This window comes from Homarus americanus, unplaced genomic scaffold, assembly GCF_018991925.1.
Source record: "Homarus americanus isolate GMGI-L3 unplaced genomic scaffold, GMGI_Hamer_2.0 scaffold36970, whole genome shotgun sequence".
NCBI classification, from domain to species: domain Eukaryota; kingdom Metazoa; phylum Arthropoda; class Malacostraca; order Decapoda; family Nephropidae; genus Homarus; species Homarus americanus.
This window is the reverse complement of record NW_024740094.1, coordinates 828,805-1,117,162: the sequence shown is the minus strand read 5'-3', so window position 1 is coordinate 1,117,162 and position 288,358 is coordinate 828,805. Positions and strand designations below refer to the sequence as shown.

At 39.3% G+C, this 288,358-nt stretch overlaps 7 protein-coding genes across 13 annotated transcripts; all 7 read right to left on the bottom strand.

Annotated features, from left to right (window-relative positions):
• Window positions 1-1,348: 1,348 nt before the first annotated feature.
• On the bottom strand, window positions 1,349-16,736 carry LOC121875113 (sphingosine-1-phosphate phosphatase 2-like). 2 transcript variants are annotated; one of them, XM_042379478.1, is made up of 9 exons: window positions 16,468-16,733; window positions 10,285-10,649; window positions 9,492-9,612; window positions 8,667-8,809; window positions 7,773-7,936; window positions 6,414-6,503; window positions 5,790-5,962; window positions 4,551-4,788; window positions 1,350-2,140 (listed from the first exon to the last, which is right to left on the bottom strand). In XM_042379478.1, exons 2-9 carry the CDS (start codon window positions 10,595-10,597, stop codon window positions 1,961-1,963), a joined length of 1,422 nt encoding a protein of 473 aa, XP_042235412.1. In that variant the 5' UTR covers window positions 10,598-10,649; window positions 16,468-16,733; the 3' UTR covers window positions 1,350-1,960. The 2 variants fall into 2 exon arrangements, with proteins under 2 accessions (XP_042235413.1, XP_042235412.1); XM_042379479.1 differs by lacking the exon at window positions 6,414-6,503 and having other exon boundaries at window positions 1,349-2,140; window positions 16,468-16,736.
• Window positions 16,737-17,492: 756 nt separating this feature from the next.
• Window positions 17,493-23,453, bottom strand: LOC121875114 (mitochondrial amidoxime reducing component 2-like). Its single transcript, XM_042379480.1, has 9 exons — window positions 23,404-23,453; window positions 22,915-22,995; window positions 21,040-21,137; window positions 20,254-20,376; window positions 19,905-20,087; window positions 19,554-19,734; window positions 19,247-19,449; window positions 18,955-19,029; window positions 17,493-18,588 (listed from the first exon to the last, which is right to left on the bottom strand). Exons 1-9 carry the CDS (start codon window positions 23,410-23,412, stop codon window positions 18,429-18,431), a joined length of 1,113 nt encoding a protein of 370 aa, XP_042235414.1. The 5' UTR covers window positions 23,413-23,453; the 3' UTR covers window positions 17,493-18,428.
• An 8,010-nt stretch (window positions 23,454-31,463) lies between these two features.
• LOC121875112 (cleft lip and palate transmembrane protein 1-like protein) lies at window positions 31,464-47,594 on the bottom strand. 3 transcript variants are annotated; one of them, XM_042379474.1, is made up of 13 exons: window positions 47,537-47,568; window positions 45,269-45,326; window positions 44,229-44,407; window positions 43,473-43,664; window positions 43,018-43,131; window positions 42,168-42,298; window positions 41,466-41,609; window positions 40,526-40,667; window positions 40,097-40,285; window positions 39,702-39,892; window positions 37,273-37,408; window positions 36,536-36,651; window positions 31,464-35,311 (listed from the first exon to the last, which is right to left on the bottom strand). In XM_042379474.1, exons 3-13 carry the CDS (start codon window positions 44,394-44,396, stop codon window positions 35,209-35,211), a joined length of 1,626 nt encoding a protein of 541 aa, XP_042235408.1. In that variant the 5' UTR covers window positions 44,397-44,407; window positions 45,269-45,326; window positions 47,537-47,568; the 3' UTR covers window positions 31,464-35,208. The 3 variants fall into 3 exon arrangements, with proteins under 3 accessions (XP_042235408.1, XP_042235411.1, XP_042235409.1); XM_042379477.1 differs by lacking the exon at window positions 45,269-45,326 and having other exon boundaries at window positions 47,557-47,594; XM_042379475.1 differs by lacking the exon at window positions 45,269-45,326 and having other exon boundaries at window positions 47,537-47,587.
• Window positions 47,595-82,377: 34,783 nt separating this feature from the next.
• On the bottom strand, window positions 82,378-85,005 carry LOC121875070 (E3 ubiquitin-protein ligase TRIM71-like). The gene has a single exon (XM_042379417.1). It carries the CDS (start codon window positions 85,003-85,005, stop codon window positions 82,432-82,434), a length of 2,574 nt encoding a protein of 857 aa, XP_042235351.1. The 3' UTR covers window positions 82,378-82,431.
• Window positions 85,006-171,437: 86,432 nt separating this feature from the next.
• LOC121875110 (tripartite motif-containing protein 2-like) lies at window positions 171,438-197,948 on the bottom strand. Its single transcript, XM_042379473.1, has 9 exons — window positions 197,861-197,948; window positions 194,148-194,213; window positions 189,749-189,785; window positions 182,778-182,884; window positions 180,330-180,589; window positions 179,658-179,825; window positions 178,513-178,692; window positions 176,586-177,693; window positions 171,438-175,598 (listed from the first exon to the last, which is right to left on the bottom strand). The coding sequence occupies exons 3-9, from the start codon at window positions 189,778-189,780 to the stop codon at window positions 175,351-175,353; spliced, it is 2,103 nt and encodes a 700-aa protein (XP_042235407.1). The 5' UTR covers window positions 189,781-189,785; window positions 194,148-194,213; window positions 197,861-197,948; the 3' UTR covers window positions 171,438-175,350.
• Window positions 197,949-199,664: 1,716 nt separating this feature from the next.
• On the bottom strand, window positions 199,665-206,584 carry LOC121875109 (mitochondrial amidoxime-reducing component 1-like). Its single transcript, XM_042379472.1, has 8 exons — window positions 206,513-206,584; window positions 205,828-205,935; window positions 205,253-205,375; window positions 204,800-204,976; window positions 204,435-204,615; window positions 203,746-203,948; window positions 201,639-201,713; window positions 199,665-201,261 (listed from the first exon to the last, which is right to left on the bottom strand). Exons 2-8 carry the CDS (start codon window positions 205,932-205,934, stop codon window positions 201,102-201,104), a joined length of 1,026 nt encoding a protein of 341 aa, XP_042235406.1. The 5' UTR covers window position 205,935; window positions 206,513-206,584; the 3' UTR covers window positions 199,665-201,101.
• A 7,712-nt stretch (window positions 206,585-214,296) lies between these two features.
• LOC121875108 lies at window positions 214,297-277,457 on the bottom strand. Of its 4 annotated transcripts, XM_042379469.1 has the most exons (12): window positions 277,186-277,456; window positions 258,044-258,081; window positions 236,029-236,349; window positions 235,019-235,172; window positions 233,072-233,198; window positions 232,593-232,769; window positions 232,153-232,261; window positions 231,463-231,541; window positions 226,608-226,774; window positions 225,995-226,133; window positions 223,698-223,787; window positions 214,297-222,779 (listed from the first exon to the last, which is right to left on the bottom strand). In XM_042379469.1, exons 3-12 carry the CDS (start codon window positions 236,222-236,224, stop codon window positions 222,611-222,613), a joined length of 1,407 nt encoding a protein of 468 aa, XP_042235403.1. In that variant the 5' UTR covers window positions 236,225-236,349; window positions 258,044-258,081; window positions 277,186-277,456; the 3' UTR covers window positions 214,297-222,610. The 4 variants fall into 4 exon arrangements, with proteins under 4 accessions (XP_042235403.1, XP_042235405.1, XP_042235402.1 ...); XM_042379471.1 differs by lacking the exon at window positions 258,044-258,081 and having other exon boundaries at window positions 236,113-236,349; window positions 277,186-277,457; XM_042379468.1 differs by lacking the exon at window positions 258,044-258,081.
• Window positions 277,458-288,358: the final 10,901 nt, after the last annotated feature.

The window sequence follows — 288,358 nt, the reverse complement described above, 5'->3', positions numbered from 1 at the left end:
ACTCAGGATATACTATACATTTTATGGAAAAAATATTGTTAATTTTCATAACTTTGATAATGATGAGTAAATTTCATTCATTATACAAAATATTCAAAGTGGTTTGAGTGTGAGCAGCCAACAACTATCTAAGAACAGCTTGTGGAATTCCAGCTGCTGTGAGGAAAACAGTGCTTTGTGACGAGTAATGAATAATAACTTGAGGTGTGCTGGAGTGAGGGCTACAGGGCCAAGATGTAGTTTGGACTGAGGACCAAAGGACCAAACATGAGGGGTCAGAGGCTGAGATATACTGTAGTTTGGACTGAGGGCCACTTGCAGGTCACAGCCAACAGGGGGCCTCACAGTCCCAAAACTAGTACAGATTAATGCACATTATAAACTCGAGGCCGCCTTGAGACACAAAGCATTCCACATTGCTTGGTGAACTACAGTATCATGAGCAGGAGTGTCCAATGCTTAACATACATCATTGACAATAAAATATAGAGGACTAATTTCCCCTAAGTACAAGATCATCTTCCAATAGTTAAATATCTATGACTATAATATTACAGAATTAGACTAGGGGTTTCACTAAGTTGGACTAAAGGATCTACAGGTGAGACTCTACAATGGCCTACTACAAAGGAGGAGCTCATGTGAATAGAAAAAGGATCATTATTTGAGAACCACAAGTGAATAAATGCTAAAACGCATGTCATACATCTTAGGTGCAAAATTCTGTAATAAATCTGAATATAATTTTAATATATAGTATATACATTACAAATGCAGTACAGGGGGCCCCCAAATTCGCAGATTTTTATTTTGCGGTTCTCTAGTATTCGTGGATGACACCCTGGATGTACCTAAGAATGTCTGTGGGTAGTTTTAAAGTTGCCATCATTTTTGTGGGCGGGACAGGGCGCCATTCATTCTAGAGACAGTAATTTCCTTTACCTGTATTGTAAATACTGTATAATAATAATAATTAACGGTTTATTGAAAAAGCATGGCAGCCGGAAGGCTGAAAATATACAGTTACATAATTGGGGAATGGGTCTCTTGATTTACAAATAATATACAAGTAACATAACTGATACAAATATGATATATAATAACTAGTTGGGGAGAAGCTCAAACTACAGGGCATTTCAATATAGTGACAGTGCAAAAAGTAAGATTGACTGGGAGTGAATACACTGGTGGATTACAAGTTATTGATAACTTTTACAATGTGTGTGTGTAGACACACACACAAAACACATACGAATAAACAATAAAGCACGGACTTGAGGATAGACTGTCACATTTTTAATAAATTTGTCTCTGATTATTTGTGAGAGTATTTTCCCATTATTATTTATTTGTATGTGTTATGTGTGCTGAACACATACACATATATACAATACAGGTAAAAGAAATAATTGTCCTAAGGGCAAACACATAATGGGAATATACATTTCTTTGTACACAAGAAAAAATGTACCCCTCCCCGGTCAGCAAACTTTATTTGCGGATTTGGTGATTTGTGGCCATTCTGAAAACCTAACCCCCACGAATTGAGGGCCTACTGTACCTGTAACAGTTATGATCAAAATCAACCTACAACTTACCTGTGCAATTTTCAATAATCTTGTGAAATCAGATAACGATAAAAAATTATATGCTCTTGATATACAAAATATAGAACAGCTGATTTCTTTCTCACAATATTTCATGCTTGATGAGAAATATATTAATATTCAGCATCCCATTAAAAGCATGAAATATTATCACAAAGAATATAATATTTGTTTACAAAACATCAAATCTTCTACATATATATATACAATGTCTCCGCTTTTTATCAACATTACGTCAACACTGATCAACAAATACCTAACAAACTTGATATGGAAATAATGAATCACAATATATAGAATTATTGTTTCTTTGTAACATTTTTATTGGTTCACCAATAAAAGCAGCTTACTAATTATATTTCAGTGTAAAAGGTCGGCCTCTCTATGCCAATGAGACGGAAGGCCATTGGTCCTGTGTAAACAACTGTGAACCCGATTGCAATATATGTGATGAATTTGTAGAACAGTTCAACAACGAGGCGTCGGCGAACAGTGATGCTCCCGGTCTTGTTCACGTAATCCTCAGCTTTTACCTGAAAGTTGTTTATCTGTTATTCATCATTCTTCCACTCCTACTTATGATGGGTGGCAGGTCACAGGAACAAAATCAGTGGCTGGACTCAAGGGGGCCAAATTAAAAGAGATCTGCCTCCCCCTAGTAGAACAAAACAGGTTTGCTTTTTTATGAAGATGCCTTTTTTAGAAGCTAAGAAAGGTTGGTGCTGTTAATTTTTTTTAGTGGCAGAGTTATCCTTCAGCCTTTTGTATTGTGGTAACCATTTTTACACAAATTTTGATACATTTTTGTTCAAAGTCTCAATATTCATACTGTACTGTACTCCTTTACACACTGATTAAGGTTCTGTGGCCACAGTTGTAATTCTGTTAATTACCTGTCATAATTAAATTAATTTTGCACCCCCCAATTATTAATCACATGTTGATAATATAGGCTATTTTATTTTTTTTTCTTCCATTCTGGATGTGCTTCAATGAAATTAGGAAGACTAATTCCAAGTCCCAAATGAAAGTGTTATAAAAATGGGCTACAAATAATTAAACATTAAAATGCACTTAATAGCATTAAAAAAATTAAAATAAATAAATAAATAGGTACATGTTTTTTGGTTTGTTTTTTATTTACTTTTTTGACAAGGGCTTTTGCCGACCCTGTTTTTTCAAGGTCACTTTTTGGAGCTTATATGACATTCTGGATGTACGTAAGTAGTTGGACATTAAATTTTAATTCTGAGATAAAAAGTGTTTTTGGCCATAATCTTGATCTCACAAATTTTGTTCAAAATCTCAATATGTACTCCTGAACATGCTGATTAAGGATCTGTTGCATGCAATATGATATCTGTATAATTATTTGTCTAAATAACATTTCAAAAATTTTAATTACAGTCGCAGAGCTGTTTTGAATTCAGAGAGCAGAGGCGTGGTGCGAATTCTTGCCATGAGAGAACTCGGCATGCTGCCTCTGACTCATTTCCACCATCTTTGCTCTTGTTTACACTTACCATGTGTCACTGACTTCGTGTTTTTTCGTTATTTCCAACTTCATGTGTTATGCAATTATGCCTAAACGCCCCAGTGACAGCTCCTCTTGTGCTGCCCCTCTTATGGGCAGCTTGAGGTGATATGATTAGGTGTACAGTGGTCCCTCGGTTAACGAGCACAATTCGTTCCAGCAGGTTGCTCGTTAACCGAAAAACTAGTTAACCGAAACCATTGTTTCAATGGGTTTTTGGGTAATTGGTTCCAGCTCACCGAAAATTGCCTAAATTCAACAAAAAAGGTAGAAAAGTACACTTACTATGAGGTGTGTATGTAGAAGGCTCCTGGATGATGATGATGGAAATTAGAATGGGGGTGGAGGAGAAGGGAGAAGAGAAGGCTTTGGGGTGGAAGAGAAGTCACCCCATGGCACCATTTCACCCATAAAATTTTAGTTCTCTTGGTGTAATTCAAGATTATTTTCTTTAAATCAACACTGCACTGCATTATATATTGTCAATATGTAAAATAAATTTCAAAATGACCAAAAATTTGCTTGGAAACACAGAAAAAAGCATTTAGTTGAAGAGAGTCTCAAGCAAGATGTTACCTCCACTGAAAACAGAGAGACTAACGCCTGTCTGGTGTGTTAACAGGCTGGATGGCGCGCCAGAAACTAGTTTCTTTACCTTCAATTATGTTCAATAATTGTTAAAATGACTAAAAAAGTTAATATTAAACTTTTAAAATTATTGAATAGTATAAACTTCTTGATATTTACTAAAATAGTAAGGAATTTAAGCCCTAAAACCGATTACTGTATTGGCGGACTAATACTACAGCTGGTGGACCGCCAAATGCAAGCGAAAACATGTTGGTCAGCTCGTAAAAAACTCGTTAATCGAGGGATTGCCCGTTAACCGAAGTTAAGAATCTTATGGAAGGTAAATCGTTAACCGAAATCTCGTTAACCGAGGGATCACTGTAATAAGAGTTGTGATGGACTAACAAAGTTTGGTAGAGACTTGATTTTGCCACCCAGACCATCTTTACCATCCTCAACACAGGTAATTAAGTCTCAATTTATTATGCTTGCTTTACATGTCTGCTTTATTTTCTGGCTTGATAGTGTGCACGACAAAGATATATCAAGGGTAGATGGGAGTTTTTGTAGGGTGGCCGGTCTCTAACCCCCTGAATTTGTTATGTTCTTATGGGACTAATTGCTTCAATAACCATTGATTCTCTAACCAAAGACTTTTCCCGGTCCCTGTATACTGTATGTCGGTTATCAGGGTACACCTGTACTATACTTATGGTTGAGATGCTTAACATCACTAATTAATCTTGTTCATTCTGAGTCTTAGTGGAATGTGTCTTACAGAATCAGGTGTTATCAGGGAGTCACTGTATAGTACTGTATATACACTGATGTCCACTTACCTGAAGTAATGCACAAATGGTGGCAAAAGATAATGACTTAAAAATTGCCCTGACAGCCACTATGATGACTAGTCCAAGTACTGTGCGAAGCAGTGAGAGTCCGATCATGTTGAGCGATGGCCAGATGACAGAGTAAGGTGGAGGTAGTGATGGCTCACGGATAATTCCCATCTGGTAGTTGACCCAGGACCCCAGCAGGGATCCACAGCCTACGCCAACAATAACAGTTGTGTCACCCCTGCAACACATGACAAATACAAAGCAGCAAATGAGAACACTTCAAAATATACTTCTTAAACTTAAATCTTCATAAGTTCTTGAAAAATTAACCCTATGCACAGTATATTACCGCACCTTACAGCATATAAGAAGCACCTTTTTCTGAATAACGGCTAAAAAAATCACCCCACAATATACTGTATGTGAAGTTGTGATCTCCCATAGGCTAATGGATCCCCAGTTGCTGTCTCTGGAAGGACAATCTCAACTCCAGAATTACAAATTTTATTGTTTACTTAAAATACATTATTAATATTTTTAATTAATTAAAAATGAATTATTCTAAATATAAAAGCTGGATTTATAGCTACTGATTATGATATCCACACCAACGCTGGCTACCTCTTGTTGCCAGGATTACCTATGTGTAACTGAGTTCTTGGAACCACTGGGAAATTTATGTCTCATTCACTGGCTTTGGTATATTAATCAAGGTATTGGAGAACTAAATTCCATAATATTACTGAAGGGAGAGGAGAAGCTGACAATGGTGCATAGCAAGGAAGAAGAGTTTACTGTGCCCAAGAAGCTGGAAACAGCTGAAAAAATTAACTTCTACATTATTTCAGTTAATGTATTCCTTACTATTCAGTAATTAAGATCAGAGTCAGGGTAAAATAAAAGTTGCAAATCAAGTCATCACAAATCTTTCTACCATCAGCTGGGATTTAAGGTTGTAACTAACAGATTGTAATTCCAGTGATGTAATAAAAGGGATAAGAATGAGAGGAAAGATATTTCTACAGTCTTAAAGTACACTGAAGGTCAATGCTAACAAAGGCTACTATACTGTAGTACCTGGTGTTTTAATCAATTTTATGAAAAATTTTGGCTACATACAGACACCCATAGCCAACTAATCACAGTCCTATTCATATTTTCACAATTTAAGTTAACATTTAAACATGAAACAAATTCCCATTGTGGCAGATCACAAAATTATTGACTACACTACAGTACCTAGCAGGAGTCCAACGGTCAGTGGCAGGGTAGCAGACGACCATGGCGATTGTTAGCGTAATGGAGATGACAGGAGAGGCCGGGTGGGTCAGGGCCAAGTGATCAAGAGTATCCACCCACGGCAAGATCATGATAAGCAGTACAGTCACCAACACCAAGCCACACAACACATCCTGCATACAAGAGACATTATTTACCACCTTACTGAATACAAGGGTCAATTTTTATCATCCTCCTCAATGCTAGAAAAAGTAATTATCATCCTATTGAGTGTAAGTGCCATTTTCTATCATCATCCCTCACTGTTTTTAATTGTCTCAAGTAAGGATGATTACTACTCAACCTTCTTGGGAGTGAATTTTGGCCTCCAATGTAACCCCTTCCTCCTTCCATGATTACTGCCATACATTAAACACATTCAGAAAAAACTAAAACATTTTATACACTAAATTTATCTAGCTGCAAGAACTAAGACGCAAATTTGAAAATAAGCCAAATAAAAATGATTATTATTTCACTAAAGGAAGCTATAATATTTGTGGTCATTAAGATTCATCATTTATCCTCACAAGAATCAAGTATATGAACAGTATGAAGAAAAAAAAGTGTGAAAATATGACTTACCAAAACACTGTGCATGCCCAGGTACAGTCTTGACAAACAAACACAGGTACACCACGTGATTGCAATGGCCAGTCCCCAACCCCAGTCAAGCTTTTAAGGGGTAAAGCCAAAAAAAAACCTATTTTAATAAAAGTTATCTTAGATACTTCATAAAGGCAACTCTCTAAAAAAAAAAGGTTGAAAAATAAGTAGATTAGGGATCATTGAAAAAACAGACAAACCTGCATTAACAATTACCAGTCTTTTGTCTCTTACCCAACCAAGATCCAAGTTGAACGATTTACTATTGGTTGTCCTGCATCCAATAGAATTTTAGTTACTGTGAGGAAGCCACTTGTTTACAGACAGACAGATAGACAATCAGACTCAGTGCTACAGCTATATCCCTCATACTTTCTCAGGAGGTTTTAAAAATAAATAAATACAGCAGAATCCCAGTTATCTGACATGTATGTGGATTGAGAGGTGCCGGCTAGAGTTTTTCCGGTTAGTTGAAACTCACTCTTAGGATTCTCCAATAAACCCTTACATTGCACAGTTCTACAGGATGACCTCACATATTCGTGTTAAAAAAAAATGGCCATCTTTAACACTTATTCCACTCTATATAAATGAAGAGCTCAGGTGTGTATGTGTGTGGAGGCAGTTTTAGGCAGGGCCCCAGCCATAACAACATCACCAATTTGCCAGCCCCGCCGCCTCATATATTGTTACTTGTAATGAAACTATAAAAGTTGTGTGAAGTGAATGTGTATTGAGGCAGTGGGTTACTGGGTTATAACTGCGTGGTCGTACTCCCTCCTGGTGTGATGTCACAGCATACACTAAGCCACCACGGCAGCCACACGTCTGTGAGTCAGCTGGGTGACTGAACTGTGTCTTGTTGCCCAGAGGATGGTTTGAGTAAGAAAGAAGCTATTTTTTGTATATAAATTATGTGCTATTGTATTTTGTGATATTCTATGTACAGTATCAATTTTATTGTTTATCATAGCAATAAATATGGCAGCTCATCCCCATTGCATATGGTATTCAAGCTTATAATTCTAGCTGATTTTGGAGGAATTTTTTATTACTGTATTATTACCGGTATTTCATTTTGGTGCTGGTTAGTTGAATCTACTGATTGCCTGAATACCAGATGACTGGGATTTTACTTTAATAATAATAATAATAATAATAATAATAATAACAATAATAATAATTAAAATCAAATAAAATATGAGATAGAATCTTTATAACCGACTAAAAAAAGGTGAAACAAACACAATATCTCAACATCTGATAATAACACAATACTGTATTAGAAAAAAAAACAATAAAAAATGATACACAACTGACAACAAGACAAACACGTACTTGATAACGATTAAGCGTGAGGATGAGGATGGAGAACGGCATGGCAGCACCAACCATCGCGTGTGTGGAGGGCAGACCGTACTCCAGCTGCCACTTGGGGTCTAACCGAATCGCCGGGGGGCAGGCTGGACGAGGAACTTTCAGAATGTCTTTTAAGGCTTGTCCTGTGATGAGAAAATGTATGAGTGTACGTCTGCCTGTCAAGTTATGCATCCCAATCATTCATTCTTATACAGTAAACCCTTATACTCATTGTTGTCCAAATTTATGTACAGTCAGACACAATGACATTTTCACCTTGTCCACATCCTATATATATATATATTTCCTGTTGGTCAGCCTTTATTCAGTGTTGTTCAGTAAATTCACATTACAGAACTAAGAAATTTTACACATGAACTCTGAAAAAACAGTCTTCGTTCACAACTAAATATTCAACAGGTTGCATCTGAAGCATAAACATACAATACCCCAAAGAGGAAACAGCTCAAGAGTCACCCACTTACAGTACAGTACTCCTAAAGCAAGGTAATATTCAAGAGCTTTTGTATTAAAATGTGTAATAAAATCCAGAGATGATCTCATCCTCTGACTCATAGAACAAGAAGCAGGATCTGATAAATAAAATACACAAAGAACAATCTCAGTTATTCCGCTCTGTTCAACTCATCTTGAGGCTTTACTATCTGCCATTTCAATTAATGTACTGTACCTGTCTTCACCTTTTTCTTATTGTATATATTCTGGATATTTGTTGAACTCCTTAACCAAGAGACGTTCTCTGATACAACAATGTTAACATGCGTGTTATTAACTATGCCGATCAATGTTTATCCTTTCCTTAATAATAATAATAACTCAAACATCACAATAGAAAAATACAGTTCCACTCACCAATATACATAGTAATCATCCAAATAACAATAACTCTTCGTAATACAGCACCGTCCACATTCCATGACCAGAAGCAAAAGAACACGGAATAGAACAACTCTCCTCCCAAGCTTGTTGCAAAGAAGAAGAGATGGTACCAAAACCTGTAGGAAACACCACACATGTCATGGATTTGGAGTTCCTGCACTCAGGCACAAATTAAAAAACAAAACATAAACATTATCAGACAAAAAAGCCATCCGTAAGAAAACAAGTGATCAAAAGCTATGTTACTGAGGGCTTTGTCATATACTCAGTAGCAGTTACAAAGATTTGAGCCTGAAAACCCATTTTGTAATCAAGCAATCAAGGAATGACATGTCTAATATGCCACAAAAACATTCAGGTTTGGCCATGGACAACTTCAAAAAAATTCCAGGGATGCAGGTGGGACTGAAGGTGTACCTTAATCGCTTGGTTAAATAATTGATATTCACGATCAAATCTTTACTTTGACCTTGATGCAATCTCCAAATGACTCTTGTATGAGAAGTAAGCTATGATAAGTGCTACATCAGTTGTCCCTGTAAAAAGTTTACTCCACATATACAAGTAGTACACTGTATTAAAGTCAGAGGAACTAACCTTACAAACAAACTTCCCTGTATTTTACAAACCCCTCACTGCTGTTCTAAACATTGAGAGAGCTATTACAGTACGGTACTTAGCTGATGACTAAAGTGTTAACCTCTTAAGTCAGGGACACCACATGTCCCTTGATCATGGGTATATAAACTATAGACTGACAGGAAATAAAAACAAAGAATTTCACACCCTGAGCCTCACCTATCCTTGATCTCATACGAAGTTTCCTCTAACTCTGACTCAGACACAGTGTTGTCCTCCTCCATGCTTCCTTCTGTTCCTCCAGTGTTTTCACCAAGCAGCATACCCATCCATGTCCTGCCTGTGGGTATATATAGATACAAGATTAATTCCTGCACTCTATATCCCTTAACTAATTAATGATCTGTGGTGGTTCAGTAGAAAAATGAGTCCGCACGTGTTGTTCATGATGGGAAACCAACTCAAAAGCCTTGTCAATTTTATCTGGAAGTAGAAGTGTTACACAAGAGAAAACAGTATTTCATTCTGGACACTTTAATAACACAGATATTAAAGCAAATAAATCAAAGTACTGTACATGTAACTAGGTACACACAATCAAAAAACTATATTTACAGTTTTGTGTTAGGCAATACGACACAGCGGATAAAAGATTTTGACAACCCAACCGAGACAACACGATTACAGGAGTCACAGTGATCATTTTGAAATTCATCTGACCTATCCATAAAGATGACAAGTCAGTCACACAATGCATGATACTGAGAGACAGGTGGGTCACACAATGCAGGAGCTAAAGTTCAAGTGCTGCCTTTACACATTCTAAAACCTAAGATAATGACAAGTGGTCTGGAGTCAGGAATTCCAGACTGCAGTGCTTCAGGTGTTAAGAGTACAGTGATAACTAATGACCTACACATGTGATAAAATACCCATGAAGAGATAGACACAAAGATTCAGAAATACTGTACTCATTCAAGTGTTCAAACACAGTCACAGCACATATTCTTACCACTGCCATTACTGCCATCGCTCGCTGTGCTGCTGACACTGGCTGCAGAGTCCTGACGTATGTGAGTTTTGTGCATCTCCTTCTGATACTTTCTTCTAACTTGTAGTCCTTGTTTACCAGATTGTTCGTCCAGGTACCGATCCATTAGATTCATATTTGTGTGTCTGTTTTGTAAACTGGTCTGCGAAGAGAGTATATGATCCCCATCAACGTAGTTCTTTTGGCCAACTTTAGCATTCTTACGATGCACCCCAAAGAAGTGTTGGACATCTGCCACCAACTGTGGATCTTGAAGCTTCTGAAGAATATCCATTTCTTGCTCTTCTATTGATGTATTAGTGATCTAGGCAGCTAATTCATATCTTCTGAAAATTATAAATTCACATAAATGTACAGTACTGCAATAAGATTATAATCAACTGTAAAGAATAACAATACAGTACTAGCTATTTTTTCATACAGTATATACCCGGGCTACTCAATTAGCGGACCATGAGCAGCTTTGTTGAGGACCACAGCATCATCATCATCATCATCATTTCTCTCTCTCTCTGAAAAAATAAAGCTTAAGGTTTTCTTTAAAGTGCATCTTTAATTTCAGTACAGTACAATGATATCCCCGTTAGCCGGAACAATTGGTGCAGAGCACTTCGGGGAATGAGAGATTTCCGGGCAACGAGACGACTCTCTCAAAGCCGGAAAAAATAAACAATCCCCGGAATTTTCCAGGTAACGGAAAAATGTTCTCGGAAGTTCCAGAACTTGCCCATTACAGTACAGTACATCATCTCTCGAACCCCGAAAAATATCCCTCATCCCCAGAATTTTCTGGGTAACGGAAAACTTTTTCTCAGAATTTCCAGAAAATGCGCCTGCTTTTCATCTCTCAAACCCGGAAAAAACTCCCACATCCCCGGAATTTTCCGGGTATCGGGAAATTTTTCCGGAAAATGTACCCCTCGGAAAATCGTTCCCAAAGCCGGAATTTTCCAGAAAATTCCAGCTTTGAGAATGATTTTCCGAGAAAATTTCAATTCCGGCTATTGGAGAGTTCGGGGTTTGAAGGATTCCGGCTAACGGAGATATTACTGTAGTAGTATTTTCAGTTATCTCTTGTTTTCAATTATTTTATTGTACTAAAAATATTATACACACATATAGCAGGAAATAAACTGTAAAGTGTACTCTTGTTTGTTATTACAGTACGTTATTTTAAATGAAGCCTTTCATCCAGACCTTTGCCAACTAGGAAATTCGAGTGACTGGACCTTCACAAATAGAAACTGAGTTACCCTGGTATACAGTACAGTATACAGTATAGTGTACTGTATAATGTACAGTACTGTATTTAGATGGTTTATAATTTTGTTTAATTAATTCATTATTCTACCATATCTTAACGTTTAAGAATAAATTCAAACCATCACAGGAGTTACAGTAAGAAAATTTTTCCTAGCATCAACACTGCAAACTTTCATACACAAAATTTTTTCAAGTGAAATATCCATTTTATTACAGGTACTGTACTGTACTATATTCTACACATCAACATATACTGGTGTTTAACTTTACACTTGTTCAAAGCACAACCAACTTTGGCTAGATGAATGAATACTGTATGACTAATTAAGAAGAAATGCCCAAGAAACTTCCATACAGCACTTGTTCTCTGCTGCTATATTACCGAATTTTCCAAGATTTAAAACATTACATAATGAGATTTTGTAAGCTTTATACAAAGAACATTTTGATAGGAAACACCGAGTCTTCTACTGCTAACCATATTAAAATATACCTTATAATGAGTAGCTACTGCCTGAACACCACTACAGTATACACCACTGTCTCTGTGTTCTGTCACTTACTTGCCAAGTAATTTTACAAACCATTTCATCACTTATCAGACATTCAGGTCTGTTCTTTGTTACTTTATGACCTTTATCTCCTTAAAAAGCATTCTCTAGCTTGAAGAACATAAAGTTTATAACTCCAAAGATAAGGTGGAGGATAATATAAGGCCTGCTGCACATCATAGAGTGATGGCCGCCTTCCTGTGAAATTGCTCTATTTTCCCTACAGAATCTTTATTATTCTTTTGAAGTTAACAACAAAGTTGCACTCAGGAAAGGGTTGAATAGATGGAGGCGGCACCCACTGCCCCAAGTAAAGTCACTGACCGTGACTGATGCCATGACCAATATGGCAGTACTTCTCGCTCAGTGACTCCAACCTCCTTGGTAAACCCACTACAATATAATGTGCGTAATAAATACAGAATTATCTGTAACCATCGTTTGTTTGTGAGTAGCTGCAGCAACTGTGGTTGTGTTGCCTTGACCAAGATGGTAGCAGATGGGCTGCCTGACTTCATGCGATTCTTGTATACACAGCGGAGCTGCCTCCATCCATTCAACTTCCTTGGTTGCACTTTTATTTACTGGATTTTTTACAGAATACAGGAGCCCTGGTATATTTTTAATAAAAAAATTTTTTTTATCTTGTGAGAAGCAAAAAAAATAAAACACGAAAAAAAATGTGAGTGACCCTGAAATCCCATTTTAAAACAAAGCCTCAATGATTGACTCATGAATATACCAGCTTAGTTTTCAGGCTTTGGAACCCAGGAAAGTTGCTAACTCGGAGATGGGACTAGAAAAGATCAAACCTTCCTGAAATGGTCCTAACCCTGAGAAATCAGTCTCAGAAATATAAATTCGTAATTATGACTGACAGCTAATGAATCAGGAGATCATACAGCTCATGCAGCACACAGTCTACAAGTAAGGGATCCCTGCAGAAAATGACAAAATACCAGTTGACAAAACCCAATAAAGTACTGTACTGTACAGAGAATGAAATCCAGGAATATCCACATTTAGTTCAGCAATTCGAAGCTCCTATAGTCCACCAGGTGGGTAAGCACTTTTTGAAGCTTCCAGGGAAACAGGTAAAGTCTCTCTCCACTTCATTAACTGAAGCTAAAAGAAAATTTAAAACTTATATCACACAAAATGTATTGCTCATGCATCTTTGCATGAACCAAAACACAAAAATAAATCTTCTGCATAATAAAAAGTTATCAACAACGCATAGAACGAAAAAAATCTAAAAAAAAAAAAAATTTCATTGCTGGGTCGAGAAGACGGTGTTTTCTACATACCGTATGTACTGTATTAGCCTTATTTTGTCAACAGCTCATATGGAAAACTCACTGGGAAGGTTGCTTAGCATCACTCGCTGGCAAGCATGTCAACACTTTGACCATAAACATGATAGCGATATTCGTAAGGTAAGAAATATGATTTTTTTTACAGAATTTCCAGCTATTACTGTATTCCAGAAAAACTAGCTTACGAGCCTAAATTATAGGCTGTTCTTTACGGAATACCTGTACTTACTCAGTAGTTGACTACCTGTACTGCATAATGATATGGTTAGGTTACGGTCTTTTAAGTTATGTTATTTAAGTCATTTGGAGTGAACTCATTTCCCCAGTCGATGTCACCATAGTTAAAGTCCCACATGATAAGGAGGTGGCTAGGGTTGAGCATTGCCGCGTTGTCTATTAAGGCTCTTAAGTTCCTTTGGTTTGGTAAGCTACAGTTTGATGATCTGTAGATACACCCGGCAATAAGTATGTCTCCTCCCTTTAATTTAATTTTACACCACTTGGATTCTTTAAAAACATCCTCTTCCTGTACCCTTACCTGGCTGGCTCTAAAGTCTTGCCGAGCATAGATAACCAAACCCCTCTTTCAAGTTTCTTGAGAAAGGTTTGTAAATAAGTCATATCCGTCAATACTAAACTCATATTCCTCTGGGTCGATTCTCCTGTTCTTGTACAACAGGTCTACAACTCCTATGTCGGGTTGGTGTACCTTCAGTAATGTTTCAAACTCCTCTCTCTTACCAAGGAACGTGTCAGTATTAGTATACATGACATTCAAACTGGAATTTGTTCTCAGTAACGTCTCTGCTCCAGGTAATAACTCCGGGCCCCCTCCATTCTCAGCAACTGCAGCATTTGTGTGGCCGCTTTTGTATAGCGAGTTTGCAACAGTAGAGTCAGTCATTGTAATACAGAGGTTCCGTGTGTGGCTTGTGTTCTTACTCACGATCATTATTACTACAAGGAGGAAAGTAAAAGAACTCGATACCTATTGTCAAACATAACTAAATAAAACTGCCAATATGATTTTCCAATGTCTCATTTCAGTACAATGGTGATAGATAGCAACAGTAAAATTGAGCATTTTGGGCCTAAAACCCAAAATTTAGAATGGAAATTGATGTAGGTAGGACACCTCCAATCTCAAAATCAAGATTATTCCTGAAATCTACACATAAAGATGCATCATTTGATGACCGCCATCAAAAAAATTCCTAAAGTTTCACTTCGATCCCTGAAATTGACAACCCTGTACCGCTGCCCTCTGGCTCTGTGTTGGTGCTCTTGCTTACACTACCCTCTCCCTGGATAAAACCCATGTATATTTTGTTCAGATCTGACCTTCGTTTCCCTGGGAAATGCGTCGTTTCAAAAAAAAAAAATGATGCAAGTGATCCTTGATCAAAAACAGCTATTTTCCATCAAAAACGAAGGTGAGATCGGAACAAAATACATCTACATACATCAGAAACCAAACATCTAGACCCCTAACTTTTACTAAATTAACCTACTTTAACCTAACCTACCTTAACCTCACCTCACCTAACCACTGCAGGGGGCCCTAACCCCAGCGGGGTAGAAAACGCGGTAATTATTCATTTTAGCACACCCTCAAATTTTTTCATGAGATGCTTGGTTTCTGATATAGCGATAAGAAAATGTAGAAAAAATTTACGAAATCGAACAACTCCTCCCGGCAGTAGTGCTGTTCTCAGACATTACCCCACAAAATTGAAAACCTGAATAAACCTTTCTTAACCTAAGAATGTCCTAATCCTATAATCTCACTTCCAACAGATACATCCTGCCAATGTCATTTACATTTTTTAACACGAGTAAAACTACAGATTACGGCAACCAAAGAATCTGATAAAAAAATGTGTTTTTATGGTAGTTTTTGATGCGTGGGAATTCGGGATTCTGGGTGGAGGAGAGCCAAAACGAGTGATTTGTGGTATAAGCAAATTCCAAAATTGTCCGAATCGCAACAAAAAAACATCAGACGAACACATTACGCAACAGAAATTCTGTTATTTATGAAAAAATAGTTCTATCGATTGCGTGTTCTGAATTTCCGGTACTCTGTGCTTGTTAACTTATACCATATAACCAAACTAAACATTACCTAACAACTTAGCCGTGGGCTCCACCCCCAGACCCAAGGTGATCCCTAGACCCCCAAGCGCTAAGTAATAACCCTAGAGTCGTGTGGTCAGCCTCCACGAGAATATAAATTGAGCAATGGCGAGAAGGAATTTGTGGAGGCGTTCACCATCATTTATAGGAAACGTCTCTTGAAGAGAGATTCAGTGAGGCAAAACAACAAAAATGGCGCCGAGAGGAGAATTGTGAAGTGGGATAGAGAAAAAAATACTTAAAATTATACTAGAAATTTGTCGTTCCGTTTAATATACTTAAAATCATCAAAACAAAAAGTATAGCCAAAAAAAATATCAACAAACAACTTCTGGTGGTAGCCGTTAAGTACACCTTTACCTTAAAGTCAACCTTGTCCACGTTACCATTGTAGAAATCGTTGACTTTTTTCCTACACACTAACAGCATGCAAATAAACACAGAAATGGAAACAATACATAGAACCTGGGTGCTGGACAACTCGTACCCAAGCAAACCGTACCTATCAGAACTGTCTCGTAAATTGGGTAACGAGTTGACATGTTCTGATAGGTACGGTTTGCTTGGGTACGAGTTGTCCAGCACCCAGGTTCTATGTATTGTTTCCATTTCTGTGTTTATTTGCATGCTGTTAGTGTGTAGGAAAAAAGTCAACGATTTCTACAAACTCCTTCTAGTGTTAGCTCTAAACTACACCTTTACCAAATAGTTCTATCGATTGAGTGTAGTGAATTCTGTGGTTGCTGTAAAGTCCGTCACATAAATTCACATATGTTCACCATATAATGAAGGCATATCTGCTAAGTTAAGTATATCGACTTCAAGAATAGCCCAGGAAAGGTGTTAAAAGCTAATGATACAAGCAGACCAGAATTTACCTGAGTTATGGAGGTGTGAGGGAAGAGGCCTGTCTCACTGCTGTACTGTCCTGCCCGGTTATCACATACTGTACAATCCACACTGAAGTCTTATCACGTGGATCTTACCTCTGTTTGTTTACCCAGTCAGCTGTGAATCACACACCCACCGTCACAACACCAGTTGTTTGAAATAACTTATAATTTGGGAAGGGAAAATATGTACACAGGTAACACGAGAGGGTGAGGTTGAGACGCTACATCTGCTGTATAACGTAGAGCAATATTATAAACAAAATAATAACTCAACTTAAAATACCTATTCATATTACAAATAATATAATTTCAATTGGATATTTACGGCAAATTATAATTCATAACGAGTAAGATATTTTATATATTTGAAATCCTGTTTTTATAGCAGTTGTACTTCTAAATAAGATAAGATATTAAACTTTTATTTTCAGTATTTTATAGTTTTTTTTTTATCTATTAAGTAATATTTATGTACAAGGCTATAAGCACAATGCGTTGACGGGAAACTTAATAATTTCCTTATCAATGAATGAGTCAGGGTCAACTGTTTGTGAAGGTTTGTTTTGTTTCCCTATTTACCCAAGATACGCGCTTAAAGAAGACCAATAGAGGGATGCTAAACAGGTGAATGATCTACCCTTCGCATGACCACCTCTAGTTTTGGTGACCATTCCGTAAATAAGGTAAAGTAGGTAAAATCAAGGATAATATAGTGTTTATATTCCTTGGGTAAAATGACGTCACAATCCCACCCGGAACAAGATATGACGTCATAATGCCATCTCATGCAGGATATGACGTCATAATGCCATCTCATGCAGGATATGACGTCACAATGTCACCTGAAAGAAAATACAAGGAATGACGTCATCTACAAGAATTCTATGAAGAAGCCAGATGGCGTCTAAATTAGAGATGACATCACAGGGAACTATTGTGGGGTACGGGATGTTTGGTTCACACTCAGGATGGGATGGAGAAAGGAAACTCACAATGTGCTCTCTATATACATGTTGTATTGGATGTACAGTGCAGCTTGGTGCTGGGAAGTGGCAGCATGGTTACAAGCTTGATGTAGAGAGAGCTGGTTGGTGAGGATGCTCAGAGGATGAATAGAGAATTAACATGATACAACAACTGAAAGTGAACAGCATGTACAGTATATCGTATTATAGAGAGCGATCATGTTTGACTGTGAACTTCTAATGCCAGTAATTTAAAAGTTATGAAGAGTATTCCCAGTAAGTGATAAAGTTTTACATATATTGAATACATTCTTCAACACTACACAGATGTTGTCAGTTAGTAGTCATCCACACCTTCGCTAGCTGATGTCACTAACCCTTAAGGCGTTATCACACGAGCGTTATTTCAGGCAACTCTCATCTGACAAATCGTTATCAGCAAAATAGGAAGACTCGCTATCACATGAACCTTAATTTGTTGCCGATATTACGTTGCCAGAAATAACGCTCATGTGATACCGTCAATATATCAACACACATTGATGTTTTGCAGCCACTTGCAACATTCTATAACAATGATAACTTAAAAGTCTCTGAAACATTGCTAAAGACTAAAATATAGTAATATGCAGTTTTAAATTGGATTATAAAGCTACACGTTAAAAAATTCCATCTCAATATGTGAACATCGAATTTAAAAACCACATAAATTGTTTGGGTTCGGTTAGGAATACATGAAAAGCAGAAAATATAAACAAAATCTCTTGACTGTCAACTGTAGGGGTTCAGGTTCTAGGTGGGATGAGCTGAGTACTCTAGGTGGACTGGTTGAGTATTCTTAGTGGGACGAGTTGAGTACTCTATATAGGTGGGATGAGTTGATTACTCTAGGTGGGCTGGTTGAGTACTCTTAGTGGGACAAGTTGAGTACTCTATATAGGTGGAATGAGGTAATTACTCTAGGTGGGCTGGTTGAATACTCTAGAAAATTTTCAGTTGTGGGTTAGTTGACAATCTGGCCACCAGGACTTTATCCCCTACGGCTATGGGACCAGTTGCGTCAATGACCATATTCAGGCCGAAGAGTGGTTTGACCGACCAGGCTTTAGCCAGCTGAGGCGGGTTACTCAACAAGCGGTACCTGAAACACAACACAATTCATGAAAAGCAGCACAGTAATGAAACACAAGATAATACCGAAACACAAAACAACACTGAAACAACACAATTATGAAAAACAGAATAAATAAATTGTTTGTTTTCTTCTTCTAAATCCTTCTGAGAGTAAAGTTGATTTTAGCATTATTTTAGCTGTTTGGGTAACGTATGGAACCCACTTTCTTTTAGCTTAATTACTTGTTACATCTTGTGTTGGTATATGTACAGTATGTAGGTGTGTAATCCATTTACCCATATACCAGGCATTACCAATTATATCACTCCAACACTGGGTTCCTCAATGGTATATAGGCAGCAGGAGTCATTTGCTCGCCGATAAGACACTCACGAGCGGAGGGTGTGTTGTGGTTCCTTGTTGGGGTGTCGCTTCCCAGTCTGCGGGTCAACTGTCGTCAGGATGCATCTGAGAGAGGAAAATAGAAAAAGTTCAGAACTAAATTGCACTTGAGCAAGGTGTCAGTTTATGTACTCCCTCGACCTTCAGACCCCCACCAAAAAAAAAAACAGCTCTATACGAGGTTATCATAATGCATATATGTGTGTTTAGTATGAAGAGTGTAGTCTCCCGTACTCGAGTTAGGCGACCAATATGTAACTATTTAACAACATATTGACCTTACCTCTCACAGGGCTTAAGTGTCCTGAACACCGCTGAGCCGATCTTGACAAAAGCCCAGTCATCCTCATCGTAAGCTGGGGATCCCTTCACGACGATGTTGGGGCGGAAGGAGTCCATGGTGATGGGAGATGAGAGGCGAGTGTTGAGGTCCTCCAGCGATGAGTCTGTCGCCAACATGTACCCACAGGTGTCGGCGTAGTATGCCTGCAGGGAAAAATAATAGTTACAGTAGCCAACAAAAGAGATGGTGCAGATAATGTAACAATTAAAGGAGTTATACTGTCACAAGACTCAGATGTGGCGCTCACTCTGTCTGTGGGTCGGTACTGAGGGAAGTTATAGTAGTTCAATGGTCGAGCTGTTCTCTTCTGCATCACATCCCCTTTGAATAGGAGTCGAACCTTCGTCTCCCCGTTAAACAGCACCTTAGTGAGCCACTCCGCCACCTCGTCTCCACAGTCCACTCCCTTCAGTGTTTGCTTCCACAACCTAGAGATATTTTTTGTTTACCTATGTTAAATTTCACCTGTAAGTATGTTATTGAAGTGTTTAGTTCACACACACAAACACACACACACACAAACACAAACACACACACACACAAACACACACAAACACACACACTGGCGCTCTTGATAGATTCGAATCATTTAACTCACCTGAAGTCGACGACCTGGTTATTGTTTTGAACGTCTTGAAGGTTGAACTCGACTCCCTCCTCCATCCCTGGGGCTTCGAGGGTGACAGAGTAATCCTTCACCACCAACGACACCAACAGGAGCTGACCAGTTTGTCTTCCTGTTATGAAGTTGTTGTCGTCTGTTGTCACCACCACGAACGACCTGCAGGAAGTGAGAGAGAGAGAGAGAGAGAGAGAGAGAGAGAGAGAGAGAAAGAGAGAGAGAGAGAGAGAGAGAGAGACACACAGCATCTTTTATTCATAATTGACAATACAAATTTTAGTGACCGCAATAAGTAGCTGATAGAGTGACCTATATAAGAACTGACCTGTCCTGGAGAGTGTGGTGAGCCAAGCCGTGGGTGGTGGCTTGGGCTTCCTCCGGAGACACAGGACGAGCTGACTTAAGAGGGTAGATGTTGACGTGAGATACCTCCCCCACCTCCTCCCACCTGCACACAGAAAATAGGGAAATTAATCACGAGATAAATGACGAAACCTGAAGATTAGCTCCTCCAAGTTTGTGTCAATTCAATATTAACCACCCTACCCTAACTTATCCTAACCTAACTTAACGTATATTAAACTAATATTAACAACCAAACCTAACCCACAGGTAGCATCAGGGTGTTTAATCATCAAGTTATCTTTAGGTGATCTAAAAACTGTTACAACAACAACATAATCAATGACGGAAATCAGTTACTGAAAAGTATGATTATTTAGAAAAAAAATCAGTGTAATCATAATAAACAGTGCCTAATGACGTCACAGATATGGTGACTTAACAAAGGACATGGTGACGTCACAGTAGGTATTAGCGCTAAAAGAGTGACCGAAATTAAGGTCTTAACATATTAGAAAATCGTCTCCAGTCTTTTTATCAACTACTGAGATAAAGTTATTTTATTAAAGTGACAGACACAGGTTTCATTATCCCACATTAATGGCATATTTTCTTATTACATATACGGTATATATACTGTAAAGCATTATAAATTTACCAAAACTAAATTAAAGGAAGGAAGAACAGCAAGAGAAGTGAAGGACTCATAGACCAGTCATGCACTGAGGCGATGACAGTAAGAAACGTTGCAGTATTGTACTGTACTCACTTTTCTGGTAGTTGCAGTGAGGAGCGTCGCAACACCCACCACGTACCCAGGCCCGCGCCAACACCCAGGCCCATACCAACTAGCGTCTTGTTCAGCATCTATGAGAACAAAAGTATCCTAAGCCACTCCCACCACAAGGTTTCTAAGGTAATTGTGCCACGTCACTCATGAACTCTATTCTCTCATTTAACCTTAAATTTTAACTAAGTCATGAAGGCGAAAGCCAATTGAGTTACTGTATTAACACCGACGTTCAAATTGTTTAAATCAGCTCACAACCGGGAAGATGATGTAACTGGCCCAACGACCAGTAGTTGTTTACACACTTTTCTTTCACTCATGCCCATGTTGGAGGGGCTTCTTCTATACATTAGTATATATCAGAGTTATAAAGTCAGACATGCTAGTGCATCACTCCCCCAATTCCCCGCGACCTTCTGTTCGCTAACCATTATGTTGACTTGGCTACTGCTAGATCGTCTGGTGCTCCTCCTTCAAGGTATCGTTGCAGTAAAACATGGTCTTTATTCAAATTAAAAGAGACTTCCTGAAGCCCAATCAAAGTTTTGAATATTTTGATAGAGTCGTTAGTTCAACAACTCGGAAATCTGCTCTCTCTAATAAAATAACGGTCGTACGTTGTATGTCAGGAAGACTCACTAGTATAACGTGTGAAACCCATCCATGCATGTTTCAGATGCTACTGATAAAATTCATGAGATACAGCACATGTGTTATATCACGTCAGTTTGCTTACCATTAGACGGTGAGAGACAAGCCGGTTAAACTCGTCACGGTAATCTGCCTTAACATGGAATCTAAAATCCAAGCTACATAATATTCAAAACAACATGGTTCATTCTTGACATGAAAGCAAGAGGCCACATAGGTCACGAAGTCCACTGTCCACATGATAAGTGTAGCGGATAGTGAAGCAACTGAGGCTGAATCACGCTTGCAGGATTTTTGACGGACTAAGCCCAGAATATCTAACAACAAACGTTGTAAGGATCAGGGGATATGTGAACCGGCAGGGCACTAGAGGAAATTAACACAATTTTATGGTTCACTTTTTTGCACTTATAAAGGAATGGAACAAGTTACCTGGCCACATTAAAACCAATAATATTATCAAACAATTCAAAGCTAAAACTAAGAAATACATTTTCTTCACACAAATAGATATCTGGAACAATCTACCCGCCGAAGCTGTAGAATCGAGGACAGTAGGCTACTGGGCTTCATAATTGCCCTAGAGTCTAGACAAACTATCAAGAGCAACGGAGTGCTCTTACACAGGCCACCAGCCTCTTCCCCTCGGCATGGCCACCTCTGGTTTGGATGACCATTAGGTAAATAAATCAGCGTACCGTCCTCATATCGGAGGGTTAGTGACCAGTCTCCACTCTAAACGTACTGGGAACCCAGTTTTTAATTTCATTCTCTGCCTTTCCCTGGTCCCCCTACAGCCTGCTAGACTAAAATGAAAGATTCGCCTTCATGAAAATTGTCTCTGATTGTCTAAATTTTGTCAATAGAAACGCTTAGTTTATTACGTCCATAACCTCGCGAGACCTTGAAAGTCACGCTCTGTGAATGTGAGTATCAGGAAAGAGAAATAGTGTTCTGGATTTTTATACACGGTGTGCAAATACAGCGTATGTTTGTGTGTGTGTGTGCTTGTAAAGGGTCGGCACATTTAAAAAAAAACTAACAATATTTATATTCATTTACTTGTAACCAAAATTGTCTATATTATTAATGCACATTATGGCATTACAAACATTGACGATGTCATTTTGATAAAACTGCTACATCACACGTTTGGACAGCTCGTATTGGGCAGCAAACAGACTCATAACAGTAGGAACTTACCTTATTTGAAAAAGGGGAAGCAGGCGTCAGCAATCTTCTTCTATCAAGACAGGCGTGAAACTGGCTCTGAATCAGGAGGATCTGGGCGAAGGTACGGAGTCCACATGGATGTTGTTACATAACGTATGAACATGTTTAATAAATAAAGATACTCATACCTATCAGTTGATAAAGTTACATCAAGCTTGTAATGTAACTATTATATAGTAACTAATACGATATAATAAAAAAATAAGCTGCATAAGGTTATCAGATAACGAATACAGAAGACGCACTCAGGTACGCTGGAGATATGTATATACTATAAGTGACCGCTCGTAGATTATAATATAAAAGCACTGTACCCAACTCCTCCGAATTCGACACAGTGTATGTTTTGTCTTTTCTTATTTTAATTAATATTATTTCTTACATTAAATTTCATTCCTTGGCTTGATATCAGAATAATATTTGCATAAATTTCTACCACTATTTGACAGGAAGACTTACCAAGGTCATGCTGGTTTTCCACTCTTGCTATCATGTTGTCTGGAGGGGGGCACTTGGATACCTGCAATCTTCCATAGACCCCCCCCCCTCCCTTAGGTACAATTCCATTCAGAAGTTCGTGGTACACTAGCGGTGAAGGGTGCATAGTCAGATAGTCTGTTGTACCCTCCCTGGACAACATGTCACTGCGCCGACCCTCCCACCAACACACACAGTGGAACTGACAACGGAGCAGTGATTCGAACGAATTCTCATAAACAGAGAGAGATTGGAAGGATATTAATGAGAATATCGGCCAACGTTACTGCTGATGGATGATGAAGATGTGTTAATATCTTGTTTACAAGCAAAAGTCTATTGTGATAGGAGTATCCATTAGAATATCAGAATACTTTTACTTACTTTTATCCTCTTCACCAATGATCAGCTCGTTAGCCGCTTGGGGGATCGGTCACATCTCTGATTACTTTTCCTTTTCTTTTATCCTCTTCACCAAAAGATCGGCTCGTTAGCCGCTTGGGCGATCGGTCACATCTCTATTACGCACTGTTGGCAAATACTGGGCATGCACCGGCTCCTGAATGTACCTGAACCTGCTCCAGTGTTGGTCAAGTCTTGTCTTGAAAGAGGTCACATTCAGTGCTGTCACAACACTTTTTGGTAGATTGTTCCAAGAGTTCACAACTCTCACTCAGAAAAAGTTTGAGGTTTGCCCTCATAGTTTTCTGGACTTGAGGCTTCTACAATCTTGAGCTGTGACCCCAGGACAAGTGTCCGTCAGCTCCAAGTGAAGACACTCGACTGAGTAGTGCCCCAACTTGAGATGCTTATACACCTCTATTAGGTCACCTCTTGCCCGTCTGTAGTATAAGCTAGGCAAGTTTAGGTGCTCCAATCTCTAAGGGTAGCTGAGGTGCAGAAGGGCAGGCACCAGTCTGGTGGCCCTCCTTCGAACATTTTCAACCAAATGACAGTCCCTAGCATATCTCGGGGACCAGACGGGTTGACAGTACTCCAGATGGGGAAGCACTTCACTCTTGAAGATCGTTATGAGGGACGGACCGTCTAGATATCTGAACGACCTTCTTATAAGACCCAATAATTTATTTGCCTGTTTTACCTTCTTCTCGCAATGGCCAGAGAACTTCAGCTCATTGTCAACATACACACCTAGGTCCTTCTCACATTCAATCTCAAATAGTGCAGTTTCTTCATCCTGTTGGGACATATGATACGCCTCCTTACCGTTGGTACGCCCCAGGTGCATCCTCTTACACTTTGTGACATTGAATCTCAGCAGCCATTTCTTCGACCATTCTTGGAGCCTACAGAGGTCCTTCTGCAGCTCTTCACACTCCGCTTGGTTCTTGATTTCCCGAAATAACTTGGTGTCATCGGCAAACAATAGGGAAATTAGTTTCGAATGAACAATCGCCATATGTATTATTAACAGCAGCAGTACGACAAAAACGATTAATGGCAACAATCGCCTTACATATGATTAATGGCAACAGAACAAAGAAAACAATTAATAGCAACAATCGCCTTACGTATGATTAATGGCAGCAGTGCGGCGAAAACGACTAAGGGCAGTAATTATCTTACATGTGATTAACGGCAGCAGTAAGGCGTAAGTGACTAAGGGCAGCAATCACCTTTAGTGTGATTAACGGCAGCAGTACGGCGAAAACGACTAAGGGCAGCAATCACCTTACGTGTGATTAACGGCAGCAGTAAGTCGAAGTGGGCGAGATTTATTTCTGCCATTTTATTTTGGTAGTATAATTTTGTTTTGTGATTTAATTCGGTATCTTACAAGTTGACTATTGTACATAATATACTATCCTGTAAGATACTTCAGTTTAGGACTCCAATAATTAGCGAACCTCAGGGTCCAGTTTCTCCAGTTTAGTGTTTACACATATTTTTGTAACATGGTTAAGTATATGTATAGGGTTTTATCTGTGGGATTAGTTAATTCCTCGCGGAGTTCGGAAGATGTGACCGAGCGATGTGTTAGCGATAATTAGCCTGTTTCATTGTTGACAGTAATATTATATAAATGTGGGTTAATTACATTAATTTTATATAAGTTTATATATCACCCACAGTAACTTTCCATGGGCAGTGAGATGTCATGCAGTGATCATGTGGTCCATTCACTGAACAAGTGATTGGTAACTTTCCACTGGAGGGCGCGTCTCTATTTAGACCCGAGGTCAACTATAAGAAGCCGGCTATTTGCCCCCAGTGATCACTCGGTTGATACTCAACCCTTACAAGAAACAGACGTATTGATAAACAAGCTTCACAGACAAGCTTAATGTAAATGTTTCTAACATCCATAGCTCAATTAAGGTAGTTACAGTGATATCCTTTTTGAAAGTGTACATACTCTTTTTATAATAAACCAAGAAAAGGAACATATACTGTATTGGATTTCACAACAGAAAACCCAATAAACTTTTACATGTCCTTTAACTAATCAAGAATCAATGGTTAAAGAGACAGATCAGAAGCTCCACCAAGCCAACATGAATCGGAGAGACGAGAAGTTGGTGCTCAGAGGTCGCTTTATCACTCTCCGTGATAATGGTTTCTATACAGGGTATCGCACATGAAGCTGGCCTGTTCCCCACAACTGTGATGAAGTGGATAAGAAGATGGGAGGAGAGCGGTAACCTTAACGACTTAGGTAAGTTATAACTGTCTCAGCAAAGGAGCGGACTATAGCAGCAATGATAGAGAATGAGAGACCTGCATCATATTCAAAGCTTAGGTAATGATTTGGAAAAGCTCGACCACGGAACTTTATATTAATATTTATAGAGGTAGAAAAAGGAATCCTAACCTAAGTTTATTAACAGCCAAATTCAGCATCACTATTTGTGGGTAGTTATGTATGGGTAAGGCTAAATTTTGATATTATTAAAATTTGAAATAATAATCACTGCTGTAAGCGTCTTTTCATATTGAAACTATTCTGTAGATTATGTAGTATAGTTATAGAAGTTGGCATATAATTTCGAACCATGTTTATATTTGAAATGTAAATTTACAGTTTAGGTAACCTATTGTGTCAAAATCATTCTGAATATGGGTGTGTTCTATTCTGTTAGTAGGGAGAGCAGGAGTCCCTCAGAGGACCACCCCGGCAGATGACGCTGCAATTATCACAGCAGCCGAGGCAACCCCCCTCACCAACGTGGCTATACGAGTCAGCCTGCATACATAAGAGAGATTCCCTGGGGTCAAAACATGGGTCTAGACACCAAAATGAATTCTCTTGGTGACTTACTGCACTAAGAAAGATTTTCTGATTTAGTGATTTGGCCTAATTAATATGCTAATTAGGTCAATTATGCAAAATGCTCAAAATATAGCAAATTAGCATCTGACAGTTTCTAAGTCCTCATGACCAGTACATTACATTTCCAGCATTAAACCTTATAGTACTCAACATTTCTAGGTTCACTGAAGAACATACAGGACCGGCTAGTAGACTAGTACCACTATATTGTTTACAACATGCACTGTCTGCATATTTTTTTTTAATATATATTTGCTGACAGTGAAAGTAGAATGATAGTGAAAATGGAGAAACACTGAAAGAAATGCATATGCAGAAACATCAGCAGGATTCAGTGTGTAGAGTTTTATTTTTATACAGTAAAAGTCTGCTAGGACAAAATACTAAATATTTTGACATAGTAATACAATAAAATAACATTTCTTTATATAATCCAATATCAAATACCCAAGTAATATCTACTACTGTACTGAAATATTATTTTTTGTGCTGTTTTCTCAATAATGTGACATTACAAAAGTAAAAATTATGACTCGCCTATTAACTAAGTTATGCCAACTTTAGGTGACCTTAGCAACCACTACAGTACAAGTATTAGAAGTTAATTGGCTACTAAATGTGCCATTCTGCCATATCTGTAAATTACAATACCAAAGTTGTTGGGGTTTTTTCAGGTGAAATTAGACAGACTCGACTTGAGGCCACCACAGTAGTAAGGGCACAAGTGACATTTTTTTTTTAAATTTAGAAAAAGGTGATTAAAGTTTGGTAAACATTAAAACGTGAATATCTTGGGATTTATGGTTGGATTAATCGTATGGTTGGTTCCAAAGACATTCATGTTTTAATGTTTACCAAACTTTAATCACCTTTTTATACATTTAAAAAAAATGTCACTTGTGTCCTTATTTCTGTGGTGGCCTCAGTTAATTGGCGAGCTAGCAGAACAGAACAACATCACCGCCTGTCTATTTATTCTTTACACTGGATTTTTTTTTATTTGGATAACTACACTGTTGAGCAATATAGTAAAATACAGGGACTGATATAAACAGTTGCCCGACTGTCTGATGCAAGTAAAATCCTGCTGAATGGGTTTAGTAATTTGTTTATGGTTTAATATACATGGTGGGAGATGATAGTATTTGTATATTAACTGCAGAAAATTAAACAACTTTTATACATGTAATTAAAATAAAATAAAAGTTTATCTTCCTTTCACTGAATATTAATACTTTCCTATCTTATACGAAATAATAACAGTACTATGCAGGGAGGTCCCGCTCAACGACCAACTGATGAACAAAAATTCAGTTTAACGAGTGTAGTGTTTAAGGGTATGAAAATTAAAAAGAAATTTGCTGACTTGTTCTTTTTATGGTCAACCCAAACAATGAGCAGTGTCACTCCAGGGGTGAACACCATCACCTTGGGGAAGAAACTGGATGTAATGTGACAACTGGAATTTGGGTAAAAAAGTACACGTATCCTGTACCTGCAATCACTTTCACCCCTGGTAAGTACAGTACAATATACTGAAACCATGTTTAATATTGTTAGGTTAGGTTTTATGTAAAAATTCTTTGGGCTGGAGTGCATCTATGTTTATCCCATAGGGTTTGGGTCAAACATTTTTGGGCTGGAACACATCTCAGCTTTTAACATTTGAATCCTATGGGAAAATGGGTCTTGTGAATGATAACTCACCTAAGAAGCACTTTTTCAGGAATATATATAGTTTGTTAAACAGGACCTTACTGTAACTGTACTCTACAGTTCTTTACAACAGTAAGTAGATAACAATTTAACATGCATAAACAAAATTAATCTACTCACCAAATTTAAGCATAATGTTAACAAGATAAAAATTAACTTGATAAAGCATTATGTAATAATCATGTATAACCAGTAAAAGTTTACATAACACAGCCTGAACATTATCAAAATAAATTTTATATGTACACTGGAACTTGCTTAATTCAGTACAGTACATGTATCACCTTGCTTACTATCACAAATATCTGAATACCACCTGTGATTCTGACTATACAATTGAGGCCACATAGCAGTGATAGGCAGTAAGATCCTAGCCTCCGAGGTAGTGCATGGTCAAGCAGTGGGGGCAGACCTCTCAATTCAGTTGTTTGGGGTCATGTAGTGTGTCATGTTGTGGTCCTGATACTCTAGCAAAATATGAGGTTCTTCTGAACGTTCAAGCCAACTTATCAATGATGTCTGACTGTCACAAATGTAACTATGGTGCACTGTTTTGAGAAGGCAAGTTTTTTTTTTAATGTAAATCAAAAAGCAAACATGGTCAAGCTTCAATAAGATTTATTTTGAACTGACTGTAATCATTGGGAACACTGAGTGCAGTCTAAACAAACTGGGTTAGACGAAGAAGCCCATAGCCAGGACAGGCCCTTGCTTCTCTTCTCACTCCAAAACTTTGTTTTCAGACATATTTAGAGCAACAGGAGAACTTCCATAAGCTGAACAAGACAGTGATTAAACATAAGAGTGTAAAATTTATAAGCACTGGACATCAGCCAACTTCTTAACTCAGCGTTTACAGTGTGTAGAATATGTACCGTACCATTCTTCATTCTTTGTTATGTAAATAGTGATGCTTAATGCAGGAGTTGTGAAGTAGTTTCTGATGGGTATACTGTACAGTATACAGTAATACCCTGCACGTCACCAGCAAATGGTTCATTTTTAAGATGTAGAGAGACAAGAGTTATTAAGCAAGTTCCACTGTCACTGAAAAATCTTTAAGTAGTTCATAAAAAAATGAAGCACACCGAAATTTAACTTAAGGCTAGATGAAATATAAAAGTATTTCAGTCATTTCTAATTATGCAAGTCAGCTGAAGAGCCAAACAATATATTTATAAACATCTCACTTAGTAGCTGGATCACACTTAACCACGTCGAGGTAGTCAACCTACCTAAGTGATATATGTTCAGCTATAATTTATGGTATCTGATTGATTTTGTGGAAGACCAGCTGGTCAAAATAATCCAACAGGGTCAGTTATAGCAGGCCCCATGGACAGTGACCTTTGTAAGCAGAACCTTTGTATGATCAGGTATTTTCAGGTAAAGCAGTTACACTACTCTTTCCCAAGCTCACTTTTCAAAATACATTACCTTAAGAATATCAATAAGTGGGAAATTATGACAGTAAATGAAGAGAAGGTGTACTGTATCCACTTTTAGTTCTGCCCACAAATATAACCACAGAGAAAGAAAAAAACGTTGTCACCCTAAATTCAAACTGGGATGGTGAAATGACCACGAGAACAATGTAATTTTGTCCTTACTCCAAGCAATGGTCAGGGGGACAAATTGGCTCTTTCTCATAAATTTTGGATACCTGAAACTTCAGATCTTCCTGATGGTATTCAAGAGCTATGATGAAACAGCTGCTACACAATTTATGGGATTTAGGAACTATAGGAAATATAGTCCTCAAACGCGAAAAAACTAAATTCCTCGGAGTTCTTGTTGATGAGAAACTTAACTGGAGAAACCACATACAAGCCATTCACAGTAAAATCAATAAACAGTGCGGCATCATGTATCACACTTGACAGTCACTCACTCTCACAGCAATGAAAGAAATCTATCATGATCTTGTTTACCAACACCTGATACACTGTCACACACTATGGGGGGCCTCTGGCTCTTCAAAAACACAATCTCTGGTTACTTCACAAAAGAGAGTTGTACGGACAATGACCTACTTGAAAAAAACAGATCACAGAAACGAAAAATTTGCTATATTGAAATTTTTAAAATTCGAGGATATTAACACTTACTGCTGTGCCCTCTTTGTTTACAAATCTATCAATCACTTGCCTGATAATAATTATTTCCAGTTCCTGAATAATCAGAGATACAACTTAAGGCACCCAGAGCTACTAAGACCACCCCCCCTCCCCCATGTGCTTCTCTCAGTCCCTACCTCCATAAAATATCACGGTGTGAGGGTGTGGAACAACTTACCCCCACACATCCAAGCAAAGACTACACTCCCTTCCTTTAAATCATCTCTAAAAAAATATCTATTGTCGAAGTATTAATATTTCTTGTAACACTTACTATATTTACAGTACCTGCTTTTATTGTACCATCAAAACCATTTTATCGGAAATTATCATGTAAATAAATAAGTAATTACCATTGCAATAAACATAATTGCCAACTAGACATAATCCTGACAGCTCTGTCCTCTTGTTCAACCTTATTACTGTACAACTCAGGTTGTACTGCTCCCCCATTATACTATACTTTTGTTTTTCAATTCCACTGTAATATATATATATATATATATATATATATATATATATATATATATATATATATATATATATATATATATATATATATATATATATATATATATATATATATATATATATATATGTGTGTGTGTATATATATATATGTATATGTAAGTGTATATGTATGTATGTATAAATAAATAAATAAATAAATAAAAAATAAAATAAATAAATATTGAAGTGATAACCGAGGTAACAGTATGAGATGTACTTATTACCACCATGCTATTGTACTATTCCAGATGATACTAAATGTTACATAATACTTCCTTGAGATAAATGTATAGTATATATCAGGTGCCTCAAAGAGAGCTCAGGTTCTCAACTGGCTCAGCCATGTTAATATTGTTATTATTATCCACTCTGTATCTGTATTTTTCTGGCTAAATAAAATGTTTCAATTCAATTCAGTGAGAAATTATAATGGTTTTTGTTTCAGTAAGCATAACATGAGGAAGTAGAGTGATCTGGAAACTGGATTAGGCTGAGATAATGATACAGTATTAGTTCTCTTATGCAGTGTACAGGAATGCAGTCTTATGTATGGAGATCACAGAAAAAAGGTACATGCTTAAAAGAAAATGTTTCATCCACCAAGAACAAAATGTGAGATGATGGTAAGAGATAGTCAAAATAAAATTAAACCAATTCCAGATAAATAGCACCACTAGTCTATTCAATTGTTTGTGGGACTCACTTTCACAACTAAAATCATGTATGTCAAAGAATAAACTTCAACTATGAGCTTCATTACTATAGTTTGTCTTACTGTGATGCAGTACAGTACATACAACCTCCTATTCCCTATATTCTGACTTGGGAAGGTTAACATCCCTCCTGGATCCTTTTTCCTTAACTCCCATACCTATAATCAAAACATACCTAAATACATTATAAAATAAATTGGATAGAAAGCAACTAACAAAACACATGACTGTATCAAGTGGACATTGTGTGTACTTAAGTAGTCTTGATACAGTACCATACAATTGCACCTAACATCCATAATGATTCATTTCTTGAGATTGACTCAAGTGACCAAATCTATGTTAACACATCTGAGTGGCTCACTAATGACAACAAAATATTCTATACTACAACCATAATAACCAAATTTTTCACTTGGCTATTATGAACAAATTCAATGCTTTCTTATTTCTTGTGTACTACCTATACAGTCTATCCCTTTCATAGTGCAGACACTCATGCTGAAAATATACTTAAAGAGTTACAACAACACTAGTGTACAGTATTTAGAATGGTATCAAAATGTGTTACAAATATCAATAAAACTTCTTTACCACTTTCACTTTTTCATCATAAAGTACTGCTGAATAAATTTTTTTAATAATTTAACTTTGAACAAATCGGAATGGAAATTCTTTATATGAAAAACAAAAAAACAAAAAACAAAACTAAATAAAATCAACAATGCAATTACTGTACCTATAAACTATATGCTATACAATACAGTATACTCAGGGTGCCCCATAAACAGCTGAAAGTCAGATGGAACAGTTGCAATAATATTCAGTCATCAATGTCCATGTTTCTCTTTCAATTAATACACTGTATTTGGAGACGATGTATGATTTTGTCCGTAACCTCTGTTAGATTTTCAAATAATGAACAGCAAACTCAACATTTGGTTAGGCACAAAGTTTGAGTGTTTAATTCAACCTCAGATAACCCCGGCAGAAACTCTCCCCTTAATTAAACTTCCTCTCCCCTTAACACACACATCCTTGGATGAGCTACAATATCATATCACTAATGCTATTTGCATCACATCCCATACCATTAGTGCAAATGTTTGGACAATTTTACTCAACATCTCCAAACATGTATACTGAAGCAAAAGGGGGGCATGTTGAATAATAAACACATATTCAAACATTAATGTAACTATTCCATTAATATGTAATTAAATAAATAAAAATGGGTAAAAAATTTGTTGATTTTTTCTAAACTACAGTACATAAAGCAAATGCTTCTCTTTACAGTCCACATGTATTGTATTGTTATAACATGTGTCTAAACTCCAGTGCATATATATTCATATATGCATTCAAGTTTGTGCATACACATATATGCTAGATAATTTTCCAATATGAGTGAACAAAATGATCATCAGAACTCTAACCCTGCTTTATAAAAAAAATTTCTGAAGGTATCGACAATTTCAAATACTGTACCTGTACAGTATGTCATATAAACTTATGTCCATCATATCAATCAATATACTGTATGTATGTACAACTGCATGTGCACATTTGCACAATACCAATGTGCACAAACAATGAAGGAATGTACTGATAAGTCATGATCAAACATTAACCCCTTCACTATGAAACACAACTTTTAATATTTTATTTGGCTGACACCAGACAATTTTATTTAGCAGAGAAAGGTGGTTCATACACTACACTACCCATACCTTAAAATACCCCAAAATAAGACCACAAAAACAACATGAACTGAATAACTTCCTTGGTCAATCAAGGTCCTCAAAATTCAGGGTACAGTAAACTACCGGTATTAGACAAAAAATACCTTTCTCAGCGGATTAAACTTTGGAATGTTTGTTCAACCCCATAATAAGAGACTTGGATATGTACTCATAACAAAAAGTGGTTTTCTTTTAGAATGCTGACTTCCTGAACATTAAATCTATGTGTATGTTCATTCCAAACCAAATTTAAAGGTGAACCCATGGTCACAGAACTAATTCTGTTGCTTGGAATTTGTATCAGAGGCTCCTAAATTTGTGCAAACAGCATCAATGGAGAGACTAGGTCAATTCATATTTATTTAACTGGAAACATAATGATAATTAATTTACAGAAAGAGCAACCTCATTTCCAGAAAACATTGTCATTTTTGTAAGTCTCCTTTAGTCCTCAATAAATTTCTTCAAATGTGCTTGATATTTCTGGATGTCACATAGCTGTCTCTGGTTACACTTCTCTTGACAAAACTAAGTAAACTCAGACATTCGGCAGAAAGTATGTTTGAAACATTGTGAATAAATATGTCCTCTGACCATAACAACAGGTCACTTCAATCCATTTTTCCACACATCCTTTTGCACTGAAATATAATCCCTGAATTCTATAAAACCATGAGCAAATATAAAATTCATCAGGTTATACCAGACGAATTTAAATTCCAATGCAGGAAAAATAATGGACATGTAATGACCACTTTCCACAAATGATGTGTTACGTGTGGCAAGATATATTTACTTTTACTGCCACTAGTTCAGGTAAACTATGCCAAAACGAAGATTCAAACCCACTCTGGATATAAAAAAAAGTTAAACAAAATACACCAGAATAAATAATTTCTGAGAAATATTGTTTACAGAAAATAAAGACTTACACAGTAGTATGGGTTATGATACTACCCCTACTGAAAATTGCTGGGTTTAGTAATATGTAAACCTACAAATCAACTTTAAGTACTGATAAGTTTTACCTTGGGGTCTTTGGAGAGGAATGTGACACAATTACTGAGTTGGCTTTAAGTCCACAGCATCATTCAAGTGTAGTGACAACTGTATGATATGCGTGTAAATATAGTTGTGGTTATGACAGATGTATACTGTACCTCAGATATGACATTGATGTATACAAGACCATTCAGTGATTCAGAAAAAACAAGATTCTTTTATAAATCTTAAGTCATCATATTATCAGCTAAATGATGTGACTGGTATGTGCAAACAACTGATAAATAATGAAAAACGTCACAAGGGTCACCATCAGTCATAAGTGACTTGTCTAGCCACTTAAAGTTCTAACTTGTATATGATACTGTACAGTACACTGATGTGAGCACCAACAACCCCAGGTTAAGATACTACTACAGTACTGTACTTAGTGGTTCTAACACAATCTACTGTGAACACAGTTAACAATAAATAATCAAAGAAACAGGTGCTAACTACCCTACACTACATAAACTTGTGCTGCAGTCTGTATGCACAAAAGCTGTGTGTGCATGTGCACACATGTGTGCGTATGCGCGTGATATTAATTACTTGCTTTACTTGCTCTACTTTAATGTTCTTTGATTGTCTTGTATCCTTCAATGTATTTTTCTTATTGTCATCTCTACATACAACATGCCTAATGAACCTGATGCTTATTCCTTTTTACACTTCTTCTGGTTTGGCTGTGGCTGTGACTGTTTCTCTTCCCCAGACTCACCAAACTCATTTAGGCGGCTCTTGTCAACTGGATACAGCCTAAGACAAAAGAAAAGGTAAAACTTTTCTGAGAACATTTCTTTACACCAACCTTTCAGTAATTCTTCATGTATATACCACTACCCGGTAATTCTGTTATAAGTGGCAATTTGAAATAAAAAAATGTCTAGACCATTAACATCATGTTTTAACTACAGTACTGCAACCACTTGAAAGTATGAAACTTCAGAATTCTTTTTAACTCTTCCTATCTATTTTGAAGGATGGCATTTTCTTATGGTAACTTCAGTGCAGAAGGAAGTTTTACTTGGCCCTAATCTTGTTTGACTCAATATTTTCTAACTACGGTAAATACATGGTATATAAATCCTAGATATCAAAGTAAAGAAACTTAAACAATTATATACATTAGACTATCATCGCTCGTCAACTGTATAAATGGAAGGATGGTTTTGAAATTGCATCTTATGACCGAAACTGCTCCAGGCAGCTCATGTACTATAATACTGGATCAAGACAAATTCACAAATTGAAAACCCAGGCAAACCTTAGACAATCCTTGCTAGTGGTGCCACAATAACAAAGAGGAGTCTGTCTATCACTTCATGCCATACTGTATACCAAGAGTGTCAAACACAGCTCTTATTTCTTGATGACTTCAAAAATGTTCCAGGAGAGAAGGGTGGGATTCAAGTTAAGTGGTCTAATCTTCATCATAAAACTGAATTTCAGGATCGATCCTCCACTTATAACCGAGCACCTGGACTTATTGAGTGAAACTTATGAGACCTAACTTTTGGGGTTCTACCTGGTGTACCTGAAGCTTTATTGGCTCTTCATTCAACCACTGGGCCAGGAATTCAAATCATAATTCATATTTGGTTTACTGTACTGGGGAAGGAGCTGGTCCACAGTAAGAACCATTGTCTATTTTCTGAGTAATTCCTACCACTAAACTTATCAGACATCTATCAAAGGCAGGTACTGTAATAAGGTGGTGGTTTAGATCACAAGACACACAATGAAGACCCATAAACTACAGAAGAGCTATTATTTGTGGTTAATGTTGAATGGGGTTTACAGGAGAAACAAATATGAAATGTGTACTAGATATGGTCTAGTAGAATAAAAGATCCTAATTTACATCGCATGTTAAATGTGGTTTACAAAGACAAATTTCTCTCACTTCATGTTGCAGTATAAATGTGAAGTTATTACACTGCCATCAGATATATAGAGTGAGACAAGAGAATATCAACATACCATCTCTGAACAAGGTAGATGACAAAGACTATGTCGTCCCTGAAACATGCGACTCTATGGGCTGTTGGCATCGTGATGATGAAGGCAAACAGATCATCTATAAATGTGTTGAAGGCCTGAAACAAAAAAACACCAATTAGCTTCAAACATATTTTTGATATAACTAAACAGATATATGTCCATTTTTTTACAAACAACAAAATTATATGAGAAATTTAGAGCAGAAAATATAATATTCTAATCTTGGTTCATAATATAACACTAAATGGGCAACAGTAGTTCAATCTAGCTATAGCACTCTCTCATTTAAGATACCAAGCTTAGGTCAGGTTCAGTTAGGTAAGGCTTAGGTTATGGGAGGTCAAGTTAGGATCCTATTCTTAAAAACTTGTAACACAATTACAGTACTGTACTGTATTTGTATTTAGAACTGGTGACCTTTTGACCTTAACAATACCTCCAAAAGTGAATCGTGTCAACACCTTTGCATGTGGTGTTGTGTAGTTTTGGCCAATATTCATTCATCCTATAGTGAGATGAGTTCTATTCTTAAGATATAATGTGTATAAGACTGGAATGATGAACAGATATCCACATATCAATATGTCTACACTTTATAGTTTATACTGTGGCCATAAAAATTAAATAGCAAGTGTTTTGGATACTGAGAATACAGTCCACTGGCTGTATGATCCAGTCACTGGGTACTGTAAAGTAAGACAAGTTACTATCCTTACTTTATACATGAAGGCTTTCCATGGTAGATGTGCAACACTCTTCAGCTTGTAGTTAATAAACAATTGTGGAAGCATAAAGAGGAACCCGAAAGCATAAACACCATTCACCAGGCAGTTAATCACCCAGGAGTACCAACTGCAAATAAGAAATGCAATTATCCTCCAGGAAATAAATTACCTCCATCAATGGAGTGTGATTTTGCTACAAGAAACATTCATTGAAATGTTTAGATGAAAATGGATACAGAAAGCTGCTATGGAAATTTATTGCACTAAACATATCATTAGTTCAGTCCTAACTAACCCAGTCATACAAGAAACTACAGTTCTAGCCTACTTAACATTTATGCAAAGCTCCTATTTGTGTGGTCTTTCACTATTTGTCATATAAAGAAATCTACAAAACACATTATCACCTTAAAAACATAGCTGCACTTCATATTGTACTGCAATATCTTTAGCTTACTGTACCCTATGAGGCTCGCTCACTAGCTGCTGAACAAGCTTGGTTAATGAGTCCTCTGCAAGTCACTTTAGATGTGCTTTAGGGGCAAAAGTGTCAGCCTTACTATGCAAGGACCATGAGAATGCACTCTGTATACACATGTTATGACTTACATGCTGTGTAATAGCTCTTTGCATATCATAATGATTTCAAAGCACCATATGCAGTCATCTGGTGATGCTATAACTAGCAAGAAAATGAGACATTTCAACTTAAATCTGTCCACCTGCCATGCACCACAGCTGGTTGCCATGTTGACCACCACACGCCACCATCACCATCCATCTCTAAAGTGTGGTACTTATGAGCTTGAATTTTGTTGTTTCTTTCGTTTCTAAAACATGATCAGTATTATTAACTGGTAATGCAAAATTTCATGTAAAACCTATTCTTTTATGCACAGCACTGTACAGTTTTAATTTTACACATACAGCAGTTAAATGTACACTAGTGATTATCCATATTAGACAAACTATAATTGTATAGTATTACTGGTCCCTCAGTAAATGAACAGTTCGATTAACCAAATTTCGGTTAACGAATTACCTCCCATAAGGATCTTCAATTCGGTTAACGAACAAAACTTCGATTAACGAAATCCTTACAAACAACACATTTTGTTGTGAGCATCAGCTGATGGGCTAGTCTGCCAATTCAGTAATCTGTTCTATGTTTATATTCGTTTCCAGTGGAGTAAATATCAAGAAAGTTGTGTTCTTTAATATTATTGCAGTTTTTATATTAAAATTATTAGTCATTTTAAAATTTAGTTAACATATTGATAATATATGCAGTACAGGGAACTAGATTTTGTGCGCCCATCAGCCACTTGACTCAGTCACCTGGCGTCAGTTTGGCTTTGTTGACAGTGTAGTGAACATCGATTTTGTTGGTGTCTTGAATATTTTTGCATTTTTACATTGAAATTATTGGTCATTCTGAAATTTAGTTAACATATTGATAATATATAGCGCAGTGCAGTGTTGATTTAAATGAAATATTCTTGAATTAAACCTAGTGAACTTAAAATTTTATTGGTGAAATGACTGCATCAAGCATGGGGGTCCCCTGAAAGGCGATTTCTCCTCCATCCCCACTTCCTTCTCTTCTCCCTTCTCCTCCACCCCCACTTCTAATTCCCATCATCATCATCAATCAGGAACCTTCTACAAACACACCTCAAAGTAGTGTACTTTACTGCATTTTTTTTACTTTGTATGTACTTTTCTGTGAGCTGGAACCAATTACCCAATATCCCATTGAAACAATGGATTCGGTTAACGAACGGCTCTGTGGAACGAATTGTGTTCGTTAATCGAGGGACCATTGTACTGTAATTATATTGTATAAAAGCCTCAAGAATTAAGGTTACATTTCTTGATCAATGAGTTTTGTAGTGACATATCTGGTAAACCAGCACCTCCATTCTATGACATACCAGGTAATACAGCTTTTACTGCATCATAATATTTCTAAAATTAATTTATCACAGGTAACACATACAGTACTAAATTATCTATAACTTCATATTTGGAAGGAGGACAATGGTTCATGTCTTCAGGTTTAATAATTACAGGTACTGTACTTACATATACAGTAACCCATTTTTCATATTATGAGATTTCCTACAACACAGCCTTGTACACGAACATAACTCTCACATTAAACAGACTTCTACTACAATATGTAAACACCTTCCTTGAAATGAAAGACTTCAGTGCAAACTCTATACAGGTCACCTCATATGCAATCTTCTGTTTCCCTCTTGTCTACAATTACACTATCATAGTATATCACCTTCATGAGACTAGCATTCATCACACCTCTATAACATCATGACCATCATACAACTGTGTCTTTCTATAGATGTTCACCTCAAAATTCACTGCCTAGTATGTACACAATTTGAAACAAAACAAATTACCTTTTGTGAGGAGTGTACATGAGAGAGTACACAGCACCACCAATTATTAATGGGTAGAGCAAATAGCTGAGATATTTGATTCCTTGTGAGTCTAGCTCTTGGGTGGCACTCTCAGCAGAGGTCCTTGAAGTATGGAATCTTGGACGCCAGCCATGAAACTTTATATGGAAAGCCTTTGTTACTTTCCATAGCTGTTGGGGAACAAAGATTTAACTGCTTCAACTTTTGTACTGGTATAATATTGTAATAGTGTAAAGTTCATCTCAAGAGGAAGTTTATTTATATTTAAGAACTTCAATATCATTTACTATTTGAATCTCCTTAAAGAATAAACTTGTATAAAGTCTTAAAAAGGAGTGTTTATGTTTATTGTCTCCAGCCTAGTCTTCACGCACCTCAATGATTCCTCCCACCCCAGCTGGCACTAAGACCAACATGCTTGTGTTCTCATCCATAAGGTATAAAAAGATAATTATCTGGGAGATGGCTCGCCATGCAACAGAAGAAGTAGAGATCCCAGCCATGGTCTTACGTGTCCGCCAGAATGATATATCATTTTTGAAGGCTAGGAAATCAAACAGCATCTGGAAAGTGAAGTGAGTTACTGTAGATGAACATGTGTGGGTAGTTATAAAATTATATACAAAATACATTTTTCTATACTGTAGAGTACAGGTATTTTCATTTTGTTAGTCGGCCAACTTTGTATTATGGCTGAGTAAACTAAAGTCATAGGAGAAAAAGATAAGTACTGGTCAAAAAGACCCAAGAATTTTTTTTTTTTTCATTGAATGAAGGATGTCTTACAACCATGGTTTACTTACATGCAGGGCTGCAACAAGGAATGTTATAAAAAGAAAGTAGAGGTTTGTGTCCGAGAAAATGCCCTTCACTTCATCCAGATCTTTGGGTGTGAAACCAAGGTGTGCCATTGGTGTCAGGGCCCCTTCAAACTGCATCCATAATCTGAAAAGTTCATGGTCAAATACTGTACAGTGAACCATAATTATACTGTATGTACAAGTATATTTGTATGTCTCATACATGTGTCCTGAATCCCAACCCAAATGGTTCAGAAGACACACACCACAGAAAACTTAATATTAGTTATTAAAATCATTTATACAGTTGATATATCACTAACTTCAATGACACAAAAGAGTACACCAGTTTCAAATAGTTCAAACAAAAGGTCTATTTCCTAATTCATATGATATACTGTACTACAGTTCAATTGTCCATGTTAGTGACAAAATCAGAGGAAATCGTGAGTCAGCATTAATGATCATTTTTAACATGTTTTTGTCTTGTACTGTGGTATAGTATGCAGTTTGGTACCTTAGTTTTTAAAAAATCTATTTCTAACCCTAGAAGGGAAACACCTTTATTAACCGTGACTCTAAATTACTGTAGTTAAATATATGGGTAGTAATATCTTGTAAAACAGCATATAAAAGCAGGTTCTCATAGTTTAAGACTATAAGCAAAACAGCAGAAGGAAGTGCCTCTTTGATCCAACAAATGTTGCACCATAGTGTGTATGAGGGGGGTGGGCATGGCAGGGAGAGGGGGTGTGAGTGGAGGAAGGGTGTGTATGGGCAGTGATTGACAGAACGAAATCTTCATTATACTGATAACATTAGGAAGGTGATGGTGATGGTTCACAATGTTAAAGATAGTAACAAAGCCTTCGAATATTCAAACCGCACAATATAAAACATAAGACAAACAAAAAACAGCGAAAACTCATATATCGTACAATACCTTAATTTCCCGTAAGATATAGGAGAATATTTAAGAGTAAGGTTCGCTTCCACCGAGGATGACTTCACTTCTACCAGATCACGAAGTCGAGCACTCAGACGATCAACGTAGAGTATTGGTAAGTAGCGACCACTGGAATGTATCCTGCAACAACAATTTTTTTTTTAATATATACACAATTGATTTTCCCTTAACACAAAATACAGGCCAGAAATATGGGTTGTGGATTTAACCCTTAAGCCCCGGGTTAGGGTGCTGCTGACAGTACCCCCCCCTCCCCCCATGCAGGGATAAGTCGAGAAAGAAAATCAACTTTTCCAAAAATAATTATAAAAAAAAAATAACATGGTGGGAAAATAGGCGGACGTTCTGGAACGTCACCCGGGGCCTAAGGGTTAATGAATAAGTAAAGTTAAATAAGTGAAGACTTTTGACATGTGGAGATGATGACAACTGACAAGGACAGAACAATGAGGCAAAATGGGCTATAACGAAGTGGAAAGATAACCATCTTGAAGGCCTTTTTGTTATGACTATCACAATCACAGAGAACATATTTAATTACTAATACTGTACAGGTATACTGCAGAATTGTTACAGAAAATATCTTTGTATCTCTAAACCAATATCATAAATTCTATTTCCTGTGCTTAGAAGTGTGGAAGATCAGTCACTTTTTCCAACTTTACAATAAATACAAACCTCAAGGAATGGCCAATGTCATAGGGCATCTCTTTGCGTGGAAGACTGACAGTATGGGTGAGAACGTTGAAAACCACTACTGACTGGAAGTGTGTTACGGGTTTCTGTTCGTGGTCAGATGGCTTCTCCTCCTGTAATAAGATACACGAAGAGAATAAATACACTTTAGAATCCATGACCTTCATATATTACAAAATATCTCCACGAAGTTGTTTACTCCAGTAAACCTTAGTAAGATACATTGTAGCAAACTGAACAAGACTTAGGAATTAAAAGAGAAATTGTGTAAATAATAAGAGTTGATTAAAAAAAATAATGATAATGCACATAACAGTTACATACACTTAATGGTTAACAGAAAATCAATTGGTAAATAAAAAAAGTCAATTAGCCAGGAAATGAGTTCAAAAGCGACATCTAAAAGCAGCTAAAAAGTAAGCCAGCTGTGGATTGAGTGACCGATATAAATTTGCCCACTTTTAACATTCTTACCAACCATTATAATTCTTCACAAGAGCTGACTGGTTGCTGGCTGCTAAGGAAGTCTATAATATCATGTTAGCAAATTCATGGGCATTTTCCTTTCTGATGATAAGTTAAATGGAGTTTTCATGTTAAAAAAATTCAATTACCCTGTACTGGAGGTACTGTATACTAAAATTTGGAGAAAAAAAACATTTACTTTACTGATGAAATGTTGCTTCTGACTCAGCAACCAGTACCCAATCATGAATTACAACTATTGGTAAGAAAGCTAAAACAGGGGGGATAACTTAGTTGGTTTGGCAATCATCAAACAAGCCAACAGTAAAGCCACCCTTACTGTAACCTAATAAGCAATTCAACTCACCTTTTCATTCTCCTTGCCAAGTAAGTTGAAAGTTGTGGCATCAGGAATATGGAATTGTGTTAAGTGAGCCATGCCGTACACAGAGAGCTCGTCATTCACCACACTTCCCCAGTCCTAGAGTAGACACAGTGATTGAGTATACAGCCCATTACTGTAAAAACCATCCAGCCAAATTGATACCTGATGAATTACATGGGAAACAAATTTGATTTTTACTAAAATGAATCCTTGACAAAGAATAAGGTTAGGTTTCCATGGGGTCTCTCATTACATATTTACTTATCCTCTTCACCACTAGTCAGCTAACTAGCCAGTCAGGTGATTGGTCTGTTCTCTGTTATGCAAGTATGGCTCTTGAATGTATCTAAGCATAAGCCTGTTTTAGTCTGTCTGATCCTAATGATCTACATTACTACATCAAACACTTCACTTATAAACAAAACCATGATTCTCACATCCGGGTCAACTCCACTCGAGGTCAGGAAAATGTGAAGGTACATTGTGCCATTGTTGCGAACTTTCTTGGGTATGGGCACCAACACGACTGTCTCCTTCTCCGTGGAGTAGTCAAACTCCTGTACTTGGTGAACCAGACGAAGATCACTTGCATACTCGGGCATTATTTTCTGTGACGTAAATGCCAGCAACTGTTGGAAAGGGCAGTAAAGCTCAGTGATAGAAGAGTAAACTGTAATAGAATGTCAATTTAACTTTATCCATAGCTTATACTGACATGACAAACAAGTGACCTTAATATCTAAAAATTATGTCACATGTAGACAAGCTCTCACCATTATAGATACCAGTGAGAAAATTGGAATTATGAGGAATAATGATAAAACTTGCATCAACATATGAGCATGCATGGAAGCATGTGAGAGGCCGAAGGATGGCTTGCCACCCTACGCAGCAGGATGTGTCATAGCGTTTAAGAGACTCATAAAGGCTTCTCAGTAAAACTCTCTACAGTATACTGTAAATTTCACAGAAAATTGTTCACATATAAAAATTAGTGAATGAAGATACAACTGCTGAAATAATCAATATAGAACAATCAAAACTTGATTCAACCTAGATTACCTCAATATTGTACCTCTGTAAAAAAGAATGAAGTTTACTTCAATTATATCTCCAACTACTTTTGTGGATGAAGGGATAATGAAGTAACAGAGCTAAACTTAATATTTAGCATAATACCTGTAGTTACAAACCTGTAGTTTAGGGTCTTGGGCAATAAGTGGATGTATGCACTGGGTTGGATCTGGACAGTTGGGAGGAATGAAGAGCTGGCCTAGAGTCCATGTTGACTGGATAACATAGGCCACAAATACACCGCATATAATGGTCGTTAAGGAGGGAAACTGGTAGCCTAATGCCATCTTCAGCAAGCCTGGAAAAAATGTTTTGTACTTATGAAATAATACACTAACCACACAAAAGACAATACAGTACAATAAAAGATGGTTAATATTGACGAGATACCCACCACCGTCGTGTTATTTGTTTTGATGTTTCTTTTCTTACTATATTTTAATCAGTGAATTTGGATATGATACTCATGTCTTGGGCAAATACTTTGTTTGGTGTATAATTAGGCCCCAGGCTTGCATCAGCAGCACTACTTTGTCTTGCACGGAGATAAATCGATAAAGCACTCGATATTGTCCTATGCTCAAAGTATGTTTATGAGCCGCTTGGTCAGGGCAGTTTCTTTCACGTCCTCAAAAAACATAAAATTACACCATATCAGTCAGTTCTTTCTGTTTAATATGCCAGAGGGATTAGAGGGCAGAGCCCCACAGCTAGGAAGTTATGTAAGATTAGGTGGGTTTCTTTGGTTAGGTTGGTGAGGTCGTCTAACAATGCTTGTACCACTTGTTTTTCTTATCAACTAAGGTTAAGTTTGGTTTAATTTAGAAAAAACACTTTTTAACACATTTCCACAAACCACAACAGTGTCCATTACAAAGCACAGCAAAATAGCGGCATTTTTAAAATAATTTTCTATGTGAAAACAGCGACGGGTATCTCTTCAATGATTGTCTAAAAGACTAAGGAGAGTACAATACATATTTTAGAGCTGTTTATTTTTTGAAAAGATCTATAATTTACAATACTGTACTACTGTAACATGTTTGCTTTAATTTATACAGTTAAATGAAAATATGGAAAAAAAAAATAAATAAATAAAACATACAGTACAGGTACTACTGTGAGGGAACATAAATTGAGGATTGATATAAAATCCTACTTTCTAGAACAGCCCATAGACGAGCTGGTTACCAGGGATTTTTTGTGTGAAGGATAGGCTGAAAAGAAAGAAAAATACTGCAATACATATTGTCATTTCAATTCTATTACTCAGTATCATCCAAAGAACACCTGGAAAATACAAACGAAATACAAAAATGTGTTCGGGTGCGGTAATCATTTACGACTTCAGTCGCTGACTTTTCATAGAAAACGAATTTAAAAACACCGCAATTTCACTATTTTACAGTGAACACTGTCGTAGTTATATGGCAAATGTGTTAAAAAGTGTTTATTTAAAAGTTCAAGTCAAGTTAACCTAACCTTAAACTAACCTAATCTTAAACTAACCTAATCTTAACCTAACCTAATCTAGCATAACTTAACACCTGCCGTGGGCGAACTTACTTATTAGCCAATCAGAAATATTGACAGTTATACTGCAGTATTATTTGGCCCGAATGGACAGTTTTTCAGTTGGTGGTAACATAATTTGAAGGCCAATAAATGACATTTTACAATCTGAATTGACAGTTGTAAAACATAAACTGGTTAATATTTAGTAGTTGCTACCACCTGTCCTAACTGAACACTGTATGGAGTCATATATGGGGATATAGAGAAAAATTAAAAATAATTTATTCTATAATGTTTCCATTGGAAATTTATAGTTTTTGATTTATTTTAACTTTTATTTCAAAATATTTGGTCAATCAGTGTGTTGATGTGACGTCATTAGTGCCAATGTGATGTAATACTCGTGCGCTAATCAGCACGTCTCCATTCACGGGCAGGTGGAAGATGGCGTCTGTGTGAGAATGATGTACATTGGCTGGTTGGCACATTACTCAGCACATTTTGGACAATGAAGCAGCAGCCATTGACAAATTTAGGGCTCACGGTGTTCTTGTTCCATCTGTAAAGTGTCCAAGGTGTAACTCACGGTGTCAGTACCGTGTAGATCATCATGCATGGTACTGTGGTTCGAGACGGACACTGACGAAGACACCACTTCCTCATTCAAGTTGCACTAGTGATTAGGTTAGGTTAGGTTATATTAGGTTAGGTGGTAAATTTATAGTTCACACAACTTTGTTAGAAAGTCAAAAATATGTTTATTTATTGTGTATTTTTTTTCTGTGTGTTTAGAATGCTCCTGAGCTTCAATTCCACCAGAAATTGCCTGTTTTTTTAGTTATTGCCCCCTTCTACCCCCAACAAGATAGGGGATCCTGTTGGGAACTGGGGTTTTGGGTGGGGGAGAGAAACAAGCATTTTCTGACAAAAAACATGGCCAAATGAATACAAAACACAAAAAACACGAGAAAAACATATAAACCTAACCTTTTTTGGGGATGACTTAACCCAACCTAACCTAACCTATCCTATCCTGTTCGGGTTTTTTCCAAAAACACGTAAATAAATCCATACGTATAATTGAGGTGACACCCATCGCAAACTGAATCTGAGTGGGTAAAAAATACCACAAATTCTAAAAGCAGAAACCACAATTAATTTTAATTGGTGAAAAAAAAAGAACACTTTTGATTGACCGCGTGACGTGTACGGGAACGCATGCACATGACAATTTATGAAGGGAAGATTAATGGAATTAAACAGAGAAAGATTTGGCATGCGCTATCTCTGTTATTATACGTTTCTGACAGTAATGTAATAGAAGAAATTTATCTTAAAATTAGACGTCTTTGTTTAATATAATAGATTTGGGGTAGGAATGTTGAGTGAACTACTATAAAAATACCGGTTTGGTTAGGTTGTTTTTTCTTCAGTTTTTACGTTGTTTAACCTTCTACTTTTCTTTAATATCTCGACTACTGCTCATTTCCGATGGCAAAGAAGGTCACATTTGTATTTAACATGGTTTACACTATAAAAATATATTATCAAAAGTCAATTAGGTGGTGGCAAATGACGTAGGAGACATACTTTGAGTTGGAGCATCCGCAGTTTTATTTTTTGTTATATTTGTCAGTTCATGTTTTACAACTGTCAATTCTGATTGCAAAATGTCACTTATTGGCCTTCGTACGTCACCACCAACTGAAAAACTGTCCATTCGGCAAAAATGCTATACACTATTAACTACCTTAACATTACTTGACCCACTGCAACTTGAGACAAATGTTTATTCACCCATTATTATACCCTTAAGAACAATATTCCTTAACTCAGCTCTAGTCTGTTCTTCTACACCTACATTGCTATTTTGATTTTTTAAACAGATATATACGTAAGGAAAATATAATACCAATATGTCTCAGTGATTACCTCCCAAGTGACTGTGCCGGGAGTTACGCTATCCTAAGGTCATATAATCGATCTGAGACACTAATTCATGCTTATGATTAATTTTTAGTTCCAATATATACGTTATTTTAATAAATAGAATATAAATTAGATAGTTTCTGAAGTTTTGTAGACATTATATACAAAATATTACCTGTTAAATAGTTGTCATTTGGTTTAGAAGCTTTTCATAATACGGAATTAAGATTTTAAAATCAAGAGGGTTGTTAGCTTTTAATTTAATGAACTATATAAGAACAAGTTAAGTCTAAAGTTACTTAATTTTTAACTTGGTAAAGAGTGTATTCGATTCGATTTATTAACTAATACATATTATATAGTACCCTTTACACGCATTTTTTAAAAAATTATTTACTACCTAAATAATAATAATTAATGGTAGTCGGGCGCCTATTGGGAGCCCTCATTAGGTCATAACTTTGGCGTTTATTGGCTTTGATTAGATTTGTCTACGGCAAGATTTCAGAAGGCCCAGAATGGACTATGAAAAGTTGGGAATTCTTTATGAAAATCTGAGAAATCTGATATACAGTGCAGTATATAGTTTTGTTATATACTGAAGACTATTTTTGCCTGGTATTGGGAAGTGATAAATATATAAAATTTTAAGATTCCTTTGATATTTTTAGATTATTCAAAAGTTTATTATAGTGACAGCACATTTTTATTAAATATGTTAAAATAATTTCGGTATTTACATATTACGGTATGTACTACTTTACTTTTTTTCTCTTTTTTGTATCATATTCGCCACTTATCAGCTTACTAGCCGTTTGGGCGGTTTGTCCAGTATTAGTACAGGAGGAAACCGGGAACTGGGAAACCTGTGGTGGTTGGTAGGGTCACACTGAGTAACACCCTTCTCACGTGTGTCCGGGCCGAGAATTACCTTATAATCTTGTTTGTGTGACGGGCGTTGAGTTGAACTAACATATACTGTACAGTCAGAGATAAAAGTTCGCTCTCCCTGGTAAAAAGCCTTACCTTGACCTGACCGACTCAGCTCCTCGCCTGTCTGGCATATCATTAGGACAGTACACTCACGTGCTATAAGCACGTGACTGAGTGTACTGTCCCTGTGCAGAGTAGTATTTATCAAGAGTGAGAGTTGTGACCAAGGAAAATATATGGTTGTGACGGCACCGAGTGTGAGCTGTTTCAAGACCATACTTGACCAGCACCGGAGCAGGTTCAGATTCATCCAGGAGCTAATGCATGCCCAGTACTTGCCAAGAGTGCGTAAAGACCCCATAGACGGTCAGTCATGATTGCGCAATTACCATAATTATGCAATCATGACTGACCGTCTATGGTGGGCTTAACAGAGACGTGACCGACCGCCCAAGCGGCTAGCGAACCAATCAGTGGCGAAGAGGATAAAAGTAAAAAATAAATGCAAGACGATAAAGGGAATTTAAAACTCACACGAACACCCAGTTGGCTTTTCTTTTATTTGCCATTACCACCAATTATCTGCTTACAAGCCTTTTTTTTAGAGGGGGGGGGGGGCGTTCTGTTCTTTGTTCATTTGTTTTTTACTTTCATTTCCCACGTGAGACGTGTTGGACAAATTCACACTGAGCGCTGCTGCATGACGGATTGCTGAGAGTGATCAATAGCACATCACCAGCAGACTGTCATGAGGTAATTGGTGTTAGGTTGAGCTCTGAGCTTAACAGGAGAAGGAGACGATTTTTTACAAGAGATTATTTTTGTGGTGTAAGGATATGGGACTAGGAAAGACAGAGGGATTGTGTTGTCATAGGGATAGGGAAATAACGAGTAAGTCGGGTGGTGCTATTATGAGGGATGGGAAGTGGCGTGGTTATGATGTTATTAGGGAAGGTTGAGATGCCATGGGATTAGGGACGTCATAAAGGTAGGATAGTAATGAGGGTAGCTATATGATGGAGGTTGGAAAGTGATGGGGGTAGCTATATGATGGAGGTTGGAAAGTGATGGGGGCTGTAATGTCATGGAGGTTGGAAAGTGATGGGGGCTGTAATGTCATGGAGGTTGGAAAGTGATGGGGGCTGTAATGTCATGGAGGTTGGAAAGTGATGGGGGCTGTAATGTCATGGAGGTTGGAAAGTGATGGGGGCTGTAATGTCATGGAGGTTGGAAAGTGATGGGGGCTGTAATGTCATGGAGGTAGGAAAGTGATGGGGGGCTGTAATGCATGGAGGTAGGAAAGTGATGGGGGCTGTAATGTGGAGGTAGGAAGGTGATGGGGCTGTAATGTCATGGAGGTAGGAAAGTGATGGGGAACAATGTCATGGAGGTAGGAAAGTGATGGGGGCTGTAATGTGTCATGTGGAGGTAAGGAGAGTGATGGGGGCTGTGTCATGGAGGTAGGAAAGTGATGGGGGCTGTAATGTCATGGAGGCAGGAAAGTGATGGGGGCTGTAATGTCATGGAGGTAGGAAAGTGGAAATGGGGCTGTAATGTGTCATGGAGGTAGGAAAGTGATGGGGGCTATGTCATGGAGGTAAGAAATTATAGGGGCTGTAATGTGTCATGGAGGTAGGAAGTGATGGGGCTGTAATGTCATGGAGGTTGGAAAGTGATAAGGGCTGTAATGTCATGTGGAGGTAAGAAAGTTATGGGGCTGTAATGTCATGGAGGTAGGAAAGTGGGGGCTGTAATGTCATGGAGGTTGGAAAGTGATGGGGGCTGTAATGTCATGGAGGTAGGAAAGTGATGGGGGCTGTAATGTCATGGAGGTTGGAAAGTGATGGGGGCTGGCAATGTCATGGAGTAGGAAAGTGATGGGGGCTGTAATGTCATGGAGGTGGGAAAGTGATGGGGGCTGTAATGTCATGGGTAGGGAGAAAGTGATAGGGGCTGTAATGTCATGGAGGTAGAGAGAAGTGATGGGGGCTGTAATGTCATGGAGGTTGGAAAGTGATAGGGGCTGTAATGTCATGGAGGTAGGGAAAGTGATGGGGCTGTAATGTCATGGAGGTAGGAAAGTGATGGGGCTGTAATGTCATGGAGGTAGGAAAGTGATGGGGCTGTAATGTGTGGAGGTAGGAAGTGATGGGGGCTGTAATGTCATGGAAATTTAGGAAAGTGATGGGGCTGTAATGTCATGGAGGTTGGAAAGTGATGGGGGAGACTGTAATGTCATGGAGGTTGGAAAGTTATGGGGCTGTAAATGTCATGGAGGTTGGAAAGTGATGGGGGCTGTAATGTCATGGAGGTTGGAAAGTGATGGGGGCTGTAATGTCATGGAGGTTGGAAAGTTATAGGGGCTGTAATGTGTCTTGTGGAGGTTGGAAAGTGATAGGGGCTGTAATGTGTCATGGAGGTTTGGAAAATGATGGGGCTGTAATGTCATGGGTAGGAAGAAGTAATGGGGGCTGTAATGTCATGGAGGTAGGAAAGAGTGATGGGGCTGTAATGTCATGGAGGTAGGAGAGAGTGATGGGGCTGTAATGTCATGGGAGGTAGGAAGAAGTGATGGGGGCTGTAATGTCATGGAGGTAGGAAAGTGATGGGGGCTGTAATGTCATGGAGGTTGGAAAGTGATAAGGGGCTGTAATGGCCATGGAGGGTTGGAAAGTTATGGGGGCTGTAATGTCATGGAGGTTGGAAAGTGATGGGGGCTGTAATGTCATGGAGGTAGGAAAGTGATGGGGGGCTGTAATGTCATGGAGGTTTGGAAAGATGGAATGTAATGTCATGGAGGTGGTAGGAAAGTGATGGGGGCTGTAATGTCATGGAGGTGGGAAAGTGATGGGGCTGTAGCAATGTCATGGAGGTGGGAGAGTGATGGGAAGGTAATGTGGAGGTAGGAAGTGATGGGGGCTGTAATGTCGCTTGGAGGTAGGAGAGAAAGTGATGGGGCTGTAATGTCATGGAGGTTGGAAAGTGATAGGGCTGTAATGTGTGGAGGTTGGAAGTTATGGGGCTGTAATGTGGAGGTTGGAAAGTGATAAGGGCTGTAATGTCATGGAGGTTGGAAGTGATGGGGGCTGTAATGTCATGGAGGTTGGAAAGTTATGGGGGCTGTAATGTCATGGAGGGTTGGGAAGAGTGATGGGGGCTGTAATGTCATGGAGGTTGGAAAGTGATGGGGCTGTAATGTCATGGAAGTGGGAAAGTAATGGGGGCTGTAATGTCATGGAGGTAGGAAGAGAGTGATGGGGCTGTAATGTCATGGAGTAGGAAAGTGATGGGGGCTGTAATGTCATGGGTAGGAGAAAGTGATGGGGGCTGTAATGTCATGGAGGTAGGAAAGTGATAGGGGCTGTAATGTCATGGAGGTTGGGAAAGTGATGGGGCTGTAATGTCATGGAGGTTGGAAAGGTGTGGGAGACTGTAATGTCATGGAGGTTGGAGAGAAGTGATGGGGGCTGTAATGTCATGGAGGTTGGAAGTGATAGGGGCTGTAATGTCATGGAGGTTGGAAAGTTATAGGGCTGTAAATGTCATGGAGGTTTGGAAAGTGATGGGGCTGTAATGTCATGGAGGTTGGAAGTGATGGGGCTGTAATGTCATGGAGGTAGGAAAGTAATGGGGGCTGTGTCATGGAGGTAGGAAAGTGATGAGGGGCTGTAATGTCATGGAGGTGGAAAGTGATGGGGAGACTGTAATGTCATGGAGGTAGGAAAGTGATGGGGAGACCAGCAATGTCATGGAGGTAGGAAAGTGATGGGGGCTGGCAATGTCATGTAGGTAAGAAAGTTATGGGGGCTGTAATGTGTCATGGGTAGGAGGAAAGTGATGGGGCTGTAATGTCATGGAGGTTGGAAAGTGATGGGGCTGTAATTAATAAAAGTATTAGGAGTAAGAAAGTTATGGGGGCTGTAATGTCATGGAGGTAGAGAGAGAGTGATGGGGGCTGTAATGTCATGGAGGATTTGGAAAGTGATGGGGGCTGTAATGTCATGGAGGTAGGAGAAAGTGATGGGGGCTGTAATGTCATGGAGGTTGGAAAGTGATGGGGGCTGTAATGTCATGGAGGTAGGAAAGTGATGGGGCTGTAATGTCATGGAGGTAGGAGAGTGATAGGGGCTGTAATGTCATGGAGGTAGGAAAGTGATGGGGGCTGTAATGTCATGGAGGTTGGAAAGTTATGGGGGCTGTAATGTCATGGAGGTTGGAAAGTGACTGGGGCTGTAATGTCATGGGAGGTTGGAAAGTGATAGAGGCTGTAATGTCATGGAGGTAGGAAAGTGATGAGGCTGTAATGTCATGGAGGGTTGGGAAAGTGATGAGGCTGTAATGTCATGGAGGTAGGAGAGAGTGATGGGGCTGTAATGTCATGGAGGTAGGAAAGTGATGGGGGCTGTAATGTCATGTGGAGGTAGGAAAGTGATGGGGGCTGTAATGTCATGGAGGTAGGAAAGTTATGGGGGCTGTAATGTCATGGAGGTTGGAAAGTGATGGGGGGCTGCAATGTCATGGAGGTTGGAAAATGATGTGAGTAGTGAAGTTATGGAGATTGGATATTTCTGCCAAATTCCACCAAAATATTTCGTCACTTGCCTCACTCGGCATGGTGCAAACAAGATCTCTTTACCACTGTTTTCTTCCCTATTCTCATTAAGCAAGCCCCTGAAATGTCTTTAATTCGTAATATTAAACTTCATTAGCCATCAGCTGTAAATTTGCTGCAACAGGTATGACTGAAAGTGTGCTCACTATAATATATTGACATTCTACTCTCCACATCGATTTCTGACCCTGGGAGGCTATCCGTGCCTCTCTCCTACGGCTTTCTGATACAAATTTAAACTCGCTCTGAAACTGAACTTTAAATGGTACAATGTATAGATGTATTTTAACTCATTTCCTTTATTCTGTTGAAGAGTGATGTATGTGTGTAAAATTGATAGGACCAGACTCAGTAAGAAGCAACACAAAGGTTTATATACAACAAATTAAATGTTCCTTCTCTCTACAGATTCACCGACAAGATTCTGATAGGTGGGGGCGTGAGAGCTCTGGCAGGATGGTGGGCGTGGAGGCACTACTCATACCTCAAATACCAGACAGGTAAAGGCTCTTGTGATCAACGCATCTCTTAACTGAATACTTGTACTGTATATACTGTTATATGTTGGATCACGTGAAGATTAGGCACCCCAGCTCATTTCAACCTTAAGATTAATCATCCTGACGCAAACCTCATCTAGTCTAGCTTATCTGTAGCATAACCCAAATAACGTCAATTCAATCGAATTTAAACTAAAACTAATGTAACTAGCTAACTTAAACTACCCGTGGTAGAGCAAGGATGTTTAATTATCAAGTGAAATAAACTGGGGTGCTTAATGTGATTCTTCGTATTGCAACAATGTTTACCCGATTAATGGCTTCTAAAGTAAGGTGTCAAGTGCTGGCAGTCACTCCTACTGTACTGCGCACATCATTGTCATCCCTAAAAATCCCATCTAATTCATATTACGCTACATAACATTCAAATGCACAGCGCTTGTAGAACCCCAGAAAACGGGAAACATTGAGAAAGGACAACTCACCTACTCAAGGTTCCTAGACCATGTGTGGTATTGTACCCAGGTATAGTTATATCATATCAAGTGTATGTATTCATAGCATTAAGGATCACTCAGGGTAGGCATAAGATGAATGTTAAGTCCAGTTGAGCCGGACTAGGGTACTGTAAGACTAAGTGTGGAGCAGGGTTTGAAGGTCCTACTATTTACGTCTGTGAGCGTGTAGCGAACCTAACCCCAACAGATATCATATGAAAATACATGAGAACAATGATCGGGAAAAAGGGATAAATGTATCAGAACTATGTGAGGTGTTGACAGTGATCTAGAAACTATACTGGAAAGGAAATATCGTGTATGCGTCGGTATGAATTTAATACACCTCGTAGCCTCACGTGACATATACCCACGACAGGTACAGTGATCAGAGAATCTGAGGTCTGTGTTCAAATCGTGCGCTGTGTGAGAGGAGGACCCCTCATTACAGTTTTTAAGTGAAGTTGATACACCCCCGCCATGATCATTCGGCTTTTGTTTCAAGGCGCGTCATGTACCCGCCTCAGATGCCCGTTGATATTAAAATCCCAGGCATTTAACCAAGCACTAGCAAACCAAGACCTGACCTTAGTGTATAAGTTAGGATTAATATATGTGTTTATAAGAAATGAGGACAATATACCGTAAAGTGTTCAGGGGAGAACCATAAGAAACAAAAATGTAAATTGAGGATTGGAAACTGTAGGCCTATGTGACGAGAAGCGGCGGGAAGCCGGCCTTAGTCTTTCCCGTTCTGCCGTCAACACAGGTCAGTGTCCTAGCGGGCTATATCCCGCCCTACAATTAAGGTTGATAAATAACAGTGACTACAGTTTAAAGCTTTGCCGGATATATAAGTGTGATAGGGATGTGTTAAGGGATGGGATAACCGCCCGTCAGGCATTATTGCTTAGTCTTTCCCGTTCTGCCGTCAACACAGGTGCCACGTGGTTGGGGTATCTTGCCGCCCAGCCGCCATTGTCTCCTGGAGCGCCACACCAGGTGGGGAATTACTCCCCACTATACCAGTCCACTATGAACCGGTGGATTCCCAGCGCACCACCCCACATGATTAGTCACAACTAAGGAGACCGTGAGAAACTGCGGTCGTCACTTGGAGCGACCTATAATACCAGGCGTAGAAATAGTGCTGGTATGTCTCTAGGTCAAGCCCTCGTCCTTACCCACCGAGGGCGGTGTGCGAACGAGGGGCCCGTGGTGTAGACCTAAAAGTCACAAGGAGTCACATACTTGCAGGTATGGAGTGTAACAGGTGTGTTGCGATGGTGCTACTATGTATGATAACCGACGGTGCTACAAGCCACACCAGTGGAACAGTCTGATGTGTTAAGGGATATTGTAAGAAGGAACGACCGAGATACGGCGTTCACCGATTGTTGTGCAATAAGTGGGTGGATGACCCGCCAGTAATGTAGGAGTCTGGGGCCCAGTTGGGTAACCAAAATTCCGTTGTTCTTCTGAGGAAGGCCAGTTCATGTATGTTTTTTTTACCAGTGTGTTTTATAAGAAATAAATCAATGAAGACATGTTATGGTTTCACCCTTCTTTACCCTTATCGATCTGATCAATGGAAAACCTAACCCAATGCCTAGTTCACTCTGCCCGCTACCTAACGAGCTACATGCTGTCCAGAGGGGGTCTGGTGGCAGCGACCCTTAGAAATTAAGATTAGAGTTAAGTTATCCCCTTAGATTTAGTGACCCCAGATCTGGCAGTATAAATTGGTGGCAGCGGTGGGATGGTTTTTAATCATTGATCAAATCCGAGGGAATTGAAGTTGTGATTTAAAGTTGCAAGTATAGACAAGTATTTTAATGATGGATAATCTGATTTTTGAGTGATACTTGCAGGTGAATAACATTGATTTGAGTACAGAAATGTAAGAAGAATTTTTGAAAATTTATACAGTACTGAAGTCATGTGTGTCATTGTGTGTTTTGTGTTTGTGTTTTATCCAGTGTTAATATGTATTAATACTTGCAGAAGTTGTGGATTAACTTTGGTGACGTTGAGGTAAGGGAGTCCACACTGTGTCTGAGAAGTGTCTCAAGTGGTTCACCTATGGAATACCATAGGACTTTCGGTCTCCAGTTGATGTGAGTTATAATTTTTGGTGCCATGTTAAGAGGTTGCATAGTGTTGTATTATACCATTGATCAATTAAGGTTGTAGTAGTACAGGAGAGTAGTTGTGTTAAGCGGTTCGTATTTGTCTTGGGCCGAGAGGTAGCACTTTAGGTCAAAATGGCTGAGTCAGTAGAACAGGGAAGTACCATAGTTGGGGACACATTGGTAGAGAGATTGGAAGAGGCTTTGCTGATCAACGCAAGACAATACTCGGCGTTAGAAGAATCACAGACACAGGTTAAGGAACTAAAACAAGAACTCCAGGAACTAAAACAAGAACTCCAGCATGCAAAGAACCAAGACACTGATCTAGGGTATGGTGTAGGTAGGGACACAAACCCAACTGACCCACCGGCAGAAAGTGCCCACTCTGTACCACAATCAGGGAACGATACCACACACCCAGGTAGCCTTAGAGTTGATCCAGGGGTTCTGCCCAAACTAACGGACATGGCCAAGAGGGATGATAGGGAAACAGCCGTGTTCAACCTTAGTTATGTTAGAACGTTATCATTGGAAACACTAACAGGGCCGGATTCTGAGAGCCATATTAGAACTTTTTGTAGACAGGTAGAGTGGTTACTGAAGCAGGATGGCCATAGGGTAGAAGCGGCTCTAAGCCGAATGGAGTATTCCGTAGAACAGAGGGTTCTACAGGAATTGGATAGCAAGAAGATGTGGGATTGGAACACCCTTAAGCAAGCTTTGACAAAGTTCGACACAGGCCAGAATACTCTGAGTAAGGCATGGGAAAGTTTTATGAGAGAAGAATATCATGTAGAGGACGAGCCGGGAATATGTGTGGAACGAATGAAGTATAAGCTGGCAGCCATAGAGAGCAAGTTTGAAGTGATACAAGGGAAGGATCAGCTGATGAAAGATGTATTGTATACGGGATTGCCAGGGCAAATGCAGAGAGAGTTAAGAAGATACAACCAGTTAGGCATATCCTTAGAGCCTTTTTTGAATGAGTTGACAAAGTGTAGGGACTGGTATTTGAGATCACAGGGCAGGGGACAACAACATGTTAGACAGACCCGCCAGGGACCAGTACCAGAGGCTTATAGAGCCCAGGGGGACTATCGTAGGAACGAGACGGACGGAAGACCGGGTCGGAGCACGAGGGGGAAGGAAAATAACACTCAAGGTTGGACAGGAAATGAATGGTGCGGATATTGTAGGAAGGATACCCATAGTCCGCATAATTGCCCCTCCAGACCCAGGCCAGGTTCATGTTACGCGTGCCTGAGGATGAACTGTAAGAGTTATTTCGCCACTTGTCCAGGACGCCAAGCTAGGAATCCCCATTCGGGCCAATGACCACGACAGCCGTTCCCACGCAGTTCTCCATGTATTAAGTTACCTATATGTGGACATACTTGTCTAGCATTGGTTGATACGGGTAGTGAAGCTACTATCATTAAAGATAGCTTGGTTAGTGCCTTGAAGGTGGGGCCCATTAGGCCTTGTACCCAAAGATATGTAGCTATTAACGGGGAAGAGTTTAAGACCCTAGGCACTGTTGTCATCAGTGTACAGTTGTCCCGTAGGAAAAGAATCCGTCACCAAACCGTAATAGTGGAAGATAACATGTTGGATACTGATGTATTATTGGGAGCAGACATTTTAGGCAGATTTGGAGTTTGGTGGCATCACGAAAAAAATCAGTTCAGTTGGGGGGGTCATAAACAAATTTATTGGACACCGAGTCATGGAGGAAAGTTGCGAACGGTTGTCAAAGTCAAACAGTTCACGAAGGCTTCGATCGTATCTTCCCCCAAGGAGCTAACTAGCTTACACATTGATAGGAAGACTAGAATAAGTGGGCACAGTTCTCAGATTAGGCCAGTTAAAGTGAAGGTAGGGGTAGGTCAGACCATAAGTATTAGATTTACGCATAAGGGGCTGAAACAACACCCGGATATGTGTGTGATAGTCCAAGATGATTCCTGCGTTTATGTTCCTATGAGTAATGTTTCAGAGCAGCCAGTTTGTTTGAGTCCGGGTGCGGTTTTAGGTGAATATGAAGTAGTTAATGATGAGGAATTCTGTTACTTTGATGATGAAGGGAATAATCTCGGAACTATCTCACACATTTATGAAGAGTTAGGTGAGGTAGGCCGGTCTGTAGACATACCCCTGTGCTCACCACATCACCTGGCCCTACAGAGAGAAGATGATAAGAGGTCTAACAAAATCCCCTTAAGACTGACGCATGATGTGAAATTCCCAACTCAATGCTTACTTTGTAGGGGTATGGAAAATTCCCCAGTCCACAAAATTAGACGAGCTCAGGAAGTACTAAATTCTATGGTACCAGACTGTGATGAAGTGACACGTGGGGAAACTAGACAGGACAAATTAAAAGAGTTAATTAGGACCCAGAAATGGCCGCACTTAGATAGGGACATGCGGACACAGTTGCAACAGGTGGTAATGAATCATGATGCGTTGTTTGTATTAGGTCCAAATGAAATAGGCACCATTAAGGGTTTGCCAGCTAACATCCCATTGGTTAATGAACAACCTGTAAGAGGACCTCAGTATAGGTATCCCGAGAAAGCCAAGGGTACTATTAAAGAAATGATGAGAGACATGAGAGATAGGGACATCATTGAACCATCAACCGCTGTCTGGCTATCACCTATCGTGTTAGTAACTAAACCTAATGGGTCGAAACGTATGTGCCTTGATTTCCGAGCAGTCAACAAACACCTGAAAATAGATATACAACCTTTGCCAAGATTGGATGAATTAGTTGAGAAGGCTGCCGGAAATAAATATTATGCCACCTTAGATTTGAAGGATGCTTACTATCAGGTAATTCTTGACCCCCACAGTAGAGATATAACCACCTTCAGTGATGGGTATAATTTATGGCGGTTCAAACGCCTCCCTTTTGGTTTGTCAGCCAGCCCAGCCGTTTTTACGAGGGAAGTCAACAGGGTCTTAGCTCCTTTAGCAGAAGAAGATTGGGTCAGGAACTATCTAGATGATGTCATAGTGTGGGCTCCTGATTTCAATACCCTCATGGGCCGATTGGCTAAAGTATTTGACAGGTTTGTAAATATGGGAATCAAATTAAACCTATCTAAATGTCAGTTTGGTCAGAGACAAGTAAAATTCTTAGGACATATCGTTTCAGAGAAAGGCATTGAGCCGGATCCAGAGAATGTAAAAGCAGTAACAGACTGTAAACCACCCACTAATGTCAAACAAGTCCGACAATTTTTAGGGATGTGCGGGTTTTATCGTAAGCATGTTTCAAATTTTGCTAAGATTGCATATCCTATCACAGAACTCACTAAGAACCAAGCTGCCTTTGCCTGGACAGCTGAATGCCAGACAGCTTTTGACACGTTAAAGCGGACATTAGCTTCCTTTCCAGTACTAGTAAAAGTGGACATGGATAAACCATTTGAGCTACACAGTGACGCTAGTAATTTCTGTGTAGGAGCCTCACTAAATCAATTACAGGATGACGGTTCTTTGCGTCCTGTTGGGTATTTCTCTCGGAAGCTAAAGCCCGCGGAAACACGGTATTCCACCACTGACCAAGAAGCATTGGGGATAGTGTTAGCCTGTAGATTTTTCCATCATTTTCTGTGGGGTTCCCAATTCACCATCAAGACTGACCACCAGCCGTTAACGTCTGTTTTTAACAAGAAAACTAAAAGTCAAAGAATGAATAGATGGATGTTGGAAATGAGGGATTACATATATAAGATAGAGTACAAACCTGGAAAGGCAAATCTAGTCGCGGACGCATTGAGTAGGCCGGTAGGGGCCCTAAGGAAAGTAGCCAGGGGTAGGATGGTAGGTCAGCTCCCTCAGCTAGATGGTTTAACGCCTCGGCAGTTAGGAATAGAACAAAGAAAAGACGAGAGGTGGGAAACACTGGCTAGTTATTTAGAAGGAGGACAGGTACCCAAACATAAATATCCAAAGACGACTATTGACAAATTTGAAGTCGCGGAGGGGGTATTGTATTTAGTAAAGGAACAAATTGACAAAGCATTGCTGTACTGCCTTGTAATACCTGATCATTTGCGTAAAGCAGCACTAGAGTGGGCACATAACAGAGAGGCCTCAGGTCACTTAGGACAGTGGAAGACTATAGCCAGAGTAGAAGGCCTTTTCTATTGGCCAAATTATCGCAGAGACTGTGTGAAATTTGTAGAATCATGTGAAGTGTGTCAAAGGTTCAAAGGGACGAAGGGGTTAGAACAGCAATGGCAGGGGATGTCAGAAGTAACTAAACCTTTGGAGAGGGTATCTGTGGACTTGACAGACTTACATAATAGTGCGAAGGGGTATCGCTATGTGTTGACCGTCATAGATCACTATTCTAGGTTTGTCAATTTCTACCCATTGAGAACCAAATCCACTCAGGAAGTGACCAGGGAATTTAGTAAATTCATTCATGTCTTCGGTAGCCCTGGAGTAGTCATTGCAGATAATGGAGGGGAATTTACCGCAACACAATTTAGAGAACTATGTAACGTAACTGGCATTAAGAACTATTTTACATTGCCTTACCACCCTAGAGGTAATAGTGTCACAGAGAGAATGCACAGGACCTTTAAAACAACACTTGCCATCATGTGTGAAGATAATCCACTGCAGTGGCCAAAATTTCTCAGTCCCGTGCAGTCGGCTCTGAACACGTCTGTCCATGCCACAACTGGAGTACAGCCTCATTTTGCTTTCTTTTCAAGGCATGTACAAAGACAAGTAGGAATTGACTTACCTATAATAGAGAGTGAGAGCAGTCACGAGTTGAAGGAAGCCCATAGGTTGATAAAAGAGGTGTCTGCCAGGATGTCGCGAGAGACCAGAGAGAGAGCAAATAGATCAAGAACGAACCAAACTATGCAGTTAGGAGAAACAGTATGGGTGAGGAATGAATGGCCCAACCCTGGGACCAGTAGGAAGTTGAATACCAAGTGGAAGGGTCCGTACACTATAACAGAAATTATACGAGATGGTGCCGCATATGAGTTGACTAACCCCTTGGATGAAAGTGAGGTAATAAAGAGAGCGGCTGAGAAAGTAAAGAGGTATGTAAGTAGAGACATGTTTGTTCAGCTGAATGAGTCCTTCCTTCCACCCTGTGATTCTTCCTCGGGGTCAGACGAAACAGATGAGGACAGTGATGACGGAAATGTGGAAGGTCAACCTGCAAGTAGATTCCCTGTGAGGCAGAGGAGACCAGTAGTTAGAATGGATTTGTAGGAAATCTAGTTCCAGAATATTGCTTCAATTGAATATTATTGGCTTTCCCGTTGTTAGGTTGATTTGTTGAATTATACAGTTTTGGGCGGGGGAGGCAGTTGCTCAGCTGGTTTGTCGGGATGCTTTTTGAAGATCAACTATTAGTAGTGGTCTCTATATTGTCAGAATGTTTTTTTTGGGTTGTTGACTTCGTCAGTCGTACTGAAGTCACCCCAACATTATAAATCCCAGTTCGTATGAACTGAAGTCCGGAAATCCAGTTGCTGCCTATGTTGTTGAAAGAAAAAATCTCAGTTTATGTGTGTCAAAAGTTTGTGGGTTGTTGACTTCGTCAGTCGTACTGAAGTCACCCCAACATTATAAATCCCAGTTCTTATGAACTGAAGTCCGGAAATCCAGTTGCTGCCTATGTTGTTGAAAGAAAAAATCTCAGTTTATGTGTGTCAAAAGTTTGTGGGTTGTTGACTTCGTCAGTCGTACTGAAGTCACCCCAACATTATAAATCCCAGTTCTGAGGAACTGAAGTCCGGAGGTCCAGTTGCTGCCTATGTTGTCGAAAAGAAAAAAGCTCAGTTTATGTGTGTCGGAAGTTGTTTGGGTTGTTGACTCGCTCCGGGTGAGGGAGTCACCCCGACTTTCAAATGCCAGTTCTGTTGAACTGTGAGATAGAAAATACGGGTTTTGTGTTATGAGCCCCAAAGTGTATGTCTAGAAACATGGTTTTGGTGTTGAAAAGGTGAATTATTATTGAAAGGAAGTAGTAATCTGAGGAAGTGTCTGATGTAACTAATTCCCCATTCATAGACAAGAATTTAAATTCCTTAGGATATGTAATTTCATGCAGAGAACTTTTGTTGTAGATGTAATGTCAAAGAGTCACTGTTTATGTGCTGGTGCCAAAAGTAGGTTGAGGTATTACGCTGATGAACTGTTAAGGGAATGTTCCCTATACTATATTGTACTGAGCTAAGAATTGATAAGTTGGGGTATGTATAGGTGACGGAGATTCGAGTATGAAAAGTTTGTCTCCTTATAATTTTCTCTTTTCTGATATATTGTATACCGAACTAGCAGGATTGTAAACGGGTGTCGGATGTATATGGTAGCGGAGACGCTCGTAGGAAACGTTTAAGTCTCCTTATGTTTTGTGTGTTGGATTAAGGTACTCTAATCATGAACTATTAGGATGTTGTAAAATGTATGTACACTACAGCGTTAGTGCTTTGCATATTATTTCGCATAATATGAACCTTTGGGAGGGGAAGGCTATGTACTGCGCACATCATTGTCATCCCTAAAAATCCCATCTAATTCATATTACGCTACATAACATTCAAATGCACAGCGCTTGTAGAACCCCAGAAAACGGGAAACATTGAGAAAGGACAACTCACCTACTCAAGGTTCCTAGACCATGTGTGGTATTGTACCCAGGTATAGTTATATCATATCAAGTGTATGTATTCATAGCATTAAGGATCACTCAGGGTAGGCATAAGATGAATGTTAAGTCCAGTTGAGCCGGACTAGGGTACTGTAAGACTAAGTGTGGAGCAGGGTTTGAAGGTCCTACTATTTACGTCTGTGAGCGTGTAGCGAACCTAACTCCAACAGATATCATATGAAAATACATGAGAACAATGATCGGGAAAAAGGGATAAATGTATCAGAACTATGTGAGGTGTTGACAGTGATCTAGAAACTATACTGGAAAGGAAATATCGTGTATGCGTCGGTATGAATTTAATACACCTCGTAGCCTCACGTGACATATACCCACGACAGGTACAGTGATCAGAGAATCTGAGGTCTGTGTTCAAATCGTGCGCTGCGTGAGAGGAGGATCCCTCATTACAGTTTTTAAGTGAAGTTGATACACCCCCGCCATGATCATTCGGCTTTTGTTTCAAGGCGCGTCATGTACCCGCCTCAGATGCCCGTTGATATTAAAATCCCAGGCATTTAACCAAGCACTAGCAAACCAAGACCTGACCTTAGTGTATAAGTTAGGATTAATATATGTGTTTATAAGAAATGAGGGACAATATACCGTAAAGTGTTCAGGGGAGAACCATAAGAAACAAAAATGTAAATTGAGGATTGGAAACTGTAGGCCTATGTGACGAGAAGCGGCGGGAAGCCGGCCTTAGTCTTTCCCGTTCTGCCGTCAACACAGGTCAGTGTCCTAGCGGGCTATATCCCGCCCTACAATTAAGGTTGATAAATAACAGTGACTACAGTTTAAAGCTTTGCCGGATATATAAGTGTGATAGGGATGTGTTAAGGGATGGGATAACCGCCCGTCAGGCATTATTGCTTAGTCTTTCCCGTTCTGCCGTCAACACAGGTGCCACGTGGTTGGGGTATCTTGCCGCCCAGCCGCCATTGTCTCCTGGAGCGCCACACCAGGTGGGGAATTACTCCCCACTATACCAGTCCACTATGAACCGGTGGATTCCCAGCGCACCACCCCACATGATTAGTCACAACTAAGGAGACCGTGAGAAACTGCGGTCGTCACTTGGAGCGACCTATAATACCAGGCGTAGAAATAGTGCTGGTATGTCTCTAGGTCAAGCCCTCGTCCTTACCCACCGAGGGCGGTGTGCGAACGAGGGGCCCGTGGTGTAGACCTAAAAGTCACAAGGAGTCACATACTTGCAGGTATGGAGTGTAACAGGTGTGTTGCGATGGTGCTACTATGTATGATAACCGACGGTGCTACAAGCCACACCAGTGGAACAGTCTGATGTGTTAAGGGATATTGTAAGAAGGAACGACCGAGATACGGCGTTCACCGATTGTTGTGCAATAAGTGGGTGGATGACCCGCCAGTAATGTAGGAGTCTGGGGCCCAGTTGGGTAACCAAAATTCCGTTGTTCTTCTGAGGAAGGCCAGTTCATGTATGTTTTTTTTACCAGTGTGTTTTATAAGAAATAAATCAATGAAGACATGTTATGGTTTCACCCTTCTTTACCCTTATCGATCTGATCAATGGAAAACCTAACCCAATGCCTAGTTCACTCTGCCCGCTACCTAACGAGCTACATGCTGTCCAGAGGGGGTCTGGTGGCAGCGACCCTTAGAAATTAAGATTAGAGTTAAGTTATCCCCTTAGATTTAGTGACCCCAGATCTGGCAGCATACTACAGTGTTGCAGGGCTAACTTAGGTGCCGGAGCTGTCAAAATGGTCTCTTTTATATATATATATATATATATATATATATATATATATATATATATATATATATATATATATATATATATATATATATATATATATATATATATATATATATATATATATATATATATGCGTGTGTGTGTGAATAGAGTTTATAATTTCATGCACTAAACCAAGATGAAAGAAATATATGAATTCCAGAGCTCCACAGAAATATAGTGATAATTAAGACATTAACAAGATTATAGCCTCACTACATTTCAATAAATATCGGGTACAATAAAACATATAATACTTAATTTAATAATATGGCAAAGTATTGCACGGTTGCACTCACTAATTATCATGAAATATGATTATAAAGTTAGTAAAGAAAAAGACAGTAATCATGTAATTTACCAATTTACAAGTAATTACCTCATTTTGCCACCAATGAGAAGTTTTACAATAATTTCCACAAAGGGTCAGGCGTAATATGTGTTCGTGGGTCTGAAGCAACTCTTGTCTTCTGGTGTCTTCTGCTGATCTTTGGTACCACAGCCATGATGTTGTGGGGTATGAGTTGTTTGGTGTTCACTCAGGATGGGATGGAGAAAGGAAACTCACAATGTGCTCTCTGTATACATGTTGTATTGGATGTACAATGCAGCTTGGTGCTGGGAAGGCAGCATGGTTACAAGCAGGGCTGTGGAGTCGGAGTCGAGGAGTCGGAGGAAATTTCGGCTTGTGGAGTCGGAGTCGGAGTCGGTAAAATTGTCCAGACTCCGACTCCGACTCCGACTGAAGCTATTCTGTTCCTAAGAACAAATATATGAACTCAGGCATATTCATTGCAGTGATTCCACTGATCCCACTAATTTTCTTAAATTATTAAAAGAATTTATTTCATTTTATAAGCATTATTATGAATTTATTGTAGCAGGCACAGTATAGCACTATAATTTTGGACGATAGTCTCTTCTTTACCATTTGAAATTTTGAATTATATCAAATTTTGTTTCGTTGAAAACTGCACAGAGGCTCTCAGCTACAAAAACAATTAGCTACAACCTGTTTTGGGGAGATTAAGGCAAATTTAATTTAATAACTTAATCATGTAAGGTTTATCCATTTTCCTTAATAAAAACTTATTTTAAATGTAGGATCATCATTTAGATCCACATCAGATTATGAGCTTAAACAAAATTCATATGCTGAGATCGAACTTAGATATACATGTAAATGGTGTTTTCTAGTTAATATCTTGAATTCTTAATAAATTTATTTTCTTTTGATTGAAACTTTGAAAGTCAAGCCTATCATCTTTAAAATATCGTCCAGATCATTAATAAAGCTGTAGCAGTATAGCCACGGTGTTTTACTTTTTACCTATGCAGGTTACAACATACAAATTACAATTAGGATGGTAGAAATAGTTGTTACAAATAGGCCAAGGAGTCAGGTCGGAAGCATAAAATTTGAGGAGTCAGGTCGAAGTTTTGTCTTCGACTCCACAGCCCTGGTTACAAGCGTGATGTGAGAGCTGGTTGGTGAGGGTGCTCAGAGGAGGACCAGCTTGTGGGTTGCCATGCTCTCCGGCGGGAGCGAGGACCGCCAGGCAGGCGGAGGAGGTGTTGCTGGCTGGTTGGTGTAGGTAGTAAGAGAGCGATCACCGCGAGGTCAGGTCTTAAATAGCGGGGGGGTAGGCGTGGCTTAGTTGTTGACCCCGCTCCGTGGGCGGCGCTGGTTGACCTAGACCACGAGGCATACACAGGGGAATTCGTGGGGTCGGCTATGCAGCGACAAACAGCGTTTGTAGGGGAGAAATCCACTACAAAGTGACATACGGTTCAGGATTCCACTGAACCAAAGGAGGTCCGTGTGGTTTAACAAACATAAGTGCTGATACATGAATTATGAGAATTCTTGAGTGTGTTGGTGTTATTATCAAGTTCATGTGACTGAATCCCCTCTCACACTCAGCAGCAGGGCCGGATTCAGGAGTGGGCAAAGTGGGCAGCTGCCCAGGGGCCTCCACAAAATACAATATTTTATTTATTTGTTTATTCATTTGGATTACTTTTATTTTCATTCTTTAAAATTCACATGAATGACTCAGGTCATGTCTCACTTTTGAGTGTGTGTGTGTGTGTGTTGGGAATTTGTACACTATCAATAAATACATAGTTAATTAAAAATTCTCAATGTTCTCATTTCCTCAATATAACTGCATATGGCTTCAAAATTCTCCAAAGTGTTCCAATTTCAAAATTTTTCCCGGGGGGCACTGTAAGCCCCCCGGAACTCCCAGATGTTTAGGCTCGCTTCACTCGCCACCCCACCCTCTTGGGTAGTTATAATGAGGGGGGCCTCCACAGGTCTAAATCCGGCACTGCATGTAGTAGACTAAATTCCTTCTGCAATGCCAATAACATCTTTACAGACTCCCAGTTTGGATTTAGAGCTAGAAGGTCGACTGAGAGTGCTCTGCTATTCTTTACCAATGACATCTTAAATTCCTTTGATGAGTCGGTTTACAGTCGGTATATTCTTGGACCTCTCTAAAGACTTCAATACTGCCGACCATACCATCCTCCTTTCAAAGCTTGAACATTACGGCGTTAGGGGCCTGTCCCACAATTGGTTTACCTCATATCTGTCCAACAGGATGCAGTATGTCTGCTATAATAATCACCAATCTGACTCCTCGCCAATCTTGTATGGCGTCCCCCAAGGTTCCATTCTCGGTCCAGTATTGTTTTTGTTGTACATAAATGACATAGTCCACGCCAGCACACTCATAAAATACAACTTATTTGCAGACAATAGTAATCGCTATGCCAGCAACTCAGACCTCCATTCCTTGATGAGAACTATGAACACTGAATTGACTAAAGTCAGGACCTGGGTAATACATAATAAACTGACCTTAAACCTTGAGAAAACCCACTACGCGATCTTTCACAGAAGGAAAAACTTACCCCCAGACTTGGACCCCCTGTACTTTGGTAATATAGTCCTCAAACACGAACAAAATACTAAATTCCTCGGAGTTATTGTTGATGAGAAATTTAACTGGAGAAACCACATACAAGCCATTCACAGTAAAGTCAATAAACAGTGCGGTATCATGTATCACACTCGACAGTCACTCACTCTCACAGCAATGAAAGAAATCTATCATGATCTTGTTTACCAACACCTGATACACTGTCACACACACTATGGGGGGCCTCTGGCTCTTCAAAAACACAATCTCTGGTTACTGCACAAAAGAGAGTTGTACGGACAATGACCTACTTGAAAAAAACAGATCACACAAACGAAAAATTTGCTAAATTGAAAATGTTAAAATTCGAAGATATTAACACCTACTGCTGTGCCCTCTTTGTTTACAAATCTATCAATCACTTGCTTGACAATAATTATTTCCAGTTCCGGAATAATCAGAGATACAACTTAAGGCACCCAGAGCTACTAACACCAACCCCCCCTCCCCCCCATGCGCTTCTCTTAGTCCCAGAACTCCATAAAATATCACGGTGTGAAAGTGTGGAGCAACTTACCCCCACCCATCCGTGCAATGACTACGCTCCCTTCCTTTAAATCATCTCTTAAAAAATATCTATTGACTATGTATTAATATTTCTTGTAATACCTACTATATTTACAGTACCTGCTTTCATTGTACCATCAAAACCGTTTTATCAGAAATTATCATGTAAATAGATAAGAAATTACCATTGCAATAAACATATTTGCCAACTACTGTAGACATAATCCTGACAGCTCTGTCCTCTTGTTCAACCTTAATACTGTACAACCCATGTTGTACTGCTCCCCCATTATACTTATGTTTTTCAAATCCACTGTAATTTATGTATACAGTATTAAGATTAGCAAAGTATTCTTGGAGGGAATAGTGTATGCAAGGGCGGATACTGTACTTGGGCATGCTTGCTTAGTAATAAGTAATTAATATTGACCTCAGAATATCTCCTAACAGAGTGCACATGGTCTCAAAATGCCAATGATATTGGTCAAGAATACAATGATCATGCTAATGTCAGATTATATTAGCTGTATGTGGTTAAGTAGGAAGGAAAATTATAATGTTAAGGAGACTATAGCCTTTATTAAAAGCAGGATATATTACCCTCTTTCATCGACAGGGGTTGTCATGTTTACAACCAGAAATTTAAAAAAATTGAGCCACGAAGGACAAGCAGTATAGCAGTCTCCATTAGTTTTTTATTTTTAACCGTTGTCAACACACTGATGCCCATCAATGGAAATGGGTGATTAAAAATTCTGGCAAGAATGCTTTTTATTTCCAAATTTTACCATTGTTATATTTTGTAAATCGGCCTTTTGGGTAAGAACGAAAATTAAAGGTTTTTTGTTTAATTTATTTCATCTTTTTTGTAATTGCACAATTGCCAAAATTCAATGCTGTCTGTAAAACTCAAGGCATTTGTAAAATATTTATCAAAACTGTCTTGGTCAAAATAGTACTGAACAAGACCTAAAAGAACTCCTTTAGCACAATCACATTAATGTATATAACATAAGGGTGATCTCATACAATAAAATATTGTCAAGACAAACAACCTGAGATAAGAGTTCAAATAGGTAGATTCTCTCTGTACATACCACTTCAAGCCTCATTAAGACTTGCATACTCATGTCACTAACAGCACAACACAACATAAATTGCATGAGAATTCCTCCTATTCTGGGGAATAATATAAAGGATTGACCCTGAAATCCTAGTTAATGGCCAAACCGTAACTGAGCAACTCGTGTATTATAACTTTAAATAAATGGGCAGAAAATGGGTACATCTTTAGATATTAATATCTGGGTCAAATTTGTTAGTTTCATGTTGCCACAACAAATAACCAAAGGAATATTAAAGGGAGTGTCATCATTTAGGTTAGAAATTAACTACTGTGATGTCTCCGTCATCCAAATTGTGGCCCAGGCTTACATAAGAGCATGAGAATGGAGGAAACTGCAGAAGGCCTATTGGCCCATACTGGGCAGTCCCAGTTCAGGCCAACTTTTGTACGACCCACCTGGGAGAAGGGAAGAAGATTCTGAAATGGGTTTGGCATACCTGAAGCCTAACACAAGATGGGAAGGTGGTAGTACTACATGTATGCTACAGATGCATAAAGGGACATACTATCCTCACACACACAGCTCTTCAACTTTAGGACAGTCACATTAGTGCTCGGTGTCTGATTAATGACCCAGTCTTTCCTGAAGAAAGTATGAAGCCAAGTCCTCATAGCTTGGATGCCCATGAATTTTATTCATCCAGGTCAGCCCAGTCATCATCATAGTTTTACGGTAATTTTCCATGATTGCGTGGGTTACACGCAGTTACATGAGGGTCAGATCTCCATGCTGCACAGCCAACATTATTGACAACTCTTCCTGTGAAGGTTCTCAAACTAAAAGACTTGTGAAAATTTAAAGGAATGTGCCAGTAAGCACCCATAAAATTAAAACTATAATTGACTAAAGTAAAGAATAAAACACTTGACCTGATGCATTAAGGTTTGAAATTAGTTTTGATAAAGTGTTTACATCCCAATCTCTAATTTAATTTGTTTTCCAGAACTACCTTGTGATACTTAGAAACAATGTTTAAGTTTGTTTACCCAAAATCAGAAACCCAAATCAAAAGTTCCTGTACTTTTCTTTTGAAGCAAAAACCTGTTACTGTACATATTCCTTTAAATAAATCCAGAAGACCCAAATGAAAAAAACATGACAGGCTAAATTACTTACTGTGTACATTGATTAACAGCCCTGAAACAGTACAGTATAGGTGTGTGGGCCCCATGCACATTGTTGAACTCAAACAGGGTCATTGGGAAAACTATACAACACTTGCAAATTAATTTAAATAAAAGTCAAACCCTTAAAATGAAGAAAAATTTCAATGTGTGTGTGTGTAGCACCACCCGAACAATCCACTACTGATGAAGCTAGACCAACCATTTATCTCAGAATTCCATTATGGTAGGAGATGCCATTGCCAGTATGTGGTTGTGACTGGAACCAAAAGAATGAGTTATGAAATTCAAAATGGACAACCCAGTTAGCAGGTGTGGCATTAAGACTTGTGATTGGAAAGCTTAACTAAATAATTACTCCCATCCATTGTAATGTCTAAAGGGGTACCTGGGAATGCACCTCATGAACTTCCTTCTATAATACACGAGTTGCTTTGTGGACGGCATTAAACCATAAAATGTGGATTTATCCCCAAGCATGCAGGTTTAACTATCACAAAGAATGTTATCACTAATACTGTACATGTACAAGTACCTGTACTCTCATACATTACATTTATTAATCCAGACCTATGTATCATGAGTATTTTCAAATGACAGCCAATGGATTTTTAACAAGTTCATTAGGTTGTTTTTCTTATTCTTTAATGGTTACACATGAAAACTGTTTTCATAGATTGTGGCCAAAGGACATCTTACTTAAACAAGACTAAAAATTCAAAACAAGCCAATTTACTACAGTACACTCAGCTAAATATCATTTTCATGAAGGCAGGAGTTTTGAGCAAGTTCACATTGTATCTATAACATGTATCTTATATATCTGAGGGTGTGTATAAGTATAGGAAAAAAATATGAGGTAGGAGTTTCCATGCATGGACAGAGTAGAACCACATCCACCATAATAAGCACCTGGTAATGTTTATTTCAAAATAAAGCATACTGCTTACAAGGATCATGTTTCAGAGTTCATTTGCTTTTGAGAAAGGTTTCTTGTATACCTCATTTTTTACCAGTAAAACCAATGCCTCTTGTTAATCCTTTGGTAAAACAAAATAAAATAACAGCATATAAAAATACAGTAACTTTGTACTTGCAACCTGTTCCTAATATCCAAGATTCTTCCATATTATAAACTAATGCAACCAATATTCAAATCTGAATATCTTAACTTGATTTAAGACTGGAAGATCACACATAATTAATCTGTCTTGATTTCCACTAACAAATTTAATAAAGGCAGTCATAAAAAATAATTCATTAAAAATTAAATACAATACGTACTACTTCAAGTTCACTTAACCCTATTTTTTGTTCTGTAGCTTAGTGAAATATACTTTATATAAAATACAAAAATCTTGCATTTCAATGGACACTCTCCTAACACCTCAAACATGTAGATGGTTCTTACAGTTTGCTGAGCTTCAAGGCTTTATACAGTAGCTTGACAATTTACTGGAGTTGAAATTAACTCCAAGATCAATAGCTGTCCAGGAAACTTACACAACTTGCCACTTTTACAGCCTCGTAAATCAAGCCAATAAATAATATCAATGATTGGGATGTTTGCAGACAGCACCGGCAAACCATTTGCATTGCAGCAACAAGTGTGTCGACTCTATGCTCAAGTAGTAATTGGAAAGCTCGTGAATAATTGACTTTTTTTAAATTACAGAAAACAATTTGAATACTGTACTGATTAAGAGGCATAAATTCAACTTTATTTTATAAAGTCAGTATCATTAACAATATAATACAATAAAAGTCAAGGGTATTGAAATATTGTCACTGGCATCTTATCTTGGGTTATTTAATTTGAAACATTAGTGACAAATCAACACCACTTATTTCATCTTGAAAATCAGTCACATATTTAAGAGGCTGAGCATTTTGTTATGTTTGTATACATGTAATTATAAAGTGTGTGTGTGTGAATGAGACAGTATGAGTGTTCATTTTACACTGTGCATGCACATCTGAAAATATGCATTTGTTTTATGCTACTGTGGTAGTTTACTTTGACCAGCTCTACAGAACCTTCGACAGATGGTAATTATGATCTTACAAACATCACAGCTCCCAAAGGGGCAATGCAAACCAGCAACAGCACCCCTTGAATTCTTCCTTGCTATGCACTTGCAAGCTTCGTACACCATCAGTCATGTAAATAGGAATATCTTCTCATATTAAAAATTAATAAAAGCTGTGGGACAGGTCTGTCAATTGCATCTTGATTATTCAATAAGTTTGATCTCCTTAAGAAACCTCTCTCATTATTCCAATCCAGTACAAAACTGTAGTAAATAAATTATCACTTAAAATTATGCTATTCATTAATAATTTTACAAGGAACAGAAATAATATCACAAAATAGTAGTGAAACCTATTACAGATTGCATCTCACTTCATAACTACAGTATAATCTGTTAAACTACATTGACTATGTTAAGAATACAACTACAACACGCTACATTCCTTCTTACTCAATTATTTTCTTAAAACACACACACAGCTCAGTGTAATATATAGCTGGAGGTAGGTAAAATAATTATAAAATTCCAAATATGAAATGTTTATAAGCAATCATTTCGTATCTGTATGGACTTTACACCTATTTTGTATAATATGGTCAAGTACAAAAAATAATTAATATCTGTTGAAGTACGAGCACAGAGTGGCAATCACAATTCTCAATTATGGGCTTACTCACAATAACATAGTACACAAGTCAAGGGGTCCTAGTAGAGGATTATGTTTGGGCATATTTAGGGGACAAATCAGTAATGAGAAATAGAAGTAGCTTGGAGTTCTTATTCTAATACAGTATACTGTAGTCATTTCCAATTATCCACTGAGATTGATTGATGGATTGCCTAACCAGTGTCTATAGCTTCTCCCTGAATTTAGCAGAACACTACACTTTCATCCATGCATTTGCTTTTTCTCTCCTATTACCAAATTATGTCCTCTTTACACTTTTTATATGCAAATACCTTACGTAACATGAAAAAAGTCATACTCGCATCCAATTCTCTACACAATATCGAGGGCCTGCTTATGTGGCAATAGACGAGACAAGTAATAATCTATTTTACTAATTTCTGCCTTCTGAACACTGGTACCGAAAAACACATCCTCACATACAGGTAGTGTACATTCAATGTTCCTACAATTACAGACTGCACTGAAACAAACAAATCACTGCTTTCAGCACTGGCTAGTGCACATCAACAACGGTATCAGGATACAACACCAGATAATGTAGGCACAGTAACCAAAAACTACATGCAAAATGAACTTTAAAATTTTTAATACAGTATCTCAACATGCTTTTATTTTGTTCATTTCTTCATACACACATGGATCTGTGCCTAAATTTTGTAGCCTAACCCCCACCATTTACACAGGCACCTTACTGTTTATTTCCTTGATATTTTTTAAATAAAAAAAATATATATACTTGTAATGATAATTTATATGGAAATGAATATCAGCATCTCATTTAATATTGTAAACAGTTCTTGTGGGAAGATTTGTTAATGACTGATGTTATACTAAAAACTCGAGTGTACAGTAATCCTCTTTTGATAGAATCTAGATACAAATTTAGATTTCTTAAAATCTTATATAGAAATCTAGACTAAAAAGAATTGCATAGCAATATAAATTAATACTATTTTTCCTGGGATTTCATCCCTTTGGGAAAGTTAAAAATAAATGTAAGAGTCAAGCCTTATGCAGTGACATAAAAGGGCCTTACAAGATAATTTGAATATTTATCAGAGATCTTTATTAAGCTATTCATTTTACTTACCATTAACAGATTGTTATAATACATGTTTTATATTTGGTTGAAACTTGTTACAAATACACTGTTTTCTTTCCTTATCAAATTACAACTGGTAAAATATGACAAATACAACAAGTATCCAGTTGGCAGTAGTACATACTCAAGTCCTGTGCACAGTGAGTAAGAAGCTATCAGTAATAGACAAGATATTTGTACATACAATACTCTACACTTATGAATGTCATTTGCAGGATGTTTAACTGTACTAAGGAAATTTCACAAAGAGCTACTGTAGAAAAGCAAGGAGCAGACAGAATTTGAAAGGAGTGATAAAAGTGATCCCAGCAATAGTTATACTGCACTATACTACTGTATACCTCCCATAAACTATTTTCTTTATTTAAGTTAGAGGTAGATCCCAATTTACAATGTTTCAGTTATAAGAAAATTTGAAGTCACTAATTAAAAAAATAAACAAAATAAAAAATTAAAAAAAATTCCATATCAACTTACAATGAAAATGAATCTGACAGTGATGGGTGATAAGAGTAATTTAATACACCCCATTTATAGGATCTAATGAAAGTAGTTAAAAATGTGACTGGGTGAAGGGACCAACTTGAGACATTAAATTGCAAAAACCTAATGTTGTCAACCAGAACATATTGAAAGTATTTGGAGCAGTGATATCTGTGAGAATCTTTAAGATACTAAGTCAATAATTTACTTCAGTACTGTACTGTGTGTAACTAAGGGAGACCTACCCAGATAGTGCCTCAAGAGGAGCCTCAGCAAGACTAAACATAAATGGATGTACGAACATATGAAGAAACACAACAGAGACATACAGATAAGTCAAGTTTAACCTGCTGTAAATTGTAGTTGTGACATTTCTTCAAGTGTCTGTCTGACCCATTTTCTTTACTTGTGCATATACAATTATTACTGTACTGCACATATGTATTTCACTTATTCTGTTTATTTGTGACTAATAATCATTGTGTACAAAAAAATTTTTGATTAAAAATAATATTACACCCTTTTGTATATCAGGGTCGACCTGTATTGTGGCTCATAATCATACACAATGTATCTGACCCATAGATATCTATATACAGTACCAACACTTTGATTCAAGAAGCCAATTAAACACAAAGAGCAATAAGGCCCAATTCAAAACGGTGGTTTGAGCCTTGGATTTGAGCTTGGCTCAGGCGTGCAAATAGGGATTCCTCGATCTAAAATTTCCTGCAGTGGATTACCCATATTCAGAACATTGGCTTGAACCTCGGATCGGGTATCTGTTTAATTTTCTTCAATTACGATCAAGGATTCGAACACTGAAATCCAGCCAATCACATTTCATTTACACCATTACGACAGCCAATCACAGTCAAGAGTAATGTTTACAAGATTGTGGAGGTAACTATGACTCTCCAAGTTTTAACGGAGTTGAAATCTCTTCTTGCAAGGTTAGTCGGTGAAAATAGCATTTCGGAAAACAAAAAGACAGATGTGGCATCAATTATATACAAATCAAAGAAATGGAAGCAAATAACTGAGCAATACAACTCAAGTGCCAATGTTCAAAAAAGAACACCACTGCAACTACGAACTTGCTGGAAGAATATGAAGGTCAACGCAAGGAAGTATATTGACAGATGTGCTTTGTAAATGTTAATATCTTACCTTTATTTATCTAGTCATATGGATAATGATGCAGGTGATAGTAGCCTGTATAAATTTTACATAAACAGCACGGAGCCAAAGAAAAAAAAAAACTCAGAATTGCAGAATTTCCCTAACAAGCATTTTAATTGAACTGTCAACCATATTTTAAAAAGCACTGGAGACTGACAAAATTATAAAATATATATATATATATATATATATATATATATATATATATATATATATATATATATATATATATATATATATATATATATATATATATATATATATATATATATATATATATATACACACATACACACACACACAGAGTATATGGTTAAATTCTGTTTGGCTATGCCATGGTTTTATTCAAAGTACTTCAGATTGTCTACTCATATCACATATAGTTTACAAGTACAGGTGCTCCTCTACTTATGAATGAGTTACGTTCCTGAGACTTGTTTGTAAGCCCAGCTTTACTCTTGTAGATACCAAACATATTGAAAAAAATGAAAAGATTATGGATATTTAGTACAGCTATACCCTTTAATACAGACCTTAAAACCTGGCACACACTTCTCCTCTTTGGTAATGTTTGTCTATCTGGAATTTTCTTCAAATTAATCCAGTCTCATTAAACACCTGTTCTGGCAAAATAACCCCCAGTGATGATGTTTGTATCTCTGAAAGTTTGGAAGTTGAACATTCTTAAGTAGAGGAGCACCTGTACGGTACAGTATCATTAAATAAATCACCCGTCTATTATGAATTTTTGTGTGTGGCAATGGTTAGTGTTTTATCCCCAAGACTAGCTACCTGCACACAACCGGGATGTTAAGAGCCCACTTTGTGGATCAATACATTACATACAAAAAGAGTAATTGCCAATATCAAAAAAAAAAAAATTTAGTTTACTTTTTGACATAACCCAAAACAGCACTCCAGTTCCTGCCATTGCTTATAATTTGTCTTTTGTATTTTGAATAATTTTAAAAAAGAGCAGTCAACTTTATGAACAATCTTGTCTCCAGTTACTTATATTGATAATGCCCGACTACTTATATTGACAATGCCTTGGCTTTTAAATTGAAATTTTATTGATTATGAAACAATACCAAGGCACTAATTCTGACCACAGTAGGAAGTGTTACTTCTTGATAATACTTGGCCAACTTCAACAGCCCCAAGAAAAATGACAAATATTTAAAACAAAATATTTAAATCCTTTGAGTACTGAAATAGGGATGGTTGTAACACTCACAACAATGAAGTTTAGGTCCAACAAGTCTGAATAAAATTTGTGTTTTAAGCATAAAGTCATCTAAGCTGGTTTAGAGAATCAATTGAAACTTGAGCAAACTTATAGAAAGAAAAGGCACTTGGAACTTCATACAACTGGTACAACATATATTCCTCCAGAGAAATTAAGAAAACTGACATATTGTTTGAAGCAACTATAAAACTCTAAATTCTTTGTATTGGTTTTTACTGGGCAACTAGAATCAAATTTCTACTCGCTATCCAGTCATTCTAATTTTACCAGAATATCTCCATTTTAAGTTAATTTCTGTAATAAGACCAGACTATAAATGCCCCGTCGATACCACAAAAAGTATGCACGGAAACAGTCAAAGTTCATCTCTCGGTAATTGGCTTCTCGAAATACTGTATGTGGAACTATCCAGTGATCATTAGTTCTGATAGGGTTCAGTAAGACTACCATGCATAAATGTCAGGTGAAGCTCAGGTAATGTTCATAACTACAATTATACATCTGCTTGTGTTTGATTAGTACATCCAAAAATGTTCCAGACACTAGAAGGACAAATATTCAATGACCTGTACTCTACTAAACAAATTTTAATCTGGAAGGTCACATGCCCTACCAAATCCAAAAATAATGGACCTATTAAAAAAAAGTTAGTTATAAAACACGAATATAAAAAGAGTATAACTTAATGTTATACTTCTGGCCACAGACCAGGGCCAGATTCAGGAGTGGGCAAAGTGGGCAGCTGCCCAGGGGCCTCCACATATTACAATATTTTATTTATTTGTTTATTCATTTGGATTATCTTTATTTTCATTCTTTAAAATTCATGTTTATCTATTCTATCACGTAAAACTATGTTCAGCAAGAAGCGTGATAGAAATTAGGCAAGCTACTCCTTGAAAATCATGAATACCTGGTTTTCCTATGAGCCATATATTTTTAATATAACTGCGTATAGCTTCAAAATTCTCCAAAGAAGTGTTCAAATTTCAACATTTTCTCGGGGGGCTTACAGCACCCCCTGGAACTCCCAGATGTTTAGGCTCGCTTCACTCGCCACCCCACCCTCTTGGGTGTCAAGTGCCTTTGGAAAAATAACGCAAAAATAGCGTGGGGTACATTAAGTTGAAGAACTAAGTAAAAAGGATAAGTAATTTTTTTACTGTACACATGAAATCAAAACTAAATAATTGAGAGTAAAGTGAAATGATAGATTAGCTAAACTTAATGACAGGAAATCTACTGACTGGTGTTTAAATACTAATTAGTGTACTATGACTATAATACTTGAGAAACACTAAATGTACAAACTACTGTACCCAAAATACAGAACTCAATCTACACACAGTACAGTATACTGATCTATGTTATGTTTGGACATGATTCCATCAACTGGTGTATCGATTACTGAACGATATTTTGATAATCAAGTTCAACAAAAGTAAGTAACAAATGTTCACTTTGAAACTGTGTTAATTATTCTAGCATGTACGAGTTTTTTTTTCCACTTGTGTAGAAAGCATTCTGAGGCAATTTATGCAAGTAATATGAAATAACTATCTATTTGTTGGTGAACATTATTATGCTCTAAATTAAAACTACCATAGTTAATTTTTATCAAGTTCAAACTTCAATCTTTCAAAACCACATCAGTACCTCTGAAGATTATACTGAACCAGAAGAAACTACCTTCAGACTAGTTATTACAAAACTACAACTTGCTCACAGTGGTAATGACAGCATTAAACACTGAGTAATGTACCCATTACTGTGCTGTAATAAAGGACTGAATGCATAATACGGGGTTTCAGCAAAATTAACAACCCAACATTCTACAGATCTATATTCCACAATACATTAAACAATTATGAATTTTAGCTTCCTTAGTACAGTAATATTTACACTCAAAACCTTTGTGTGGCAGAGAAAGGAAACTTAGTATGAAACTTAGGCATTCATAATGTTAGATATAAAATTGGTTTTAGGATTAAATTCAAGTTAATCTGAGCAACACTACATCCTAAAATGTTCTAACAGGAAATATTCATCTGGTGCCAAATGATGATATGGGATTGGTTGGTTTTATTTGAAGGAGGGCAAGTTGAAGAAATATTAAAATACTGTAGTTTTTTCCCAGCTCAAATACTACTCTGGTACAATATGACACAACCAACCGACACAAAATTAACACTGACAGACAGGCAGCCATAGTAATGTTTTTAAGCTGCAGGATCACGAAGACATAAATTTCATGTACCATTGTCTTAGGAATTCTATTTTGTAATACAACCATTTTAATCTAAAATGGATGGTGCCCTGCTGAAAATTAACACAAAATACCTTAATTATACTGTAATAAATTGATATGTCGTGCTTTTGGTGGGTGGGGGGTAGGAATGGCCCGATCCAATTCAAATAAAATAATTACAGTACCTTATACAGTTCGAGTTCAATCATGAAGCATTAATTATTCTTGTCCTTCAAACAAATATAATACTGTAGATACTCTTCTCTAACCCCATGTGCACGATGTCCTCTCTGTGCTGAATAAAATCGACTGGCATTACCCAAATAAAATATTTTCAAGTGGGGTCCTGGTAGTGAATGAGTTAAAAAAAAAAAAGAGGTACCAGTGTTGGAGCACCATGATGCAGACTGAAGAGAAAAATGTGCCTGGTCAACTATACTTATGTAGAGAGAAAATGCTTATGCACAAAAGGGTGCCTGAACTTTATATGAGTGATCAAGGTGAGAGAGGAGGAACAACACATTAGTGAAAGCTTCAACATGTTGACTGACTGAATTGCAAACACTCCAAGAACAATCTAAAGAATGTAAATTGAATTCTTAATTAAATTTAGGTTCATCTTTTTGTTTACCTTTTCCTGTTCATCCTCTGCCATCAAAGCATGAAAAATAACTCCACATTTCTCAACAAACTTAAGAGTTGTCAGATACAATTTATGGATTTTCTTAAAATGTCCTGACAGTTTTGCATTACAAAGGCCAAATCAATGCTAACACTACTATCTACACACAATTTCTAAAACTGTTCCATATTGGGTAATAAAAACTGAAATGAACATTAAAAAAATCCTGTAAAATATTTCTTTTTCATTATATTTTTTTATAAAATAGTGCTAATTGGTGGGATCATGAAGACAGTAAGACCACACAAAGAGACTTATAAATATTTAAGTGAATAATTTAAACTTGCAATTAAACTGATTTTGTGACCATCTCGTAGATCTGGCTAGTTTAATCACAATGTCTTGGGAGTATATCATGTACTACTTGCAAACAAAATACAAATGAAATTTTTGTTTTTCTTCAACTTGTTTAAAGTATTTTATAAAACAAAATGAAAATGGGAAATGTATACATACAGTATACTGTGTAAGATTTACAAGAAGGAAAATTTAATGTCAGTAATTAGTGAAGGAAGACAAACCAAAGTTTTACGTACACCCATTACGGTTCAAAACCTACAACAAAGTCTGAGTTTACCAAACATGCTGCCTCTAACTTTGACCTCATTAAATTGAAGTTGATTAAAAAAGATTTAACGTACCTATCAATATACGAGTGCTTTCTAAGCAAGACTCCTGAAAGCAAACTATATTTCTGCATGGACTGATCTGCTTGAAGCTGATGATCTAAACCATCAGAAGAATACCCGAGTTAGTCGATTACTGTACTTGAGGTAGTGTTACATCACCAGAAACTATGGAGAGAGTTTAGCCTATGAGCTGCATATACCACCAATGACAATGTTGGAAACTAGGCTCTTGTTGAGGGTAAGCAGCCTCAAAGAGAATCTGCCATTCTGTGCTGTTGCTTAAGTATCCTTTGACTGTCTTACCTATGGTCAATGTAAATGTCACAGTTTTGGACCCACTGGCTGTGGTAGAACTCGGATCCTCACCTCCACACACCTTTCAAATAGTTCAACTTCTGCCACCATGAAGTTCATTCTGCTTAAGACTTCACACATTTGCTTGCCAAAATGGGTGCACACTAAAATTGAATTAAAGTCACATAGTGACACAATCTATAATGAAAACATAAAACTTGCTTATTTTTGTATGATAATTCACCCGTTTTTATTTTAAAGTTAAAATCTACCACCAACGCTAGGCGTACTCCAACCAGCCTATTAGATTTTCATCTCCATACGTGCTTGAACAGCACCAAACTGCATGCTAAAATATGGTATATATGTTATCAACATAACAAGATTACAATACTTGTTTCTTAACTCTAAGAGTGAGGTAGTCCTGATAAGTTATCAGGTTGTGGAAAATTCCTGAGAGGGTCATTGGCATGGTCAAGGTTGCTTGCTGGCACACACTAGAGGTGTCCCTAACATACTGCTGGTTGAATCTTTCTTAAAATTATATTACACATTTTTCAAGTACACAATATTTCTGGCAATTCCAAATTTCCATTAAACTGTTATTTACTTTGGCATTTTATGTACATGAAATTCTAAAACCTATAAAAATGAAATGAATCATTGGTCTGTAACATTAAAAAACTTCTTTTTTACAATGGAAATGATATTTCAACAATTTTGGATTATGCAACCTCCACACACTTACCAGCAACACCTTGACCTAATGCTCATGTGGCCCTAAATGAGCTGCAAATCTGTATGCCTACAAGCATACACATATGTACACACATACAGATGTATAGTCCCTTGATGAGTGGTCTTTGTTGCACATGTGTGGAATGACATATCAAAGCCAAACATAGAATTGGATCCCTGAGTTAACCACTTTGAGATATATATTAGTCTAAGACCACAAGAAATATTGTGGTAAGGAACAAAGAGGTAATCTATTGAGAGCACCACATTAAGTCCAACTACAGTATCAAGCCATCTGTCCTTTAAAATGGCTAGAGAATTCATCCTTTCATCCACCCATCTAATCTCTCTAACTAGAGGGCATCATCTTCCTGAGCTCACCAAATAAAACTGTGAATGCATATATACAAAAGTTTGAAGCCTCTGACAATAAAAGTATACCCTGTATCATTCTCCAACAACAAGTGAACTATCATGGCGAGTGGAAACGCACCAACATACCTGTAAAATTTGTACGATGTTTCATCACTTTGTACTTTGTACTTGGTATGCAAGACACTTATGGCGAGAGAAGAGCATTCCTCGCTAAAGCTCACGTAGACTGGAGCATATCAAATATAAAACATTCACAAGTATACCAGCCTGGGTCCTTCAGAACACCTGTACCCGGTTGTTACCAAAGTCCACCACAATGATGTAGCCATCTGGCGATATACAAATTCCACTGGGACGGTCGAGCTGGCCTGGCGCAGATCCAGGCATTCCAAACTTGCACATGAAACTGCCATTGGGGTGAAATATTTGGATGCGGTGATTTCGAGAATCTGCTACTACTATGTGTCCCTCCTGGTCAACAGCTACACCTTGTGGTCTCAAAAACTGTCCTGTTCCTGTGCCTTCATTTCCAAGAAACCTCGCTGACTGAAAATCTGGATGGATTACAAGTAGCCGATGGTTATTAAAATCTGTGACAACAATATGACCCTCATGGTTGAAGCAAACACCACGTGGTGAATCAAAGTGTTTCCACAGTGCACCTTCAAACCCATATTTGTTCAAGAAGGTGCCATCATGTCGGAAGAGTTGGATTCTATGATTTCGAGTGTCGGAAACCACAATATGACCTTCTGGATTGGTTGCAACATCCCAGGGATAGTTGAACTGCCCATTTTTGCTTCCCTTCTCTCCAAACTTGAATAGGAAGTTTCCATCAAATGTAAACACTTGGATGCGGTGATTGTCCTTATCAGCCACAATAATTCTCCCCATGTAATCTGTTGCCACACCTGCAGGTCTGTCAAACTGTCCTGGCCTTGATCCAGGCTGTCCAAAACAGTGGTGAAAGGTGCCATCTGGACTGAATACTTGTATACGGTTGTTGCTACGGTCAGCAATGATGATAAAGCCATCTTTATCGGCACAGACTCCCCATGGGCGGCATAACTGACCATCGCCTTCTCCTTCGCCACCTATGGTTAGCAGTACAGGACCCACACTGGAATAAGTTCGTCCAGTTTTGACCTGCACAGTAAATGGAGATCCCTGTATGTGCATTCCATGCATAAGCACAGAAATCACATGCTGCCCCTCCCCCTGTGGTCGGTAGCTCACCAAGTATGAACCATTACCACGGTCTTGGACATCAGCCGTTGTATTCATACCATCCGCGCCATGAACAGTTACAGTCACCTGGTCACCACCCACATGCCTCTGGTCTGCAAGATGATTTTTTCCATGAACTAAGAAAGTGGCTAATTTACCTCGTAGTGCTTGTTTAAGTCCACTTCCAACAGCTAATGAATTTGAAGCATACCCCGATGAGGAAATGAAACCCATTGTGTTAATAGCCTGGTAGAGAGAATTATCAGGAGGAGTGAACACAATATTATCATCTTCATGGGGACTAAGATGGGCTTTAATTTGCCTCAATTCATTCATCTCGGCTATAACTTTGTCTCGTGTTTGGAGAAGTTCAAGGTGGTTGGCAGAGTCTACAGAGGAGCCAAGAGTATCTACTGTGTGTGTAAGCCTTGCAAGTGCAGTGCTCAGGTCATCAATTTGGTCCTGTAGAGTTTTACCTTTAACTTGACGGATTCTCTCAACTTTGTGTAACAACTTCCGTTCACGATCTTCTAAAGCTGATATATGGCGTCGTGTTGTTGTACGAACATCACTTGCAACAGCCTGAGCACGAAGGTCCACACGGTCAACCATACGTTTTGTCACACCAATGCTGTCCTCAATTGCACGGATACCAGTCCTAGCATCAGTCAATAGTTTCATTGTAACAGCGCGTGAACTTTCGGCAGCATTCTGCAGATATGTGAAGGCGTGTCCTCGGTGATCACGTAGGGTACACTCTCGGCAAATGGCAGCATTGCACAATTCACAGTAGAGTCGAACCACCTCTCCATCATGCAAGCTGCAATAAACAACAGAAGGAAGTGGAGAGGAGTGTGAAGGGATGGCCGGCGGAGGGGATGAGAGACTTAGTGGCGTAAGACAGTTATCTTCTGAAAAATGTGACCGAACTGATCCGGACCCATTGCCATTACCGCTACTGACATCTTCATTTGCCATTCGAACAATAAAGTGGTCCTTAGTGAGACGAACCCGCTGATGTGCACGGACACATGAATCACAGAGGGCTTCATTACAGTCCCGGCAGCGGGATGTGGCGGCCTGCCCATCATCGCAGCTTGCACACAGATAGAGGGGATTTCGATTGTTGCCACTCAGTTCCTTGTGCAGGATTGGTAGTGGAGGTAGTTGCTCACGATTGTTGACGTGTGGTGCAGAGGGACTGACCATGCTGGTTGGAGGTGGTGGGTTGGTGATATCATCATCTGTTGTCACCATTTCGAGAAGAGAAGGCAAGAAGAGTTGAGGATTAAGTGCATCAAGTGGCTGATCAAGGTTAAGCTCAGTGTGACAGGTCGGGCAGGCGAGTGTGGCGCCTACCAGGAGGGAGTCGAGACAAGGGCCACAGATGGCATGAAGACAAGGCAACACACGGGCCTCTTCCAAGCCTCCCAAACATAGTGGACACATTACTCCACTGTTGTTATTGCCTAAATGTAGCCTATCTCCAATGGACAAGCCACTGTTATTCATCGACACCGCCACACCCAGCCCACCCAACCCGCCCAGCCCGGCCGGCCCCAACCCATCCAGTCGCTCCCGCTCCTTAGCACTGCCCAGCCCACCTGGGTATGCACTCGCCATCCTGTGAAGAGAAAATCATCATTAAAATCCGTCCCATTTAATATTTCAACATACAGTGGAATTATACTTCCTTAAGTATTCATAATCAATGACAATACACATATAAATATAATATCAAAACAAGTAATTCATATACAGTATCTTGGAGATATCAGTTACTAAATATTCTTTGCACTGCAACAAATCTATGTAAACACAGTACAAAAACTAAATTTTAAGAACATTTATGTAATTCCTAATGCACTTATGATGAGGGAGAGGTTTGTTAGTCAGTTCAATAACCTTTCAAAATTCTGGAAACACAGATAGCTCGTGCCCTGCAGGAGAAATATGTGTTTAAGGCGTAATGCCGCACCAATTTATGGCAAAGCTGAAGCAAATTAGCAGAAATTTTTAAATTATTTTAGATATGAAAAGAAACAAAAAGCAAAGATAGAAAATATACACAAGGTAGATGCAATACATACACATTGTTTCTGCAATATGTACTGTACAAGTCGTATGAAAACCAAGGTCAAAGGACAAAATGTATTCAATAAAGTTATGACCTGACCTTTAATGTTGTCATGGAAGACCTGAACTACAGGGAATTACCTCACATAAATGACTAAAAACAAAAAGTCAGTCAAAAGACATCTATATCCCATGACCTTTTTATCTTCAATGAAACCTATAAATGAAATTAAATGCCAGATCAAAGGTCAATCCCACACCTTGTAAAACCACCAACCCAAAATCTTTAACACAAGCATCAACATTGACCAAGCCAGTGTGTGGATAGTGCCAATTTTCAGCTGATGACCTGACCTAGCTTGGAGAAAGACGTGCCCCTAAGTGCTCGTGTTAGTGACCATAGGAAATGGCCACCGTGGAACGTTGTGCTGTGAGGGAAGAGGGACGGTGTGTGAGGAAAGACGAGCCCTGGCCACTCTGTTAAGTCAGCTGCAGCAGTTGAGGAGAGAGATAGACGTTTTAAAGGGGGAGAACGAAGCCCTCAGGACTGAACTCCTTCAGGTAGGTGTCCTGCGTGTGGAGAGTGGTTGTTTCCAAGGGGACTAGGGTCAGACTCAGGAAAGCTGACCAGGGTGTGGAGTACAGTAACCCCTACCAAGTGTTGGAGGAAGCTGGCGAGGAAGACAAGAGGCAGGACGGTGTGGTGCCTGGAGAGTAAGGGGCAGTTGTTCAAACCCTGCCCAGTGGTAAGGTCTTGGTAGTTGGTGACAGCCAGGTGAGGTTCTTAGATAGGGCATTTTGTGTAAGAGATAGGAAATGTAGGACTAGGGTGTGTTTTCCTGGGCCTGGGATAGGGCATGTAGTTGAGAGGATAGATAGGGTTTTGTCAGGGGAGGGTACCAAGCCAATAGTGTGTCTTAGTGTAGGAGGTAACGACATAGTAAAGGTTGGGAGTGAGGAACTTTTCAAGAGGTATAGGGAGGCGCTAGGGAAGGTTAGAGATAGGGGAGGGATCCCGATAGTATGTGGTGTCTTGCCTAGAAGAAGAGTTGGTGGTGAATGGCTGTCCAGGGCAATTGCTATAAATTGCCGATTGGAAAAACATTGTGCAAGCAATGGTAGGGCATTCATTGAGAACTGGCAACCGTTCTATGGCAACGACTACCTGTACAGTCGTGACGGAGTACACTTGTCTCGCGCGGGGGTAAAGACGTTGTCTGCATCCCAGGAGCATGAAATTGTCACTTCAAAGGGGGGGGCGTTCACCAGTAGAGAGGTCATGGTAAGTGGGAGTAAAAATACAAGCAGGTCCTGTGGAGTAAAATTGGTTACTCAGGACAAGGGGTAAAACAGGACCAGGGAAGGGTAGGTTTAAATATATATCATACAAACAGTAGGAGCATTAGAAATAAAATAGACTTGCTGAGAGCGGTTGTATGTACCGAGAATGTAGACGTCATAGCAATCACCGAAACTTGGATGAATCTGGCGAGCAAGAACTTTATCAGAGTACCACATAGAAGGGTACAACCTTTTTCACAAGGACAGGGAAGGTAGGAAGGGGGGAGGGGTCACACTCTTCGTCAGGGATACATTAAAATGTTGTATTAATAATTCAATAAAAGGTGAAATAGGAACAGGAACAGAGTCTGTATGGATAGAAATTGCGGAAGGAAGCGAAAAACTAATTATGGGAGTGATTTACAGCCCAAGTCTTGGGAAAGCAGCAGCTCAGCCCATATGGCAGGAAATGAGTAGGGCAGCAAAATATAACAACCTGTGCATTATGGGGGATTTTAACTTCAGAAATATTGACTGGGACAAGATTGTAGGTGACTATGAATCGGAAGACTTCCTAGACACAGTACAGGACATTTTTTAAAACAAGTAATTACAGAACCTACTAGAGGTGACAATATATTAGACCTAGTATTAACAAATAAAAGAAAATATTATCAGAGATATCACAATAGGGGAAGAACTAGGGAACAGTGATCACAGCGAAATCAGGTTCACCCTAAATTGGGAAACGAAAAACAATGACAATAAGAGTACAGAGGTCTTATTGCAACTATATCTTGCGCTAGTCAGGCTGCACCTCGATTATGCGGTTCAGTTCTGGTGCCCTTATTATAGAATGGATACCATTTACTGGAGTCGGTGCAACGAAGAATGACAAAAATGATTCCGGGACTTAGAAACCTTCCACATCAAGATAGATTAAAGAAGCTAAACTTGCATTCCCTAGAACGATGAAGTGTGGGGAGATATGGTATTAGTATTTAAGTGGGTGAAAGGAATCAATAAAGAAGATATAGATAAAGTTCTTATAATATCCGAGCAGGAAAGGACTCGTAGCAACGGATTTGAGTTGGATAAGTTTAGGTTTAGGAGGGAGATAGGAAGGAACTGGTTCACAAATAGGGTGGTGGACGAGTGGAACAAGCTTAGCAACTTTGTAGTAGGTGCTGGAACGCTGGAAAGTTTTAAAGGAGGCTAGATAGATTCATGGATGATAGAGAGGTAGTAACTCTCGACAGGAGCTGCCATGCACAGGCCAACCGGCCTATTGCAGACTCCTTATTTTCTTATGTTCTTATTTACTGTGTTACCTAGAGGTATGTGGAACCAACGTCAGTGGGGTAACCGGGGCCCCAGCCAATCAAACTCCTTCCCGCCCAGGATGATGACCCCCCACTCACATCCGGCAAACAACGCATACCTGAACCATAGAAAAAATTAATCACCTTTATTGTTATGTAAAGTTAACATTGCACAATACCCATGAACTTTAAAAACATATGAATTACTGAATGATTAAAATACAGTACTCGAGAACTTACTGTACGAGTCATAACCACATGCACCAACTAACCTATGGGGGTAAACTCCACCTATATTATCCACTCCAGAGGTTAAATGACTGACAGCTAGATGTAAACTGAGTCACTCCATCTCCTTGGCAAATTCACCCTACAGATTTTGGATCACCTGAAGAATATCCATCTCCGCTTTTAACACTATTTGGGGAGGTGGTGGTGGTTAGGTCAGCATAAGGGTAATTAATCTTTTGGTGAAATAAAGCTGGGGGTGGAGATTCCAGCTGATCCCAGGTTTGTTTTTCATTCCAACTCGTTGTAATCAGAAGTAAAACTTATTGTACAAAAAATGACAAAAAGAATAGTTGTCAAGTTAATTTAATGATGTGGTGACAAAACTAACTTAATTTACAAGCAATCAACTTCTACTCATTTAAGGTAATAAAGTTCTTCATTTAAGCAACTTATTAAAGTTACATTCATGGTCACTTGCAAAAGGCACATATTTAATGGTGCCACTTACAAATGATAGGTATTTAATGGGGCCACTTGCAAATGATAGGTATTTAATGGGGTCACTTGCAAATGGCAGATATTTAATGGTGCCACTTACAAATGATAGGTATTTAATGGGGCCACTTGCAAATGGCAGATATTTAATGGTGCCACTTACAAATGATAGGCATTTAATGGGGCCACTTACAAATGATAGGCATTTAATGGTGCCACTTACAAATGATAGGTATTTAATGGGGCCACTTACAAATAATAGGTATTTAATGGGGCCACTTACAAATGATAGGCATTTAATGGTGCCACTTACAAATGATAGGTATTTAATGGGGCCACTTACAAATGATAGGTATTTAATGGGGCCATTTACAAATGATAGGCATTTAATGGTGCCACTTACAAATGATAGGTAATTAATGGTGTCACTTACACATGATAGGAATTTAATGGTGCCACTTACAAATGATAGGAATTTAATGGTGCCACTTACAAATGATAGGAATTTAATGGTGCCACTTACAACCAGCTAACCTGAACACTGCCCCCTTACCGATACTTAAGAGCCTGTACTTGTAAGACACCCCCCCCCCCACCTCATCAACACTAAGGTCCCAGCACACCGACTTAAAAGTAAATGGAGGTTACGTAGACATGACGGACCGCTCAAGGGTAATGTGGATACAGTACACAGACGACTGTGCTTGTTTTGGTATAATGTACACGGAGGTAGCAGGACCGGCCTGGCACTCGACCATCTTCACTTTCCCAAGTAGGTGGGTGAAATGAGGGGTGCCCTGGGCGCGAACCAGCTACCCAAAGAACTGGAGGCGGGTCCGACTAATTACCCAAATGTAGCCGGAATGAAGTCAAATAACGGTCCTAGATGAATAAATCGGACTGCCAATCACTTCTCGACTAGTATTTGGTGTCACAAAGTCACAAAAAAATTGTAAACTTAATTTAATCTGAGTTAATAGATCGAGTGCATGTACCTAACCTAACCTCGACTAGTATTTGGTGTCACGAAGTCACAAAAAATTGGTAAACTTAATTTAATCTGAGTTAATAGATCAAGTGCATGTACCTAACCTAACAACACAAATCAGATTAAATTAAGTTAACCATTTTTTTTTTACTTTATGACACCAAATACTAGTCGAGAAGTGATTAGCAGTCCGATTTATTCATGTAGGACCATTATTTGACTTCATTGCGACTACATTTGGGTAATTAGTCGGACCGCTGGAGGCCCTCTATTGTACAGTACCCATATCCATTATGATCGTAAATATCAATCAAATAAATAAATACGGAGGCCATTGTATTACCTTGTTCGAGTCTTCAAGTCGCCCCACGTGCGAGTCCTAGAGATGGAATATGTTGATAATTTAACAGATACTCTATATCTACCTACAAAGTTTGCCTATACTTGTCACTGCCGGGCAGGGTGATGTTGCTGCTGACAATCCTGTGTTTATACGGAAAGCCCAAAATGTACAAGTCCGATTTCCTTTTCATAATACCTCATATGAACTTCTAAAAATATCTGTAATTTCCATCAGCGGCGTTCCTGATCAAGTGGGTTACAGTATATACACAAACGATCAGGTAAAGTGCTGGTAGGAGAATTAGTACGTGCAGGGCCCCAAGAGTCAATTCAAGGTAAACCAATGACTATTACTATGAAGACATATCACATTACTCACGTTGCGCGGGTATGACTGGGGTTGGAGCCCACACTGAAGCTGGGCTGAGGCAGGTGGTGTACGTGACTATCTGGAGACTGATTGACCTGCCTTTGTGTGTCTGTGGGAGTGTGTCGCCTCACTGTGCCCGGCTCTCACCTCACCCCACTAGTACCTGTGGCTTAGTGAACCACACTGTACAGCCGACACCTCACCTGATTACTGGAACTAACACTACCAAGGACCTACCACCACCACTCACCACACCACACTACCATCGCTTCATGACGATCACCACCATTAGTCATCTTATCACCTAAAATCAACCATCCCTCAACGTAATCTTGAACTACCAACTTTTTTCAAATGGTCTGAAAAATGGCAGATGAAATTCAACGTCGACAAATGTAAATTACTCAGTATAGGAGATGTAAACAGGGAAACCAGATACCAGATGAACAACGATGCCATAGAGAAATCCGACTGCGAGAGAGATTTAGGAGTAATGATAAGTAGGAACCTTAAGCCAAGTAAACAACGTGTTTTTGCTCGTAACAAGGCTAATAAAGTACTTGGGTTCATACAAAGGAGTGTTAGTTACAAGACTAGCGAGGTCATCCTAAAACTGTATCTTGCTCTTGTGAAACCACACCTGGATTACGCAGTTCAGTTCTGGTCACCGTATTACAGAATGGATATAGAATCCTTGGAAAGAATTCAGGAGAATGACAAGACTAATCCCGGGCATTAGGAACCTTGAGTATAGAGACAGGTTAAAGCATCTTAATTTGCACTCCCTTGAGAGACGTAGAGCGAGGGGCGACCTGATAGAGGTGGTGGAAGCAGGGCTAAACAAAGGGGACATTACTACTCAAACTATCCAACCAGGAGCGAACTCGTAACAATGGTTTTAAATTAGAAATTTAGATTTAGGCGTGAAATAGGTAAACACTGGTTTGGAAACAGAGTAGTGGATGAATGGAACAAGTTACCAAATATCATCATTAACTCGAATACGCTGAATTGCTTCAAACATAGGTTGGATGCTCATATGAGCAATAGGGGTTGGGTGTAAACGGGACTGCCCAGTATGTGCCAATAGGCCCGCTGCAGTTTCCTCCATTCTTATGTTGTCAAGTCGTTTCGTGAATGCTTGCAAGTTAAGGAGACATGACAGTATGTCACATAAGCTTGGTGCAAGCCATTCCCAAACAGATGAATGACGATTTAACGTAACCTTACCGTCTAAGTGGGATGGCAAAAATCACATAAAAAAAGACAATTGTCAAGATTGAAATATTTCCATGTGGGATAAACGCCTCTTGAACAGCCTCTGATAGTCTGTGTAGTCGTGTCGGGAACGTTTCTTGGTACAGTATATTCCTCGCATCATAAACGTCTCGTTCATATCTCCACGTGGTCTGCGGTCTGCTGTTGATGCTATCTTTATTTTCTTGGGTGGTCTTCTTAACTAACTTCTTTAGCCGCGTACCACCTTTGTCACTCGTCTTTCCCCTGTGTTTGTGTACTCTTAAATGGGGTCGGACCAGAGCCTTGTAAAACCATTTGAAATTTTTTAACCCCTGACTGAAGGACAGCCGGTTCAGGCCCATCACCCGGTTAGCTTGTTAGGTGGGACTTTATCCAGTAATTAACGTAATCATAAACACGAGGATAACGAATGAATGAACCTTATCACCATCAATATAATTTAAAGAGTTTCTCGTGAACCAGACACGCGTATATTAAATACATTTGTATTATATTACTGATTACCCGAAGTTTTTTAACTTTTGCAGCCAAGAGAGATAAGAGAAAATAAAAGAGAAGATGAGAATAGATAATAAAGATACAGATAGAAATGAAACAAGAGAAACGAGATAGAAAAAAAAGTCGAGAAGAAAGTACTGTAATAAGAGAAGAGATTAGTTGAGAGAGGGGAGAGGAGTTCCAGTCAGAGGGACTCCTAGCGGCAGTGAGACCAACTAATACTCACCACGGGAGGGAGATCGCCATTGGCTAGCACCAACTTGACCGCCAGCCAATCCCCGCTCCCCTACAAAGTCATGCAGACACATGAGCCAGCTCGGTTAACATAGATTCCCAAAATATAATACGGCAAGTTCTCACCGACCTGAAGCTCAGAGGACGTACCTTTAATAAGACAGTCTTATGGAGGTAAACAACATACAATATTATCTAAGAGTCCAAAATGGCGTCGAAATTTCATTGAGACTAATGTAATTAGTGGTAGAGGAAACAGACCTTGTTAGGTGGGACTTTATCCAGTAACTAACAAGCTTGGCAAATTTGTTGTAAGTGCTGGAACGCTGGAAAGTTTTAAAAGGAGGTTAGATAGATTCATGGATGATAGAGTGGTTGTAACTGTAGACAGGAGCTGCCATGCACAGGCCAACCGACCTATTGCAGACTCCTTATTTTGTTATGTTCGTATTTGTTCTTATGTGACTCAGTTCAATGACAGGAAAAATGGTGAACATAGTTTTCCCGCCAAAAATAAGGTGCGCAGCCGTGTAAACAAATATCGATCGTCGCCCCGGCAACTAAATGGGAATTAAACGTCTCAACAACTGCTTTTACTTATCTGAAAAAATGATACACGGGAAAGGGTTCCGTAATCACGTGCAGGATATATGGTTGACATTCCAAATCACAATACCATTGGAATAAACTGATATGTAGTTTCTGAAAGGTCTGTAAAGTACAAGATTGTATTTTCCTTAAGTCTGCACAGGACGTTATATTTTCACTCACTCCCACAACACAGAATAACATTGAAATTGCTTTGAAACCAGGGCATAAATAAATAAATAAATAAATAAAGTCTGGTCCCCCCCTCCCCCAGTAAGGAGCGATTAGAGGCCATGACCTGGTAGCTGTGTGACCATGACAGTGAACTTGAGAATAGAGATAAGAGGACCTTCAAGATAACCTACTGACTGGCTGACTCACCTCGTGTATGGCTCTGACGTCACCTACACTCTCTCCCTCACCTCACCCTCTACTCCAGCACCGCCCCCCCTCTCTTTCATCCGCCTCTCTTCGTCTGGTGATAATAATTACCACCATAAGTTATATCGAATCAACTGAAGATTTGCCCCATGCTTATTTCATCTACAGTTTAAACACCCTAACATTTCCCTAACCTTGCCCTATTAGGTGTAGCATTAGGGTGTTTATCATCAGGTGAAATAAGCTAGGGCGTCTAACCTTCAGGTGATTCCCTCCTGCTATTTCTCAGACATAGGGTTAGTCAGTGACCCCACGAGCCTGAACACGTGATAGAGTTCCTTGGATATTTCACGAATGGTGGAGCAGGCATCATGAACCTGACCTCTGATCTGACTTCGACCTTACCTCGCCTTAACCCTCTGACCTGTCTTAGATCTATCTCGTGTCATCTTCCTCTACCAACAGGAGACCTCGTGTGAACATAAGTCGTCTACCCCAACAACTTCGCCCAAACTTAAGGCACCATTAAATATAAAACCAATGAGCTTTACTAATTTCATATTGGCCACAGTAATGACAATAAATTTCAGGGGGATAATATGTATGTATGTATGTATGTATGTATGTATGTATGTATGTATGTATGTATGTATGTGTTACCCAACATGTAAGGATCCAAATAATAATAAATATCGCATCCAAAGAAAAAATAGTTATGTCATCTCAATCTGTGTGTGATATGTGACGCCAGATCCACGTGGCTGAACTAACTATAATAGACCTTTGTGACATTCCCCTGTCAGGTCAGTTTCGAGTCAAATCAACTCAGGTCAGGTCGAGTGAGGTCAAATATGGATGCTCTGGGTATCGGGTGAAGGGGTGAGGGTCTGTATTATGGAGATTAGCACAAACACTCTATTTCACCTGATGATTAAGCACCCAAACACAACCAGGGATGGGGGCTGGTTAGGTTCGGTTGGTTAATCTTCAGGTGAAATAAGCTGGGAGGACGTATCTTCGGGTAAATTAACATGGAGGGCGTATCTGCAGGTGAAATAAGGATGAAGGACGTATCTGCAGGTGAAATAAGGATGGAGGACATATTTTCGAGTGAAATAAGCAAATATTTAGGTGACTGTTCAATAAACTGGACAACCCCCCCCAAAAAAAATAAAAAATAAAACACGTCTACTTTTTATAAAATTTCAATGAGTTGTATTGATTTCAGCTTAAAATCTGTCTTTGCTGAATGAGAAAGGTTAGACAGAACAGTCCAGAACAGAAACTTAACCAAACATAACAGAATCTCAGCTAACATAACCAAACCATCCCTAAAGCCAACTCAATCTAACCTAACCTGAGCCAACCAAACCACCTGATAGTTAAGGGTATTTAATATTCAGGTGAAATAGGTTGAGGGTGCCTAATCTTCAGGAGATCTCATTTCCCATTTAATTTTAGTGTAAACAAAAAATCAGCTGTTTCCTTACCTTTTAGGTCCCACACAGCCCACTCTCGGCCCCCGTACCTGCAGAGCAAACTAACAGATTAATATACGAGCACAAACAAACAACACTCTGGTTCATCTATGGGGTACAAGCGGGAAAACAAAATCATTGTAATTCATCTATAGGTACAAATAACAAGCAAAACACTAATGCAATAAAACAAACATAAGAATGGAGGAAACTGTTGAGGGTCTGTTGGTCCATATTAGGCAGTCCCGTTTACACCCAACCCATATCGCTCGTATAATCCGTCCAACCTATAACTGAAGCTATCCAACGTATTCGAGTTAATGATGATATTTGATCAAATTTGTCCCATTCATCCACTACTCTTATATCCAAACCAGCGTTTACCTTTCGCACCAAAATCTAAATGTGTCTAATTTGAAACCGTTGCTACGTGTTCGCCCCTGGTTAGATAGTTTTAAGTATATACCTTGGTTATGTCACCTTTGTTATGCCCCCTCACTCTACGTCTCTCGAGGAAGTACAAATTCAAACCCTTTAATCCATCCCCTTACTCAAGATTCCAAATGCCCGACCAATAAGATAAACAAAACGAGCGAAAACACACACACACACACACACACACACACACACACACACACACACACACACACTTCAGTAATTTGCTGGTGCACATGCGTCACCAAGTCGAGCGGCGCAGCGTGGGTGATAACGTGGAGGGTGGTCTTCAGCTGAGGATGAAATATAAACAAGGAGTGATAAGATTAAGCGTAAACTCCGGACGATGAATCACCCGATGACAGCTCTCAGTCACACAGGGGAGGGAGTACGATGACGATGATAAATATAACCACAAAAATAATAATAATAATAATTAGTTGAGTCAGATATGCCCATGTGGATATGATAGGGCCGGGTATGAGTACGAGGACCGGGTATATGAGTATGAGGGCCACCTATACGAGAATGAGGGCCAGATATATGATAATGAGGGCCAGATATACGAGAACGAGGGCCAGACATGTGATAATGAGGGCCAGATATACGAGAACGAGGGCCAGGTATGAGTATGAGGGCCAGATATAGGAGTATGAGGGCCGGGTATGAGTGAGGGTCAGATATATGAATGAGGGCCAGACTGAGGTAAACACAAGGCCTGACGAACAAGATTTAAGGGAAAGGGGAGGTATGGTCGGTAGTTTATTGTCTCCGGCCAATACCAACTGTCCCATCCTGTCCGTTCCAGATTATCCCCAAAAATGTCCCAAATTTGTACAGGATATTTAGGTGTCATAGGTCGTCCAAAATTACCCCCCAAACTATCTGAACTTTATTTACAGAAAAAAAAAAAAAATATCTATAAAGAATCCGATATGAGAATTTAAACCCTTGAACGAGAATGTAAACAAACACTTAACCAGATAAGGTGGAGTCACAGTTCAATTTCGCCGCCATATTTTTTCCCCTCCCGTAGGTTAGAGTCGGTTGCCATATGTTTTAAAGAGATTAATAAGGAAAATAAATGATTGTAACCACGTGGATGGATAATGGATTATACAAGGTGGGTGTAACGATGACTTACTGTATCTATATCCTTCTCCTCACCCTCCGTCATCCCCCCCCCCTCATCCCTCCACCTCCTCCTCAGCCCCCGTCATTTCCCTCCACCCCTCCTCCTCAGCCCCCCCGTCATCCCCCTCCTCCTCCTCCTCAGCCCCGTCAAATTTCCTCCTCCTCCTCAGCCCCCGTCATTCCTCCCCTACTCCCCAGCCTGTCATCCCTCCTCCTCCTCCTCCCCAGCCTGTCATCCCTCCTCCTCAGCCCCAAAATGTCCCCTCCCTCCTCCTCCTCAGCCCCGTCATTCCTCACCTCCTCCTCAGCCCCCCGTCATTCCTCCTCCTCCCAGCCTGTCATCCCTCCTCCTCAGCCCCCCGCCACTCTTCCTATTCCACCCCCCCCCGTTATCCCTCCCACCTTCACCCCTGCCACCCTCTCTTCCTCCTCAGCCATCCCTTGCCAACGACTGATGAACATTTTTATCTTACATCAGGTTTCAGATTTCCCCAATACAGGAGTCGGTACACTGGCCACCTGCTTATACCCCATACAAGGCGAAGCACCAGAGTGTTTACAGAGGTCCAACAGAGAAGCTAAGTGGAGTTCATGCTGACCTTCTTTGATTCATGCAATAGAGATACAAGAAACACCTGCAGTAGGTTAGGTTAGGTTGGCCATGGTTGAAGATCAGTCAAGGTGCTTCAGATATTATGCAACAGAGACGGACGGCGGTGTGTGTGTGTGTGTGTGTGTGTCTAACCCCTCGACGTCCCTGACTGACACACACTAACATACAGCCAGTCGATCAATATATCAAGAGAGGTGGTAACATTATGATATTGTGGAAATTGCCTTGACGTACGTACGTCTCTCTCTCTCTCTCTCTCTCTCTCTCTCTCTCTCTCTCTCTCCTCTCTCTCTCTCTCTCTCTCTCTCTCTCTCTCTCTCTCTCTCTCTCTCTCTCTCTCTCTCTCTCTCTCTCTCTCTCTCTCTCTCTCTCTCTCTCTCTCTCTCCTCTCTCTCTCTCTCTCTCTCTCTCTCTCTCTCTCTCTCTCTCTCTCTCGTTCTCCGGATTATTCTTTTTATTTGCTTTCCTTCCCTCCCCACTTTGTTCTCTTTTCTCACACTTTCCTCCTCCTCTTCCTTTCCTCCCGTCCCCCCCTCTTTCCCCGTTCCGTCCTCCCTCCCCCCTCTATCTTCCTTCGGTTCCGTCCTCCCTCTTCCTTCCCGTCCCTCCCCTCTATCTTTCTCCCGTTCCCTCCTCCCTCTTCCTTCGTCCCCTCCCCCTATCTTCCTTCCGTTCCCCTCCTCTTCCTCCCTATCCCCTCCCCTCTCCCCCCAATTTACAATCCTACAATGCCTATTTCTTCCAATCTTCACAGTTTCTAATTTCCCCAATCTTTGCTGTACTTTTTTTTTCAATCTCCGCCTTTCTCAATCATTCCAAATTCTGTCGAACGTGTTACTGAATCTTACGCCACCGAACGAATGGTAGGTTAGGTTAGGTTAGGTTAGTATTAGGTTAGGTCAGGTGGGTAATATTTTTATGGTTATCCTTACCTGATATAATACCATCAAGAGGGACGTTATATCAGTAAAACGAACAGGTAATAACCAAACCCTAACCTAACCCAAACCTCATCTAACCCAGCACTAACCTAACTTAAACTAACATAGCACTAATCCAACACTAACCTAATCTAGCACAACACTAACCTAATCTAGCACAACACTAACCTAATCTAGCACAACACTAACCTAATCTAGCACAACACTAACCTAATCTAGCACAACACTAAACTAAACTAACCTAACCTAACGCTAACCAAACCCAACACTAACCTAACCTTAACGCCTCGCATCGCCACTATACCAAGTCCCCGTTTCATCCTGGCTACAGTTTTATTACGGTCAAATTACCTGGGTTAGTTTTATTGAGTTTAGCAGCTGCTGTCCTGTGTCGCCCCGGGTCTTACTTTCCATTACCCACAACAACAACAACAACACACACATACACACACAGGTAGAAGGACATCAAAACCAAACTTTCTCCAACAGGACAGACAACACCCCCCAGCGGCTCTGCTTACCGACGCCCAGATAGGTAATATACACTGGATACCTAATAAACTGTTTCAATTCAATTAAATAAATATATCCCCAAGCAAGAAAGTAGACAGAGAAGATAATCAAATTGTAGTCTAAACAACTTGAAATAATATGAACCTTAGTACATGAATTAAGCGAGAATATGTTTCAGTCTTCTCAAGTAACAGACCGACACACACCCCCTCCCCCCCCCCTCGTAGTGGTACATCCTGTGTTGAATTAGTAATGCCAAGGCTCCCTGGCTCGACCACGTGCACCACCAGGTCTAACTTAAGAGAGCACGCCAGTCACAGCTGTGGGAGGGTGACGGATTGAGAGCCGGATCACGTGAAGATTAGGCACCCCAGCTTATTTCCCCCGATATTTAAACACCCGAACGCTAACTCAACCCTCCAGGTAGCGTTAGTGTATTTTATCATCAGGTAACAAAAAAAACTGTGGGGTGCCTAATCTTATAGTGATCAAGAGTGTCGCCTCATGGGTTCAAAGCTGACACGATACAGTTTTTGTAAAGGGAATTCTCTCTATGTACCGTCCCCTTCACTAGTGCGTTTACAGGGGCACGTCATATCAACATTCCACAAATTACATTGAGATACTGGTGTTAATGTTTTAATTTGATTCCATCGTATGTTTACTATTGCGAGTTTCCTTCTGTAGAATGTAAACCAACCCTAGGTCTGCCACACTACACAAAACCTGACAAGCCCCTGTAAACGCACTAGTGAAGGGGACTATATATATATTTACCTTTCCTTCACTATATACATGTAACTTTCTAACACGACCAATGGCCCCACAGGCACTAGCATCCTTTAATTATACAAACCTAAACAACAAACACGAATTCCGCTTGTTTGTCTGTTGGATTTTTTTTTAACAATGCACAAGATGTAAGAGGGTGTCCAATAAACTAGCCCCCCCCCCTGAAAATCTGATCTAATGCCTGTATGTGTGTGTGTGTGTACTGATAAATTTTCCCCCAACTAAGGACACAAACACCAGAACTGTGGGAGGTCACTGGTTGACGGCTTACAGTAAATCTGGGGATGTCAAATTCTACAGAGTAACTGGGGAATGCAAATTGATATTCCCTGTGGCAAGTCAAGTCAGCCCGCTACAGCTACCTCTACTAAGGCGTACTGTACAATCTAACCTAACCTAACCTAACCTAACCCAACCTCAGCCAACTAAAACCAAATCTAACCATCATCGTATGGTTGTGGGGGACGTGGCTATCCGGGAGAGGAAGGAACGACTCCACGGGCGACTTTCAATGTTGATTTCCGACACCTGGGAAGAATGAGCAAATAAGACATATAGCAAATTAACTAACCGGGTATTCACGGTACATTAGCTAGCCCGAAAAGCCTATATGGTAAATGAGTTAAAAGTAGACGGTAAAAATACCTATACATGTGTTTTCATTCAGTTAGCTAAGCGTTTAAATTAGTTCTCAAAATAGATTGAATTAGCTAAGTGTTCGGAGGTAAATTAGCTAAGTATTGGGAGTATATTAGCATACGGTTCAGGAGCCAGGTGCTTAAATTAGCCCGAGTGTTTACAGCGTATCAGCGATGCGTTTACGGTAAATTAGCTTCGTGTTTAGTGTACACCTCCGCTCACCCGGCTAAATATAAACACTAGCCTTGATGACGTCGGGGGGAGGCGGAGGTCTGGGAGAAGGTGGGATGGGGAAGAGGGGGAGGTGGTGGGAGAGGTGGTGGGAAGAGGGGGAGAGGTGGGGAGAGGGGAAGAGTGGGAGAGGTGGGGGAAGAGGGGGGAGAGGTGGGGAGGGAAGAGGGAGGTGGAGGAAAGAGAGGTGGGGAAGAGGTGGGGGAAGAGGGGTGAAGTGTAGCACCGACAATAATTTTTCTAGAGGTGGACCCTGTGACAGTCCCCACCCACCCCTATCACACACACACACTTCCAGCTATAACAACACTAGCAAAGGGCGGCGTTATCTTAATGTTAAGGGGTGTGTGTATGTGTGTGTGTGTGTGTGTGTGTGTGTGTGTGTGTTCAAGCCAGTAGTGACAGTGAGAGCTCTTGGTCAGTCAGTATACCCTAGCAAGCTCGTTACATTACAACAGTTACCACCACCTATCACCACAGGCATATCCTCAACACCCTCTTCTCACCATGACACCGTGATCTAAGCCCTTGTGGTCACACCTCCCCCCGCCCCTCTCTCTCTGTCTCTCTGGTGATAAAAAAAAATTCCGATTTATCCAGTTCCAAGAATTTCTGATGTGGTCGACATTCTACTTACTTGTGACGTACATTTACAGAAGACCCAATTCTGACTTGTGCAACTTACATTCTAACCAGTTATGACGACTTACGGTAAGTACATGAACATTTACATTCCCCTCAGTTTTAAGGTAACACAATATACATTCCACCCAGTTCTAACTCGCCTCATTTTTTTTACGTATACGTGTAAAAAACAAAACAAAAATAGAGTCGGCAATTATTTAAGGTCAGTCGAATCTCGATGTGGGTTGGTAACATGTGCCTGGGTGGGCTAATCCCCGTAAAAAAACTAATTAGTATGCATGGTCGTGCCTAATCAGACAGACGGACGGACGGACGTTACCACTAGCACACGCTGACCAAAGAAAATGTCACCAAACTGACCTTGACCTATAAGCAAAAGGTCATGGTGCCCTTATCGTTGTATGTACGTGACCTCCCCCCCCCCGATAATTTGCACATAAATAAAATAATAGTCGCAGAGATAGAAGCAATAATGCTTGTCCTATTTCATTCACAGGTAATCGACACGCCCACACAACCTTCCTACGCCCACACAACCTTCCTACACCCCGCTACACACCCACACAACCCGCTACACAACCGTCCTACACCCCACACAACCTACACCCTTTATACACACCCACACAACCATCCCACACCGCCAAGACACCCACCCCTACACCTCGCTACACCCGGAAGGAAAGAATCTTGGAACAGTGGCCATGGCGGTGTTGTGAGAGCAGCCTGCCAACCTCACGTCGCTGACTTGCGTTCCCTGTGACCTCTTCCTCGCTCTCCCTACCTACTCTCCCCCCCATCCTCCTCTCTCTCTCTCTCTCTCTCTGCACCTACTCTCACACTGCTCTCCTCTCTTCCCCGCTCCCCGCCTACTCTCATTCCCCTCTTCTCTCTCCGCCTACTCTCCCCCTTCTGACTATATTCACCTAGCTCACCTCTCACACTAGCTCTCTCTCCCTACTACTTACAATGTGTTGGTTGGCCTTAGTGTATCTTTTTCCCTCCCTCCTCTACCTTCCACATTTCTTGGCTCCTGGCAAGGCGAGCAACATACACTGCTGCACATTGTTGCTCTCTCTCTCTCGTTGTAGTAACTTTAGTACGTAATGAATGACACTTTGTACTGAAATTTATACAGTTTTCCAAGTGGTTAATGCAGTAAGATGCGACGATTTATCACAACATTAACCATGATATTTGAGGACCATTTTCATGTTCTCTTCCTGGCAGTGGTGAAGCATTGACCATCTGACCTTAACCATGATTAACTTACCCTAGCGGCACCCCTCACCCCCCATTCCTACTCCTCTACCATTCCTTCCCCCTACTCCTCTTCCATTTCCTTCCCCTACTCCTCTACCATTCCTTCCCCCCTACTCTCTACCATTCCTTCCCCTCTCCTCTACATTCCTTCCCCCCCTCTCCTCTACCACATTCCTTCCCCCTCTCCTCTACCATTCCTTCCCCTATCCTCTACCATTCCTTCCCCTACTTTCCTCTCTGCATTCCTTCCCCTACTCCTCTACCATTCCTTCCCCTCTCCTCTACCATTCCTTCCCCTACTCCTCTACATTCCTTCCCCTACTCCTCTACAAATTTCCTTCCCCTCTCCTCTACCATTCCTTCCCCTACTCCTCTACCATTCCTTCCCCCCTACTCCTCTACCATTCCTTCCCCTACTCCTCTACCATTCCTTCCCCTACTACTTACCATTCCTTCCCCTCTCCTCTACCATTCCTTCCCCTACTCCTCTACCATTTCCTTCCCCTACTCCTCTACCATTCCTTCCCCTCTCCTCCTACCATTCCTTCCCCCTACTCCCTCTTTATTCTCTTTTCCTCTCTCTCTTTCACTCTTCTTTGTGTTTCTGTTTCTCTCCCCCTCTCCCTCTCTTTACTCTTATATATTACTCTCTTTCTTGGTTTACTCCTTTAATCTCTTCATACTTAATTCTCTTTTTTCACCCTCTTCTCTTCTTCCTCCTGTTCCTTCTTACACTCAATCTCTTTCCTCTTCTCTTCTTCCCTTCTTCTTACACCCCATCTCTTCCCTCCTTCCTCCTCTCACATTATCACTATGCACTGCACCACAAGGAACGCCCCCCACCCCCATGTCCAGTTAGCCAGAATTTGCATGTGCTTAGGATCTCTCTCTCTCTCTCTCTCTCTCTCTCTCTCTCTCTCTCTCTCTCTCTCTTCATATACCTCACAGATAGAGACATTTCCACATATGCTCATACATACTTCCACACACACGCACACATACCTACATAAACATACTAACATACATGCCTACACATTCGCACACACACACACAAACACCTACACATATTTGTAATTACAGATTGTCACACACACACACACACACACACATTCAGGTTGAGACTACAGACGGTGAAGGTAAAACACACACACACACAACACACACTTCCAAAAACATACACAAAGACACAAAATTGAAATCAAACAAACACTTAAAACATGAAATACAAAACAAACAAACAAACACACGGGGGGGGGGGAGGGTGACCTTGACAGTGACAAAAGCGTAGGCCTAAACTGCCGGTGCTCATGGTTAAAGTCACCTTTACACACACACACACACACACACAGAAACAAGCATTGAAGAAATAGTCATTATTATTATTATTATTATTATTATTATTATTATTATTATTATTATTATTATTATCATTATCATCCTTATTATTACATTACTGTCATCATCATCCTTATTATTACATTACTATCATCACTATTATAAGCATTACTAATTCTAACCAGCATTATAAACTCCCACAGAATCATTAAACAGATCCCCAGAACTTTATAGTACAATCCCAATGGAAATCCCCAGAGCATTACCAAATTTCATGTCGCAATCACGTATTATGTAAGGAACGAGAGAGAGAGAGAGAGAGAGAGAGAGAGGGATGCCCAGTGTAAGTGCCCCAAGCTCTTACTCTTCCACTTGTGTTGGCCCATCCCATGACTGGCCTGCCTGCCTTCCCTACCTGACTCATTAATTCACGCCTCTCTGTAGTTACACATGAAAGCACTGTTGGACGCGGTTCTTGACCCCCCCCCCCTCCACCCGCTTTGATGGAAATTAGTCGAAACTTGAAGAAACCTATAGTATTTGAGAGCGTTAGTCACTCATAGTCTTGAAAGAGTTGGTTAATCAGTGGTATGAAAACGTTGTCCAAAAAAACGTTGTCCACGGAGCCTTAAAAGCGTTGTCCACGGAGCCTTAAAAGCGTTGTCCACGGAGCCTTAAAAGCGTTGTCCACGGAGCCTTAAAAGCGTTGTCCACGGAGCCTTAAAAACGTTGTCCACGGAGCCTTAAAAACGTTGTCCACGGAGCCTTAAAAACGTTGTCCACAGAGCCTTAAAAACATCAACTACTTAAAACCTTGAAAACGGTGAGAACCCAGTCACGAAAACGTTGTCTAGGGCCTTGAAAACATTGACCATTCAGAGCCATGAGAACGTCGACCACTCCGTCAAGAGAAAACCACCCAGAAAACATTGACCCGGAAGCCTTTTAAACGTCACCAGAACTTCCCCAATACTGTAGAAAGCGCAGAAGAAACGCCCTCAGACAACTTACAGGGGATAATGCTGACCAAATCCGTTACCGACACTCAAAACACTCGAGCAAGCATCACCAGCATACATACATACAAGCAAGACATACATACACACATACAAGCAAGACATACATACACACATACAAGCAATAGACACAAACATAACGTACATACAAACAACATACATATTTGTACATACGCGTGCCTGTCTGCCTGTCACGGGGTGGTTGACGGGTTGCCCTTTCATCCTTGAGGCGTCCTGCCCACTAGACTGTTGCTACTCGTCTCACACCACTCCTCCATCCCTCTCTTACACCACTCCCCCTCCATCCCTCTCTTACACCACTCCCCCTCCATCCCTCTCTTCCACTCCCCCTCCATCCCTCACACCACTCCCCCTCCATCCCTCACACCCCTCCCCTCCATCCCTCACACCCTCCCCTCATCCCTCACACACCCTCCCCCCCTCCATCCCTCACCATCCTTCCCCCCCTCCATCCCTCACCTCCCCCTCCATCCCTCCACCCTCCCCCTCCATCCCTCACACCACTCCCCTCCATCCCTCACACCCCTCCCCTCCATCCCTCACACCCCTCCCCTCCATCCCTCACCTCCCCCTCATCCCTCACACCCTCCCTCCATCCACTCACCACTCCCTCTCCATCCCTCACATCTCCATCCCTCACACCACTCCCCCCTCCATCCCTCCCCTTCCTTTGCATATCAACACCTCACACGCCCTCTTGCAGAAATCAATTACATCACTACAAGTCAATTTCATTTGCAACATCACGAACCATCACTCCATGCGCTGGGTTGCAAATGTTTCTCCCAGCTCAGATGGCTTGAGGGTGACTAATCTTCAGATGTAATAAGCGGGGGAGGGGAGGGATGTCTTAAGTGCTATGGAGTTGCTGATGGTGCCAAGGAGTGGCTGACAGCGCTGTGGAGTAGCTGACAGCGCTGGGGCGTGGCTGACAGCGCTGGGGCGTGGCTGACAGCGCTGGGGCGTGGCTGACAGCGCTGGGGCGTGGCTGACAGCGCTGGGGCGTGGCTGACAGTGCTGGGGCGTGGCCGACAGTGCTATGGCGTGGCCGACAGCGCTATGGAGTTGCTGACAAAGCTAATGAGTTGCTGATAGTGTTATGGAGTTGCTGACAGTGCTAGGGAGTTGCTGACAGTGTTATGGAGTTGCTGACAGTTACGAAGTTGCTGACAGTTACGAAGTTGCTGACGGTGTTGTGGAGTAGCTGGCAGTGTTGTGGAGTAGCTGACAGTGTTGTGGAGTAGCTGACAGTGTTGTAGAGTGGCTGACAGTGTTGTAGAGTGGCTGGCAGTATTGTGGAGTAGCTGACAGTGTTGTGGATTAATTCAGGGCAGGATGCAAATGCACTACAGGAGGATTTAAATAAACTGCAGGAGTGGTCAGAAAAATGGCTAATGAAATTCAACACCAGCAAGTGCAGCGTACTTAATATTGGAAGAACAAATACTTATAATGTATACAGCCTTAACATCAACCTAGAGAAGTCGACTTGTGAAAGAAACCTAGGAGTACTTGTAAGCCCGGACCTACGGCCTAGAAAACAGTGCGTTAATGTTCGAAATAAGGCAAATAGAGTATTAGGTTTTATATCTAGAAGTGTAAGTAATAAGAGTGCAGAGGTCTTATTGCAACTATATCTTGCGCTAGTCAGGCTGCACCTCGATTATGCGCTTCAGTTCTGGTGCCCTTATTATAGAATGGATATCAATTCACTGGAGTCGGTGCAGCGAAGAATGACGAAAATGATTCCAATGATTCCGGGACTTAGAAACCTTCCATATCAAGATAGGTTAAAGAAACTAAACTTGCTTTCCCTAGAAAGACGAAGAGTGCAGGGAGATATGATAAAAGTATTTAAGTGGGTGAAAGGAATCAATAAAGGGGATATAGATAAAGTTCTTATAATATCCGAGCAGGATAGGACTCGTAGCAGCGGATTTAAGTTGGAAGTTTAGGTTTAGGAGGGAGATAGGAAGAAACTGGTTCACAAATAGGGTGGTGGACGAGTGGAACAAGCTTAGCAACTTCGTAGTAAGTGCGGGAACTCTGGAAAGTTTCAAAAGGAGGCTAGATAGATTCATGAATGATAGAGAGTGGTAGTAATTCTCGACAGGAGCTGCCATGCACAGGCCAACCGGCCTATTGCAGACTCCTTATGTTCTTATGGAGTAGCTGACAGTGTTGTAGAGCAACTGACAGTGTTGTGGAGCAGCTGACAGCGTTAAGGAGTAACTGAGTGAAATCCTCACTTATCAATCTATCCTGGTGGAAAGAGGAGAGAAGGAAACGTAGGAAATGATGTAAGAGGAGGAGGAGAAAATAGAGGAGAATATGAACTTGTAGGAAGACATATAGGAGCAAGAAGAACAGATGAAGAGGAGGAGGAGGAGGGGGAGGAAGAGGGGGAAGAGAAGGAGGAAGAGGGGGAAGAGGAGGAAGAGGGGGAAGAGGAGGGAGAAGAGGAGGAGGAAGAGGAAGCATTAGGAGATGTGGGAAAATGAAAATATACAAGAGAGGGGGAGTAAGGAGTAGGGAAGAAGAGGAGAAAGGAGAAGTAAGTAGGAGAGGAGAAGTAGTAGTAAGGAGGAGGAAGAGGCGTTGTAAGGAAGAGGAGAGTAAGGAGGAGGAAGAATAGTAAAGAGGAGGGAGAAGTAGAGGAGTAAGGAGTAAGAAGGACTATTAAGGAGGAAGAATAGTAAATAGGAGGGAGAAGTAGAGGAGTAAGGAGTAAGAAGGACGATTAAGGAGGAAGAAGAGAGAGAGTAAGGAGGAGGTAACAAGAGAGGGGAGTGAGTGAACCTCCAGGTACTGTTAATGTTGGAGGTGACCCTGGCTATTCATGCCTTCCACCCCCACCCCACCCCGCCTCCATGATGTGAGGGGGAGGAGGAAGTGGAGGAACAGCAGGAGAAGGAAGAGGGAGAAAAGGAGGAACAGCAGGAGAAGGAAGAGGGGGAAGAGGAGGAGGGGGAGGAGGAGGAACAGGTGGGGGAGGAGGTACAGGAGCAGAAGTGATAGACACAGTAGCAGTGGGAGGTGGAGTAGCAGTGGGAGGTGGAGTAGTGGTGGGAGGTGGAGTAGCGGTGGGAGGTGGAGTAGCGGTGGGAGGTGGAGTAGCGGTGGGAGGTGGAGTAGCGGTGGGAGGTGGAGTAGCGGTGGGAGGTGGAACACACACACACACACAGACCAATCTAATCAACCACCCACCATTAATACTCACCCATCCCATCACCACCACCACCGCCCACAACCCATACCCACCCATCACCACCCATAACTCCCAACCCACTACCTCTATAAACCAACAGACAAAACCACGGTAACAATCTTTTTCCATCTCATTCTTAGCTACACTTTCGGACACTCGAGGCCCTTGCATATTTTATCTCGTGGGTGAAACAAGAGTTCATTGGAGGATGATGGGGAGGAGGGGAGGAGGATGATGGGGGAGGAGGGGAGGAGGGGATGAGGGGGGAGAGGAGGGGGGGTGGAGGAGGTGGAGGGGGAGGAAAAGTGGAGGTAAATAGTGCTTTAAATTTGAAAAAGAATGAAAAATTAATAAATGATGATTGATGATTACTTATGATGATAATAGATGAGTATAATAATAAACAATAATAAGACTTATAAAAAACAATAACTAAACCCCATGAGTACAAATGACAACCCCTTGAGTACGACGACCTAACCCCTTGAGTACGACGACTTTAAAACCCTCGAGTACAATGACTTAAACCCCTTGAACACAATGTTATCGTATACTCGAGGGGCTAAAATAAAAACAAGCCGGCCACCAGTCTAACAGGAGTACAGAACATGCTCTTTAACCCCCCTCCCCTCCCCCCTAAACACACGTTAGGAGGAAGAGAGACGAGGAAAGACGAATTGAGAAGTACTGGGCAGACTCCATTAGTTGTATGATTAATTATATATATATAGTAGGTCTTTCCGTTCTTCATTATGAGAGAGAAGACAAAATGGGGGAGAAAAAGCGAGACACACACACACACACACACACACACACACACGTCACCCCACCACCAGCCACGAGGACACTAAGCACCACATTACACAACCACTACTATATATACACTCGCGGCGTGAAACTGCTTATCATGGACCCCTATATGCACCATCAGTCAGTCTCTCCCTCCTACTCCCCTCCCTCCCTCCCCCGACTCACTCCCGTCAAGCCGCCTTATCACAGCGTCTGGCTCATTCACTTTTATCAACCTCCATGACTTGACTTAGCCTAACCTAAACCTAACCTAATCTAACCTAAATCTAACCTAACCTAACCTAAATCTAACCTCCCATGTTTACGTGTTGCCTCCAGCTGACCGTAGACTAGGCGTATAAGTTGACGTGGTGGTGGTGGTGGTGACGGGCAGGTAATAGGGCTAGGGAGGGTGGTGAGGACGGGCAGGTGGTGGTGATGGTAGGGAAGACGGGCAGGTGGTGGTGATGGTAGGGAAGACAGGCAGGTGTGGTGATGAGTAGGGAAGACAGGCAGGTGGTGGTGGTGGTGATGGTAGGGAGGACGGGCAGGTGGTGGTGATGGTAGGGAGGACGGGGAGTGGTGATGGTAGGAGGGACGGGAGGTGGTGATGAGAGGTAGGGAGGACAGGCAGGTGGTGGTGATGGTAGGGAGGACGGGCAGGTGGTGGTGATGATAGGGAGGACGGGGAGGTGGTGATGGTAGGGAGGACGGGCAGGTGGTGGTGATGGTAGGGAGGAGGACGGGCAGGTGGTGGTGATGGTAGGGAGGACGGCAGGTGGTGGTGGTAGGGAGGACAGGGAGGTGGTGATGGTAGGGAGGACGGGCAGGTGGTGTGATGGTAGGGAGGACGGGCAGGTGATGGTAGGGAGGACGGGCAGGTGATGGTAGGGAGGACGGCAGGTGGTGGTGGTGAAGATCATCAGGAACCTGCTGGATGGCTGGCAAAAGGGCGCCCACCGTGACGGAAATTCCTTTAGTCTGTGTGGTGGGGTATGAAGACCACAGTATTTAGATACACATCACTCCGGAAGCGGCCACCTCCACACACAGGCTGATTCACACGCGCGCGCGCACACACACAGGCTGATTCACACGCGCGCGCGCACACACACACAGGCTGATTCACATGCATACACACACATCCACAGGCTGTGTCACACGCACGCACAGGCTGATTCGCACGCACGCACAGGCTGATTCGCACGCACGCACAGGCTGATTCACACATCCAGACTGATTCACACGCATACACATATCCACAGGATGATTCACGAGCATACACAGAACCACAAGCTGATTCAAACACAAAAACACACTCACCTTATGATTCACTCTCTCTCCCTCTCACTGGATGATTCACTCTCTCTCCCTCTCACTGGATGATTCACTCTCTCTCCCTCTCACTGGATGATCCACTCTCTCTCCCTCTCACTGGATGATTCACTCTCTCTCCCTCTCACTGGATGATTCACTCTCTCTCCCTCTCAATGGATGATCCACTCTCTCTCCCCTCTCACTGGATGATCCACTCTCTCTCCTCTCAATGGATGATCCACTCTCTCTCCCCTCTGCTGGATGATCCGCCTCCTCTCCCTCTCACTGGATGATTCACTCTCCTCTCACTGGATGATTCTCTCTCTCTCCTCTTACTCGGTGACTCACCATTCTCCCTCTCAGGCACACTTCGCCTCTCCTTCCCTCCTACCTAATATCCCCCCCTCCCACCTCACACCTCTTTATACTCACCTCATCCCTCCACTCCCCCAGCTTCTTGCCCTCCCTCACCTCAAGCCCCTCTTCTTCCACCCCCCCACCTCCGCCCTCTCTACCCTCTTGATCTGACTTGACCTCCCCTCACCTCCCCTGATGATCCACCCACCCCCGCCTTCGTCGTCACTGTCACCTCACGTCATGGATGGGGTGACTACAGACCCACACTACACAATACAACTACACCATATACACACAATACAAAATACATAAAAAAGGTACTGTATTCAGGAAGTGTATATTCTGTAATTAGGTAATGATGAAACATTAATAGACATAAATAGTCGATATATATATATTTTTTTTAATAAAGGGTCACGTAACTTAGCTCTCCACAACCCCAGTTTATTTCACCTGACGCTACCTGGTGGGGTTACGTTAGGTAGTCAAGAGTGTTATAACGTAAATCATGATATTCAAGTTCGAATCAATCAGTCCTTCATAACCACCCCCCCCCCCACCGCATCACACCTCTTAGAAGATCCCCCTCACACCCCTTAGAAGTTCCAAGTTCCCCCTTACACCCCTTAGAAACCCTCTCACACCCCTTAAAAGCTCCCTCTCCACACCCCTTAGAGCCCCTTACATCCTTAGAAGTTCCCCTCACCCCTTGAGCCCCTCACACCCCTTAGACGTTCCCCTCACACCTTAGAAGCCCCTCACACTCCTTCAAAGTCACCTAGTAACAAGAAGCCTCACCCACGCATCTCTCGCTATCCCGCCCCCATCATCTTGAGGGGTGGTAGCCAGAGGAAGGGTAGGAGAGGGATGGAGGAGGGCTAGGAAGAGGGTGTGGAAGGAGGAGGGATGAAGGAGGCTAGGAGGTGTGGAAGGAAGGAGAGGGATGGAGGAGGAGGATGGAGGAGGATGGAGGAGGGATGGAGGGGCTAGGAGGGGATGGAAGGGGAGCTAGGAGAGGATGGAAGAGAGGGGGGCTAGGAGGATGGAAGGGGAGCTAGGAGGGATGGAAGGGGCTAGGAGGGATGGAGGGGCTAGGAAGGATGGAGGAGGGCTAGAAAGAGATGGAGGGTGGAAAGGGGTAGGAGGCTAGCAGGGATGGAGGAGGGGGCTAGGAGGTGTGGAAGGGGGAAGGGAGGGAGGCGTGTGGAAGGGGTAGGAAGGATGGAGGGGTTAAGTAGTTCACAGCACCTCTCCCTTCCCCCCCACCCATGGATCACGTGATCGAAGCAAACAAACAAATGGTCTAAAGGCGCTTCCTGTTTGTCGTTACTCTCCAATAATATTAACCCCTCTACCCTCCTCCCCTCCTCTACCCTCCCCTCCCCTCCCCTCACCCTCCCTCCTCCCTCCCCCCTCACCCTTCTACCCTTTCGTATCATGTCGTCTTTTCCCTCACCCTTTTTATTATTATTATTATTTTTTTTTTTTATTATTATTATTATTTCTGTTATGTTTCATTAATATTATCATCATTCAATAAAATCAATCCCTATAACCACGCATTCTTTTATACCATACAGGAATACATAATCACCCCCCCTCCCCCCGCTTTATGTATAACCAACCAGGTATACAACTCCGTAAGCTATGTTTCTAGGTATTAGTAATGAGGGATAATGCAGCTGGTCTATTGGTCCATACTAGGCAGTCCTGTTTACACCCAACTCTTAATCATTCATATAATATTTGCAATGTTTCAAATAATAATAATAATACGATAATAACAACAATACGAAGACTACTACTACTAATAATAATAACAACAATAATAATAGTACTAATAATAACATGAGCAATAATAACAATAATGCTATTAATTATCATCATTTTAAAATCATTACCATCCTCATTATTTACTTAAGAACATTTACAATGGTATATCGCTAGTAACCAAGATTACTAGCGGGTGGACGAGAGGGGGGAGGGGGTGAGTGAGTGGGAGTGAGTGGTGAGGGAGAGTGAGTGAGAGGTGGGAAAGGGCAAGTAAGGGGACGTGAGGGAAGGAAATGACAGGAGGGGGAATGGACGTGTGAAACAAAAGGAGGGGGTGGGTGGGAGGGAGGGAGGAGAAGGCAAATGAGGGAGGGAGGGAGGTGTGTGGTGAGGAGAGGAAGAGGTAGGAGAGTGTCGGGGGAGGGGGAGGCTGTGGGAGGAAGGAATGGGAAGCGAGTAACAGGGAGGGAGGGAGGGAGGGAGGAGGGAGGGAGGGGGAGGAAAGATAGGTAGTACCATCATGACCTCCCTAAGCCCGCCTCCTCCCCCTCCCTTCAACACTACTCATAACAACAGCCTCCTCGCTGCCCTCCCTACCCTCACCCCCATGGGAATCCCCCACACACACACAGACTCTCGCCCCTACCCACACACACACACACACACTGTTGCCAACCACGCCACCAAAGGCAACCAACATTAGCTATTGTCAACGCTGTCACTTATCAATGGTTCCAAATACAGTATAAAAAAGTCTATTAAGAAAGCTTTAGAGGAGCGACAGGTAGCTACTTATTCTACTTCCTAATCTACCGTAGCTACTTTTTCACTTCACGATCTACCGTACTATCTTACATTATCTATCCGCCTTATCTGCAATCCACTGTAGCAATAAAAAAAAAACCACACAGGTATCTCTTAAGCAATCATTATATACTGTCTGTACACTAAGCTTGTCCCCTGTAATCAATAAATGTAATAAACTTAACGGATCACCTGAAGTTTCCCCCCCCCCTCCCCCTCCTCACCTTTCCAGTTTATTTCGCCTAAGATTAAACACCCAAACACCATTTAGGGGATTAGGAGAGGATAGCATAGGTTAGGCTGGGATACGATAGGTCAGGTTATCAGTTAGCATGAGTCTAATTCTCAAGGAAGTAAAATGAAGTAATTTCCCTCCAACACACTGTATCAATAACAACCGTCCTATCAACATACAAACATACATACATACATACTACCACACCAGTAATTACCACCACTCTCGTTATCTATTACTTATCCGCAGTATATCAATAATTATCATAAGTACACTCATACACTTATCTTTTATTTACCCTATAAATAAAAGCTATCACTACACTTTATCTGCGAGAGAGAGGTGCAAATCTGATAAGCACTGATACTACCGAGGTGTAAATGGGAGGTGGGGGGTGTATTACGAGGCGAGTTGGCTGTTATTTGCAGATGACTCGGTTCTGATGGATAATTCTAAATGAGTGGGAGATAACCTGCAGCTGAGGAGTGATGTTTGGCTTGTGTATAGTGACCCGAGATACGCCCGTCGCCTTAACTCTAACAGGAGAAACACCACAGCTACTCGACATTATATCTACAGCGGTAAGATCGACGGGACAGAAATATATTTTTGTTCCAGCCAACAAATATTAAAGGTGTACAAGTAAAAGGCTTAAAAGTATATTAGTGTATTTACTATTTACCGCATTAATTAGCTGTGATTATTGGTACAGTACTGTATTAATAATTAACAAATACTTACCTGCGCAATGCTGATCTACAATCCACTATACAGTAATATGAATCATCATTATTATTATTATTATTATGGAAGTACTGTTTATAACCCGCGTTCTGTATAACAAACTTCGGTAAATACAACATAGTGAAGTCAAGTCCGGTGTTGGTGTGCTGAAACTGTTCTAGGCATGCACAGTACGATCAAAACCTAACCTAACTTTTTTTTTCTGAGGAGTAGCTAATTTCAGCACGCCTCAAGCCTTCGATGATGTTTGAACCGAACTGTACACGCCCAAAACACTCTCCTCACGTGTATGTTAACTGTGTCCCCTAACTGGTGTTAAGTGAGCTGATCTAGTTTTAGAAGGAAGTTTCAGTGTAATTCTAAAGCCACTTTGGATACATTTTTTTGTGCGTTTTATCTTCAGTCAGCTCGTTATAATGTTTTCAGATCACGTTACCTAACCCCCAGATAATTTTAATAACCAGAAAAAATAAGCTGGGGGGCTAAACTCCAGGCGGTCCATATTTTTTTACATCACTAATTATGAACCTTGGAATCCTAACACCAAAGTTGGAATTCTCACACTATTTTTTATTTTCTGTATATACATAAGCCGTAAATATCCCTTGTCACTATGAATACGAGAATAAAATGATACACTTTGGTAAAGACACAAAGATGGCTTCTCGGAGTTTCTTATGTTGTCTCTAATTGGAAATTGTGTGAGAACCCGTCCAAGCACCTCGCATCTGCCATAACAGACTCTCAATAGTTCCTAGGTACAAGTTTTTCTCTGAACTGGATATAAAAGCGCAACTAATACCACTCGGTTATATCGCAACACAACGACCGATTCTAAGAGGCCAATTCATAGTTGTTGTTGTTGTTGTTTTTTCCTTTGAATGGAGAAGATTAAATCAAATTGACTGATTAACGACACACAACAAAGATGGCGGCCACAACACGATCGGATTATTTTTTGCACTGTGACTCAACAATAACATAACGCTTACTCTTGTTCTCAAATGACGGAGAGAAAATAACGTATAGAATTAAGAATTTAGATAATGTTACAAATTCAATAAATAAATAAACAAATAAACTATAAAAATATGGTCCGGAATTATTATAGAGCTCCCGCATAAAATTCCCATGACCTAAGCTGCTGTCTTCCAGTTGTTGGTTACATAAACCAGTTGTTTGTGCGCTTACCTCCCAGTACACAGTACAGTAATTCATCTTTGCAATTTATAATTAGTAAATCGGGTAAATACGTTCTAATATATTGAAATGTGAAAATTTAACTAACGTAATTCAATTTTTTATTAGTGTTGTAGATTCCGATAATAAAATGATTCAGGATATATCTTTACGCAGGGTGGAAAATTGTCGTACCAGCCTTTGAGAATCCACCATCGAAGCCAGTTGATGCCTTCTCATATTATCTTCTAGCTAAGAGAGAAATCTAACTTACGAGCCACTGTACTTAGAATCCGGGACTTGTGAAGTGTAGGTGTGGTGGAAGGCGCTTCTCTGGTGACCACCGCCCACTATCGCATCCCAAACCTTGGCCGTATCTCACCATCTTGGTAAAAGCAAGACTCCTCGCCCACCACCATCCTCCCACACTCTTACATTAAATATTTCCCTCTAACTGGGGACTAGACAAAATAAATAGTTACTCTAAATGGTTTGGAATAATTAAGATTCACCTGAAGATTAGCCCGCCCCCCACCCACGCTTATTTTACCTAGGTGTTCGAAGTGGACGTTCCGAGATTCTCACCTTCACTTACGGAAAAAATAAGCCACTAACAACTGCGTGTCAAGAGGCCATTTCTGAAATGCTTTTGTCGCCAAATTTTCAACTCTTTGTCATTTAAAAATATCCCTAATTTCGTACACGGTGCACCATCCCTGTGAGAAGAACAGATATATGACCAAGTCTCAAAACAATCCACTGTGTCGTGTCTCGATTTCTTTTTTCAGACACTCACGCAGCGATCATTCGCATATCCCCCTGGGAACTGAAACGCCGGCGGGGAATAAATGGTGGAGCAAAACCAAAGACCTTTGGGCACACGTTCAGAAATAAAAAGCAAATAAATAAAATTCAGGAACGCCCTGAGTCCAAGATTGATTCAGATTCAATTTCATGCAACTCAAACGATTCCTAAATAGACGATCTACATAATGTCCTAACCTAATCATTTCAGTGGAATGGCAAAAATCGCCCAATCTCTGGGAACTGTCCCTGTAGGATGACGCCAACCATTCAAAATAACGAATTGTGACGAGCAGTCGTGCACACTCCCGGAACCGATGGCCTTATTAAACAAACCATTCGTTGTATCACAACTACTACTACAATTCCCTTGGACAACCACCCAAAACAACACAACATAACGTAGGAATCTCTGAGAACCATGACTCTTGGCCCTTACATATCCCACCCCACCAACTCCCAGGATCTGACCTCACTCTCACCCTCGGGGACGTCCTTGCCGTATCGCTCCATCTTCAGAGCCTCGCCCTCCACCACCTCCCTCACACACCACCTTCACACACACACCAAGTCCCATTAACCTTGTCGTCATCACATAAATACAAGTTCTTCAACACAGACGGTGCATCTGGGACAAACAAGCCTTGCCTACCACCATCACCCTCACACACCTTAAGTTCCATTACCCAAGCTTGACCTCGTTTACACCCGGATACACAAAGTCACACCAGGTCACGATATCTAGCCTATCGTATCGCCAGGAAAAGACAAGTCTGGTTACATACTATCACCAGATTCTCGTAGCTTGTGTGCGCGAGTTACGTGCTTCAGTGTGTTTTTTTCAGGGGGAAATGGCGTCCAAATTGTTATAATTTATAAAATATATTTTTTGAATAAGTAGTAGCTTTAACGAGTTTAGATACGTCTCCAATTAAGGAGAAAAACATCTGAGAATCCAACCCCCAATGTTCTTCACGGTACAAAATCAAAGTCCCATTCCTAGAACATCCAACCTAGGCGGGAAATGTTCAAGGGACGGGCTGATATCATGACATCATAAATGTCATATAATTTAATCCATTAGAATCTGTACAATTTATGATACTCCTTTTAATCTGTTCCCCATATCAAGATATTTCTCAAATAAAAATGCCCTAATAAAATGCTGCCCCTCTATCATTATCAGTATTACTCGTCACATAAATCACACCCGGATGTTCCAGGGCGTTAGGTAGCACTTACAGTGTATCGCACTATCTTGAACAAACAAGCCTAGCCCACTTCGGTCCTGTGAGCGAGCGTGGGACGCCAACCTTACATACCACACATTCGTTTCCGAGCTTCCACCTCATTCGCACAGGTCACAGACTCGTCCAAGAGTAAGCGCTGTTTTTTTTTTCTTCCAAAGTAAGGATATATTGTCGCGCTAGAGACTCGGACTCCTCCCTTCCTGCTCCCCAGTACCTCGGTAATACTTCATATCCAAGATATTTATATTTCACCGTTTGTGTGATTCACTCACCCCTAGAACCTTTCAGGCTCGTCAAGAAACCGTTAATATTACCAAGTTGCTGTTGCTGTAGACTGTGTACAGATACCTCAGATGCCTATTATAAATCATTTTTTAAAAGTCCATTGCGATGAGAGAAAATAGATGGTATTATGAGACTTAATTATTTTAAGGCTACGTGTAACATCAAACTGATCGCTTGAGAACAATACTATACTCACGTCGTGTTAACAGAGCAGCAAATAAAACGTGTCCGCAGTGTTCTGGTAAAGTAAGTATAAACTAGTTTCTCAAATGCACAATACTCCAAAATAGGTATTATTTAAGATGTCGGAACGCCAGTAAAGCTCGCCTTTGTTACGTCTAAACAATATTTCAGAAAAAAATATATGATGGATTCCTTTAAGTAAATAAGTAATACGGGTTAGCTGGTCTCCAAAAGCGCTAAAGTACAACAAATCCAAATTTTGTGGAAGTGAGCCGCCGACGACACCATGGTGACGATACAAAAACTCCAACCCGAAAACTTCCTGCATACTTAATAGAATATAGTTCACTCTTCCGTGCCCCCCCCCCGTTATAATACAGGAAGATTGATATCATGTGCAAGTACCGACTCATTCGCTGTATGGTCATTAACACGTGCAGTGTTCCGCTACGCTTGTCCCCTTCCAAGGCCAAATATTTGTCTTTTGCAATTAAATATTAAAAAGAACTCCATATACACAAATTACATAGAAGAAAAAGTTTATCGGTGACTGAGTATATGGAAGTAGATACAACATTTCATTCACACAATTCTCACTATTGTTCTCACCCTGTTGGAACTCCACAAAAGCGCGCCAAATTTCATAATGTCAATACAGGTCTAAGAAAAGTTACCATATCTGAACATAACACACACAAAATAATAATTACACATAATCATTACATGAGAATTGATATATATTTCTGACAGGGGGATTATTAATCCGCCTTTCCAGCCCATATCAGATCGATCACCTGGCCCACGACTCGAATCCTGGAAGACTCCCGCAATGATTTTCCCCCGTAACTGGCAGAGGCTGTGAGAACGCACCTTACGGCAGTACAAAGAGACCTCTATCTCTCATAATTTTGAACGCTGTTGGACTAGTGTACTGTATAACTAACCTTGTTACACGCTTCAAGACCTTCGTTGTTGAAGCACAGTAATAACATTACACTGGAACAACACAGCCGAACAGACGTCATTTTGGCCACAATATTTTATGTCGCAGCTTAAGTAAGACAAATGCGTTTTCACTATCACCACGATAAAAAAGTCACTTGACGTAATTAGAGTATATTTGAGTCTTGAGAACAGTCCTGGAACCAGCATGTAACTTAATTGGACGTTATGCTGTGGGGGAATAATTCGCTCGGGCACCATAACGCCGTCCCCTATTTACAGAAGACAAGCGTAAAAGATTCTTGCAAGTCTCATAATAATTACATTTCTAAATACAGTAGCTTCGTTCTCTTTCGGTTATTTTTTTTTTCTTTTATTGGCGGAGATGAACTTATATTACACCTACCATACGCCAATAGTAAGCAAATATACAGTACACGGTGCGGCCACAAATATAAATAAGCCCTTCAGCATAAAATGAAGATTTCATGATCAGTTTAACAGAATAAAAATTATAATGAACGTAATGAACAATTTGACACGCGTTGCTGTTAATTGCGTTACGTCAATTTGGGATCTGATCAAAAGTAATTATTGGGTTTTTAAGTATATGATATACTGAAGTGTATCCTGCACATAGCGAAGATGTACACGACCAGGAGGAACTTTTAATGCCGAGAATAAAAACTTGATTTTCTTTACTTACATAAAATACAACATGAAATAAGTCTATTAACGGAAATAAAAAGGCAGAGTGGACTCTGTAGTCAATAGAGAATCAGTGCCTACCATTTCCTAAGGCCAATCCTACCACGTTAACATAACTCTACAATTCAGCAACTCGCACCTTAAAACTAGTGTTACTTAAGAGGTTTGGGGGTGACTGCTGTACAGTATAATTAAATACTGTACGTCTATATCACCACTAACACAAGTTTCTGGATTTTAAACATGCTAGTACAGTATTCAAGTATTTTGTCTTTACTTTTACGAAGATGTAGACTTCATGTAACTTTTCCTCGCCACCATGTTTCCCAATCAGTTATAAAATCCACAAGTACAGAACTTCAAATAATACAGTACAGTACAAATGATTCACTTTGCTCTCTACAGGCACAACTGCAGGTCTAGTTACCTTACCATCATACTATTCATGTAGAATCCTAATACTATTGATGCAATTCCTCTTATTTAATTATCCTTGTCAGTACAGTACGGTATACATGACTTTCCACAGTTCTGCTTAATTCAGTGGACTCTATCCAGCAACCTACCTTCCAAAAATTCACTGTAATTGTATAGTATCTTACTATTTTTCCAACTCTTCACCTCTCCTCACTTCTTAGTTTCTAAACACAGTTAGAGAGTTACAGAACTAAGCTAAGCCCACTCATCTGAGATGAGTACACATTCACTTCAATGAAGTAAAAACAGTACTGAATGAAAATAGAGACAAATAAAATTAAAAGGCATTAACCACAACGGACGAGTGAAAATTTTAACATTACCACTAGTTTGGATCTAACAGAAAGAATCACCTTGAATGGGTGAAAGTGATGATGACGGATCATCATGTGGTAGTGACTGATCACATGTTGTAACAAAGGCAATTATAGTACAGTATTATTAAGAATGTCTTCAGCTCATGGTGCCTTCTCAACCTGTAATCTAGAGTTTAGATTTTCTGGCTATCATTCCATTACAGGTAGAGAACTGTAAAAGAAAACCCTATTTTACTCCTATTTAACAGATTCAGTTTCATAAGTACAGTACTGTATTTTATATTTCATTATAGTTTGTCTAGAATGATTAATCCCCTCACTACGAGAACACCACTTTTACCAATTTATTTGGCTAACACCATACTATTTTATTCAGCAGCGGGGACCCTGTACAGAAGTGGTTAAAGGCATAGATGAACGACCTGTGGTTATAAATGGAAAATTGCCATGTGCCGTCTTTACAAAGGGTGTTGGTAGTTATCTAATAATGTGCAGTGTGTATGGAAGGGAGGGACATAAAGGGTACAGTGGTATAAATGGCAGGCTGCAGGATGCTGCTGGTTTTAAGTATGTTTTATGTATACTGTACTGTACACATAATCATGTGGCTCCAGCAAGGATGAAAAAGTTTGACACTGGGGATATATCACTGGATTGTGTCAATGAGTTCTGCTACCTGTGTGATGTGATTACGGCTGAGCTGGTGTCAAAGTTATATCAGTTGTCAGAGTAAGAAGAGGCTGCAGTAAGTTGAGGGAGCTGTTGCCTTTGTTGACATTGAGAGGAGCAAGAAATGTGTTATTGTGTGGGAATGAAACAAGGGCAGCTAAGGAAGATGACATACACAGACTTGATCAAACTAAAATGAGAATAGTGATATAGACATGTAATGTGACATGGAGAGATATGAAAGCCTGTGAAGAGATATAGGGGTGGCTGCCAAGGTACTGTATAGATGTAATTTTGTGTTGAAGAAGACTTAGATGGTACAGTGTGGATAAGAATGGAAGAGAATTATTGAATCAAGAGAGCTTTAACTGAATGTGGAAGAGCGGACTGCTGGGGGTAGGCTAATAATGATATGCGGAGTTGTGAAAAATTAACTCGAGGATAAGCACCTAACTAGAAAATTTGCAAGAGAACGTGCCGCCATTATGTAATAACAGCTATTATGTATAGCTATACTGTACAGCATTTCTACAATAAAGTACTTTTGTCTCAGTCCCTGTAATATTTAGCTAGTGACATTTTTTTTTACAATAACCTCGCTAGACATTCATTTCGGTAACTCACATACCAGTTCTGGGTCTGGATTAAGCAAATTTTTATTTTGGAAGGGACTTTTCCTTGGGCATAAAATACTACTGTACTATTTAAGGACATTCTAAGAATAAATGTGTGATAATTGTAAGTGAATATTCACAACCACGGTACAAACATTTCATTGCCGATGCATTAAAACAAGGTAATAAAATACACTAGTGACATCAACACAAATACCAAAGTTAAATACAAGTTCACCAGTTTCCACCCCCTGAGGCCAAGGTGTAGGGGGTAAAGGGATAAAGTGCGATCTCGTAATAGCAGCACAGGTACTGTACGTCTAAATCCGACTTGGAGGATTTTTTTTTTTTTAGTTTATTAGCGATGTTTATAAAAAAGTGCCAATGTACACTATCTCTAGAGCATGATGTAAATTACACAGTGGCAGCAAACACAGACTGAACACTCGAGATACCCTGGGGTGAGCCACAACCTGTACAAATACTGTAATGTAGCTTACACATGGAGGTGCAGTGGACCAGATCAATACCCTGGACAGTACAGTACGTATTGTATTTTTCTCAAATCTGTAATAGTCAATCTTTTTCTCATTTTTGTTGGTAGGATCCAAACAACCCATGTGGCATGAATGTGAACTGACGAAGATGGATTTTTTTTTTACCTTTTATTATCGGAATACTGCACTGTATACGATTTCCCAAAAGATTACCTGTACAGCAGAGATATTCAAGATAGGATCCAGTTTATCCAATTAAATTGGGATATAATATTAAACAGTACTGCATATGAAAGATAAGTTCACATTAAGATTAGGCACCCCAGCTGATTTCACCTCACCGGCACAGTTTAAAAACCTTTTATCAAACTTTGGTTTTTCTTTCCAAATAGGAAAAATAAAAATAAAAATTTATAATCGAAGACTGTTACATCAACTCCTCCATAGGTTAACATACACCTAGACACCAATTAAAATGTGATGATACTTCTTGAATATGTCATTTTAACAGGCAAGGTGTCAGAGAAATGTGAAGAAATAGCAGCGAGAATATACCACTACAAAAAGAAAATGAGCTAATACCTTAACGTATCAAATATATCATCACTCGTTTCAATACAAGTTGACTAGCAATGAGGTTGCCATAACCCCACCATTTTAAAAACCTGATTTCACCTCTAATTTATGAAGCAACCTCTAATTTGTGACATACTGTACAGTACCACTTTCAACAAGACTAACTACAGTACTGTAACTTACCTAAGTTGACCAACCTCCTCTGCCTTACAGGTATCCTTCAACTTTCAAAATACCAGCACACAGTTCACTTACAAACTTAACTTCTCCAGGAGGGAAAAAATAATAAAAAAAAGTTGATTACTGTATTGTACAAAATTTATCGCAATTTTCAAGCAAAATCTCATTTTTCAAGACTATGCTTACAGGCCAAATTTCCTTTATAAACTTAATACTCCTGTATACAACACAGAAGTAAGAACACTAAATGCAAAACAGAAAATTGAGCTAACTGGCTTCATGGCGGCAGTAGTGTGTTGAGGATCAGATGCCCGGAGTGCTCACCATGTTCTAGGGGTTTGCCCTCTAACAAAATGTATTAAATTCAAGTAAGTTTGACAATAATCTTTCACCTCCAAACATCTATTGTGTGATATCTCTTACTGTTCTCATAAATTACTAGGTTTGCAAAATCATGATTATACTATAAAAGTTATCAGGTGCAAAATGCTCACCATGTCATTTTAACTCATATGCATTGACAACCTCTCAGAAAAATGAAGTATAAATAACACCTCTTTTAATTGTACAACAGGTGACTGCATACGTGCGACTACTATTATAGTACAGGGTACCACAATTCGTATCAAGCGTACTGAACAAAAATAGGTCGGCTATCACTAATCTTAAGCATGAGCTCCAGCAATTCTACTTTATTGGATGATGAGGTAGCAATTCCTCCTCTATCTTACTTATTTGGGTTTGTTAAAGTACCAGCTTCCTATTTCTTGCCAAAAGAGGTACTGTACATGCTTTGAGATACAATGCACGGATGCTGGAAAGAAGGTGTTCTCCCTACACAGGCAAGTTAGCAACCCCCTCCCAGACACACGAGACACTTGACGGATATTGAATCATTATACGCTTAGTAGCATAGAGGAAAAGTTAAGAATGGCAAGAGTTTGCTCCCACATTCCTGACATGGGTCACAAACTAATACTGTACTATACTCTATATATTATTTTGGCAATGCAATATAGGTGACACTTCCCAAAAATTTAGTAGTTACAATATAACAATTATGAAATACAATGCCCCTCCGGAAATATTGTATGCCTGAGTAACTTCAACAAGATGGATGAATAGAAGGAAAAGGCCAACACTTAATGCTGGCAAAGGAATTAAAAAATGTGGGTTTTATGGGCCTGATGGCCTATAAGGGACAGTATCAATAATGCAGGATATAAGGAGGCAATGTGTCCAGTACTGCAGTCTACTGCATCTCACATCTCCATAAGCAGCTACAGAAAAATGCTTTGTATACAGTACACGTATCAGCAACTTAATATTGTAAGACCAATACAAATACTGTTGTAATTACTGAAGAAAATATACTACACACACAATACAGTGTGTTTAGAACACTGGGTTCATTACTCATGACTTTTATAAAATTAATCATGACTTTTAATGTTATTGTACACAAAAGGCATACACTAAACTGTAATATAAAAATACTACACAGTACAATACTGGACTGTATAAGGTCTATTATTAAGCCACTACAGTTAGTGAGCATTTTTTTCTGTATCACAGCTGGACACACAAACTGTATATCCAAGTTGTGAACAATACAGCCACATCCCAATTATTCCTTTTCTGCACAACCTCCTTAATTGTGTTTAGTCAATCTATAGTGCACCTGGCAGAATGTTTTGCTCTTCTTTTTTTCAAATGTAGCTTAACATAAAAATTAAGATGTTATGCTCAAATTGATAAAAAAAATATATCTAGCACCCTGTAACTGTATTTTAAATGGTGGAACATGGTGCAATGGATAACTATATGGTGAATACATGTACACCATTAGGCTTCACTTCATTCTTTGATGGGATCTTCACTGATAAACATTGGTTGAACACAGGCTGCACAGATTTGCAGTGTCTGGCAACCTGGACTAGGGGGCCGGGCAAGTGATTTCTCATGTCCCTGTGCCAGGCACTTTTCCGGCACACAAGCTAATATTCTGAGGCAAATACCAAGACAGAAATTTGTCAGGCGCTGAGTGACTCCTACTCCCCACACATGTTTAACCAGGGAGGTCGTCAGAGTACTACAATTAGTGACTTACGTCAGGTGCCGGTAATTTACCTCTATATTAAGCTGCCAACCTGCCTCTAGTCACTATTTCAATGGAACCACCAAGTTGAGAGGTGGCAGGAGTTATGACGTCACAGGACAAGGGTTACTGCCACTGACACCATTTAGACAGACACACACTATTTGTGAGTTGATACAGAAGGCAACACACAATAAATTTGAATGACTTAAGATGTTTATTTAACCTTTACCATAAAAATTCGGGCAAACAAATTGCATCCAATAATTTGTTACAGACAAGTAATCTGTACAGCCTGGTTAAACACCTTCAAGACAACACAGGTGAGTGAAAATGGGTCCCATAGTCATGGCTGCCTGTTAGGGAGTGTGTGGATACAGCATACTGTATATAAAACTTTCAGTACACAAGGAGGCAGTGTGGCAGCACAAAAATATGGGATGCACATTTCTTTAACTAAAGCTTATTTATCTTCCTTAAAATAAGAAGGATTCCCTTAATTGAAACAAGCCAATCACTTGAAACAAGATTCCCTTAACTCAATGAAGCCTAATGTATAAAATAGGATTCCCTTAACTGAAGCCTAATGCTTAAATTGGGATTCCCTTAACCAGATGAAGCCCAATACTTAAACCAGGATTCCCTTAACTGAAGCCTATTCATTCTTCTTAAAAGAGAAATCCTTTAATTGAAGTATTTTGGGTTTTTTTAACTGAAGCCCCAAAATATGATTCTCTGAAGTGAAACCTATGCATGCTCTTTAAAACAGGGTTCCTACGTTTAACTGAAGCCTGCAAGATCCCCTTAACTGAAGGCTAGACGACTCCCTAAAATAAACTAGATTAGATTAAAATCAAATCCCTTAAATGAAGCTTACTTCACCTCAAACTAGAAACCCCCTTAAATGAAGCCTCTTCATTCTCCTTAAAATAGGAAAGCATTAAATGAAGCTTACTTGCCTTTAAACTAAGAATCCATTAAATGAAACCTCAAAATATAAAACCCTTAAATGAAGCCTGCCCATCCTTAAACTAGGACTCCCAAATGAAGCTTAATCATCACTATGGCTTCAGCTCTCACTAGAAGCCTTCACTTTCACTAAAAACCTAAAAAAAACATCTCAACCTAAAACTTATTATTTTTAAAATTTATGAAACTTTCTTAACCTTGCTCAATAGTATCCCTAAAATCTGACTGTCCTAAAGTAAAATCTGCCTAAAAATCTGGTCTTATTGCACTCCCTCATGTTTTGTTACCACATACCAAAAATCTGCTTGTCTGTATCACCATGAAACTCCCAAAAACATGGTTTGCATTCCTAAAAATCTTGTCATCCCTAAAATACTAATTTGTCCTTAAAATCTGGCTTATTGGTCCAAAAATCCATTCCCTCAAGCTCCCTAAAACTTGGTTATGTCCCTTAAATCTGGTTCCCTCTGCTTTGTGTGGCTACCTAAAATCCGATTGCCCTTAATAAATATACAGTAGTTCACTTAATCTTTATTGTCTTGTCCCTAAAATATCATACAGTACCTTAAAACGCCTTAAAATAGCTTACCCCGGGCTTCATTTAGCTCCCTAAAATCTGGTACTTACCTTAAAAACTCCCTAAAATCAGGTTGTCTTCTCCCTATAAAATCTGGTTCCCATAGATTTATTTAGCTCCCTAAAATCTAGCTCACTTTAAAGTTCCCAAAAGTCAGGTTGCATTGTCCCTAAAATCTGGGTACCTCAGCTTTTTGTAGCGCCCTAAAATCTGACTGCCATAATCTAAATACCATACCTGGTTTTCCCCAGGTTTAAGTAGTACCCAAAAATCTGGTTGTTACCCAAAAACGTCATTAAAATCAGAATGCCTGAAGCCTTATGATACTCCCTAAAATCCGATTATTTTGACTTTGACAACTTCCTAAAATCTGGTTGTCTTGCCCCTAAAATGCGGTTCCCTTCAGCATTAAGTAGCATCTAAAAATAGTTCTCATCCTTAAAATCTGGCTGGTTTACTTACCTTAAGAGGGCTCCAAAAGAGTTAAGTTCCCTAAAATCAGAATGTCCCTTAAATTGTGACGTCTAAACCTAAAATCTAGTTGTCTACTCCCTAAAATAATTATCACTCCCTAAAATCCAGCTACACCTAAAAAATCTATCAACAACCTTACCACTTTCCCCCAAAATCGGATTATATGCCATAAGCTTTATCAGCCTCTCTAAAATCTGATTGCATTACCTTAAATCTCCCGTCCTTCCTAAAATCATGTTACTTGGCTTTAACCCCATTCAGCTTCCTTAAAATCTGGTTATCTCAACTGCTTCTCACTTACCTAAAATCTACACGTCTTGACTTAAGCATCACTAGCCTACCTAAAATCAGGTTGCCTGACATTGTGCTCTTTTGGTCTCCCTAAAATAATGTTTTTCCTTCCTAAAATCAAGCTGTTTTGTTCTAGCGCAATATTAAGCCTAATTAAAATCTAGTTGTTTTTCCGACCTCCCTAAAATTCGGCCATCTTATCCTAAGCCTTTTTAAGCCTACCTAAAATCTGGTTAACTTGATTCGGCCTTCCCAGTCTCCCTAAAATCTGGCTGCCTAGCTTTGAGTCTTTTAAGCTTCCCTAAAACATATTACCTTGTTGTATGCCTTTCCATCATCCCTAAAATCTATTACTTGTACCTAAAGTCTTAACAGCCGCCCTAAAATCTGATGATCTTGTTCTATCTCAATAAAACCAGTTTCTCTTGCCTTAACCTAAAAAAAAATCCCCTAAAGTCTGGGTCTCCTGTCTTAAAACACCCAAGGCCTCCCTAAAGTTCCTCTTACCTTAAAAGTCAGTCTCGCCTCCTTAAATTTCCGTGTTACCTTAAAACCATTCTGCCATGCCTAAAATCGGTTTCTCACCACAGAAGCTTCTCTAATTTCCCTAAAATGGTTCTTACTCGAAAATGTCCTTCTACCTAAACTGAAATGGCAAGAACTTCCCTAAAACCAAACAACCCCCCCCCCTCCCTTAATTTAGGTTCCTTTTCACTTAAAAGTCTACCATCGCCTCCCCTAAAAAGTGGTTTCTTAATAAAGAGTACTGCCTAAAATAGCTTAAGGCATTTCCCTAAAATCAAGTTTTCTTCCCTTAAAACTAGTACCATCCTTAAAACCTTTTCTTTACCTTAAACTACCAGAATCCCTTAAAATAGCCTTCCCAGCTTACCTAAACTCGAAGAATGTTTAGCTACTTCCTTACCTAAAACCATACATCCCTAAATTTCGAATCTTTTACCTTAAACCCCTTCAGCCGACCTAATACCTTAAATCTTTGCTGTATACTCATAAAATCTGATACTCTTGTCTTCCTGCACTCTAACAAATTCCCTAAAGCTAGATGATCCCCTTAAGATTCTTCAGCCACCCAAGATTCAGCTAATTAAAAGCTAATCAGACCCCCTACAAAAATAAATCCTGTACCGGTATATATATAAAAGGACACCTTCCCATTCTTCCAAACAGAACACCTTTTTAATAAGAATATTTCCATCAGGTGTTTATATAAAGTCAAAGGGAATATTTCACCTGAAGATTAACCACCCTAATGCTAATCTAACTTCACCCCCCCCCCCAAAAAAAGCATAACGATGGCTAATCTTTAGGAGAAATAAGCTAGGATGGAGATTCTTCAGGTGATCCAATTTAATCTTCAAGTTTATGACTGACTATTCAACTTGAACCTTCCCATATTAATAAGTGAATTAATTATAGCTACTGAACTGGAGACTCCTTATACCTTATATTGTCCTCTTTGGGTAAATTAAACCCTTTAAATTCATGACAGGACATGGGAGGTCTCTATACTTCAAAAACCAGCTATATAAAGATGATATATTACCCCATTACCATGTCATAATAAAGGTTATAGCTATATTATTCCACTCTTATGGCTTAATAATGAAGACATACCTCCTGTGTTTCTGTTTTTTCATGACATGATACAGAGGAATATTCTCACTTTCACTGGCAAGATAGATGATTGTAACTACTACAATATAAGCTACATTTTTATATTGTGCTTTGATGTTTGATTACACAAGCCTTAATTCTCATGGTATGTGTACAGGCTGACAGGGTGATGAGGGTGTGAGTACTGTACCTGTATCTCTCGTTGTCTTAGCCCTTCCCTACTGCTTCTACAGTTGTCTTATACAGTAACCACCTCCATTATTTCCTCCCTTCTTTCTTTGACGTTTCTCTACCCCCTTGATCCACCTCAACACAAAACTCTCCATGTTCATTTTCGACACTTGTTCACCCAGTTACTACAATACAGAATTCACTTCTGTTCATTCCTTGAATTAACCTACAGATAGCCTTTGTGGAGATTGATCTATTATACCTGTGAACTATTAATACCAATACACTTCTAGCATCAACTGACCCAATTAATTATTGCACCGAAATTTAATTTGATCACCTAAAGATTAGCCCCCCCCCCTAGCTTTTCACATCAAGATTAACCACCTTCATGTTATCCTAACCTAATCTACCTCTCCCCAGGTAGTATTAGGATGTTTAATCAACCATGTAAATTAACTGGAGGAGGGATATCTTCAGGTAATCCAATTAAGCAAGCATTTGGGGGGATTTATTTACTATCAATCCTGTTAGTTATCAAGACCTATCATCTCTGATACTTACATACAGTATACATCCTGTTGATTATTAAACTTATAACTGTTATTTTTACATTTACTTGGACTAATTTGCCCAGCACTTGTGGTATTGATGGCATTTATATAAGCTGTCAACCCTTTCGCCCAGCATTGTTTAGCAAATACCTATTCATCCTGTGAATTAAACCTAACATTCCTGGCATTTCTCTGTTCACCCTGATATTTTACCTGTACCTGTACATTGTTCGTCCTGCTTACTACATGACAAAATTTTAGGAGTACTATTTGTTCACCCTATGAATGAATTTAAACCTTCATTTTTAGTACTGTAGTTCTTCATCCATCCTTTGACTCAAGCACACAGCATTTTACAGCATTCGTTCTTCCTGGAAGCCAATATATCCTGGTACTTATGGGCATTTTTAGGCATTTATCGGTTTGCCATGTAACCTTTATAAACAAGCATTTCTCAGTCTACTAGCTAAGTCTTTAACTAAACATTTCTCAGGCCATCAGTTTACCGGGTCAGCTATTTACCTTAGTAATTCAAGACCTTCTTCACCCAGTACAGTACAGTGACTAACCCATTAGTTGATATATGTTTATTCAATTAAGTGGAGTATTGAACTTAACAGTGTCAGCTATTAATTATTCACCCTATAACCTATTCAACTTAGCACTTTCTTATGATACTAAATACAGTACTCTAAATCCAAACGTGTCAAGACATTACCCTTCAATACAACATTATACAGTAACTTGCAATTTCATGACTACAACATTCACTACAGTCAGCCTCCATCAGCATGCACTTAATCTTATGGTTCACCTGAAGATTGGCTCCGCCAACTTCTTTAACCCCAAGATTAACCACGCTAATGCTAACCTAACCTGTAGGCCTACCTACCTAACCCCCTCCAGGTAGCATTAGGATGGTTAATCTTCCGGTAAAATAAGCTGGTGGGTGATTCTTCAAGTGATCCGTTAAGTCAAGCTTCATATAATTAAACTGCAATTTTCATGCCACACCTAGGCCTACCATACAATCACTACTCCCAAGTGCAATAATATAGCTAATCAATAAATACCCAATAGGTCTATGCAGTTTCTTGTCTACACTTACTTGAATAAAAAGAAAAACTACAGATACAGGATTGTATACTAACTTCACCCACACCAGTTGGAAGCTAAGGGAAGTATGTAGTGATCATGCACCCCCAGCTTATGTCACCTGATGATTAAACACCCTAACGCTATCCTAACCTAACCTCACCCCCCCCAAGGTAGTATTAAGGTGTTCAATCAGGCAAAATAAGCTGGGGTGCCTAATCTTCACGTGAACCAGCAGAAAGAAATCCAAGGTGCATGGGTGCTTAAATTTACCCGCTGTTATCGTACTATCGCTCCACTATAGAAAATTTAATATCCAGAGTCCTCACACAAAACACACCATTACACAAAGTAATAGTATACACTGACACCATATGCCTGGTAATTCATGTACTGCAGATGATGTAATTCCTGCACATCTACAAAGAGGTATTACATATCACTACAGTATCATGTAGCAACCGGTTATTTTAGAGTACCCGAGTCCTGACCTACCGGTATCTAATTTGTGCACTTTTGGTTTCTGCCTCCAATAATAGCATTTCAGCAAATTGCTGTGTTTAAAAATACTGTAGAATAAAACTGGAGCAACCATAGAATTGTTAACTCAACAAACTGTTCCCCATTTCCTGCCCAAAAACCAAACCTAACCTAACTACACCCAACAGAAATGGCTAAATCTAACCTATTCTACCTTAACCTAACCTAATAAAACTAAAACCAAATACTACAACCTAATTATGCATAAATAGTGGGAAATGCTACAATTTTACCATTAAAAACTTTATACAGCATATTACAGGACAGGTACACGCACAAAATAAATTCATCATTTCTGCTCAAGAACCATCGTCACATTAAAATTGTCTCAATGACAATTTAAGAATGACCAAACCAGGAAACATTCTTTCTGAAATTGATGTGCAAACAGCTTATGGAGACATTCACCCACAAAGTTGATCCGCAGCGCCAACACCATTCAACCATAATGAGAAAAATCTATAATTATACCCCGAGACAATTTCTTTTTAGCTACATTGCATACTTTGGTAAAATCATACGGTAAATAATTGTCATGAATAATGGGTGATAAAAATTCAAGTTACATCAAAATCAACAAATTTCCTTTTAAGCCGTAGAAAATTTAAAAATTCTGTTATTTTCCAAAACTGAACCGAAACTATCTACAACACACGATTTTTGGCCAACTAAACCTGAATGGCAGGATATTAATAGTAGCCTTTTAGCCAAATTTATCGAGTCAAGTGACCTAAAACGTAGAATCTAGCGGAAACTTTGTTGTGTCGCGAACCACTTGGTTTGTCTTACTTGGATGACGCTATGTCATAAACCAACTATGACTGGAAATAAAATTAGGCCACCTGTCTCCTGCCTCTTTCACCAAACTTACTTATTGTGGATAAAGTTACACAAATGATCAGTTTCTAGCTGGTGAAATACCCAGTCATTACAAAACACCTGAATATGATGCCAAAGTTTGTAGCATGCAGCATTGACTTTATTTGACCATTCAAAATTGAAGTCAATGGTAAACAAGCTAGACCTATAAGAACAATAAAAGAAAATATAAATGTGACTCAATTTGTCAACATGGACGATCAAAACAAACATCTGTGGACATGCTTACAGTATAGAACTTACTTAAATACAGCAGCATTACTAAAATACAACAAATAACAGTGAACAAACACTTTTATTACATAGTATTTGGCTATCCCCACTGTAGCAACTGGTTAATGCAAGTAACTTATCTATTATAGGCTAAATTGAGCAATGTATCACAATGTAAACAAAACTAATAGCCACACCCAGGCCTACAACTTGCTACTCTCAATACCACTCCACTACACATACATACAAACACACACGAACTAAACGAACCAGGAACAAAAAGTGAATCATAATGCAATTATCTAAAGCCCAATAGGCCTATTATTCTGAAATTTCAACCCAAACTGCACAAACAATATAAAACCTGGAATATAACCTCGCGCTAATTAAAATTAATATCCGGAACGAAAGAATTGAGAAAGTACCCGGGGACGCTGAACAGGAGGGCGAGGAGGGTAAAATGCAGGGTGGTCATTCGTAGGTCTATGGTGTATCCTGCATAGCGGTTCTTGGCCTACTCGGCGCGGTCAGATCTTAACTCTTGCCACCCCCTGAGCCCTAAGGTAAGAAATAACGAAACAAAATTGTAATAACTATGATTTGTTTTTAGGTAATTTATAATATTTACATTAATTATGGGTTCGTCAATAACCACATTAAAATGTAGTCACTTATGTTAACTTTTTAAAAACTTTTATATCATACGTCCAAACTAAATTAATATCGTAAAAGTATCAAACACATCGTGTTCCCGTACTTCTTGATATGACTCCGTTATTCCGTATGTAAGGGATTCAGGGTGAGGGAGGGAGGGGGGTTCGGTAGTGGGTTGTAGACCTGACCGCCCGGCGCTGCATAGACCTAGGCCTACGGGGACATGCACACTCCCACATCCACACATTTCTCATCACGTTTCCAACATTCCACGCCATACTTCAGACAAGCTTCATCCAGGAACTTGTATTGCACGTCATAATGAAGGCTATGCGTAGGTAAATACGCGGAGTCATGATATATTAGGTGTTTTGTAGTAGTAAAGAGCGTGAGAATTCAGGCAACACGTGGGTGTAGGATGAGCTGTGAGGAGTGTGCGACTCCCCCTGACTCTCACGGTCTTGGTGACGCCAGCCTAAAATCTTTCAACAATCTCTAACGTTCTCTCACCAGTTTAACCTGGCCGGTGCTGCGGGACGCCATCCACGGTACATAGAATTGGTATCAAGTTCTGGTAATGCATTTACTAGTAAAAATGTCATACAAACTTATGGCCTAGTTACCACGATACACTCGCTACTACGATCTAACGAATTTTACCCAAAATAGTAATGTTACTTACCTCTACATTAAAATTTTAGGACCATGGAAGCTTTCGGTACATTCTCGGGTCACAAAACCTTCTGAATATTACTCTCGGGGCCTCTAGCAGCCAAAAATCACAAAAATTCGGGAGAGGCCATGATGACATGTCACCATAACATCGTCAGCGCCATAACTGAGACTCCCGGGGCCACCCGCCAGACCTCAAAAGGCTTTTCCTTTATTTTCATTTCTTTTCTTTACACTTCGTTAGGTAAAATCAAAGTATAAACGTCATTAAACGACCACTTAAATAATAATGTCGCACGACAATACTTAAGGGCCTCCGAGTGTTTCTGATTTATTATTTTTAACAGTTATCACTTCATGATAGCATTAAATATGGCATATTTATGTCTCGAAATGCATTGCTTAATATAAGTTTGGCTCAGTAGTGCAGGACGAGCAGCGTGAGAGGCGGGGCCTCAGCAAGTCACGTGCTCACTAGTAGCCAATGAACGTACGACCTGAATCATATTTTCTAAATCTCTGACCATTAGGATGTAAATACCTTTTACAACACCTACTCACCATATACTGGAAAGATCAGTTGAACACAATGTTATTACTGATTGACGAAAAATGCAACTGCATTAAAATTATATGATATGAATGGGAGGTTGCAGGCGCCCGAGAGGGTGTGCCTCACGCCGGCGGTATGGGCGTTGAACATCTGTGATTGGTCCTGAGAATATTGCGTCATAGGAAAGGGTTAAGGGATTCGCGTATGTTAACACTTATCAAAATGGAGGGGTACAGGTACCCCCATGGTCCTGGTGACCTTCAATGTTGTCTAACCTCTAGTACAACTCCACCATCACCACCTAGCACCTTCCGGGTGCCCATATAATGGGTATTATCAGTATAAATGAGGTTTCTTTCACGCCTGCTATCAAATGATTGGCCTTTGTTGAGGGTGCAATGGGGAGGAGCTTATTGCAATGAGGATGAGATGCGGGAGGGGCCAATTTATAAGTGTGCAGGAAAAAACATTTTGGTTGCACGAACAACATGGTGGACGGGGGTTCGGGGCAACCAAAACCTCACCATCGGTCTTGTCTACACGAATATATAATTTGATAATTTGTCTCGTCATGATACTCTCTTGTCACAAATGACCGGGATGTGAAAAATAATTATCCATTTCAAAGAGACTTGACTGAGATAGACTGTAAAATATAATACCAGAGCTTGTTAATGTTGCAATATACCAAAAGAACTATATGTATCAGACCCACATTACGTTAAAAAAGGGGGAATGGGTAATGTGTGGGTAGGTTATAAGGTTGCGTGACAGTGTACCAGCTTATCGTACACACAGATACAGTACCAGCCTTCCCGTCACCACCCGCGGCCATCTTGAACTTCTATGATTTATTACCCAGTAGTAACACTGCAGTTACTCTCACTGTAAACATGTTAATCCACCGACAGAAAATTACATGATCAGACTGACACCGACCAGCTCTCATATTTAACACTTGTCACTGTGTCTCGTGTATGTACAATCCTGATTTAGTGTATGTGCCTAATACCTCAGTTGTTGAACAACAGAATTACATGACAATAATGATTCGCAAAGTATATCTTACTATTTTGAAGCAGTTGTTCCACTGTAGAAACTGACTTGTGCTCAAAGATCTCAGTTGTTGGAACACTATTCATTTAAATGACAAAAATCAATTTTCACAGATGTTATCCAGTGTACAGCTGACTTAGCGGCTTAGCCAATGAACTTGCAACACAGAACAATGTCATCAAATTAATAACGTGATAATAGCTGTACATTTATGTTCGCTAGTTCAAAAAGGAGCAATAGATGAAAAAAATCATACCGGTTCAGTAAAAAAATAAAATAAACTCGGCAAAATTTCCATGGAAGTTCACAGTGGTTCAGCAGGTATACTCGTACAGTGCATAAACAGTGCAGGTACACAAAGGTATTCATTAAGTACTCTAACAAAGGATAGCCAATACTGTACTAACTTGCTTTCTGTGTTGCCTCACACCAACTTGCATCCCAGCGTGTTGTTCCTCTCGGGGTATTAACAGGTGGTCTGGAGTAACCAAACTCACAGCCTTGACCAAATACTTTACTAAGTCAGTGAGTCACTGACAGTGACTGCCACTGCCGTAGCCTGTAAAGATTAAAAACAAATGAGAATCACTGGAAGATACCACGAACATACAAATTTATTTGTGTTGTAAAGGAATAAAGTTGCAGTTTTGAATGTATAATTATATGCACATGTATAGAAAATACAGGCGAAAAGATTCAAACACTTTCATGTCGTAAAACAGATACTGTACTTGCTCCTGAAGATGTGAATATAGTAGTTACGAAAACGCTTGGATCTTTCGGTGTTTCTGTTTCTTAATACTGTATTATATAAATAAAGTATTTGTGATGGGAGAGAATAAAAATACGGCAAATAAAAAACAGGGAAGACAGGTAACAGAATAAAAGAGAAAAGGAAAACGGTTTTAGAAAACGTTTTACTGTAGCCTCGTGCTATTGAGTCAGTCCTATGCTTACTGAACTGAACCTTGCAAAACACCTCAGAAAATGAGTTTTCACTTGTTTGTGGTTATTGTCTGTATGCGCTACTAGATCTCTGTGAATTAGGGATGAGCAGGTACTTATGAAGGCGAGGTCTAAAATTCACTCCTGATCCCCTCGCGGAAATAATGAAGTCATGATCTTTATATTAGTTAAGGCTATTAATAAAAAAAATAATTACGAAAATTCGGTTGGGGTTGAAACAAAACAATTTTAATTCGTTCCTGCAAGTAGTCTGGTGTTTAGATTGGTTTCAGGTAGCCCTTTGAGGCAAAAATTCATACTTTGAGACAGTGACAGTATTTTTACCTTGAATATCAGGACCTAGCCCTTTAAAAATTGTAAGTTAAACCCTTCAGTACTCAAGGGGTTATGTCATCATACTTAAGGGATAAATACTTTCAATGTGACAGAAGCATTTATATAAATTCATGTTTGGTTATTGATATATAATACGACTTTTGTGCCCTTAAATTTTTTTTAATCAGTTCAACACATTTACCAGCTAATAGTTCCTTTTAGACAATGTTCTCCAGAAAACGGGGTTCGTGAGAAAGCGGGTAAAGTTTGGAGGATGGGGGGCAGTAGAATTGTACGAAATTTAAATAGAAAACGAAAGAATGAAGACTACTGTAATGTACAATAACAAACCTGAGTGTCAGATATATATTTTTTTTTCTAACTTGACCTGGCACCCACCCGTGTTTCATATTTACCAGACGTAAATAATTATGATCCATCACGTCACTGACCTTGTCTGAATGTGTGGGCTACAGGAGAGGACGAACACTGCCATAATCACAGGCTATTAAGTGAAGCTTTTGTCCACAGTTTTGTATGGCTGAAAATGTTGTGACGTTCAAAAGTGAGAATTGTTAACACAACAGTAGTGAACAATACTATAACAGAGTTTGCAAAAGTGGTTCAGGATACAAATGGTGTAAGCACTTCAATGGGGTTGGTGTATGTTCCTCAAACTAAAAAAGACATACAAGTGAATAAAATTAAAATTTGTAGTAACTTACGAACAACATTCACGTGAATATTTGCAGTTCAGTATGATTACTTAACTGATGGTCATATATACTAATGTTCAATAATGAAATTCCAAACTCTTGGTTTTGTTAAAATTTACATAAAATTGCACGTTGAATTTGGTTCACAAGGAAATCGAATGTTAATATCAAATAAGTTTATTATGGTTTAAGCCTGGGATTTGAGCTCGGCTCAGGCATGCGAATCGGGGTTCCTATTCGAGATTTCCTGCAGTGGATTACCCACATTCAGAACATTGCCTTGAATGCCGAATTGGGTAATATGTTGCGTTTTCTTCAGTTCGAGCAAGGATTCAACACTGACATTCCAGGCAATCACGTTTCAGTTACACCATTAAGACAGCCATTCACCACTGAGAGTACTGTTTACAAGATTATGGCGGCAACTGTGATTCGACTTGTTTTTACGGAGAAATCTCCTTACACATCATAATTTACTTTTATTTCTAGAATTACAATGAAATTATGATCAAATTATAATGATTTGTGGTACTGTGTTACGACGTGGCTGTATTGTTATATAACAAAGAAATTCACAGAGGAAGAACAATTACATACAAATTGTAGATATAATCCGGGACAGGTGTCAATATTCATAACCAAAGTAAGATGAACCAATGCAGGGTGTAGTAACCTGGCTAGGTGTGGTTAGGTTACTGTAGGTTTATTTCTGTTCTTTTAATCCCACATCTTCCCTAATTAGTAATGTTAAGAAAAGACTTAACTTTATTAATACATTAAATCAAAATGCGCTCAGCACTGATTCACTTATATTGAAAATACACCAAAAAAGTTTCCCTAAATAAAAACACTCAATATAAAGAAGCGTCAGCGTTCTTTACGTTTACCTGCTTGATCTTCATGGACCCTAAACACGGAAGTGTTGTAACACATTACCATAACTCATTCAGTAACCAGAATCTTTCTTACCCGGAAACTATTCATTGCGAAGAATCTCAAAGCAATCGTTAGCTGATGAATGGGAGGTAAAGGTGAACCATAGACAACAGGTCTGTCAAGTAGAGGCTCCCTATAACGGAAAATATCAAGGAAAGCTCCCTTGCTGAACCTATGTCGTTGTCTGAATTGCGTGTCATCATAAAAATTAATAGGATTCTGCCTATCTACCATCAGTCTTCTCTACAAAATTCCCAATTTGACGATATCGACGAAAGGCGCGCTCTGTTAAAATTCACGTTGACTTGCGATCTTGAATGACAGATTGGCCGCTAAACCTGCCTCCAGGCTGGATTAATGTGAGGATCGACAATTCCGATCTCAAACCCGGTATAAATGTTTGTGTTGGTTCAAGCCAGCGCTCTGAATACCAACAAACTTCGCTCGATCATTAATTTAAACCTTCATGCGATTTCAAACCAGCGTTCTGAATTCGGACCTCAGAGCTCCCGCTCCCATAACCAAACCAGAAGAGAAGCCTAAGGAGTCGAGCTCCCAGGTGGTGCCCAAAATCCCCAGCAAACCGTGTCACCCTTGGGAAGATGAGGATCGTCCAGAAGGTTGGACTGGGCTCTGGGGGTGGAACGGGGTTGCCCAGACACCTCAGACCGCTCCTACCCAGACATCATCGCAGGTGAGAGTTGAGGTTTGGGCCAATATATGTATAAAAATAATTAAAAATTGTAAAATAGGATACCTGTTTCTCTGTATCATTCTAAATCAATACTACTACTACTACTACTACTACTACTACTACTACTATTGAAATGTGTAGGTCAGCTGGGTGATGGAGTATGTGGTCAGGTTGTGGACTTGTGTCACTTGTGTCACTCTGGTTCTCTGTTTCTCTGTTTCTCTCTCTCTCTTATTGTAAGTCTGTCTGTAGGGCGTGTCTACCTCCTGCTGGGTGTGAGGGAGGGAGAGGGAAAGAAAAAGGGGGAAGGAGAAGGTGAGGTCAGGCACTGTGAACGGCACCATCCTACGAGTGAGTTCAGTGAGAGACACTCTGGCACCCTCCCTCTCACTCGCCTCTCACATCTGTTACATATCTCCCTTCTCCCTCACCTCTCCTTCCTCACCTGACTATTAATCACCCGAACGCTAACCTAACGTAACATACCTAACCAACTAGGTAGCATCAGGGTAGTTAATCTTCAAGTGAAATAAGCTTCGGAGGGGGAGGGGGCGAATTTTATGGTGCTTGAAAGCGTCACTACAAATCGTCAAGTGTGAGGTCGTGCTGGGAGGTAGAGAAAATGTGTAATACACGTGTAAGGTCGACAACAGTGTTTTTTTAAGACAACAGTGACCTCGACCCACGATGACCTGATATAACATTGATCTGACCTCCTGGGTGTATGGAGCATCTAGTTAAAAAAATTATCTTATGAGTAGAGTATATTCGACGCCACATTTAATCATCATCTCAATATATCAACAATTTATAAGTCATCTTTAAATTCTAGTAACCGGAGAGTTAAGAATTAACTTTTAGAACCATCAATTCCTTAGGGCCCGACAGGATACAGTACTCACTTCCCGCCCTAAGTGCCGCTGATATCCGCATAATGGATACCTATCTTTACAGTTGGGAAAATGAAGGAAGTCCAGTGCGAAGTCTGCGACACTACCCCCTTGTGTACCAATATAGCTTCATCAACAGTGTAGTGAATCCTTGCTGTCCCTCATAAAAAGTCAGGCCTATGGGGGACACCTTTTAACAGCATGTCTGTCATAATGTTTCATGCTGGTCATATGCCCTTTTCTAACTAAATATCCAGGCATTTCTGTTGACAGTGTATCCACATAATCTATAAATCACACATGAAGCATCACTCAGGTGTTACTACAGTAGTGCGCTGAGGCCTAACACCTTGGTATAATATTAATAAAAATACGTAGACATTTGGAAGACTTTAAACTCTGGAATGACCGAAGTTGGAGAGTTTTTGAGGAAATGAAACCAAATTAGATTCTTACATGACACGAACAATTAGATTCTTAACCTTATGTTGTTGATGCTTGCACTTATTAACGTGCTTCAATACTTCAAGAATCAAGTTTGTTTATATAAGCTAACCGAATATTTTCATATAAGAAAAATACTATAGCAATTTTCCTGTGTTGTGATCCGATGTTAAAATGTATCGCTAAGCTTCAACAGTTACGGTCTCTAAGAGGGTAAATTAGATTATTTTCTGGACAATATTTAGTAAATATTACGAGAAATTTAGTGTCCTACAGATTAATTACAATGTATTACTACGCTTTTGAGAAATTTTGTTTCCTTCCACCGATTAATTGTTGATGTTACAATGTATTACTCCGCTTCAATGACTAGGATCCCAAGGCCGGTATTCTAGATCAGGAAACTCACTAGGCGTTACGTGGGTAGTCTTAGTTAATACAATCACAAGCATCAATAATCTTAAAATTAACAGTTATATGGTTCTATTTTAGAGTGCATGATGGTCAATAGAGTCAGGTGTAGTACGGACTTGCTAGCAGCTAGACACTCACTAGCGGAGGCCTGGCCGAAAAATGCACTGACCGTTGGCTGTGTGGAGATGTTCCTTCGATAATGGTAACCTGGCTAACCTGCTGCCACCACCCGTACCCCTCCTCTTCCATCACTACTACTTTCTCCACCACCACCATCACTTTCACTACCACCATCACCACTTCTTTTTTTTTTTTAAGGGCATTAGCCCACCCTGGCACAGGTCATTTTTAATGACCCACATCAAGGCCTGGGGGGCGAAGATATAATAAAATAATAATAATAATAATAATAATAATAATAATAATAATAATAATAATAATAATAATAATAATAATAATAATAATAATAATAATAATAAAATTAATAAAACTAAATAACAATTATAATAAAAGAAAATAGTAATACTAATAAAAATTATAAATAATAATAATAATAATAATAATAATAATAATAATAATAATAATAATAATAATAATAAGCCATAAATAAATACAAAAATTAAAAAAATATATAAAGTGAGAAATGATATACAGTATGCATATTGTGTTGTCAAGGTAAGAGAAACAATTGAGACCCTGTAATTGTGTGTAAATGAGGCAGAAAGTCAGATCAGCATCCTGGAACTTGGTCACAATTTTTGTGATGCCATATGGTAGTAGACAATATCTTCCCAGGCGGTAGTACCATCTCCACTAATATAACTTACACCAACGGCACCATTATTATCATCACTTTCTCCACCAACACCACTACTTTCACCACCATCACACTTTATCTACCACCTCCTCTACCACACCACCACCATTATCACCAATTTCTCCAATACCATCTCCACCACCAATGTTACCACCAAACTCTCACCATCTTCACCACTACCACCACCACCATTTTCATTACCACAGGAAGATCTAAACAAATTCTTCGAATGGTCTGAAAAATGACAGATGAAATTCAACGTGGACAAATGTAAAGTGCTCAGTATAGGAGATGCAAACAGGGAAACCAGATACCAGATGAACAACGATGCCATAGAGAAATCCGACTGCGAGAGAGATTTAGAAGTAATGATAAGTAGGAACCTTAAGCCAAGTAAACAATATGTTTTTGCTCGTAACAAGGCTAATAAAGTACTTGGGTTCATACAAAGGAGTGTTAGTTACAAGACTAGCGAGGTCATCCTAAAACTGTATCTTGGGCTTGTGAGACCACACCTGGATTAGGCAGTTCAGTTCTGGTCACCGTATTACAGAATGGATATAGAATCCTTGGAAAGAATCCAGAGGAGAATGACAATACTAATCCCGGGCATTAGGAACCTTGAGTATAGAGACAGGTTAAAGCATCTTAATTTGCACTCCCTCGAGAGACGTAGAGCGAGGGGCGACCTGATAGAGGTGTATAAATGGAAGTCAGGGCTAAATAAAGGGGACATTACAAAGGTACTCAAACTATCCAACCAGGAGCGAACTCGTAACAATGGTTTTAAATTAGACAAATTTAGATTTAGGCGCGAAATCGGTAAACACTGGTTTGGAAACAACGTAGTGGATGAATGGAACAAGTTACCAAATATCATCATTAACTGGAATACGCTGAATAGCTTCAAACATAGGTTGGATGCTTATATGAGCAATAGGGGTTGGGTGTAAACGGGACTGCCCAGTATGCCGCTGCAGTTTCCTCCATTCTTATGTTCTTATGTTCTGTTCCACCATCACATCACCACCACAATCTTCACCGCCTCCACCAACATTCCAATCACCTTCACCACGGCTACCATTTTCACAAACTGTATTTTAATTTATTTTGTATATTACATCACACAATATATTTAAGTTTGGTTAAATTGGTTAAAACTCATGGTATGTTAAATTTGGTTAGAATTCATTAGGTTAGTTTAGAATAGTTTCGGTTGAAAGGTTAGTCTAAATTAAGCTAGGTTAAGTTAAATCGGGCCAGGGTAAGATAGCAATTTAAACTAAACTAGTCTACTTAAATCAAGTTTAATTTAGTTTAGGTTACGTTCGGTTAGGCTCGCAAAACTGTTATGTTTAGGTTAGGTTAGGACTTGACCTCATTCTCTGACCTGACGTACGCTCTCATCTCTTCCTCTCCTCTCCCACTTCCTTACCCCCCACTCCCTTCCTGCCTTCCTCCCCTCTTCCTCTTTTATTTTCTCCTTCCTTCTCCATCTACCTTCCCACCTTTCTTCCACCCAATCTTCCTTCCTTCTCCTCATCCTCCGTTCTTTACCCCTCAACTCTTCTTTCTCATCCTCCCCAATTCAACATATCCCAAGCAAGCAGGAGCAGTCGGAGGTGTTGTGGTTGCCAGAGTTCGATCCTCAGTCATATCGATCAGCTGACGCTTGTAAGCACGTGAGCGACTGTGAGGGTGCGACTTGTACTGACTTGATAATTGTTCCTCAAGCCTGTGTATTCAAAGTGTTTTGATATGAATTGGTTAATAATAATAATAATAATAATAATAATAATAATAATAATAATAATAATAATAATAATAATAATAATAATAATAATAATAATAATAATAATAATAATAATAATAATAATAATAATTGTGGTAATTATTATTATTATAAACGTATGAGGGAGAACAGAACCGATGATGGGTAGGAAGGATATGAATAAGGAACGAGCAAATGTAAATGATTATTAAATTAAACATAGTTAGATTTTAGCGGGATAGGTAAATATTAGTTTGGAAATAGAGTTGTAATGAGTGGAAGATATAAAACAAAATATTGTCTCGAACTCGCTGTGAAGCTTCATATAATAATAATAATATTAATAATAATAATATAATAAAATAATAATTCAGTATAAATGTCATACAGGCTTACAATTGGATACGAATGTTATAAACTATGGAGATATACAGTTCAGTATGAATAGAGAAAATGTAAGTATACAGTGCACGTAGGCCGTGGGAGTAGACAGTTTTCTGTGTACGAAGACAGTACAGGTAAACAACTATGGTAAACAGTAAAGCAATTGACCAAGGACAGCCGACAAAACTGTCAGGTGCCCATTTCCAGGTTTTTTTTAAGCGCTTGGGGTGAGGAGGGTGAAAACCCAGCAATCAACGGTATATATGAATGAGTGGAAAACATGTAAAGACGCCAAGTGGGGCTTGGGGAGGTAATGCTACGTCGACTGAAATGACAGACAAGAAGGAGCTATTTTGTGGCCTAGTTGGGGAAAAGTGAATACCACAAACAGCATATAACTATTACAGCAGTAAGAATGGACGGCAGTGAACGATGGAGTGTGTGTGTGTGTGTGTTTTGGCCACCCTTCATTATTGCGGGAAATGTATTATCATTATTATTGTTAATATTTGTATTGGAACAGAAGAGATTCTAACTTGGTATTTAGTACTGTATCCCAATCTACCATAGCTATACTGTATACTAGCCAAATCGAACATAACCTAACTTTAGTAGACAATGTCCACTAACGTCTTCACATCGGGGAAAGTCACTTTTAACATTTTATTTGGCTAACGCCAGACGATTTTACGGCAACTCAGAGGGGAGCCCGTACACAAGTGGTGAACTAACCTAACCTTAACTTACCAAACTTAACCAAACCTATCCCCCATTTAAGATACCCTAATCTGTGCTAGCTATTCCTAACTTAACATAACATAACCTTAACTAAACGAAGCTTTAACGTTTAGAGCCTAAATGTCTGGATCATATGAAGAACCACCCTCCCCCTTCTCCCAAGTCGCGCTTCAGGTGGGCGGCTGGGTGCGCTCGGGGCGGGTATTCTCCAGTTCATCACCATGACCCAGTACTCAGGTAACGGGGTCAGTGAGGTTAGGTTAGCCCCTTACCTAACCTAATATAATCTAGTCTTGGCAAACAGATGACCAATCGTTGCCTAACCTAGGAAAGTTTAACCATAACCTAACCAAACACAGCTTATCCTAATCAAGCCTTACTCAAGCTTACCACTGCTAACCTACCCATGAATTGAGTATAGCAATTAGATAAGCAAATTGCTAATAAATTATGGAGATAAATTAATAAATATACTTTTTCCATTTTAATAATTATGATAAACTGAATTTTAATTAGAAAAAATGGTAAACCTATGAAATGAATTTGTACAAAAATAAAAGATAAGTAATATGAAAAAAACTTACCTAACAACTACCAATTAATTAATAAACATAATAAGCATCTTAATTAAATTGCTATTAATAAATTTGAGACACAAACGATACTAGGCTACTGTAAGCAAGGTGTATTGACATTTGATTAGACTATGTGATTAGATTAGTCCTCTTTTTAATAAGAATAAAACCGTAAATTAATGATGCATTAGAACGAAGTGATGAGCGAGTCCGCCAAACACTGTGGTACGATACTAAGGTCTCAATCCATTACCGAGACCCCGAACCCCTTACGGAATAACACGACCACCATATTTCTATGTAATGAAGCCTGATTATTTCCCACTTCCTAACTTTACCTTCCTCCTACACCGTCTTCCTTTTTCAGAGCAAACGGCTCTCTTCTCCATCTCATCATCATCATTTATGTTCGCATTTGATGATATACATACAGTAATTATTATTATTGTTATTATTATTCACTGGGCTGGTGAGATGTGGAAAATTTTCTTAAATAAAAACGTGATATCTACAAAGCTCGTGATTTTTTTTGGATAATAATAGTTATAACAAATATGGACATGAATTGTGACGAAAATCGATTGCATTGCTTAAAATATAGCTATTTGTATTTTCATTACTTTAAAATGTGGCTATTATTTCTTAGAGACATGGCTTTTATCGGCTAGGAGTTCGGGGGTTCGGTCATGGCTTTTGGATTCATCACTTACTGCAGTATTGGGGTCAGCAGGTGAAATAATGTTGACATGAGCCGACATTTTGTTTTCGTCAACGTAACCTAAATGTTGCGAACCTACAGATCTCTAGCTTTCAGAATATCTTTTTTTTTTCTATATAATTAAAACTGTTCAAGAGGGGTGTGATGTTCAAAAGCGTATACAATATGCGACAAGGATGTAACAATGAGGACAATAAGAAACAGAACCATCTGACCAATTTGTAGGATGTATGGGAGGCGAGAGAAATATTTACGATGCACTTTTTAGTTTACTCCTATCCTGTTTATGTCGTGGTGTTGTTTTGCCACATAGATTGCTATTACCAAGTCAAGGGGAGTGTGGGGGTGGACTACTAACAATGGCCGACTATGCAAATAACAGGCGGCCATCCGAAATGCAGTTGTTTACGACAACTGCGGATCGAATTTTCGTCCGAACGCCCAGCGGCCAACTGCATTGCCTGTACACTATTTTTCTATCATTTTCACGTTTCACTCATAAAGTCTAACACCGACTTCTGTTTTCAATTAAAATAATATGACTCCAAGAAAAAAAAGTCAAACTCGGACTGTAGTATTTTAGAATTTCTCGACATTGACACTGCAGTTGATGCATTGAATCGGAGACGGGGTCGGCAGGCATGGCGGCGGGCAGGGCCGACCGACGACGTGGTGTTGCTGACAACCATTCATCTTTCACAAATATATTCTACAACCACTGAGACCTTACATGTGGAAATAATGACAAACAAAGGAATGCCGGCTTCATGAGATATCAAAATCGTGTTTCTTACTCTTACAGAGAAACCAGGAGTGCAGAAAACAAATAAATAGGTTTTATATATGGCTAAGGAATTGGCAAGGTGACGGCATTTCAGCTTATGTACAGTACTTCTCTCACAGTGAACTGCAGCCATCGCGCTCCCTACCCCAAATTTATGGGTCTTTTGTCTATCTGTACGACCTGAAAATATATGTCTACCCGCTTACTACAACCCTTCAAGCAGCGATATCCACTCGGAAACCACCAAAATTTCCGCGCTAGAGCTCAGTTTTCCCTTAAAGTATGATACAGAACAAGCTTTATATCTGTCATAATTATGGTGCGGCAACCAGGGAGGGCGACGGCGTACCAAGACGGCGAGTTGGTCTTCAAATTCAACCACAAACGGGATAGGGAAGCTTCACTTGGGCTGGGAATACTCCAATTATATTCTCCTAAATATTTTAAGGACGGGGTTCTTAGCTGGTTGTCCAGATTCTTAAAGATCCGTACCCTGAATATTCCTGGTAAATAATGATACTGTACAAGGAATACAGGTAATTTGGTTGACTTAATAAGCTAAACCACAAGAACAAATAACATTGAAGAATAAAAAAAATGCAGAACTCTACCATAATCATTCAAGCCGATAAAATATTAGCATACAGAATCTTCCGAACAATTCACTATGTTAATTGTGTCCTGTATAGTGTTAAAGTGGGCGTATACAGATATATGAACAGATTGATAAATATTCAGAAATTCGCCATAAAAAGTTATATCGGTTCAACAAGTGCATCATAAACAATTCAGGCCATGATACAATACACAGACACTATATGCGTACAAGCAAAATATACTTAGTGTGGGTATCTGGTGAAATTAGAGACGATGTAATTTTAAAATATTTTTGGACGTTACATCTGGTTGTTCTTAAGTCAAGCAGGTAAGTGCGTTCTGCCTAGTCAGTCGAACAGGTGGAAAAGGATTTACACAACAATAACTCGTTTGATAATTTTAGCTTAATATTTCACATTATTTAAATATCTTGCTAAAAATATACTTTAAAAAGAGGATGAACAATAAAATAAAACCTATAGTAGAGATGACTTTAAAAAGCCCCAGTTAATCACAAAAATATCCGTAAATAGCACACATACAATGCACCTACCATACTTAACAACTACAAACTTTTTCTCTTCATCTTGTATTCGGTGACCATTTTGGAAGGCCATATACGAAAGGCTTTCTTTTGTACTCCGGAGTAACGGCCACGAAACAAAAGACTCGCGCATTGTATACGAATTTAGGGTGTTTGAGGCTCCCGTGATTCGCCTCGACTGTCCTAATTGATGGATATTTTTCCTGCGTGATAGATGACAGATTGGTAGATAGATATTTGATTTGAAGTTCAAGTCAACGCAGTCAATAATTACTTTGAAGTTAAGCTAGATTAAGTTAAGTTGCGCTTTATTAAATTGATAAAAAGTAAGGTTAGTTTAATGATAAATTAGGTGAGATTTGCTTAAGTTTAGGTAATGTTTGGTTAATTAGGTTATGGTTATGTTAAGTTAGGTAAGGCTTAAATAATTAAGTAACAGTTATGTCGAGTTAGTTACATTTAACTTTGTCAGGCTTCAGTTAAGTTTCGCGCTACCAACTTAATTTCACAATAAGAATTGTTTAGGTTATGGTAATGTTAACATCAAGATTATCTTAGGCTATAAGCTTGACTAAGTCATAACTACCCTAAGTTATGTTATTTTTTTTTACGGAGAATCGCCCACAGCTATATTAAGAATACTAACTGTTCAGTACGTTAAAATAGTTAGGTTAGATTACGTTAATTTCAGATCAAGTTAATTGATTCACATTAAAAAGAAAATTGAAAAAAATCTTCGTTAGGTTATATTAAGTTAGATTTACGATAACTTTGACTTAGATAAATTTAAGGGAGACTAAGACAAAAATAAGGGACTATGCTATAATTAAGGAAGCTAAGAAATAATAACTACATGCGCAAGGGGGATTAAGGTACGTTAAGGGAGATTTAGAGAAGCCAAGAGAGATATCTAAGGGTGTCTAAGGGACATTAAGGGAGGATGAGGACGGTGGTAAGAATAGAGTAGGGCAGGTAAGGGGGGGGGGCGAGGATGCGTATAGCTGGGTAGGATAATGAGAGTTCTAACGTATTGTTGTATAGACTGAGAGAGAGAGAGAGAGAATCGTGCGTAGAGATAAAGAGAAATAAAGGTAAATAAAACGCGATAAACTGGAAAAGCAGAAATACAGATAAAGAAAGAGCGAGAAATAATTATAAATAAAGATACAGAGATAGAGATATAAACAGACCATATCGATTACGTTGTTGTAGTGGCTCACGTGGGACGGGGGAAGGGGAGGAACAGCTGTTGTTGTTGTTTGTGGCGGGAGATCAGGTCACGCCCCTCTCCTCCTCACCCCCTCTACCATCCCTCTGTTCTTCATCCTCCTACTTCCCTCCCTTTTCACTCTCTCCCTTCACCACCCTTCCTTTTCTTCACCCACTCCTCTCTCTTATTAATTCCTCTTCCTCCCCACCCCCTTCAATTCACCCTCTCCCCACTTTCACTGTTTTCTCTCCCCTATCTCCCTCCCACGCAAGGTTAAACTAGGTCATCCCCACACAGTAACTAACCCCCCCCCCACGTGTACAGCTGCCTAGGTCAGTAATCCCTCTTACACACGCAGCTGTCACTTGCATCTGTTCCTGTTCATGTAGGTATTGTGTGTACACATGTGGGCGTGTGTACGTTTAAGTCAACACTGTATGCATGTTTAGTTGTAATTGCATATGTACGTGTACAGTTAAGCCAATTATCTGTGGACATCTGTTGATAATTGTATGTGTAGGTTTACAAAGTGTACACATGTTCAGAGTAATATGTCCTTGTGTGTATATATATATATATATATATATATATATATATATATATATATATATATATATATATATATATATATATATATATATATAATTACGTGTGTACGGTGTCATCATTTTACGTAAAAATGGAGGAAATTACTGTGTATTTTGTATGTGTATATATATATATATATATATATATATATATATATATATATATATATATATATACACTTATGTGTAAAGATATGTACCTGAAACTATATTATGCGTCCATATGTGGGTACTATACTATCTATATAAATAGCCAATTTCATGCGTATATAATTTGATATATGAACACAGGGTCAATATTATGGGTAAGACTGTAAATAAGTGTCCGTGTACTTAGCATCAGTTGTACAGTGTCGGTAAATACTGTGTAAATATGTCAAAATATGTACATGTAGCAGTCAATACAAAGTGTACACAGAGACTAGAGTATAATATGTACAAATAGGTCACTATCACAGGTCTACCTACATACAGTATAAAGGTGTATCCCCAGTAGTGTAAACAAAAGATCTGCGAGGATCCAAGATACCTTCTACAGGACGCCATGTTTGATGCCAAAATCCAATTACTTTACTAATGTCTTTCCCATTTTACTAAGTATGATTGGTATATAGATAATTTATTATGTTTATCGCTATCAATTCTGTTTCCATTTAATTCTGAAATCTAATCGCTAATGTCCCCCCACCAAAAAAAATAAAAATATACTAAATTCTGATTGGTCAAAGGCTGCTTCAAAACCGAAATAATACCGATGACTTATAGCTTGCACCTAAAACACAACACCACTACGAACAATCAACATCGTCTTAATTTCATTTCAAATTTGCAATGACAAATTTATAGATGCAGCGCCAGAGCAACTTTCGCTAGTCTTTTACTTGGCATGGCGTTCTCCATGTTACAAAACACATTGGATAAACTCTATGGAGATAACACACCACTGGATGATAGATTAATGTACAGTACAATGCCGCATAGCCTCATAAGTCGCGCACCACAGAACAATTTATTATTTTGTTTTCAGATGAGGGAATCAAAACAAATCAACGAAGATGGCAGAGAAATTAACACCAGAAGAAATGTCCGTTTAATATTCCTGTACGGAAAACCAGATGCTATACGCAGCGAATCAGTTGCAAAAGATAATCAAATGATAACATCTAGGAATTTGCGTGTTGTCTGCTATTTGTGTAGTGCGTATAGTATTTGGCTTTCCGTATATGAATTTTTAACGGACTCTTTGCTCTAACATTAGTACGTACTTCAACATTTTCAAAACCTGATTGAGATAATCTGAAGTCACCTAAAGATTAATCACCCTAATGCTACCTTAGAACGTTAGGTTAGGGTGGTTGATCTTCAGATGAAATAAGGGGGGGGGGTGTCTTCAGGCGATCCCATAATATCAATTTATCACCATCTACAACAAGCGAAGACCACATTATGAAGACAGCGTCATATGTGGCCGTGATATGTTCATACCTTTTTTTTTACCGACATATCTGTTTAACCGAGACAAATAACAGGTTTCTAGAAATTATTTAATTGGTGGTTTGATGTCGATATAGGGGAAATTCCTTGAATCGGGCTGCGCTACATACGAATTAATTTATTTTATATTTATTATTAGAACTTGAGCATGTACAGTACAAAGTATCGTCACTTCATTATTTGAGATTTGCAGTAATTTTTTTGTATTCAATATCGGAACAGATACATCTTTGGAATGCCTAAAAATTGGGCAATGTTGGAATATATTTGTTTCATTCTCCACATTCCAACTTTCACGCACTATTTCAGAAGACGCAAGTCATGAACATAGCTGTATGGTGGATGTGTTCTTGGAACCTAGGTCGATGGTTCCTGATACGTGTGCCGTAATTAAGATATTTATTATTACGGCAGAGAATAATTCGTACATCCATGGCAGAGCAAATCGGAAAATGCTCAACACCTTAACCAAGCTAAAAATTAATACCTACACTATTTATATACACGGGACTGTATACTTGCAGTCTATATAAATGCCGAAGTGTATACCTGCATTGTCTATATAAATGCCGAAGTGTACTGTATACCTGCATTGTCTATATAAATGCCGAAGTGTATACCTGCATTGTCTATATAAATGCCGAAGTGTATACCTGCATTGTCTATATAAATGCCGAAGTGTACTGTATACCTGCATTGTCTATATAAATGCCGAAGTGTATACCTGCATTGTCTATATACATATTGAATCAATGTAAAATTGTATGATTTTACTGAATATCTATATATCTATCGCATATGGTGCAGCGCAATTACGAAAATGCCACGTTTCGGAATAGAGAGTACAGAACCAATTAATTTCCATAGGACGTAAATGATCAAATTTTGCTTTTAAACACAAAATTAATTCCCTTCACGACGTTCACGAACCTCAGCTTGGGCTATCATATTCCGTAAGATAATTGTTCCCCTTTGATGTGAGAAGCCAAGAGATGGAGGGGGGACCTAGTAGATGAATGCCAAGTATGCTTGTACAGGATGGTGAAAAAAAATTATAGCTTAAATAGCGAATACTCTATTTACGCTTACACAAGATGGTTTAAAATATTACTACTTGAGAATGAATAGGGAAGAAATTATTATCGCTTATAAACGACGATAAAAACAATATTGCTAGTTTAGCGTAAAGTGAATAGGGGATATATAATTGTATGTAAAATTACTTATATTGTCAAAGTACTTGCATCCATAGAAATTCACGGGAAAGTTCATAGGAAAAAATTCAGGGAAAAATACATAAAAAGTTACAAAAAAATGAGTCACTCTTATGTGAAAAACTCAAAGAATTTATATAGACATCTTTTAAGAAGCCTAAAAAGAATTAGGTTAAGGTTAGGTTAGTATAAGCGTATAAGTTGGGTTAGAAAAAAGTTGGGTTAAGGTTTGGTTACATTAAGGTTGGCTTAAGTTAAGGTTAGGTTAAAGTTAGGAAAAGATTAGGTCAGGTTAAGTTATGGTTGGGGTTAAGGTTAGGATAAGGTTAGGCCAGGTTAGGTTGAGGTTAAGTTTAATATAAGGTTACTGGTTAGGTCAGGTTAAGGTTAGGTTGAGATTTAGATAAAGTTAGGTCAGGTTAGGCGATTATTCATCAAAGAATAATTTATATGGCTGTATAAAGTTCTGATCCGACCACACTTAATCATGTAAACACAGTCAGGTAACCCGACAAGACATTTTCAGCAATCGAAAGTGTTTAGAATAAGGGTAACGAGATTAGTACACGGTGTTAAGTGAAATTTGTACCCGTGAAATGTCTGTGGGTGGCACATTTTTCCCAATAATATGAATAAAAAAGGAAAATCCAAGTGACAGCTAGCAATATCCTTCTTATTTTAAGCTACATATACTTACAATCAACCAGTAATAATTTAAATCACCTACCACCATTTATAATCTGATACTTTAAAGTGTAGTGGGAGACACATTATTCCCAACATTTCAATAAAACGGAAGAAGAAGCAGACTTCCCGGTCCCGGTTTCCTCCTGTACTAACACTGGATAGACCGCCAGGTGCCCAAACGGCTAGTAAGCTGATAGTGGCGAATATGATATTAAGATTATTACGTTAATTATACTTATAATCAACCAGTAATAACTAAAATCACTTACCGCCACTTGTAATTCGATATTTTAAGCAGTTGGATGATATTCTGCATCTTGGTAGGTTTTCATGGCGTCTGTTTAGTGTGCCGAAAGTTAGAAACCGAAAACATCCGTTCGGGTTCTGCGCATGCGCAGTATAGCACCGGGGTAGAAAGTTCACATAAAGGGCTAAGGAACTTAAGTTATGAAGATCGTGTGATAAAGTCACGATCTAATCAGCGTTGCACCGCTGAATAAGTGCAGATATAATGAAACGTTAAGGCAAATAGGTAATGCTAGAAAGGGATACGTCATGAAGCAGCGTATCATAGTATACAGATGCTGTAGCTACTTCACTCCTGAGCAGTTGCAAGAGATTCATTCTTGCTAACTTGGAGTTGGAGTACTGTATTCGGTGGATTTGACATCTTGTGTACCGCCAGCAAGGCCGTGGGCTCGTAACACTCGTCTTGTCCGCGATGCCTCTGTGGATGTCGGTCACACTAGAATAACCCGTTATAGTATACCCTTCTTTCCTCACAGCCAAACTTTGGAATGCTCCGCCATCTGTTTCCATACTCATACAATGTCTCACTTAAAAAAGCTGGTTTTCGGCATCTTCGTGGTGTAGATTAATAATTTTTTCTTATATTTTTATTTTATTTTTCGCCCCCAGGACCCCGTTGTGGGTCGATGACCTGTGCCCGGGTGGGCCATTCCCTGTAAAAAAAAAGGCATCACCAAAAGGTCAGTGTCAAGCTGTTGAAGACCGAGCCGAAACAACTTCTCTTTGTGAATTGTGGACGTTTTGAACAGTTTACCTTTACAGAGGATCAATTCTACAAATCTGTTGACAATCGAGAAAAGACTGGGGTGGAAAGCATTAGAAGTGCCAGCTGCCATGTCCAATTATGAATTTGCAACTAACAGCAGACACCTCTTACTGACCAATATTTGAGCGTTCCTTGCTGGGTTGGGAAACAGCTCGTTCACCTAGAATTAATGTAGGCTAAATTGTTAGCAAGGATCCTACACCTGTCAGTGTAAAGTCGACACAAGTATATATGTACGTGGTTAGTCGAAAATAATGGTAGCCAGAAGTACAGCATACTACTTGTAGAAGTGCCACTGCACTGCCAGATAACTAGACGAGATTAGTTGGTAGAACTGATATCCCGTTGCACATCTAAATCACGCATTTAAAAACCTTTTTATACAAACACTATATTACCTGACGCCAATAAATGACATGAACCATTCAAACATACCCAATTAAAATAAAACTACACCTTTATACTAAAATCAATATACATATAAAGAAACTGTATCTCAAAGGACGACCATAATCACGATGTACACCGACGAAGGCCACACTAAACGATAACTACTCCACCATGGGTGTTACTATACAGTAAACAAGATCACTACATCATCAGGGACCTGCCACCTTCAATGTCACTTGCCCCAGGGGTGAAGACTCGCCAGCATCGAAAGGTGAACATCAACCAGTCGAAAGGACAACCTAGATGTGAGCTTATTGTACAAAAGGAATAAATAGCCGAAACCGTACTTGTTACAAAGTGCAATTTCTTTTAAGAATTAATGGGTGCATGTACTATACACTTTTTAACACCGAGAACGAGTGCCAAATCGTGATATTATTTGTGGAGGCGCTGCAACAGACGGTTGTTGTTATCATTCCTCGCACCCCTGCCGAGATTAATTCCACATGAAGTACACATGTACTCAACTAATAAAACCCCACCCTATCCTGACCTAACTCCTAAAATTGTCTTGTATACTTGGATTTTAACAAACAAAACCTCGTCCAACTCCTTTCACTTTTGACATATGATCTTTAACTTGCTATACAATATTATATACGAAAGTGGGACACATGCCTGGTGGCTCATTATAAAGAAAAACCTTGTACTGTACCTTCAATTAAGTCTTGGTATGGATTTCAATTCATCTTACCTAAGGAAATAAATATTGAGCCATGACATATGTACTTAAAAGCTGAAAAATAGAAAATCATCTTAGTTCTCATTTTTATTACAGGTGGATTATGATTTAAATTTTAACCCTTAAATCCACCCATGAATCCCGACCCTGGCTTACACATAAGTTAAACAGCATTGCATATTTTTTGTAGAAAACAGTAAATACGTGTTATTGGACAAGCAAAGTTAGGATTTTCCAATTTAGAGTGCATTGGTGTGTTAATAGCAGGCACCCATGCGATATCAATTCTCCTTAGGTAAAAAAAAAAGTTGTAGGTGGATGCCACACAATTTTTATTTTAAAGATGATGTCAAAATCGATCAAAATTTATAATATTATTTTCAAAGACTCAAACCATCTTTGCAGGATTTTTCAGGTCAAAACTCAAACTATATCTGATAATTTTCCTGTACATAATCAACAAAATAGTTATTGTAAATACTGTACTGCACAGTATGTACAGTATAAATATATGACGTAATATATAGTAAAACAATACAGTAATTTATATTTCACAAAATATGTCAAAACAATGTCTCATAACAAAAGCTTGCATCAATGCAATTATGCATTTTAATCATTGCAATATGCATTTGACGTGTTACACCATCAACTCCGATGCCTTCTCCCCCCCCCCCCTGTGAAACCCCCCGACTAACAGGGAATGGTCATGCCAGAAAAGCCTCCAAGCTACTTTGTTGTGACACACCTCTCTTGCTGTCATTCTTTTGTCATTTCCCTCTTGGTCTTCCTCTCTTCACACTATCTTTCACCTCACTTTTAAAGATTTTTCTATGCACTCTCATGTTCTCTGAACGGCCAAATCCAATCCACCTCGGCATATTCCTTTTCATCCACTCAGACACACTGCAACTCACTCCTGACAGAATTTCCGTTATGTGTACTGTCCATATGAATTGCAGCAGCTTATAGCATCACTGACAAAGGCAGGAATACACGTTAGATCCCTTCTTAAACAAGTGCATTGGCCTGGCCCACACTTTGCTCTGCATCCACATGTCACGAGCTCGAGACATGCATCTGGTATAGGTGGCATTCTTGTCCAGATTACTTGCAGACCACTTTGTTCTATCGTCCAGCCAATCTCAATGGTGGGGAAAGGAACATGTGTGTGTTCCTGGAGCCGGATCTTAGCCTGGTGATTGGAATGTGCAAGGTGAAACTCCAGGGCACCTGTGGTTGGTGTTAACATCTCTAAACTCTTCTTAGCCTTGGAAAACAGTTGAAGTCTGGCATAATTGATGGTTGGCTGCTCTGAGGTACCATATACATGGCACACAAATTGCACAAAGGGTGAAAGATCTCCATCACGACCAATTCCCTTGACCAGCAGTGGATTTGTAGTCTTCCAACACTTCTTTTTTCCATGTCTACTGAAGGAAGAGGTTGTGTCATATCCAGTGAAGTCGTGAAAACTAAGTAGAAGAATAACATCTGTACCTCTGCTGCTAACCAGGATTCTCTTATACCCTTTTGTTCGCCACTTCACATGCATATAGGATAAGTCTTGTATCAGCCTCCTTATGGTTGGCTCCTATCGTTCTGGTAGAGATCTGTCCTTTTCCATGAGGGCTTCAGACTGGAACTGGATTAGGTTGACCTTTTTATCATCCAATGATATGAAATTGCTCCAAACTTGAGGATGTAGAATGTTACTGCTTTGATTAACCCCTATCCAATGTAGCAGTCAAATACCACATCAACTCTGGTTGTGTGCTCACCAAAGTGATGTGTCACAGTTTGAATGAATACATCTGCTACGTCACCAAATGTCCGACAGCCCTGAGACTTCCCCAAAGCATGGCTACCAATCAACAAACGTCTTCAGGTCAACTGCAAGAACTTCTGAAGGTGCACTAACTCCAGCTCTGGTGTTTGAAATGTCAATGAAATGGTTTATAACAGTGGCTCGTGTGCTATTGTCATCTGCAGGGGCCTAGAGTATTGGGAGCATAGCAGCTGTTGTCACAGGTGCATAACCACTTTTCTGCATAAATCTGTTGTTCACTGCTGAATGATGGTGGTCCATTGCTAGATGGCATGGTAGCCATTTCAAGTCTTTGGAACTTTTGTAGGGCATCAGGCTTTAGAGCTCTTGGCCTAAGGATGGATGTACCTGCTATCTGGATTGCCTTGGCTTTACTGTAGAGCAGGACCTCTTTGCCACACCATCATCTGGTAGTGGAATGTGTTCTTCCCATCTACTTAGCTTCCAGTACATCTAAGTCATCACAGGAGCAGAGGACCAATCTCTCTCTCCGATTGTGTTGTCTGGGATGTACACGTTGCCATTTTGAGCGAACCCATCAAGACTATTTTGAGCTCGTGTCTATTCTTAGTGTCGGTGCCAAGTGTAGGTGGCATGAAAAAGATCAAGGAGGGCCTCACACTGGGTTGCTTTGGCATCAGCTTCTGTCTCTTGGACACAGCATAAGACAATGTCCTAGGCTATGCTGCAAACAGTCTGCTTGACACTGCTACCATCCTCGATCCCCTCATTTAGGAAATCAGCTCCTCTGAAGAGCAAACAGATACAAGCTGTCAGGAACTTCATGATCAACATGACTTTGATTAAGTCCTTGCCAAGTGTTTGAATGTCCTGGAGTGTCAAGAAGATCCTGCCTAACTTTAAGGGCGACATGTACCATTTCTTTAAAGAAGTTGCCTTGTGCAACCTCAAGTGTGGCACTTTCTTCATCTGTTGATTCCAAGTCCGAGGATCAAGATTTCTGACTTATCACCTGGATACATCAAATCGTCCTTTCGTCAGTGGTCTCACAATTTAAATTTTTTCCAACCAACCTTTGCACACTTATGAAAATTTATTCTACTGTACTCATCAGGCACATGAATACCCTTTTCATAGCACATGCTCACATCTGTTTCAGACATCCTCCATGTCATATACATCTATTAGAAAGTCCTGTACCCAGATCTCTATAGTTTCATCATGCATTCATCCAGTGGCTACCTAGTTTCCTTTGATGATTCTTGCCCTTTTCATTCACTGCTCAAATATTACCAAGCATGGAAGATGATAGCATCCTTCTGCAGCTTTTAAATCACTAATTTCCAGATAACCTTGTACAGTACTGTACTCAAACTGGGTCAGCTGCTGCACACTGGATGAGGTCTGCAGACTTTTAGAGTTCCACTCTGTGGACCTTGCTTGACTTCTTCTGTTTGGCAGAACATGCAGTGACCAGTTGAATGGCAGTATAGAGCTGCATGGTGTAGCTGGTGCAGAACTGCTTGTGCTGCCTCAGCTGATGCCTTATGCTTCTTTGTCAACCTGCATATCTTGCTTTCAGAGCTAAAGGTGGAAAAGCAGACCTTGTGCTATCAAATTTCTGATACCAAGTTTTCTCTGCTGTCTGCCATCAGTTCTAATTCTGGTGTTATCATCTACTAAGACAATGAGCAAGTCACCAGCATTATTATTACAAAAGAAGCATCCATGGTCTTCACCATCTGTGTGTGGTCTCTTGTGTATGATAATGGATGCAGGATCCATGACTGTTTGCCCATCAGTTAAGCTTCTTGTAGCAGCAAATTTGTAAAATAAAATGTTTTTTAATATAATAACAGCTACAATAACAACGAAAATGACTACTGCGATGACTACAAAGATGACAACTACAAACACAACAACTACGATGAAGATAATGACAACAGCAGCAAGAACAACAACAGTGTCGAATTTGGAGCTTGAGAGCTCAGCAGGCAAAGCAAAAACAAAATAAAAGCTGAGCCAAAAATTAAGCTCAAAACATACAAAACTATACTGTATACAGTATAAAAAAAAAAAAAAGAGCTTAGGTGGACCAGACCTGTCAACAGAAAAAGCTCAAGAAGAATGAAGATCTTGGTCGTAAAGTGTAATCATAGCGCTCTAGAAACACTCGATACAGCAAAAGGGTCAGCAGGAACATGAAGCTGTCATAGAGCACAGGACTCAACAACCATTAGAACATTACTATCAAGATCTGTTAACTGAACACGAAACTCCATCTACTAAGACTCCACTGGAATAAAGACAATTTCACTACTGTGCTTCAATTCCAAAAGATAACACAGCACAATCAAAGTTTAAAATACAGTATCTATTAACTTCCACTGTTTGTAATCTGCATACCTAACTTTGTCCCTCAACTTCACTCCATTCTTGAGTTCACATGAAAAGTTAACCCCACAGCTTATTACACCTAAGGATGCTACCCTGGGGGGGGGGAGGGGGTGTTACTTTAGGGTAATTAATCCTATTAGTCGCCTCTTACGACACGCAGGGAATACGGAGGATCTATTCTCTATAGCCCGATCCACAAAGCCACTGTTAGCTTCAATACACTCAATGCTAATAAAACTCTCAGTAACTCATTGAACCTTTCTTTTTTTCTTTTTAATTAATTACTCTAATATAGAAGCATCATGTTTCTTGATTACCCGGTGCCTCTTACCTGGACAGTATTACAATATATCATGTTTAAAAGTTCTCTAGATAACTGCAGTATTACCAATGTCTCTGTTCTAAGATATAAACACTTAGTAAGGTTATTAAATGGAATGAACATCAAAACAACTCGTGTCAACAATCATTTATTTCATGATCTGACTAGACAGTTTAAGTTTTTTACAGTAATCTCTAAGTACAATACTTCACATTTCCAAATGGAAACAAATACAACACAACAGAGTGCAATACTGCATAAGATAATGGGGGTGATAGTTGAAAAATAAAGTGTTTTAATATTGGACAAATTAAGGGTTATGAAACTGAAGAGATTCCGAGATAGCTTTTATGTCCAAAGCTTCATTATAGACAAGTAAGTTGTAGCATGTACAAATATTTGCAGTTATACTATATATTCAAAAGCAAATAATGCATACAGTGGAGATGCTGCATTCAGTAATATAAGCTTGATGTGTAATGTCTCAGAACTATTAAGATATTCTACAACATCAACAATATATATTTCAGATTTAAACATTTCTTGAGATTCAAAATAGTTAAAAAATAAATAAAATAATTAAAGTATTTGTGGATTATGTTTGTGTGAATTTCTCAAAAATAAACCTTGCTTATCCTACTAAGAAACAACACGCAGTTACCTCAGTCTAGTGTAATAATGGCCACGCTCCCGCGGTGAGAATCTATCAAGGTTTACTCGAGCAAGATCTTTCACCAAGACTACAATACACAGTCTTGATGGTGGTTGTTCATGTAACATCACTGCTAATATATTTTAACATACTCTTAATACTAATTACATTCTGGAACTTCAAAGACTTCACCGGATATCATCCTTCCTTATGTGAGAAAATTCTGGTTAAAAAATACAAAATAAGTAAAAATTCTATGCAGGCTACTGTAAAGTAGAATATTATACAAAAAATGTCACCCTCAATTAGACATAGGTTTAGCATTTGCACAACATCCATTACCTGTATGCATAAGAATCTAACACTGCAAGGCATACACTGTGTTAGGCATATGCACTGCACTACAGATTTTCACAGAGATCACATGAATATTTGTGTTACAACCTCAAAATTTTCCTCATTTGTTGGTGTGCAAGGTTTCCCACAAGTGAGGACAATGCTACTGTTGTAATGCAAAAATTCATGCCATCTCCACAAAAACCCGTAAGGCAGCGTGTATAATTTTTTTTTGAGACACCCTGTATGTTCAACATGACTGACATCCATTCTCAAAAACTATACACAGTGTATTTTGTCCTGTTACCTACCATGTTTTTTCTTTCATCACATTAACCAACATCTGAAATATATGGATTAATGATGCTAATTGCTATTCTTTACTTATCTAATCTTGGTCCGAGATGAAAAGGTTTAACACATTTAAGTGTCTCGAGAATTGGTGTGAGCACTTGCAACAATCATCTGGGTATGGAAAGATATCAATGTGTTATGCCTCCATATATGTGAACTAACAATACAGGATTACCGACATATAGTGAATAGCTGTTCCCATCACTAATTCACATACAGTATATTTAAAAAAATTTAGTCGGTGCACAGAAGTAAAAAAAAAAAAAAAAACACACTGGTGGAAACAAGAAATGCTATGGACACATTGTACACGAACCTTTTCATTTCACTACAACAATACAATTCAGATAGCATGAGGTACTGAATTTGAAAGATCAATTCAAATGTCCAAATTAATATACCTGACACCAGTATTTGGGCAATATTATTTCTACTACAGCACAAAGATGATTTTGGCCACGGAGAACATCTTGTATGCTACAATATATTCTGAGGAGGTTAAATATTAACTTTTAACAGCAGCCACTTGTGATGATGAGTCTTAAGTGTACACATGCCCTGCAGTTCCCTATCTCCAATATTTAAAAACCGAAAATACTGTATGCAATTCTCTTAAACTCAATAGAAATTGCTAGTAAATGTGTAATATAAAATCACTTGTCATAATATTTAACTTTAGTATCAAAAAAAAAAAAAAAATCCAACTATTCACAATTTAACATCATTTCCAAAAGTTCCCGTCAATCATGGTACAGTTAAACACTTGAAGAGCGAGTTATAAAAAGACTAATCCTAAATGAAATGTAAAAATGATAAACAAAACAAAAATGCACAGGTAATGACGGTTACAGGATGGAACTACTGTATATACAATCGATCAGTTTTGCAATGGTCGCTACTCGAATGCTTTTCCTGCATTATCACTACTATGAAAGAAGTGATGTGCAATAACTCACAATATTCCAAGAAATGATGATGCAATCACAGAATGACGTAAAACGTGTGACTGCCAGGCTAAGCAGTTGAACTGTGTCATATTGACCAAATGATGGTTTGTGTGTGGAACTTCAGGGTTTCAGGAATTGAACCTACTTTTCCCCATCAGTTATTACAGTTATACTGTATTGATATATGATCGGTCACAACAATGGCTTTTTGAGGTCCCTAACCCCATCGTATAAAGGTCAACACCTGTACTGTATATGGATACAAAAACAGTAAATACATTTCATGACAAAAATATAAGGAAAATGTAATAGCTAATATCAACGTGAAACACAATCAAAGGTACAGTAGAGAGTTTGGAAAATCACGGGTCTGTAGCCACTCATTAGCCAGGGTCTTGGAACACCTTTCACTAAGTCTTTAAGTTTCTACTCTAGATAACAGACAACTTTTAAAAAATTGGGGAAAGATATTGTAACAACTTCACTCACTCTTCCTGTGCAACACAATGCCTACAACACAATACTGAAGATACTATGCTATGCATGATTCAGAAACATTATGCCTTCACCAATCAAAGTTATGACAACAGTCTCCTTCATTTACTTATTACAGCAAGAAGATTTTTTGCTAATTTTATTACAACATTATGAAAAAGTGTTCCAATTCTCTAAAATATAATATCTACTATTATATGACTCCATGGTAGAGCTTTGGTGAACATATCTAATCACTCTGTTGATCTTCATTGCAATATTTGAGTTAATACATGTTAACTCTTTAATTATACAGGTCACCATAGACTGATACTTTAACACCATCAACTTAAGACTTCACAACAAAAATAAAGAAACTATTAATATATTTAAACACAATAATAAAGAAATTTTTGTCCTCTACTACATTTATAAAGATAAAACGCAGTTCTATTTGTTTAAACATGAATAGCTAGCACAGTAGAGTACAGTTCAGTGCTGTACTGTATATACTTTTGAAAAAACTCTTGTGTCTGGGTGCTTGTCATAGCATTCTAAGTGATGTTCCATTAAGCAGTAGAATGGCAGTGATACAAGCAGGTGCATGTCAGTGGTATACTGGCATTAGGAAGTATCAAGTAAATTATCATATTATAAAACTTGGCAGTATAGTAATCTAGAAAAGTAGAAGTATATTATAAAATATGTAACCAAGAAAAAACCTTATGGTCTACCAAAAGAAAGGCATCATTGTATTGAGAACTAATATAAAAACAATATTTCCTTAGAATACCTCATTGTGTTTTCAATCAAATATTAATAGAAGATCAACATAACTACTGTACTAAGACATCAATGATGAATAATTCATAATAAAAACAATTAACAGAAATTACCTTCCAAAATGGAAAATACAAAAAAATAATAATGCCTTTTTAAAAATTTAGAATACTAAACTCAACATACAACAGACTTTTTTACAACCAAAACACATATCCCTTTAGTTATTACCGGTACTTCTTACAACTGAAAGGCAATTAAAAAAATCAATTGCAAATGGCTTATAACCTTCATCAAGTTTATTATTCTCACAACATGTGTAACTCTAGTAACATTACAAAACATCTTTTAAGACAGAACTTGTACTGTACTACACTTAATGTCAGAACCTGTAAACTACTTTTACCGAGACATTCTGCGACAGTATTAGAGCTATTACAAAAAGTAAAATATTCTATATGTACTGCACAAATTTCTTCTTCAAATTCTAAAGTTGATGGCACTGGTGATTAGTCCCAGGAGTGAAGCAGACACCTCTCACAAACACACATATTGCTGTTCACATTCTCTCAATCATATGGTTCATGACACAACACTTCCTTAGCACATCTCACCATGGTACACACAAACACTTCCTTAACACATCTCACCATGGTACACACCAACACTTCATTAACACATCTCACCACAACACAATAGTCACTCCTCATTGCTACTGTCACTCATCCCAGACAAACCGACCCCATCAACCCTGTTAAATGCCCACACAATACGTGATCCATTCTTTACTTCCCAATGTTCACACTTTGTCAACATGTTTTTTTTCTTACTGTTAATTTTCTGGTTCTTTATATCTCCTAGTCAATGCATCTACTTCTTATGTTTATTCCAATTTGTTATATACAGTACTACATTCCTACCTTGTAAAGTACAGCATAATAAATAATAAGAATAAAAACACAAATACATAAAACAGAAATAAAAAAGAGAAATGAAACGTATATAAGAGAGCCTATCACTTCAATATTACATTATGAAGCAAAAAATAAAATAATAAAAAAAGCAATGCCTAGTTATTCACAAAGTTTTTCATGCGTCTGACAATACCAGGTCATTATGCCCAGTACCAAAATACATATGGTTGTCATTCTCTTATTTAGCAAACCCTATATAGTGCATTAGTAAATTGAATGGTATTGCTGTAACTGAGGTTGTGACACATACTGGCCAGAAATAAAGTAAAGGTGTATCTATACAAGTTCAGTGAAGAAAAAGTTTGGACAATCAAGTTTTATGGCAAATTCAATGGCAAATCTTCAGGAATGATTTTATTGGCTTTAATCACTGACTGTATTTTTTCTTTCCACCTGCTCTGCTTAGCAGAAAAATTATTAGCACAACAATATTTCAGCAGATAAATTAACCTTGCAAGATTAATTGTTGATGAAGCACCCGGTTGAACACTGGGAATAATCCAACAAGTTATATTAAGATGACATTTAAATGCTCTGCCTGGGTCACACTTCTCAAAGTAACTCAACCCTGAAGGTTTATGTTCAAGCAAGTTTGATCATATCTTATGCTTCGTGTCACCTCTCAAGAAATTTACTTACATCTATAAAGTGTGATGCAAAGGTACACTTAAAGGAGAAATTCACTGGACAAGATAACTAAGTGTACTGTAGAGAGAAAGCTTGCATCAGTATCCATCCCCCTACTATGTGTGACTCCATTCTCCCAAGGAAGAAAAGGATAGCTAGTGAAGGGCCTTTGATTCACTTAACAACTCACTATCTAAGCTAATCTAATCCGAATTATGACACCTTTTCCCGTATATTTATAACAGAGCTACACCACACACTTAAACTACTGACCATCCTACCTTCAGAGAGTCCAAGACCCAACAGATATAACTGAACATTTTCAAAAAGAATTCTGAACATTACTTTGGCTATGAAATAAGTGAGGTAATAACCCCTTGCTGGCACTGAGAGTGTGTGAAGAGAAGAAGAATTTATCCGATGAGTAGACTTGGCATTGGTCAAGTGGTCCCCCCTTCTAATTGATCCCAACCTAACCATTAGGGTTGAGGCCCATTCTTATTGGAACCTTACACAAATGGTTAAGTTAGAGGCCTATTAGGACTTGGGGCCCATTTGATCTGCTACCATAGACAAAAAGAAATGTAACAATGAGGAAGAAAGATACAGGAGACAATTTTTTTTTAAGGGAAACAGTGACATAGATGGGGAAGACAACAATATCCAGAAGAGAGAGAATAACAATAAAGTGTAGTAGACCAACATGTGGACTACAGTGTGAAATACCCAAGACAACTGACTGCATCAAACTGAACAACAGAGAGAAAAGATTGGGCACTTCTTCCCTCTGAGAATAAAAAGAATAAAGAGCAAGATGATGATTTGTGCCACAGAAGGCAACCTCTTGAAAAAAGATCCATTATGGAGACCCAACATAACAAACTACTCCCAAGGGCAGCCTAAGCTATCTTCTTGGCCCAACTAACACTACATCCATCAACATTTCTTAATCTAATTATCTAGGAACAAACATGGGTCCTCAAGTTATAAATGCTAAGTACTATTGAATGATTTTGTATTAAACTTAAAAAAAAAAGAAACATAGAAAAACAAGCACTTTATCGTTATCCTACTTGTAAAATGTTAAATGTAAAATAAATATGACTGATACCTAATTTATACACATACACACACCAACAGTCAGCAGTTTGCTAATGAAGCTACAGTATTAATCTCACCTTTACATAAGTATACGTTCATCTCTGAAAGTTTCCTTTGTAAATAAATTGTCATATGTATGCTATTCATCATGGATAGGATATGAAATGTTGATAAAAAAAAATTACAAAATCTAAGTATACATTTAAAATTTTGAACTGTGACTCACAATCAATGTGGAAATTATAGTTGTGACCTGTTTTATACTCATGACAACATTAAACTCAAAACGGCAGTGGACGGACCTTAAAACTGATACATTCCATAAAAAAAAAAAAACTTAACTGAAGTAAGTCTTTGGCACATTCAAAGAAGTTTCTGCTAGACGAGGAGAGGCTTCTATGTATAGCAAGGCTACAAAAGAAGAAGTGACGATTACAAAAACTCTTGCCTAATGTAACTAAATCTACATAAGATAACAAAAAGCTGCTAGAAAAAATAAACGTGAAGAGATTCATAACAAAAACCTTCCTTTAAACAAAATGTACAGACAGCCCCATCAAGGGTACAGATATGTGACCGGAATTTGTATAACTTAAAACTAACCACTACAGCTTCTATCAGAGAATATACGACACATAATCCTACCATTCGGCATGTTGTGAAATTGCACATCATGGAACAACTACTCCACGAAAAAAATCAAACATTAAACCTATAATAGTTTCACTCGTCGTCGGAACATCTACACAAAAAGATTAAATGCAGCGAGAAATAATAATAAATAAAAGAAATACAGTTCTTTCAGTAAGTACATACTGCATTAAGTACAAAGCAAATTCAATGTAGATCCTAAGAAGACAGAAATCTAAAATATTCACAGTATCTATTTGCTGAGCTCAAGTTTACTGATATGACAACTTCTGAAGTCAAAATTCTCAACTCAATAAGAGAGTTCTGAGTAAGCTAATTCCACTACCAACACAGAGCTAAGGTTCAACGTCAACAATGTTACTATTTTGCTTTTGAGACTTTTCACAAACCACATGAAACAAGTTCACATTTTCCTCTTCATAGATTATTTCAATTTAAATGATTCACTGTATAATGCATTATATTTATTAATCTACAGATCATTTAAAAATATGTGAAATCATGTCTTAATGCCACTGGCACCTCTATGTATATCAAGAATGAAATGGTGGAAGCTTATTTTTTTTCTTTAAATTCATAAAAAAAGGCCTACAACATCACTATTTTCAAGATCATCAATACCTTTTTTGACTACTCAACCCATTAAGTCTGACATCACTGCTATTTACCAGTCATATTTGGTAACATTTCATGCAAAACACATCTACCTAGTAGGGCCCTACACTCATGCACTACCAACAGTCTCCCTCACCCACAAGTATTCTAATTCTCTGGAATGTAAAGATGAAGTTTCATACGTTTTCACGAACAAACAATTCTACTAAAGACAGATGAAGTAAACAGAGTAAGAGTCATGCAGACTATATAATGATGAAAACTAAACATCTATACTAGGATATGCTACCCTACTGGCCCAGTTTAGAATAGGACTTTTTTTCATCCATTTTTTTTTCAAGACTTACATATTAAGCTAACAAGCAGATATTTGTATAAGCTTCTTTATGTACTTGAGGCACCACTACTACTAATAACAAGATGTGTGTTTCTGTTACTACATGGGGCCTCCAGCATATGATTTGCTCTCGCAGACCATCTCTATCACTGACAACTTGGCCTCCAGAAGCAAACAGTACCAGGAGCAAAATGTTCACCCCTTGGCTACAGCCTACATTACAACACTCAAAACTCATCCCATTATGATAGAGAAAATATTTAAATAAAAATGACAAGTAACACATGGCAACACACATGTGTACAGTACAATCTAAACACAAGTTGCCTAGTGCACTTAAAAAGTCCTGCTGAAAGTACTTCCCAGCAGAAAATCTGAGTTTCATAAATGCTAACTTGTACTGAGGAGCAACTGAGAAAAGAAGACCTAATCTAGATAACCATCCAAGTGACACAATTGGAAGCCAATAATTTACTTCATCTGGGTCAACTGGACCATCAATATGTCTTCACGTAATACAACAACCACACTTCAAATGGTAACTCCCAGTGTTGTGAAAATAGATTTTGATAACTGGGAATTCTTTAGTAATAAAAATATTCATATGGATAATATAAGACTTTACCCTCATGACATTGTTATTAAGGAGGAACAAATTTATTTTCGTATAAAATTTGTTAAGTTTGAGGAACAGCAGTTAGACACCCACACGTGGAATGTTAAAGGAGTAACATTCTCAAACCCTGAAACCCGTCAGTACATGACCATCACATAAAGGTAGGAACTGAACCCAAGACCCATATATTACCAGCAAAGATTCCAGGAGTTACAGAGATTATGATTTTTTTTTTTAATGCACAAGTAATTATGCTTTGATAAACTTAAATTATTATTCAAAGAAACACTGCCAAGTTTGGCATACACTGAATAAGTCTGTAGGTACAGTATTAAGATACAATCCTCATCTGGGCATTTATAGTATAAGAATAATATCAGACCCAAGCTTCAGTATCACCAAACACTCAGTTACATGAGGTATACTGTACATCTTATGATATTTCTGTGGTATTTTATTTCTTCTTGTCAATCCTTTTATAGGTTTCTCACATCCTGAATTGGATTTTGCTAATATTTCTACATTTAATGCAAGCCAGGAAACACACAGAGGATGAGGAGTCTACTAGCATAGGTATGAGAGCAGCAACAGCAAACTCAGGAAGCATCACACACAAGTCCCACCTACCATCATGGGCTGAGTCCTGACCAAGTGACTACGGTTACTAAGGATAGTTTCACCCTATTTTTTCCCCATAGATAATGTTTAATGTGTAATTTATGTCTGTAAGACTATCACAAAATTATCTATTTAATTTTCAATTTAATGTTCCTTACAATAATATTAAGCATGCAACTTGTATATCTAGCAAGCTATCTTAATCAACATTTCTTGTTTATAGCTTTCATGATTTAGCTTGGAAATTACTGCATCATACATTTCTATATACAGCCATGTATCTAACTACATAGAAAAGAGACTGATACTGAGGACATTTCCCTGAATAAATAAGATTTTAAATAATTCTTAGTATATGATAAACAAAAGCACTGTTTTCCCATCAAGTTAAAGACATAAGCTTTGTGGTATAAAATCATGTGAACAATCTCTTAACACTGGCATAGTTTGTAGGCAAACTGTCCAAGTCATAATTCTGTGTATTCAGGAGGGACAGATAATGTTGGTTACCTTGGAATTTGTGAACAATGACAGGGAAGACTTAATAATTCAACTGAACAACTGATAAAAGTCCATATTTTGAAATAATCAACATCTAGACCATTCAGCATGATGCAGGTGCACCCTATAATCACAGATCCCAGGAATAGGGAGGATTAGCTTTGTTCGTCAACCATGCTACAATAACACTTCATTATCTACAACATGCCACATGCTGTACTGTATAACATTTACTGTTATGGAACTACTGCAAGATGGCAAGATGCAATGAGAGGGAAGCTGGAAAGCAATAATTACATATCTTGGTCTAGCAGAAGTAAAGCTTAATGCATACCCCAGAAGTTACTGAATCATACAGTATACAGTGGTCCCTCGATTAACGAACACAATTGGTTCCAGAGTCGGTTGTTAACTGAAAATTTTGTTAACTGAATCTATTATTTCAATGGGATATAGGGTAATTGGTTCCAACTCACAGAAAAAGTATACATACAAAGTACTGTATACCAGCAATAGAATTAACAAAACATTAAATATAAACTAAATACTGTCCAGTACTGTACTGTACAGTATAGTGTACAATAATATAAAAAACAATAGAATACGTACTGTATTTCAACTTACTTTGAGGTGTGTATGTCGTATTCCTGGCAGCTTTGCAAAAATTGTGACCAAGTCCCAGGTTGCTGATCTGACTTTCTGCCTCATTTACACACAATTGCAGAGTCTCAATTGTTTGTCTTACTATTGACAACACAACATACATACTGTCGTTTTTCACTATTGATTGATTTTTTCCATTTTTGTATTTATTCATTTATTATTACTATTATGCTTTTTATTTATTTTATTAATTATTATTATTATTATATTTCGCCCTCCAGGCCCTGATGTGGGTCAGTGACCTGTGCCCGGGTTGGCTAATCCCCGTAAAAAGAAAAAAAAACATCAAACAGCTGATTGTAGAGGCAGTCGATGATGACATGCCATATTCTTTACAGTGCATTGGTTCTAATGCCTTTTTCATGTTTCATAATTATTTCTGCACTGTATATTACCAATATGTTAACTAAATTTCAGAATGACCAATAATTTTAATGTAAAATATGCAAAAATATTCAAGAGCACAACTTTCTTGATATTTAATCCACTGGAAACGAATGTAAACATAGAACCAATTACTGTATTGGCAGACTAGCCGATCAGCTGATGCGCACAACAAAGCGTATTTCACGTAAGGCTGAAGTTAATCGAAGTTTTGTTCAATAATGGAACTGAAAATCTTAATGGGAGCTAACTCGTTAACCGAAATTTCGTTAATTGAACCGTTCGTTAATTGAGGGACCATTGTATATGTAAAGGCCGCCTCATTGATTAAGTATAACTATTGTACAGTACTGTATTCAGTTGACATCCAATAATAATAATAATTAGTTGCTTTTTGTTTTTGACAACAGTCCCTCACTTCCCAATAATTTCTATTAGTTATGAAAGAAAGAAAAAACAAACAAAGAGAGAGAGATAGAATGTGTTACAAAGTGAAAACAGTAGAAAATAATAATAATAATAATAATAATAATAATAATAATAATAATAATAATTATAATAATAATAATAATAATAATACTGTAATAATAATAATACTGTAATAATAATAATAATAATGTAATAACAATAATAATACTGTAATAATAATAATAATAATAATAAAAGGTACATCCTATCTAAAGAGTTCCTATGATAATTAATTCCAAATGTGAGAAATATAATCTTTAAAATATTTCCTCAAATGCTAATATAAAATAATTACAAAAACAGAAAAAAGCACATTCCTCAAAACCAAACAATGTAACAGCCACTATGAAAAACAAAATCGAGTGTTTAGCGACAGGGTAAAGAATTTCAGAGTCACATTTTTAAGGGAAGGACAGAAAACACCATTTGTCTAGCCCCAAGGTTCATCAGTGACCCAAACTAAGACAACAGGAATTCCACAAGCAGTATTATTATTCTTTTCAATTACCTCAGATTTTAGCAATTAAAAGAACATTACAGGTGTGTTTCTGTAATCAATACATTAATACAATGAGAGAGAGAGAGAGAGAGAGAGAGAGAGAGAGAGATGCGTGTGTACCTTACAGAGGAGCCTTTATGAGTTCTTGGATTGTTAATGTACTGTACTATACTATACTCTACATACTCAAAGAGAGAAAGAGAAAGAACAACGTACAAAGGTAGATAGGAAAGATAAAGGTTTCAATGAGGAGTGATAAAATATGGGGACATGGTGCTGTATGTTTCCTTATGCCTGTTAAATATCATTCTGAATCAGTATCTCATTGTTACACTACAACAGCTTGAGAGACACACTGAAATAATGTTCGTTATCATCATCTTCACACCCACACCCCTGCATCTTGCCAACCTTCCAGGGTCTTGGTCTTGCATTTGATAATCCCCAGGAAGAAGCTGTTTCGTTATATAAAATTCTATTCGTGCAGTTATCACATAGGATGCCATGCTTGAGCGGAGATGGACATGCAGTAGTAATTCATACTCCTTCGCCTCTATTGCCTCGGATGTATAAGCCATAGAGGGAGGATCAGCACTAAGCTGCCCAAACAAGTCTAGGCTTCACCTTCCTGTCCTTTTGATCTCTGGCCCCCATGTTCTCCCACTCATCCTGTCTTTTTGATCTCTGGCTCCCATGTTCTCCAACCTGTCCTGTCTTTTTGATCTCTGGCTCCCATGTTCTCCAACCTGTCCTGTCTTTTTGATCTCTGCCCCCCCCAATGTTCTCCCACCCTCCTGTTCTTCCTCAGTCCTCTGGTTCATTAGCAACATTACTCAGCTACGTTATGTTTATCGTACTGGTTGATAATGAAATATCACCCAGTGGAGGAGGTGGTGTGAACTACACTCCTGGTGGCAGTGAAAGTTACATGTCATAGGATCAACATGTAAAACATACACAATTTACAAGAAAATCTAACCTCCTACAAGTGTCTGTCAAGATAAGCCAGGTTTAGAACCGTCGATGGATTTAGAGGATTACTTGTCAAACATACCTTTAACCCTTGACACCTCGGCAGGGTACAGATAATATCCCAGTACAGTACTGCATAAAAGTGACTTTTCTGTATCAGTTGATTTAGCATGACCTGCCAGTATGTCTTCTAATTATCTGTTAAATTGTTTGTAACGAATGTCATATTATCCACAAAGGACAAAATGGAAAGTTGGAATCAACATATTGTCATTTAAGTACTAAAATATGTGCCTATATTCTCTCTGTTGAGGGATGGAGGGGATGTATGCTTGAGGAGATCTTTATATTTGTACACAGTCTATGTTATACTATATCAGTGGATGAATATTGTTGTTCAAATATTAAACAACCTTTTTCTCAATGAAGAGATGTTTGACTTCAAGGGAGCTCTTTGAAGGGTTACTAATCTGACCACACAATAGGGATTACTGAGGTTTGAATCATTTAGTCTATTTGTGATTCCTCATGAGTGAACTAAAATAATGATATACATTATTATTGATTACAGTTAATATGGATAATTTGTAAAGCCCAAAGGATGGAATGTGTGTGTGTGTGTGTGTGTATGCCTGTGTGTCATTCTACCCCATGACAAAGGGGAAAAGTATTAATATACAAAATGTACACATTTTGTTATGAAAATCTAACATATGTGCATCCTATACCTGAAAAAAAGTGCATAAAGTATATGGAATTCCATTATTCTTTTTCATTTTTGAGGGTCTGACACACATCCACAGTTCAATAAAGAAAACAGTCAACTGGCAAAACAGTAACGCAATACTTACTCAACTTTTGAAAATTAACATCAAAGCCAAAACCCCCAAAGTTTTGACAAATACAGTATATAGCCTCTATTATACACCTTGACTTAAATGCAAAAAGTTACATATATACTGGATGTCCAATACACTTATTAATGACAATTTCGAAGTTATATTTACCTTTAAATTAAAAAATTCATGAACCCTCACTAGATACAAAATCAATAGATTATGATATTCTTTCAAATTTCTTTTTCTTTCACCATTATTGCTTTACAATTTATAATAAATCAATACAGAGGAACATTATTCATCACACAAGAACAATATATCAAATCTTCAATTGTAATTTTTCAGCCTTAACAGGATTACTAGCACAGACTCATATTAGATGTTGGTACACACTCCAAAAACATCTTTACGGAGGGGTCTGATGAATTTCAAAATGAACACTGTGACTCCGGTTGTCTCAGTAGGGTTGTCAAAATCCTTCATCAGTTGTGTCATATTGTCTCTCACAAATTCATAAAGGTACTTTTTGGAGCGTGTGTATATCAGCAGCAATCACAACAACAACTGAATTGAGAACAAGAGAACCATCAACATGATTCAGCTCTTGTGTTTGTCAGTAACTAAACTTATTATCCCTGGCAACAGATGGAAAGCTTTTGGGGTTGTATGCATGTGTACATTATACATATGTACATACCTACTAATTTATACATGTCTGCCTGCATGTACAGTATACAGTATATATATGAGAAACTAAGACACCTCATCTCTAGAAAATTTGTTGGACAATCTGGTAAACACAGCCATATTAGGTGGTTTATTTTGGGTTTAAAAGTTAGTTCTTTGTTGATAAACTGAAGAAGACACTTGATCCCCAACACCCATGTGAAACAAACACAGTAAGACCCTCAAAAGACTCCTGCCTATATGTATAATATCTGTTTTGTGTAAAAAGTATTAACATGACTTTAGGTTCTGTACATCACATTGCTGAAAACTAATAACTTCAGTGAATTAAATTATGGTAGAAAACTGTAACTGATGTATACAGTAGTTGTATTTCTTCTTGCAATAAAAAATCAATATATTAGTTTCCTTCAAATAACTTTGATTAATATATTATACATAAATACACAACCGCTCCTTAAGTACAGTACTGTACAATACCGGGTACTTCATTTTACAACTTTGCCCGTAAAATTTTGATTCTGGAAACCCTTTTAGGGCTAAGTTACTATTCTTCACACTGTTGACAAAAGTGGAAAGTCTGTATATGCCCGCACCACACAGGACGTCAGAATGATCAGCTCACCATAAGTTCTGGTCCATGTGATAACACTGTAAAACCCTGCTGTGATACTACACTACTGTTTAAGTACTTTGTTATTCAGTCTTCTTAAGTACACATTTTGTAATGGATTGCAATTAAGTACAGTACCTTAATGGTATTAATAATCACAAACCCAACTTGTGTCAATATTGTTTTATCTCTTTTAATTTTGTGGGGAATATACCTGTACTACTTGAAATGAGATTTGTTACTTAATATACGGCAAACCAAGCTCTCAACAATTCCACAAAGATTCTTCTGTATACATTAATAAAAAATGCAGTTTTAACCCAAATGCCCATACAGTGAAAACATTTTTGTGGGCCAAAACACTTCTTCCAAGTTTGAAATTTTTAAGTTAAAACTACTATACCTGTATTCACTGAAATTTGTTTTTCATTCAAATCATCATCAATTACATTAAGCAATGCATGAAGTCTGCAATGCCATTTCAAGTAATTTTGATAATTCTATTCAGTTTTTACTGAAAAAACACTTCCCTAATTATGACACTATTCATAAAATTATTTTGCTATACAGTACTTTTTTCAGTGTTCATCTGACACTGAATTTTACCGAGCCACAGATGGCAGTATCTAACTGCCTCTCGTATGAATACTGTCCTTTATCACCCATTGACAGTACCTATCCAGTTCCTGGGTTTATATCTACCAGGACAGTCTCCACCATCACCACAGCTCACACACTACCTACTCTGTTCTTCATCAGTAACAACAGATCCCCAGGCCTATGTTCTTAATCTTCGATGTTACTGTTCATATATTCTCATTTTGCCCTCTATTATTACTCTAAGTAGCATTACCTATATCAACTCTATTTCATCAAGTGTTCAGTACCAAAAATTGTATATCTTATTTTCTTTTTAAATTTCTGTATTTCCCATAACTAAGATTTTACAATGAAATCTTCCAAAAAGTAAAGTACTTTTAAGATGGTACAAGGCTGTCCTCTGGATGCTAAGTCTAGAAAAACAGTATCTATGGGGTAGTTTCAGTGGAATTCATATTAATCCTCTTTGGGCAATCAACATTACAGACATCAAGTTCTAATGTCAATACAGTATCAATAATTGCTGTGCAGGAACAGCCTATTAACAGTTACAAAATTGTGTTTTACTATTGGCATGAAAACCTATTCAACAGTTATGTCACTAAACAAATTCTACCCCAAGAGAGTATCTATAGACTGCAATGAATAACAACATCACTTTAACTACTCTGTGATACATTATAACTACGGCCAATTTTTTCCAGCTCTCCTCTCTTGAATCACTTGAGGAATAAATTCCTTATGATCGTAGTAAAGTTGGGAAATCACCAGACCAAGCAGTAAAACCTGTCTTGCAATAACACTGGCAAGATTTGATACATCTAAATAATTCACACTGAGGTATTAAAATTGTGTTAGGAGAGATTAAAGATTCCTATACAAGCAGATGCATAACTGTTGACTTCATTAAGAACAACAAGGTCAAACACTTGCCTCAACTATTTGTAGGTTTCCATCATAACTACTCAACAACAATCTTCAAACCTTCATAATTACATGTACCTGAATTTCTTGACACAGTCATTACCGAGGTCAACGATGATGACATGTCCATCTCGTGTTGTGGCGAGGCCCGAGGGTCGCTTCAACTTCGCTTCACGGGAGTCTATAGTAAAGATGAGCGTTCCAAGTGAATAATCGAACACTTGAATACAGGAATTGTTGCGCTCTTGTCTTGTAGCGAGTAACAATCCCTTTGGATCCAGAAACAGACCTCCGTATGTTCCTTTGAGTCCTTTACCTGAAAATTATAGTGTAGTGAGAAGAAACATTTTGTGCATCAGCCACCATAGTCACTCGTGGGTTAATACTGTAAAACCTTGTATTATTCATGGCTTGAAATATCTACAATGCAATTGGAAGAATTTACTGTTAGGATAATTGACAAATCTTAAACTGTTTCTGTGTACTAACTGCAAAATGTCTTAGGTAGTCACAGCTCAGTTCAAATAAAATCTGTGAACAGACTCATCCGTGAGTCTCCTTTCCACATATATCCAACATGTGTAAATGAATAGATCGAGTAGTTTTTAAAACATTTCCATTCTCATCTTGTTTCAAGAATCATCACCATACAGTCATCTTGTGGGAACTACCATATATTTAAGTAAATCTTTACTTGTACATCATATGTCTAAATTTGCACATTCTTGTAGTCAACAGTGTAAAAAATAGTTCATACGCTTGAGTAATTCATCATTATGTCTATAATTTTTTTTTCATTTTATCTGCAGATCACAAATACAGTACTCAATGTAATATAGCTATACAGTACTGGTATTTCAAATTCACTGATGACTCCCAAGAAATAAAATCATCATTTGAATTTGGATTTATATACTAAGTGTGTCTTACTAACTGCAGGGTATATGTAAAAGAAAACAACCAGTGGACAAAGTGTGCAATTTGTCAGAAAAATCACAGAGGTCAACTGTTCTATTCTGTGATCACTACCATATTTACCAAGGTATATAATTTTAATATTTAGTATTTTCTTTTACTGTTAGCTGGTGGCTCCTGATTCACTTACTGACACTCAAAATAATATGGAAGACTTTTTAAATATACAGTTCATGAAACACATTATTATTTTGGCAGAAATAGCAAGTGTGTTTCAATCATAAATTCAAGCAACACCTTCAAATACTCACCTGTTTAGAGTTGGAAGATTATAGACCAACATGCCAATCATATCAAAGTTTTCAATGAGAAAAAACAAGCAACTTACCTCTGGTTTCGAAGATAGTGCGTGTGTACTGTCCTTCTGGGGAAAACACTTGTATTCTTGAATCAGCAACTACCACTTCATTATCAGGACCTGTGCACAAGGCAGCAACTGACCCCAGTTGGCCTGGTTTGTTTCCTTTCACTCCCCATTTTCTCACCAACTTCCCACCAGGAAGAAAAACAAATATAGAATTCACTGCATTGTCTGCCACAAGAATTTCACCATCACTATTGACTGCAAGAGTTGTTGGTTCAATTAACTGTTCATGAGAAAACTGATAGAGAAGATGACCGGAGGAGGTCACTTCCGTTATTGTTTTCTTCCGCCAGTTAACAAATACGAGAGAACTGGTTGGAGTTCGTGTTATGCCCGTGACACTTCTACCCTCTAACGCATCGCCCACTATATGTTGCACTTCCTTCAGCTGTGGGCTCAACACCTTAATCCGAGAATTTCCTGTATCCGCCACATACATGAACTCGTTATCATCTATACAAATACCCACAGGTTGTAAGAACTGGTCCTTTCCTGAACCCCGTGACCCATACACAATATCTGGATTATGTTCATCAATCACTTCAACAAGCAGTGGGCTTTCTTTGATAGATCTACCAAAGATTTTCACAGTAACACTGTGTGTTCCACCTTGCTCTGGGGTAAAGAAAATAGAATATGTCCCATCCTCATTATCTTCAACTTGGCTCTCAATTACATCCCCACCTTCTGACTTGACTTCTGACACTACAGGATCACCACCTGTACTCTGACTCTCCCCATCATAGTCAACGGTGTGAACTACAACCTCACTTCGTAAATGAGTCATGGCTTTCTTGGCCTTCATGAAGCACAGACTTGGGAAAGTTTTACTGGTAACCACTCGCCCATAGTCTTCAATAGTTGCCTGAATTTGATCGAATGCTTCATTGTGATGACTCTCAAACTTCAAGAAAGCATTTTCTCTTGGCTCAACCAATGTGGATAAAGAATCAATCTTGGTATTAAGGTGAGCGATCTTCTTGGTAATATTGCGAACTTCTACTTGGTACTGGAGTCCCTCACACTCTTGTTGGACCTTTCGTCTCTCTCCCTCAATGATGTCCAGCTGGTCCTGTAAACACCAAGATTATGTAGAGCAAAATAAAATATGTGATGGGACATTTGCCCTACCAGTGGAAAAATTAACACCTTTTGACCGAGAAAATTATATTAATTTGAGCTCTTCATTACCTACCAACACCATCCAACAATGATCGCTGATTCAACATGACACTGTGTGACTGTGATTTTCGCCCAACTGATTACAATTAAATGAAAGTTTTATCCATTTTACTTCACCTGTAAAAAAAAAAAAAAAAAGGTACAGGACGTACGTATATCTACCCGAAAATATGAGCTGAAAAATAACAACAACACAGCTTGGTCTGGTAGGGGGACAGCGAGGGGAATGTAGCTACAGGGACATCTAACTTGGCAACCTGTCAAGTCCACACACACACACATGTTCACTTCACACACATGCACACCTATGCTTCTCATTTTTCTTATTTTATAGCAACCTGCCATCTTCACGGAAATGTACTGAAAAATCTATATTGCTATTTAATTTATATTAAGCTATTTTATATGTACTGTATTTGACTCAAATTTAATTAAATACAGTATACAATACAGGTACTGTTTAGTGAAGGAACAGGCAACTTAGTTTGACTTTGACGAGTATTATCCGTGACCATGGAACCTAATCCACTATTTCCCATAAGCTTTTAGTCTTGCCATCCTCAAATTTGCCAACCACGGGGTTTTCCAGGAACCTAACCCCAGCAGTTGACGAGGGACTACTGTACAGAATACATTCCACATTTATGTACACAGGCTAATTATCTTCCTCTCTTCTACTCATCAATACGATATATAAAGAGGACCTTACTTGTAAAACTTTCTTTTTCTCATCTCGCATTTTCTTAACGTTGCTGATGACAGTTTCTCGACGCTGCTCAATAGTGTCAATGATGGCCTGGAACGCTCTGTTGACATCCTCAAAGGTTGCATCTACTGCATGGTCCAGCTGGTGCATTTCTGATGTCACTGCATCACTTGCCTCATTTAACTGTAAGTTACCATACAAAAGACTAACTCAAATACATTATTTGGAAAAATGAAGTTCTTTATAAATAAATTTAGATTACAAGGCACTTACCTATCATGACTACTAGCTGCTTCAATTGCATAATTAAACAAATACTGTCAATGCAAACTATCCACAAATCATGTTGATGCCTTCAAGATACATGGAAGTCATTTACATACACTGCACATACAGTAAACTCCCAATTATTCATAAGTTAACATTTGCAGATCTATTATCAATAGTTAAAAGAGTTAAGACAGTGTGGAACTTGGGGGAGGGTCACCAATCACAAGACCTTCCTGCATGAGACAATTAGCAGGAGAACTGAGTTACAAAACACACTCGTTTATTGTAGCTCAGATGTGTGTTGGATGCTGAAAACATTCATTTATGATGGTGAAAAAGACCTCTCAATGAACCTTACCCTTAGTAACTTCAATAAGCAAACACCAGCAATAGATTTAAATGTTCATACACATGCTAGACCAAGTGGGAGATTTGAAAACAAATTAGATCTCTCACTTCATGGATTATACTTTTGAAGGTTCTATCTCATGAACAACAGTAGCAGCACAGGGATCGAGTAAACGGAGGGTTCATCAGCAAGACGTATTAATGTATTTAGTAATGCATAATTGTGCAAAAGGAGTTTAACAATAAATATTTCCTATGAATTACACTTTATAAATTATTTGTAGATTTGGTTATCCATGGGTGGCCTTGGAACATAACACTGTTAATACTCAGGAGTCTATTGTATTACTGGAAACTATACTTATGACCCTCTGCATACTGTAAAGTACATCATCAACACTGTTTTAGTCAATTTCCACACAAGTGTGGGTTAGCTAACTGCAGAAACATTTGGGCAACTGACTTTCAACAATACTGTACTTAATATATACTTCCATATATGAAAAGTCCAAGGAAAATATCAACCCCACCTTTGAGTAACACTCATTGGCCTTATAACATAGGATTTCTGACATTCTTTTGATGGCGATGGAGAGTGGAATGACCGTGTGCTGATAGCTGGCAGCACTGCCCTGGTGAGAGCCATTGCTACACTGTGTACAGAACACCAGGTCACACGACTCACAAAACAACAACTCCTGAAAAAAAAAATTGAGGCTAACATTTAGTAAAACAGTGCAGTATACAGCTTATATAGTACATTGTATGTTGGAGAATAAAATATTTCAATTACAAATTAGGATTACACAATAAATAAAACTATGTATTATAAAACAATTGACTGAAGTTCATACATTAAAAATTTAAGTTTTTTTAATTATATTTTATTCCACTCATAAAATACATGAGTAAAATCCATAACCAGCAAACGTATTAAAAAAATACTTTTGGTCTACATATATAATAACTTTGGCTACAGGAATGAAGTAGTCCAGAGTAGACATGCAAACAAAAAACTTGAGGGTGGCTTTGTAAACTGGAGGAACATGAAGTGATAAGGCCTATGAAAATGGCAGTGAATTTAAGTCCACAGAATGATTAAAACAACAGACTAATTGTAAAATGTGTGTGAAGTAACCATAGGAGCAGCACTTCAAACACAATCAACTGAGTACACTGAACTAAACAGCAATATACTATACCTGATTTGGGTGGGTGGAACATTTGGGTACAACTTCTCGTCGCTGCCTTGACATCAGGTCTAATAGTTGATTGACCAAGAAGGAGGGGGGCAGGGCGGCCACCCCTCCTGAAGGAATCCGTATGGACTCCCGGCATATGGGACAGCGGAAAGTGCCATCATCGCGTGCGTGGGAGGCAACGATGCGGGTGAGGCAGTGAAGACAGACGGTGTGTGAGCAGTGCAGTAACTTAGGGGTGTGTTCACCACCATCAAAGGAACCTGTCCATATTAAAGCTATATTGACACGTGTTGAAATGTTTTACGACAGTGATGAAATAATTGTAAGTTATGTCCTAGGATTTGAGGAGACTTACCTACAATATTCCAAGGATTAAGGGGAGGGGGCAGGGGTTCTTAAACCTCTTTTTTTTTTTTTAGGGGGCTGGATTTTGGACATTTACTATACACTGAATATTCATGTTTAGCAGCACCACATACTCTGTTAATGACACTCACTCAGTCCATGAAAAGTGTGTGAGTAACTTGTATTCTCTTGAGGGGTTTTATGGACTTCTTACAGAACCACTAGCACATTTACAGTGTTAGTTAGAAATATGGGTTTTTCACTTAATCCTATTTATCTACATCATGCCAGTTAATTTAAGGAGTTTTCAGCACTTTACTATTTACAGAGCTATGTGTTTACAGGAGACAAAATAATGTAACTAATGGAACCAAAACTCACTTGTGTCATGTCATATAGAAAGACGATCTATGTTGACTTGTGCATTCCATGGTGTGTTAAATAAGCCCAGACTGAGTACAGATCACACTGTTAGGGCAAACCCTCATGTGTACCCCTGGTCTTTTATCCTAGTGAGTGTGTGCACCCACTCATACACACTGAACCTTTAGAGTAACTCATGAACAATATAAAATGGATTTCGTTTTTGCTTAAAGGTCAACTTCAAAGATTCAAACCTACCACAGCACAAGAAACATTTGATTCCATAGAAACCATTAATGTCTCCTGAACAAACACAGCCTCAAAAACTGTGTTGTGCTACCTCTGAAATGACCCCTTAACCATCAACAAAATACTGGCACTGTACATCTCTCTTAAAGCAATTGCTCTATGGTGCAGAAGACATTCTTATCAATCAGAATTCTAACAGCAGATTCAGTTAAGCAAGAGACAGCATATAACTACCAGTACCGCCATCCTAAGAGACAACTCGTGGTAATTTTTCTCACTGTTACAAATCTACAACTACAACTAAACTACAACAAATACAAAGTTACATCATCAGAATGTACTGCATGCTAAAGTTACATTCAAATTACTCTTTAAATGATGCTTTAAGTTTTACCTTCAGAAATACATAATGCATCTGATGATTATTTATCAAGCATTACAATTACTAATTTAATTACATCGGAGTACAGTAATTATTTCATATGTAATCGATCTGAAACTTGAAACGTAGTACAGTACAGTCCAGTACAGATAATATGAAATGTGTGTAACTGTGTATGTGTGTGAGATAAAACTGAGCACTATACCAATGGCACTTGATAAATGGTTTGGAATACCAACTTAACTTTTGTCTGAGTATTAAGGGCGAAGAATTCTTGGTTCCCACTAAACATTTGAGCCTGGTGGGCCTAACACAGAAGGTATACAATATTGCAATTCAAAGAAAGTTGCAGGATTCACAGCTTATCTGAATGCCTACAACCTCTATATACTGACTTTGAGTAGCTATTGACAGTGTTCTACAGCTTAGAGAGAACTAGAGTATAATTTTTAATACTCCCTAAACACACTACTCCCCACTTACTGCTTACAGAGTAATAACATTGTAAAAATACCCTTTTCTAGCCCACATGCTCTGTCCTAAAAATAAATAAGTTACATTATAATAATTAAGACAAGTCTGTACAATGTCAGGAGAACTTTCATCATGGCTGAACACAAGTAAAACAAACTCAAATACGACAATATGAGATTCCATCCCTTACACATACAGTACTAACCTTAACTAGCTTCACACTTGTATGATGCTGTATTGTAACAAAAACTAAAGCATGGTTAAGGTCCATGAGTTAAAAACACTACTAATTGTTCAGTAAATAACTAACTGTACATTACAAGTCTGGGAGTACTTCAAACATCTGCATGAACCATCTCAACTATTTGGAGTAACCAATGTTGAGAATAGACTTCTTTTAGAAAAGTGTCAGTACAGTACTACAACCCCTACAGCTTACTCTCTATGTTGTAACTAATAAATGCTTAATTCAGAGCTTATTACTGTAAATACCATGATAATTTCCATTCCAACTACTGTATGCCCCTTAATACCCTATAGCTGAATAATTCTTCAAGAGGAAAGCCTTTCATCTAGATTAACCCAAGCCTACTTAAAACTGTACAATGCCGGGCTCTTTCCCTAAATTGACTTACAAAGACATGTGCCGCACGTGAGGAAAGATTCGTTGAAGTCCTCATAGTTAATAGACACTGTTTCAACCAGTGTAGAAGACATCACTTCTTCCCGACCCACGCCTCGGCTGAGGAATAAAAACAAAAGGTTATTGGAGATAAAACAAGCATTCAGTGATGCAAGTCATCTTTTATATCTATAAACAATAAATGGCAGTCAAATGAACATAATATAGATCTTTTCAAACTTTACTTCTATATAACTGTACTATATACTCTATTTAGAAATCAATGCACTGAACATAATTAAAACTATTTTTATATTTAATACATGGCAGCACCATTATAGGGCTCTTCAATTATTAATACAACTTACACCCTTCTCTCACTCTACATGGATTTAGAGCTGCATTATTTACTTTCTATGAAGCTTTACTTTGCACCAAAGGTACATGGGGTGTTTGAATCTAAAGCCAAGGTCCATGATTAGCTTACAGTGTCAAGTGGCATCTCACTCCTTCACATGATTATTCACATATTGCATAATGGAACCACTTAAATGAACTGCCAATATGCCTCCATAGTAAAATATGTTCATAGCAAGAAGCCCAACAGTCTTTCCAATATAATCCAAGTTAAAAATAATTTGATGTCTTAAGAGCTGGGAGTCAGCAGTGTCATGTGATTGTAAACTCCAGTGCAGCTCTAAAGGTTATACACTATAAATAGATGACTTAGATCAATATACTACCCGGTACCCACATAGTGCTTACAGCATCAAGTGCTCTACTTACTGTGCTCACAAAACAGCACTGGTCAAATGTCTTGCTAGTACTCCTGAGTGAGATGCTCTTACTAAATAACCCCAGACAATTTAAACACTGGAATCCAAGCTGAAAATAATCTGACAATGCGAGAGTGAGGAGCCTACTGCTGTGGTTAGCTGCCTGGCTGCACTGGAAGATAAAGAGTGTGGCATTCCAATACCATACACTCTAGGAGGGTGAAGAGCTCATTGCAGAAATTGGTGATAATACAAATAAAGGGAGAGAGAATACAGTACAGTAACCAGAAACCCATTACAACTTCTTACAGTACATTTATGAATATATTTGAGAAAAAGGAGTGCAAACAAATTAGGGGCAGAGAGGGAATGTAACCCATGTTTCACTTATTAATAAAATAACATTTGCTTTTCAAAGACATACTTATCACACAACCTTTCCTCGACGAGTATCCCTTGTTCAGAGCACGGGAAGACAGTACTCCCAAAAACCTTTTCCAAACAAGTCACACCAAATCTGGATGAAAATTAAATTTCTCTCCAGTTTCAAGATTATGCATCCACTGGCGAGTCACAGGTAAAAATAATCACCATGAAAAACAAACATTCGTGTGTATCAAATCTATAGTTACTGTATGTCCCTAAATTCCATGGACAACACTAAACACATCTCACAGTAAAATCTGTCCACAGTGATGTCTTGGGGTTGAGGAGGCAGGAGGAGGAGAGGGGGCCCACCAGCCTCCTCCCATTGTGATTTATTATCTCCACTTTCATCACCACCTGCTCCCCATTCCCTTGTATTTGTCTGTCAGTTTGTGTTATGTCTATTTTTATTCTCCATTTCTCTCTCTCTTACACTCTTTTATTAATTTTTCTCATCTCTTGACACACTTAAATAGATAGAGAGGATTAAAACTCAGTGATGTAGTAGCTATGAATTTCCTCGTCTTTTTCTCCTTAGTAAGGTTTTGTATATACAGTAATTACACCACCACCTTTCTATTTGTAGCTCTCCTCACTCCACTGCTTCCTTCTTTATTGCATCTTCTCATTCTACTGCTGTTCCTTTTGTTTATAGCATCTTCTCATTCTACTTTATTTCCCCTTTTCCCCATCATTCAATCTTAAAAAAAAAATAACTATTTCAACGCTTCCATCCTCAGCTCCTCTCACATTCTCCATAATATTCAACTAGCAAAGTGTTCCTGCAGCATCTGACTCTCCTTCTCCTTTACACCTCTAACCTAACCTAACTTTTACCGTCACGAGAACAAGAGAGGCGATAAAGATGACCCGAGATGTGTTTACTGTAACATCATATTCATTTCAACTGCATTTTTTGGCTATTTCAGCTTTTGTCACACTTGTCACCTCTTGTGTGTCATGGTCCTTGTGTTTACTCCAGTACCAAGAGAAGGAAAGACAAAAGAGCATCAGACTGCCCATGTATTTAATTAGGTCGGGGGGGCACATGGGAGTTGAGCATACAGTTCATTGGGCCATTCGTTGTGATGCAGAGGTTCAGAAATTTCTCAACTCCTCGGAGCCAAAGGGTAATGTCCTTATAAGACGTGAGCCTAATCAGGACAGAAGAGAAAATAAGGCAAGGTACAGTTCCAGCACCATGGCAAACGAGTCGATGACAGAAATGATAATACAGCACGGTTATCAGAAATCACAGGTGCTACCAAGTAAACTAACCAGTGAACTAACAACCTAACATCACTCTTAACTGTTGCTGAATTAGTATTTACATTTTTCTCACTTACAAAAACTACACTATCTTCCCTCACACTATCATTTACATCACCCATTGTTATAACCTCTTCCTCATCCTGTAGTGCATCATGCAATTAAGAGAAGGCATCACACACACACAGCCACGTGCCCTGCCAGAAAATAATAAAAACCTGAAAAGTAAAGAAAATTGTGGCACCGAATCCACATGCCAATCAGAATGCCATTTCCTCCGCTCTGATGGGGACAAGAAACTAATCCACTAAATCTTCTTAAAAGTTCTCATTAAGGCTATTTATCACTTCCTATTACAAAAAAACAAAAAACAAACCAGCTACTTTTTTTTCTCTAAACTCTTTGTTAAAATAACCGAGTGGTAAGCACTCATGGGCCTTCTTACTACAGAATACATTATCCTGTAGTACTTTAAATACAGAACCAGTACTGTAACTACATGAATCCCTTCCATAACCACAACTGAAAATAGCTATTCCTACCTATATAATCCAATTAAAATACAACTCTCTCCTCTCCTATTTAACTAAGTTACACAAATTACATTCATAACACCATTATTTAAATCCAGTAAATCAAATGTCTCAGTACTTATAATAAACATCTTGAGTGTCTATAATTATTTAGGGCCTCAACTTTATTATATCATATGGGAATTATTGGACAGGCTGCTTATACTGTACCTTATTATATGTTTGTACCATCTTGCATTTATATCTCTGAATCTAATATGTGTAAATCATCTATTATACCATTGCACTGGCACCGTGTACTTTGCAAGATACTGAAGTAAAATTGACCTTTAACAGTACAGAGGGTATACACAATACTCCTCCCCAACATATATATATGCAGTATACAGTGCAGTAATAATAAATTCCCTTGATCTGAACCTAAACCCTCCTCTTCCTCCTTAGTTCCCTTCTACTGTACCTAGGATAGTGATGTTCAGTTCCCTTTATGTTACCTCAAACACACTACAGTACCACCCATCTCACCCGACTCCCCACACACACACATACACAATCCCCGGATCATATTACACAATCACGTCGGTCTCCCCTCTTCTTCACTCACGTCATCTTTCTGCATTGTCTTCTTATCTAACCCCTTCACTCACATACTCATAGACCCACCCACACACACAATAATTATTTCTATCTATAATCCCTCTACCAGGTTATCTAATACCTAACTTGAGTTCTGATATGAAAACAAAAAAGTATCACACACTTAAAAAAAAACAAAAAACAAAAACAATACAAACACATATTTACTCCATCAATAACCAAACAGCAGAAACATCCAGAAATCAACATTTAAAACTAAACACTTAAATAAATCTTGTCTAAAAGTGAAACCAAATGCAGGAAGCCAAACATGTACAACACACCCCTCCCCTCTAGGGTCACAACCTCGCCTGTTAAGACTCTCCCCGATGTCTACGCCACCACTGCCGCCTTCTCACCCACTCACACCAAGACTCCCCACTAATGTATTGCATAACCAGTGTCTTCCAAATGTCCACCACACAGCAGTATTACTTTCTATATGTTATGACAATGCTTTCCCATAATCTCGTAGATCTCCCCGTGTTTCAGCATCCTCCACTGCGCCTTTGTTAATGATATAATACCTTATTTTATTATCCCCTTATGTATATATTGAATCATCTATTGCTCCTTTTCTCATATTTTTTTCTTCGTAATCTTTTCTCTTATCATCATTTCCTCCCCTTTATTTACCGGTAACCTTTCTTCTCATTACCTTCATCCTCCTATACAGTACTCCCTACATCTTTCTTGGCTTAGCAATATCCCCATTCTACCTTCACACCAGTCAGAGCTTGTTCCTCTCTAAGCTAACTCTTTTACTATCCCATTTACCATCCATTAGTCTCTACTTTTCATCAACATTTTTTTTCACTTATCAACAATACATTTTATTCACTTCATTCATCAATCTTTAAAACATTACTCGCTGTTTTTTTTTTCAGTGACCAACAGTTCCTATACATTTACATACATGTTCTTCCCCTGCTTTATATTATTCCTCTGTTTACCTTAAGTCATAAAGGAGAGGAATCTTAATTCATTAACATAATACAGTAATCATCATTCAAGTGGTACGTAACTTCGTAAACCTGTATTGTGTATGGTCTCAAAAGAAGCTTTGCTGTAGGTAAACATGCCAATACATTCACTGGCAAAGTTAACCTTCGATCATGACTTTGACCTTAGACACACAAGACTTGAAGTGGCTGTTCTCAACTTTGACTACTGTACATACTGTAATACCTGTATCATGAAGTTTTATCTAAATAGCTGTTGTAATATAAGTGTCTGACTCTTAAGAGAAGAAGTTTACAGATTTAAACCATAATAAATCAACTCCTTTGAAAGGGGGGGGGGGAAGATAACAAGATCAGGTTGCCATTATAATAACACCATGGACACATCACATAAGATTAATTCATTGACTGGTGATCTTGACACATCTTTTATTAATTTATTGGTCAACAAATATAGCTTCTGTGAATTTAGTATCTTAAATTCAAGCTGGACTAGGAGGAGGTAGGCTAAGTTTGATGATAAATTATCTTTACCAATGTCAAAAATACTGTCTGTTGATGACTATACGAGTACATGTAAGTACAGGTAACTAAAAAAAAATAGATAGGTTTGGATATCATCATCATCATCATATCAATCAACCATCAGAATTGGAAGTAGGTTGAGTTTAAAGGTCATAGATGTTAGACACACTGAAATCACAACATTACAAAAGATACCTCACAGAACAGCCACTTGTCCTAATCACCCATAAAGAGGCGAGATATGATAAAAAAACGAGTGAGAGTACAGATCCCTCTACATTAAACCTGATCTCCCACTAGCAGGTTTTACCCACTGTTGTGCTCTACTCCCTGTGCCTCTAGTTACCATCAATTATTTCCTCTCCACTGATGTCTTCCAGTAGGTCCCCTGACACCCTCCTCACTCCCCCACCCCAGAAGCCTCACAACAGCTTCAGACGTTACTAAATGTTCAGGGGGTGACACCATACTAATGAAGAAAACAAGAGCTCTGCATTTTTAGTCTTTACATCAGCTATGAACATAATGAACTGCTATGACAGTTTTAATTTTTTTTAATTAGTTTGAAATTAAATTGATCACAAAATGACATCAGCACTAAAACTAATGTATATACACAGATGATGAGAATGCCCTAATCTCACAATGTAAAATGAATAAACTATACAAACTTGTGCAAATGACAACAGTTAGATACAAGATGGGTGAGCTCTCAAGATGGGTTTGGGTCTACAGGAACCCTTAGATCATAGAAACATGAATAACACACACGGTTCACCCCAGCTAACCATCAAAGAATAAATAGATATATTAAAGTGTAAAAAAGGGGGAAAAAAAAGAGATTAAAAGTCAAACTGAACATTATATACAGGAACATCAATTTTTTTTCTTCATTGTTTTATGCCTTTTTCTATAATGTTGCAGGATGACCGAATCATAGAACATAACACTAGTCCATTGAAGGTTTATTTCACCATTATCTACAATACAGATGTCAGTTACTGTATCACCTGTACTACATACTCCACAACACACAAAACCTAGTGTAGCTACATGAAGGGTATCCAATCCTCCACTCTGGTCTTGAACTGGACCTGTGACCATTAGCTGTGTTCTACTGATTGATCTACAGTGCCATTAAAATGAAACTAGACACACACACATATATATTAAATGGTTCAGAGCTCCAAGGCCATTAATTTGAATGACAAGGATTTTTTCTCTACAATAAAAGTTACTTCCGATAAATCAGTTCAGCTCACATTCTCAAGAGGTACAGATGGATTCCACATCAATAAAAAATCAATGTAAGGAGATAAAGACTAAATTCCACTCTTTAATTCAAGGAAGGAATATCAGGAGACAACAATAAAAACACAACAAAATTAATAAGTCAAGGAATAAGAAAAGACAATAAATATGAGAAAACTGCTGCTGACCTATATTCAGTCATCACATGACAACATACAACAACGTGGCTCTTCCAGCTACATACAGTACTGTACACAGATCAGGATGCCCAGAGATCACAAATAAATACAGTATTCAAGATCACAAAAAATTCCCTTCAATCAATGCCAAAGCTGAAAAATGTTGGTTAGGTCACTTCACAAACTCTTTCATCTTTTAATCACGAGAAAACAGGCTATAACAAATAGTACACCACAAACAAACATGCAAGATATTACAAGAAAAGAAAAAATATAATTCAGTATAAAAACAGATCTTGGTTTTAATTGTACTTAGGATGAAGGTTCCTATATGTATGTATTAAAAGTACCAGGTATTATACAGGACATGCAGGAGTTTTCAAAAGGAAGAGTGTGGTAGCTTTGGAATAAGGGACAAAATACTTACTGTAACTGGAACGCGGGCCGACAGCACCACATTACTCCTGCGGACACACGCACTAAATTAACTCACGCACACACAACCACCACTCATCATCTAAGTGTAAACTTCCAAATTTAGTTGAAAAATAATACAATCCACTACATCTGTGTAACATTATTTCTGTACTAGTACAAACACACACATTACATTAACTTGAGCTGACAAACAGCAATATATCTGTACACTATTGAGTCTTGCTAAAAATGATACAATCAACTACATCTGTTGCTTAAGTATGACTGATTTGCTCTACAGGTAATTGTCATCTATAGTTATGATTATTTACTTTAAGACACGAGGGAAGAGAAAATACAAGTACATACTGTACAAAATGTATACTTTTTCCACCACAGTTTGATGAAGGAAAAAATTACCATGTCTTATGATCTATCCACTTCATTACTATACTAATACAACTAATACCGTACTTGTTTTACACAAGAAAAACAAATATAGAGTACAAGAATATAGTACTTTGTATATCAGATACAGTTCCTCATGATTATCATTAATGTTTTATAGCCCTTTTCTATGCTTGCAAGGGTTAGCTGCAATTACTTGATGGAACCTCTTGGGTAAAACCAGGATGTTATGTCTCCCCCCACCCTCACTGAAAAACAAGGGGATAGGCTCAGCTCTGATGACCTAGTTGCCATCAGGTATGTTGAAGAAAGTTTTTTGGTTGGATGCCTTCCCTAATGCCAACCAACAGGCTGGAAACTGCTACTAAGTAATTCATATTTGAGTAAATAAAAATAACACAACTTTACTCTCACCAAAAATTCCTACCTTTATATTGTACAGTGTTTACATACCTTTGATTTATAAAAAACACTTTCTCCTACAAAAACAAGATGAATCCACTTTCACAAAATCAATATTACAGTCCTCAAAGTTGAAGTAAAACTGAGCTTAAATTCATTTAGTTTCTTGATTCCTGTGTCTACGGTAACTTTATTGTAAAAAAAAAAAAAAAAAAAAAAATTATATACCCAGGGAAGCTGAAAAATTGAAGACCTCAAAATGGTCCTATATATGTAATGTTTACAGACACTGGTTTATCAATGTGGACATTTTGGTAAAGATATATCTTGAACAATAGTCTTGAAAACTTGGCTTATCCCACAGCTTTATTGTCCTGCATTAACTTAAAGGCCACATTTTTGGAGCCCTCGTATATAGAGCACAAAGTACTGTATACACTATATAAAGTGTTTGTGACCCCATCAGTGGTATGCCTCCTTTAAACGCTGAATTTCAACAAATCCAAATATTCCCACAAATTTGTGAAGTGTACACAATTAAGGGCCTGGTGAGAGCTTTTGAATTGACACAACAATAATTTCTGGGCCCACATAAAGTACAGTACCATGCGTGTCTACTTTATGCTCTCACACAGAGGCTAAAAAATTAGTATTGTACCATATCTAAATACCTGATACAGTTCCTCATTGTGTCCAAAGTTTTTGATCAAACAATTAAATGCCTCACAAATAGCTGATCTATCTAGGTTGTGCCTATTTATAACCTGACGTCCTCTAACGACCAGATAATATAGTACGATCACCATGTCTTCAAGTCATAGACCAAGGAGACCCACTTGCTGGGAACTAACCTGATGATTATTCCACCCCTCACCATAGCAATCATTGTCCATAAAAAATGAGAGAGAATTCATAATAGCCGGGGCATTTGCTAACCTTGGCCTTGGGCATAGTAGGTAAATGCATGAATTAAAAAAAACATACAAAAGTATGATTAAAAAGACAAGTGAACAATAAATGAGACAAGTAGTAGTGTTACAAGAACAAGTAAAAAATTTACAATACTATTCTTTAGAGAACCTGAAATGTTGTACAGTATACTATACCAACAATTTTGTGTGGATTTACCCTCCAAACTATGTACAGGGTACAACTTTAATAGTATCATGCAAACAGGGAGGGGCTTTCATGCCAGAGACCCATCAACATGCAAGCCAGTCCTGAATAATTCAAGGTCAGGGGAAAATATTGACCACTTCAACTACAATCAATAGCACTGAGCATGATACCGTGCTATTTGTCCTACTCTAGAGTAGTCTAAAGTGATGACTTAAATATTCAAGCCGGTAGTCTGATCAGGTATGGTGAAGAACAGCAAGGGGAAAATAAAAGAGGAGAACAAAGAGAGACATAATGAACCTAGGTGAGGAAGTCAATAAATTTCAGAGATAAGGTTGTGGCTCCCAGGACAAAGACAACACTTGAACACACCTGCTCATCAGTTGACCAATCACCAACATTACACTTCCTTTATTAAACATAATAATTTAATCTTTGTATCGACTGGTAAATATCTTATTGATTTTTTACCACTAAATCTGAATGAAAAATCATCCCACCACACCTCTGATTTGGTTTCATTAACACTGCATCTACTGTATATACTGTACTGTATTGTGGTTGCAGAGAATAAAATTATATATAAATAAGCATATGAATATACTGTACATGTGATACGAATTTTGCCTAATTCCCTTAAAATGGTACAGTATACACATAGCATAATTAAGTGAGAATTACAAACATTACATATGTTCTCTATTTTTGCATCTCATGATATAAACTCTTTAGGATTGAATATTGAGAATGCAACTAAGTTTAACAAGGATAGTTTTGGAATTGTGATATTTCTGTTAACTAATATAAACATCATGGTAAAAATTTTATATTCGACAGCATGACAACCTCAAGTGTGTGTAACATACAACACACAAACACACAAATGCATCAGCCTCCCCTTCATAATTTTCCAGTGAGCCTTTTAACAAGATTATTCCAGTTTTTTCCTAATATAAGGGGCACGAATGCTCATTTGTGAGTGTCGTTTGTTACATGGTGTTCTATTTTAGAGTACTGGTACACTATAAATTTCTTGCCTAATATTTATTCTTTTCCATGAATAATTAAGATGGGGTAATGCTTAATGTCAACTCTTATACAATGCTCATTTAAGGGGATGATTTCATATAAGAAAACCGTATGAAAGAAGAACTTACTTAATGATAAACACTGTGGTATGTTGTTGAGCAAACTGTAGGTAATAAGGTCACTGGCTCATTCATCAGTAGTTAAGAGTAAAACAAATTCATTTACCATAAGATTATGATGCAAATAAAATGAGATGATGATATAGACATTTCATCAGGACTATGCAAGATCAAAGAGCTACATCTCTTCACTTGCTTAATGAGGGTAAATGTTTTGAGAAAAAGCAGAGTATAATACCTGTAAATACTGTATATTAGGTTGTTTCCCAATTAGAAATAAATCCTAAAATATAAAATATGGTAGGCAACAGGGAACTTAAAGTGAAAAGTTCTGTGTATTTGGGAAGTAACATTAGCTGTGATGGTAGATTTATGAAAGAAATTAAAACAAGAATAGATCAAGCAAAACAGCAATTTCACTGTTTTATAGTACACTCTCAGATGTTTTGGCAAATGTGTTAAAAAATGATAATTTCTAAATTAAACCGAACATAACCTTAGTTGATAAGAAAACAGCAGCAGGAGTGTTGTTAGAAGACCTCACCAACCTAACAAAAGAAGCCTACCTAACCTTATTAAACAGAAAGAACTTACTATGATATGGTGTAATTTTATGTTTTTGTGGATGTGAGAGCAGCCTCCCAAACTGTGCAGCTCATAACCATACACTGACTTCGATTGGAACCGTCAATGTGATAGGCGGGGATGCTCCTTCTCGGCTGCATTATCGCCGAAAAAGACAAAATAGTGCGTGCCTAGTCGCCCAATTATCTACCAAATGAAGTAGTTTCCCAAAAAATGATTATCATATCAGAACTCACAGATGAAAATATATTAAGAATAAAAACATCAAAACAAATAACGCGTCGGCGGGTTAGCCATCAATATTAGCCCTGTTTATTAATACTGTACCCAACCTTATATGTTCATGATATATAATCTCACAACCTTTACCTCTTCCCCCGGAGGATTCAACTCCTTGCTAGAACTCTCCCTAGCCAAAATATAGGGCAATTGTTTGTTAAGGACCACTCTGCCAGTGATGACTCTAAATTCAGCAACCCATCAAAGATTTATTTTAAATATCCTATAAAAAACTACAAAAATTATAAACTAATGATAGATGAACAACAACAACAAAGCAACTTCAATATCTCAGCTGGATGACCTAAAATACATGACCAAATACTGAACACCAATTAAATATGCATCAGACACCTTCTTCATAACAAAATATAATCCTGGTCATACTATCACCAAAATATACAACACTCGCTTGTATCTAGAGGGTACATAGTTTAAAATAATTAACATAACTTTGTAAATATGTACCTTATTCACTCATGTCGCAAGGACACGAGTCTTGGCTGCAGCTCCACCTCCCACTCAGCTTTAACTCTGAAACATATATAACAACAACTTTTAAGTGCTTCGTATTTTTTATGTACTGAACTGTATTAATTGTTTTAACCCTTAAGGGTCTGACATCGTCCCAGAGCACCCAACATAGTATGGGTCCGATGTCATCAATCTAGTGCTTCATTTTTTAAATTTTCCAGCGTGAGTAGCATGACTATTATTGTGGCAATAGCTCATCCTCGCTCACCAACACTTTTCCTTGACCGCATCTTAAGCAAATAATCAGTATAACAGTTGTCACCATGGAGGCAGGTCGCACATCTACCTCTCTGGATTACCCACCTAGAACTCCAGCTCCCGAGCCTTGCTACTCCAAGCCACAGAGTGGTGAATGTACTGTATATAGTGTATATAGTATAATAATAAGGAACCATCTGAAGGTGTTGTGAAGTTGTAAGAACATGGAGTGGGTTGGAAGGGCACCAGCGTTCACTCTCAGATGCAAGTAACTGCTAGATGGGTGCTGAGGTACAAAGTCTTGCCGACTTCTCCGACTCGTCAGTACCCATAGGTGGAGAGTACAGTAATATTTATGTTACTTCCTATTGACTTACATGTATGTCTAACATTTAATAAAACTGGAATATTCATTGTATGATTTTCATTCTTTAACCTACTACTGTATTCAGTTTCTGATGGGAGACTTCCCAAGATTCGTCAAACCTTTAAGGGTTAATTACAAACTATTAAAATACAGGTACAGTATTATGAATATAGATTGTGGGTCTATAACTGGCAACACAATCAGAAATATCACTGTAAAACTAAATATGGTACAGTACTACAGTACATTACATGTACTGTACAGTAATGTCTTATCTTGACCTGGCCAAACCAAGGTTAAGTTTTGTCTAGTACAGTAATGTACAGTACTATACAGTACAGTATTAGACTATGATGGTGAATACTTATAATTTTTACCTTTTTTTCCTCACTGTGGTGTCAACTATGACACCATTGCCATAAAAATGACACGTGCTCTCAATCCCAAAAATTAGCTAATAAACAATGCTAACCCTCAGTCATACCCAGGCCCGTCCTTTAGGGGGGGCGAACAGGGGCGACTACCCGGGGCCCCGCGGAGCCCAGCACTAGACCCAGTGACCTCAGACACATTACCTGTTGACTGGCTAATCTGACCTGACAGTTTATGCCACCATCGCAACCGTGACCTTACCATCCGACAGTCCCATGGGGGTTGGTTCCTCTGACCGCATAATCTGACTCCATAATCCATTGCACTCCACTCCACACAGCCAATCCACCAGGGTCAGTAACCAGTGAGATCAGATTGTGTCCTGTCCTGTGACTCCTGCCTTTTGAGTTTTGTGGATATTTTTTTTTTGTGTTAGAAGGGTTGGTTCAGGCCAAGGTTGGGTCAGATTATCCCCAGTTGACAGACAGCTTGGGTCAATCAGCCTCCACATGTATATACAGGTAATATTCTCTGTCTCTGTCATTATCAATTGAGAAGGGCTCGTGATGAGCCGAAACTGAATTGGTGCTTAAAATAAACTTTAAGTCTCCATGAAGTGTGGTTTTTTTTACCCTCATATACAGTATATATATATATACAGTATATATATATATATATATATATATATATATATATATATATATATATATATATATATATATATATATATATATATATATATATATATATATATATAAAATACAGTAGCTATTTATACATTAAAGAGCCTCCCTTCACTACACTGTGGTATACAAATATATACAAATGAAAGTAAACTTGCTTAGGTGATTCATCTATCTTGAGAAATTTCCTTGTTTGGAACGCTCATACAGTAAACTCCAAGATATGGAAAACAGTTTTGTGCTTGTATTTGTCATATGTTATATTGGCCATGTGATGTAGGTACTGCACCCAATCTTTGTGCCCAGCCCACCTACAGTAATACCTTATCCCCCCCAGGCCCCGGGAAAGACATGCAGGTTATCCCCACTTTCTTCCCAGGTCACCAGTCACCTGTCTCACCCCTCTGTCCACAATACTTTAAATGTTTTCTCCACAAAATACAGCACCACCCCACTATGCATACACATCTTCTGTGTGTCTAACTTCAAGATTGAAAAACAAATCATAATATATTGTTCAGCAAATTCACCCTCATTTAAACTCCCAAAGATATTCTTTTCTCGTTTTTTTTATACACATTTCAATAAATAATGTTTATATAACTTAAAAAAATGATACAGTATAGTCTACAGACATCTTCTCCCTGCCGGCTTGCTGGACCTCCCTTGGGCCCGGGCCCCTGTGTTTTGGTACCATTTACACCCCTCTCACCTCCTAAGAATTCCTCTGTTCCACTACTGTGACTGCAAGTGGTTATTGAACTCCATTTGTCTTAAATTTATTATGGTTCAATGGTAATCCCATCTATGAATTTTGTTATCAACTCATACAGGTCACGTACTCAAGTTTACAGACAAGAATATTAGCTATGTATTGAATGTCAGTTATGGATGGTTAAATTTAGCTAAATTATACAATATTGCAAGATAACAATTTATATTTACTCAACATAGAAGCCTGTATGTATATTTTCAGGAGAAATTTCAGATGACCTGAAAATTCCAAATGAACCAAATTATTTACCTAATATATTGATCACTTAACATGCATGTGTGTGCTCAGTGGCTGCAAGTTAATGCTCAGGAGGGACTTTTTTTTTTAAGAATTATATTACAAAAAAAAAATTCCTCATCAACTTTTGGCTTTCTTATCGTGTAAGAAAACATCTACCTTCTATACAGAAATGTCCTTAAGTTGCTGGTTCAGGCACAACTATCCTCGTGTTATCTAACTCCAGGGAGGGGGCTAAGTTAGGTTACGTTAGGGTGTTTAATCATCAAGTGAAATAATGAGGAGCATTATCTTCAAGTAATCTGACAATCTTAATATGGAAACCTAAAGGAGTGAATTTTTGGACAACTTACTTTAGTGCTTCCTCAGCATATTAAAACAATTAAAATTAATGAAAATCATAAGTTCAAGAATGTTTTGGGCTAAGAGGATGAGAACATTTCTACTTAAAGGTAAATTATAAGAATGAAAGCTTGAAGTAAATTATTACTACCATATTTTCAACAGGATATGAGAGAATGGGTTAATGGTAAACTTAAATATTACCATTCCATTGTCTTAACATACATGCATAACAATCACAATACTCTGCAGTTCTGCCATACAGTAGTAAAATACCTCAAACACTAATGTCATATCACACCAGATATTTAAAAAAAATTTTTACTGAAGGCATGTACTGTCAAACACACAAACAATTCAACAAACAAACGAGCCTTCCTCCACACCCATGACCCTCTATGAAAACCTTAAGGAAATTTCACATCAAAAGCAACATCATAAAAATAGTCTTAACTATTCTGAGGTTATATGTCTCCAAGCCAGTAACTAGACATGTGGAAAATAAGTAATTTACATGAAAGACGTCTTCCTCAGAATTTCCCAGTTGTGTTGCGACGCACAAGGAGAGCTTCAATAACTAATCTTTCAATGGTGTCTCGTATACAAACACCTCAGATTCAATAACAGAGTACCTCAATGGATAATCCCATCATCACAAGGTTATAATTCTCACCTAAGAAGAGAAAGGAAGCGTTATATCCCGCCAAAAGCTTCGTAAATCCCATAAGCGACTTGTACGATCAGCTGGCCCGATGCCTCTGTTGATATCGTGTTGTTACTAGCATAATAAAGAAATGTGGAGGAGTTTCTCTAAATCCCAACCTTGTGATTAAATATACTTTATAATAATCTAAAAACAATTTAAAATATATATTAATAACATTATACTAACCTATTAATGTTTAAAAGTTCTGGAATTTGAAGTATTAGCGACTGTATCCGTAATTAGATTCGTCATTTTCCAGTACTTGGTCCCAGAGACCCGGCGGGAGCAGTCGATGAACGAGTGTGGCGCGACCAGTCTGGTTCATTCACTCCTAGCTCATCATTTTTTTCTTTGTGAAATCCTGTATAGGGAATCACAGCATTGAGCTAATCTGACGTTTATCCACACTTCGAGTCTTCTTCATTAATATACACGCACATGAAAAAAATATACATCCATATAACTTAAAACAAGTCTTCCAAAGTTTTCATTGTTTAATTGTTCTATTAAGACATATCTGATTTGTGCGAGTCATTGTGAATATAAACACATTCTTATATTATTAAGCCATTTTCTCCTAAATTTAAGATAAAACATATATGGTAGAGGTTAACTGCAATACTGATACCATTTGGGCATCATTTTACAGTAACTTAATATAGCCAGCTAGATTTGTTTTCATAATTATCAGTACTGAGAGAAACACTTCATCGGCGTGTCTGATGCACATGAATCAGCCAACATGTTTTTTCTCACCTGCACTTATATTGTGCTTATTCGCTAAACTATCCCGGTAACTGGTGGTGATTAAATTTCCCTGCACAGTAAAACGGGGAGAAGGCACGAACGGTATTTTATATGTTTGTAAGTGCTGATTTCTGGTAGGAAAAACTCGAGTTGGCACTTTCCGAGCTTCGGTGATTTCTGGAGGGAAGGTTTATTCCTGCATCATCACAGATTTCTAGTCATTAAATTTCGAGATTCCTGGATCACAATGTATTGTTGTATTACTGCTGGCGAGAAGATTCGTGGGTCATCCTCTTTGTCTTGCCTTTATCCGGCGGAAAGTTTCCTGGGTCATTATTTCCGGCGTGAAAGTCGAGGGGGATTCTCGCTGATTTATTGATGGTTTGTTAATGAGGAATTCTCAAAATAAATTTGAGTTACGGTCTTCAAATTGTGGACAAAATTACCTTCAACTTATAAAGAGATTTTGCTATCTTCATATACAGTATGTTATCTCCTCTCCAAACACGAACCAAAAAATGTACGGATCCTTGATGAATCAGTTTGGGGGGTTGGCTGAAGGCCAGTGTTTAGAGTCATATCCGCTTCCTCTTGTATTATTGTTCATTAAGCTATTTACACCAATTTTATTAAAAAAAATTATTTTGTTAATGTTATTACTATTTAATACATATTATTTGTATTATTGGTGGATTTACTTCTCTATTCAAAGGTATATCTTGCTTATGCCCAATATGCCATGTGTATCAATTTTGTTTATGATACAGATAGGTTATTAAACAAAGAAAATGACAGTCACCACTGAGAGGGAGTACGTGACGGCTCACACGGACATTTTCATGAGGGTAAGTTTCTCCAAGTGTTAAATCGTATTCTAGCAATCCCAGACAAAAACGACTTGTTGTGGTCTAACAGTAGATTACGTGCCTGAAGAGTTGTTGAAGCTGTTATACATTACAACACCTGGCACACGTTCATAACTCGCCATCTCAGTTCTCAGAGGATGATATAAGGATAGGTACAATAGTCACACCTTATATTTTATTTCAACAATTAAATCTTGAATAACAGGTTTCTTGCTCTAAGTCTTATATAAATTACAGTCTTCAATTGTTATGTATGTACAGTCACCCAAAAAAGTCCTGTCGCGAACCACGATTCAGACTCGTGAACCCGAAGCAGTAGACACTGATACATTATTGTCCATAAATGCTTCGGATTCAAGAGTCTGAATCTCGGGGTTCATGGTTCGCGACAGGACTTTATTGGGTGACTGTACTTATCCCCTTGTGTACGGAGGTCTGTTGTTGAGTAAAATCATATGGCGTTAACCAAAATAAAATGTTGAAAGTGGCGTCCCGTAGTGAAGGCTGGTTGTTGCTGTTAAAATGTTATTACAGTACTGCGCTTCAACAACTCTAGGTGAAGGGGTTAAAAACCATAGTAGCTGTAGAACGGACACACATTAATAAATAAATTGAAGAGAGTATAGTATCTTTCCTAGTTTTTAATAGTTAAGGGCTGAAACTGTCCTGGTGTTTCAAGACTTTTAATTCTTAAATAACATTAATACTTCATAATAAATTATTTTTTTAATTAATTTTATATAATTTTTAAACATAAAAACTATCTAGTAAGTGATCAGTCATGATAAATCTTCCACGAAAAACACGTGAATTATACTTTACAAAATTCGGATCACGTGATGATTGGGTTATTAGGCTCCCCAGCTTATTTTAACTGATGGTTAAACACTCCCAACGTTATCGGGGGAGGATTACGTTAAGTCATATTAGGTTAGCGTGGTAAATCAGGCGAGATAAACTGGGGTGCCTAATCTTTACGTGATACAAAAATTATTCAAAGCGTAGCAACTAGACGAATGAATAATAGCAGGAGTGTATACAGTACAGTATATCAATTTCAACAACAAAGACATCGATAAAATATCTTCTTGGAATAAAAATCACAATAGATGTAAAAACTTCCACCAGTTAATAATAGATTAATATATCAAATTTAACTTAGATGTTTACAAACACTTGAAATATTCTATCATAAATAACAAATAGTTGCTAGATATAACGGTTATTCCCAACTACAGATACTGAGGAGAATACCATCCATATTCCAGCTGGTTCTTTCATGATGACAATGGAATGGCATACTCTCTCCCTAGCTCTTTATCTATCCATCTAAATATATCTCTTTATCTATCCATCAAAATATATCTCTTTATCTATCCATCAAAATATATCTCTTTATCTATCAATCAAAATATATCTCTTTATCTATCCATCAAAATATATATATCTTTCTCATTATCTATCCATCCATCCACCCATCTATCCATTTGTTAATTTATATATCTGCTTGTGTCTCTTTATCTATCTTTCTCTTATCCATTCAATCACCTATCTATAAGCAGAGAAAGAGAGGGATAGAGAGGATAGAGTATCGTTCAGTACCCCATAAACTTCGGATACTGTGAGGCTCTGGCCACTAGCACTTTGTCTCCGACTCGGATGGTGCCAGTTACGTCGATACCGAAGTTAGCACCGAATATAACCTTATCGGGCCACGCCTTAACCATCACGGGCGGCTCAGTAATTTTCCGATACCTGTCAGGAAAGTAAACATGTGATATTTAATTTTGTCTGTAGGAACTTGTGTAACACCTGTCATGGGAAGTAAAACTGTGGCACCTATCTTTGTCTCACTTCCCCCCTCCTTACTCCTCCCACCTGGCTCTTCTCTTTCCCCTACCCACGGCTCTCTCCTCTCCCTCCCTTGACTTCCCCCTTCCCGTTCTCCTGGTTCTTCCCCCTCCCCTGTTCTTCCTCGTGGATCTCCCCTCTCCTTCCCCAAGCACTCCCCTTATTCTTCCCCTCTCCCTCTGACTCGCCCCTCCTCCTCTGGCTCTCCCCTCACCCCTTCCGCTTTTCCGTGACCCCCTGTTCCCCTTCCCCTCCCAGACCCCTCTTCCCCCAACACTCACGTTCGGAGGGTACGGAGAGGTTCCGACTTCGGGTGTAAGTCTCCTGTAGAAGGGTTCATCGTCATCCTCATACACCTAGAGTAAAAAACTACAATAATACCTGTAGTAGTAATAATAATAATAATAATAATAATAATAATAATAATAATAATAATATCCCGTCTATGGTTTTGGGCACGATAAAAACATTAACATGGAATCTCTTCATCTCATAGCCAAAATGGCGTTGAAACTGCATTAAGCCTCTATGCTACTGTAAGTTAGCGTCGCTCTTTGAAGTTGCAGAAGTGAAGACGGTCAAGTGCAGTTGGCTGTATTCGCACTGCCTCCAAAACATGCCACCAAGCTTATGACACTCAACTATCACGATCACCTACTACTACTACTACTACTACTTTTTTTTTTTTAAACGTGGCCTCCAGCCTCCCCCAATAGCCACACCTTCGCCACCATTTATTTACCTTAATATTAAATATCCTAATACATAAGAAACTATCCTATCTGTGTTAAATTAGTTGAGCCGCAGATCCATGCGGCATTCGGTGACTGTAGCCTCATAGTCGATATCTGCAGCAGTTGTCGGAGTAGGGGCAGAAGCTCTCGTTCCCCTGAGGCAGAGCAAAGCCGACCGAAGGAGAGAGAAGGACAGTCGACATCTCATCCAGGCTGTGACATAACTTCTGGGCTGCTGCTTCTGTTCGGAGATCAGCTCCGCGAGTCTGGCGTAGAAACATCTTGCACTTGGGCCCATCCCACCAGAGGTTGTGAACACTAGAGGAGTGAAGCTGCCTTGATCAACATTTTGAATTCTCTCCCCATATGCCCTTCTCTTGTCGTTCTCGTTCCTCCTATGCGCAGCATCGAGAGCTAGGTTACGGTGACAAACGGCCATGGGATCAAAAATCCTGATGTCGAAGAAAGCTCGCTGTCCCCGCGTCCAGAATCCTCGAGCACTGACGTCCACACGGGCTTCGTTAGATGTGTTTGAAGTCCTGTGTTGGAGGATCTCGCCATCCAGTGGAAGGAGGGTCGGTTCTACCATGACGTCCCGGCAGATTTCCTTCAACATATTTGCTGTGAGATCCCTTACCTCGTCATGCCTCATGCATATGAAGCCCCCCTTCTTGCAAACCATGGCGTGATCACCATCATAGGAATAGCCACACACGCATTGGGAGGGCAAACCATCTACTGGCCAACCGTACCTTAGAGCAATGGCATCTGTAAATTCTTGTTTGTTAAGGCTGAAACCATTTGCCCTTATCGGTAATGTAGTTAACCAGTTCGAGGCGCCCACCTCCTGCGCTATAGCTACTTTTTTTGTCAAATTTTCTGGAACCAGCAGCAATAGTTGCTGCAACATGTCATTTTGGCAGTGCTGCCGATCTGTTGTAATGGACCTACGGATCTTATTAACTTCGCTGGTGTCCACTTCCCCTGTTGCATTCTGGGCTATTATGTGGTCAGTGAGGGCTGCCGTGAGCTTAAGTGAATTTTGATGTTCAGAGTCAGCAATCTCCTCTGGATTAGTTAGTCCCATCCCTCCCAGTCTTGGTGGAAGTGCAAGAAGTGTTCTTTCTTCTAGAGTTGAGTCGTGGTGTTTCACTAGTTTGGGAATGAACTTGACACTGATTGCTTCTTCCAAAGGGTGGAGGAGGGGTCGGATCTCAGGGATGGTACGCATCAGGTAGTTCCAACGATGCTTGACTCCATGTGTGAATGCTGCAAAGGCCGCATGTGGCTCTGTGTTTGCAATCTCCGATAGAGCATAGACTTCGCTAACCCACTCATTCACCTTTCCCCCTACGTACTGGGTCTTGAAGTCCGTAGTGCCAATTACTGCGCCTAGATGTCTTTGGCCGTCCTTAGTAATTTTGACCTCACTTTCGCCGAAAACCTCCAAAGCCCGATCATAATGATCTGGCTTCACGATGAGGAAGGATTTGCTGGCGTTAGGGTGGTACCCTATTTGTGGACCTCGCGATGTTACCAGGTCCCACCACTTTTTGATGTCCTCCACTTTTCCTGCTCCTGTGAGGTCATCAGCATATGCCACTTGTTTGACTACTACTACTACTACTACTACTACTACCAATAAGACCTTTACCTCTGACAGGGTTTAAGCTTCCTGAAGATCGTTTGGCCAATTTTGACGAAGGCCCAGTCGTCTTCGTCGTGAGGGGCGGTTCCGACGATCTCAATGTTAGGGCGAATCTGGGTCATGGTGATGGGGGTATCGAGGCACTTGTTGAGGTTTTCCAGTGAGGCTGTTGTGGTCATCATGTAGGCAGTGTTGTTGGCGAAGTACACCTAAAGGAAGATATGTTAAATGTTTACGGATCATTACACATGTTGAAATGACACTAATTTATGGGCCCATAAATACACACACACACACACACACACACACACAGACACACACACACACACACATATATTCCCCTTCTTTCTCTTTTCCTTTCGTCGTTCTTTCTCTCTCTACTCCGAATAAATATTGATTGATAAGACAAAAATCTCTCTCACCAGCTGATTACTGTCAACAAATCACCTGTCTCAGCTGATTACTGTCAACAAATCTCTCTCTTTCTCAGCTGATTACTGTCAACAAATCTCTCTCTTTCTCAGCTGATTACTGTCAACAAATCACCTTTCTCAGCTGATTACTGTCAACAAATCACTTTTCTCAGCTGATTACTGTCAACAAATCTCTCTCTTTCTCAGCTGATTACTGTCAACAAATCTCTCTCTTTCTCAGCTGATTCGTGTCACTGAGTTATATTTTCAAGTACAACTCACCTTGTCTGTCTTCCTGAACTGTTTGAACTTGAACTTCTCCGCATTAAGGGCCTCCCTCTCCTCTGCCACATTCCCCTTATACAGGAGTCGAACCTTCATCTGCCCCTCGTTGATCATTTTAGTGAGCCACTCAGCCACCTCGTCCCCACAGTCCACGCCTTGCACTGGCTGACCCATTATTCTACAGGAAAATGAAATGATCACTTGAAGACTAAACCACCCTAGTGGTAAACCTAATCTAACTCTCCAGGTAGCGTTAGGATGGTTAATCATATTCATCAGGTGAAATAAATTTGGGGGGATAATCTTTAGGTGATCGAAGACAGAATGGGTGTCAATAACATCCCATGAACGCCAACACTCACTTGGTACGGATAATACGTCTCTCCTTGGTAATCTCCTCGAGGTCGACCGTGATTGGAGTGTGACCTTCAGCTTCCAAGGTAGCTACGTGACCCTCTATCTTTGTCATCACCCTCCGGAGTCGCCCTGAGGGTCGACCAGGCAACAGGGTTCCCTCAGCTGTCACTGCCATTAACACCCTGGTGGTCGAAGTTAGCTGATCAACTGGTTAATGTAAACAAAGTCTGGATCAGCTGATGAATATAAACAAAAGTCCGAACCAGCTGATTAATGAAACAAAAGTCTGGATCAACGAAAGATGGAGCAACCTTGAGTTATGACAACAAACATTTTCCTCCTGTGTCTGTCAGTAACAAATACTAAGTGTAAGTTTGAGCCACGTAAACCTCCGCTGGTCACAAATGGTCCAAGTCCAAAACTGAGGAAGATGGGCTAAACATGACCTAGGAACTGACCTGTCCTGGAGAGTGTGGTGAGCCAAGCCATGAGTGGTGGCTTGAGCCTCTTTCACAGACACACCTCGACCTGATTTAAGTGGGAAGATGCTTAACTGGTACACCTCACCCACCTCCTCCCACCTGCACAGAAAAAACGGAAATATAGTCAAAGAAAACGTAGCATGATACTATATCCTAGGCTCATTATTATGTAGTCCCCTCCACTAGTGCATCTACAAGGGCTCGTCAGATTTTGTGCAGTGTGGCAACGCTGTGTTTGTTTATATTCGACAGAATGAACCTCGTAATAGTAAACATATTATGGAATCAAATTAAAACAATATTGAAACAAATATCTCAAAGATAATGATTTGTGGAATTTTTATGAAGAGCCCCTGTAAACGGACGAGTGAAGACTGAAGGGGACTGTACACAATAAGGGGTATGGGGGATTAAAGGGATGGTGAACACACTGAACCCACACAAGGACATGTTGAGGCCACATGCATTTCTTAGGCCAAGTACAGTACTTCATCCCATTGGCTTGTGATTCAAACTCTCAAATAACCTTATTCTAATACCACTGAACTCACTTGTCCGGAAGTCTCGTTGATGTATAGTATTTCCACGCCCACCATCCTGTGAGTGCTGTCACGCCCACGCCTACACCCACGCCCACGCTAGTCTTCTTGTCCAACATCCTGAAAAACAAGCATTTAAGATCAAAGTTCTTTGTGTTTGACATAATGTAAAAGGTCACTTAACTGATCATCCAAATGTTATCGGGTATATAATTTTTACCTACAACAAAATATCAAGCTGTATTAAGTTGACAAAATATGTGACTATAGGATGTGATTTAAATTCCTTCGTGTTGTAAACAGTCTGATTGTGGAGAGATAACTGTTATCTGCTAAACACTCACTGATGTACACCAGACTTGACCTCGAGTTGCGGTTTTGTGTTCAGAATAATCTGAAATTGTCTTTACCTGACAACAGTAAAATCCAACCAAGGATATTCTCAACTGGATTTCACGATATCGGAAAACATCTAGAAAAGGATCAGCTATTAGTTTGAGTTGAGTAAATGAAATTGGGAAGCTTGGGGCAGTCAATGGATTTACAATAAGAGACTGCATATGGGGAATCCTTCATCCAGTACATGGGCAGATTAATATTGAATGGAAAGATGTTATTTATTACATTACTACAGGATAATAATTCAAATGACTAGGGTAAACAAAATAACGAAGAGAAAATAAGGTGACCTGCTTACCTGCCGTACAGTTGGTGACCCAACACACACTGACCACATAATCTCTAACTTAACATGTACAGCAATTGGGCGAGTGCCAGATTCTCTCCTTCAGTTACCAGTTTATTGTTAAATGTTTGTGATTTATTTGATAATAGCTCTTTAGCAGGATGTCTCGACTGTCATAGGTAGTGTCGTATAGACTACTTTCAGTATGTTCGTATTGGAAAGTGATACCTGGTTAACAGGTTGAACGCCAAAATTCAAAATTAAAAGAACAGTAAGCATCATAACTGACACGGAGTTGCGTGATGCAGCACAACAGCTAGCACACCACCAGGAATTTCTTACTCACTCGTGGTCAAAATCGTTCTTTTCACTGTCACGAGTCGATAGTCAACAGAAGCGAACGCAAACTCACCAAACGTCTCCACAAACTAATATCCTTTCTAAATCAATACAGCATCTTGATAGCCGCAATTAGCAAGGTATTCTTGTTCTTATACCTGTATATTCAGGTGTTATTAATGACTAGGCTTCTTGGTTAAACTGAATAAAGAAATAATACCAAGGGAATGACATACAATACACTGACTGCCCTTGATGACTCAATGCTGTAAAAAAAATATTTTAGCATTGAAATCTATAAAACAATGATAGTGTAGTGGAATTCTCCCCTACAAACGCTGTTTGTCGCTGTCTAGCCGACCTCACCAATTCCCCAGTGTATGCCTCGTGGTCTAGGTCAACCAGCGCCGCCATACACCACGGAGCGGGGGTCAACTGCTAAGCCACGCCTACCCCCGCTATTTAAGACCTGACCTCGTGGTGATCTCTCTCTCTACCTACAGCCACAGCCAGCAACACCTCCTCCTCTGCCGCTGCCTGGCGGCCCTCCCTCCTCCGCCTGCCTGGCGGTCCTCTCTCCCGCTGGCGAGCATGGCGACCCACAAGCTGTCCTTCTCTGAGCGTCCTCACCAACCAGCTCTCTCTACATCACGCTTGTAACCATGCTGCCTTCCCAGCACCAAGCTGCATTGTACATCCAATACAACATGTATATAGAGAGCACATTGTGAGTTTCCTTTCTCCATTCCATCCTGAGTGTGAACCAAACATCTCATACCCCACAATAGAAATATGAGGTGGTGCTGAGTTATATCTCACTTATACTGATAACTATACTTACATTATCATTATTCCTGAGACATATTTCCACTAGAATTCAGATTTAAAACATTTATTCACAAATAATAATAAATTTCAAATAAGATATATCGTTAGAAATTGTTGTGGTCGTATTTTAGCACTTCAATTGACTATTTACCTAAATGCCTTAATGGTTGAATAAAAACTATACACCAAATGAACAACAAATGTAAGTACCGGACGCAATCTTAATTATAAACTGTGTAGAAATTAATTTGTATTGAAAAAACTTTGCCGGTGAAACTTTTATACATATCAATAACAACAAGAATAAGTTAAGGTATACAAACTTTCCCACAGCAAGACCTCGGCACATCACCTTGACAACTCGCCTTCTGCGTTTGTGTTTGAGTGTTTACATTTTTTTATCTCAGCTAGGATGACGTTATTTTGTGATGCTAGGAAGCTACAATAACCTTAGCAGGCAAGGAAAACCGTATATTGTATGTTGATCTTGATGCCAAAGAGAAGAAAACTACAGTTGATAGTGACAATACTGTACTGTACCACGTGGGACGCCTTCACAGCCTAGGTACATTAATGGCCGTATCTAGCTTCAATACTACTAAATTATTAATTTTTTTTTATTAAGATATTAGTATCATCATACTTGTTCGTTAATCAGGGCCAATTTGTAGTTTCAACCAACCACGGCTTTCGAGTTGAGCAATGTGTTTTTCAGGTGGCTTAGACAATTTTATTACACTTTTCTTTTATATCGTTTCCCTTGCAAATGACTTAACTATTCCGGGGATTCAGGGGGGGTGGAGCTCCCCGGTTAAGGGGTTAGGTTAGGTAATTTTAGGTAATTGCAAGGGAAACGTTATAGAAGAAAAGTGTTAAAATTGTCTACCTTTAAACCATCGGAAAAACACATTGCTCAACTCGAAAGCCGTGGTTGGGCGAAACTACAAATTGACCAATTATAGGGTTAATAGAATTTTATGAACTATATGTTTTACGAGAAGTGGAAAATTTCATCACTACACATCTTAGGAAAGTAAAGGGAAAATAATGTACACTTGGAAGCGATCAAAACTATTAGTCAACTATACAATCATATTATAGTTATATTAGGTTATTTCTGGGGTGACAAGTTACAAAAATAAAGATGAATTTCTGACAGGAAGTTGGAATGTGCAAGATCACAGCGAGACAGAAGCTTCTCACGGAGCTGACCACTTTACCCAAGACTGTTATTTTGGTGCTTGCGTGACTCAGCCAGTGTAGCATAACAGCTTACTTAAGTTTCACAGATTTTTTCTTATTTTTTTGCCTTATAACAAACAAGGGTTAATATTGACAAGTTACTCGTTGCAGTCTAATTTGTTTTCATGGGCCTTTTCTAACTATATTTTTCATTGCTGAGTTGGTGCCCATCTAGATATTTATAAGTTTCAATTAGGTCACCCCTTGCCCATCTATTGTATAAGCTAGGCTACTAGGCAGTTGCAGGCATTCGAATCAATGGGTAACTATGGTGCCGTAGTGCAGGCACCAGTCTGGTGGGGGTCCGACTAATTACCCAAATGTACCCAAATGTAGCCAAATATAGCCGGAATGAAGTCAAATAATGGTCCTAGATGAATAAATCGGACTGCCAATCACTTCTCGACTAGTATTTGGTGTCAGAAAGTCACAAAAAATTGGTAAACTTAATTTAATCTGAGTTAATAGATCAAGTGCATGTTGTAGTGGATGTCTACCCTACAAACTAACTACGTAGCAGCCCACCACCTGCCATCACATTCCAATGTGCCGCCTTCCCTAGCAACCAACCAGATGTTACCGTATCTTAGCAACGAAACTATTCACCGGCTACTTCTCGGGTTTTCCCACCATGACTCATAGAGGACTGGCGGCTGCTGCCGGGTGTATATATTGTAGGGGTATCGAGATATTAATGTTGTCTAGCACTCAGGATGGAAGGAAACTCTAATGTGGTTTTCTTGTATAATATATAAGTTATATGATAGACAGTCTGGTGCTGGAGGTGCTGTGTGGTGAGGGGCTGCTTGGTAGAGACGTGCGGTGAGTAGCTTGTTGAAGGAGGTAGATGTGCAGGAGCTTCGTTAGAGAAGATGTTGCCTGTTGCTGGCCTCCTGGTTGAATGAGAACCTGCTACCACCTAAAGATTTGTTATAAACTAGTGCAGTTCCAAAGTTCAGAGTTCACATTGCATATTTATTGTAATTTTTGTCAAAAATGATGAATGATTTTTATTTTAATGCATTTCATTTTTGTAATATTACCTACTTATTCTTCATAGGAGAAAGTTTCATGCGAGTACAGATAATAATAATACTGTATCTATACTGTATACTGTACATATTCTGGACGACTGGGGGGAAGGGCACATGTCCAAGTGCCTCTCCTCCTGCGGGCGCTACTGCTCGCACTCAATATATTTTTTGTACAGTTGTACCCCACTTAACGCGGTCAATTGAACCCAGAGGGTCCCGCGTTAAGTGAAATCCGCGTTAAGTGAACAACAGAACATATGGGATTAATTCCAATAGAAACCAGCCCGACCCCCAAACTCCACTTTTTGACGACACATAACTATGTTGTAGTAAAAATTCTATCTTAACTTATGATGGTATGAAAAAACAAGTAATATAGAAGAGGTTAGGTTAGGAAAGATAAAGGTTAACATAGGAAAAATAAAGAATAGGTTAAAAAACGAAAAATTTTGTGGAACACTTACGGTAGTAGAAGAGATGGGTCGGCATACGGGGATGGAGGCTGGTTCCGAGGCAGAGGGCAGATTACTGGCCCTCAGGTGAATCACCATTACTAGGTGAATCAGCATCACTGTCACTTACAGTTGTCAGGGCTTCCCTGACAAATCCCTCAAAGTCAACTTCACTTTCACTACCACTGGCTTGGGCTGGCTGTGGTGGGTTGCGGGCGAAGAACTCGGTTATGCTTTGCTGACGGCTGGCTTTGATGTTGTCATGATACACCGTGATGTACGGCTCCATAGCCTGCACCAGTCGGGTATGGAAGACTTCATAGCGTTCATCGTCATTGTCGCGGGAAAGGACGGACTTAATTTTTTCTGCAAACTCTATGGCACACTTAATATCACTATGACTTAAACTAGGTTCTTCGGAGAATGACGCACCTTCTTCCTCCTCTTCACTGGCGTGTTCTTCTTCCAACATCTCGTCGGCAGTCACTTCAGGATCTTTGATCACCTCCAGGATGTCTTCGTTGGTGGTCTCGGAGAAGCCTTCAGCTGTAATATTGAGCGCAGCTTCTCTGGCAAGGTCCACTGCTACTGCAACAGTCTGAACCTGACCAGTCACAGGTTCACTCCTCCTCTCACCTGGTATGCCATGCAACACATGTCTCCATGCGTGACGAATCGTAGCAATAGTCAGCAGATCCCATGCCTCCACCAAGAAGTCTACAGCTTGTTTAACATTAAACTTCTTCCAAAATTGTTTGACGAGAAGTTCTTGAGTCACCGCCTCTTGTTCCTTGTCCTCGTCGCTTTTGCTCTCGCTGTCGGTGTCACCCAGCTTACGCAACTCATCCTTGGTGTTGGTAGAGTCGTTCAGGAGCTTGAACTTCTTTGCAGAGTACGCAGCTTTCACATTGCAGATCAACTCCTGGTCCATGGGCTGGATTAATGACGTAGTGTTGGGAGGAAGGAAGACCACTTTTACGTTGGGGTGACGATCCATAAGTAGGGGCGAGTGTCCAGGTGCGTTGTCAAGGAGCAACAAAATATTGAATGGAACATTCTGTTGCTCGCAGAATTTCTTCACGTCGGGAACAAAACAGTTGTCAAACCAGAAGAGGGACAGAGAAGAGGACATCCACGCCTTACGTGCGGTTAGCCAGTGGACATTAAGCTTGTTCATGTCCATATTCTTGTAGGCGTGCGGCTTGCGGGCTGTGTGAATCACCGATAATTTTGGTTTACAGGTACCGGAGGCATTGGTGGTAAACAGGACGGTGATGCGTTCCTTCTGCAACTTCCGACCCCTTACCTTGCTGGCAGACTGGACAACGAAGGTCTTGGAAGGTAACTTTTTCCAGAAAAGACCAGATTCGTCCATGTTAAACACCTGGTCGTCACTGTACTGTCCTTCCTCCATAATCTCACGTAAAAACGGAGGAAAATCTCTAGCCGCCACACGGTCAGCACTCGCTTCCTCACCACCAATGTTGATGTTGGTGATCTTGTTCCTCTTCTTAAACCTATGCAGCCAACCAGAGGAAGCATTGAAGGGTTTGGGCTCTGCAATTCCCAGTTTACGTGACACTGCTGCGTATAGCTCACGTGCGTACTCCTGCACTGAGCGCGTGTCCACCGCCATGTTGCGTCGCGCCTGACGCACCAAATAACTCACCAGCAAATTTTCCACTTTTGCCAGCACCCTGTTCTGGCAATACCTGATAGATGAAGCACCTGCAGACTTTGTGATTTTCATGTGCTCTTTGATCTTGGCTGCATCCTTCTTGATCGTACGAATCGTAGATTCGTTGACGCCATGCTGGCGCGCGAGATCAACTTGCCGTCTTCCTTTCTCCAAATCTTGAACAATTTGGTACTTCACCTCGTAGCTTAATGAACGTCGTATCTTCTTTGGCTTAGAGCCGCTGGGTCCAGGTAAGGAAAGGTCTCTCTCTGGGGGCGGTGGTGGTCCGGCGGAAGCCATTTTACGGAACAATGGATGCGCATTTACACTGTACTGCGCAGCTCATTGTCATTCCTAAAAACCCGTTTTAATTCATATTACGCTACATAATATTCAAATCCACCGCGCTTGTAGAATCTCTGGTGCGTGTTTATCCTCGCGATCCCTCAGTAAGCCCCGCCTTTGTGAAGACAGTTATCAATGCGTTGTTTATTCCACTTTCTCCTGGGAAGCTCAATCTTGACTTAGTCGGTGTAAATCAACCCAAGTAATTCGCCAGACCTTTGTCAACTGAGGGTCGTCTTTGAATGAGTAACAGTTAGTTTGTTTGTAATTATGGTCATTGTGTGAGTGGCGATCACTGGCAACTCAGGGGTATATAAACTCGAGCTGGTGAGGAATCAGCGTTCCCTGACGCTGATTACCGTTTATCTCCAGGTATGTTCTGTGTTTCCTAGCCATTCAGTTAATTCAGTCAATTGTAGTGATTATCAGTGTTCACCAGTGTTCATGATTTAACAGTTGAATTGTCATTCACCCAGTGTAGAAGTAATATAACGTAAATGCGTCTGTCGTCTGGACAAGAGAGTTTGTTGGTGTTGTCATGTTTTGGTTCCCTGACGCTGATTCCCGTTTATCTCCAGATCAAGGGTGGGCTTAATTGAAACCCACCGGTCGCTCGGAGCCGGTGGATACCCAGCAGTAGTCAATATAGGAGTGATGGCGCTGATTCGTCATGATTAATCGGCTCTACTCTACCTCGTGGGCCAAGGACCCCAAACCCATCTCGGGTCGGAGTGTAACCGACCACAACAACAGTTGTTAGAGGCGCCAGTGTTATACCCTGGGACAGGCCTTGGAATTATGGTCCACAGTGTGGTTGTATGTGTTTTTTACCAGTGTGTTTTATAAGAAATAAATCAATGAAGACATGTTATGGTTTCACCCTTCTTTACCCTTATCGATCTGATCAATGGAAAACCTAACCCAATGCCTAGTCCGCTCTGCCCGCTACCTAACGAGCTACATGCTGTCCAGAGGGGGTCTGGTGGCAGCGACCCTTAGACATTAAGATTAGAGTTAAGTTATCCCCTTAGATTTAGTGACCCCAGATCTGGCAGTATAACACGGTGTGGCCTTGAGGGATGAAACTGCCGCAGCTAGGTCAAGCATCGTCTCTCCTCCCTCCCTCCCTCCCCAGGGTGGTCACGTCATAATACTTTAAGCCAATTACAGCTAGCAGCAGAGGGGGGTAGGGATGCATGGCCAATCACAGTCCGATACGTCATATGACGTCAGTGATAACGCAACAAAGACACACACTGCGCAACCTTACCGCGCCGCTTGCCCAAGCGGAGGGAGGAGGAGGGAGAGGCAGGCAGGCAGGCGGGTGGCGCGTGGGCAAAATCTAAAAATAGCGTCTCGAGCCGGACACTCACCGCGTATATGATGAAAAATTCCGCGTTAAGTGAAAGTTCAGCTCTGGCGAGGCACCGCGTATATGATAAAACGCGTTAAGTGAAACCGCGTTAGGCGGGGTAATACTGTATTGTATTGTCTGTATATTGTAATGCTTGATGAGATCAATGGTTGACACATAGTATATTTGTTATGCTATTCTACTGTCAGTTGGATGCTAGATCTTGGTCACAAGTACAGTACAGTTCTGCTAAACTCACTCAGTGCAGAAAAAAGATCGGGGGGTATAGAACGGAAGGGGCAGGTGGAGACATGGCTGTTTTGGGAATGCTAAGTTAGATTAGATTAGGATAGGTTAGACTATGTAAGGGTAAATTAACATTAGGATGGCTAATATTAAGATGAAATAAACTGGGGCTAATCTTCAGGTGATCCGTTATGTTGAAATCGTGGTTTTATACAAGAGATGCTCAGCAAAATAATCAAATGTGCTTGTGAGTTATTAAAAGTCAATGAAAAAATTAATCATACAAGGAATTTTTCTTTTATTAAAAATGTGGTCTGCAAATTTTACATACATTTCTTAAAAAAGAAAATAAAAGAAAAACACGTTCTTACCCCATGCAAAGAATGACGCATGAACTTTGTTGCTAAAAAATACATGTTGATGTCAATTCACATCTGAATTTGTATGATGTACTCAAAGACATCAGATCAGATGCTGCAGAACAGTTGTACACTCTACTGTAGGTAAATGTGTTATTCCTGTTGAGAATACAAGATTCTAAGCTGGTGAAATTTTTGGACAACTGTAGCATCAAGAACAATACATCAACCCTCCCCCACCTTTTTTTATATAGTCGTTTGTATCATATATGTGAATGTTAGTTATTAAATCCATTGAAGTATCATCAAACAGTAGTATAAAAGTAAAATAAACATATTGTCCCGGTATGACCACCCAAGAATAAAAGTGAACATATTGTACATGAGAGGATGAAAGAGTAACATGCAAATGAGAATCCAATCAAGGCTGACAGTTATCAATAAACAGCAACCACAAGCAAACTTTTCATGCATTTCTTTGGTTATGTATAATACACTGCACAAAAGATTGTCTGATACAAATGCAAATCTACCCAATAATACTTTTTACTCAATATTCATGTTACAAGTATACCAGTGTATTGATTACTTAATTTGCTGACTCATATAATTTTGATATTGAAATACTGTAGCACAGGTAACATTAATTTGAATGTTATAACAACCAAACTCGAGTATACAGATATCGGCGAGGCAGTTTAAACACTATTCCCTCGGTAACATAAGTTCTTCTAATAGCTTAAGACATTCACGGTATAATAAACAAAATCAATAAAAATTATATTACATGCTACTAATAGGAGAATCTATCTACATAATGAACGTTAGATATTCAAATTTAAAGGCTACAAAATTAAGTACTGTACTGTATACAGTACTTTACTGTACTGTAACTGTACAATTACAATGTGACATAACCTGAACATTAAAAAAAAAATACTTGATTTAATATAAAATTACTTAAATTTCATGTAAATAATGACTACATTACGTTAATGCAGTTCTAAAAATTATTTTGTCTTGTAATTGATAGCAATAAAATAATTGCAATACCGGTAAACAGATAAAAACAAATTTTTTATTAATATAAAACCAATTAATGCATAAGGAACATTTTTAGTACCATTTAATAATCATTAGCTCTAGTATTAAAGCAAGCACTCATATACTGTATACATATACGCATGTATGGCACACTAACATATTACATAGTTAATAAATCACAGTACAGTACCCTGATGACACAGTTTCCTTGGCACATGTTGGCTGTGTGACAGTTATGTAATGTGTGATTAGATTACTATCAAAACTGTCCTCTAACAGCAGTGGTCTCCAATCTGTATGGTGCCGCAGAACCATATTATGGAGCCCACAAGGGTTTGGTAGAAATTTGTAAAATATATGGGATTCTTTGTCAGTGAAAATAATGAATGTAAGTAATAACTTGATACGACTTTAGTAAGAGAGAGAGAGGGAGAGGAACTGCTGTTTGTCTCCAGTCTGTTGTGTACAGGGCCTATAAAAGGTTGGGGACCACTCTCTTAAAAGATACTGTACATCACTCCTCATAGCTCAGTGAACATTGTCATAATCAGATTCTATAATATCTTTGCATAGTACATTAATTAACCTTCGTGGTTCCTGAAGTACTATACTCTAATTGAGTTTCTGTGCAGCCACAACCAACCTAGTGAGTCAGTACAGTACTGTACACATCACTATCCTTCACATTTTACTTTTTATTCTTTTCTGTTCAGTTTTAAAGTCAATTTTTTCTAATTACCAAAATTAAAAATTCTCATTGTAACCAATTAGAAACCGTGTGCATACTTATTGTGTCTTCTTTAATTAATTTTAGATTCGTAATATCTCGGTAGAAACCGTTTCATTTATCTGATAGCCTAATCAATATTCAGAATACCATAAGGAAAATATTTGGAAGATCTTAAGTAAAGTGAATGTCAACTTTGTAAATCAGACCAACTATAAGATTAAAATAATAAAACAATACAGTAATTCATATTGTTTTAATATGTTAACTTTAGTATAAAGTTTGACTGATTTATTAAAGATTAGGTTTTGAGCTTTCAAGTTGGGTATTCAGGACTTGGTTATGTGTTGACTAAATGAGAAGTTAGACTATCATTTCTGCCTTTGAATGATACATTAATTCCAATTAATTCCCACAAATATATACTAATGTGTGTGTCACTGCTTATCATTTATGAATAAGAACAGGTTGTTAAAGTTGTACAGATACTGTATTTACAGATTAATTACTACAGTATAAATTATACAATGAACACAGAACTTGGATAAATACCATAAGATCCAGTAAATGCATTTAAAAATACAGGTTTAGAATAAACTGGTCAACATGGACATCTGCATAGAACATCAACATGTTCTTCATGTAAAAGTTAAAACTAAGAATATTATATTTAAAAAGTTACAAATCTATGGAATGCATACTTTCTCTAGCTTGTAGTGATGTCTGACGGGTTATGGACAAAATATATGACAAACAAATATTATGTGAAGGGTGCTTGCAGACAGCTCTAAATTCTCCATTCAAATTGAATAGGATACCAAATTATTAGAAGGAATTTCTCTACAAAAAATAAATTAGTGACTGAACTTAAAGCTAAATCAGTGTGTTGTCAATTAAGCAATTCCAAGGCAAGAATGAAATCATGTTGTTGCTAAAATAACCTTAAAATTTGTGAAGATATTTATACAAAAAATTGTGGAGTATAAATAGTGAGTGAACAGGTTTAAACCCAGTGTTCCAAGAACCCCAACATTGTTGACTGGGACAAATTTGAAAATAAGGTGAACTTGAAATGGGTCTGGGAGGTGAAAGTGTGCTTAACACACTTGTCCCTAACATCCCTCATATGATTTGGCTACAAACTATCATTTCATGGGTTTTCATCTTTCAATTGTATACAACAGAGGAGCTTAAGCAGACAGCTTTACATGGCTGTTTATGTTGAAAATTAAATGTAAATTTGGTCAGTTCATGACTGTAGTCACCCAACTCTGGGCAAGTTAATCATACTGCAGCACAGTCTAAACTCGTGTAATGCAGCCTACCATGCGATTGTTTCAATTCTTATGTTGATGTCTGGCCTATGGCATTAAGTATGTACTGTACTGTTGTTATTTAGAATGGAATTTCAGGATAAATTTCCTTCAAAAGGAGTTGGGGGGGGGAAGTTTATCCCATCTTAGGAGTTAGGCTTTTCTTTATATACCATAGTATCCTCTTCATGTTTTTTTTTCTGTTTTCTCTTTTAGGATTGAACCATCTTGGGGATCATCAGCCAGCACAATCTGGATTGGATCATTCAACAAGATGCACTCTAGTTATTCATCACTGGTTTCCATCTGAGCTACCCCAACACCTTAAGTGTCCTAAACTCCACTATGGGCTTACTACAAAGGCCATCACCACAGGTAAAGCAACATAAATTTACCAGTAAATTAGTCTGTGCTTATAATACTGCACTGTATATTTTTTACCCCCTTGTTGCCTGAATTGGATGGCCTCTGACTTATTTTTCCCCCCAAATGAACAAACTTGGTGGGCTTGCATACAATCTGGCTGTGGGAGGGTGATTTAAACTCGTCACCAATCATTAATGCCCCTTATGGTAGTCTTTTTTTAATAGATTTGACTTTAGTGATTAGGCTGCTTTAAGATTACTGTAGTTTTGTTTTTATTAAGGGATCTTTGCCTTGGCCTTTTCTTTGACCTGGCTCAGGGATTTTGAGGGTTCCCTGCAAGAGTTTGCTTCAGGTTTAGGTAACTGGAGCCCTTTATGAAATGGGCTCAGGAGATTTGGGCATCCTGGTTGACTTAGGATATATGGTGACTTAGCAGTAGTTGATATTTGCTTTTCATGTTTTGTTTTGTTGGGAATTTACTTACTTGATTATCTTTGATTCTCCTTGGTCAGTAAGTAAATATGAGACCTTGGCAATCCATCCTCGCACGGTGACACTGTTTATGAGAGTAAAAGAAGTTTTTTCCAAAAGTAGTTATGGTTCTGGAGCGAGGGTTCCCAAAATTCTTTTTGCCAGATCAAGGGAGAAATTCAGTTGGAATCTGGCTCCTACATTCCTCCTGTATCTCTGACTAGTTGCATAAGTCAGGAGTCTGGTTGTATCATTATGAGCAAGGTGGGTAGTCCCATTTTCTTTGTTTAGGGATGACACCCTAACATGTATTAATTTAATGTGTAATTAAAAGTCCCAAGGTTCTTTCTCAGTAAAGATAATATATTAGGTTGATTTAGTATTTACCAGGTACCTTCCAGTTACATTATTCTAAATGGAGCTAAACTCCAGGAGGAGGAAGAGGGTAAGTAGAGATGGGGCAGGCCAGACAGGCTAGACTTCATGCACATGGCAACCTGTCTCATGGTAGGATTCTGGCTGCCTTGAAAGGTTTGTAAGGGCTCTCAAGGATGGTTCTTCCTCCTCTTTCAGATACAGACCGAGAGGAACTTCATCAAGGTTATGTTACATTGGTATATAATAGTGAATTGATCCATACTTTCGTTTGACAATTATTTGAAGTTACATTTAGAATGAATAAGATTCAGAGGGTGAATATATTCACCATACTCTTGGCATCTTGGGAGGCCTTGGGTACTAACTACACTTGTCCACTGAGCTAAGAAAAATCAGGGATCTTCCTTCGAGTTATTCTTTTGGGAGCTGGAACTTGCCAACTCCTAGTTTTACATATATTCTGTTCCTAAAGAGGATTATACAGGAGCAGATGTGTTTTCAGGGTTCTAGAACAGATTAGGATCAGCTTATCTTTCTTTCTTTCTCACTTTCTTATTTGAGGATTTTATGCTAGTTGCTTCCTACCATGATTTAGCTTTTTCCATAAAGTGTTCTGTAGATTTCTGACTTTTAGTCATAAAAAAGATTAAGTATAATTTTCTTGCTCATGTCCTTATGGGTTCCATGTATAGTATAGGTATTTTACTGGAGCTGAGCCTGGAGCTTCCGGGATTTCAGGGTTTGGAAAATTAAGCAAATTTAGCCTTATATCCCATGGAAGCATGGCCTCAAGGGGTGTGTGTTTTCACTGGCTTTTCTGAGGGCTGTATTTTTTTAGCCGATACTTGGACTGCTTGACCATGTGGAGCTGAAGGTATATTTCCCCATTTTACCTTTCTTTAGGAGAAATTCATCAACAGGGTAAATTTTGCACCATTACTTCAAGCTCTTCGTGCCTTCCATCTCCAGCAGGCTTGAGATACTTGACTCAAGTCGGACATCAACCTAAATGACAAATTGATCCAGTCATACAATTTTAAAGCAGTCTAGATCAGGTAACTCAGATTCTCCCCCTTCTCCTTATGGGTGTTGATGAGGTCAGTGGGAACTAGGGGACTGAACTGTGAAATGCTGGTGTAGCTATCATATGAGGCTCAAGAAGTACACTAAGTATAATGGCAAAGACACCTAGCATTAACCTGTAAATGGTAACCTTTGCCTCCCATATCCCTTCATGTTCTAAAAACATTGGGTATTTAATCTATAGACTTTCTAACTATACTTGAGTCACCTCATCTGACTTAACATATATGATCTTTAGTTGTTTCCTTATTATTTCTGTTGAGGATATGGTGGATATGTTTAGGAAATTCTATTTACCTCTGGCAGTTTTTGAAACCTTGAAGGCAGCAAGGCATCAGTAATATAAATAGATTTCATCCCATTATCCTTGAATCCACTAACACATACCTAAGGATAATTATCAATACATAAAGACTCAGAAAGCCGAGAAGCCATCTTGACTTACATGTGTGCACCAAAGTGAATATGCATCGTGCACAATTAAAATGTTTTTATCCATTTTAAACATTTGGTGTTTAAAATCAAAGAAAATAAAAACTAAAACAATGCTGTTTTCATAAAAAATTAATATGTACAGAAATAACACTGTCATTGTGTAACATAAAAAAAAGGCCCAAACTAAAAGGATAAACCATTCAGAGAAAGTCATCCTTGGACTAAATACAAGCTGTAGTTAGAATAAATGTATATTTCGAGTTCACATACATATCAGAGCACTGCTCTAATCTAAAAACAACTTGAGCATTTTTTAGGCATTCATTCATACTTAAAACTAAACAATAATGAGCAGCAGCAGAACCATTATACTTTATATACAAGATAAAGAAGTAATGCAAAAAAATTTCTATGGTTATTAAACTAACATCTGCAAATTTATACAGCTGAGGACAGACCACAGCTCAATTTATCATTAAAATTAAATCTGAGGAAGACCCATCTGTCTTGGTGAGAAGATATCATGATTTATTTATTTTTTATTTCCTCTTATTGTCTTACAGTAAAACCCCTCAAGTTCACATACCATATAATGGCCTATCTCAATTACTGACACATATGATCCATTCTGTGCACATTTTTCCAATAAAATTGAGAAACAAATTTTTTTCTATAGGTCAATTTCATATCTCTAATTTTGATATATATATATATATATATATATATATACTGTAGAAATGTTTTTGTGAAGTACAATTATGCCATTTTTATTTTCAGTGTGATGGAATATTAACTGATAAGGTGTTTACTGGTGAATGGTGTCACCAGTATACTTTTTCTCCCAATTCTTAATGATATTCACCTCGGAAAGATACCAAGGCTAGTGTCTTAAAGGGGAATACTTGAGAGAAAAGTATGCTTTTCTTCCAAATCTTGACGATTTTTACCTCAAAGACATCAAGGCTATAGCTTTGGTACACTTTTTCTCTCAAATATTCACTTCAGAAAGTTACCAAGGCTAGTGTCTTTAAAGTGAATATTTGAATGAAAAGTACACCAAGGCTATATAGTATATAGCCTTGGTGTCTTTCAGAGGTAAGGAATTGGGAGAAAAAGTATATCAAGGTATTTTTGTTATCTTTTTCTTGTTTTCAGTGTTTCATATACTACGTTGTTTCTCCAAAAGCAGAAATTGTCAGAGATAAAGCAAGATTTTGCCAAATTTTATCAAAAGTTACCCTATATGGATATCCACTAGGTGAAAAAATAACAAATGTAGATTAGACTATTTTAACCTATCATATGTTTTATGTGCACTCCTGGTCCCTTGGTCATTCCATAGTGTTTTGTATTACATAATTTGAGTTTAAAGTCCCTGGAGCTCTATGTACAGTATGTGTTGTATGGTTAAGAGAAATAGTTGTGCAACACTTCTCCGCCTATTCACTCTGACAATGACCATGGAATCAACAATATGCAGCGATGTATTTACAGTGCTCTAGTTACCCTTAAAATTGGTCGATGAGTACAGTGGAGGAGAGGTTCTACCTCATACCAGCAATGGAACTATAAAATACAGGGAGTGTGTTGTCACACAACTACTGCCCATGACTGTACATACCTGATATTTTTGGTTCAGTCCCAGTACCCATTAATCCACTATAAAATCAACAGCTCACAAAAAATATTAGATTTGCCAACCTGTCATTCCTTGAGGTATCGTATACAAACTTGAGGGATCTTACTGTACCGCCAACAGATTCTGGCACAAGTGAGCACCGATGAGGGCAAATATACCAAAGACTGCACTTCACACACAGCTTCACTGCCCACATCACAAATTCTGAAATATGTACACATTCATTTTGTTCTTAAAGATAAGAACAAAATATATCTTGGACATCTTGCAACACAATAGTAACCATTTAATACAAAAAAGTTCACCCAGTTATGAGTGTTTAAATGTCAAGATAAAATACAGAATGAAAGAGCTTTGACTGCCATCCAATCCATAACAGTATTTTCTCTCCAGTTGTGTATGCACTATTTAAAATGCTAAATATTTAGGAACTGAAACTGTTAAGCAAATTACAAATCTGTTTTATGCTTCATGTGTAACATGTACAAACACCAGCAACCTACAGTACAGTATGTGATTGCAGCAATGAGGGTATGAAAAATGGCAGATTCCTAATGTGCCATGCTTACTAGTGATTAGACTACTGTAATGACTTTTTCAGCTATCAGAACCATATGAAGAAAATATGAAAGACATTTCCCCTTGTATAAAAGCAGTCTTCAGAGAAAATACTTCTCTATAATCTATTTAATAATCTCTAGTACTACAGGTGTAGCAGAATGTATTTGGTGACTGGACCATGGATGACCTACAACCTTTAAGTTTTAAACTCTATGGTTAATGCATCGTTGTGAGTTGATCTTTCTCCTGTACTGATGACATTTCCTCATCAGGGTGGTAACACGGTGCCCGGCAGAAACAACGGTTCAATGTCTTTAGCACCGTTTTTCTATATGCGAACACTGCGAAGATGGCTAATGACTCAATTAACACATATCGCCACAAACTGAAACAAAAATATTAATCTTGATGAGCAACTTTGGTGCACCAATGAGAGAGAATAGTATAGGTTTCATACATAACAGAATTAATTGGAAGTCAATTTAAAAGTAATGATAATGGAGTTTGGGAAAAGTTTATTAATAAGTTTCAAAAGTAGAGTAGCAATGATTGATCACTAGCTAAGTAAGCTGCAAAAGATGGGAGAAAGAATCTCAAGCTAGTCAGGTGTTCATGTGGTCAACTCACACAGCCAAAACAAAAATACAATTGCTACCTTTGAAATTGGCATACACTGTATAACATGGCTGCAGAGACAAAAAAAATGCAATGAAGATGGAATGAAAGATGAAGGCTCAGAAAGTTCTGAATTACAAATTACTCAGTATTTAAGATAGAGAATGAGGCAAATGTTTAACTTATCTGGTGATTTTTTCCCGAGGCAAATGTTTTATCATATGATAATGTACCAGTACTCTTGTCTGTAACAGAAGATTAGCAAATATGTAGCACCACTATGATAGATTGTCTTTAGAATGAGTGATGCAGGACACAGGACTAGAGTGCAATTCTGGCAATCATGTTTGCCTCTCCCTACCATTTCAGCTTCTGATTATTTTGGATTAACCGATGTAATTAAAATGTCTCAGATTCTCCTGCAAAAGAATCTACCCTGTAAGTTTGAAATAACTTACCCTTAAAATTCTCAAGACATTGATTGACTTGCATATGGAGGTAAGAAAAAATAGTAGACTAAGTAATGGGTAAATTTGCAAAAGTTTGTCATTATTGCATCATATAAAGAAGGGTTTTCGGGAGTTAATTTTGTGAAAAAGGAAGAGGCTGGTCTATAACGTGCAGAAAAAAGAATAGAGGCAAATAGTGCACTTTTTGATTCCCAGAACAAAATATAATCCATACTCACTCAACAAGGCGTATTTCTAGTATATCATCAGGAACATCAATAACTGTGTGGCCAATCATGATGATGAACAGCTTCCATCCTTGTTTCAAACTGTTGGCAGAGATTCAATTTCAATTTAGAAATTATATTACTGTAAGAACCTATTGAAATATTTGAAAATCATGGCAAAGCAATTTATAACCTAACTACACCAGACAAGAGGAACCATGTCATTCTTCCAGTAACCAGACTAACCCTGACAGAAGTGATTCTAGCAAGGCTCTTTGGGAAAAAGAGCCAAGATTCAAGGTAGAAGGTTAACTGGATCATGCTAAGTAACCAGTACTTCTCCATTTGTTTCAGTTACAAGAAGGCGACAACAAACCAAATTTGGTTTTGCCCCCTACTGCATTTTATACTACACATGTCCTTCTATTTCTGTTGTGCACTTATCATACAGTCAAACTTTCCTCCAAGTAAAATCATTTCTGAAAAGGAACACATCCCTACACTAATTCATGGTGCACAATTCTATTCATGGAGCTAAATTAGGAACTGGTGGGATAACCCAAACATCACCTATTTAACTCACGAGTTTGGTTCACAGGTCTGCACATACGAACAGCTTTATTAACCATTGTTCCCTCTTCTACATTATATAATAAAAACTGAGTTCCCTTCAGGGAGATGATGAAAATGTTTAAGGTTTGGGTTTATGGACTCATTTATCCACTAGCCTGATTTGCTCCCCAAACAGTAATTACCCAGAGTTAGACTTAAACACTGAGGGCAAGGCTCCAATCCTATTAACCTGGACCCATCCCCAGAAAAAATTATTACCCTCCAGATGTTCAATGACATTTTATGGGTGACTGTTCACATTGCAATATGAAAACTAGTATTGATTTGAAGGATCATAAGGTAAACTTTAAATCTGTAATAAGTACATGATAATTGCACACTTAATTTCAAGCGAACATGGCCATTCATGTGAATTATAGTTTCATAAGAGGATATTCATAATGTGTGTACAGTATATCACAGCATAAGTTCTTCTCCAGGGGGGGTTTGTGTCTGAAGCTTGTGGACTCTGTTAAAGTGATTGGACAGCATTAAAAGTAATTATGCGGATTCATCAGTTACCTCTAATGATTACTATGAGGTATAGGTATATTATTTTACCTTAGGTTAGGTATACCAAGAGTACAATTTGTTTAAATTTACTTACTGATAGATAAGCTTGTGTGGGAGTGATGGTTTCAATATACAGTGTAATATCCAAAGATAGTAAGCAGGATAATGAAAGTGTTTTTCATTAACCCTCTGGTACTCTTGGCCATGGTCGGAAATCTCACCCATTTCACCCATAACATTTTAGTTCTCTTGGTGTAATTCCAGATTATTTTCTTTAAATCAACACTGCACTGCATTATATATTGTCAATATGTAAAATAAATTTCAAAATGACCAATAATTTGCTTGGAAACACAGAAAAAAGCATTTAGTTAAAGAGTCTCAAGCAAAATGTTACCTCCACTGAAAACAGAGAGAGACTGTCTGGTGTGTTAACAGGCTGGATGGCATGCCAGAAACTAGTTTCTTTACCTTCAATTATGTTCAATAATTGTTAAAATGACTAAAAAAGTTAATATTAAACTTTTAAAATTATTGAATAGTATAAACTTCTTGATATTTACTAAAATAGTAAGGAATTTAAGCCCTAAAACCAATTACTGTATTGGCGGACTAATACTACAGCTGGTGGACCGCCAAATGCAAGCAAAAACATGTTGAAGTCGGTTCTTAAAAAACTCGTTAATCGAGGGATTGCTCGTTAACCGAAGTTAAGAATCTTATGGAAGGTAAATCGTTAACCAAAATCTCGTTAACCGAGGCGCTTGTTAACCGATGGATCACTGTACATCTGTTGTGATCTCTGTGGTGTTCTGAAGGCATGTTGAGTTACATTTTAGCAAAGAAGACTTGGGGTGCCAGTTAGATGCATTCACACTTTCAGTTAGGAGAATATTATGATAGGTTCAAACCTTTGAAGGATCTGGGCACATAATTGCAACCATAAAATGAACTGCTAGATATTTAAATTCTTATAATTTTTCTATCTCATACTTACCTTTGCCTCAAGCACTTGATGCAGTAATCATCATCGTTTTCTGACTATTTTTCATGCTTGCGTGGGTTAGCGTGATAATGTATCAATGATTTTATTTGCTCTTGCATTTCTCAAATTCTATGAGTAAGGCATTCTTCTGTAATACTTTAACACTTTACTTGCAATTTAAATTATAACAATATCTTACCTCAAAGTAGCTTCACAACGTGGGAGGCCATTTCCAAACTTTGGATATTTGCAGGTATTTGAAGTTGCCAATGCAATGAAGATGAAATTAACTATCATCAGTAATGTCTCCACTAACTGCAGTATCATGTTTATATCCGCTGAAAATAAAAACATCATTAGAAAAAGAATACAGTATTTATTGGATGGATCTATAAATTAGGGAGCAAAATTTTAAAGAAAAGTAAAAACTAGAGTGACAGGATAATATGTGTACTCCAAGTATGAAATATAATGTTCATTCCAAATATATTTCATATATAAAATTCAATGACTTATAAGTGAATCAGAAAAACAAATATAATCAGTAGTGATGACCAGATACTGTTGTATGATACAAGAGTTTTCTAAGACAATTTATGAATGTTGTAGTTTTTCATTTCCTAGCCTTTCATGTTCCTATTCAGATACAGTACTTTCATTTTTCCCCTCATATGTAAAAAAGTAATGATACTTACATCTCCTCTTGTTTTACATTTATATAGCTTTTTGTCTTGCAAACACAGCAAGCTCCTTTAATTGATACAGAGAGGCTCAGCATAGGCATATAAAATTTTGTATAAGTTACAACTTACTTTTTAATTTACAAACACCAGGCTTGTCTTCCATGAGACTTGTATCATGTTCCTTCCCAGTTGCATAAGGTGTGACAAGCACAACAGTTGTTAGCAAAGCTCCAACCACCCATGTGTACACAGAGTATAGAAGGAAGCGTTTTCTGGAGCCAACATCCTGACGGTTCCTGGGAAAAAAAATTTACTCAACATCAGAAGTAGAAATCATAGGATATATTTGTAAGGATGTCAACAAAAGTTAAGAATACAGTACAATGGGATCTCAAGTTTAGCGAATTTTAGATTCACAACTCATATGTTTCGCGTCACTTTTAAAATTTCCAGCCTCTCAAGAATTGCAATTTTCATCACCAGCTTTGCAAATCATTGTTGAGTGGACAGCGCGCATTGTCACGGTCCTTTATTATCCGTCAACCCGCCGAGTGGTTTTTTGTTTACGGCGTAACGGCAGTTAGTTTGAATGAGCGAGCGGTGCAGTGACCTTGGATTATATAACCCATTGTGCTTACGTTTCGCGAAATTCTTGTTTAACTATTAACGATTCTTGTGTATTAACATGAGTGAGGTGCGTAATGTATCGGGAGTGGTTCTGGTGGTAATGATGGCCGTAGAGGTCAACAAGGAAAGCCACAAGCCAAGCGTGACCACCATATGGGAGTCAAGAAGAGGAAATACATCCCTTGAAATGAAACGAGAGATGCTTGAAATGATCAAAAGTGGTGCTCGTACCTGTGAAATTATGTGTAGGTTCAACTGCCCCGAATCAACCATACGTTCCCTTAAGCATAACAAGGAAACCTTAACTGCTTCTGTGAATGTATTCTCAAGATTTTCTAGTAACAGGACGTTCTCCAATACTTCACAGCGAAACCTACTGCTTGTTATCACAGAACATTTCCTTCACAAGTGGGTGGAAAGAAGAAACCTTGAGCAAGGCGACCTGTCTGGGCCACAGATAAGGCAACAGGAACATGCTTACGCTGCAGTTGCACAGACGAAACGTGTTAACTCTCCACCACCGTTCAATGCTTCTGTTGGTTGGTTGGCTCTCTTTAAGAAGCATTATGAAGTCAAGTTTGCCCATTACCATGGGTAGATTGCATCAGCTGATGTCATAGCAGCAGAAAAATATCCACCTGTCTTTCAAGCTGTTGTGAAAGAGGGTGGTTATTGCCGAGACCAGATCTCCAATTGTGACGAAACTGGCATTTTCTAGAAGCGCTCACCTAAGACCACTTTTATTGCCAAGGATGAAAAGCAGGCAAGAGGTGTAAAGACTTCAAAGTGCAGGATTACAGTTTTATTCACAGCTAATGCAAGTGGAGATTTCTTCATGAAACCCATAGTTGTTAACCGTGCTGCCCGTCTTAGAGCCTACCGTCATGCCAATATGTCGCAGCTCAATGTTTATTGGACTTCTAATAAGAAAGCTTGGGTTAGGTCTTTATGCATTCATTGGTTTGACAAGCACTTTGTTTCTGATGCCCAAGAGGACTGCCGGAGGAAGAACATTAACTTCAAAGTGATCCTGATGATGGATAATGCTCCTGGACACACTTAAGTTTCTAATTGGATGCCTAATGTACAAGTTACCTTCCTTCCTCCTAACACCACATCGCTTTTGCAGCCACTTGACCACGAATTCATCAGTAATGTTAAACTTTTCTACTAATCAGTCACTCTATAAATACTTTCATTAGCAGAGACTCATTAGTAGTTACAACAAATCGAGGCAAAACTTGGACAGTGACCAGGCTCTACCAGTTAACCAGGAGGAGGGGGAGATGGTAAACGACCTGACTCCTAGCACCTCACCACCCCGCAACCGTGAAGTGTTATCAGTTTGTGAATTTTGGAAGAAATATAATATAAAAATGCAGTGAACAGAATTGTTGAGGCATGGCATAAGATTAATGTTGCAACAGTGCTACACACATGGAAGCCTTTGTTCGCTAACTCCGAGATAAGTAGGGCAGAACAGACCGTGGCAAGCGGGGAGAGGCAGTCTGTGGCAGCAACACTAATGGACACAGTGGAGGCAGCGCGCTCAATCCCAGCACCGGGATTTTCAGATGTTCAGGTTGAAGATTTACAAGAAATCGTTGGTCAACATCAGCAGCAACCAACAATTGAAGATGTGATGATGAAGAAGAACAGCAAGCAACACAAGAGGATGATGTTAAGCCTGGTGAATATACAACACGCCAGCTGACCGAGTTGCTCACAAACATCGCACATCTCTGTGAACAGCTAGAAGAATATGATACCAGGCCTCATCCTCAGAACCTTATGTGCTCTGCCTTTGACAAGGGTATGGAGAAATGTACGGCCTTGTACATGTCCCGTGTTAATGCTCGTCAGCAGGCTCTAATTACTCGGTACCTGCGCTAGGCCCAGCCTGTTAATGCCTTGGCAAAAATCGCTTTTGGAGATGATGATGATATTGAAGTACTGTATTGGGTGACTTACTGGTGGAAGAGCTGCCTCAAGACTTGAGGGACTTGATGCTGAGGTTAGAGGTGGTGTTGAGGAGGGAGCAGGGAGGAAGCAGTAACCAGCCCTCCCTGCCTCAGAACCCATCAACCAGCCCCGTCAAGCATTTCACCCATTCCATCAAGGTAAGTTATTCTACAGTACGAGTATAAATAAATATTGTTACCAACAATATAATATGTATGAATACATTACTGTAAAGTCATTTTCTTGGTGGATTGTAGATCATTATAGGGGGGTTTGGGTGACACTGCAGAACTGATTTTGCTTATTTTTATGTATTTCAATGTCACTTGTTTTGGGATTTTAACTTTCGCGTAGCTAAAACCAGTACCAATTAGTTGCGAAACATGAGATCCTACTGTATTGTATACCGACACAAAAAACAATACATCACAGCTGGTAACCTACAAACATAGTGACAAGTTTGACCGAATGATGATGGATAGACTCGCAATGAACAAGTTGCCGGTTCTGAGTAAAGACAAGAAATACACTGCCATGTTCGTAGAGTGATATGGTATATAGTTATTTGTAATAATAGTCGAGATAAGTTTATTTCTAGAAGCAGGGGTGCCATTTGCAAGGACGTCACCACCATCTCCGCAGACGGAGTTCTCCAACAAACTCACCGCTGCAATCGGAGGTAGTACAAAGGATGGCCTCTTCACACCCCAAAATGCCATATTTAGGTAGGTTTAATTTTTTTTTATGGTGTAACTCATGGACATTTCGTAAGTGAAGATATGTGCCGTGAAAAGCAGCTTGTGGACATAAAAAACTCCCATGTTCACACCAGCTCAGCTGTCATGTATTCTTACCTGGTTGACTTTCTCTTTTTTTTCGAGTGTATTTACAGAGTTATCAGTACTAAATGGAGATACAAGTCAATTTAGAAGTAATGACATTGTCTGGACTTTGTTTTGAGAAGGCATTGGGATATATCATCATTTATATTAATTAAAGGACAAAATTTTACTTTAACTACCATAAGTATTTGGATGCTTAGATTCGAGATAGGCTATACTGGGTAAATTTAAGTTTTGGTCATCCCTGAACTTAAACATGCAAACTATTTTTTTTTTCTGATGGCGTGCGATGTGTTATGAACGATTTTGACCTTCATTTCTATCGGAAATCACTAGTTTTGAGTTACTACCGCCCCCCCCCCTTTACCGGTGTATGTTAAGCTAATCTTATAACTTATAATACCCTAACCTAACCTAACATATGACCTTTATTTTCTTATGCGATTGAAAAATGTTTTGTGACAGAAATCCCGTAGAGATAATTTGTCTTTTTGTTTAAAGTACTTAATCCCATAGTTAGAATCTTAAGGTTCCCCAGATGACCAAAACCAAATTAATACCAATATTGTTTGTAATGTTTATACTATGAAATTTGTAACAGGGGCAGCTAATATCCATTGTATTAATTAATGAGCTCAGTAATATTTATATGTGTATTCAATATAGTATTACTGCATTGCACAGTATAGCACAATTAATTATCTAATAATATTTATTTACAGAGCTAATCAGCCAAGAAGGTTGGACAACTACTTCCAGGATTCATCAAGGCTGATGAAAGAAATTTACCAAAAGTAGATGTCTTTATGACGGTAAAGTATTATCAAGAACTCCGCCATCCAGCTATGAAGCATGTTAAATTACGTCCGTCATCTGATCATCTCAAGCCCATCCCCTGGCCATGGTCGTCCCTAGTCCTTCCACAACATTAAATACAGACATCAGTGACGAAAACTTAAATTTTCCAGACATGAAATAGAGAACAGTGGTGAAAACTTCCATGTTGGAGTTATCGGTCTTGTGCATTATTTTGGCACCCAGCAAGTAAATACACACGATGATACTTGAGCAGTTATTTATTTTAACCTAAAAATAAGGTATGCCTGTGTATATCAACATTGTATATGGCCACTTTTCCTGTATTTCTGCTGGTAACAATACATACACCACAGCTGGCTGCCTCCAGGCTCCTGCTTGGCAACTCGAGCCAACCTGTTATGTCTACAACCAATCACAGAGCTTTTCATAGTCAAGTGACTTTTTAGCTACTTTAACACTTATTTTTTACTCTTTTTGGCCCAATTTATTTAAAAATATCATTACCATAGTGAATTTAAGCATTTTCTTTACCCATTGACCTGCCATCTCATGATAAAATTCCGACCAACAACTCGTCCATTGGTCATGATGGCAAATCAGAAAAGTTATTACATAATGAACTGTCTTTATGAATGATACCATGTACTCAAATATATTATCTGAAACTGGAACACAGATCTTGTAATAGCTGGAACTTGTCAACGAGCACCATTATCACATATGACAATACTTACTTTAATGTTCTCCAAATGTCAAAGCAGATTACATTGAACCACAGCATGACTCCACAGAAGAAAAAGTACTTCACAGCACCTTAAAAGAGAAATATATACAGTATGTAAAAATTACTGTTCAATATGTGATAAAAAGTGAATTGCTTAGACAAAGAGAAGGGCAGTTCCTTGTGGGTAACATTCCTTCCCTCACCACATACAGTCTTGCAGGTTGTAAAAGCAACAAAGATTCTCATATCTCATTAAATTCCAGAATATCATAATTACAACTTTCCTGAACTTTGGAATTAAAAAGCTATCATTTTAAGGTTTGACCCCTTTGACTCCTCTCCCCTAAAAAAAAAAAAAAAAAAGCTTGATTCAAACTGCATTATATTTTAATACTGTACTGTAATATGATGCCTTTATACCCTTTTGCCAACTGCACTTACTATCATGTGAAACTTTAAAAAGACTTTATCATAAGATACTGGAAATACATGAATATGGATTATGATGACAAATGCAGTATTTAGAAATATCACATTGTTAGTGCCTCAAGTCATTAAGTATTGATTTATCATTCTGAAAAGTGTGAGTGGGTCCCACAGGCATGACAGCCCATTAAGGACTGTGGATGCAGTATGTTGCATACTAAGCCTTTTGTACACAAAAAGTCAGCATGGCATCGAGTCTGAAGTTTTAACTTACCTAAAGATACACAAGACACAAAGCTGATATCCAAGGAGAGAACTGACCCAGGCAGGAGACAGATGTTGTATAGCAGAAGAGATATCAAGAAGCAGATCATGTACTGTCCCTAAGGAAGAAACATTTTGTCAGTCTCCTAAACTTTGTATTCATAGCCTGGATCACAGATTACTGAATGGTCATCATTTACACAAATTATTCCTTACACAAGGTAATTAGCCTAATTTTGACTGACCTACTGTACTATAAATAATATGTTATACTATTTCTTTGATGTAAACACTCATGCTGAATGAGGATAGACATTTTGAATAATATAAAATTTTTAAGAAAAAGTAAGAAGCTATAAGGTTTTGAGTCAATAACTCCAGAATAATAATAAAAAAAAAGCATGAAAACTTGCAGAAAGTAAGTTATTAGTAATATAAAATATAACCTACCTGTAAAGACCTGAGATCCCGGACAAAGAAGAAGGCAAGAAGTGTCAAAAAGAGAAGTATGTGAGCCAAACCAACACCTGTCCAGTATAGCCCTGCCTCTGGCTGTTTCTTCTCCAGGCAAACATATACTTTTGTCCGATGAACCTCACATTCCTCAGGATTGTTGTTATCAAAAAACTGTAACGATACCAAGAAAAAATCACAAGTTACATACGGTAGCTGTTTACAAAACTTACGAATAAAGGTTACACTGAATACGACATTAAAGTAACTTTTTGAGATGGATATAATCCAAGTTGGATCAAAGGCCTTGTCAAATTTACCTAGGCTCCATTTTCATACTTCTTGATGTGGAACAAGTATCACTAAATGACTACCGGTATCGTTTAATAAAAATATACATTCAGTAATTTCTTTATTTTAACTATGTTGAATTTGTAATCCCAGACAAGTGTCAGTTAACACAAATACGTCCTTACCTTTGAAACACAATATTTTGACTGTGGAACAGGATCTAGCTGGATGTAATGTGGCATATAGGCTTCTCCAGACTTACTAAAAAATATTTCCTTTTGATAAAAAGGTACTGGATCATTTAGCTTGCACCTGAAGAAGAGTAAGATATCTTGTGAGTGCCGGGTAATAGTGTATAACCTCAAACATGTTCAGTCGCAGTCAAGAGTAATCATCCACTACTCTACTACCATAGCCATGAGCTCAATGTCTTTCGTCACAAGAGGATATGTGAGTAAGCTATTGGCAGGCAATGTGCCAGTACAGTACAGTATTTAACTAACCTACTGGTAGACTTCCTCATTATATTGTCTTGTGGTTTATTCACTCCTCAAACCCTATAATAAATATACTTTCCAACATGCAAGTTTCACGTTCTCCCTCCCTTTTGCAACACTGTGTTTACGAGTACTATAGATGGTGTTTCTTGCATGTACAATACAATACTCATTCTCTGTCTATAATACATCACCATTTCACTTCACAGTTTAATACTGTCTCCTACAACATGTTCTTTTTGAAAATAGTGTAATTAATGATGAGTTTGTCAAAATCTGTATTTTCTGTCATACACAACTTTTCTTTTATTTTAAATTATACTGTATGTGCAGGTCTACAAATTCGTTAAACTGTATTCTGCTATATACTGTACAGTATAATATATAATTATGATCATGAATTACCTTCACGTTCTGACTGCTACATTTATCCATGCTATTCTAATGAGCTCCCCCTTCATATCTTAACCCTTTCACTACAGGGATGCCATTTTTAATATTTTTTATGTCTTTTGCCATATGATTTTATTTAGCTCACAGGGGACACAAGGAGTAAATACATTCTTATAGATTGTTCTAGAGAGACATCCCTCATGGTACACTTCTCCTTGCTGCTGAACTGAAACATCCCTTCACATCAAGAGTACATTTCTCAAAATGGCTTGCCTTGTTGGATTTTAAACCTCCAGGGAGTGCTGTATACAGTAAAATATACAGTACTGTACTATAGTACTGTATAAAAGAATGTACTGCCAGAGAATATATAAAATAATAATTAAAAGCATCTTCAGAAAATAAGGTTACCAGTAAGTGTTGTATAAAATTACATTTAGATGGTTGCAACAAATTACAGAACCACAACTCTGAAGTCACATTCGTATTGCTCGGGGAATAAGAGGTGATTCATGGCACGCGAAAGACTATCCAACATTCAAATTGAGAACTGGTTACACAGCCTTCAAGATGGACAATTGCCTAAAAAAGCTGCCCCCCAGATATTAATTTTTGGTAAAAGGTCTCAAATAGCATCCTTACAGTGCACCAGTTAATAGTAAAGTGACCCCTTGGAGCATGACTCAATAAACATTATTTAAACCCCATTGTACAGCCAACACACATGTCTAAGCCCTCACCATTATGTAGATCAACATCCATGGACTCCTCCAAGAAGTCTTAATTTTGGCTGCTGTATTGATCACTACAGGTATTAAGCTAATACACTGTGGTGAATGATACCATAAGTTTCTGATGCACTAAGTTAAGTGTGGTAATTGTTTTTGTTTTTTTCTGTAGCATTAAATGGTGATATGAACATACCATCAGTAGGTGGTAAGTGATAATTTATCTCCCTTTAATATTAAAATACATTCCATTAAATTTGCTTGAAACAGTGTCTAGTGTATTACATGTATAAAATGACCCAAGTCTGCTCAGTCAATTAGCAAAAGCTAGTCTTTAAGAGCAGGCCTGGGTAAAGCCTAAAAATAACAGAAAAGTGAATCATAATTTTCCACACCCCTTCAAATGCATATTCCAAAACTGCCCTACACACACACACAACAAACTACTGTACATTTTCCTATCAAGGTTACAGCATATCAATAATAACCAGACAACATTATAAAAATATCTTACTTTGGAAACCCCTTGTAATAAAAGTGAGCATAGGTTTCTCCAGACAAAAATGGCTTCCATGTCCAGCTCTCAGGAGGGTTTGAGCAGTTGTTGAAGACTGTGTGAACTGTGTTCTGAGGACAACACAATGGTATCTCCTTGCCTGTTGGTTCATCTGTCAATATTTAAGTGTTAATATAGTTGTTTTATTAAACAGCATGTTAACCTACTACTAATGGATGAATTTTGTAAACATAGGAAATAAACTACCTGTACTATTTCATGGAATGAATAGTGCATAAAAGTCTTTTCTTACTTTGGTGCAGCAGTCAGACAAGTAGTGATCTAGTTCCTAGCATTCAGCAGTAAGTATACTTGTCCACCAAAGGGTTTTATTCATACACACTATTGTTAAGTAAAGGAAGAGGGAACCCAATCCTTCACTACAGTCAAGAGTTGAATCTATGACCAATTTCTAAGTGAATGTTAACAGCTGTGATCTCACCTTTAAAAGTACAGTATTACGTTTAAAAATATCTTTCCAGATTATTTTTAACTTTAAGGCAATACTGAAGCAGTACCAATTAAAAAGAGAAATATTCAAGCATAAAACTGTGTGTATTGTGTGTGTACTGTATAGTTGTGAACAAGAGACTTAATCTGAAGGATAACTAGAAGATGGAAGGGGAATATTAAAAGATTTTGAAATATTACCAAAACACACAATACCTAAATGCAGTACAGTACTGCATTTGTAATCAAATCAAAGGGAGGATAATAATATTGCAGAATTGTGTTTTGGGGATAAAATGAGCTTTTGTGAAAAATTCTGTTTCAACACAACCACTATGGCTATGTTATTTAAGCTCACAGGAAGTGTTCAGGTTTACTGTATAGTCCCACACTGTACTGTACTGTATTTTGCTTACCAATTGGAGGCTCACTGTGTGTTAGAAAAGTGGAATTAATTTTGGTGCTGTGGTGTATGATGATTGTTCCCATATAGCGTTAGTTGTAGCTGCCACCCTTACCTAGAGATGGATCAGCCATGTGACTGTCTGAATGTAGTGATGGGGCTGCAGGGATGGCAACATTATATTCATACTTGTAATCACCATAGGTGTAGTCATAGTTGTAAGGGTCCTCAAACGTATCAGCCCTCGCAACTGCTCCCAAGACACCAACAGCTACACACAAACACAAGTTGATACACCTCAATCTCTTCATGGTTCTTTGTGATATTTTTCTATACTATATACAGAATGTTTAAGTATATGTTCTTCACGTTTTTCTTCTCGGTAATGTTTCTTCTGGCATTATTGGGGTTCAGTCAGTGGAGGGGAGTTTGTTGCCTGAAAATATGAGAATTTATGAGAGAAACAGAAATAGCAATTAACTGGCTTCACACATAATTCAGCCAAGTACCAAACATAAAAATTAAACAACTAAAAAGGAATATTTCTAGACCCATAAACATGACAGCTCCCGAGTCAGTGCAAGAAGTTACCCCAAAGTTATTGTTACATCGATGAAGGTGATAAGCAACATCTCATTCTTAATAAAAACAGTCATAAATTCTTTTAACCGAGTCTAAATCAACTAATGAACAAGGCAATTACTGTAGCAATATTCCCCTTATCACTCAATGCTTACGCTGTGAGGTAATAAAAAATAATTAACTTGGTACTGTATACCTATCACCCTGCCAGCAATACAAGTTATCAACATCACCTTTACACACATCACAAAGATCATGATTTAAACCCCTAACCCTCATCTCTATTATATACAATACAATAATTCTGAAATTCAACCTTATCTTGACCATCAACTACATCCCCAACCACCACCACTACCCAATGCCAACTGCCTCCTCATCCCTTCCATATCTGGTTCAACTTTCCGCTATACATCTCATCTGCCTCAAACTTATTCCAATTTCAGTGCTGGAACTTTCTCACCACACCTCCCTACTACACTTACCCACTACCATCCACTGTCAACCTTAATAGTTATCACTTGCCACCTTCACAACCTCACCACCCACAACCATTATTACCAAACTTACAAACTCGTCAAATCACCACCAAAAACTACAGCCATCACCATAACCACAACCCTAGTCACTATCAACAACAATCAACTACCACGATTACCAGACAAAAACACCACCAACTATTCCCTCCACTAACCCCCATCCCTAACCGCCAGCATCAACATCAACCACTACTACCACCACTACCACTATCTATTCAACCAAGTCTAGCACCACAACAATACCACTGTCTTATCATAAATTTAACGCCATGAACGTCAAAATTGCTACGACTTAAAATGATGCTCCTTTACAGTGACCATCATCTCTACAGGCCGGGAGGGATAGCACTATATTCTTCCCTCAAGACGGTACTGTACTGACATTCACGCCACAATATTTTCTCATGCGGGTTCTCGTCTTGATTTAAATTTTTTCTTTCTTTAATTTGTCAAATTTTATCACATCTTTTACGCCAAAATTTAAACAGATTTTTTTACCAATTTACTGATATTCTAGTTCAAAATGAGGGTTAGTAAGTTTACAGTCTTATACTGGTTACTTACTACCCAACCCTAAACTAACCTAACTGAACCTTCCCAAACCTCAACTAACCTAAATTAACCTTTCAAAACCTCAACTAACCTTACTGAACCTATCAAAACCTTCCATAACCTAACTGAACCTTCCCAAACCTCAACTAACCAATGAAATCTCGAAATCGAATGAAAACTCAACAGCAATATTGGTTGTCCGCAACAAAACGACGGGCGTCGCACTTTTTACGGCTTGCTTGATGTGATTTTTTTTCTAAGCCTTACATTGGCTGTGGAGACAATGGGCGAGCACAGAAGCGAGTGGGTTGAAGGAATGAGAGGGGTGGGAGGAATGAGAGGGGTGGGAGGAATGAGGGGTGGGAGGAATGAGAGGGGTGGGAGGAATGAGAGGGGAGGGAGGAATGAGAGGGGAGAGAAGAATGAGAGGGTGGGGAAGAATGAGCGGGTGGGGAAGAATGAGAGGAGAGGGAACAAAGCTTAACGTACTGAATGACAAGGAATAATATCTAGTTGCTGCTGGGTACTGTGCTGCGGACCCCTCGAGTGTATAGGTACAGTACTTTGTTATATGAAGATCCACTTATTAGTGAACATTCTTGGTATGTACTGAGACACTATTGAAAACATTTCAACAAAAATCCTTCAGGTAAGAATATAGTTCATTGTATCGCACTGATTTTTTTTAAACATCTACAGAGCACAGGGAGTGATAAGATAAGTGGCATTGTCAAACCTATTCACAGAGGCGTTCCCTTGACAAAGACTGAGGGTATTTGAGGGAAGATAAATGTGAACCGACGTGAGGTTATACGACAGATACTGTACACTATGAAGTGGGGAGTTCCACGGAAAGCTAGTCCAAGGTATAAATAAATTTGAGTAAGCAGACTTTATGCAGACGGGAACTTTCAACAGAAGACGTGGGTCCTACATCCGTGAACCAGAAAAAGTACAGTTAATGAAACAAACATCAATCATTTATCATCGCACTGTAATTCTGCATCTGCATTTTTCTGGCTAAATAAACTTAAATTATCAACTAAACTGACAAAATAATTTTTTTTCTCTTTTCTGACGTATAAAGGTACAATACTGGCCACCGCCCACCATCCCATGGACGGGTAGGCCTGTGACCCTTATAGCATTTGAACCTGATCTTGGCATCACTAAGGGAGATAGATATTCGTGAACACCTTACAGGCCTACGCCCAAATAAATCTTCCAGCAGACAAGTACAGTATAGGTAGAGACGCCATATTAGGTGGCGCCCAACTTTTAATAACAATTAGGACAATCCAAATGACGGTGGATAAAATATTAGTTTCCACTCAACCAACAATTTTAGTCTTCATAAAAGAATTATAGTTTATGAATCCTCACACAGATGCACAAAACTCGTGATGAAGAGTATGCATCACGAGTTTTGTGGAATCGTGTTCACTCCACAACGTAATGTGGGGTTTTGAGATATTGGTTCACACTCAGGATGGGTTAGAGAAAGGAAACTCACAATGTGCTCTCTGTATATATATTGTATTGGATGTACAATGCAGCTTGGTGCTGGGAAGTGGCAGCGTGGTTAAAAGGTGGAGTAGAGAGCTGGTTGGGGAGCGTGCTCAGAGGACACACAGCTTGTGGAGCGCCAGTCGCCGGCGAGAGCGAGGGCCACCAGGCAGGAGCAGAGGAGGTGTTGCTTGCTGGTGGCTGTAGGTAGAAGAGGGCAGGTCACGGCGGGGTGAGGTCTTATATAGCAGGGGTAGGCGTGGGTTGATAGTTGACCTCCGCCTTGTTAGGCGGCGCTGGTTGCCGACCTAGACCACGAGACGTAAGCTGGGGAATTCGAAGAGGGTCGGCTAGTCAGCGACAAAGGCAGTTGAAGTTGAGATATCCACTACAATGTATAACAGTTTGGAATTGCCTAGTTTACTTAGGTTTAGTAAATTCTTGGCAAGATTGTTTATTAGCGCATAAAACTATAATTACGAATGACAACAATATCAGGAAAACTTAATAAAAACCTGCAAATACCATTCTTTATAATTTATACTATAGCGACTCTGTGTACACTACACAAACCCTTAACCAGGAAACATCTATAAATCAATAAACGTGAATGACTTGTTTATCTGATAATTCAAGAACTAAGGTAGAACAAAGGTTAAGTAATGCGATGCCAATGTGTGTGTGAGTGTGTGTGTCTGTGAGGGTTTCTTTCCGGCACACCTCCCTCCGCCATTGTTCGCTGGGTTGTGATGGCTGGAACGTCACCACAAAGCCCTGGGTCTGGAGGCCTCACGTTTTGACCCCAGACGCTTCTTTGTTACCCTAGTCATGTTACTTTTTGCCCTAGGCATGTCACTTTTTGCCCTAGGCATGTCACTTTTTGCCCTAGGCATGTCACTTTTTACCCTAGTACTAATTTCTACACGTCACGTTACGTTACTTTTTTTACCCTAGTTACTTTTTACCCTAGTCATGTTACATCCGTATATAATATAATAATTACACATTAGTAATAAGAATAATTCCCAGTTTATTTATGAGAATTTAGTAAATACTAATGAATCTCTCGGCAGTGATGTAAAGGTTAAAACATTTTATCACACAAGACCTTACGCGTGTCTACTATTAATCTCGACCCCACAAGCATAAGAACAGTTAAGTTACCCTGGTCTGTGCTTACATAAAATACGCTCAGTTGTTACCCAGTACACAGTGTTATGGTACCGGGTATGTGAAAGTTTTGCCTGGGTTGGTTTGTTAGGGTTAGCTTGCGTTTCGTCAAGATGAAAGCCATGAAAACAAAAACACAGAATTATTTTAAATATCGAAGTTGATATTTGTATTTACGACCTAAAATCCTGAACAAGACTTAATTTAAGGAATCAATCGAATGAAAACAAAAACCTGCAAGTGTTTGTTTTTAAAAATATCTTGGAACAAACAGTAGCGAAAGTCGTGCAACCTTTGAGCAGCATCAGGAACGCCCATTGATCTTCGCTTGTTTTTGTTCGGGTAAACACTGTGCCTGCTGCCTGACCTTGTTCCACCTGTTCGCTCCCTATTTAATATACTTTTTACATTTTCACAACTGCTAAATTACTATAACCGTTTAAAGTAACCAAAGTAATATCAGGATCGCCTTTAACATACAGTAATAGACAATTTCAAGAGTAATATTCAGAGCAGTATGAACGTGTGGATGACCTTGGGTGTGTACAGTATACATTCCAAGCTTCACAACGTTTCTTTCCGTAAATACGTAAGGATGAACACTCAATTGATATACCTTCAGTTAAAACACACTAAGAACATCCAACAATAGTTTCTGAAGTCAATTTAATCTATCAGCCAGGGTACAAATTTAAAGAATAGAATGTTTGGAAAGGATGGGTACATTATTTTAGTACTATAACACTTAAAATACGATGCTTTAACCCCATGAGTACGATGATTTAACCCCATGAGTACGATGATTTAACCCCATGAGTACGATGATTTAACCCCATGAGTACGATGATTTAACTCCATGAGTACGATGATTTAACACTTCGAGGACGACGATTTAAATCCAGCAGTCAGTTAAGTGTATAATCTTTCATCTTCAGTTACGAGTAATACCCATGGTGAGAACCTTTGAGAATCTGAGCCCAGGATATATATTTATGCTAGAACACGTCTTGTCCGAAGCGGTCATGATGCGCAGTTTACATATAGTATTTTTTTATTTATTTTTTTACAGAAACATTAACGATGAAAAACAACTTTGAGACTAAATACCTTATCAGTCATCAGGGTTAAGTTAATGACTCAAGATAAATGGTGTGGGAAAACTTGACCTGGGTTAACTCCGACTTTTACCATGGTTCGCCTACACACACACACAAAGCGTTTTCTGTCTCAGTTTTGTGAAATAAAATAAGTTTTTTTTTTACTATGCAATGCACTTGAAAGTTTTACCCCATTAGTGTTGCATTACAAAACGACTAGACTATGGTTGCATTTGAAGCTTATGTTAAATATATAGCACATAATTCTGACAGGCGGATCTATATGGGGGATTATTTTTTGTCGGGAGTAACTCAAGTGGCGGTGTCCATCTTCTCAATACTGTATATACCACAAATACAAAAATTTATGGAACCAAACTTCCCCCCCCCCCTCCCGCTTCTGGCCAGTGACCAACCACATGAATAAACCTTGAAACACAAAACCCCACGATCGTCAGAACACGTAACTCAATCTTGGACGGGTGTGTTCAAGTGGGTGCCCACCGTCCTGCTCGCTTGCTCACCCACCCTCCCTTACTCTACAGTACCCCCCTCTCTCAACAAGGCTCGTTTTCGTCATTATACAACGTATGGCAAAACTATCCACAACTAACGAAACACTTTCAGACAGCCTCATCATTTATGTAAGGTTAGGCCACATTAAGCAGGGTTAAGCGGGCTAAGTGAAACTAAGCTTCCATAGATTAAGCTTTGGCCTGCTGGGGAGGTTAGATTAAGCTAAGTCTGGATATTTGGAACTCCTGAAGATTAAGGACCCAAGCTTATTTCATCTGGTAATTAAGTACCCTGAGGCTACCTGGAGATGGGGTTAGGTTAGGTTAGCTTTAGGGTCTTTAATCATCAGGTGAAATAATCTGGGTGTGTGTCTAAGCTTCAGGTGACCAGTTTATTCATCAGCACACGTTATCCGGTACATAGTATACACAACTCGGCCAACAGTATTCCATCAAGCTTGGCTGACAGGTAACACCCACCACGACACTGACACCCGAGTTTGAACTGTCACCTCGCTCTCACGATGACTGGCGACCCCATCCCTCCTTCCCCCTTCCTGTCATACTGGCGACGACCATCACACACACACACACGTCTACCAGGAGTCTTGAGATCAACCAAAAGTTTACATGGGTGGTCAGGACCTGGCGTAACATAACCGGACCTAACAAACTAACCTAAACTAACATAACCAGACCAGACCAAACCTAACCTAACCTAACCTAACCAACTAACCTAACTGTAGCCCAAAGTCTGCTCACCATAAACTAAGGTAGATACTGTATCGAGTGTACCGTCCAAAGTCTACGGTCATACTTTACGTGTTGTTGTTACTGTCTTTATCATTGTCAAGAATAATGAATAAAAAAAGCTTGATCACCGTAAGATTTGACACTCCAGATTATTTCACGAGATGATTAAACGCACTAACCTAACTCAACCCCCTCCCAGGTAATGTTAGGGTGTCTAATCCTCAGGTGAAATAAACTGGTGTGTCCAATCCTCAGGTGAAATAAGCTAGTGTGTCTAATCTTCAGGTGATTCAAAGAACTTAAGACGACAAACAAAAAGATGCATTTGGTGAGGTATTTGCTAACATCTGATAGTCTGCCCCAAAGAGCGTGAGACAACGACGACACCAGCTGATAAACACAGGTATACATGCACAGGTTAAGATAAGGAGACAGGTGAGAGATAACCCACCACACTTACTGATTATAAACCTCAGTACCGATACCTGGATCACGTGAGGAGGGGGGAGAGAGAATAAATCTTGTACTAAGTTTCTAAAGGTTAAGAAACAAATTACATACACTGTCAGACTAAGGAAAACATACAACGCCCATTAATGCTATTAATATAACCAGGCTTAAGATACACGCCAAGATAAACACATAATTAGTCAAGCTGAGCCACCGTGCCGAGTAAACGTTGGTATTTTCTCTCTGGGTGTCTATACGCTCACACAGGAAGCAGTAGTAGTGGTCTATATACTTCACCTATACATTTACGCCCAAACAGACTATAGCGTCCACTAATTCTCTTTAACAACACAAGAGAACTGCACCAAAAACTCTAAATGAAAGTAGCTTTATAAATTAAGACCATTAAACTAGTCCACCAGAGCTAAATAAAAGTGTTGGGTCCACGTGTTAGTTTGTCTGTCTGTCAGTGGAGGTCCAAGTTGGCAGCGGCCGAGTCCCTGCACGTGTGGCCAAACCCTCCTCCACCACACACTCCCGTACACTTGTGGCAATGACCAGCTACGTCCACACTACACGCCACTAATATACCTGCCAGGAAGTTTGTTTGTATGTAGCACACGTTTATCAGTCGGGAGGTTTGTTTACATCACACGGCGCAGCACAATTCTCAAGACGCGATAACGTAACACAGGTCAACATAAGAAGACCAATCACAGCAATACATTAAGTCAACATAACAAATATACCTACACATCCAACTCTTCATATGCTTCTGTGATGTTCCTCGATCTATGTACTATTAATGGACTAAACAGTGATCCTACCAAGTAACAGGAAGGCACTGGTTCATCCCACACGTTCGACACATTACAATTAACCTGGGCAATATTAGCATCTGGCGTGACAACATCTGGGCTGCAGGTCAATGACGCTTACACTTATTATAATTGAATCTGGGTACATTAAATATATCCTCTAGTAATAAATTTATTCTTTAACCTGTGACACTGAACACCGAAAATAAGTTAATCTGGTGTTCGGAATTTTGTTTTGTGACCGAGACAGACAGACAGACATCTCAAAACGTGTACAATTTTGACCAACTCGCTGTAAGAGGCTTGACCAGACAATGGATGAGAGAGGCCAGACACAAACCTACACTAATTCTCGTACCTACCCAGGTGTCGTGATTCACTTGTTTTTCGATAATAGTATTATATTTCCTGTCAACAATAATAGTAATGATGTAGATATAACTATTTTATGGCATATGGTAAACGGGAGTGTCAGGAATTTGGCTATTATTATTATTATTACTGCTATTACTTTTTATTATCATTATGACTTTTGAGAGCTGATGTTTACCACCTATTAGGGCACACAGGTAATGGTAGATTGTAAACGACTGCTCTAAATAGTAAAAAAAAAATATATACTGTATATAGTACTTACCCCCTCCCCGACACCCCCCCCACAATACATTTAGGCGTGTAAAACTAAAAGGAATATTTAATATATTCCACAAATCTCTTCCCGGGAGACCAGATGAATGTTTCTTGGTCTCATTTTCAACTCGACTCACTTTTTCTATTTGTGTGAGAGAGAGAGAGAGAGAGAGAGAGAGAGAGAGACTAGACCACACAGTTAGCGCGACGCAACCCGAGTTTAAGAAATACCCGACTACACTTAACGTTACATAACCCGGAATTTAGAACTTTACCTAGACGCCTGTACCATAAATAACACATACACACACACATCGCCAACACGGGCAAATACCACCGTCTGGCGTTCCTCACTATACCACTTTGGTGACCTGTTGGAAACTACGCTAGGCATACGTTCGCTTGCCATTTTACCTGTGTATATAGTTCATTCTAATTCCTTTTGGTTCTCAAGTCAATAATGTATATTTAAATATTGTAATTCCTTAAGGTTTAAACATTTCAATATACTTATGCGTTAAATAAATTGGTGTCTTAAATAGAATTATATATTTTCAATGCATATTTAATAAAACACGAAAATAAACCAATAAAAACCAAGAAAAGTCCAATAAAATCGAAGAAAAGTCCAATAAAACCTAAGAGAAAAACTAATCATACCCAATAAGTCCAATAAAAACCCCAAAAAATCCAATAACCACACAAAAAGACAGTACAAACCACGAGGGAAAAAAAAACCTCCATAGAACCAACAACCCCCCGCCCCCAACAAATAAAACCCTGATTTCCCCCTTATTAATTTAAACCTTTTCATGTAGAGATATAAAAATAGAATCACAGAATAAGATGTTGACGAGAGACCACTTAAGGTACACCACACGTGCACACCTCTGAAGCCACAATTAGGGTAATGATCACCTTCCCACACACACACGGGGGTTGTAGAGCGGGTGCTGGAGATAATGATGAACTGTATGTTATGGTCGTGTAACGGTGAGCTCTCTCTCTCTCTCTCTCTCTCTCTCTCTCTCTCTCTCTCTCTCTCTCTCTTTCTTTCATTTTTTATCGTATTACGTAAAACAGGACAGTAACGCTTATCTTAATAGACTTATAGTGATACATATTTGAGAGAAAAAATGAGTGAGAGCGCGTAGTGTGAGTGAGTGCGTGTGAATGAATCCGTGTTAGTGAGTGAATGAATGAATGCGAGTGAGTGAATGCGTGTGTGAATGAACCCGTATTAGTCAGTCAATAAGCGAGTGAGGGCAAGTATATCGAATCACAAAACCGGATGACCAACACACACACAGAGGTCCGTCAACACATACCTACTAGTCCAAAACAGTCAAGTCCAATCCAGTTAGTTACATGCATTACCCCCCCCCCCTCCTGCCTGTTGTACACCCAGGGGCCTCAAGTAACAACAATACCGACACATTCTTTTTTACTAACAATAATTTCACGTTTTCCAGCTTTTCATTTTCCTTTTTCTTTAGTTTTCATCATCTTTTTATTTCACATTTTCTTTATTTTTCATCATCTTTTCATTTCCCATTTTCTTTAGTTTTCATGTTTTCATTTCCCATTTTCTTGTTTTCATCATCTTTTCATTTCCCATTTTCTTCTCTCACCGTTTTCTTCCTTACATCCATTTACAAGATCACAATTATCTAATTATTCCCATCTTTTGTTACCAATTACCCCCCCAGTCTCCATTTTCTTCTAACATGAACTCAACGTAAATCACTTTAACATAAAGAGCATAAACAACCCATTAATTCTGCTGAAAGTGATTTATGATGTATGTACCTGAAATCACCTTAAAAGTCAGGGTCTCTCTCTCTCTCTCTCTCAAATCATCAACATTGCAACATCCACAACCATCTCAAGCAAGATTTGTCGTTAACACACATTCACACTAAAGCTATAACGAGTTCAAGTTTTTTTTTCTATGGTAAGTTATTAAGTAAGAAGCTAAAACTCATTATATTTCTCTAGGTAAGTTATCAAGTACACATCAAACTGTTTTCCAATATAAAGAGCTGCCTTAAAATTAGTGTTCGATATAACATTTTTATTATTTGTTTTTTATAATTACTGTACCGATGGATTACTTTAATGTTATTTTGACAGGTAAATAACAAATATTTGGAGAATCTAGTTCAGGCATTGGGTACGTGTAGTCAATGTAATCCAAAGTTTCTAAAAATATTTGTATTCTTGGGGAGGAAAAGTCAAAGAAATTAGACCTGAAATCAATGCCAAAATGACCACATGCACTGAACACTTTTTTTACGAATATTTATTACAGGTACACAAAAAAAGGTGTGATTGTCAGTCAAGTTCTTCTTCTCAAGGCTAATACCAGGTGTGTGGTGTAAGCTTACTTGTAGACCTTCCGCTTCTCAATAAGGTCAGGTCGCCCTTGTCCAGTCACCACAAGTACGAGTGACGTTGAAAACAGCGGGTATAGTTCAGTATATAGTGGATGAGGTGGGTGGAGGAGGAGTTACCACACCCCCTGAGGACCTTAATGCGTGGTGAAGGACACGGGTCACAAGTTATGTAGGTGGAGACGCCCTCTGGTAACGCGGAGGTATTCCAGTGTTTACGGGTAGTAGGTGTTGCATGGCGGTGGTCTTCTGGCGGTGTACTTTGTGTCAACTGTTTACAATGGTGACGAGATAGCCCTCAGCACAGGCCGCCATGTTCACCACCAACACCCTGCTGCCTCTTTTCAGACTGTGAGAGGCGAGTGTCGGGGTCAAGCTTTAGTGATGCTGTCTTGGCCTCCATCTACCTCGTTGTACTACTTAACTACCACATCCTGTTTAACTGTGGACTGCAGGCAACACTTGGGCTTAATAGTCATCATGAAAGGCTCCCTCCGCTACAGCTTCGTCATACATATACCTGTACTGTCTGTAAGTCTGCTGATACCGACGTCATCTTGAACCCATAACTACCACAGGTCAAGATGATGATTAGAATCGATGAACAAGAGGAGGACAACCACACGGTCTCATGTGACGCCTCTCTAGCCTTTGACAGACCATTGTTGAAGACATCTGTGGTATAGACCATGATCCAGCTGTCTGCTCCATGACAGTGAAGGTGTGGCTCTCCGGTTTGCTGTTATTGAGGGAAATTTACTCATGCGTGGATCCGACTAACACGTGTCTCAACTACGGATGGTACTGTTTGTGGCCGGTAAAGTACACCGGCCGTCGTTTGGGAAACATAGGGTATTTACGTCACTGTGAGCGGTGGCCTAACCTAACCACGGCGTATGTGATCTACTGACCCACAAAAACTGTCTTGTGCCCATCACCAGCCTTCAGGAGTTCTTTTATACCCATTCCTGCAGTTTCCTCGCGTCTTCCGGGTACAGTGAAGACAGCTGTGTGAATCCAAAGCAGTGAAAGCTGGTGGTTTAGCTCTTTGAATAGCAGCCAGGTGCAGCTCCCAGTATCCCTCCCTCCCCGTGGCTTTGAGCAGCTCCTGTATCAAGGACACCAAGCTGATGAATATGACCCAGTGTATGAAGTCCTCATTCTGGTTGGTGAAGTGTTGCCACCAAGGCCTCTATGTCCTCCCTCAGTCCAGACCACGTACAGTATATACCAATATGTGGATCATGTCAACTAACCCAACCAAACCTAACATTACTAAACCTAACCTAACCCAACCTAGCCTTACTAAACCCTACCAAACCTAACATTACTAAACCTAACCTAACCCAACCTAGCCTTACTAAACCCAACCAAACCTAACCCAACCTAGCCTTACTAAACCCAACCAAACCTAACATTACTAAACCTAACCTAACCCAACCTAGCCTTACTAAACCCAACCAAACCTAACATTACTAAACCTAACCTAACGCAATCCAACCTAACCTTACCCAATCTATATAGTTTTATATAGATCAAAATGTCCGTTATATCGAGGATCCGCTAATTGTGAATCCCTCCAGCTAAAGGATTTACACTAATATTTACAGTATATGGAGAAACAAGTCCGTTATATGGAGGGTTTCACATTTAGCGGACCCCCGACATAACGGACTTTCTATATACAGTAATCCGTTAAATAGAGGTTTTGTCCTCACACGGTTAACTTGATCATCTGGTGTATGTAATTGTCTGGCTAAATAAACTTTCAATATCAAGTGAGATACCTTAACCCTTTGACGATTATTTAACCCTTTGAAGACATCATTTTAACCCTACGACGACTACAAGTATGATTTAACCCATTAACGACGATGTATAACCCATTAACGACGATTTATAACCCATTAACGACGATGTATAACCCTTTAACGACGATGTATAACCCATTAACGACGATGTATAACCCTTTAACGACGATGTATAACCCTTTAACGACGATATAACCCATTAACGACGATGTATAACCCATTAACGACGATGTATAACCCTTTAACGACGATGCATAACCCTTAACGACGATGTATAACCCTTAACGACGATGTATAACCCTTAACGACGATGTATAACCCTTTAACGACGACGATGTATAACCCTTTAACGACGATGTATAACCCTTTAACGACGATATAACCTTTAACGACGATGTATAACCCTTTAACGACGTATAACCCATTAACAACGATGTATAACCTTTAACGACGATGTATAACCCTTAACGACGATATAACCCTATTAACGACGATGTATAACCCTTAACGACGATGTATAACCCATTAACGACGATGTATAACCATTAACGACGATGTATAACCCATTAACGACGATGTATAACCCATTAACGACGATGTATAACCCATTAACGACGATGTATAACCCTTTAACGACGATGTAACGACGATGTATAACCCATTAACGACGATGTATAACCCATTAACGACGATGTATAACCCATTAACGACGATGTATAACCCATTAACGACGATTTATAACCCATTAACGACGATGTATAACCCTTTAACGACGATGTATAACCCATTAACGACGATGTATACACCATATATCGACCAAAACAGCCATCAAGCTATAGAATCTGAGGAAAATCTGATGGAGAAAACCAAATCTGCCTCAATCGGACGAACTGAAGGATAAAAATTAAGAAAATATAAATAAAGTAAATAAAAAGAAATAAGCAACACGAATAAAACGATAAAATAAAAAATACAACAAATAAAACTTCAGGGTAAATTTGTATATAAAAAACACATCATAATTATACATAAATAAATTGTATGACTAAAAATAATTAAAAGTTCGTGGCAGCAAAACCTCAGACTCCCAGTAAGTAATAATCCTAGTTAGTTGCAACGTCTCACACACACACACACACACACACAGGCATACACACACGGTCATGCAAAATTATCATCGTCTACTTCGTCTTCACCATTATCACCATCTTCGCCATCATTACCCGCATTTTCACCAACATTTTCCTCACCAAAACCACAACCACCATTTTACCAGCCAACAACCCTCCGCACTCTCCCAGCCAACAACCCTACGCACTCTACCAGCCTTACATACGCAATTTTACCTGGCCATAAAATACGCAATCCAGTGACCAATAAGGGAACCATCTCCTATAGGCCTACAACGATACGCACTCTCCCAGCCTCTAAAGATATTTGTTCCGCTGACACCCTCATCAATATGGCCCTTATATTGTTACCTGGGGGAGGAGGGCAGGGTTGTGGCCAGGTAACTCACACAGGTAACTCGTAGGGGGCAAGGTTGTGGCCAGGTACCTCACAGGTAACTCGGTAACTCATAGAAGTAACTCACTACCATCGCACGAATAACTTAAAAGTAACTCGCTTCTGTAACAGGTAACTCATACACCTAACTCAGACAAGAATAGACAGGCAACAGGTATATCACACAGGTAATTAAAACCCTTCTCCCTCAGTTGCCAGTCTAATCACACACACACGTTAAGGTGAACCTAACCTAACCATAACTTATCTATCCTAACTTAACCTAATCCTACTCTAACCAAATCTAATCTATCCTAACCTAATCCCACCAGGTAGAATTAGGGTGTTTAATTATCAGGTGAAATTAACTAAGGTGAGGCTAATCTTGATGAGAACCGAGGTGGTTAATTTAAAGTCATCACCACCACCACCACCATCATCATCATCATCATTATCGTCACCATCATCTTCGTACGTCACTTTGTTATTTATATATTGATCATATTTACGTGTTAATAGAGGTTATTCATTCATTTGTCAGCAGTCATGGTGGAGGCGTAAAGCGGTCTAGTAATACATATATTTTTTTTTACCCCATTAACCTCGACGTCTATTTCCTGATTGAGTTAAGCGCGGTTTCACTCACACACACACACCTTGGCTGTATCCCCCCAGTCTCCTTGCATCTTGGTTACCAGCACAAATATGACACGTGGATGACACTCACACAGACACGTGGATGACACACTGATACTCAAACATGACACACTGGACTGGTGGACGGACACACACACACACTACCATAATTATATACTGTACATAACACAACACCTTTCATAAGTTAAGTTACCTTCGGTGTTTCAGAGGAAGAAGTGGACTTTAATTTTTGTTTTTAGGGTGAGTGAGTAAGTGAGGGGGTAAACGATTGAGTGGTAGTGAGTAAGTGAGTGGGTAAACGAGTGAGTGGTAGTGAGTAAGTGAGTGGGTAAACGAGTGAGTGGTAGTGAGTAAGTGAGTGGGTAAACGAGTGAGTGGTAGTGAGTAAGTGAGTGGGTAAACGAGTGAGTGGTAGTGAGTAAGTGAGTGGGTGAACGAGTGAGTGGTAGTGAGTAAGTGAGGGGTAAACGAGTGAGTGGTTGGGTGAGTTGAGTGGTTATGCCGGGTGCTGGAGTGCAAACAGGTTCTTCAATATTCATTACTCGTAAAAACTGAAGATGTGAGAACGCATTTTATCGTCTGACTTGCACCAAATCACAAAGACAAAATCCCAACAGAGGCATCGAAAATTAGACCGGGAATCTATCGTAAGTCAATACATTCACTTAAGCATTAGTTAGGGGATAAAATTAACGTAGGGAACTTCCAGTGAATGTGACCCCGTGTTTGTGAGATTTGGTTAGGTTAGGTTTACATTACGTTAGTTTACATTAGGTTAAGTTAGATTATATTAGACTAAGTTAGGTTACATTAGGTTAGGCTAAGTTACATCACACTAGGTTTGATTATATTAGACAAGGTTAGGTTACGTTAAGTTAGGTTAAATTAGACTAGGTTAAGTTACATTAGACTAAGGTTAAATTATTCTAGATTAAGTTATATTCGGTTAGATTAGGTTAGGTTTACTTTGATTAGGTAAAGTTAGGTTAGGGTGTTTAATCTGCAGGTAGGTGGGTCGTGTGGAGAGATCGGAGGGTACAGGCTGCTACAGGAGTCACCACACGGCCCCTGAACACGACACGTCAACAGGTGAATGTCAGGTGACAATTATACGCTATTGTTTTTTTTTCATACTTCTATCTTCAGGTATAATAAGCTGGGGTGTCTAATCTACAGGTAAAATAAGCTAGTGTCTAATCTTAGGTAAATTAAGCTGGGGTGTCTAATCTTCACTTGTAATAAGCTGGGGTGTCTAATTTTCACGTGTAAATAAGCTGGGGTGTCTAAGCTTAAGTTTCTCCCATATTCAATCACTAACGTAACCACTTTCTACAAGAGCGTATTATTAAGTACTAGTTTTTCGATACCTGTAACCTGTAACTTGTACCTGTTCCGTGTTGTCTCCAAACCAGCATATACTGTACCTTCAGTCACACACACTTCCTCTTTATTTTTGTATCTTTTTGTATTTACAATTTTTTTCACATTTCATTGGCAGGTTTAGAAGGAATAATGCTGTTGTGTATACGGTTATCACACACACACAGTCTCTCTTTTATCGACCAAATCTGAAAGTTTAAGATACTAATAAAAATAAGTATTGAATTGTACGATCACTTCCGGGTACAGTAAATACAAGTAATAACTGAGGCAAAACATCTGAAACTTTATAATGGAGAGAGAGAGAGAAAGACTAGCTGACTTAACGCTGACACAAAATTCCTTCTTGTTTACACTACAGAACTGACAACTTAGCATCATCGTCAGCAGTTGTCAGGCGCAGTGGAGCTTTATGAATCCCACACTCTCGAACCACCGAACCCTTGATGAACAGGAGTCAAACTTATACATAATGAAACCTTTTTTTTTAAATTTCAAAGCCAACGCATACGAAAGTTCAACTGGGTTTAGGTAACAGGCCTATATGGTACTTTTAGATAGGCCTATGGGAAGTCATAATTACCACCGTAACTTTTCATCTTCGGTTGATGCCTATATGGTATTTTTAGATAGGTCTATGTGTATAGTTATAATTGCTACCGTAATATCCCATCTCTATGAGTCCGGTTCATTTTTATATACCAATAAGTCATAATAAATACTAAAAGTTATTAACGAATCAGATTATTTTAGAAGTACTTTGTCTTTATATATTCCAGATAAGGGTTCAGGATTCAAAGGTTCAAGTGTTTGGGATTCAAGGGGTCCAATTGCTCGAGATTCTGGGGACAGATTCAGGGATTCGGTACTCAAGAGGGTTCAAGTGTTCAGTGGTGGGCGTTACGAGCTGACTGTCCACGTCAGCATGGAAGGGCGGCCGTCAGAACGTCAGCTGGTTGATCAAGCTCTTCTAGGGTCATGCGTTACCAGGCGGACCAAGCTAACGTTTTGTTGTCACCACACACACAAACTGTCTGTCTGTGGTAGTGATGGCTTTGGTAGGGAAGCAATAACTGTCTGGGTTGGGTCTTAAGGGGTGGGAGGGGGAGGGGGGAGAAGGGGGAAGGAGGGAGGAAGGAGGGAGGAAGGAGGGAGAGAGGGAGGGCACTCACTGACCACTAACAGGGTTGTCTTACCTCCCTGACGGCTGGTGCTGCTGCTCCACCTCCTTTTACCACACTTCCTCTACCTTCCCCAACCTGCCTCTCTACCTTCCCTCTTCCCCTACCCATCCTCCCACTTATCTCCTTCCCTCCCTCCTACCCACCTCTCCACACGTCAGTCCCCGGGGTTAACCAGCAGACACTATCAGCCAAGTTCCAGGACAGGGCTATAAGTATTTCCAGGCCCGGGAGGGATGGTCGTGGCTGGCTTTACTCAACCCAAAGGATGACCCGCCTCTCCTGACCTTACCGATAATGTTTTCTCCAGTAGCCTACGTGAGGGGTGTTCTATATGGCTTAATGTATCTATTTACTATTTCCCGGATCACCCTTAGTTATCAAACAGTTGTAAATCTCTCTCTCTCTCTCTCTCTCTCTCTCTCTATGTTCGCTTATATCTCTCCCTAACACCAACAACATTCTACGTTATCAGAAATATTATAAACACGACGAAACAAAAATGATTAAACTTAAAAAAAAAATGATCATCTTTCCTGGACGTTATTTCGATACAGTTTTATGCCTCCCCATTTTAAGAGGATTATCTAACCTAACTTACGATCGACTGGGAAACCGAACTGGGAATAAATGACCTTAAGTAGAGAGTCATAAGTACACAGTTATAAGTAGAAAGTTGTGTAGCGACAACAGTAAAGTACCTCGTCCCTTACTTCAACCCTCACTCACTCACTCACCTCGCATAGTGGAGAACAACAAGCCTTCATGACCTACCTACCTACCCCCATCCCTTCTACCACTAGTCCCACAACTACCAGCACACTCTACCACCATCGCTACCTTCTCACTATCAACATTACCCCCCTTGACTACCATCACCAACCTACCACTACCACCCTCTCGTTACTACCAACCACCAACCTCTCACTACCACCATCCCTTCACTACCAACACTACTCTCTTCACCACCACCTCCCCACCAACAACAAACAGGGAAAGGGTTCTCCTGGCTGCTGCACACACACAAACACATACAAACACACATACGCACGCACGCTTATAAACACACGTACACAAACCAAGTTCTGTTAATCTCCATTTGGTCAAATTAACAAACATTCACATATAAACATCCTTAAAAACCTATATAATAAACATTTGTCACCTTAACACAATTTTCTCTACAATATTAACATTACACACCTAAACACAAAGCGCTCTCTCTCTCTCTCTCTCTCTCTCTCTCTCTCTCTCTCTCTCTCTCTTTTTCCGTGACACGTCTAAAACATTCACCAAAACACAAAATTCCAACACCACAAACATCGACAGGATCCTAAACATCTGTACTATATTAAACACAGTGATAAACACTATTGGGTGTTAGAGCTCTCATAAGTGTCTACAGCTCCTTGTGTTGTTAAACCTTCTCTGGCAAACATAAAACTTGGTCAATATTTATCTTGGCAGTCTAATGATAAGAGCCAGGCGAGGTGCTGCAACATGACACACACACAATATATATATATCATACATAATAATAAAAATACTAATAACTGTAATAATAATACAAATAACTACGATAATAACAATAACAATAAACTCATGGACGAATGAATAATGGTAAATAAAAAAACCGTTTATATAAATCAATTAATACAACATTAAAACTGATATGTGAATCACCTGTTTGAAAATACCTAAATTCTTTCTTTAGGTAAGTAAGTAAGTAAGAATGGTAAGTAAGTAAGTAAGTAAGTAGAAGTAAGTAAGTAGAAGTAAGTAAGTAAGTATGTATGTATGTATGTGTAGTACAGTGTGGGAGGTATTAAGACAGAGGGAGAGGCCCACACACACAGGGAGGGAGGGAGGGTGTGGTAGAGGTGTCTGGTATCACTACACTACCTCAATGCCACTGTCTGACTCAAACACCTCCCTCCCTCCCTGTGTGTTTTATCTCTCTCTCTCTCTCTCTCTCTCTCTCTCTCTCTCTCTCTCTCTCTCTCTCTCTTTAGTATACTTCATCTCTCAATTCATTTTATCTTTCATTTGTTTTATTTTCTTTACTATCTCTCTTTATCTCTTTCTCTAAATATTCACTCACTCTTTCTCAAAACTCACTCACTCATTAAAGTTTCTTTCCTAAATAAATCCGGTATATAATCCACATTAACCACGCAGATTAACCCTGTAACTGGTGGTAAATCTTCGAAGGTTAAGTCGTCCTTGACCCCCCCCCCCAAGAATGATTTAATTAGATCACCTGAAGTTTAGCCCCCCTGAGGTTATTTCACATAATTAATGATTATAGACCCTAGGTTAGTTTAGAGGTTAAGTTAAGCTTGGCTAGCGTTAGGTTAGGACAGGTTAGCGTTAGGGGTGGTTAATCTTACGGTAAAATAAAAGAGAGAGAGAGATATATATATACAGGAGACTCATGATCACTGACCTACGATAGTGGAGATAACGCTATCCCGACACACACTGTCATCATAAACATATCAATTCAGACACTATAAAAAAGCTAAGAGGTTTATTAATGAACATCCTTACATAAACTACCAAGACACTTACACACAGACACTTACCTACTTACACACACATTAGATTACAAGATGTTGTAACCGCTAGATTAAGGTTAGGATATAAGTACCTTTGGCAGTATGTTCCTCAAGCAGATGTAAACAAAACTAAATGTAAAGTGTGTGGCCATACATATGGCCACACACTTGAACACTACGTCCTCGACTATGTGAAGATAGAACCTTTTAGGGACAGGTCCAAGCACACTGTGTGTGAAATGGCACAACACTTCATCTCTAATGGCAAGATAGCCGACATATTAAGATTGTATCCACTTTTTTGCACTTAGTAACTATATCAATACTCATGTACAGAACCAAATACGCAATGTGCTTGAATACTTCTCACGTAAATGTGAATAACAAAGTGTGAGGCCAGACATACTGCCTCACAAGCCTGTACTCACGCATTTGTGAATAAGTTACCCTTTATGTATAGAACTAAACAAATAATGTAAATGAAATACTGTGTAACATTCAGTGCCATAATATCCTGACAACGGGGGTTAATTATTATGACCCTTTGTAAACCCTACTCTGTAATCCTTTTGCGCTACCGCTCACAGGATGAGTGTGGGGTGCACAATAAAGTAGCCGCTGCAAGCGGCAAAATCAAACACAATTGATATAAGTGTTCAAACGAAGCAGTGACCTTGACCTTTGACCTCTCTTGTGACCCTAGTACACAGCAGAGTCAGGGAAGGTGAGAGAGATCATGGGAAGAGGTGGATTGACCTAATGGCTATAACGAACACACACACACACGGTATAGTTCTTTGTGTTCTTGAGTTTTATGCTATCGACACTCCTACATACATACATACATAAGCACATATATATATATATATATATATATATATATATATATATATATATATATATATATATATATATATATACAGTACATAAATACATACACATAAACATACGCAACATTAATTTTTATTTACACACAGCCGCTCTACACACATACACAGACAAGACATTCATATGTATTTACAGACAGAGACAGACAGACAGACAACCACCCTACTCACACGGTCCGCCCGCGTGAGTAATAGCTTTCATATTTAAAGTCATCTGATAAGAAATAAACACTCGGTCTGGGTGGAGGAGGGGGGGGGGTGAGTCAACTCTTAAGTACTACAGCTGTAATAACAATACTACAACCACAACAACCACTGCAATAATAATAATACAACCACAACAACCACTACAATAACAATACTACAACCGCAACAATAATAATACTACAATCACAACCACTACAATAACAATACTACAACCACAACAACCACTACAATGATAATACAACCACTACAATGATAACACTTACACTATAACTACAACAACTACAACAATACTAAACAACCAGCATCACTATAAACAACAACAAACCATTACAGTAATACTATAACCAACAACAATCACCACAACAGTAACTACTAATCAATAACCACAAACATCATAGTAACATTAGACAATAACAACAGTAAACAACAACCACAACATTAATCAACAACAATCAGTACAAAAAAACACCACCACCAATGAACAACCACCACAATAACACTTATCAATAACCACCACAACCTCCCCACAACTCACAAGGAGGACTACAGCCGTCCATCATACAGTACTCAACTAACTGCTTAGGTCTTGTCGCCAGTGTGAGTTTGTTGACGTTTAGAGCTGTGCCTTGACCCATTGTTCCTGCTTAATTATTTGAGTGGCTGGGCGAGTGAGCTGAGCGGCGGCCATAGGAGCACTTTCGCTATATCTCGCTGGACAGTATATGATGATGATGATGACATGTATGTGTAATACGTATAGTATGTACGTGGAGATATGTGCGAAATAATACCGAACAATCTATTTACATATATTCACTTATCAAGCTTCCTATTCATTTATTTATCTACCGATGTATCTATAAATCTATCTATCCATCTATCTATCTACACATCACATACACATCTCCCACATCCCCAAATAAATAAACAACACTCACCAACATCACACCTGGGCACGTAATCATCACCGGCTTACCTGGAATTAATGAAAACAAAGGTATTAATTTACACTTCAATAAACAAATCATTTTGGACAAGTAAACAATATTGTCAGTAAAGATCTAATGAGTGAGTGTGTGTGTGTGTGTGTGTGTGTGTGTGTGTGTGTATGTGTGTAGTGATACGACCCACATACAGCCACCACCTGAGTTAGGGAGGTAGCTGTGGGTCGTACATTAAGGTACCCAACACTTCATATCACTACCACAAACATCACTTAACACTGTACCACACAAACACCATCACCACAGGATAAAATAAACAAACACACACATGCAGAGGAGGCGGTTAAAATGTGCACTTTACCACCAAAACAAACACCACACGTATATATAATACTCCGACAAGCACAACAAAAACACCTAAACCTCACTTGATAATCCAGCACGTGTGGTTGTCATGAGCTGTTGAACAATATAGCCCTTGTCATTGTTACAGAAATATGACGCAAATAAAACGTTACGAAAGACGTTTTTGTCTTCGTAACACAGCATAAATATAAAGTACCCATGTTACCTGGGTCTTGAGAATATATTTGTACAGGATAATAAGGGGGACTAATACAAACGTTTCTAAACACACCCACACACAGACAAACGTTCCCCAAATTATTCTATCACAATAACAACACCCCCACCACAAACGTTTCCAACACACACACACGTTAACGGTGAGTAGAGAAGGTAACGAGAGCACACGTGGTGGAGGACTATGCGAGTCGGGGAGGCAGGAAGTGTAGTTTTTCCGGTGGTCTGGTAGTGTGAAGGTGTACAATAGGGTGGGAACAATGACCAGTTGTGTGTGTGTGTAATTGTGTGTGTGTAATTGTGTGTGTGTGTGTGTAATTGATGTGTGTGTGTAAGAATCATGTCAACACTCATAGGTACACATGTTTCTGTGCATATCATACATACATACCCATCAACCAATCAGGCCCAACATCAAGACAACAACACTTCCTTCCTTCCTTCCTCACTCAATAGGAAATATTCCCACGAAGCTCCACCACAGACCACCCAAAAACCTTCCCTTGACTGACACAAACTACGACACACGAACGAACAGAAAGCCGAGGGTGAAAAGGAACCCCAGTTTATTTCACCTGATGAGTAAATACCCTTATACTAACCTAACCTAATACTAACATAACACTAGCCTAACCAAACACTAACCTAAACTAAAACTAACCTACCCTAATGCTAACCTAACCTAATACTAACCTAATCCACCCTCCAAAGGTGATTTAATATCTGGTAAAATAAGCTGAGGTGCCTAAACATCTGCACGTGATCACAAACAACTCATAAATAAACAAAATCAATAACAAAACCCGACAATAAATCACTGCACCATAAATATTTCAAGTAAGCAGTGTAACAGTGAGCCAGGCCATATTTAATTACGGTCCGGGATGTTATTATACCTGGGAATGGATTAAGGGATATTATTTACATTGTACTTTTCCCTCACACACACAGCTCCCTATTAGTCCGTTCCTGATCTATTGGACTGTTGGAGTTTCTGCCCCATATACACACAATCGTAGGGTCTCAAGTGTTTCTCTTACTTGATAACACAACATACACCTAACGTTTCTCACTATTGATTTTTTTCTTCTCATTTTTTTTATTTCTTTATTATTATTATTATTTTACTTTTTAATATAAAATTTATTTACAATGAATTATTATTATTAATACATTTTCGCCCCCCAGGCCCCGATGTGGGTCAGTGACCTGTGCCCGGGTGGGTTAATCCCCGTAAAAAAAACCACATACATACATAGGACCCCAGAGTGTTGGTTAACCGGTCCGTCTAACCTTCCTGGAAACAATTAACAGTACAGGGCCGTTTATACTGAGTTTCCCCGCTGACAGGAAATGGAGGAACCTAACTATAATTGTTTGATTGAAGGGGTCATGTTAAGGGTTCAGTGTGTGAAGCTACTTTGGTACATTTTTAGTACCAGACACATTATAAACGCCTTCTTTACACAGAATAGACAAACTGTACTACAAGCTTTGTCAATAAATTTGTTAAACTAAAAAAAATTTACACACACACTCTCTCTTGACTGGACTTGTCAACACCAATTAGGACACAAACTTAACTAACAACAGTCTTGAACCCTGACACCTCCCTCTATCTCTCCCACTCCCTACCCTCCCTCTCTCCCCACCCCACCTCACCCATCTCCCGCCCTCCTTCCTCTCCTAGCATATATACTGTAGTTTTTACCGCCACGGGTCGCTCGCTAGGATCATAACTTGAGCTTACGGCGGCATACAATACCTCCTCGGGATAACTTTGACCTTTTTCTTAACCGGGAGATTGACCTGTGACCTTCAGCTGGGACACTGACCTCTAACGTGCTTGAATCACCAGTCGCCAGCAACAACACCGTCTGCCTGGATCACCATCTGAAGATTAGCCCCCCCCTAGTGCGTTAAACATCCTAACGTAACGCTAACCCAGCCATTCCTAACGTAACGTAACGCTAACCTAACGCTAACCATCTAACCTAACGCTAACCAGTCAACCTACAACAGCCCTAACCTAACGCTAACCAGTCCTAACCTAACGCTAACCAGTCCTAACCAAACCACCACCCCCAGGTAGAATGAAGTTGTTGAACCATCAGGGGGGTTAATCTTCAGGTGATCAGTCCTCCCTTACTCATCAACACACGCATCCAGCCTCTTACAAACCAGTCCAGCACCTGACATTAACAGTGACCTACCACACATTGGCCCCAACACCTGTGCCTGCAATGCCAAACCAAGCAGAGGAGAAAAGAGGAGGTGGAGAATATGTTGGGGGAGAGGAGTAATAAGAGAAACAACAACAATAACATTTATAACAAACAATAACAATTAGACAAACAAACAATACCAATTACAACAAACAATAACAATTACAACATACCATAACAATTACAACATACCACAACAATTACAACAAAAACAATAACAAAAACAATAACAATTACAACAAACCACAACAATTACAACAACAATGACAATAACAACCAATAACATGTACAGAATCGAATCACCTGTACATTGACCTCCCCCAACTTACGTCACCTGATGATTAAACAAATTAAATCTACCTGAGGGGTCCAGTTAGGTTAGGTTACTTCTACAATACTTGGTTATGTACCGTTTGGCTAGATTAGGCTATAGGTTAGATTATATTAGGCTACGTAATGTTAAGAAGCTAGATTAAGCCTATGTGTTATGAAAAGACAGTCAGACATACATTGAGACAACACAGCCATACCATATAAGACAACAATAACTTCTAAACACATAAAAACACAAACAAACGCGACACCACTAAAGACACCCACCAGACATGATGGAGATAAACAAGTCCACACACACACACACACACACACACACACACACACACACACACACACACACACACACACACACACAGAGCATAAATACAATAATGTTAGTAATATTATCAGTTATTATTTCTTTTATTACTAAGTCACATCTGCAGTTATTACGAAACTTTTTTTTCTTTAAAACTATGAACCCAGACCTGCTAAATCACACTAATTACTCCTATGTAATGTCCACCACAATACCGTGTACCTAATGTAACGTTCCTGAAAAGTTGATTCGTAAAAAAATACGCTTGTACGATTTTTTCAACAATAATGCTCAGAGGGCGACCAAACATGTGTTGTTTGTCATTGTCACGACCCACATCTATTCACGGAGCCGTCATGTTGTCATACTTAAAATATATTTAGAACATGGAGAATTATATGAACTTTGGAGTTTATGTGATTTAGGAGGGAAGAACAAAGGGTTGGAGGAGGGGGGCAGATTCACACAACGCTAGTCCGGGAAATGGATGAACTTTTGAAGACATACTGAATGACAAGAGGTCCTCCCAGATGCACTCATGGACCAATAGTGTAGCTATGTGAGGTAATAACACGACTATCACCTTCCCCTGTCAATGTATACAGCCTTAACAACATCAACTAGAAGTCGACTTGTGAAAGAGACCTAGGGGTACTTTGAAGCCCGGACCTACGGCCTGAAAACAGTGCGTCAATGTTCGAAATAAGGCAAACAGAGTATTGGGTTTTATATCTAGAGTGTAAGTAAAAAGAGTGCAGAGGTCTTATTGCAACTATATCTTGCGCTAGTCAGGCCGCACCTCGATTATGCGGTTCAGTTCTGGTGCCCTATTATAGAATGGATATCAATTCACTGGAGTCGGTGCAGCGAAGAATGACGAAAATGATTCCGGGACTTAGAAACCTTCCATATCAGGAAAGGTTAAAGAAACTAAACTTGCATTCCTAGAAAGACGAAGAATGCGGAGAGATAGGATAGAAGTATTCAAGTGGGTGAAAGAATCAATAAAGGTGATATAGATAAAGTTCTTATAATATCAGAGCAGGATAGGACTCGGAACAACGGTTCAAGTTGGATAAGTTTAGGTTTAGGAGGAAATAGGAAGGAACTGGTTTACAAATAGGGTGGTGGACGAGTGGAACAAGCTTAGCAACTTTGTAGTAAGTGCTGGAACGCTGGAAAGTTTCAAAGGGAGGCTGGATAGATTCATGGATGATAGAGAGTGGTAGTAACTCTCGACAGGAGCTGCCATGCACAGGCCAACCGGCCTGTGCAGACTCCTTATTTTCTTATGTTCTTATGTCCTTAACCTATGGAGGGTCGGTAAGGGGTACTGTCCTCCATAGTCTAGCACAACACAAAACAGGGACTTCTATCTCTCATACCAGTAATTAATTAAAGAGTTTAGTCGTCGAAGTGCAGTGGGTTAGGTTGGGTTAGCGTTAGGTTAGGGCAATAGTTTGGGTTAGGTTAGATTAGGATAGGATAGGTTAGCGTTAGGGCATTAGTTCGGGTATACATCTTCAACGGCTGAGAGGTTACACATCGCCTCTAATTAGCAGGAAACAAGCCGACAGGTGCGCCATACCTGTACAATGTTAGCTGGACAGAGCAAATTCAGATTTTCACAACTTCTTACGATTTATTTCCCTCAAGAAAATATAAAGGATCGCACATAACTGACTGACTGAAGTAACAAAAACGGCGTCCACAATGACATCAAAATAACACTGAGACTCTACCTTAACCAGCTACATACATTCACTTAACACCAGTTTAAGAGAAAAATAACGTATAGTCGTAGGGAGTGGGAGGTAGATGATGAGTGGGAAGTAGACGATGAGTGGGAGGTAGATGATGAGTGGGAGGTAGATGATGAGCGGGAGGTAGATGATGAGTGGGAGTGGACGATGAGTGGGAGGTAGATGATGAGCGGGAGGTAGATGATGAGCAGGAGGTAGACGATGAGTGGGAGGTAGACGATGAGTGGGAGGTAGATGATGAGTGGGAGGTAGATGATGAGCGGGAGGTAGATGATGAGTGGGGTAGATGATGAGGGAGGTAGACGATGAGTGGGAGGTAGATGAGCGGGAGGTAGATGATGAGTGGGAGGTAGATGATGAGTGGGAGTAGATGATGAGTGGGAGGTAGATGGGCTGGGAGGTAGATGATGAGCGGGAGGTAGATGATGAGTGGGAGGTAGATGATGGGTGGGAGGTAGACGATGGGTGGGAGGTAGATGATGAGTGGGAGGTAGATGATGAGTGGGGGTAAATGTGAGTGGGAGGTAGATGAGCAGGAGGTAGACTATGAATGGGAGGTAGATGATGAGTGGGAGGTAGATGATGAGTGGGAGGCAGACGATGAGTGGGAGGTGAACGAATGAGTGGGAGGTGAACGATGAGTGGAGGTAGATGATGAGTGGGAGGTAGATGATGAGTGGGAGGTAGACGATGAGTGGGAGGTAGACGATAGTGGGAGGTAGATGATGGGTGGGAGGTAGACGATGAGTGGGAGGTAGACGATGGGTGGGAGGTAGACGATGAGTGGGAGGTAAACAATGAAAGTGGGGGACGACGATGTGTGGTTTATAGATCTCCCGTGATAGTGAGAGGCCGCCTGCACCTGCCTGGCCCACGGTGATGGGGATTATGTATGTGTGTGTGTGTGTGTAAGGGGAGGTTGTGTGTGTGTGTGTGTGTGTGTGTGTGTGTGTGTGAGACCGACGCCAAAGACGCCCGCTCGACAAGGATGACAAAACGGATCACCGACTGTGTTAAGCCAGCACTTAAACACAACACCCTTGTGAGATATTAACACTATCAGTTATGTCAGTCACTGGGCACACAAACACCCCCAAAAATAATAATAAAAACAATATACACTCCTAACTTCACTTTCAAATAATACACACCCATAAATAAATAGAATAAAAGGTAATTTGATATGTAAATACACTGTAATAAATTAGTACAGGTATAATTATATAAACAGGACGAGAATGAAGTGAGTGGGAACAGGTTAGGTTGGTTTCCTCACTTCCTGCTGCCCAGTGCCAAGTGTGTACAGTACAAGGCACTTTGGCACTTTAAGGTCAGTACAGATGTGTAAATATAACACACACACACACCTTAGGTCGATTCACGAGCCAGCATTATTGTGGAAACGTTCAACAACTTCTGCAATAAGTTCTAAAAAAAATAATCACACACAATATGTATATAGGCAAAATACGGTGTGGTCAGAGCCGGCGTGGTGTGTGGTGGTGAGGGGGGGAAGGGAGCTGGGAGGGGGTAAAGTCCGCATTGTGGTTAGACGGGTCATGGCTACGCCTCTTCCCTCCCCCTCCTCATCTTCCACCTCCTGCTCCTCCTGTTTCTACACCTCCTTTGTTCCATCTCCTTCACATCTTCCACCTCCCCCCGCCTACTTCAGGAGGTGATGTGTAGCCTTGACACCACAGTGAAATGTTCAACACGGGGGCACACTGACACCCTCTGTACATAGCCACTCTTCCCTTTTGGTGCAGCGTGAAGAGCGCGCCCCTGGGGAGGTACTCAGTGTGTCTGTCTGCCTGTCTGCTTGGAAGCGGATAGTTGGCACAATGGTGATCAAATACAAAACCTCTACCCCCCCCCCCTTGTCTAACCGGTGCTGGGTAGTTTTGAAACTATCGTGGCTGGTGATGTTGCATTGTGTCAATATCGGCTGACTGTGGCTACTGACTGTAACACAATTTACTATCAAGACCCTTTAAGACAAGTATAAGCACCAGCCTATAGAACACAACAAACGGCCCAGAACCAACAAAACAACACCAATGACAAGGAAAAAAATTGAGAGCTGGAACTATGACAACAGTGTACAACATATGGACCACGACACAGACCAGCCCTCCACTGACTCCTCCTAACCTCAAACTCCTCACAAGAAGGAAAATAATAATGAAGCTAATAAGATACGGTGTGTTTCTAGTAAGCTAAATAATAAGAAAAAAATCTCATAAGCCAAATAAGAAAAATCTTATAAGCTAAATAATAATTAATACAAAAATAAAAATTAAGACCAAAAATACCGTTGGCAGAATACTAAAATATAAGGTTTTTAACGTACTACAGTAAGTATTAGTTGGGCATATAACGTGAAGGTATGGAAGTGAAACCATAGCTCTTAAGGCGACAGTGTGGCCGGTACTGTACTTAACACGCCTTTTTCCTCCCCAAATTGTAGTTAAGACACCCATCCCGCAGCTGGGTCGACTCGGGCCGCCCTCTCTCAAGTGACTGGGGAGACTCGAACCCTCCTCCATTGGGTCAAGAGACGAGAGTTATGCCCACTAAGCTCCTGAAGATATATTTCAACATTTAAATCAACAGGTTAAATAAGTTGTGGTGTCTAATAATCTTTTATAAACCAAACATTACTCCAACTAATTTGTGTTTAATTAGAAGCAGAGATATTCTACATAGGATTTTATTTATCACTTGATCCAATAAAAAAAAGTTTAAGGTCACTTGAGAACAGACACACCCAAGCTCTCCCACGTCCTGTTGGGTCCTCTGTATCAACACCAGGTAGGGTCCAGACAGACCGAGAAGAAGGGGGGGAGATAGCACACGAACACTCACGCCAAACCATCTCAATCATTACCTGCGACCCGATGCTCAAAAGATTATTCGCCGCACTTCAGTATTTGCCTACAGGTATAATATGCCTCGAGGGCAGTCATCACCAACCTCCTCTCACCTGTTGCTACGTGTGGGACGGCGGGACGCTTGTGGGAGGGTGTGCTGCTGCAGACCTGACCCCGGGGCAGGCAGGTAGGTAGGTGCTCCTCCACAGGTATTTCCGATGTTGTGTCTGGGTGTGTTCTGAGGCTGAAGGGGAGTCTGTGTTTTTATTGTTCTGGTTTGGTGTTTCTTTTTTACACAAACACACACAGTCTTCCTCAAGCACTCAAACACAAAGACCCCTCCCATATCTCAAACACTCCTTAAATCACACACACACACACACTCTCTCTCAAACACCCAAAATATACACACATTCCTTGACTCACTAGCTATAACCCCCCACACATACAGTACACTTCGTCTCTCCAAAGCACAAAAAACACCCCCCCTCCTCCCTCAAGTACTTCACACACACACACACACACACACACACACACACACGCGGGAGGATTAAGAATGTCTCAGGAATGTTACAGGTGACCTCGGGGCTTCTCTCCAGGCGATACCCTTATAAGACTCGACGGGGGAACGATTTACCAAGACTACCCCCAGGGCTACTTGAGGCTACCCAGGGAGTTTACCGCCGTCACCAAGGGTAAGGCAACGACCCCAAGCACCCTGACCCAGCCGGTGTAGCCCCTGGCCTAGTCCCGCAGGCTAGCGTAGGTGTATAAATCTCAGGAGGAGGTGCTTGCTCCCAGAGGCTATCGCTGGTTTGTAGTCCTTGAAATGCGTTCCCGGGGCAACATGCCATGAACGGTACCCTATGGATCTAGAGGATACCCCAGGGCTATCAGGCTACCCAGACACATCAAGAATGATAGTCATAATCCCCGCACCCTGAAACACAGCTGGTAGCCCTAATCCCAAGGGGCTATATTGGTGTGTAGTCCCTGTGGTTACCCTGGAAACTTGTCTAAGGTCACAAATGACGAGGCTACCCTTGGTGGCTACAAGGAGACCAAGGTTAGAGGCAATAACCCAAGCACCTTGACTTGACTGGTAGCCCCTGGTCTAGTCCTAGAGGCTATCTCGGTGTGCAGTCCAAGAAGCTCTCTTTTTATAATCTTCCCTGGAGCTACGAAGCCATACTCAGGGAGGCTACACACACACCCCCCCAAGGATGATTAAAGTACTAATTAACACCGCACCTTGATATACCTGTTCGCCCCAAGTCTAATCCCGGAGGCAATCCAGGTGTGCCATCCCCGTGGCTATCTCGAGAGCCTGCCCTGGGCTACGAGGAGCTTATAAGGAAATATCACAGACACAATCTAGATGACAAAGCAATAACACCGGAACCTTGACCTTGCCGACAGCTCCTAGTGTAATCCAAGAGGCTACAAAAAAGCTACACGGAAGCATCCTCCCAGGAAATACGAGGCTATCCAGGGACTACGAGACTACTGGTTAATGTCTCTCCACCCTATACTTAGCCGATAGCCACAAAATAGGCTTCACCGTAACCTAAAATTGGCCTTTTAATAAACACTCATACCTCGAGGAGCAACCCAGTCGATCGGTATCCTCTGATATAGTCCTCAGGGGGCTACGTGACTACGAACTGTCCCTCCCTCTTACCTTTACCAGGGAGACGAGACGAGTCCAGCGCTTGGTACTGGGAAAAAACATGTCATTCATTTCTCTCTCAATCCCACTCCCCCCCCTCCCTCAATCTCAACCCCCTTCAACTCCCACTCCCCTCCTCAACCTCAGCCCCATCTCCCACTCCCTCAATTCAACCTCATCCTCCCCCTCCTCAATCTCAACCTCAACCCTCAATTCAGCCCTTCCTCCCACCCTCCCTCAATCCCCCTCTCCAAAACATTAAAATCCCATTACCTATATCTAATCACCTAAACATGGCAAATTTCCCCCATATAAAACTTAACAAACTGAATCGAACCTCAATCACTCTACAATACAAACGACCTAACTAGCTACTCATGGCCAATTTGTCCAACGTAACAAGGGACGAAGGTAGACGAAGATCTGAATCATATTTAGACCGTAAGTTTAAACCCTTTTGACTTATCTAACATTATACGGTATATGAGGGTCAATGGTATATACTGTGCTGCAAGTGTTCCATAATTTAGCGAGAAAATATTACCGTACTGTGTCATCATTATTATTATTATTATTATTATTATTATTATTATTATTATTATTAGTAGTAGTAGTAGTAGTAGTAGTAGTAGTAGTAGTAGTGGTGGTGGTGGTGGTAGTATATTCATCATTATTATTACCACTACTATTATCACCATTATCATCGAATCACTATTATCATCATTACCGTATCATTATTATTATTATTGTAACCGTATTATTATCATTATTAACTATCATTATTACTGGGCTATTATATCCATCAATAACATCACTACAGTCGTTAACACAAGTATCGGGTCCATTATTTAGTATTGACAAACCTCAAACATCCTAACTATGCAATTTGTTAATTGCGCATGACCAATCAAATCCAGCCAAAGTACGTGACTGTGCATGACCAATCAAAACCAGCCAAGTACGGGGACTGCGCATGACCAATCAAAACCAGCCAAAGTATGTGACTGCGCATGGCTACTTTATCCGCTGCGCCGCCGACCTGTTGCTATGCGCGCAGTCTTGTCTGGACCCGCACGGACCCCAAACGTAATCTGACTCGACAGTCATTCATTGAGGGAAGCATTTACAGACAGGTTCACTGAGTGTGTCGGGGAGAGGCTGGTGGGGGGGGGGGAGGTGGTAGGAGAGGAAGGAGGGTGGTGGTGGGGTGAAGGAGGTGGTGGTGGGAGGAAGGAGGTGGTGGTGGGAGTGAAGGGGTGGTGGTGGGAGAGAAGGAGGTGGTGGTGGGGAGAAGAGAGGTGGTGGTGGTGGGAGTGAAGGAGGTGGTGGTGGGAGTGAAGGGAGGTGGTGGGAGTGAAGGAGGTGGTGGTGGGGAGGGAAAGGTGGTGGTGGGGAGTGAAAGAGGTGGTGGTGGGAGTGAAAGAGGTGGTGGTGGGAGAGAAGGAGGTGGTGGTGGGAGTGAAGGAGGTGGTGGTGGGAGTGAAGGAGGTGGTGGTGGGAGAAGGAGGTGGTGGTGGAGGAGGAGGTGGTGGTGGTGGAGAGGTGGTGGTGGAGTGGAGGAGAGGTGGTGGTGGGAGTGGAGGAGGTGGTGGTGTAGGAAGTGGAAGGAGGTGGTGGGTGGTGTGTGGTGAGGAGGTGGTGTGAGGAGGGAGGAGGTGGTGGTGTGGAGGAGGTGGGAGTGGAGGGAGGTGTGGTGGGGAGTGGAGGAGGTGGTGGTGGAGTGAGTGTGGAGGTGGTGGGGTGGGGTGAGGAGGTGGTGGTGGGAGTGGAAGGAGGTGGTGGTGGGAGTGGAGGAGGTGGTGGTGGTGGGAGTGGAGGAGGTGGTGGTGAGGTTGGAGTGGAGGAGGAGGAGGTGGTGGTGGTGGAAGGAGGGAGGAGTGGAGGAGGAGGTGGAGTGGGAGGGAGGAGGGGGTGGTGGTGGGAGTGGAGGAGGAGGTGGTGGTGGGAGTGGAGGGAGGAGGTGGTGGTGGTGGGAGTGGAGGGAGGGAGGTGGTGGTGGGAGGGAGGGAGGGAGGTGGTGGTGGTGGTGTGGAGGAGGAGGAGGTGGTGAGGTGGGAAGTGGAGGAGGGAGGTGGTGGTGTGGAGGTGGTGGTGGGGGAGGGAAGGGAGGTGAGGAGGAGGTGGTGGTGGGAAGTGGTGGTGGGGTGGGAGTGAGGGGGTGGTGGGAGTGAAGGTGGTGGTGGTGGGGAGGAAGGTGGAGGTGGTGGGTGAAGGAGGTGGTGGTGGGAGTGAAGGAGGTGGTGGTGGGAGTGAAGGAGGTGGTGGTGGGAGTGGAAGGGAGGTGGTGGTGGGAGGAGGGAGGTGGTGGTGGTGGGAGTGAAGGAGGTGGTAGGGAGTGAAGGAGGTGGTGGTGGGAGTGAAAGAGTGAAGGAGGAGATGAAAATAAGTGGAAAAGATGGGATTAGAAGATGTAGATGAGGGAGTTGAGACTCAGAAGGGAAGGAGATAGAAGAGAAGTGGAAGAGGAAACAGAAAATAAGCAAAATGGAGGAGGAGGAATTAAATGAATATATATCACGTGAACGAAACATGAATGGTAACAGCTTGAAGAAAGAATGAGAGAAGAAGGAAGAGAAGAAAGAATAAATGAATACTCCTTGTAGTGTAGTAGGAAAGACTGACCCCTCCCACCACTACCTTACATTATAGTCAATCGTCTTTAAAATATCACCCCGTGTCCCGCCCCTTGAAATGCCACTTGGTTTAACATGTTCCGAATCACATGAAGATTAAGCACCCCATATCACTTGATGATGTTCCCTACCCTCGTGTGGTGATGTACCCTACCCTCGTGTGGTGATGTACCCTACCCTCGTGTGGTGATGTTCCCTACCCTCGTGTGGTGATGTACCCTACCCTCGTGTGGTGATGTACCCTACCCTCGTGTGGTGATGTACCCTACCCTCGTGTGGTGATGTACCCTACCCTCGTGTGGTGATGTACCCTACCTGTGGTGATGTACCCTACCCTCGTGTGGTGATGTACCCTACCCTCGTGTGGTGATGTACCCTACCCTCGTGTGATGACGTTCCCTACCCTCGTGTGGTGATGTTCCTACACTCGTGTGGTGATGTACCCTACCCTTGTGTGGTGATGTACCCCTACCCTCGTGTGGTGATGTACCCTACACTCGTGTGGTGATGTACCCCTACCCTCGTGTGGTGATGTACCCCCTACCCTCGTGTGGTGATGTACCCTACCCTCGTGTGGTGATGTACCCCTACCCTCGTGTGGTGATGTACCCTACCCTCGTGTGGTGATGCCCTACCCTCGTGTGATGACGTTCCCTCGTGTGATGACGTTCCTACCCTCGTGTGGTGATGTCCCTACCTCGTGTGGTGATGTTCCTACCCTCGTGTGGTGATGTACCCTACCCTCGTGTGGTGATGTACCCTACCCTTGTGTGGTGATGTACCCTACCCTCGTGTGGTGATGTACCCTACCCTCGTGTGGTGATGTTCCCTACCCTCGTGTGGTGATGTACTACCCTCGTGTGGTGATGTACCCTACCCTCGTGTGGTGATGTTCCCTACCTCGTGTGGTGATGTACCCTACCCTCGTGTGGTGATGTACCCTACCCTCGTGTGGTGATATCCTACCCTCGTGTGGTGATGTACCCTACCCTCGTGTGGTGATGTACCCTACCCTCGTTGGTGATGTTCCCTACCCTCGTGTGTGATGACTTCCCTACCCTCGTGTGGTGATGTTCCCTACCCTCGTGTGGTGATGTTCCCTACCCTTGTGGGATGATGTTCCCTACACTCGTGTGGTGATGTACCCTACCCTCGTGTGGTGATGTATCCTACCCTCGTGTGGTGATGGCCCTACCCTCGTGTGGTGATGTACCCTACCTCGTGTGGTGATGTACCTACCCTCGTGTGGTGATGTTCCCTACACTCGTGTGGTGATGTACCCTACACTCTGTGTGGTGATGTACCCTACCCTCGTGTGGTGATGTTCCTACCTCGTGTGGTGATGTTACCCTACCCTCGTGTGATACCCTACCCTCGTGTGGTGATGTACCCTACCCTCGTGTGGTGATGTACCCTACCCTCGTGTGGTGATGTTCCCTACCCTCGTGTGATGACGTTCCCTACCCTCGTGTGGTGATGTTCCCTACCCTCGTGTGGTGATGTTCCCTACCCTCGTGTGGTGATGTTCCCTACCCTCGTGTGGTGATGTTCCCTACCTCGTGTGGTGATGTACCTACCCTCGTGTGGTGATGTTCCCTACCCTTGTGTGGTGATGTTCCCTACCCTCGTGTGGTGATGTACCCTACCCTCGTGTGGTGATGTTCCCTACCCTCGTGTGGTGATGTTCCCTACCCTTGTGTGATGACGTTCCCTACCCTCGTGTGGTGATGTACCCTACCCTCGTGTGGTGATGTTCCCCACCCTCGTGTGGTGATGTTTGTGTGGTGATGTTCCCTACCTCGTGTGGTGATGTACCCTACCCTCGTGTGGTGATGTACCTACCCTCGTGTGATGATGTTCCCTACCCTCGTGTGGTGATGTACCCTACCCTCGTGTGGTGATGTACTACCCTCGTGGTGATGCCCTACCCTCGTGTGGTGATGTACCCTACCTCGTGATGTACCCTACCCTCGTGTGGTGATGTACCCTACCCTCGTGTGGTGATGTTCCCTACCCTCGTGTGGTGATGTACCCTACCCTCGTGTGGTGATGTACCCTACCCTCGTGTGGTGATGTACCCTACCCTCGTGTGGTGATGTACCCTACCCTCGTGTGGTGATGTACCCTACCCTCGTGTGGTGATGTTCCCTACTGTGTGGTGATGTTCCTCCACCCTCGTGTGGTGATGTACCCTACCCTCGTGTGGTGATGTACCCTACCCCTCGTGTGGTGATGTACCCTACCCTCGTGTGGTGATGTACCCCACTACCCTCGTGTGGTGATGTACCCTACCCTCGTGTGGTGATGTACCCTACCCTCGTGTGGTGATGTACCCTACCCTCGTGTGGTGATGTACCTACCCTCGTGGTGATGTACCCTACCCTCGTGTGGTGATGTACTCCCACCGTGTGGTGATGTTCCCTACCCTCGTGTGGTGATGTTTACCTCGTGTGGTGATGTTCCCTACCCTCGTGTGGTGATGTACCCTACCCTCGTGTGGTGATGTACCTACCCTCGTGTGATGATGTTCCCTACCCTCGTGTGGTGATGTACCCTACCCTCGTGTGGTGATGTACCCTACCCTCGTGTGGTGATGTACCCTACCCTCGTGTGGTGATGTTCCCTACCCTTGTGTGATGACGTTCCCTTCCTTGTGTGATGACTGCTAAAAGAAAGACATCGAACAGGTCAATAGTCTTAAAAGAGAATCATCAACTTATGAGACTTTATCCACGAGGAAATGATAGCGTGTGGTGGAGGTACAGGTGTGGGCATCAACAGGTGGCTGGCAGTGGTGGTGGTGCAGCGGCCTTCAACAAGTGGGTGGGAGAGGAGAGGCTTAACTCCACTAACTAGTTTCCCTGGGAGTATTGGTCACATTTTTCCTAACTTAAAGTGTATTTCTTCTTCACAGGCGCAAACACTATATGATGAAGTAGTAGTAGTAGTAGTAGTAGTAGTAGTAGTAGTAGTAGTAGTAGTAGTAGTAACGTACAAAATAACACGAAAACTAAAAAAAAAACCTGACAACTGTACAAAATTATGACACCCCCATCAGTGACTGCCCCGGCACGACCCTAACGCCACTCTTAGCAACATTTTTATAGCCTTTGTGCAACCACTTATACCAATGACCAGTGACCCCATTGACCTACACCAGTGACCCCCATTGACCTTCCGGCACTGGGGAAAGACTGTCTTGGCTTTTCCATTTTATAACCTGAAGTCATATTATTAAGTCAGCCTAGAAATCGCTTAGTTCACCGTAAGATTAGGCACCACAGCTTAGTTCACCGTAAGATTAGGCACCACAGCTTAGTTCACCGTAAGATTAGGCACCACAGCTTAGTTCACCTTAATTGAAACCCCTAACACTACCATACTGAAGCCTTGAAACACCTAACACTACCATACTGAAGCCTTGAAACACCTAACACTACCATACTGAAGCCTTGAAGCACCTAACACTACCATACTGAAGCCTTGAAACACCTAACACTACCATACTGAAGCCTTGAAACACCTAACACTACCATACTGAAGCCTTGAAACACCTAACACTACCATACTGAAGCCTTGAAACACCTAACGCTACCATACTGAAGCCTTGAAACACCTAACACTACCATACTGAAGCCTTGAAACACCTAACACTACCATACTGAAGCCTTGAAACACCTAACACTACCATACTGAAGCCTCGAAACACCTAACACTACCATACTGAAGCCTTGAAACACCTAACACTACCATACTGAAGCCTCGAAACACCTAACACTATCATACTGAAGCCTCGAAACACCCAACACTACCGTACTGAAGCCTTGAAACACCTGAAACATTACCAATAATCAATTTACTACACCACTCCCTCTTTTACTGTACCAACGACCATTAAACTTACCCCCCCCCTCCCCAGAGTTCAATATACGTACTCAAGCCTAATAAAACTTTCAACACCAGGGCTTAGAACTTTCCAACGGCTATATGGAAAAAAAACAGAGCATTGCCATTTTATTTATAGGGGGTATTACACTGGATCACCTGAAGTTTAGTCCCCCTCAGAAATTCCAATGCTAACCTAACATAGCCCAATCTATTCTAAAACTAAAGTAACATCACCTAACCCAACCCATTCAGATAGCGTTTGGGTGTTTAATCGTCATGTGAAATAAACCGGGGTGGCTAAAAAAAAAAAAGAGACGATTCAAAAATTTCCACAAACATAAGTAAACACAGAATTTTAAATATATATTAAATAGCAAAGGCGCGGCACTAGTAACCTTTGTTTTCGTCAGTCAAAGAAGCAAACTTATTCATTCGGTTAAATGAACAAGGTTAAAGGTTCCCCGATATGAAAAACTAAACTAACCATGCGCGTAAAATAACCCGAGTAGTATTACCCAATCACACACTTGTTATTAAGCATCAAGCGTTACTACACCCCAACGTATGCAAGAGCCTGCCTGCCTGCCCCCCCCCCCTACACTTTCCACACCTGACAACAAAGCTATGGGGGGCGTATGGTTAATTTGTCAAGCCCTCAGGCCCCCAGTATGGTAATCTTTTCTCTACGTGGATAACTAAATACTGTAATGACGTTTTCCACACTAATCACCTTCAACGCCACAAACTAAAAATAGGTAACTTCACAAGCTGTTAACATGGTAATTTTTGGAGTTGTTAATATGGTATTTTTGAACTGTTAACATGGTATTTTTCGAGCTGTTAACATGGTATTTTTGAACTGATAACATGGTATTTTATAACTGTTAACATAGTACTTTTGGAGCTGTTAACAAGACATCTTGTGAGCAATCAACTTGGTAATGTCATTTACTGTTCAAGTGTTAATTCTTGGTATCGGTGAGACAGCTTTCTGGGACAAGCATTTAAGAGTGGGGCTGCACTTGTCTCCAGCAGTCTGATAAAACTTACACCACCACACAAAACCAACCAGAAATAACTTACTTCAATAGCTATTAACATGGCACAAGATAACTAACTTCAATAGCTATTATCATGACACAAGATAACTAACTTCAATAGCTATTATCATGGCACTAGATAACTTACTTCAATAGCTATTAACATGACACGAGATAACTTACTTCAATAGCTATTATCATGGCACTAGATAACTTACTTCAATAGCTATTAACATGACACGAGATAACTAACTTCAACAGCTATTAACATGACACGAGGTAAGTACATTAACTGATTCAGTGGGGATAATTTACTTCACTTAACTCTGAAGTTGGGTTTCACTTGTACAGTATATTACCTAAAAAAAATATAAAAAAAATGTTGATATGTATAACTTCAACGAGCTGTTACCATGTTTGCTTTTCTTGTCATTTAGAACTAACAAGAAATGTTAACCGCTTAGTATCATCGACTTGAGAAACGAACACTCGAGGCAGAGGAGACATTTAAGCCAGATGATAAAAGTATTTTGGGTACGTTTAAAAAACCTCCAAGTTTAATAAAAAAAAAAGTTAGGTTAGATCGGCTTCAACTCCAGCACCTGATAAAAACCTCTTAGTACAACTATTATTCAAAACCTTTGCTCTGAGCTGTATCATCTGAGATAACAGTCTGCTATCGTCAGATTACAGACTAGCGTGAGATGACAATCCGCCGGGGGTTACAGTAAACACTACAAGAGGTTACAGCCGGTACATTAAATCTATTCGTCCGAAGTGATAACCTGCTGTTTTGTTGTCATTTTCCTTCAAACTATTTCACACATCAAGCTGTATCGTGAAGCTGCTGACGTTATCTTGTTACAGTCAGTGTGGCCATAAGCTACAGTACGTTCATACTACAATTGGTATCTCTAGATTACCATACCACATCTCATCACAAGTTACAGTCAGTATCATCTAATATTACAGGTATGACTGCATTACCAACAGCAAAAAGTCATACAGCATGTTATCCTAAATTACAGCTGTATCATTAACTCAAAAAGGCAGTACAGTAGTTATATATAATACCCAATAACAATCCACAACAATGTTAAAGGTTAAACACACTAAACACATTACGTATAATAATAATAAGGGTTAACACAAAACCTGCACTACTTAATAACAAGTGGACAAGACTTGGTAATATCACCTCTAGCTGAACATTTATATAACCAGCTCTAATTCATGAAGGCTGTCACATTCACAGATACTAGCAGGCGATGAATATTAATTGTTATTTTCGATAGAATACGGATTACAGTAAATAAATACATATTAACTAACAATGATAAAAATCACTTATCACAAGACAAAGTTAATATTGATAATGTTTTGGAAAAGATTCTCCATATTATATTTGCGTTACTATTTTTTTTTTACCTTAAGTCAGTCATATTAATTCTCATGCCTTCACTTACGAGGATTATCAAACGTAGGTGAATTTGTACCCAGCTTTTAAATACCCTTATAAAAAACTAGATCAGTGACCCAAATTATACAGTTCCGTATAACAAACACTTCACTACTTACAATTATCAACTACTATAATCTACGTAAACTGGTCATAAGCACATGTTGGTTTCGGCGTGTTTACAACTTCAAAGGCCTCGTTAAAACGGTGTCCTGCAACCGGGAAATTCTTAAAATGTCAAGGGAAATACCACCAAAGACATCGGGACTAAGACGGACACAAAAAATATTAATGGTGGTTAAGGATTTTTACGAAGTACTGTCAAGTAAATAATGAAGTTAAATTATTGGTATACTCAATAGTTGGTACTCACCTCACACTACCACCTCCACATGAACACTTCTCGCTGATATTTCACAAGAAAAACAGAGTTCTTTCAATATTCTTGCTCAAATTGGACTTGTCAGTAGTAAAACACGTCCATAAAACGACTCGACCCGAAGATGTCACTGATATTAGACTTGATAAAAACGTCACGTCAATATATACAAAAAAAATAAAAACTGGGAGAGCGTTCACTCACTCTGTTCACTTCGCTGGTCGCGGCCAAACTACTTCGACAACGACGAGTCGACGGGCTCGACCACTCGCCTGACTCGCCGCGACGTGAGCTTTGTGACGTCGTCCTGGGTATTGCCACCTAACTTCTCTCCTTCTATTTACATTTAATCGCGAGATGTGCTCGTAATTAAATTTAAAAAACACCACAACGCGTCTATTCTAGGAAAAACTAACAAGCTTTAAAAAGAAAATCATACGTTTACTGCGGCATTTTGGGAAATGGTTTCAAAGCCAATGACTTTACAGGTTATGGATTAGTTATCGTACAGCATCAGGTTACAAAAATACGGAATTTTTCAACAGAACCAAAACAATTTAATGCTTTTATATAAAGCAGGAAAAATATTTATAAAATACTAATTACAATACATACTTATATTTTTCCCCAGTTAATGCTATTATAAAACTCAATTGCTTAATTTAATCCATAAATTCGTGCGCTTGGCAGCCAGGAGTTAGTTGTGGGTACCCGTCTCAACAAATCGCAGGAAATGACCGAATATCGAGTGAGGTGTTGACCGTAGGGACACAACTTACTAAAAATTAGACTTCTTGCTACTTTCCTGACACACACTACGAGAAGAATGCAGCGTAGTAGCAGACACACCTTGGCAAAACGGCCACCCCCAACCGCTGTGTAACACTACAGAAGAGGAATATTTGAACAAACAAAACTTGACGATGGTCGAATTTTGAAACCAGACGTTAGTGAGGAAAACAGAAGACGGTGGGGCCCGGTCTGGTCACCTGGTCCTGGGCGCTCCAAGCTGGCGAGTTCAATTTTCCCCACAAACGAAGTCAAGAAAATATACCTAATAAATAATATAATTTAAAACACACAGATAACACCTAACCTAAATATTTAACTAAGGTTGTGTCGGGGTTATCGAGTACATATTTACATCAATAGTGAGGAGGAAAACTTATAAAACAGCCTTTGGAATGAACCGAACCTTTGTACATATCACATGCAGATTAGACACCCCAGTCTATTTGACCTGATGAATAAAACACCGTAATGCTAATCTAATAAACTTAACCTAATCTCTCCTGGTAACGTTATGGTGTTTAATCAAGTGAAATAATCTCGGGATTCTAGGGTGTCTAATCTTCACGTGATCCTTTGTAATATATTCAACCTGACAAACTGTATGTCTGAGTACATTGTTTGCATACCTATACTGTCTACGTGCCGTACCTTATATACCTGCTTTGTCAACATACATCCTGACCCAATGTAAACTTGTATGACGATTATAGTGAGTATTTATCCTGTCTGACAATCAATGTATTATGCGGTTCAGTTCTGGTGCCCTTATTATAGAATGGATATAAATTCACTAGAGTCGGTGCAGTGAAGAATGACAAAAATGATTCTGGGACTTAGAAACCTTCCATATCAGGATAGGTTAAAGAAACTTAACTTGCATTCCCTAGAAAGACGAAGAGTGCGGGGAGATATGATAGAAGTATTTAAGTGGGTGAAAGGAATCAATAAAGGGGATATATATAAAGTTTTTATAATATCCGAGCAGGATAGGACTCGGAGCAACGGATTCAAGTTGGATAAGTTTAGGTTTAGGAGGGAGATAGGAAGGAATTGGTTCACAAATAGGGTGGTGGAGGAGTGGAACAAGCTTAGCAACTTTGTAGTAAGTGCGGGAACTCTGGAAAGTTTCAAAAGGAGGCTAGATAGATTCATGGATGATAGAGAGTGGTAGTAACTCTCGACAGGAGCTGCCATGCACAGGTCAACCGGCCTATTGCAGACTCCTTATTTTCTTATGTTTCTTATGTATGTAACTATATATCAATCTATGTATGTATGTATGTAAATATCTATAAATCTATGTATGTACGTATGTGTGTATGTATGTATCAATTACTTTATTCATCTACTACAATACAGCATCGTAGAGTTTTGAAACAGTCCGCAGTACAGTGAATCAGTGGACGGCGGGCAAAGGGCTGGACTCACCCACGCTTACATTCAATATTTTTCTCTAACTGAAGCTTTCTATCTACGTGCTGTTTGGCTAACTCACTCAGGTTAGGTTAGGTTATATTATAGATTATGTTAGGTTTGTGTTAAATTAGGTTTGGTTAGGTTAGGTTAAATTAGCGTTAGGTTACATTATAGTGTTAGGTTTGTGGTAGGTTAGGTTCGGTTATATTAGCGTTAGGTTAGAATAGGTTACGTAATGTTAAATTAGCGTCAGGTTACATTATGTTAGGTTATATTTGCGTTAGATTATGTTATGTTAGGTTTACGTTAGATTAGGTTAGATTTACGTCAGGTTGTTTTAATCATCAGGCAAAAATAAACTGGGGTGTGTAATCTTCAGGTGATCCGACGCGTCCAAGGTGAGGGAGTGTCTGTCTGCCCTGTGATGTGGCCCAGAGAGGTGACCCGGTGATTGTCCTCTCCTCCAAGCCCACCTCACTTCTCCACCTCTTCTGCTTCTCCCACCTACCCTGCCCTCTCCCCCTCTTCCTCCTCCATTCTCTCTCCCTCCTCATCCTCCTTCTCTCTATCTATTTCTTTTATCGGTGAGTGTCTGCAAGCATGTTATTGTCACCTCTCTCTCTCTCTCTCTATTGTATTCTCTCTCTCTCCCTTCTCTTTATCTCTTTCTCTCACCCTCTCTCTCTCTCTATCTCTCCCTTCCCTCTCTCACTATCTCTACCTCCCCCTCTCTCTATCTCTTCCTCTTTCTATCTCTTTCACCCTCTTATTCTCTCACCCTTTCATTCAATCTCTCTTATCCTCTCTCCCTCTCTCTCTCTCTCTCACCACCGGAAACCAGAGTGACTCAGCAAGATCATCCACCGGTTATAAGCGACCCTCAAAAGTTTTGATGATCAGGTACAAAACACCTTTGCACCTGAACTTGGCTGACTGGAGGAAGCTTTAACTGACTGGAGGAAGCTTTAACTGACTGGAGGAAGCTTTAACTGATTGGAGGAAGCTTTAACTCACTGGAGGAAGCTTTGACTGACTGTACGAAGCTTTGACTGACTGTACGAAGCTTTGACTGACTGTACGAAGCTTTGACTGACTGGAGGAAGCTTTAACTGACTGGAGGAAGCTTTAACTGATTGGAGGAAGCTTTAACTCACTGGAGGAAGCTTTGACTGACTGTACGAAGCTTTGACTGACTGTACGAAGCTTTGACTGACTGTACTAAGCTTTAAATGACTGTACGAAGCTTTAACTGACTGGACGGAGCTTTAACTAACTGTACGAAATTAGAGTGAGTTATATTATGATAGGTTAATTTAGGTGAGGTGAGGTTAATTTTCAGGTGAAATAAGCTGTGGGGGGGTGGGGGGGGTGAACCCTAAGGAGACCCCCTCTATCTTAACCCCAAACCTTATCCGGGACATAACAAAACCTACCTCACCTGGTGGTCGGTCACGCATGTTCACCAGTTCACCTTCGGGAGACACCTGAGTAAACACTTCTGCAGATCAAGATGTCATGCCCAAACACGAAGGGTACTGAGGATCACCTGAAGATTAGACACCCCAGCTTATTTTACCTGATGGGGGATTAACCTAACCTATCAACAAAACAAACCTAACTATCTTAACTCTAACCTAATCAAACCACTATAATTCTAGCCTAATCTAACCAAACCAAACCTAACCTAACTTAACCTGAGCTCGTGTGGGACAACCATTGCTGTACAAGAAGTATGAAGTTGGGGGTTAACTCCTGGTAGGGTTAAATCTGTGACCTGACTCCTCTCTCTCTCTTTCTCTCTCGTATAGTTTATTATGTGACATAAACGGTGATTTTTGTGCATTATTAGTATTATTATTATTATTATTATTATTATTATTATCATTAATATTATTATTATTATAAAACTTTACGTATTATTATTATTCTCCTCACCTTTAGTCTTATCACACACACACACTTGACCTCCTCAAACCTATCATTAACCCCGGGGACACTGTGAGGGCAATAGATAAACTAAGACAAGAGCCCTTAGCTTGACCGTGTGGTGTACGCCAGCTACCACACACACACACACACACACACACACACACACATACACACACACACACACACACACACATACACACACACACACACACACACGTCATGCCCCCGTCTGTTCTCAAGGATGTCAGGCTCTGGTATTAATTTACTGTATCTGGTTAATACAGAAATAAAGTACAGGTACAGTCAAAGATACAGGTACACACATATAGAAATACATAGACATAAATACAAATACAGGTAGGAGTTTAGGTACAGGTAAAATAACAATTACAAGTATAAGTTTATGCACAAGTAATAACATCCATACAGTTATTAGTACAGTTACAAACACAAATACAGGTATAAGTACAGGTGCGAGTACAGGTATAGAGATGCTACACCTGATGAAAACAAGATAGAAAGTTCCGGGAGAAAGTGACACCAGAGAGAGAGAGACAGAGATGTAAAGAAAGAGATGAGAGACACAGAAAGACACAGAGAAAGAGAAGAAGAGAGAGAGAGAGATAAAGAGAACGAGAGAGAAAAAGTGAGAAAGAGAGGGAGAGACTTGTAAACCAACAGCATGAATTACCGAGGCCACCAAGCAGGTTACAGACGAGATAAGGAAATTTACAGTTATGATGAACAGGATACACGCAGTTACAAACATTTCTAGACAGGATGCAGGCATGATATATAGAAATAGACAGGATACAGTCATGACACAGAAAGAGACAGGATACAGCCATGATACATAGAAATAGACAGGATACAGACATAACCCATAGAAGAGTACAGGATACAGGCACTTCGCAGACAGTCACAGGTATTTCTAGACGTGGTACAGGAAACTACAAACAAATAATGTAAACCGTAAACCCTTATTGTCATTACGAGATTATTTTGATCTAATATTTCTTAGATGACCGTCTTTATGATTCAGTATTGGCGGTATTTATGAATATATTTTTAATTACAAGAAGAACAACAACACACCAATAATAATAATAATAATAATAATAATAATAATAATAATAATACACAATAATATAATAACAAAATAATAATAATAATAATAATAATAATAATAATAATAATAATAATAATAATAATAATAAACAATAATATAATAACAAAATAATAATAATAAAATAATAATAATAATAATAATAATAATAATAATAATAATAATATTAATAATAATAATAATAATAATAATAATAATAATAAACAATAATATAATAACAAAATAATAATAATAAAATAATAATAATAATAATAATAATAATAATAATAATAATAATATTAATAATAAAAATAATAATAATAATAATAATAATAATAAACAATAATATAATAACAAAATAATAATAATATAATAATAATAATAATAATATTAATAATAATAATAATAATAATATTAATAATAAAAATAATAATAATATTAATAATAATAATAATAATAATAATAATATCTCTCCATTCCCATTTTCATCTTCATATCCACGCACTTGCCACATCTCTAATGTAAACAAAAACATGGCGACCATCAGTTCTTTCCGGGAGTCCGTGGACAACATTCCGTATTGAGCAAGAAAAAATAATCCCCCCCCCCTGATTTTCTCCCTCCGTCATTTTATAAAAACAACCTAACTTTCTTTACTTTATTATACAAATGTTAAAGAAGACATATTTCTTTCAAAATTAAATAAAAATACGATAAAAATAGGTATGTGGAAGTAAAAATCATCGCATAAAGACATTTTTAGGAATCGACATATAGCTTACGACTCTTCTTCCCATCCCACCCCCTCCCCACCCCGTTCCCCCACCACCACCCCTCCCTTCCCCCTGCAACCACAACCCCTCCCCTACCACTAACCGTCCCTCCCACCCCTACCATCCCCTCCCTCCCTCCTCAATCAGCTGACGAAGTGAAAACAAAACTAGCTGATCTTGTTTTTGTGGTGGCCCCATGTCCGCCTTACCTCCACGGTCTGTTGGTTTTCCTGAGCAGAGGTTGACCCCTACACCACACTGTCCACGTATGGGGATGTGTATGTATGTGTGTGTATGGTCATTTCCAGGTGTACATGAATAATTAGTTCCTGTACACACATACTGTACACTCATATGTACTTAAGGATGAATAATATATACACACAAGCACACATGTACAGGTATATACGCACATACAAGCACACGTATATACGCTCACACACACGCACACATACATACATACATACATACATACATAAATGGTACACACAAACATACTTTCACAGATACAAAACCACCCACACACACACACACACACACACGAAAGAATGTGAGAAAAACTATAAAATAAGATTCGTAAACTTGATCACCTCCACCCCTCTTCTTACCTTTCCTCCCCTTCTTCTCCCTCTTCCCACTCCTCCCTCCTCTCTTCTCCCCTCCCTTCTCTTTCTCTCACCCCTCCCTCCCTCCTCCCGAGTTTCTCCTACACCTCCCTCACTTTCTCTAGGTGTCTCCCATCATACCATTTATTGCCTATACTTTCCCTTTCCCTCGACTTTATTTTATCTTGAGGGCATATGGCTCTCTCTCTCTCCCCCTCTCTCTCTCTCTCTCTTCCTCTCTCCCTACCTCTCTCTCTCTCTCTCTCTCTCTCTCTCACAATACTGTCAACAGCCACAGTGTTTACCATCCATAACTACCAGCACCACTTAATTGCAACAGCTGGGTGAAGACATTACCAGAAGCACTGCCACCACCACACGAATAAGGCCTGTGACAGATGTAGGCGTGGGTAGTAAGTATTCTGGGACCATCATTGTCATCGTCATTATTATCATTATTATAAGCATTTTCATCATTATTACCTTTTTTTTAATTGCCGTCCATCATTGTCATCGTCATTATTATCATTATTATAAGCATTTTCATCATTATTACCTTTTTTTAATTGCCGTCCATCATTGTCATCGTCATTATTATTATTGTTCATTATTATAAGAATAATTGTTAGTATCTTCTTTGTTACCGTTCATCATTATCATTGTCAACATTATTATTAGCATTGTCATTGTCATTATCTTCCTGTCATCATCATCACCATCATTATTCCCACCAGTTAATATCATTATTTCATTGTACACCATCACCACCATTACAACTATCCCTGCAACTACTGCTACAACAACTATCAGTATAACTATAACTACTACCACTATCTGTTGTAATTACCACCACCATCACTACTATCATACCTACTACTACTACCACATATCTACCACCATCACACAACTATCATCATCACCAAGCAACCACCATTACACACTACCACCACCTCTACACCTACCATCACTACCACAACTACTACCACCATAATACAACTACCACCATCATACAACCACCACAACTACCACCATCTGTGCGACTACCACCACAACAACTACCACCATCTGTGCGACTACCATCACAACAACTACCACTACCATCACACAACCACCACAACTACAACTACCATCACACAACTACCACTATCACCACAACTACCACCACCACAACTACCACAGCCATCACACCTACCACAACCATCACCACAACTACCACCACCATCACAAACAACTACCACCATCACAAACAACTACCACCATCACAACTACCATCATCACCACAACTACCACCACCATCACAACAACTATCACCACCACAACAACTACCACCACCATCACAGCAACTACCACCACCACCGCCACCACCACCACAACTACCACAACCACCATCACATCTACCACAACTACTCCCATCCTACCCTCTCACCACCATATAGAGACGAACATCACTACATTAACCTTGACAATCAATCAATTAACTTTTGACTGACCACGATGACTGTGGGACCACCATCACTACCACAACTACCACCATCACCACTACACCACATTACATATCACCCATAGACCATCACCTACTTCGATTAGGTTAGGTTGGGTTGGGTTAAGATACGTAAGGTTAGTTTAATCAAAGTCATGTCAAGTTAGGCTAAATTGGCTCTGGCTATAATAAGGTCAATCAAGAATAGGCCAGGTCAAGTACTAACCCCACACACACACACACACACACAGGCCTAACACAACGAGCCACCCCGCTAAACAACTGTTCCCCCTCACATGACTTACATACACAACTACTAAAACCTTTCATAGTATACAGTAGATCGACCTATCGTATACCAGCCTATTGATACAACATAATATACCACTAATAGTATGTAGTAGTAGTAATAGTAGTAGTAGTAAACAACAGCTGCAGATATTGACTATGAGGCTACAGTCACTGAATGCCGCATAGATCTGCGGCTCAACTAACTCAACACAGCTAGGATAGCTATTTATGTATTAGGATATTTAATTTTAAGGAATGAAATGGAGGCGAAGGTGTGGCTATTGGGGGAAGATGGAGGTAGTAGTAACAGTAATAGTAGTAGTAACAGTAATAGTAGTAGCAACAGTAATAGTAGTAGCAATAGTAATAGCAATAGAAATAGCAGTATCTTTTCACAATTACAGTATCACTAATATTACCATCATTATCAGTATTATGAAAGTAACTCCCGAGCATAAAGAGGAGAAGAAACACAAGGAGATAATAACGAAGACGTAACATTTATGCTAATAGGGGCGTAGACTCTCACTAGCTTGGGGAAAGAAGCTCGTGTGTGTGTGTGTGTGTGTGTGTGTGTGTGTGCGTGTGTGTGTGTGCGTGTGTGTGTGTGTTGGAGGGAGGGAATGAGGGTAGAAGAGAGATGAGTGCATGTGTACCCGGAGATCATCACTACTACAACTACCACACGACCACTACCACCATCAGTATTGCTACCACCACTACCACCCACTCTCCCGTCCTCACTATAACCCATGACACCATCACTACCACCATCAGTATTGCTACCACCACTACCACTCACTCTCCCGTCCTCACTATAACCCATGACACCATCACTACCACCATCAGTATTGCTACCACCACTACCACTCACTCTCCCGTCCTCACTATAACCCATGACACCATCACTACCACCATCAGTATTGCTACCACCACTACCACTCACTCTCCCGTCCTATTGACACCATCACTACCACCATCAGTATTGCTACCACCACTACCACTCACTCCCGTCCTCACTATAACCCATGACACCATCACTACCACCATCAGTATTGCTACCACCACTACCACTCACTCTCCCGTCCTCACTATAACCCATGACACCATCACTACCACCACCAGTATTGCTACCACCACTACCACTCACTCTCCCGTCCTCACTATAACCCATGACACCATCACTACCACCATCAGTATTGCTACCACCACTACCACTCACTCTCCCGTCCTCACTATAACCCATGACACCATCACTACCACCATCAGTATTGCTACCACCACTACCACTCACTCTCCCGTCCTCACGATAAACCATGACACCATCACTACCACCATCAGTATTGCTACCACCACTACCACTCACTCTCCAGTCCTCACTATAACCCATGACACCATCACTACCACCACTACCACTCACTCTCCCGTCCTCACTATAACCCATGACACCATCACTACCACAATCATCATCACACTACCTCCCACACCAACACTACACTACCACCCCCACCACCACCACCGGTACACTCTCGGTACATACACTCAAAGATGACACACTTGATGATGATCTAGTACACTCTTATCAGCTCCAGTACACTCACCCAACTCTTGCTTACGTCATTCTAGTTCATCTTTTATTCTATTTTATCATTATTATGGGATATTGTTATTGTTTGTGTGTGTGTGTTTGTTTGTGTGTGTGTGTGTGTGTGTGTGTGTGTGTGTGTGTGTGTGTGTGTGTGTGTGTGTGTGTGTGTGTGTGTGTGTGTGTTTTGTTTGTTTATGTTCTGTATATAACGAGAACATACGTACCGTTCTTTTAAATATTTTTGTTGTTGATTTGTTTGTTAATTCTAGCTGTTGTTGTTGTTGTTGTTGTTGTGAGAAGTGATAACACCTTAACCCAAGTGTGTCATTAAGGTTAACAAAAGTACCAAAAGATTAACATTATCATCCTGGACTTGACACTAAAACACATATTAGAAACAAAAAATATCTGAGTTAAAAATATTAGAGTTTGATTCTAAAGGACTAAAACAAACATTAAAACAAATATATAATGTTAAAAAATAAATAAACCTTTGCTACAGAGGTTTAAGAAAGGTAAAAAAAAGCCTTACCTGTAGCATACGCGTAATATCGTAAATAATTATAATGAATGATCTAATTTTACCTGAAGAAATTTAGGCCTATGAGAAACAAAACAGGTTGTCTCAAAGAAACTATAGGCCTACACACTGGACACTAGATTTTACGTACAGATTAACATTGTCCTCATTATGGGAAACTCGCCCATCAACAGGTAAAGACAATGTTGATGTTGTAATACGAACATTGACGCACTCTCCACGAAATTCTATAAGGTAGATTGTATATATTTTTCTGAGGCATCTATAAAAAAAGGTGTGTGTGTGTGTGTGCTAGGGAGGAGGGGGAAAGGAGTCAATTTATGAGTATTAGGCTGCTTTCTTCTTGTTGTGTGTGTATGTATGTATGTATGTATGTATGTATGTATGTATGTATGTATGTATGTATGTATGAATGTAAATCACAGAGAAACACAACCTAATCATCCATTATGTCATTTAGTTCAAAGATTTTACCCAAGACGGCCAACTATATCTTATCTCACCACTTAGAAGACAGACAGACAGACAGGCCTAAGAAAGGTTTTCGTCTGGCCGGGGTTACGTGGTGGAGATGGAGGCTACTGTTGTGACCTCACCTAGCATATTCGTCACCTGTCTTAACTATATTAGACAATATAATACGGATA

What these genes read in the sequence shown, in the direction of transcription:
- LOC121875113 (XM_042379478.1), bottom strand. Translation starts at nt 10,597, where the DNA reads ATGGATATTCTTCAGAAGCTTCAAGATCCACAGTTGGTGGCAGATGTC. An exon ending in GATGATTACTATGTATATTG is followed by an intron (nt 7,937 to 8,666) that starts GTGAGTGGAACT and finishes TTCTCATCACAG; the next exon opens with GACAAGCCTTAAAAGACATT. An exon ending in CCATTTGTGCATTACTTCAG is followed by an intron (nt 2,141 to 4,550) that starts GTAAGTGGACAT and finishes AACAACTTTCAG; the next exon opens with GTAAAAGCTGAGGATTACGT.
- LOC121875114 (XM_042379480.1), bottom strand. An exon ending in TCACTGCAACTACCAGAAAA is followed by an intron (nt 20,377 to 21,039) that starts GTGAGTACAGTA and finishes TTCTGTGTGCAG; the next exon opens with GTGGGAGGAGGTGGGGGAGG. An exon ending in AACCAGGTCGTCGACTTCAG is followed by an intron (nt 19,735 to 19,904) that starts GTGAGTTAAATG and finishes AAATATCTCTAG; the next exon opens with GTTGTGGAAGCAAACACTGA.
- LOC121875109 (XM_042379472.1), bottom strand. Translation starts at nt 205,934, where the DNA reads ATGTTGGACAAGAAGACTAGCGTGGGCGTGGGTGTAGGCGTGGGCGTG. An exon ending in CACCACACTCTCCAGGACAG is followed by an intron (nt 204,977 to 205,252) that starts GTCAGTTCCTAG and finishes TTCGACCACCAG; the next exon opens with GGTGTTAATGGCAGTGACAG. An exon ending in CCTCTCCGTACCCTCCGAAC is followed by an intron (nt 201,262 to 201,638) that starts GTGAGTGTTGGG and finishes CTTTCCTGACAG; the next exon opens with GTATCGGAAAATTACTGAGC.
- LOC121875070 (XM_042379417.1), bottom strand. Translation starts at nt 85,005, where the DNA reads ATGGCGAGTGCATACCCAGGTGGGCTGGGCAGTGCTAAGGAGCGGGAG.
- LOC121875110 (XM_042379473.1), bottom strand. Translation starts at nt 189,780, where the DNA reads ATGTGGTGCTGTCGGCCCGCGTTCCAGTTACA. An exon ending in GTTCCACCCACCCAAATCAG is followed by an intron (nt 179,826 to 180,329) that starts GTATAGTATATT and finishes TTTTTTTTTCAG; the next exon opens with GAGTTGTTGTTTTGTGAGTC. An exon ending in AGAAAAAGAAAGTTTTACAA is followed by an intron (nt 177,694 to 178,512) that starts GTAAGGTCCTCT and finishes TGGTGTTTACAG; the next exon opens with GACCAGCTGGACATCATTGA.
- LOC121875112 (XM_042379477.1), bottom strand. Translation starts at nt 44,396, where the DNA reads ATGGCATTAGGCTACCAGTTTCCCTCCTTAACGACCATTATATGCGGT. An exon ending in CGAGTGGAGTTGACCCGGAT is followed by an intron (nt 43,132 to 43,472) that starts GTGAGAATCATG and finishes TGTCTACTCTAG; the next exon opens with GACTGGGGAAGTGTGGTGAA. An exon ending in TCCTTGTTGCAGCCCTGCAT is followed by an intron (nt 40,286 to 40,525) that starts GTAAGTAAACCA and finishes TTCACTTTCCAG; the next exon opens with ATGCTGTTTGATTTCCTAGC.
- LOC121875108 (XM_042379469.1), bottom strand. Translation starts at nt 236,224, where the DNA reads ATGAAGAGATTGAGGTGTATCAACTTGTGTTTGTGTGTAGCTGTTGGT. An exon ending in TATTACAAGGGGTTTCCAAA is followed by an intron (nt 233,199 to 235,018) that starts GTAAGATATTTT and finishes ACTCTTCTTCAG; the next exon opens with GTGCAAGCTAAATGATCCAG. An exon ending in GACATTTGGAGAACATTAAA is followed by an intron (nt 226,775 to 231,462) that starts GTAAGTATTGTC and finishes TTTTTTTCCCAG; the next exon opens with GAACCGTCAGGATGTTGGCT.